The sequence below is a fragment of the Leptonotus elevatus genome, chromosome 11 (genome assembly GCF_054856555.1).
Source record: "Leptonotus elevatus isolate MCC_2025b chromosome 11, RoL_Lele_1.0, whole genome shotgun sequence".
Lineage (NCBI taxonomy): Eukaryota > Metazoa > Chordata > Actinopteri > Syngnathiformes > Syngnathidae > Leptonotus > Leptonotus elevatus.
In genome coordinates, this window is record NC_141249.1 from 946,493 (window position 1) to 1,234,850 (window position 288,358).

A 288,358-nucleotide genomic window follows, 5' to 3' on the forward strand; every position below is an offset into this window, starting at 1 on the left:
TTTTTTCTTCAATCGACCTTCCCTTTGCTAGCTCGATTCAACTCACTCCAGTAAGTTGCCCGCCTTATAGCCAATTTGACATATCGCTGGTGCAACTTCCATTTAAAATATTTCACAGATTTGGCAAGTCAAACCTTTCCTTTCTACCTCGTTAAATTGTTCCTTTCTTATTTTTATTTAATTAATTTTTATTCATTTTCTTTTCACTGTAGGATAGTTAGGTAGGCAGTGTTTTGATTCTGTATGTATAACCGTAGTGAATAAATGCATGTTTTTCTAAATTTAATTCAGTCTCAATCGTGCTTGTGTTAGAGTGGATTAGTAATTATTTTATTAATACAAAGAACCACGAACATTGAATTCTGATTATGAATAAATAAATGAGGATTTGGATTTTATTCATTGTTTCTCCAAAAGTGAAAGTAAACAGATTTGTGGTGCCCCTATAGGCGATTGAGGGAATTACGAACTCCTCAAGCGCCGATCAAATTATTAATTCGTCCAAAAAGACAACATTAATTATCGCTACAGTGGTCAGACAGTAGATTAAATGTTTTACAGAAAAAAGTAGGTCTTTAAAAATTTGGACCATATAAATTAAGAAGCATAACATGAAATGAATAAATGTAACAACCAAATACCAAGACAAATCAAGCATTTGTAAAAGCTCATTGTCGCTCATAGTTGAAACATATATAAAAGGAATTGTTTTGCAGATTAAAATTGCCACTCCGCAAGCTTTGCTAGAAAATGTAGACTGAAAAATCTGATTGACCCAACTAATTTGAGCAACTTTTCTTTAGTGGGCCTAATATGTGTTTCTTGCAAATAGATAATGTCAGCAGTCAGGGATTTTAAAAGAGAAAACACTTAAGCTCTTTTAAGATCATGACCGAATCCACGTACATTCCAACTGGTAAAAGTAATGCCTCCACCTTGCAAAGGTGAGCTAGACTGCATTACTTACATTAGTAGTGCACATGTTTATCGCCCTTATTAAATATTGATACAAACAGAAATAAAACACACAAACAAACATACCTCATCCTCCATCCCACTTTCCCAAACAAAGTGAGAACCTAAACCCCAAATACTCAAATAGAGGTCGCCGGGCAATACAGGAGCTCAACATCAGCTAAATTAACATAAGCTCCTTACTCTTTTTACTGGAAACAAATACCTGAACAACATAAACAGCTATAAACATGTCTCGGTCTAAATAATTATGAAATAAAAAATCAGATACCAGAATATACCATAATGTCAGAAAAATACTTAATGGTTCTGCAATGTTTCTACAAATGCCTTCGCATCCCGAGGGGCTGAAAAAACCTTGTCAGATGTGCCATAGGTGACCTGCAGCCATGAAGATGTAGATGAAGTCGCTCCTCGCTCCAGCTTCTCGAAACAACTTCTGTCGCTGCTTCATCACCTCCGCCGGGTAATCAGGGAAGATGTGAATCGCCTTGCAGTTTTAGCGCAAATGAAATTGCTGCCTGGCAAGCTGTAGTATTTTCTCACTCAGGAATGATGGATTTTCACTACCATCACACGAGGCTGGGTGTTGTCTCCAGGAAGCCGGCTTCCAAGCTGATGTGCCCGATCAATCTCCACCGGTTTAGCGAAGTTGTCTGCGCCAAGCAAATCGTTGATGAACTTCATCATAAACTCCGTTGGGCGACCATTTTCGATCTTCTCAGGTAATCTTGATGACTTTAATATTTTGCCGTCTATAGACCACGCCTCAAGATAAATCCCTTTTAGACGAAGTGCTTCGTTTTCTGACTGCATTGTTGTGCACATCTGCTCAACCAACAAAAGACATTGGCCATGTTCAGGGCTTGCGTTTTCCATCTCCTGTATTTGATTGCAGAGGCTCGCCAAAGATGCCTCTTAAATCATTAAATCTGTCAGTCATCGTCTAATGACAAACTCAAACGACACAACTTTTTTGTCTTTCGCGATAAATTCACTCTGTGTCGTTGATCGTCTGAACCCAACAAGACACCACCCGATCATCGCGACCGCTTCGGCACTGCTAGTCGGGCAGGTGGAACAATAAAAGAGGCAGGCCAGGGAGCGACTTTACGTGCCACTCTGCATAAACATGAGTGCATTGCTCACGCTCCCTGTTCGGTAGTGTTTAAAATATGATTTAGTCGCTAATTAGTACTGTATTTAAATTTATTTACATGCGTCGGGGTAATACCCTATTTTGTTAATTAATTAGGGGGTTCCATTATTATTATTTTATCAAACACTTGCCACTCGCGATCAATTAAGTCCAACTGAAGTCACAAGTCAAGTTGAGTTGCAAGTCTTTTAACATTTTGTCAAAACGAGTCTAAAGTCATCAAATTTATGACTTGAATCTGACTCGGATCCAATTCATATGACTCGAGTCCAAACCTCTGCCATGCAGGGCGCTGCCAGGATCACTGGGATCAAATTGTGGTTCAGTGTCTTTCTCAAGGACAGTTCAACATGGTCAAAAGGGCTAAGGATCGAAGTTGGGAGATGACCCTTCTACCACTGAGCCATGCCGCCAATGATGGTTTCAATGTGTTTAAATTAGCAGTGTGGCAGCCGTGGCTCAGGAGGTAAAGCCGATCGTCCAGTAAAAGGAAGCCTCGCTGTTCGATTCCAGCTTTCTCAAAGTCATGTGTGGTTGTGTCCTTGGGCAAGACACTTCACACACATTGCCTCTAGTGCCACTCATATTGGTGTATGAATGGTGCAAATGTTTGGTGGTAGTCGGAGGGGCCGTAGGCAGCTGTGGCTACTTAGGTAGTTTACCGCCACCAGAATGCAAATGCTTACCAAATGAACTCTGAGCTCTTAAAAAAAGGAAAAAAAGAAAAAAATAATGCAAATGCTTGAGTGCATGAGTAATGTATCCATTGTAAAGTGCTTTTGAGTGTCCAGAAAAGCGCTATATAAATCTGATGTATTATTAGGGCCCAAGCAGCTACCGCTGCGAGGTCCCGATTGTTTTTGTTTGAATTATTATTATTAGGGCCCGAGTAGCTATCGCTGCGAGGTCCCTTTTGTTTTTGTAAGAATTCTTCTTCTTCTTCTCCGTAAACAATCTCATTTTTGGGGACTACGAAAACTCACCAAATTTTGCACATGTGCGCATGTCATTTTTTTTGCCCATTTGCCAACAGTTTTCATCCGATTTACTTTTATCTTGGCATGTATCATCTCAAGACCTGGGACAACAACTGGGGAAAAAATCTTGACTTTTTGAAATACTATATGTTGGGGGCGGGGCGTCAAATTTTGCCTTTAATATTTCCTTCATCAAAAAAGAGAAAATGCTTAATAATTACGCTGTACAAGCTCAAAAAATACCCAAACTTCTCATGCATCTTAATAGCCACGACCTGAAAACATCGATAAGATAATATTCGGTTAGAAATGTAGTTCCACCTAGTGGTGACAAGAAATGTCATACTTTACATTTTTATCCTTTTATCCTCCATTTTCTCCCATTTTTGCACATTCACCGGTGTCATAAATTTGACCCATTTTCCTAGACGATACATTTAATTGAGTTCAAACTTGGCCTGTCTCATCTCAAGACCTGGGACAACAACTGGGAGGAAAATCTCGAGTTTTTTAAAAACTATATGATGGGGGCGGGGCCTCAAACTTTCCGTTACATATTTGTTTTGCCACAAAGGAGAACATGTTTAATAACTCCTCTGTACATGCTCCAAAAAATGGCAAACTTCTCATGTATGTTAATAGTCACGACCTGAAGGCATCTATATGATAATATTTGGTGATATCTATAGCGCCACCTAGTGGTGACAAAAATTGAATTGTTTTACATTTTCATCTACTCCACCAAGCTCGTGAAAGGGATCCAGTTGAAAATGTGTCACAAAAGTCTTAACATGTTGATCATGGCCCACACTAAATATCGTGATTTTTTGGCAAATGGCGTGGCCATGACGGTGCTGCAAATTCTGATAACTCACCGTGACAATAAAAGCTGCTTTAACTTGACCCAGATGATCCTATCTTCTCCAAATTTCCCACATTTGATGACAGTCCAGTGCTGAAGACATCTATGAACTTATATTTCATCATACTGATAGCGCCACCTAATGGCAATTTTTTTTAAACGTCTTTTTCTTCAACATTTTTATCTAACCACTTTAACTGGATCTACCTCATATTTGCTCAGAAGAGTGTTAGGACTTCATGATGTCATAAAACAAAGTTATGAATTATGAGTTTTTGCAAATTACTCTGGGCGTGGCAAGGCATTGTTCGCCAAGAATACAACGCCGATTTTGAGGGCCTAAACATGCACAGAAACTCATTAAACTTGGGAGACACATCTGGCCTGGCAAAATTACCAATATTTTATCATGTATTGTGCGATTCTTTTTCACTAGCACCCTCTATAATTTTTTAATGAAGCAGCTCCGGTTGTACGTTTAAGCAAGATCTACGAAAAAAATTTGGTATTTGAGAGAGCACAAGACCTACAAGAAAAACTCTTGCACCCATATGCTTAAATGAACAGGAAGTGAGCTACAAAATTTTGTATGTCCGATTTAGCCCATTTTTGCACATTCACCGGGGTCATAAATTTTAATTAATACAAAAATGTTTAACTAGCGCCCCCTACAAATCTATAATGAAGTAGCCCTTGGGTCGACAAAAAAAAAAAAAAATGCAACACCTAAGGTCTTTTGTCCCAAATTTGGATACTCTCTGTAAGTGTGATAACTGTCATTTATGAATATTTTTTTACTTTCCACCACTCAAAATGTTCAGTGACATCAGAACAATCCATACATATGTACTTGTATTCATTTATTTATGATGCCCTTTATGGACAATAAAAGCAATATTGTGGTATATATATATATATATATATATATATATATATATATATTGACCTTTTGCACATGATGTCACAGCCAAAGAGCCACTTGCCTGTATTGTAACCATTGAATCTCGTGCAGCGTTAAGTCCTTTATCTAATTGATTATTTTATAAAATGGTCATATCTTGCTGTGCGGTCGGTTGTACAGACAGACAAAGTAGTAAAACAAATGTTGCTTTTTATCACATACCTACTAATGAAGACGCACGACGTTGATATATAGCAGGAAGTGAGCTACGAATTTTTTAATGTACGATTTTTACCGTTTTTTATACATTTACTATTGACTTATTGACTATATTGACTTCAAATTTGGCCTGAACCATGTCAAGACCTGGCCCATGAACAGGGGAAAAAATATTGACTTTTAGAAATACTATTCGCTGGGGGCGAGGCATCAGTCTTTGTGTTTCATATTTCCTCACTCAAAATGTTCAGTGTCATCACACCTATCCATACATATGTACTTTTTATTCATTTATTTATTTTTGATGCCCTTTATAGACAATATTGTGCTATGAGTAAAACTAACGATTAAATATGTATATTTGTACTGTAAAAATTGTACTGTAAAAATTGCCAATCGGGGCAACTCTTTGCCAAAAATAAAAAAGGACGCTGATTTTTGAGGGTTGTATCATTTACCAAAAGTCATTGATTTTTACACACTCATCACACCTGGCAAAAAATTAATAAATTTGTAAAGGTTTATTATACCATTTAATAAAAAAAATTCTGCTTCAAATATGCCAATACCCCAACGTGCAATTATCCCAAAGTGGCCTGGGCTGCGAGGGCCCTTTATAGCTGCCCGCAGCTCTAGTTATTAATTTTATTATTATTAAAGTATCAGAATAATGTAGCACTGGAATTTTATATGAAAGTGATGGTACAATAAATGTATTAATTCTCAACATAGATTGCAAAACTCTTCCTCATAGTTCCATCTGATATTTAGACATTTTTATTTCTTCTTTTACCTAGTCCCAGGCCATAGTTACAGGACTGATTTCACCATAGTCTTGAAGGAATGTTTTTCTGACAATCCTTTCAGGAAACTCAACTAAAATTAATTAATAGGGGTAAAATTCATCTTTTTTTTATTTTATTAAGAAAGTAAAGTGTCATGCGCACATTGTGTTGAAATCTACATATCCCTCTGGTCCCCAAGATTTCTTTGGAACTGTCTACATATCCTTGGGTTCAGTCTTGCTGCGGCAGTTGTACTCCAAGCCACTCATTGAATAGAATGACTATAAAGCATTGATGCTCAAAGTGCAGCATTAAATATTTTAATTGTTCTAATGTTAATTTTTTCACAATTTTCAAACTCGAAAATACAAGAATGCAAAAGTTCTTTAGGTTTTCCTTGTGCGTATTGCATACTTTTCCGATAATGTTTTTGTCTTTTCTGATGTTTTCATCTGAAAAACAATGTATCCATTCATAAAATACATGCCAAAATTGCTTTGACTAGAATCTGCCCTGTCATACTCTACAGTGCATTGAGTATGTATTCCCAGGTCACTCAGCCCCAAGCAGATTCTAATACTTTGTACTTCCAGACTACACAGTTGTCTTGCTGTATTCTAAGTAAGAGTAAAAATGCTGAAAAATATATCGTAATGTTTCTATATTGTTATATTAATCTTAGTGTTTTGTACTTCTTGATTTTTTTGATTTTTATCACCCAAAAAGGTGCCTTACAACCTGTGATGATAACGTCAGTACAACCAGTGTTTCAGGCTGTTAGCCCCTGACAGAGTATTTTAAGCCTCTAAAACAGGACTGGCATTAGAGTCTTGCCTGTTTGAGTGGACACCTGGACTATACTCGGGTGGTGGAATGTGAGTGTGGGTGGGGAAGAGTGTTATTTTGTTGGCTGCTAGGAAAGGTGCTGAAAGAGTGGAGGGAGGTAAGCCGTCCAATAGTACTGGGAATCATGGTAATGGTGTTTGGCGTCATGAGAGGGATATCATCTGGTGAGCGCCTTAAGGCCAAAGTATAGTCTGGTGGGCAAGTAGTCCTCAGCAACATATCATGAGGATTCAGTGAATCACCCAGCCGCCTGCAGTCTTGGTCTAGGTCTGAGTGTTGCTTCATCTGAAGAGACATTATCTCCTCTTCCTGTGTATGAGCAAGGTTGTTGGTTGCACTCTGTTGAGGGCTGCAGCGCTTGTGGATGTCATGCCGGTGCTTGTCTTTTTTGTAATAAAGAGCTGCAAAAGCCAGAATGTTGAGGAAGAGCAGAGATGCTCCCACAGCGATAGTCACGGACAACTCAGTGGAATAGTCACGCTGGTCCACCAGATGTGGTTGGTTGTGGATGTCCTGGTTCTCTGTTGGGAGGGGAGTTGGGTTGGGATTCTTAGTCACTAGAACCTTTGGCTTTGGGGTGCGGTTGCTTGCGCCTGATGGAGAAATCTGAAGAAACCATACACACAAATATATTATTATTACATAATAAACAATTGGTTGATAATAATTCTGTCCCCACCTAGGGGCAGGGTGGCATTGAAATGCGGCACAACTCCCAAGCGGCCAATCTATTTCAGGTTGATCTGATCAAATGTTTTTGCTTTGCATCTGTAAGCAGTGTCAGGTCTGTCATCTCGGCACCCTGAGTTTGTGTGTGGTGGTCAATTGGAATCTTTATTTACTATTTACCCACACGTGTGTACTGACTAACAGAATATATTTTTGAGAGCGGTTTTGGTTCTACTTGGGCTGTCAAAAATAAAGTGTTAACTTTGAAGATTAATTTTAATTCTTTAAAGCGTTAAAAGAAATTAACTCGCGTTGTTTAGGGCGGGACGAAACCACAAGTGGGGGGAGGGGGGTGTTGGGGGGACAAACACAACTAATAGATGAATAGACGCAGCAATTAATTCTGTTCTCGCAGAATTACTCACCATTTCCTTCTTGAATGTTGAACAGCTTCGTGCATTTTTATTTGGTAAAGATGTTCGTGCTTTTTCTCCCCCACCCCTTAAGACAAGACTGAAGACGACATTTTCATCCGTTGCGCCTTGATTGGTCAAAACAAACGTGCAAAGATGCCGCATCGTCCAATCAGCTCAAAATATTGTACAGCAAGTCCCTCCTTTCCCAAACGGATGTGCCGAGTGAAGTTCCAGATTAACATTGTGTATTCCCTTGAGTTAATCACAATTATCGATCTGGCTTGTGAGGTTAGCATTTTCATCCTTCATTTTCAAACTTAAGCATTACATTACCACTTTATCATCTTTTTATTTTATCTTATGTTATTTTCATAAGTCTAGGGACTTAGTGGGCTAAACTGGAACCTTAAGGGATTGACAGCGAGAAATTAAATTCGTAAGAGTGTATTCATACCTGCACTGTTTGATTCACTTTAAACGGAGCAGAGTTTGTTTCCCCCGCTGATCCGGACCTTTTGTGCAGGTCTGAACCCACTGAGCCATAGACGTCTATTAGACGTCTCGTCTAAGTTTAGACCGACATTAGACCGTCTATAACTGGTCTATATTTTAGCCCGAATCTAGACAACACAATTAATCAAGTAAATATTAATAAATAAATAATAATTAATAAAATAAAATAAATAACTGTAGCTTGCATAAATTATGGCAAAATGTTGGATTACTACGTTTAAACAGCCACTGATTAATGTACAGTGTAGTTTAAATATAGATTTGATTTAGACGTCTAAATCAAGTTCTCATTTGAACTCTCTTTAGACCAAATCCAAAGGATTGAATTAAATACAATGAATATCGTGTATTGACAAAAACAAGTAAAGAAATAACTGCACAACTGGATTTTTAATGTCAATCAAAATGCCACATCGCACGACTCACGAATAAAGCAGCCAAATACGCATATGAGCATTGGGCGTACGAAAACGTGCTGGACTGTCATCAGTGGGTCTTTACAACGCTATGATACCTCCCCACCACTAGGGGGCAGAAACGTGCTTAAGCTTCCAGTCGTTTTGAAAGAAGAAAAAAGTGCAAACAAGTCATTGGTTGTAAACTTCTCATCAGTCGACGCTTTGAAAACAAATAAACACTTTCTCAAAGACATAGAGAAGGTGAGTGCTCGAGGCCTCGTTATTGAAATGTTTAGTCCTGCAATGTTTGTTCATTTAATTGTTTTCATCCGTGACCGAAGTTAACTTATCCGCTAGGTTAGCTTGCAGTTAAGCAATCATGGTGTTGTTTTCTTTTTTGAATAATTTAAGATAGAAGTGCTTCTGAGGTTAAGGTTAAAGGACAAAGGGGGTTAGGGAGTTAGCTTTTTATTTATTTTATGCTTGCTACAATTTTTTTTAATGTATGTAATGATTATGGCCATTTAAATCTGCTGTTTAAGATGCTACTTTTTTGAGAAATATTGCACATAATGAATTGATATACTATCCGATCTGATTTCAAACATAACCCTTTAGCAAAATTTGTGATTAGTTAATGCACATGTATCTTTCTAAATATTAATGTACGTATTATTGATCATTTATACCTTCTACAACACTCTGTTATACAGCAAGAGGACAAAGTACATAAGTTATTAGCTAAACCGCCTATACAGCACTATATCAAACGTGACTAGGGATGCACCGAAAATGAGAAATGCTTGACCGAAAACCGTAACGCCGAAAAAAAATTAGGCCAATTTTTACTTTCATTGCATTTATTATAATAAATTTAAATTACAATATTATTATAAAATATTTATTTAGCACTGGCATTTTAACAAAGCACAATATAAATTGAAATGTGCCCACACCACAGACATGTTGGCTAATGGTACATTAAACACCAAATGAGGGTTGAGCATTTTCTGGCGTTGCGATAGCACTTTATAGTCAATGTAGTTCGCACAGGCGGGCACGGATGCGTGCGATAGGACAAGGTGCGGCGCACTTAAAATTCGCACATTAACATTACCAATGTTTAAAAATAAATAAATACATTTGTACGCACCAGCTAATCGGCTTTGGGAACGGACTGCAAAGTCACACACAGCGTCCTGTACAGGTCTGTAGCCGCCCGGCGATAGCAGTAAGTTGTTTTTGTGTTAAAAATTGTTGATACCAAGAGTGCTAGCATTAGCTTAAGTATTTAGCACGGCCATCGTAATGGCAAAAATAGCAATTTTTGGCCCAAAGTTTTCGGTGGCCAAATATTCGGTTCATCACTAAATGTGACTAATGTTGCAAGTATGATTTCCATTTGTTCTCCGAGCAGGTAATCAATGGCACACGCGCACACACACACACACACACACACAAGATGTTGCACGCTCTGCTGCGACAGCCCTGACCTACCACCCTACGTCTTTTTATGTGCGTTTTGATGTGCTTGTTCTATGGTTAACTGTTACACTATTGTAACGAATATTGCCCGTCACCGTATTTTTTTTTCATTTGCCTTTTTAAACACTTCCCCCTGGGGAAGCCTTAACCCTGTGTTTTCTCAAACCACCCAGAGACAGTTCAAAAGGAAAACTCTTTGAATTTCCCTCCAGCAGGGACTGGATGTCGTTTTCACAACCCACAGGAAACACATACCTCAGCGCCTACTGAGATCTAAAAGTCTGTTTAGCAAGCAGACTAGCGATAAGACTGCTTATCAGTCCCCAAACCACTTTTATGGTCTGGTCTATCTACAGGAATCAGCCATATGTTTTGGAAACAACGCCCCATGGAAGTTATATGATAGAACAGTGCCCTCCAGTGGCCACTATCGATATTATCCTCAAGAATCCTGCTGCTCGTAATTAATCTGAAGTCTACATAATTCGGGACATAAACGGACTCTATGTACTTGACTTGGATCAAGTGACTTCTGTTGTTTATCTTTGTACACAACCTGTATGTCTATCTCAAATAAATGATGTGTGTAACTCCTGCAGCCACCTAAGTTCAGCTAATTACTAAGTTTAGCGGATTCAATAACTTTATGATCGCGGTAATGTTTGTGAATGATAAATGAAGCACCTGGCTTGTCAATTCTGATAAAAAAATATTAAATGCTATCCCAAAAGCTTGGTCTCAGTCGACAAAGTCTGCTTCAAGCTCACGGAAAAGGCGGGACTACTGCTTGACCCCCCGGAAACAAGTTTAAAAGTCAGCGCACTAAGGAACTTCCTCCTCGTCTTCGCTCTTCTCCCTCTTCGCCTCTTCTCTTCTTGCCCCATGAACTTCTCCTGACCATCACCACGCTGAGAGCGACCAAGTGGCTTCCTTCTTTGGGCCGCGCACTCCAAAGCACGCATCACGCAAGGACTCGCAACCACACTGCGCGTCCCAAAACGCGCCTGGCTGTTCCTGGCGAGAGCCGACCCACCTACCTTCCGCTCTCTGAATCACACAGCGTCCCGCCGACTCAGTTCTAAGACAGCTGTTAGGCACTGAGCCGCTGCGCGCCAACGACCCATTTCTGCTCCAGCCGTGTGCCCAAGACGCCCCGCAGCAACCAAACCAACTGACTGCGGCCTTTCAACCGCGCAAGCATATCACCACCAACCGGGACTTGTGCTACCCAAACACCTGCCGCGGCCTCCACGCCACACGCGTACCTCGCAACCAACCGGAGACCTGCAGCGGCCTCTCAGTCGTGCGCCCATCACCATCAGCCAAAGACTACTAGACGAGTGCATCGTGGCCCACCAGCCGCAACGGAGTTGTGCTCCGCTTGTTAACCGAAGAGCTAACCGGCCGGCACTGCTAGCATCTGTCTCAAAAACTGTCCGGACTCCACAAGGTACAGATTGAATCACAGTAATCTTGATTATCGAAGTAATCACAACCACCTTGTGCTATCCTTGCATATTGATAATTTATTGGTTGTTTGAATACACTTATGCTAATCCCCAGTCAATTTAAAGCATATTTGAAATGACTATATTGTAATTGCAATCTTCAATACTGATGTTGCATTTATTGCCACCCAGAAACATCCCGGACAGGCCAAAACAAATCTTTTGGACCATACCTTTATTAAAAAAATATATATATATGTTACTTGATATGTACAACCAAATCAAACTACATCATATCCAAAAGCACACACAGAATGCCACATACTTTCTGTAATAAGGCAAAGACTTGTTGTAATTGGAAAATGTTTCAAACTTTCAACTAACATTTATTTCATTTTTCAAGAGCTAGGAAGAGGGTGTACAACTGTGCCATAACGGAAAACAGAAAGGAGGTATTTTATAAGGATTAAACTAATTTAGAAAAAAAAGGTTATATCAGTAGTAATTAAAGTTATTAAGTCTGTTTGTCTAAGAGTTTCAGATGGTCATTGTGGAGACCCTAATGGCCATCCTTGGATGAGTTAAAGAGCCTCGACTCTTTGGGAGAAATCGAAGCTGTGAGTGGACAGTTGCCCATGAAAACTCAGGAGAATTTTGACATGATTTCCTGGGAAATAAAAAATTGGTGTATTTTTTTCTTTTGCATTTTGGTTTATGCATCCCAGGCAGGTAGTGTCAGGTTTTTTTTTGTTTTTTTTACTATTTTTTTTTATTTTGTATTAGACTTTGAGCTACCTTTCCACCCCAATTTCAAAACAAAACAAATGTTTATATTATATTTAATTTCATTGCAATATGTTTAAAAATGTGAGAAGTAATTAAAAATACATTGTTATTGCATGTAGTTTAAATGTTTGTGATGGTTTTGATAATGTTTGACAAACAATGTATTGATTGAGATTTAAGTAGGATAGTTTGGTCAATGTCAACATCAGGAGATGTATTTATATCCAGTAGTAAAATAAGCATATGTTACTGAAATCTAATTAAAAGTTCCAAAACACGTGATGTAAATTGTCTTCCTGGAACTACATCAAGATCAGGTTCACAGGTTAAATTTGGTCCCTTTTTAGACAACCTGATTTAACATTCAATTTGGACAACTTTAATTTCCTTTATTATTGGTTTGTTGTGAATAATGTTTAACAGACATCTATACGACGTATAATGGAGTTAAAATTTGGTGGATACCAGCGGTAAGGGATGCCGTCAAGCTGAAGAAGGAGTCCTATTGGGCCTTTTTAGCCTGTGGGACTCTCGGGAGTCCTCCTCAATTCCTTTGAGGAAGCAGAGTCTGGGGACTCTGAGGTGGGCTCTCCTATCTCTGGGGTTGAAGTCACTGAGGTGGTTGGAAAGCTCCTCGGTGGCAGGGCCCCGGGGGTGGATGAGATCCGCCCGGAGTTCCTAAAGGCTCTGGATGTTGTGGGGCTGTCGTGGTTGACACGCATCTACAACATCGCATGGACATTGGGGACAGTGCTTCTGGATTGGCAAACCGGGGTAGTGGTTCCCCTTTTGAAGAAGGGGGACCCTTCTTAAAAGTTGGGTGTTCCAACTATAGAGGGATTACACTCCTCAGCCTCCCTGGTAAGAGCTGTTCAGGGGTTCTGGAAAGGAGGGTCTGTCAGGAAGTCGAATCTTGGATTCAGGAGCAACAGTGTGGTTTTCGACCCGGCCGTGGAACTGTGGCCCAGCTCTACACCCTCGGCCATGAGGGTGCATGGGAGTTCGCCCAACCAGTCTACATGTGTTTTGTAGATTTGGAGAAGGCATTCGACCGTGTCTCTCGGGAAACCCTGTGGGGGGTGTGTTGTGAGTTCGGGGTACCAAGCCCCTTGATACGGGCTGTTTGGTCCCTGTACGACCGGTGTCAGAGTTTGGTCCGCGTTGCCGGCAGTAAGTCGGATTTGTTTCCAGTGAGGGTTGGACTACGCCAGGGCTGTCCTTTTATCACCGATTCTGTTCATAACTTTTATGGACAGAATTTCTAGGCGCAGCAGTGACGTTGGGGGTGCAGTTTGGTGGCCTGAGCATTGCAACTCTGCTTTTTGCAGATGATGTGGTGCTGTTGTATTCATCAAGCTGTTGACCTCCAACTCTCACTGGAGTGGTTCACAGCCGAGTGTGAAGCGGTTGGGATGAAGATCAGCACCTCAAAATCGGAGACCATGGTCCTCAGTCGGAGAAGGGTGGCGTGCCCTCTCCGGGGAGGAGTCCAAGGATTTTGGGGTCTTGTTCACGAGTGAGGGCAGGATGGAGCGGGAGATCGTCAGACAGATCGGTGCAGCGTCTGCAGTGATGCGGACTCTGTATCCGTCCGTTGTGGTGAAGAAGGAGCTGAGTCGAAAGGCGAAGCTCTCGATCTACCGGTCGATCTACGTTCCTACCCTCACCTATGGTCACGAGCTGTGCGTTGTGACCGAAAAGAACAAGATCCGGGATACAAGCGGACGAAATGAGTTTCCTTCGCAGGGTGTCCGGGCTCTCGGTTAGAGATAGGGTGAGAAGCTCGGTCCGAGTAGAGCCGCTGCTCCTCCGCGTAGAGAAGAGCCAGTTCAGGTGGCTCGAGCATCTGGTTCGGATGCCTCCCTGGAGAGATGTTCCGGGCATGTCCCACCGGCGGGAGGCCCCGGGGATGACCCAGTACACTATGGAGAGACTATGTCTCTCGGCTGGCCTTGGGAACGCCTTGGGATCCCGCTGGAGGAGCTGGTTGAAGTGGCTGGGGAGAGGGAAGTCTGGGCTTCCCTGCTAAAGCTGCTGCCCCCACGACCCGACCTCGGATAAGCAGCATAAGATGGATGAATGGATGGATAAATGGAGATAAAATCTGCTGCTGGAGGGGGTAACTGCTGGGTGGGCTGGCCTTGGTGAGCGCACAGGATTATCAAGATCTGGATGTGAAGAGCTGTACGCACTGTGGAGGCTGTGTCGGGTATGAAGCATTTTAAGCATCATCGGATGCATAAGTGTATGTGATTTATGTGAACATTGGAACTCCCAAGACACTTGATAAACCTTTAATGAAAGTTGGTTATTTTTTATATTATTGGGTAATACTAAACAAGAAAGAAATAGTGTGATACTAAAATATTTGTTTGTGCCTTCCAATAACTCCTGGATATTATTGTAGAGAACATTCAGCCCCAAACTACACAAAACAGTAAAATAAATAAATGAATAAAATAAAAAATAAATAAATTAAAAATGCCCACATTTTTGTGGACCTATGACTTCTTCTTCAAAAACAACAACTTCTGGACCTTTTTACATACATTTCTAATTGAGAATAGATTTTTCTAAATAAAGAAAAGCATTTGTTTATATAGACCAACATATTGATGTCACTAGAGTGTGCTTAAAACCTTACAGTATGAGCTGAACCTGAACGTGATATGACCATTGGAACAATAGCAGCTTTGTTGAATCGCAGGTGCAAGTCATAAAACTCCTGGAAGCAGCTTCAACACGAGGGCATACTCTGGTCAGCCTGTTTTTTTCCGGCCCTTAATGATTGTTAAATCATCTTAATGGGTTACAGTTGTCAAGAAATAATTTTTATGACGGTCAGCTGATGTACATCACGAGTTTGCTTATTTTGCTTGCTTTGTCAATCCAGCCGGTATTTTTTCATGTTTAATATAGAACAGTAGATAAACACAAGATAATTAGTATATAATATATAGTGTCACTTGGGCTGCATTCATACTGCACTATGAACGCTCATCCACACGCATTTGTTTCATACATCAACAAAAGCCGGATATGCGCTCTGCGTGGGCGGGAGAGAATGCTTTGAAGGGAGACAACTGACACATCTGTGACTATATACAAAGCTGTTTTGAGCTGTTTGAACAGTGTAAATTTTGATTTGTCTTTAATTTTATCACACTTGAAACATGAAGCATAAAGTTGACATGTGTGGGCAATAGTAGAAATTTAGCCCCGCAACGTCATCTTTGGTAGACTTCTCAATGAAGTGAGGAGGTCGAGGAGTGTCCCCTTATTTCCCCCAAATATTTCTATTACCTCTTCCAACCTCGCTACTCTGGCGACATAAAATGAAAAAATAAGTTAGACGGATTTATGTTACTGTTTGTAAACAGCACATTCAAAACTGATGCACGAGGAAGCCGAGGACAGCAGCCAAACAGGAGCGAGCGTGAAAACAGTCCACCAACCAGGAGCGCGGGCGTTTGCACAGCTGAACTTGTATAATGTATGCAGACAAGACACATGAATTGAACTCCTAACACGTCCGTGAAACAAGTCCACCAGTCCACCAATCTGTATCATGCGTTGGCACAGCTAAATCTGCATATGACATTGATAAAAGTCGCTTGCCTCGGCGACTTGGCTGGCGGTAAAACATTGGGCTACTTCCGTGAACACTGCAACGTGACGTTGTTTTGGGTGTACGTCACTCGACGTGTGCTCTTTGCGCATCATGGGCGCGTTGCGTTCACATTAGATGTCGCATTTGTTTTTGTAATGTGAACAGTACATAAAAAGATCAGATGTAACAAAAAATCCGAATTGGGCATCATGCCCGGTGTGTGAACGTAGCCTTGGATACCTTTAGAATTGCATATATGGCCAAATTCAAACTTCATCTTGACGTGCGTCATTCTATTCACTTACCTGATGAAATATTATGGTGCATTTTGACTTTTTTTGGTTGCAATGTCCATTTATATAAATCATTTGTGAAGTGACGTTAGAAGTGAGGAACTCCGGGTTATTTTGAGGCAGGATTCCTAGACGCACTGCTAGCTAAACTCGTTGGCTAAAGATGCACTTGTTCTAATAATTGCTTATTTTCAAGCACTTCTATTACAATTTTAACTTTTGTGCTCCTGGGAAATGAAAATAGGGACCTCAAGAAGGTTGTTTTTGGAGAAATCTCAAAGTCAACATTTTTGTTCATGCAATACATTTTTGTGTCTAGCAAATGTTGCCGACATGCAGACCCTGCCAGAGCAGGTCACAAATGGGCTAAAATTAAAACTTATAATATGCCCTTTAAAATTATACCAAACACAGCTCTCTCTCTCTCTAGCTCTCTCACTGAATCTCAATTCTAAGACTGTTCAGTAAATATTTATTCAAGCATATATTTTCTGAGTTTATAAAAAAAAAAGTTCTTACTTTTGTGATGAAAAACACTGATTTGAATCTCAATTCGGCTGTTTTGCCAATAGTTTTCAAATAAACAAAAATTATAGCAACTTTTGATCAATCCATATCAATTTCACACTTTTTTTTAACCATTTATTTTAAGTGTGAAATTGAGAAAAAAATACTACCGATGTAAGCCCCACTTTTTTCCGATCAAACCATGCCTCCGGTTTAGGTCACGCCCACTTCCGGTTTAGGCTACCCCCCCCCCCCCCACACACACACACAAATACAGATAGAGATCATTTAGATGGTTGAACAGATACAGATAGTGTTGTACTCGCTCATCACTAGTTTTTTGTTCTCTCTGTTATTCCTGGCTTTGTTGCCAGTGTTTTGTGTTGTTTGTACAATTCGGACCGGAGACAATAAACCTTGTTGTTACCTCCTACCTGTCTGCATATTTGGGATCCCTTTGCCAACCCTGGGTAACCGGGTAACAGACCAAAATAATTTTGACGCGGATTGGTTTGTTTCAATCAGCTGATATTAAGGCCAATGGTTGAATCTGGTTTGGTTATTGTTGCACACGTGGGTGTTATAAAAATAGTGGAATATAAAACGTCCTGAACGTTAGCCTAGCGTGCTACTCTCTATATTAGCGACATTAGCTAGCTGCGCCAGACACCATAGACATAATAGTAACATAGAGCAAGCCATGTGTTTGGCTCCAATAAGTTCATAATAGTAGCGATTTTGACGTGGATTGGTTTGTTACAAACATCAGACATGCAGTTATGATCAGTGTTGGGCAAGTTACTTCTAAAATGCAACATATTTCATAGTAGTGATTACTTGCATTTGAAAGTAATCAGTTTCTTTACAATATTACCGTCTATGTCGAGCAGAGGTGGGCATTAAGGGCCTGCATGTTTTGCATGTTTCACGGACGTGTTAGGAGTTCAACACAGCTGAAATCTGATCAGCTCATCAGCAAGCTCTGCATAAGCCTGATAATGATCTTGTTGATTACAATCAGCTTGTGCTTGAAGTGAGAAACTTTCAAAACCTGCAGGACTCCGGCCCTCGAGGACCGAGATTGCCCACCTCTGATGTAGAGTAAGAAGTAGGAAAAAATGAATAAAGCAAAACAAAACAATAAAACAAAACAAAAAACTTTTTTTTAAAGTAACTTAAACTTGAGTAACTCACACATAATTGTATTTGCAACATTGACATTCAAAAGAAGGGCTGACGGGTAGAAACCATGGCTTATTAGTAACCCGCCCCATCGATTTTTACTATACGCATCATATACATTGATTATGATAGTCATTGATTCATATCGTTATCAATCCCAGACTTAAGTCTGCACACTCCTTGCTCAGTTCATCTTGAGTAATGTCTGGGTGTAGGTTGCAGCTAGTACCAATCATTTGGAATTGGTAAATCGGTTCCCGGACGCCACCAACAGGCCCATCCAACCAGGCGAGCAGCCAAGGCAAGCGCATGATCGTTCACCTGTAGCGTCTTCACTGACTTTGGATCAGCTTTCACTAATTTTGTGGCTTCCAGAAAAGTAGATCTGCTTGCATTCTTCCCATTGCGTCTACAGCAATGTTCACTCCATTCTGGTCAGTGCAGCCACCACTGTTGCCAGCATCCGATGATGCTTAGATCTTGATACTCCTGAGCGCTCACCAAGGCCAGCCCACCCAGCGGAGTAGCCCCCCTAGCTGCATCCCGGAACCATATTTACCAACCCATTGTAAATATTTAAAACAGATACATTGCAGCCACAATACAACCTTATCACGACAGCCTTGCATGTTACAACAAATGTCCAAACAGAAATATTGCCAGACAATGTTTACATTCTTACAGGAACAGCAATACATGTTATCAATGCAGGTCTATAAACAAGAGTTAACCTTGGCAGTGTCAGTAAGTAATCATCTGCTATATTTATATTATTGAAATCATGACAGCTCCAGTTTTGGGTTAATTAGTAATATGTTACGATAATTTTATTTGTGTAAGACATAATCCACAATTTAATTATGTGAGTTACTGATAGCAGTTATTGTCTCTCAAACACCGCCAATTCTTCCACTCTTTTCACAATCCATATTTTCTTCTGAGAAGATTAGTCTTCTTTTGTTTGGATGAAGATCCGACAGTCTTTTGTCCATTTGTTCTCGATTAATCCATTCTTTCTCAATTGTTGCGCCCTTCTGGCAATGTCAGCATTTCGTTTAGTGAGATTTTCGTTGACGTAGACATGTTTATCTTTAAACTTGTAGCTATCTCTCAAAAGAGCAATCTTTTTCTTCCTGTCAACAAACCTGATCAGAACTGCCGGTGGTCGTGTCCCCCCAGTTGTAAGCAAAAAGCACATCTGAATGTGCGCTGGATCCACAATTAATCTCAAATCTCTGAACGAGTTGTTATTTGCTGTTCCACAGTCTCGTTCGCTGAAGCTTGGTCAGAATCAACTGCACTTGTGCTGGCCGCAGCTCTCGCCCGAGGGCCGCGGCTTAATCTGTATACCAGTAAATATCACATCGTTGATTCAAATATTCTGTTCCAAATCATGAAAGGAAAAGTTTATAAAACTGTGGTGAGACCAGCGATGTTCTTTGGTCTGGAGACAGTGCCAAGGAGGAAAATACAGGAGGCAGAGCTGGAGGTGGCAGAGATGAAGATGCTGAGGTTCTCTTTGGGAGTGACCATGATGGATAGTATCAGGAATGAGTACATCAAAGGGACAGCACATTTTAGAGGCTTTGGAGATAAAGTCAGAGAGGCCAGACTGATCTGACTGACTTGGTTTGGACATGTCCAGAGGAGAGATAGTGAGTATATTGGCAGAAGGATGCTGAGTGTCAAATGCCAGGAGGAAGGTCTAGAGGAAGACCAAAGAGGAGGTTTATGGATGTTGTTAAAGAGGACATGAAGGTAGTTGGTGTGAGAGCAGAGGACAGGGTTAGATAAGAGGCAACTAATTTGCTGTGGCGACCCCTGAAGGGAAAAGCCAAAAGGAAAAGATGAAGAAGAAGACTGTATATATTTATATATATACTGTATGGGCTTTCACATTGGATGCCATATTCTTGAAGTACTGTATTTAACTGCATTTGAAGTAATCCGTTTTAAATATTGGTAATACAGTGGCACTCATGACTCAATATAACGTTACTTGAGTGTGCGTGCATGTCTCTGCTCTTCTCCATTCCGCTCCCAATTAGTCGAATGCGTAATCAAATACTACAAACTGGGAACAAAATAATTTACACTCGACTTATTTTTTAAGGAAAGTGTCAAAAAATGTATCACAACCTGTCACTCTGTCAGTCATCTGGGCTTTTTCTATGCAGACCTGTGATTTCCTACTGTGTGCCTGTTCAATGAACGCACTTTGAGTCCACTGCAGGGCCAGAAGTGATTATTGCTTTTTCTTCTGCTTCTCTGCGAAACACATTTGCTCTTGTTACAAACCATCTTGTCCGTCATGTAAGAATTTTTTTTCCATATGAGCGCTTTTAGGTGTTCAATGCGTGAAGCCTTAATTAGCTCGTTATGCTTCTCAACGAGGAGTGCACAGCCAGTCAGCGCTTCAGTGTTCAGTGCGTGAAGCCATCTTCCTGGGCCCTCTCGCACACAAACTGAAGGAGGCGTGCTGCTTTTATGTGTACCCGCCTTTAAAACAGAGTGTCACATATATATATCACATATCACATCGTTGATTCGAAGATTCTGTTCCAAATCATCCACTTTTTGTTCCAAGGTGAGAATGCGTTGATCTTTTTCTTGTCTCTTTCTTCAACTGCTGAATTTCCTGCAGAAGTGGTTTGATGCTCTTTTTCATTTCAAGTATTTCGGTGACCATTTCTTTGAGTTTTGCAAGAGAAGATTTTATCTCCTCAATTTCGTCAGCTCTTTTTCTGCCAGGCATATTGCAGCAATGTAGTTAAAAATCCCAATGTCAACAAGAAGTTAGAAGTCACGAGCGAGTGCAGGAGCAAGTACAGATGCATCCTTCCTCGACAGACGCATCCTTGATTTTTTTTTACATCGGGGATTTATTTATTTAATTATGAATTTGAGATTTTAAAAAGAAAATGAAAAATTTGCAACCAGAGCTAGTAAAGTTAACTTGTAATGAGGACCTTTAACTATATAGCGTGTGGTATAATGTTAAATATTTTTACTCTATGGTGTGAGATCACTGTATTTGATCCATATTTGTATCAAGATGTATTTTTTCCCAAATATACATATTGGAACTGATATTTGGTCCGGTAAATAAATAATCCCAGACTGTACACCATAAATAAAATTATCAACATACTAAAATGTATTTACATACAAGGGACAGATGAGTTTATATTTCCAATGTGTGTTACTCTTATCAATAACATAATGTATTTTTTTTATGTATGTAAAGAAATTGACTAAAAATAATAGTGATAGAGGAAGTAAAATTGATGGATGGGTGGATGGAAGTGTGTAACAAAAGCAAAAATATATATGTATGTTCACACTGCAGCCCAATTCAGATTTTTTTGGTGCCCATTTATGCGACATGTGTCTGATGTCTCCCCACCCCCACCCCACCCCAATGCAGCAATAGGCTACAATTCCAATTTCTTGTCTTCTTCTTCTTTATAAATTGGATATGTATGTTATGCGTCTGCAAAATGAACGCAAAGTAACATTGTCAAATTTGTATTTGTCTTTAATTTAATTCCATTTGAAACATTCAGCATTAAGTTAACATTTGTGGCAGCCCGGCAGACGGTTTATTTATTCCGCGAATCAATGACGTGACGTCAGCTTTAGTAGACGTCTCGAACTCTCCATACATTGCCTCATTTCCCCAAAACATTTATTGTACCTTCTCCTGTCTCACTACTTTGGCGATATGAGATGAAAAGGCACTGACTTACATGTAAATCCATGTGATAAGGTGATCCCCTTATCATTAACATTAACATTCATCAGTCGTTTGAGCTTTTTCTGTGTATGCTAAGATTTCCAACTGTGTGCGTGGTCATTGGATGCACCTAGAGTCCACTGCGGAATGCGAGCGTGTTTTTGCTTTCTTTTTGTTTATCTGCGATAAATAATATTATTTTTCTTGTTACAAAACCTTGTTTCTAAAACTCAAAAACACATGTGTCTTCCTAATGCATTTATTGAAAAACATTCTTAACCGCGGCAGATAAAGATTTTTTTCGGGGTAACTACTTTGGCACAGCACCACCTCCAAGAGTGCGTGTCAAGATAATTCACTCCTCAATACACTAAGCATGGTTTTAGGAGTCAGTTGTGACAGGAAAGTTAACTTATTACCCACCCAGTGTCTTTGGTAAAGCCCATATCTTACTGAGCAGCACAGGATTGCGAGGGTGTGTGCACATAGCGAGTGTTGCTTTTTTGGCAGGCTTCAAAGCACAAGCAATGAATAAAAACAACACAAGCAATAATGCTACATGGTTATGAGCAGCGCTAATGCCGCGGCTCCCAAATGAGAAAGAGAATTGCGTGTGCTTATGAAGACCCGATGGTGGTCACATGCGAAGCAAAATGTTTAAACTGGTTTTAAAAGCCGCTTTACAGGCTCCGGGTGGCGGAGTGATGTAGGCGGCGTGTTCGCTTACCCGCCCGGGAGACCATGTTCGTGTGTGTGCGTGAGTGAGTGAATAGAAAGGAAAAAAAGCCAGAGTGACAGAGTGAAGCAACGGACCAGCGCGAATGTTGATGACGTATGTAAACAAACACGCACGTACATGGCTGAGAATTACCGCCTCCGGCAAACTGATCAAGCTCATTTTTTATTATTGTGCAATTAATTTATTTATTGCATATCGTGACAGCCCTAACTGAAAGGGGAAAAAAGTTCATACCTTGGTGGTAGTGGGAATAAGTGGAGTGACATCATTGAGGCTGTGCAAATGAGGAACCAGCTCCAACCATAAATTAACCTGAAAATAGAGAACAGAGAAAATTTAAGCAGAAGAAAATGTAAGCAGAAGGATTTGGATCAGTCTGTTTGTAATGTTTGAATGTGAGTTTTTAACTTTGTTTTACAGCCGTGGCAAAAAAAACATTTGTTTTTACATGGAACAGACAATAAAGCTATCTATCTATCTATCTATCTATCTATCTATCTATCTATCTATCTATCTATCTATCTATCTATCTATCTATCTATCTATCTATCTATCTATCTATCTATCTATCTATCTAATAAATAACAGATGCACTTGCTTGTTTGCCTACTGTTTTACATAATTGAATTTAGAGTCCACAATTATTATTTATTTATTTTTTCCTTACGGACATATTATTACAACAACCTTCAACACAAAATTCACAAGTTCACAACATCCAAAAAGAAAAAGGGCTGGCGGGTGAAGCCATGGCTTATTAAACCCTGTCCCCAGTAAACATTTAAAGAGTAACTCAACAGGAAGTCAGAGTCTTGCTCCATCCCTCACTAAGATTTGAAGTCGGCACTCAAAGGGGGTGTTGCCAAATTAGCAGGTGCTAAATTGTTAACGTACCTAAATAACAAGACAATAAAATAACAAGACAAGAAAATGCTAACTTTGATGGCATTTTGACTACACATAAAGGGAAAATAAATACAGATTGTACACACTTGCAAAGCCTTTGTATGATCAGAATTGAAAGCACTCCCCGGTGTAAGAGAGGGGGTAATTCCACGTAGCAGCATTGCTGAGTTGGAAAAAAAAAAGCACTCTTGACACTTCAACGGCAATAGTAATATCATCCAACCTGTCCACCTCACGCATGTATATCATGTCCTGTTCATCAAAGTGAGTGTCAATGCTTTTGCGTGAAAAGTTGATGGATAAACACTAGATTTATCCCTCCTCGTCATTGTAGTCCTACTTTCCTGCCACGGGGCAGAGAAATAGTCACGTGATGTCCGAATATCTATAGCCAACTTAACTGTCTAGCAGTCTCGCCTTTATGTCCTTGTCTCTTCCTCAAAGATTCACACATTTAGCCATGTTTACGTTCTTTCTTGGAATAGGGAGTCTTACTTACATTTCAGAGGCCCGACAAGTTGGCCTTGACAGTACATACAACCTTTGTCTAACTGGTCTCATTGGTGTGCCTATTAAATATATTTTTGTATTGTTTTTTAGAGACAGTTAACATCCCTGCACCAATTACTCCAGGATCCAGTTTATTCCATTGCTTTACCACCAGTACAGGAAATGTGGTTCTTAGGTTTTTTTGTACAAACGCAGCGTTCCCTCTCAAATCATATTTCGATTCGCTTGCCGTTAAGCAAAGTGGTACATTTTTAAGAAGGCAATTGTTAGCCACATTATTCATTATCTGAATAGTTCAGAAGTTAATTAAATCATGGTGTTTGAGTATTGATTAAATATTATTAAGTTAATTATTAAGTATTTAATAATTCATGTGTATGCACCCTGTAGTTGGCATTGTGTATAATTCTGATTCAGCTTTTTTTCTGGAGTAATAGCAAGGGCTAGAAACTGCCTTTCTAAGTGTTGCCCCATGTCTTTGTACAGTAGGTCAGATACGGCAGAATTAATGCACAGTAAATTATATGAAGCACCTTCTGATTTAGCACTTTCTGTGCTCTCCAAAGAATATAATCTAGCTAGTTTACTGCGTAGTTGCCTTATATGAGAGTGCAAATTCAACATGTCATCAATAAATATTCCCAGCACCTTGTGCTCTCTAACATGTTCTATATTTACATTATTTACTTGTATGATTATACCCTGTTTACAGACGTTTTTCCCAAACATGTATTTATTAATTTTTTAGATTCAGTGAATTTTGTTGTTGTTGTTGCAGTAAACTATAGTTGTAGCTAGTGTTGTCACGATACCAACATTTTAACTTTGATACTATACCTGTATAAAATACCTCCATACAGATACTGAAACGGTACCTCGACAAACATCTAAAACATCAGCAAAACCAGAAAAATTTAAACTGACAACAGAACTTATTTTTATTTTTTTTATAATTCAAACTTATTAGGATGCATATATGAAGTGAGAAGGGCATTGAAGATGATGAAGTGTGGAAAGGCACTTGGTCCTTATGATATACCTGTGGAGGTATGGAAGTGTCTAGGAGAGGTAGCAGTAGAATTTCTGACTGGGTTGTTCAACAGGATCTTAGATAGTGAGAAGATGCCTGAGGAGCAGGCTGGAACGGGTGGAGAAAAGTGTCAGGTGTGTGATAGAAGGGTTTCAGCTAAAATGAAAGGAAAAGTTTATAAAACTGTGGTGAGACCAGCGATGTTCTTTGGTCTGGAGACAGTGCCACTGAGGAAAAGACAGGAGGCAGAGATTGAAGTGGCAGAGATGAAGATGCTGAGGTTCTCTTTGGGAGTGACCATGATAGATAGAATCAGGAATGAGTACATCAAAGGGACAGCACATGTAAAGGCTTTGGAGATAAAGTCAGAGAGGCCAGACTGAGATGGTTTGGACATGTCCAGAGGAGAGATAGTGAGTATATTGGCAGAAGGATGCTGAGTTTCAAATGCCAGGCGGAAGGTCTATAGGAAGACCAAAGAGGAGGTTTATGGATGTAGTTAAAGAGGACATGAAGGTAGTTGGTGCGAGAGCAGAGGATGCAGACAGGGTTAGATAAGAGGCAACTGATTTGCTGTGGCGACCCCTGAAGGGAAAAGCGTTAGTGTATGTGCGTGCGTGCGTGTGAGTGTGTGTGTGTATTCATTAGTTCACCAAAAACCTATTAAAAAATCCCATACCGTTCACCTAAACCAAACACCGCCGTCAGGAGACCCGAGGAAGGACCAAAGAAAAGAAAGGAAAGTGAAATCCAGCACCGACCAGACACCATCCACCACCCGAGTCCTTCACCAACCCCAGAAACATCTAAATTCCAACAAATCAGGGAGACCTCAAGAAACCAAAGGAGAGACTGAGGAAAGGAAGGAAGGACAGACAAAGCAGAGTGAGATCCACAGACACCAGCCTCCACCGATTCAATGACCTGGGAAGAAGCAGATTGTGTCTGAGTTTTGATAGATGCTGGTGTGCTGCTTTTATGTGTACCTGCCTTTAAAACAGAGTTGGCGGGCTGTCTCGTATTTATTTACCGGTGCTAAAATAAAATTATACCGAGCCGTTTTTGACACCAAAAACTTCAAGGTACGGTACTGATACCGCTATCCCGTGCAACACTAGTTGCAGCTTTGAAAATTCCTCATTTACAGTTGCTAGCAATTGATTTACCCAGGATTCTTGCCCCATCCCCCCCCCCCCCCTCTCGGATTCTCACCACTCTGCCCACCCAGGCCGGCAACCATCTTGGCTAATTGATTAGGTACAGCCAGGATTCTTGCCCCCTCGTACACCCAGGGCGGCGGCCATCTTGGCCAATTGATTAGGTACGGCGAGGATTCTCGCCCCCCCGCCCACCGAAATTATGGTAGTATAGAAATTGGTCTGTAATTACCAAATTTGTGTACTACTAAGTTTTTTAATTAAAATAATATATATATATATATATATATATCAAAGTTAGTTTTATTAATAGCACAATATTGCTTTTATTGTCCATAGAAGTAATCAAAAATAAATAAATAACTAAAATAAATAAATAGTACATATGTATGGATTGTTCTGATGTCACTAAACATGAGTGCTGGGAAGTAAAAATATATTTAGAAATGACTTAGTTATAATGTTACAATTACTATGCAAGTTTTGGACAAAATACCTTATGTGTCTTTTTTTTTTTTTTTTTGACCCAAGGGCTAGGTGGGGCTGTATTTATAACTGACTATTGTCATAGACATACCTTCAGGTCATGACTATTAACATACAAGTGAAGTTTGGGATTTTTGGGAGCATGTACCGGGGAATTATTATGTATTTTGTCTTTCATAGCGAAGGAAATATGAAACACAAAATATGATGGGCTGCCCCCGTCATATTGTATTTAGAAAAGTCAAGATTTTTTTCCCCTGTTGATGGCCCAGGTCTTGACATGGTCTAGGCCATGGCAAATGTGGCAAATGTGTAGGAGAAATGAGCAAGAGTATGCCCCCTGTAAATGTTAAAAAATTGGCAAAAATCGGACATTCAAAAATTTGTAGGTCACTTCCTGTTCATTTAAGCATATGGGTCCAAGAGACTTTTTTGTAGGTTTTGGGCTCACTCAAATGCCCAAAAATTGTTCGTAGATACCCAAAAAAAATTCGTAGATCTGGGCTGCTTCAGTAAAATATTCTAGGGGGCGCTAGTAAGTCATTTTTGTAAAGGCCTAAAAACTCTTCTGAGCAAATATGAGTTAGATCCAGTTAATGGCTGGAGAAAAAAGTTGAAGTGAAAAAAATTGCCAGTAGGTGGCGCTATCAGTACGAATAAATATAAGTTTGTAGATGTATTCAGACCTGGACTTTCATCAAATGTGTGAAATTTATAGATAAAAAGATAGGATCATCTGGGTTAAGTTATTGCAGCTTTTATTGTCACGGTGAGTTATCAGACTTTGCAGCACCGTAACGGCCACGTCCTTTGGCTTACAGAAACAAAAGGGACCTTGCAGTGGTAGCTGCACGAGCCCTAATAATAAGAACAAAAAACACTAGGGACCTCGCAGCGTTAGCTGCTCGGGCCCTAACTACAGCTGCGGGCAGTTGTGGTGTGGGTACATTGGGCACATTCAAAGCCAAATTTCTTACAAAATGGCATAATAAACCTTTACATATGGATTGCTTTTTTTGTTTTTTGTTTGCCAGGTGTCATGAGTGTGCAAAGCTCAATGTGTTTTGGTCAATGTTAAGAACCTCAAAAATCAGCGTCCTTTTTTTATTTTTTGGCAATGAGTTGCCCCGATTGGCATTACATTATAATACATTCCATATTTACACATAATCGTTAGTTTTACTCAAAGCACAATATTGCTTTTATTGTCCATAGAGGGCATCAAAAATAAACAAATAAATAAAAAGTACATATTTATGGATAGGTCTGATGCCAGTGAACATTTTGAGTGGGGGAAAGCAAAAAAATATTAGTAAATGACTTAGTTATCACATTTACAAAGAGTATCCAAATTTTGGACCAAAATACCCTATGTGTCATAATTTTTTTTGTGGACCCAACGGCTAGGTGGAGCTATATTTATAACTGAATATTGTCATATAGATACCTTCAGGTCATGACTATAAACAAAAATGTGAAGTTGTTGTTTTTTTTAGAGCATTTTGTCTTTCATGACAAAGGAAATATGAAACACAAAATATGATGCCCCGCCCCCGTCAAATAGTATTTGTAAGTAAAGATTTTTTTCCCCTGTTGATGGGCCAGGTGTAGACATGGTTTATAGGCAATCGGATCAAACGTGTAGGAGGAATGGGCAAAAGAATGACCCCTGTAAATGAGCAAAAATCTGCAAAAATCGGACATTAACTCTTTGACCACCATAAACGTTATAAAATGTTTAGTAAAAACCTACGGAGGGGCGCCGAGGACATTAAAAGACGTTCACTATGTTTTTTTTTGTTTTTTTTGGGAAACGGGTGGAGGAAAGCCTTGGGCAGCTGTGTATCAAGTATCAAGCAGATCTAGTTAGTTTAATGACTTGTTTTGGCCCCTAGATGGCAGCGATGACTCTCTTTGCACAAGGTTGGGTGGGTCGCCAACCGTGGGCGTCAGTAGAAGACGTGAGGCGGAAAATTCATGGAACCCTGCAAGCCAGGACCCACACTACTCATTTCCTATAGGTAATTTAAAATACTTAGGCATAAAAATCTCACATAAATTAACTGATTTAATTAATTTAAATTTTACTCCACTTCTGGATAGCATTTATAGTGACTTGGAGCGCTGGAATAATCTTCCTATTTCTCTAATAGGACGAATAGCCACTATTAAAATGAAAGTTTTACCCAAAATAAACTATTTTTTCTCAATGATTCCATTTAAACCTACGGCTAACTGGTTCCAGTTGTTGGACTCAGCCGTTACAAAATTTTACTGGAATAAAAAAAAAAGCAAAGATTAGTCTATCTACTCTTCAGAAAAATAAATCCAAAGGAGGTCTCGAGGCACCAAATTTTATGCACTATTATATAGCCAACCAGCTACAATATATTATTTTATGAGCACAACCCAATAGAGATACTAACTGTTGGCTGGAACTAGAACAGAAGGATTGTAATAACCTCAGACTCCTAGATTTACTCTTTATTACAACATCGATTAAGCGACATAACTGCTTTAAAAATCCAATGATTTCCGCCACCCTGACTGCCTGGTGGAAGGCACTAGAAATGACAAAAGCCCAAGTGGAGCCCTGCGGGCTTTCTCCCCTATGGCATAACCCCGACTTTCAAATTAACAACCAATCATTTTATTTGAATGTGTGGGAGCAGAAAGGAATTACACATCTCCACCATCTCTTCTCAGATAATATGTTTATATCATATACATCCTTGCTCCAAAAATACAAAATAAAAAACGGAAACTTTTTACATTATTTGCAAGTTAAAAGTATGATAAAGAAACAAATTCCAACACTTCAGGGTACGCTCCAACCGCCTGTTTTAGCTAAAGATATTACCAAGCTTTCTCCGACAACAACAAAAAAACTCTCAAAAATATATAAGTTACTTTCATATACTGATAAAACTTCTTTACCCATCTCCAAATGGGAAACAGACTTGTCTATAGCGCCGGAATCTGACTTTTGGATTCAAGTTTGTGAAAACGTTTTTAAAATGACAAAACACACAAATTTACAACTTATCCAATATAAAATTATTCACAGAACATACATTACTGAATATATGATGAAGAAAATGGGACTCTCAGACTCCGACATTTGTCTCCAGTGTTTACAAAACACTACAGACACTTATTTTCATGCTTTATGGTTATGTACTCCGGTTATGTGTTTCTGGACTAAAGTCTTAGAAAAACTTTCCGCTGTCTTGGACTGTAGGATACCGTTCTCTCCAAACTTGTGTTTGCTAGGTGACTTAACAACAACTGACTTACCACATAAACAATTTCAATCTATACTTGTAGCCCTTACTATCGCAAAAAAAACAATTCTTGTTAACTGGAAAAATAAACAAACTCTGAATATCGACCAATGGTCTAACCTCCTCATAAATCACATTTTAATGGAAAAAATATCTGCCTCAAATAAAAACCAAATGTCAAAATTTAAAGAAACATGGTCTACGTATATAGAATTTTTTAACCTAAACCTGGTTACTTAATTCTGCCTGTTAGCGAGAGCCACAGCAGCGTGATAACTTGCATTGATGTTTCTGTATTTGGCAATTTGTAACTAATGGTTGTGTTTTTATAGTCAGGAACCCGGCTGCTGCCAGCGGGATCGAGCGGATTCACCTCCGATGGGCACCAGGGGTTGATATTCGGATTCACGGCATGCCAGTGGGTTAATTCTATGGGTGCTGTTCCCCCTGGCTGGGCGTGGGCGGGTCTGCCCCTCTGTTGGCTGCTGGGTGGCGGCTGCGTCTTGGCCGTTCCTTGGGTCTCTTGGGGGGTGATGCGTTGCGGGGCTTTCCCTGGTGTCTGGGGCGGCGCCGTTCCGGTCGCGGTCCGTCGGTCTGGGCCCGGCGACGCGGTTCGGGGCCTGTGGGCCGCCGGGGTGCCCGGTGGTTCCCTCTCCCCCTCCCCCTTCCTCCCCCTTGCTGCCTCTCCCTCCTCGCCTCTCCCCGCCCGTCCTCCGCCTCCCTGTCCCTTCTCCCTCGTCACCCTTCCTCCTCCTCTCCCCCTCTCTTTGCGGCCCTGCCGCTGCCCCCTGCCCTTCTTGTCGTCTCCTTCCCCCCTCCCTTCCCCCTCCCCGGTACGCATTCCTTCCCCTCCCCTGGGCCGGGGGCTCCATCCATGGCCCGGGTCTCGGTGCTCCGGGGGCCGGCGGGGTTGGCTGGGGTTTGATGTAGTGCCCGCCCCGCTCCGGTGGGCGTCCTGGCACCTCGGGCGGGACCCAGTATCCGGGGGGCGAGCCCTATCGCCCCGCCGGGCTGGTCCCATATGCCCGCCGGGGTCCCGGTGGGATGCGTAGGGGCTTGGTGGGCGGGTGCGCCTCCTGCCCCCACCCCGTTGGGGAGGGCCCCGCTGGTCGCTCCTCTTAACTCACTACACTAGGTTTGCACAATACACTTTTATAGACATATAGGGCACATAACACACTTTGGGGGGGGGGGGGGTAGGGTGGAAACACCGTCTTCACCCTACAACTGCCCTCCAATTTTAATGCACCACACAACTGGGGGGGGGGGGGGGTGCCACCGGTATAGAGCAGTGCTGCGGTCCCCTGTCCGTGTCCCCTATCTATTTTTTTTTTTAATGCACCACATACACTCAGTAACATGCTTGGGAGGCGGGTAGATCAGAGCGTGGGAATATCATTTCCCTCGGCTCCGGTTCACCTGCTCCTAATTTTAACGCACCCCACACACACACACTTGTATATACACTGGGGGGGGGGGGGTGGTGGTTGCGGGGGGAGGGGTGCTGGGCGGGGTGTCTAGGGGATTGGGGACTTGGGGGCGGCTGGGGCTGGGTTGGGGTGGATGGCGGGGGTGGATGGGGGGCGGGGGGTCGTGGGGGGTGCGGGGGTTGGGGGCCGGTGGGGTGCCTGGCGGGCCTGCAGTGCCCCGTCCTGCTGCGTTGGGCCGGGGGCGCGGGCCGTGTTGGGGTGGGGGGCGCTCCTGCTCCTGGGTTTGCTCTCCGGCCGGTGGCCCTGGCGGGGCCCGGGGGTCGTCCTTTGGCGCTGCCGCGGCCTGGGGGGCCCTGAGGTGTTGCACTTGCTCTGTCCTGGCAGGTGTCGACGGCTCCCCTCTTTGGTGGAGATTTTCATGCATGCCAGATCCACCACACCAGCATCTACCGAAACTCAGACACAATCTGCTTCCTCCTCAGGTCGTTGAATCGGTGGAGGCTGGTGTCTGTGGATCTCACTCGGCTTCGTCTGTCCTTCCTTCCTTCCCTCGGTCTCTCCTTCGGTCTCTTGAGGTCTCCCTGATTTTTTTTTTTTTTTTGGGATTTGTTGGAATTTAGATGTTTCTTGGGTTGGGGAAGAATTCTGGTGGGTGGCCCGGTGGGTGGTGTCTGGTCGGTGCTGGATTTCACCTTCCTTGGTTTTCTTTGGTCCCCTCGGGTCCCCTGACGGCGGTGTTCGGTTTAGGTGAACGGTATGGGATTTTTTTCTAATAGGTTTTTGGTGAGCTAACAAATACACGCACGCATGCACATACACATACTCACCCACATACAAAAAAAATTATATATATATATATATATATTAAAAAAATATATATATATATTAAAAAATATATAAATAAATAAAGAGCAATGATGATGACATTTCCGAATGAACAATACTGAGCTCTTTAAGAAAAAAAGGAGAAAAAAAGAAAAGAAGACGTGAGGCGGAGCTAGAGTGTTGAGGAGACCATGAATGATGATGCAACAATGGCGACCGGTTGCAAGCAGCTCACGCTTGAGCATTTTTTTCAAAGACGGAAAGCATCGATCAATACTAAAAAGCGCATTGATGTCGACGATGATGATGACTCCGAGCTTGACGCCAAAGTTGGAAGCCTTGACGCGACCGTTATGATCACGTAGTAAGCCTCACCGGCTAGCGCTGCTAACGCCGGAAAACGCACAGCACAACCGACCGGGTACTTCTACACAAGCGGAGATTCGATCGGGCGATGGAGAGTTGTCGAAAAGCATCGACCAATGCACATTGATGATGATGATGATGGTGAATCCCGAGGTTGACGCCACAGTTGGACGCCACAGTTGGACGCGGCCTTTATTCTCACGTCATAAAGCCTCACCGGCTAGCGCTGCTAACACCGGAGCTGCACAAGCGGACATTCGGTCGGACAATGAAGAGTACCCCGAGTCCAATGCATATTCATCGGAGGAGCGGGTACAGTCTGATCACGGAGAAGACACTGGTTCTGGACTACGATGCCACCATGAATGGAGTGGATAAGATGGATCAGAACATCTCTTACCACCCGGTATAGCAACTGAAGGACATGAGGAAGCCAGACGTAACACCACCGTAACGTAACCGTAACATGATCCTGATATTAGACTTTATGGCAACACACACTGCAGTATATACTTGCTATTCCCCGGAAAAAACGGCCTGCAAGAAAGTGTAGCTTCTGCACGCGAAGAGGCAATCGCAGTGAAACTAATCTGTTGTGCAAATCATGTTGCGTCTCCTTGCACGCAGGGGAGTGTTTCACAAAAAGAAAAACGTCGTTGAAACATCCACATAATTGTAAATAGCACCACAGTTGCACACATTTGTAAATAGTTTGCCAAATTGTTGTCAAATTGTTACACTGTTGAATGTAAATAAACTTATTTTGCTATCAAAAAACCCTTTTTCATTCTTGGTGGTAGTCTTTTATAGAAGTAAAGCACTATTTAGGTGTTTGTGGCGTCATTCATGGACAAAAAGAAGTGTAAAATTCACTAGAGTGCATGAAATAATATCGTTTCACTAAAAGCTTGATTTCTCCGTATTTTGGTCCAAAACAAGCGCATTTAGAGGGAAACTAACCATTTTCTATTGTTGATTACTAAAGAACGGAATAAGGTAGAAACAAACTTTTTTTTTCTAATGAAAGATGAAAGTTCAATCTTTAATTTGGTAGTATGTGTGTCTCCATAGTCCAAACAGAACATTTTCTGTGGACCTTGAAAGATCAGTCAAAATGCTTAAATCGGCTGGCACTGACAGCATCCCTTTTCTGAAAACGTCTAGCAGTCAAAGAGTTAAAAAATTCGTAGCTCAGTTTCGGTTCATTTTAGCATATGGCTCTAAGAGACTTTTTTAAGATGCATAAGAAGTTTGGGATTTTTTGGAGCTTGTACAGCGGAGTTTTTAAGCATTTCCTCTCTTTAGGTGAAGGAAATATTAAAGGCAAAATTTGAGGCCCAGTCCCCGTCATGTAGTATTTCAAAAAGTCAAGATTTATTTCCCAGGTCTTGAGATGATCCATGCCAAGTTAGAAGTAAATCTGATTGAAAACTGTTGGCAAATGGGCAAAAAGAATGACCACAGTGAATGTGCAAAAATTGGATTTCCAATTCATTAAAATTAGTGCAATGAGGCTACCGAAAGCAACTGCTTTACCTTGAGCGCTTGGAACAAGCATGTCCTCTGGCATAACCCCAAAAATGGCATTGATCGGGTTAGGTTTGTGAAATGCACCACATAGAGCCAACAGACAGTCAAATATAGATTGCCAGAATCTTTTAAGGACAGGGTATGACTAAAACATGTATCCTAGTGACACAGAGTTAGCACACCTTGAACAGATGGGGCAAACATATGGATATATTTTTGCCAGTTTGTCATTAGAACAATGAATCCGATGGAATATCTTAAATTGTATTAGCCTGTGTCTTACACAAATAGAGGATGTATTTATGTTGGTGATGCATGTAGCCCAGACAGTATCCGTAAGCGTGATACCTAAATCCTGCTCCCAAGCCTCCCAAGTTCTAGTATGCGTTGGAGGGTCGATGTTTCGAATTACAAGTCTTGGAGAGAAGATTCCAGGGATTCAAGTTTAGCAAATTATGTGAAAAATTTGCTCGATTTCTTTAATTTTTGGCGATCGGTGATCGATCGATACCTCACAATAATTTCAACCTTGTCCACCGATCGTATCTCCCTTGCATAAGCCCAAAAAGGTAAGCCATTGTCCTCTTCTGCTGAGTAATAGCGCCCGCAAGGTCACGTGTGCAAATGCGCACTTGTGTGCTACAAGCAACAGTAGCTGGAGCGTGGCTCCAACCAAGTATGTCGTCAGTTTGGCAGTATTTCACAATAAACGTAAAACAAACCCAGGATCGCTATTTGTAATCCGTGCAACGCCAAAACAAGTCATGGTGGGACTGCACTGCACGCAAGGCATTCAATACAACTGAGTATGCAGCTTCATAAAGAAATGTTTCGGAAGCCAAACAGGAATGGACACAAACAAATACAGAAATCTCTGTAATACCGTCATCTTAACACCATTAATACGGCTTGCCAGAGACATTAGGAGTCCTGATCACCGTTCCAAGTCTTTCTTTGTGTGATCAAGTAGACTGTCAAAGATTGCTTCTTTAAGTGTGCCATATGAGCTAGTTACATTTACACCTAGGTATTTAAAGGCCTGGTGCTCAGTTTTAAAAGGAAAGGAGTCATAGGACTATGTTCTGCCTTCATCATGAATCGGGAATAATTTTAATATAATTGTATCTTTTGAACAAGTTGTAGCCCGAAAGACCCCAAAAAGTCTGCAAAAGATGTAAATGGTGAGGTATGGACTTAAACGGATTGGCAACAAAAAGGAGCAAGTCATCCGCATATAGTGCAATTTTATTAATCGTGTCTCCTCTCATAACCCCACTGATTTTAGTGTCACTCCTAATAGCAAATATCAAGAGGTTCTATGGCTAAATCAAATAGAAATGGTGACACACAGCAGCCCTGGCACATCCCTTTATTCAGCGGGAAAAGAAGATGGTATTAGCCCATTTGTTTTAACAGCTGAAGTAGGGTTGTCATAGAGAATTCTAATCCAGTTGCAAAATAATTTCCCAAGTCCAAATTTCTCCATGATTTCATGTAGATACGCCCATTCAATTCTATCAAATGCCTTTTCAGCGTCAAGTGACAGAATTACCTGAGGAGATTGTGATAAGTGATTAGAAAAAATTATATTAAAAAGTGGTGAATAAGTGTTGAAATCACATCGATCCAACGATTTGCAAGCGACTTAGTTAAGATTTTATAATCACAACAAAAAAGACGTATGGGTCTAAAGGAAGAGCAATCAAGTGTGAGTCCTTGTCTTTTTTCGATATTAAGGATATGGTGGCTTGAGTGAGGGGTTGGCGGTAGGCTGCCATAAGCCAAAGTTTCATCATACATTGATTTCAGGATAGGCACTAGATGCAAACACTTTATAGTATTCGATGCAAAATCCATCATTTCCTGCTGCCCGACCACCCTGCATGAAATTAATAGCATTTTGTATCTCCTCAACGGTGATAGGCCTATTGAGTAAGGACTGGGTATCCGAGTCAAGAGTGGGGATGTCCAAATAATCAAAAAAAGATTGAATTGTACATGCGCTTGAATCTATGTTTGAATAATTAATCTGTTAATCTGAATAATACTTTTGAAATTGACTATTAATACATTTCGGGTCACATGTGGATATATTTGGACCAATGGTGATCTCCGTTATCTGCGAATTACTGGCTATTTGACGAACAGTTTTTGTTTAGACCTAAGCAAGTTCCTCACTGCCTGTTGAGTAGAAAAATCATTGAACTCCAACGAGAGCAAAGTGCGCTCTTTCTGTAAGTCAGACGAAGTTGACTAGACATTTTTTATCAATTTTCAAAATAGACTGTTCAATCTCAGAGAGACGTTTATTATGCTGTTTTTTTTTACTGATGAGCTATGTAGGAAATTATCTGACCTCTAATGTAGGCATGTCTGGTTTATCATTTGTCTCCAGAAAGAAGTCTATTTGCTCTGCAATAACATTTCTAAAGTCAGCGCACAACAATATAGAAGGGTCTAATTGCCACGTATGCCGGGGATGAACATTATCCGGGAAGTGGATATCCAATTGCATCGGAGAGTGATCCGATACAACAATACTATGGTATTGTGAATTGGTGACGCGTGACAGGAGACTATTATTAATTTAAAAATAGTCAATTCTCAAGTAACTTTTGTGGACAGGCGAACCTGGATTGGGTTTTCTCCAAGGATCAACTCGACTGTAAGAATGCATGAAAACCCAGAGGAAAGCACCAGATTTTGATAAGGGGCTACCAGGTTTGGGATTGGATTTATCAAACTGTGGATGCAGCACACAGTTCATATCCCCAGTATCGGCGCCAGGTAAAGAAGCAAGCAATCTGGTGAAACACTGTGGCTCATCCCAGTTGGGGTCATATATATTTATAAGGACAACTGGAGAGTTGCAAAGTTTTCCGATTAATATAATGAACCTGCCATTGGAATCCGTAACCTTATCAGAGAGAACGGATAGGATTCCCTTCTTAAAACGAAAAGCAACACCCCTTGCATTGTGATTAAAGTTGGAACGATAGACTTGGCCTATCCAGTTATTTCTCAATCTCGTCTGATAGGTAACCTTTAAATGTGTTTTTTGTAGAAAAATTATGTCTGGTTTAAATGAGCTCAGATGATTAAAGATTTTGTTACGTTTAACTGCAATACCCATTCCCCTAACATTCCATGAAACAAGGGAGACTGTCTGTGTGACGTCAGCCAAACAAAGTAGATTGCTCCATCTCCAGACGAGCACACCAGGGGTGTATTTCACAAAGCAAGTTTAGTCAGAACTCTGGGTCAAGAAACCCTGAAATGTGGGAAACTCTGCATTTTCTGTTTCAGAAAGGGAAGTAACTGAAATCAGAGAAAAAGAGGTAACTCTAGCCTTTTTCATAAAAATAGGTCATTTAAGCTCTTGGTCAGTTACCGTAGCAACATGTTCCATGAACAAAACCTGGTCAGTTGCAGGTTTTTCCACAATGAACCTTGAGGTTTTCTCTGTCCCCGCCTCCTTTCAGCCACACACAAAATTTTATTTCCTCATTCATGAAGTCCGCTGCGGCGAGTTTTGGCAAAAATATGCCTATAGTCTGTAGCATAAAGTTGTCTCGAACATGGCATGTCCTTTCGACAATGCCGGTATTGCTGAAGGTGCCACATAATTGTGCAGGGAATTAAATTTTCGCCATGAGATTGTTATCAGACCACACATAGATATGCTGGTATTTCCGGACAGTTATCTTTTTGAGCGGTATCGTTTCACATCACAGTCCATCATCTACATCATACACAACTTAATCCATCCTTACATTTGCAACATTACCGGCGCCGTAGTCATGCGCTCACATCACAGCATATATTGTGTGTTGCACTCTGCTTTTTTTCTTATAACCGTTTGAATAATGTCTTTACATTTCATCTTAAGTCAAGTGCGCTTCTCCCCCGCAGGATTGCACCTAAATAAAATGAATTAATGAGTTATCATTCAACAGGTTTCCCCTATAATATTGTGATTGCAAAGGACTACATTTAAATGTACGCATTGACCTGACACCCGAGCAGCAACGTTCTCCCACGCCGCCACTTTTTTCTAAAGACATGTGCAAAGTCGCCATATGATCGCATTAAGATTTTCAGTTGAGAGGGTTAAAAAATAAAAAAGTGCGGAAGCAGAGGGCGGCGCCACGTTCTGCGCTTCCCCGTTGCCATGGTGACTCGACGAATCGGGGCTCCATTTATGTGGACTTTTTAGTGTAGTGGCAACGCCAGGTGAAACTACTCAGCTGTCCTGGAACCGAAAACGCAGAGTTTCCTTTCTCAGGGCGTCAACTCGCTGTTCAGGGTTAGTCTCTGTGTTTGTTGAACATGCTTTATGAAATGGACCCCAGGAATAGTAGTTAGCAAGCCTCATAGGGCTCAGCATGAAAGGAAAAAAAATGTTGAAAGGGAATTGTCCTCAAAACCAAAATGTCCAAAAAAGTCACTTGAAATGACTGCCATAAAATAATAACAACAGTAATGATTTTGAAAAAAAATATATAAAAAAATATATAAAAAATATATACAAAAAATATATAAATAATAATAATAATAACTAGAGCTGCGAGCAGTTATAAAGGGCCCTCGCAGCCCAGGCCACTTGCACATTGGGGTACAGGTACATTCAAAGCCAAAATTCTTTGAAAATGGCATAATATACCTGTACATATGCATTGTTTTTATATTTTTTTGCCAGGTGTGCTAATGTGTGTAAAGCTCAAAGAGTTTTGGTCAATGTTAAGACCCTCAAAAATCAGCGTCCGTTTTTATTTTTGGGAAATAAGTTGCCCTGATTGTCATTTTTTACAGTACATATATACACATCATGTATAAATAAAATCAATCAATCAATCAATAAAAAGTACATATGTATTGATAGGTCTGATGCCACTGAACATTTTGAGTGGTGGTAAGTACAAAAATATTCATAAATGACTTGGTTATCACACTTACAAAGAGTATGCAAATTTTTGACAAAATATCTGATGTGTCGTAAAAAAAAATTATCGACCCAAGGTCTAGGTGGCACTATATTTATAACTGACTATTGTCATAGAGATACCTTCAGGTCGTGACTATAAACGTAAATGTGAATTTGGGATTTTTTGGAGTATGTACCAAGGAGTTACTACGCATTTCGTCTTTCATGGCGAAGGAAATATGAAACTATGCATCGTCCCCGTTCAATATTATTTCTAAGGGTCAAGATTTATTTCCCCTGTTGATGGGCGAGGTCTTGACATGGGCGAGGTCTTGACATGGTCAAGGCAAAGTTTGAAGTAAATCGGCTGAAACATGTAGGAGAAATGGGCAAAAGAATGCCCCCTGTAAATGTGCAAAAATCTGCAAAAAATGGGACATTCAAAAATTCATAGTTCACTTCCTGTTCTTTTTAGCATATGGGTCCAAGATACTTTTTTTGTAGTTGTTGGGCTCCCTCATATACCTAAAAATTGCAGTAGATCTTGCTTAAACGTACAACCGGGGCTGTTTTGTTAAAAAAATTGTAGGGGGCGCTAGTGAGTAATTTTTGTAAAAATCTTACAATACATGATAAAATATTGCTCATTTTGCCAGAACAGATGTGTGCCAAGTTTCACGAGTTTCTGTGCATGTTTAGGCCCTCAAAATTGGCCTTGTTTTCTTGGCGAACAGTATGTAGCCACAGTGATTTACGAAAAGTCGCAAACTTCATGTTGTAACGTCATGAAGGCCTAAACAGTCCTCTGAGCAAATATGAGGTAGATCTGGTTAACCCGGTTAGAGAACAACATCGAAGAAAAAAAACATGTATTTCATTTGGCCAATAGAGGGCACTATGATGAAATATAAAATCGTAGATGTATTCAGGACTGGACTTTTGAAATTTTGAGAAAATAGGATCATCTGGGTCAAGTTAAAGCAGCTTTTATTGTCACGGTGAATCATCATAATTTGCAGTACCGTCATGGCCACGCCCTTTGACAAAAAGTCACAATAATTGGTGGGGCATGATCAACATGTTAAGGCTTCTGTGACAAATTTTCAACTAAATCCTTTTCATGGGCTTGGTGCACTAGATGAAAATGTAAAAAAATTCAATTTTGTCACCAATAGGTGGCAATATAGATATTAGATAGATACTAAATATTATCATATAGATGCCTTCAGGTCGTGACTATTAATATACATGAGAAGTTTGGGGGTGGGGGGGGAGCATGTACAGGGGAGTTGTTAAACATTTTCTCCTTTGTGGCGAAGCAAATATGAAACACAAAGTTTGAGGCCCCGCCCCCGTCATATAGTATTTAGAAAACTCAAAAAAAATTCCCCCTGTTGATGGTCCAGGCCAAGATTGAAATCAATTGGATCAAACATGTAGGAGAAATGAGCAAGAATATGCGTCTTGTAAATGTTCAGAAATTGGCAAAGATTGGACATTCAAAATGTTTTTGCTCACTTCCAGTTCATTTAAGCATATAGATCCAAGATACTTTTTTTTTTTTTTTTTAGGTCTTGGGCTCCCTCAAATACACACAATTTTTCATAGACCTTGCTTAAATGTACAACTGGGGCTGCTTTGTTAAAAATTTATAGGGGGTGCTAGTTAGTCATTTTTGTAAAAATCGCACAATACACGATCAAATATTGCTTGTTTTGCCAGGCCAGATGTGTGTGCCAAGTTTCATGACTTTCTGTGCATGTTTAGGCCCTCAAAATTGCCGTTGTTTTCTTGGCAAACAGTACCTAGCCACGCCCACTCACAAACTTCGAGTTATGACATCATAAAGGCCTAAACACTCTTCTGAGAAAATATGAGGTAGATCCAGTTAACGTGGTTGGAGAAAAAAGTTGAAGAAAAAAATGTTAAAAAATCAAAAAAAAGTAGGTGGCGCTATCAGTACGAATAAATATACGTTTGTAGATGTATTAAGACTTGGACTCTAATCAAATGTTCAGTGAGTTTTCGTAAATGTTTAGGTCCCCAAAAATGAGATCGCTTACAAAGAAGAAGAAGAACGAAAAACAATAGGGACCTCACAGTGGTCGCTGCTCAGGCCCTAATAAAGAAAGTGAATAATAATAATAATAATAATAATAATAATAATAATAATAATAATAATAATAATAATAATTGAAGCAAGAAGGAAGGTAGATTACACACATTAACTATCAGTGAACCAATAAGCGAAGTGCGCATCTCGGACCGCTCAGTGCATTGTGGGTAGGGGGGCGTTACCCAGCTACCAAACAGTAGTCAGGAGTAATGGAAAGCAATGGAGACCTAAACGATTTCAACAGCATGAAAGTTGATGATTTAATTAAGCGTTTTTGTAGTCACCATGGATTGCCTGTTACAACAAGGACAGCGTTCGGCAACAGACAGAAACAGAAAGACAAACTGGCTTCCCTTGCATATGCTGCATCGATCCAAAAACTACCGGTCTTATTGACAAAGGAGGAAGAGAGAGAAAGATGACTACGTAATTGTTAATCGTTGGAGACAAAGTAACTTCTGACCCCTTGAAGACAAGTGACGAATGGCTGGAAGAAGCCCATGGTTTGAAACTTTGGCTACCTTGCATGTCAGCCGATATTGCTGAATGTGTGCACTTTATTGGGAGTTGGATCGAGGACACAAAACTGGAACGCGATCAAGAGACGGGTAGGATCTTTCTTCACTTAAGGGGTCAATTTGGGCTAGAAGCAGGTTCCTAAATGACCGACACTGCATTAGTCTTATTACACGTACGTCCGCTAGCATGTTTCGTGATGCTTCCGTCTGCTCCCTCGGTTTCAGGATATGGACAAAATGAATGTGTTCAAGAAATTTTCTATTTTAGCCTCTTTATTTTCTGGCTTGAAATTGGGAAGAGTGAACGGAGGTTTACAAGCGTACACTTCCGTCTTCTCGAGCTTTGCAATGGTGTTTTTTTGCCTATGAACTCCATTAGGACAATAAAAAATTGCACCAAGCGCACCTGTTGTTTTGTCACTTAAAGCTGAAAGTCGTTTAAACAATGCTTGCAAGCTTTAAGGTGTGCAGTTACGCAAACACTTTCAGCACTCCATTCGCCGCCATTTAAATGACGGCTTTGTTTGGTAACAAGTTTTTTTTTTTACTTGATTTTCACGCATACGCAAACGTAATGCGCACTTCGCTTATTAACAAAGATGAACCCGTATGAGGGAACAATAACGCACTAACCATTAAAGTCTACTTCCTTCCTTGTCAGTAGAGAGAGATGAGAAAGGGAAAAAAAAGACACAGGTAGAACTGCAGCAAGGGTGGCATGTTGGCGTGAGGTAAACAACCTCTCAGTTACCCAAGTCCCCCGGCTGCAAGTGTCTTTGAACGTAATCTTTCGCTTTGGCCAGGTTGACAAAATATCTTTGCTCACCGTTCGTGGCCGTGATTTTCAACGTCGCAGGAAACAGTAGACCAAACCTGGTGTTAGGGCAGCGTCTCAGCAAATCCCGAACTTCTTTGAAAGTAGTGTTGACAGTCTTCTGCTCAGATTTAATTATAACTGTTTTGATTTAGTTATAACTGTTTAGATTTAGTTATAACTGTTTTAATTTCCTCAGTAAAGCTTGGTGAGTGTTTGAATAAGGTTTTAAGGTGAAGGAATGTCTGAAGATCTTCCTTTCTTTCCGCACCAAGGAGCCATTTGTCTGGGGTGAAGCAAATGTGTTAATAGGATTTCTTTGTAAGTCTTATCTTGTGCTAGGTGCCGTCAGGTCTGAGACCTACTATATTTCCACATCAAAAGGCCATCTGTCAATGTGTATTGAATGCTGTAAAAGTCTGTCTTGGCTGGGGGCAGGGTTGGGGAGAGAGGAGGGGTTTGGGGGTACCGCCTTTCTGATAGTATAAGACTATTGCAATTGTCAGGAATCGACACACTTGTGAGGAGAAGCAGCCATTTGTCTGTCATTCATGTGTGTCCAGAATATTCTGTAAAATAAATCCTTCGAAGCACCTGTTCACCGATCTCCAGTCTGTATTCAGAAAATCAACATTCTCACTACCCGGAACAAAACGAACACGCGGAAAACAAAGATTTTTTTTCCAACAGTAGCTTGCCGCTTCCTCAGCCACCGTAGTTGGGGAAGATGAAGTACCGCTTGTTGTCGTGGTGAATGGAGTGTTTGCTCGCCGCTTTCCTCAGGACATCCATCTTCTCCTGAAAGTAGTGGAATTTTACAATAATCAGCCGTAGATCTCCTCGGCTTCGGCTGCAAACTCCTGTGGGCCCGGGCCTCGAAGTATAATCCAAACTCAGCGCGTCCTCCAACAGTTTGGCCACCGATTGTTCCATGCGTACATCACCAAACCTTCCGTCCACTGCGGCAGTTGTCCCTGCGTTGTATTGACTTTAAAGCATCTGTTTTGGTTGTCAGATGTTTGACTTGAGAGGACAATGATGCGAGCTGTGTCTCAAGCTCAACCACTCGGTTGGAGCCGTCTTCCAAGCCGCGGATCGACGTAGCATGTAGCTTTAGCTTCTGATTAGCACTGTCCAAGGCTTCGTGTAGCTCAGTGCTAACTTTAGCTATTTCTCCGCGCTACTATTTCTTTCTATCTTGGTATGCAGGTTTGTTGAGAGCGCAGCCACCGCGTCTCCTATCTTGGCCAGGACAGATTTTTCGGAGGCTTTGATGGCCTCCATTATGGTAGCGACGGCCAGATCCAGAGGGTCCTTGGGAGGCCCCGCCTCAGGAGAGTCAGCAGGCTTCACTGCCGTTGGTTTTGCCAGATAACTTTACAAAAATCTAAAAATATTTGACTAAATTAAACAGTTTCAAAGTAAGTGCCATATCAGAAACATGGCTTGATAAAGAAATAAATAAGTGACATGGGACTCGAAGGATATGATTTTTTTGCACTTAAAGTCACCAGGAAGTATAAAGACATAAATAGCCCATGGATGACAAAGGGGATAGAGAATGCATTTAAAAAGAAAAATATTAATATAAAAAAATTATAAAATTGAGAACTGTTGATGCTAATAAGAAATATTATTATCATACACTATTGGAGCTAGAAGCAACACATGAAATATGGAAAATATTAAATCATGTAATAAAAAAAAAAAAAAAAAAATGTATCATCCAGAATATTTTTTAAAAGATAAAATTATTGTTATTGATAAAATTACAGAAATAGCTAATGAATTTAATGAGTTCTTTGTCAATATTGGTAATGATTCCTCAGTCAAGAAATACATATGAAGTAAATAATATCAATAACTCCTACACTATGTTTCTTAGTGCAGTAAATGAAACTGAAGTTTTAAATGTTGTAAAAACACAAAAAAGTAAAAAGTCCACTGATTGCTTTAATATTGACATGACATTTGTCAAAAGCATCATCGAACATGTTGTAACACCATTCACATATATCTGTAATTTGTCATTTAAAGCTGGTATCTTTCCATCAAAAATGAAAACCGCTAGTCATTCCTATTTATAATAGATATAGACCAATATCACTTTTCCCACAGTTCTCAAAAATTTTAGAGAAACCTTTTTTACATAGACTGGAAGCAACACAGGCTCTTAAGTGAAAATCAATATGGATTTAGAGAAAAACGATCAACCTCGATGTCACTTGTACAAGCTATAGCTACAAGTATAGATAATAAAGAATTTACTACTGGGATTTTCATAGATTAAAAAAAAGTATTTGATACTATAGATCAGGGGTGGGCACACTCGGTCCTCGAGGGCCAGAGTCCTGCAGGTTTTGGATGTTTTCCTTCTCCAACACAGCTGATATATGATCAGCAAGCTCTGCATAAACTTGGTAACGATCCTGTTGATTGAAATCAGCTGCGTTTCAGCAAGGAAACCTCCAAAACCTGCAGGACGCCGGCCCTTGAGGACCGAGTTTGCCCACCACTGCTATAGATCATTATAGTATATTATTGAATAAATTAGAAAGATTTAATAAAAAATACGGTTTAGCATATAAATAGATTAAAAGTTACCTAGATAACATATATCAGTATTGCAGTTCTACAACATACAATCAAATCAATTGATGATCTATCACGGCATTCCCCAATGGTCAGTGCTTGGCCCTAAGTTATTTATATTACATATAAACAATATCTGCTGTGTCTCCAAAATACTTAAAAGTGTTTGTTTTTTTTGCTCTCTATTGCGCTGGAGAAAATTTCAAACTGTCACGCCGCATAAGCGGGCCTGTGTTGCTCTTATTTTGGTCCATCCATTTCTGGTTTTATTTTGAAAGAACTAACCACCACTCTCACTCCAGGTCACTTGGCCTTCCTCCTGCCATGCTCAATCCCGGTTCCTGAATCCTTCCACCTGTCTCCAATTATCCACCTAATAAATAGACTGCATCAGCCACCCCCTAGTGCTGAAGTGTCACACGCCGTGCATGGAAGCGTTCGCACAGCTCTTGAGCCACAGTCCTTGCCTTGCCTTGCTCCTGTGCCTTTTTCCTCCTGAGTGGAGCGCCTTTAGTTGTCTTTTTTTAGTTTTGTAAATAAACTGCTACTCCCTGCGCCTGGGTCCTCCCTTCCTCGTTGTGTCGGAAACAGCTTCTGATTACGGTGGAAAATTAATTAAAAGTATTTTTAAAAATTGTTTTGAGGACTTCCGGGTTGACAGGAAGCAAGATGGCAGCCTAACTTTTTGCTCTTGCCAGAATGAATCCTGTTAAACTCCACTCAGCGAAAAACAACGAACATAATCAATGTAAAGAGACATGAGTGGGGTAGACAAACGCAAAGGACGACAAACAAGAAGCACCCGAAACAAACCGCAAGAAGATGCCAAAATGAATGGAAATGAGCACTATGCCGAAGCATGCAAGCTAATGGATAATGCTAACACTTTGACACTAAAGAGAGCCTACCTGGCCTAACAAGACTATTTGACGAATTGAGACAAGAAATAAGAAATGGATTTGTGTCGTTCAAGAAGGGAGGTTACAGCTGAAATAAGAAACGAGCTGGATACATTCAAGTTGGAAATAAACAAGCGTCTAGCAGACAACGACAATGAACTGAAGGATCAAAGAGAATGCTTGAAGGACGCACATGCACGCATTTGTAAAGTTGAGGACTGGGATATGGAAGTTAAAGATATCCTGCTGAAAACTGAAAAAACAGATGATTATAAAGGACAAACTGTCGAACCTGGAGGGAAGATCACGACGGAATAATCTGCGCATTTTTGGAGTGCCCGGGGGAGCAGAGGGGTACTCCATGCCCAGCTTCGTGGAGGAACTGCTGCAGAAAGAGCTGGAGCTTCCAGCTGAAACACGGCTCATGATCCAGCGGGCACACAGGGCACTAACCAAGCGACCTGGCCAGGGAGCGTCACCAAGATTCGTTATTGTGAACTTTCACCAGTTCGAAACTAAAGAGTCCATACTCTCATACAAAAACGTCCCAAAATAAACGGGAAACCATTGTTCTTCCATCAGGACTATGCCTTTGAGGTGGTTCCAAAAACGTAAAACCTACAGAGGCATAAAGCGAGTCCTGAAGGAAAATGGGATCGAGTTTCAAACACCAATGACCAATATTAAAATACACTGGACGGCTGGGGACAAAACACATGCAAACCCGCAGGATGCGGCTGATGAGATGAGGAGAAGAGGACTCGATGTGACAATCAAGGCCCCGGAGCAGATTGAGAACGCAATGGAGAGGCGTATACAGCAGGCGAGTACATGGATAAGGGCGCATGCATCTGAGTCGGAGAGCGAAGGAGATACTGCAGGAGTTTCGGCGATAAAGTTATGGAGCAACAAAGGGAAGTAGCAAAAATAACTATAAAACATTCAAGGTTTTAACTGAAGAAATTGTTATATGTAGATTACTTCCTGCAAATGTCGTCATTAAGAAATACAATTAATATAGGCAAGAGACTGTGTAGAATGGAAGGAGTTGAGTCGCTACTTACCGATTTTCACAACTATAAAGCGCACTTTAAAGTCTTACATTTTCTTAAAAATCGAAGCTGTGCCTAATAGTGAGGTGCACCTTATTTAGATGTGTTCAAGTTGTTCAGAATTCCCTTTGTCAAAGATGCAACCTAGCAGTCTGAGGTTCACTTCTCTAAATGTGAATGGCTTAAGCAATCCCCTGAAAAGGGGGATAGGGTTAAGAAGATATGATCACACTATTTAATATGTATGCACCACCTGGATCTGACAAATCATTCTATAAAGCTATCTTTGATTACATTACTTTAGAGACGCAAGGAATATTTGTGCGTGGGGGCGATTGGAATATTACTTTGAAACACACTTTAGATTCATCTAGTGCAAAAAAACACAGCACATGCATGTCAAAGTATATCAATACAACATTAATGGAGCTGGGGATAGTAGACGTTTGTCGTGAGTGCCACCCATTATAGAGGAACTATATATTCTATTCAGCATTTGAGTCACACAAGAAGAGACTATTTTTTCATGAACAAAGAAGATCGGTTTAGAATATTGGAATGTCAGATAGGGGTTGCAGAATTGTCAGATCACTGTGCCTTGAATTTAACATTGGATATAAACAGGACAATTAAGACAACAAACTGGAGATTAAATGTTGGCATGCTAAATAATCAGCAAATTGTAGAAAATATGAAAATTCTAATAAACAATTACTAAAAAAAAAATTGTAATGGAGAAACGGATCCTACAATAATATGGGATGCGATGAAAGCAGTAATAATGGGCAAATTAATATCCCATGTCTTATAATACATTAAAAAAAAAGATTTTGGATTTTCCAAAAGCTACAGATTTAATGCTTTAAAACAACTGCATAAAAAATAATTACCCAGAAACACTCAACAAGATTAGAGAAACGAGGAAAAAAATAGACACAATTTTAACACAGGAGGTAGAAAAATATTTATTAAACAAACTTACTATGAAGAGGGAGCAAAATTAACCAAATCTCTAGCCAGACGTTTAAGAAACCAACAACAACTTAACGTTATTCATAAAATTAGAAACCCTAGATCCAAAACATTAGTATACAAACTTAAAGATTATTAATCAAACCTATATTCACAACCAGAATCTACGACAGAAGAGGCAATTCAAGAGTTTTTAAATTCACTAGATCTACCAAAAATAGGAAAAACACAAAATTCAGTAATAAATTCTCCAATCACTGAAAAAGAATTAAACGGGACGATTAAAAAAACGAGTGCTATCGGATCTGTAAAAAAGAGCTGACCCCATTGCTGTTGGCATCATTTAATCATACACTGCAGAATGGTGTACATGGAGAGAAGCCATAATTACTGTTATACACAAAGAGGGCAAAGACAGAGAGCACTGTGAAAGCTATAAACCAATATCAATATTAAATTGTGACTATAAGATATACACATCAAATATATCCAACAGATTTCAGACTTTCATTTGTAATTTGATTGACAAAGATCAATCAGGCTTTATTAGAGGACGTCAAACCCAAGACAACATCAGGAGGACACAACATGTTATACAACAGCTGCAGGAGAAAAATGAAAGTGCTTTACTCTTAAGTTTAGATGCCGAAAAGGCTTTCGATTGTGTTAGCTTGAATTTTTTTTATATTTGTTTGGAAAGGTCTGGCTTCAACTCACAACCAAATAAATGTGTGAAAACATTATATACAAATCCAAAAGTGAGAATTAAGATAAATGGCAGCCTCACAAACTGGTTTGGGCTGAAAAGGTTGGCCAGGCAGGGATTTAGCCTTTCCAACTTTATATATCAAAACTAATCGTCATTGAAATTATTAAAATTAACTAGAATGGGCAATAATCTGAAATACGTTACCAAATGTTGAATGACGTTTACCAAACCTTTCATGGACCGCAAATGAGGTCTTGGGTCCAAAATAGTGAAGTTTGTTCTTTGAGGTGCCTTAGTAAGATGATGGCTTTGTTAGAACGTTAATCTCTGTGAATGTTGACTTTTGTTGTTTAAATAAAAATATTTGTAAAGTTAAAAACAATAATGTCTGAAAAAGTATATTAATAAATGTTATTTTTTAAGATGTATATATTTCTATTATTTCATGTTCAACCTAGTGTGCACAAATGCTAATTTTGTACCTTTTGAGGGTCCAATGGCTAATAACTAGGGCAGTACCATCAAAGGTACACAAGTGTACCCCCTTAAAGAGGGTACATTTTGGGATCTTTACATATTTATCTAAAATTGTACCAGGGGTTCTTAACTCATTCACTCCCAGCCATTTTCACTGAAGCAACTCCCTTCGCTCCCGGCAGTTTTCCTGGATTTTGACTGATTTTGCAAGTCCCACAGAATATTGTGTCCTATACATGGAATTTACCAAAAGAAAGATTAGCGTCTCTTCTTTCACCAGGAAAAAAAAGTATATTTCTATCTGTTTCCATTTTGCAGCAATTAGTATTAGAATATAGCGAAGTTTCATCATTTTTCACAAATCTGTTTAGAACTGTGGGTAAATGAGCTTTCTCCTTTTTTAACATGGCCCTGGTTGATCTCGTTTTGTCTGCTGCTACCTGCTGGCCGTTTTTGTAATAACTACCATTTCTTCAAACGTTCTCTGCAGTTGAGAGGCTGCATCAAAGCCTTCTGTATGCGGGACATTTAAAACGTTTAAAATTTTGGAGCAAATTTACCTTGGAGAACCAACTTTTCCTGTCAAAAGTGGCCTGGGGCCCATTCAGAAATTATGATTTATGCTGATTTATTATTGTTGGTATTTAATAACTAAGTTAAATCTAGTTAAGGTTTATCAAATAATTATCAAATAACATGATATAATGTGGTCATCAATGACATTTATTTATGTGTAAACACTGACACCCAAGATGCCCAACAAGCAAAGAATTCTGGAATTCTGAGCTTCGTCTCAAGTCAAGCTTTTACCACAAGACTAAGTTATTTTCCCTAATCAAAAATATGTTTTGAAATGACAAATACAATTATGAGGTGATAAAAAAAAGGTGATAACATTTTTTGAATGTCAGAACAAGAGAGATATTTAAATGTTTTACATTATTTTTTTTCAATAAAAAAACAGTCCGTGCTTGTGTGACGTATGGTGGAAGTGACGTCAAAGTTAAGCAGGGTTTGGCTAATTACTGCCGCCTAAAAGCTTGACAAGCTTCTAAATTATCTTAAAAACGCACTTCTCCGTTTTTATGTGGATGTGGGTTTTTTTAAACAAATGGGGCAGTGTGGACAGATTTTTTTTTCTACACGGGGAGGGGGGAAACATTTGGTTTTATGTGTACAAAACCTTAAATGAAAGCTGCCTGTGTGCGGCCTTTGCGGCACACAGTTTAAAAAAATATATATACTTTGCAGCCCACTAGATGGCGCTTGCGGCCCATGGCCCACAGAGAGAATTTGGCCAACTCAGGGTAACGAGATGGCGTCCATATGTCATGTGACCAACAGTTGATTGGTCATGCTGTGATTTGTCAACTGCTGGTCACATGACAAAGAACGCCATCGAGATGGCTCTGATGGCCCAATGTTTAGGAATCACTGCCCTAAGGTACATATTTGCCTACAAAGGTACAAATTAGTCCTAAAATGTACCCTCTTAAAGGGGTACAATATTTGTACCCATTAGGGTACTTCCCCAGTGATGAGCCATTGAACCCTAAAAGGTACAAAATTAACACCTTTTTTCTGACAGTGTACAATAAACATAACAATGTTTTACAACAACACTGAACCATATTTTATAATTTAATATGTACTAGTGGATGATTTCTTTTTTTTAAGTGATTGTGGTAAACAAAAAAAAACAAAAAATTGCGAGCACACACCGCTCGCCGGGTTGTTACCATTCAATTGAATGAGAGCTGCAGCCAGCCGCAAACCAGAGCCTCGTCGCTCCACCGGCCCACGGTTATGACTCCCGCCTCAGGGATGGCGGCTTTGGTGGAGGACTTCGGATGTCGGAGAGTAAGGACGACACGCTGTTGCCTTGGAGACGCGGCCAAAGGAATGAAACTCAGCTCTCCATTCAGAATGAATGAGCGCTCGCGACGGGCATCGTGTGCCGGTCTCGAAATTATGATCACAATATTACAATCATAGTGGTCCATATGGAATTGTATTTGTAATTATTGTCGATTCCAAACTTATGTCACAGTCTGAGTCAGTGAAATTTCCCTTTCTATTTAAAAGCATTGGACTTTGGATCATTGTAATTTGATTTGTGAATATTATTTTGATTTCAAAATGTGATGAAATGTGCAGCTATTAAAACAATCTGCCTTGTTTGTAGGATAGTCACAGGCAAAAGCAATACAATATGCCATTTGTTTTCAACATATAAAGGAACCATTTGCATTGCGTGTTGGGGATATATCAGAAATACCCGGATGTTCAGAATTGTCAATATGTAAAAGCTTCTGTGCATTTGATGGGATGTATTTTACGATGTTGCCACATCATGTAACGGCAATTCATAATTTGAATCACAGCAAAAAGAGTAGCATAGACTTGTCACTCGTGAAATGTTATGGCAGAACCGCATACACTGCGAGTGTGAAAGCTTGGACAGTTCAGCACCCCCATCCCGCCGCACGCCTGTTGTATTGGAAATGTAATGGAGGCCGTCCAGTTACGTGCCGGTCGGGTCTAGTGGAAAAGTGGCTTTAATTTACCATAGGTAGACTCCTTTATACATCATGAACAGTGGAAACAAGATTCAAATAAGCACAATTTTGAGCATTTATGATTAACGCTGTAAATACTTTTGTACCTGAATGTGTTATTGTTTTGCGTGTCTGTTTTAAAATCAATGTGCAAATTCTAAAGGAAAACAATTGCTTTACTTCAGTTTGGAATAAGGCTGCAAAATAATAACCTTGCAAAACAAATTATCGCAGTATTTGTGAGTTCACAAACGGCCAAGAATACATCTTGTACCGATACCCGTTGATTTTCACTGATCCGAACCACCGGTGATTCAGACCAATCACAAAGCGACATTGTGTTTGGGGCATGATATGCAGCTGGGACGAAACCAGGAAGAGCCAACGCCTGGGGGAAACAAATAAACCTAACTTAGACGAATGGACGCTGCAATGAATTCTGTTCTTGCAGAATTACTCACTGTTTCGTTATTGAATGAGGAACAGCGAGAGGCTCTTCATGGACTTTTAGCTGGTAAAGATGTTCAAGCCCAGCCCCCTCCCCCCACGACGTGAACAAACATGACATTTTCATCCGTGGTCATGATTGGTCAAAACAAACGTGCACTAAATGCCGCATCGTCCAATCAGCTCGAAGTATTGTACAGAATGTCCCGCCTTTTACGAGCAAACCACCGCGGGCAGTCCCAGATTGATAATGTTGAGAACTCCCTTGAGTGAATCACAATATCAATCTGGCTATTGCCAGGTTAGCAAAATAACAAAATGTGGGAAAAGTGAAGCTCTGTGAAAACTTTGCAGATGTATATGAATATAATTTTAATTTGAGAAATGCAAGGAAAAGTAAATGCACATTGTGGGTTTTAAATGTTTTTGTTGTTGTTATATGCTACATGCATCATTCATGTATAACGTTTACTTTTACTGATAGGTACGATAGGTACTAAGATAGGTAGGTACCTTGTTTGCACGATAGTGCTCTTTAACACGGGGCTTGAGGCCTATGTGCAGGTAAAGCTGGTCTTTTTGGTTGTAGCGCGTCCATACCACTTCTTCAAATCGGTTAGGCTTTGTGTGGATGAATTTGGTGTCCTGGGGTACAGGCTGATTAGGGTCCCTGGAAAAGAGCATAAAAAACAAAATGTAACTTTTTCATGAACAGGGAATCGCTTAAACGAAATGGGGGGAAAAAATAATAAGATATTAAATAAATCATGATTCTGTTCAGTTTTATTGTTTGCCCAACAAATTAATTATAGCAACTAGTTCAAATGTTTCTGCAAAGGTTTTTTTTTTTATTGTTTTTAAGTCTTATCCACACTGTACCATGGTTTTGAGAGGGCAAATAAAATAGTTATTAAAATTTAGTAATGTTTGAACTTCTCTTTTATACCTTTCACAAGTAACATTAGTTATGAATGTCTGTATGTCCCTCTGTCTGATCTCCATAAAGTGTTGCCTAATCTCCATAAAATGTTGGCTACAGGAACAGTCTTAAAACAGCTTCCTTATGCAATTCAAATGCACTTAAATCTATCTACCCATCTATCTAGTGATGCAGCATAGTGCACAAGTGTTTAGAATGTCTCCCTCACAGTTCTTGAACTTTGGTTAATCATACCAGAGTGCTGTGGGAACCCAAGCGCAAACCAAAGGGAATTCTATTTCCTCGGCATGGTGAACTATATGGGGAAGTTCAGCCCAAATCTCAGCAACATCGCACTCAGGCAGCTCATTCACAAAGACTATTCATGGGGCTGGCTCCCACAGCACCAACAAGCTTTTGAAAATCTCAAGTCATGTCTATCCAGCTTACCTGTCCTGTCATATTTTGATGTGAAGAACCCACTGACACTGACGTGACACATTTCGTTATGGATTAGGTGCAGTATGTTTACAAGATGGAAAGCCTGTCACATACGCATCTTGCACTTTGTCAGATACAGAAACCTGCTATGCGCCAATAGAAAAAGAACTCCTTCCAGTTGGAACTATTGAGGACATGTTTTTTTAATGACTGAGAACAGGAATCTTTTTAAGTCTATTACTACATATTTACAGAACAGTCTGAAAATGAATATTCACTGTTTTTGATCACAATAGTAAATAAACTATTGACCGAAGTTGTTTATAAACTTGAGAAAATACTGCTGAATACAGTACGGAGTTGGAAAAAATTCACTATTGAACTACTAACTATGTGAATGAACAATTTTGTTTTTATTATTTTGTTTTCAATGTTTAAGTTTTTGGAGACCTTCGCCTTTTGGCTCAGCTCCTTCTTTACCACCACAGACCGATACAGAGCCCGCAACACTGCAGACGCTGCACCGATCCGCCTATCGATCTCCTGCTCCCTCCTGCCCTCACTCGTGAACAAGACCCCAAGATACTTGAACTGCTCCATTTGGGTCAGGATCTCCTCCCCGACCCGGAGAGAACATGCCACCCTTTTCCGACTGAGGACCATGGTCTCGAATTTGGAGGTGCTGATCCTCATCCCAACCGCTTCACACTCGGCTGCGAACCGCTCCAATGAGAGTTGGAGATCACGACTTGATGAAGCCAACAGTACCACATCATCTGCAAAAAGTAGAGATGCTATACTGAGGCCATCAAACCGGACCCCCTCAACGCTTCGGCTGCGCCTAGAACTTCTGTCCATAAAAGCTATGAACAGAATTGGTGACAAAGGGCAGCCTTGGCGGAGTCCAACCCTCACTGGGAAAAAATCCAACTTACTGCCAGCATGGCGGACCAAACTCTGACATAGGTTGTACAGGGGCCGAACAGCCCATATCAGGGGGCTCGGTACCCCGTACTCCTGAAGCACCCCCACAGGATTCCCCGAGGGACACGGTCAAACGCCTTCTCCAAATCCACAAAACACATGTAGACCGGTTAGGTGAACTCCCATTAACCCTAGAGGACTCTGCCGAGGGTGTAGAGATGGTCCGCTGTTCCATGGCCGTGACGAAAACCACACTGCTCCTCCTGAATCCGAGATTCGACTTCCCGACGGACACTCCTCTCTTCACCTAAACCGAATACTTCAGAATCCCGATCGTCGTGAAGTTGTCAGGAGACCCAAGGAGTGATCAAAGAAAAGAGAGAAAAGCGAAATCCAGCACCGACCAGACACCACCTACTACACACAGGGTTACACACCAGATTATTTCACCAACCCCAGAAGCATATAAATTCCAACAAATTAGAGACCTCGAGAGACCAAAGGAAAGACTTAAGAAAGGAGGGAACGATAGATGAAGCAGAGTGAGATCCACATACATCAGCCTCCACCGATTCAGCGACCAGAGAAAGAAGCAGATTGGGTTTGAATTTTGTTAGATGCTGGTGGGGTGGATCTGGCATGCATAAAAATCCTCCACCAAAGGGGGGAGTCGTCCAGGACACGGCAAGCACAACCCCCCAGGGCCCCCCAGTCCTCGGCAGCGCCAGGGCACAACCCCCGGGCCCCGCGGGGGCCACCGGCCGGAGAGCAAACCCAGGAGCCCGGAGTGCTTCCCACCCCAACAGGGCCTGCGCCCCCAGCCCAACGCAGCAGAACGGGGCACGGCAGGCCCACCAGGCATCCCACTTCCATACCTCCAGAGGTATATCATCAGGACCAAGTGCCTTTCCACTCTTCATCCTCTTCAATACCCTTCTCACTTCATCCCTACTAATTTTTGCTACTTTCTGGTCCACAACAGTCACGTCTTCTACTCTTCGTTCTGTCTCATTTTCCTCATTCATCAACTCTTCAAAATACTCTTTCCATCTTCCTAATCACACTACTGGCATCTGTCAACACACTTCCATCCCTATCCTTTATTACCCTAACCTGCTACATGTCCTTCCCATCTCTGTCTCTGCCTTGCCAACCTGTATAGATCAGTCTCTCCCTCCTTAGTGTCCAACCTAGCATACGAGTCATGGTAAGCCCCTTGCCTTTGCCACTTCTACTTTTACCCTGTACTCCTGTCTACTTTCTTCAGTCCTCTCAGTGTCCCACTTCTTCTGAGCTAACCTCTTTCTCTGGATCCACTTCCGCACCTCCCCATTCCACCACCAAGTCTCCTCATCTCCTTGCCTTCCAGATGACACACCAATGACTGTCCTACCTGTCTCCCTGATCACATTTGCTGTAGTTGTCCAGCCACCTGGAAGCACCTCCTGACCATCCGGAGCCTTTCTCAACTCCTTCCTGAAAGTCATACCACACTCTTCCTTTTTCAGCTTTCACCATTTCTTCCTCTGCTCTGCCTTTGCCGTCTGTGTCTTTCTCACCACCAGTCATCCTACACACTACCATCCTATGCTGTCTGGCTACACTCTCACCTACCACGACTTTGCAGTCGCTGATCTCCTTCAGATTACACCGTCTACACAAGATGTAGTCTACCTGTGTACTCCTACCTCCACTCTTGTAGGTCACCCTGCTTCTTCTGGAAGAAAGTATTCATGACAGCAATTTCCATTCTTTTTGCAAAGTCAACCACCATATGTCCTTCTGTCTTCCTCTCCTGGATACCAGATTTGCCCATCACCTCCTCATCACCTCCATTTTCTGCATCAACATGTCAATTGAAGTCTGCACCAAAGACAACTCTCTCACTTCTAGGGATGCTGTGCATTATTTCATCAAGGTCCAACCAAAAGTTATCCTTCTCCTCCAGCTCACATCCTGCCTGTGGCGCATACCCACTAACAAAATTGATCATCACAGCTTCGATTCTTAGCTTCAGGCTCATCACTCTATGTGACACTCTTTTTACCTCCAGGACGTTCCTAGCAAACTCCTCTTTCACGATAACTCCTACTCTATTTATCTTCCTATCCACCTATGTCCACCTTCCTCCTCTGCATCATGTCAACCAGCTCTCTATCTTTTCCTGTCATAGTTCCAACATTCAAAGTCCCTACTCTCAGTCCTAGACTCTGGTGTTCCTCTTCTCTTTCTTCCTACAAACACACCTTCATCCTCTCCTTCTTCGACCAACAGTAGTCCAGTTTCTACCGGCGCCCTGCAGGTCAACAGCACCGATGGCGGTCGTTGTTAACCCGGGCCTCGACCGATCCAGTATGGAAGTCATATATTTGATTTGTATGTTTAATTTGGCCAAAGTTTTACGTCGGATGCCCTTCCTGACACAACCCACTGTATTTCAGAATCTTTTTTTATTGCCATGTAAGTGAATGAATTTCATATTACTAGGAATTTGTCTTGGTGACTGGTGCAGACATAAGACATAAACGAGTAACATTAAAATGACATAATATAAACATTAAAATAAAGATAAAAAATATATTAAAAAGATCAAACAAATCCTTCTAAGTAATACTTTACATTGACATGAATTTGTAAACTATGTAGTATTTGATTAAACAGACCATAAATGTTAATGTACTTAATGTAGATGAAAAATAAAAAAGTGATAGTGCAGCAGGGTGATTAAATTGCATTTAAAAGTCCAACAACAGAGGAAGAGAAGATGTTTTCATAGCGTGAGGTTCTGGTCCGAATGGACCGTAGCCTTTTGCCTGCGATTTTAGCAGAGTAGCCTGATTAGCCTGGTTGCTGAGGGGAAAAAGAGCGGCTTGTGCCAGGTTTTCACCGCCTTGAGCAGATTGTATAGACACTATAGGCAATATAATGAATAAATATTACCTTTGACATCATGGTCATTTAATTATTTAGGAAATATTAGGTATTGTGCTGGCTATTTTTCTAACGCGGAAGTAAAACGCCTGGTTCAGTAAAATCCAGCATCTCCCCATTTGGTTGCTGCGCCCCTCTCGTCCTAAAAAAACGGCTGCTGCTGCGCACCGCCCACAAAATTCTGGAGTGTTGCGTTCGAGCACACTGATAAATATGGAAATTGGATGGATATTCAATTCTTCAATAAACATTTGAAACAAAACGGCTCCTTTGCCGCAAGAAATCGTAGTGGAGGAGGAGGGGAGTAAAAAAAAAACAATGAGTGGGACGTAAACCCGGGACCTTCTGCTTACAGGGTGGTGCTTGGAGAGCAGAATGATCTAGAATTTCTCATAGAAGGGCGAATGGGGGAAAACACCACTCCGATGTTGTTTTTGGTGAAGAATTAGCATTTTAACATGGCTAAAAGCTCAAAAAAGTTGACTTTTCACATTACTGTTACCCTTTAAATCCAATTCCATATTTCTCAATGTCTAGGCTTCTGTTGACATTCTGCTGTTTCAATTTAATTATAACTGCTTTGATTTTAGTTATAACTGTTTTAACTTACTCAGCAAAGTTTGATGAGTGAAATAATGTTACGGAACGTTTGAAGATTCTTCCTTCCTCTTATCTCACGTAATTAACCATCTGTTCTGGGGGAGAAAATGTGTTAATAGGATTCCTTTATGAGACTGGCCAGCTGCGGGGTGGGGGTGGGGGGCGGGGGGGGGTTACTGTCTTTACATATCAATCGGCCATCTGTTATTGTCTTGAGACTCAGAGGCGCCAATGCGAGAGGGAAGGGGTTTAAGAGCAGAGCAAGGGGAGGGGGCTTGGGGGCAGCAAAGGAAGGAAAACAAGGGGAGGGGCTTTTTGGGATGCTGGAATTATAATAGCGATTGCGGGTGAGAGAGAGAGACACAGACACACGGGGAATCCATGGCGTTTGGTCATAACATGTGTGTTGTCCAGGAATTTCTGTAAAAATAAATCCTTCGAAGGACCTGATTCACCGATCTCCAGTTTGATTTTACGAACACGCGGAAAACTTAAGGATCGTTTTCCATCGCTTCTCAGGACCACGCGCCGGATATGGAGCCTGCTGCACTATCCATGCGCATTCGTCATCCATCCTGATGCCCCATGGATGGGCTAATTTTCTGATGGTGTTGTGTATGTTGCAAAGATGATGTAAAGGGGCAACCAGTGTTTGGCCTTGTTGAATTTAAAGGTACTAGAAAGGATCATGTGGCGAACAAGTTGCCCAACGGCCGTTTGTGGTTTTTCTCAATAGTTCATATGCGTAAGAACCCCCCCCCCCCTTCCTGCTTCTAATATTGTCATGCTAACGTACAAGTTAGCTTTACGAAAACTTTTTTACATTTGTTTTTGCTCTGTAGTAAATATATGTATATTTTTTGTCAGTACATAAACAGCATAACGATTGTCACATTTTCCTATATTTTGTATGTTTTTAGAGCCTCGAAGGTGAGACCCGTGAGGCTTCCGACTCTGAATACGAGCCAACTACGGTTAGATCCCGAGGAAATGTCCGTAGGCAGAGGTGTAAGAGGAGTTTGGCACACCAGAGGTCGAGGGAGACCTAGAACCAGAGGACGAGACGGTTTATTGAACAATTTGTCTCAGGACGACATAGCAAGAATCCAAAATTTCCAGGCCCAGAGGATTGCAAGTGACCGGGTATGTTTAGTATACCTATATGTTATCCTTTCTTACATGTAAGTGTTTGATAATCACATGTACATCTGATTGCAATAAAAGGCAGTTATTGTGATATTACCTGGCCAAGGTGTAATGCTAAAGAGAGCGTACACACATAATGTATTGATGAATGTGATTGCATGAGAGAATTTGACACAATGACATGGCAGTACACATTAGGTTTTTCCACTGGTGAACACAATTAGATACTGATGAACCCATAAATGCTAATTTTGATTTTAGTTTGCCTTACATGATAGGATTCAGAGTCTAAGCCATGAACAATGTCAAGTGCTGCTTGAGCGTGCCTTGACCGTGAGCCCAGTCTGATTTTTGACCTCCTGGACACCTCTAATTCTACTCCAGTAGAACCTCCACACTCACAACCACTGAGCTGGTGTGAATTTAGGAACTGCAGAGAGATGCCCACACTTCTGGAGAGGAAATGCTGTGGACAAGAACCTCAACACTGTGTCGTTGATGCCACATGCCAGACGACTCTGGAATGAGCAGAACAGGACCCCCAAGAGCTTGGAGAAAGCAATAGGCTTCGGTATGCTGCCTATCGCCAATTTGTCGTTTGGAGATTTGGAGTGCTGGGCCCAGGCAATAGAGTTGTCATACCAAGTTGTTGTGTATGGAAAATTCGAGACCATTTCCCTGACCCACATGGTAATTATGTCGGTTTTATTCCATCTAGAGTGTAAACTCAAACATATACTTTTTTTTATTGTGCAATAGATAATACCTCAAAATTTACTGTGAATTATTTTTGTACTATGTGTGTTTTTAATTGTGCAATAGATAATACCTCAATATTTACTGTGGATTATTTTTGGACTATGTGTGCAATAAAAAAGTTTGTTGAAATATCTGTCTAATTACTTTAATATGTGCATTATAGACCTTATTATTTACTCAATTTGATATCAATCTTTCCCAAATTAAAAATACTTGAACATTTTGCCATTTGGGATGAAGCTGAAGCTTTGATGTAGAGTACGTTTTATGACATCTGTACATCACATTTAGGGGTAATATGAAAATATATGCATAAAAAAGAATTAAATGCAAAGTTACTACAGAACTCTATTCAGTGTAAAACCTTTAGAGTGCTATTTACATTTGGTGTTATAATTACTATACATGTAACTGTTCGGAAAGGTCAAGTGGTAGAGGCTGTGGGGGCCTTCTTCATTCAGACGGTTTCCCTGCAGGAAAGAAAATAATGCATTTTAGGAACATATTATGTTTAGTACTTTTTTCAGACCCACATATTCCTAGTTACAACATCATTGATGGATCACTGTGTCTACCCAAAGTAAAATAAATTTAAAAAAATTTATAATAATAATATGGCATAGCATGTCATCTGCATACTGGAAACTTACATAGCCTTCTGCTGACTTGTTGATGCTCTTGCTCCTATGTGTCAAACTCCGGTCCTTGAGGGCGAGAGTCCTGCACGTTTTGGTTATTTCCCTTCTCCAACACAGCTGATATATGATCAGCTCATCAGCAAGCTCTGCATAAGACTGATAACGATCCAGCTCATTGGAATCAGCTTGTGTTGGAAGAGGGAAACTTCCAAAACCTGCATGACTGCAGCCCTCGATGACCGGAGTTTAACACCTATGCCCTAGCTCTTGTATAGTTGAGGTCGGACCACCTGCTAGAGTGCCAAACCATCTTGAATCCTCGGGTCTGAAAGACTTTCTGCAGTGCTTCTCCATAACAACAGAGTTCCTCTGGCAGTGACGCTTATCGCTGGAGACCATGAAGACAATCTTTTTTTGACTCATTCTCCATCATGGTATATGTGCAGTATTGTGCACAAAACCCTGGACTGTCTATCCGAGCATCACCTTTGAACAGATAGGAAAAGAAAAGAGGAACATAGACAAAAAGGCCATGTGCATAAGAGTAATAGTATTTTTTTCTCATAATAGTATAGTGAAAATCACTCACCAAGCAGAACAATTGAGTCCTTGTTTTTCCAGCTCATTGATGAGTCGTCTGGGTCGTCAAGCACTGTGTCATCCATGGAAACCTCCGGTATGTTGTCCAGACATATGCGTTTTTTTAGTGTACCACCAGCCCTGTTGTGCATAAATACAAACAAATGTGTACACCTCAAAACACTTTTAATAGAGCAACCCACACAATCAACATCCAACAGACAACACATCTTCATAAATATCTAGTTTTCCTTCCTGAAGAGTCCCCCCTTCAGCACAAGGCAGTCAGACAGAGTCGTTAAAAAAGTTGTGATAAGGCAGTCGACTATTTGAGCTTAATCCTATTCAGTGTTCTACCCCCCAGGATGTCCTTAGATAATTGTATATTTTAGTGAGTGAGTATTGGGGAATGGAGTGGAACTTTTCACAATTTAATTATGCTAGAGCTTGTCTAAATTTTCAGTGTGGGGAAAAATTTAATGTATACAAACCGCAGACAAATAGGAGGGACATAATCTTGATCTAGACTGTCATCAGAGTCTGAGTCAAACTCCTTAGTCTCATTTTCTTCAGAGGTGGACACGATCTGCGATTCCTCATCTGGAGTCGAGGGCTCATCCTCGCCATCATCCAATTCTATTCTGTGTAACACAAGATTGTCAATTCCAAGTCAATTATTCCTCCAAACAGGCATGTTATAATTATACCTACGTAGTATTCTGAAGACTGTTAAATTCTTCTACATTAACGTCTTCTTGTTCTTCTCTGGAAGTTGGGGGACTACAACATTGACAGCAATAAACATTAAAAAAAAAAGTGACAATACTACCATTATAGTATAAAATGACGAAAATTTACATAATAAAAAAAAAAAGAGTACTGTAGTGTAAGTATTACCCTGCTTTTTCTTGCTGAAGACAACTTTTCTCTTCACTGCTGCTACTGCCCAACTTCTCTATGCCTTTGACAGAGAAATCTGCACCCCTGCAATGGACTCTATGCACAAATAGCCGTAAAGTATTTCCGGGAAAATCTCATAACGCAACGCCTTTTCCGGTAATGCCATCGGCGTTTGTTTTCCTTCAGAGAACCTCGACCAGTTGTCAGCGTTTTGGAGTATTTTTTCATCCTTTTTTTTTTTTATGAGTGTGGTTGTGTGCATTTGTCAGGGCATCGAAGAAGAGGAGAGATGACATTACGCCGAGTGATCACTGCTGTGTGCCCACATAGACAGGTTATAACTCTGCCTTGTTTTTTTTTCTTATGCTGATCACCGGAGACAGTTTGTTGTAACTTGTTAACATTCGCAGGGATAACTGGTTGTCGACCACACATTTGTTAACAACAGAGCTGTATTTTGAAGTTTAAACTTTGATGTGTGGTTACGCTGTTTACGAAATTATTTAGTGTTTCTGCCTTTCTGGCGTTTTGACTTTTCATGTGTCTGTGTGTATTTTATCCATATGCTGCCATTTTATTGTATTCAAAAACATGAAAATATTTATATGAGTCATTCTTGCACCGCTGACAACGCTGTCAAATTTCCAAAGCAACCACTTTTCAGCAAGGCATTAAGAAAAATGTCAACAAGTGCTGACGTAAAAAGAGGTAGAGGCATTACATCTGTTTCAAAATATTGACGAGGCAGAGATCGTCGGATCCCGTCGAGGAAGAGGAGAAGACTTGGATGAAGAGGAGGCTACAGACCACAGAGTTGTTGTTGTTGGCCGGTTGATTTATTGAACATATTAGCACATTACAAAATACAAGTTGAAGTTAAAATAAAAATTTGAAGAAAGAAAATAATTAATCAATGTCATAATTTACATGTTCAAAAGGAGTAGGAAGCACAATAACTTACATGTATACTTATCCAATAACGTATTATTAAAATAAAAAATAAAAACAAAAAATAAAAAAGGAAAATGAACAAGTTATGAACAGTTAGCTGGCAGGTTCCATCTGAAAGATCCAACACCTCAACCTTATCATCTGACTGGTAGGGGGGAGGGGGGTACTGTGTGGACTCCAGTAGTCCCGGGAGATGAGCTACAATACATAATTTACATTCACATTAAAAAAATGTAATAAACAAAATAGCTTTAGTAGCTACTCAAACGGCTTGTATTTACATGTAATAATAATGTTAAGCAATGACATCATTACCAGAGCTGTTAACCGTTAAAATTACGGCTCTGGGTGATCTAATCAGTAGTTTTAAAATTCTGATAGGCATAGTGTTAAAGCAAGGAGCGATTTAAGCTTAGAGTTTTACATCACATCAACAACTGCGCTTCGCTGAAGTCTCCCCGCACTGGAGGGTTGTGTACACTCATATGTCAAATGGGAAAGTGATTTGTGTCCATTGGATAAAATATTGTCAATCAATCAATCTTCATTTATAAAGCACTTTTATTACCAACAATGCAACACAATGTGCTAAGCAGCATTAAAATCATTTCCTCACAACGACCAACCCCCCCCCATTCAGATCTTTTGACATTATACTTACTTACTTATAGTTTTGGTCGACATCTGGACCAGAGTCTGCTTATATGTGAACCCTGGCCTCGCCCTATGTTTTACTGCTGTATTGTAGACATGGGATTTAGCATGATGGGGGAGGATAACTATGTTTCGTAAAGCCTTATACTAGCTATACGTTACCCCCTTTCTCGGACTTGGTATCTGTCCGTTTGTGTGTATATATGCAATAACCCAGTACCATTCATTTTCTTACGCAAACTACTCACCTGTCCGACAGGGACTCCTGTACTATTGTGGATGCAGGAAGTTGTGGTCTCACCCACCGAGTTTGCGGTAATGGGGTGGACGTGACATTGTCATAACTGCAACAACATGGGCAGGAAGATGTATTTACACACAACCTGCATGAGAATATTTTGTTTTCGCTATAAATGATTTATTTTAAAAAGATTAACAATTTACTTTTTACACTACTCCACTGTTCATATATAAGCTACAGGACATAGGCTACATGCAAAACATTCGCTGTGTAAGTAGGAAAAGTTAGCATCATTAAACAAAGCGTTGAGCTGCATTGACACTGGTGTCATTTTACTACTTTACATGTTTAACAAGCTTCATAAAGTATAGTTCTTATTTAAAAAGTAAACTGAAGTTACCTGTCCAACAGAAACTTAGCGACCAAAGCATTCAGACCTCTCTGCTGCTTTAGTGCACACCATCGATGAAAAGACTCGCCCAAAATGACTTTTGTTTGGCTCCGCTCTTTCAGTCCTTGTCTCCTCCGTTCAGCAACCTCAAAAACAGTCTTTCTTTTATGGCTCGGTGGTCCTATATTCTTCTCTGCCATTGTTGGTTAACTTTGAACACACACGCGAGGAGCTAGCTAGAGTGGGAAGAAGCTACACCGCTGCTGCTGCTGCCGCCGCCACCGCACTAGTAAACACTGTTACGTCAGAGGCCAGGGTTTTTTTCTTCTTCTTTTTTTTCTTCCTCGAGAGCTCAGTATTGTTTATTCGGTAATTTAACCGATTCGACATGTCATCATCATTATTCTCTCTCATTTTTATTTTTATTTTTTATTTTGTATGTGCGTGAGTATGTATGTGCGTGTGTGTGAGTGTGTACTCATTAGTTCACCTAAAACCTATTAAAAATCCCATACCGTTCACCTAAACCGAATACTTCAGAATCCAGCTAGAGTCGTGAGGTTGTCAGGAGACCCGAGGAAGGATCAAAGAAAAGAAAGGAAAGTGAAATCCAGCACCGACCAGACATCACCTACTACCCACCGGGTTACCAACCAGAGTCTTTCACCAACCCCAGAAACATCAATCTAACATTCCCCGCCACGTCCACAGTTTATGAATAATATTTTTTTGGGGTGGGGGGGCATAAGTAAAGTCAGGTTGATAAAGCAATTTTAAAGTCGTTGGACAATTTTTTTTTTTGTAAAATCCTTTAGATGATTTTGCTGCGTTTGTGTTGCATTTGTGCTATTACTGTTTTGCACTTATTATAAATTATTTATTAGGTCATCCAGAGTTCCATCTATTGAGAAACTGACCCGAAATGGGTCCATTTGTTTGTGCTACGTTTGCAGTTAAAATTTCAGTTTGTGCCGCAACGATTTTATAGATATTAAACATTTTAGTTTCATGTGATAACGTCATCCAGCCCCCCGTTTAATTCCGATTGGAGCCGAAAAGGTGTCAATCATTTGTGCTGCATTAGTGCTGGTTTGTGCTGTTAAAATTTTCGTTTGTGCTGCGACGGTTTTATAGTAGTTTTATAGTAATAACATGTTTCTGCATACTCTTCAAGATCCTGGAATGCCACCAGTTACAGGACGAACTTCAGGTAAACTTTACTAAACTTGACTAAATTTAACTCTCTTGTAGCTTTTTTAATATGTGTTAATCATTGCTTTGTATAAAACACAGCATGTGGGTAGATCTTTGTGTTATCTGATGCTGCTTTCACTCCACTTCCCAGGTCATCATACATCTCCCAGGTGCATGCAGCCCTCCTGCAATATGCCACATAATGACCAAGGGAATCCTGGGTCAAGCCTCTTTGAAATGCGATTACTGCTCTCAAAGTGAAGGTCTTCTCTTGAAGCACCAGACTGGATGGCAATTCAAGCAAGGCAACTTGTGCACAAGTGCTCCCATGGTCAGTGTTAATCTACACAATCTCTCCCAGACTGTAGCTGTGGGAAACATTCCCTCAACATAGAGCTTTTTCCGTACTGTCTTGCTGTTTAAATGTGTCAGGACAGATGGATTTTGGATTGGCCTGAGTCAGGTAGAGTCAGGAAGGTTGAGTCCTTTTTTAGCTGCGACCTGAAGATGAGCCATGCCATAGGTCTGCAGTGTATCAATTTTGGTACACACAAGTGGAACATTACAAGTGTGCTTAAACTGCAGTACTGTGAGTAACATTGTTTCTTTAAATAAACACTTGGAAGGTTCCTCATGGCTCTCTCAATCACAGTCGAGATGTGGCAATGTGCATTAATTTGGAGAGCAATGTTTACATAGCAATTGACCATTTGTTATTGTCTTGTGACTCAGAGGGCAGAGCAAGTGGAGTGGGCTTGGGGGCAGCAAAGCAGGAAGAGGAAGGGGAGGGGCTTTTTGAGATACTGAAAGTATAATGGCGGCTGCAAGTGGGAGGAGCTGGACAGACGCATGGGCAGATAATGGCGTTTGGCCACACATGTGCTTCTGTCCAGAAATTTCTGAATAAATAAAACCTTCGAAGGAAATGTTCACCGATCTCAACTCTGATTCTGAAAACAACTTTACGAACACGCGGAAAACTTCACTAGACTGTGTGTCTTTCCTGTGTTGATCACAGTGCTCTTAGCCACTTGTGTCTTGCCCAGGTGTGTCTTGTTGTGTCAATCAGTGTGGGTGCATTAAGGCCCCGTCCACACGAAAGCCCGTTTCAATGTATCCGCAGAAGTTTCTTACCATATGGGCAGTTCGTCAAACACAGCAGCGCTGTTTTGGCGCTTGAAACCGATCTCTTTTGGAACCGGGCTCCAGAGTGGAAAGACTTTAAAAGGCCCCGTATTTTAAAATGCGCACGTTCCAATGTGGACATCATATGAGGCACACTCCTCCAGTGATGACGTAGTGGTCGCAAATCGGTGATGATGACATGTTTTAGTTTGATGACGTATGCTCCAATTCTCGCGTGACTGCGTGTGAACCGCCAGTCTGTCTGATAGCCGTGTCGTAGACGTTTTGCGCAACCTCCTTAGCTTTTACAGCAAAATATTTTGCATGATGTTGTTGTCTTGAATCACCTGCCATTGTCACTTCTCCTGTGTTCGTCTCACCAATCTGTATATACTACTGGTACAGATTAGACATGTACAACTCGTAGGCTAGTATATATATATATATATATATATACAGTGCTGCTCAAAAGTTTGTGAACCTCTTGAGCAATATGGACTTTCCAATTGTTCCAACCTGATTTTGTTGTTCAATCTGAACCATTACATTTTATATGAAATAACAGGTGTATTTTAGCATTTCAATGCATTGTTCTTTTTTTTTTTTAATCAATTATGTAGTCAAAACTTAATTAAAGAGTTTTTGGTCAATTCATGTAGGTGCCAAAGTAAGTGAACACTGAGCCGCATTGCTTAAAACAAGCAGTCAAGTAGGATCAGGTAGGACAAATTGCTAAACTAACCACTGAAATGGACCAATGAAATGAGAGAGGTTTAGCAAAGAAATTGTGCATCACTGACTAAAACAGAGACAAAACCACTTTAGTCTTACCCAGGTGAACCCATGAGAGGAAGAGAAATCTGTGGGTAGTGAAAGCACATCTATCTAGGGAAAGCTATAAAGTCATCTAAAAAAAAAAAAAGATCTTCATCATTCCACTGTGAAGCAGATCATCTGCGACTAGAGAACACTGAAAATTATTGCAATTCAGCCTAGAAGTGGATGCCCTTTTAAAATATCAGCAAGACCCACAAGACAAATGATAATGGCGAAAGCCAACCTGTGCATCACCTCGAGGGATTTGCAGACCTCTTTTGCTGCATCGGGGACACATGTGCATGCTTACTTAAGCCTCTACTCACAAAAATGATCAAAGCTGCCCATCTCAACTTTGCCAGAGAATACCTGGACAAACCTGAAGCTTTTTGGAAGTCCCTTCTGTGGTCATATGAGTCTAAAATTTAACTGTTTGGTCACAACTAATCTTTGGTGTAAAGTCAACACTGCATACCAGCAAAATAACCTTATCTCTACAGTGAGGCAGGGTGGTGAGAATGTTAAATTCTGGGCTGACTTTTCATCCTCAGGACCTGGACAACTCCACAGAGTCCAGGGAATCATGGATTCAGAGGAATATTGTGAAATCTTGGATCATAAAGAAGCCGTTCTTGGTGAAGTTACAGTCTGGTAGAAGATGGATCATGTAACATGACAATAATCCAAAGCATTCCAGCAATACAACCAAGGAATGGCTGAAGAACAACAAGATTCATGTTCTGGATGTGCCCAGTTAAATTCCTGACTTAAATTCTTTCAAAATACTGTGGCTGAACTTGAAGCGGGCAGTTTATGCTAGACGCCTATCCAACCTCTCTCAATTGGGTGCATTTTGCAAGGAAGAGTGACAAAAATCCCTCAAAGTAGATGTGAAAGACTGATAAGTCACTACAGAAAGTGTTTGAATGAAGTTATCATTGCAAAAGGAGGTGCAATGTCTGATTAAGCGATAGGTTCACATACTTTTTCACCCATGAAATTTGAATTTTTCTTAAATCAAAAACTTTTGCTCAACAATGAATGACAATATTATCATTATTTTTGTTCAAGTCCATTATTTTAAATGTCAGCTTTGTAGATTGGGGTATGACTAAACATTTAATACGGTTATTTTAATATTTTATACAAAAAATCTGACCATGTCTGCAGGGTTCACAAACTTTTGAGCAGCACTGTATACGCACCCCCCCCCCCCCCACATATATATATACAGTGCTCTTTTTTTCATTCATTCATGATGCCATCAATGAAATGCAGCTCCCCAACACCAGCAGTACTCATGCAACCCCACATGAGGGCACTGCCACCACCATGTTTCACTGTAGGCACCACACATTTTTCCTTGTATTCCTCACCTTTGCGACGCCATACAGTTTTGAAGACATCAGTTCCAAAAACATTTATCTTGGTCTCATCACTCCAGAGTATAGAGCCCCAGTAGTCATCTTTGTCAGCATAGGCCCTGGCAAACTATAGGCGCGTTTTTTGGTGCCTGAGCTTTAGGAGAGGTTCCGTCCGTGGACGGCACCCATGCATGCCATTCCTCTGCAGTGTACGCCCTATTGTGTCACGGGAAATAGTCACCCCAGTTTGGTTTTTTTATTTCTTTAGATAACTGCAGTGATTTTAGATGTCGATTTTCTTCCACCCTTCTCATTGGAAGGCGCTGCTGTCAAGTTGTTAACATCCCTGGACGACCTTGACGTCTCTATGAGATGGTTGCAGTTCCATCTTTTTTAAATATTTGTACCACTTTTGCTACAGTATTCTGACTGATAATAAGTAAAGCTTTGCTGATCTTCTTGTAGCCGTTGCCTTTGTTGTGCAAATACATTTTTTTCCTTCTCAGGTCCCGTGACATTTCTCTTCCGTGTGGTGCCATTGCTAACAGCATGATATGGGAAACTGTAAGTAACACCCATTTATAGTCATCAGTCTGCTTGACACCTGTGTAATGAATAATTAGACTCAGCTGTAGACGTTTGTAGTCTAAAATTTGGGCTTTTGGGGCTTTGCGCCAGAGACTTTCAGTGCAGTGTACTCATTTTTTCATCACCCTAATTTGAATAAAACTGAAAATTCTGTTCTCTAATGTTTATTATTAACCTTACTTTAATGTTATAAGTTAAACAGATGTTATACAAATTTAGTCTTGTCAATATTTTAAAAATTGTTTTTGATTTCATTGACATATTGTTTAAAGTGTTATTTTTCGTAGGGGGTGTACTCATTTATGCTGAGCACTGTATATATATATATATATACTGTAAATGTATAGAAACGTATGCCGAGAAACGTTTCTTGTGAGGAGTAATATGGCGGCCTCACGGCTTCAAAAGTCTTAGCTATTCAGATCAGTGGTTTTGTCTTCTTCTCTACGCTTTCCGTTAACTCCCTGTGGCTGCGCTACAGCGCCCCTCCAGACTTGGGGGGGGGGTGCTGGGTTGTGTGTGTGTGTGTGTGTGTGGGGGGGGGGGGGGGGTTGTGGTGGGTTTGGGTGGGGGACAGAGGGCGTGGGGGGAGCGTGGGCAGTGGGCCGGTGGGGTGCCTGGTGGGACTGCCGTGCCCCGTTCTGCTGCGTTGGGCTTGGGGCGCGGGCCGTGTTGGGGCGGGGGGCGCTCCTGGGTTTCCTCTCCGGCCGGTGGCCCCTGCGGGGCCCGGGGGTTGTGCCTTGGCGCTGCCGCGGCCTGGAGGGTTGTGCTTGCTCTGTCCTGGCCGGATCGATGGCTGCACTCTTTGGTGGAGGTTTTCATAAATGCCAGATCCACCATACCAGCATCTACCGAAATTCAAACACAATCTGCTTCTTCCTCTGGTTGTTGAATCGGTGGAGGCTGATGTCTGTGGATCTCACTCTGCTTCATCTATCCTTCCTTCCTTTCCCCATTCTTTCCTTTGGTCTCTTGAGGTCTCCCTAATTTGTTGGAATGTAGATGTTTCTGGGGTTGGTGAAAGATTCTGGTTGGTAACCCGGTGGGTAGTAGGTGTTGGTCGGTGCTGGATTTCACTTTCCTTTCTTTTCTTTGATCCTTCCTCGGGTCTCCTGACAACTTCACGACTCTAGCTGGATTCTGAAGTATTCGGTTTAGGTGAGCGGTATGGGATTTTTAATAGATTTTAGGTGAATTAATGAGCACACACTCACACGCACACACATATGCGCACACACACACACACACGCACATACTCACGCACATACTCATGTACATAAAAAAAAAGAAAAAGAAAAAAAGAGAGAGAGAGAGCTTACCGAATGAACAATACAATTTTTCTTACTCAGAAGTCATACGCTCGGTTCAGTAAAACCCTGCCTCTCCCCCTGTGGCTGCCGCGCCCCTCTCATGACGTCGTTTGAGCTAGCAGCTTTGCGAAACGCCCACGAAACATACAGATAGGTTTTAAGCCGATTTTTATTTACTCTATATAAATTTACTCTAAATTTCACGGGCTGCTAGATCTCTGCGTTTGGTCACGCAAGCCATCAATTCTTGAATAAACATTTGAAACAAAACGGGTCCTTGCCGCAAGAAATCATGGAAGAGGAGGGAAGCAGAGAGGTTAGAGGAAAGGAGGAGAAAAAAAAAAGAACACAGTGGGTCACAAACCCGCGCCCTATTGCTTATGAGGAGCGCACTATCCACTACACCATCCGTTCACCTAAATGCATCAGCGCAAATGTTTTACTTGTAGTTTACACCAGTGTCAGCTAATGAATTTTAAGACAGCCAATTGTCATTTCATTGCACTTTGGCATTGCAAATGTGAAGAATAATTGATTGCTTTGAATTCATTTGGACAGAATGTTTATTGATAAGAGGAAAAAAAACTTTCGAAAAATCTCAGATTAACTTGTCACTGTGGCCACAATATTTGCTCACTATCCATCAAATTTAGACATTTTGTAGTCACAAGGGTTTTCTTTCAGACAAACCAACTTTAGTCCCTTTTATTTGTTTTAAAGCGAGAAGTCTCTATTCAACCCTATGTTATTTTTTTTTAAGTTCCAGTTTTTAACCTGCTCTAATTGAGTAATTTTTTTAGAACCTTCTCACGTTCCCCTAACCCTCGCTGTTCTAACGAGCCCTTTCTGGAATCTGTATCTTGGAGGTGTGAGCTTTCTCATAGAAATCAGTTGAAAACAAATGTGTGCACGTGTGTGCTGATTCAGGTGTTTCTTGTCAACTGACATTTTCATGCTGGGGCAGCGCTATACCTTCTTTCTTTTTTTTTGACTTGATGGACTGATTTCAACAGGAAGTGACCTGTTATCAATGGGAAGTGACCAGATTTCAACAGGAAAGGACCTGATTTCTACTACTGCTACAAATACTACATGCAGCTACCTTGCAAGTCCCATTCAAAATGTCAGTGGGAATTTTTCTAGTTATTATTATTATTATTATTATTCACCAGAGCTTATCCTTGATTTAGTATTCCCGTAGGCTCAAGAAGAGTGACACAAGTAGTATAACAATAGATAAGTGCCATTTGTGGGACTTTACCCGGTTTTGGCGAAGTTGGTCCAATAAGTCATCATCACAGCACTGAGCATAACATCATTCTTCGAGAAATTGCAAGGAAATAGCTCAGTTGGTCCAGTCATTGGAAGGCCAAAAACATAGGGGATCTCATCTCCATGAGATGCGTCAGCCCACGGTGGCACCTAATGAGTCGGAGAATAGTTGGGTTAAACTCCAGTAAGGTCAATAGGACATAACATACATGAAAATCATGCAAAACTAAAATAGCAAGGCAGACAATTTAACATAAAAAATAAATGAATTAAAAAAAAATCCAAAGTGGTTCGGAGATTGTGTAAAGCGTATACAAAAACAGCAAACAATCATCTGCAAATCCTTTTCAACCTATATTTAGTTCAATAAACTACAAAGACAATTCAAGAATATTTAATGCGAACTGGAAAACGGTTTGGATAATGGATGGATGGATATTTATTGATGGATATTGTATTTTTATTTTTACAAATATTCACTCATTTTGAATTAGATGAGTACAGCACAACACAGTACAGTACAACACTTCTGTGTTACTTACATCACCTTCCCTTTTGATGTCACTCAATATACATTATTGGAACTGAAGACACTAATTGTTTCAGCTTTGTACGTAGAATTCTTTTCAGTTCATACTTGTTGAATATAACTTAATTTGCTCAATTGTTTGGGTCTTCATTGTCATATTTTGCACTGCATAACACGCTGTACATTTTCAATGGGAGACATGTCTGGACTGCTGACAGGCCAGTCAAGTAACACCATGTTATAACAGCATGCTAAATGTGGCTTAGCATTGTCTTGCTGAAATAAGCAGTAATCTCCCTGAAAAAGACGTAACTTGGATTATTGTCAGCATATGTTGCTCCAAACGTGTATGTACTTTTCAGATAGCCTTTCAAGCCACACCTGAAAGAAAGAAGATCAGTCTAGACAGGATTCCAATAACTGATAATTGGCCCGGTTCAAAACGAACCGTGCGATCAAATTTGTTTATTTGCTGTGACATAATCTTCGTGAGCAACGTTACTCCAACATTCAAAATAGCACGCGGGAGAGACAATAGATTGTTTCAAAAGTAAATTTTTTAGGCATGTGGGAATATTGAAAATCATTCCCACGCTGAACTGAATGAGCTGAACATTTTGAATGTAGAATGGGAATGAATTGTTGAATGTGTCATTGGAAATGAATGGGGATTTGCAGAGTCAAAAATGTATACTCACTCATGTGGAATGTGGAAATATTTTGCATGGGTGAACTATATCACATTTAATGGCAAGGTAAATTGAATGAGGTGAATGTTTTGAATTGATACATTCTCTTAGTTCACAATGAGATGTGCTATCAATTAAACAAACCTTTCCCTTAGAATGAGTTTTGTTGGTGAAAAATATACAATATTTTGTGGGAAAATGTAGACATTTTATTATGTGAGAATTGGGAGAGTGCTGAAAATGTATCCCAAGGTGAACTGAATGAGCTAAACCGTCTTAATTTAGAATGGGAGTGAATTTTGTAATGTCTCATTCGAAATAATGGGGATTTTTGGGATAAAAATGTTGAATCGTGGATCAACTAAGAAAGTTAGGAATGAGAAAAATAATAGCCCGTGAAGCATGAAAATTTGAAACATGTTGAGGTTGGAATGGTTTAAATTTAGAAGTAGTAAAGGACAAAATATGGCGGAAAATAAAGATATAGTAATACTAGACTAAGTGCAATTTCTGGAGAAATTGCGTGGGAATGCTGAAAGCTGAATGCTAATAGCTGAATGCTAAGCCTAATTCTTATTAAGGAAATTGGAAGATAAATTACAAATTATTAATATTTTATTTGACAATGATTTGTATTCAATATTGCATATATGTTAAAGATTAGTTAAAACTGGATTCAAACCCAGAAACACTGATAACCAGCTCTTTTTCTTAACCACTCAGTCACTTTAGCCATAGAAGAATCAGTGACATTGTATCTAATTGCAGTGAATATGTCCGTATATACATCATCCAGTGTGGCAGATAAAGACTCAAACTAATACCCTAACTTGCCTTCTTCAAAATCATTTCAGTGAAATTATAATCCATTTCCTGATATGATAGTCAGCATGTATTGCCATGGATACATTTGCTATGTACAGTAGGAGGTGGGATTCCAATCTGCGACCTTTTGGTTACTGGACAAAGGACTTAACCAAGTGCGCCACTGAGCAGTATGAGTGATCTGGTGATGATGAGAATCCATTTCCTGATATGATAGTCAGTTGGTATCGAACCATCGAATGTACTAAAATGTGGTCTAAACAGGATTGGTACTTGCTCTAACCACTAAGCGGAGCTAACTTGACTTGCTCAAATTCAGTTCAACAAGGAGGATTTGACCTGGAGTGTGAACACCTCTGAGCTGCTGAAGAAGGCCCAGCAGAGACTGCATTTTTTGCGGGTGCTCAGGAGAAACAACATCACCAAGAGACTGTTAGTTTCCTTCTATAGGAGCACTATTGTTTTAAAACGAGTGTTTTAATGTATTGTATGTGTGTGTGGTTCACCAGCTAAACAGTGGCTCAGAGGAAAGCACTCCGGAGGGTCATTGACACAGCCCACAAGATAATTGGCTGCCCTCTCCTCTCTCTGTTAGAACTGTACAAATCCTGCTCTTCCATAAAAAATAAAAACATTTTGAAGGACACCTCCCACCCTGGTCATTCCTTGTTCGAGCTGCTGCCATCAGGCAGACGGTATAGGTCAATTAGAACTAGGACAAACAGATTCAGAGACAGCTTTTATCCCACAGCAATAAAGGCATTACATAACTGTAGAATGTAACACTGGTTGCTTAGGGATAGAGGGGATTGTTCAACTGCAAGATGTGTGTATGGTTGCTTGGCACTAAGTGTTTATTTTAGTTCGTTTTATCTTAGATGTTTTTATTTTTAAATGTGTAGTTATTTATTTTACATCTTTTATAGCATGTCTTTTATAGTTTTATATGACTTGAATGTTTTTGCACGGACTGGTTTGGCACTTAAATTTTCGATGTACATGTTACAATGACAATAAAGATTCAATCTATCTAAATTCATGACTAAATGGCTTATTTATTTTTGAAAAGTGTCATCTGACTCTGAAAGTTAACATGAATTTAATAACTTCAGTGAAATTATAATCAATTTCTTGATCTGATAGTTAGTTGGTATCGAACTACCGAATGTACTAAAATGTGGTCCAAGCAGAGTTTGAAGGCAGGGTCTCCATGGTGGTTGGCAATTACTCTAACTGAACTAACATGACATGTTTGAAATCATGCCTAATGGCGTATTTATATTGGTGAAGGCTAGCATGTGTTCAATAATTTCAGTAAAATTATAATGCATTTCTTGATATGGTAGTCAGTTGGTATACATGTATATCACTTAGCATAATAGCCATGAATATATTTGCAATGTACAGTCGAAGGTGGGATTCAAACCCATGACCTCCTAGTTACTGGAGAATGCACTTTACCAACTGCGCCACTGAGCAGTATCAGACCGATGATGTAAAGTTTTATGTATGGAAGTGGGCGTGGAAAGTAAACTGTAAGTAGTGTGAAATCAGACGATATATACCCCAGGAGGCGTGAATTTTTGAAGTAAGTTGAAATTTGAATGGTGTAAATCAGAAGTATTATGTGGGAGTTGTTACACGGCAAAAAAGTGTGGAGAATAAAAGTCACAATAACATATGTGGAAATGCTTCAGCATTATCACAACAAGATCAGTGGTGTCCAAACTCGGTTCTCCAGGGCCAGAGTCCTGCAGGTTTTAGATGATTCCTTGCTCGCACCTGATCCAATGAACAGGATCGTTATCAGGCTTATGCAGAGCTTGCTGATGAGGTGTGTTGGAGAAGACAAACATCCAAAACCTGCAGGATTCCGGCCCTCAAGGACCGAGTTTGGATACTACTGAACTAGATGAAACCATTTCTGGAGAAATTGCATGTGAATGCTGACATACTAAATGAAAAATAATATATAACAATGGAATCATACTGAATGAGGTGGAATGTTGCTGAAAGATATGGAATTATGTAAAATGGTATTGAATGATTTGGAATGATGTTAAATGATACTGCATTATATAGAATGTTCTTGAACAGTAGTGGTGCAAATGCATGCAGTGAATGAAGTTGAATGCTATTGAATGATATTTATTACGGATTTAGGTGAAATATTGGTGCAATATGTGAGTGAAAAATGTGGACTTTTTTGTAAGTGGGAATGTTAAAAATTAGGGATGAGCGAGTACAGCCTTATCTGTATCTTTATCCATTCAACCACCTAAATTATCTGTATCTGCATTCGGAGAGGCGGGGCCTAATCAGAAAGTAGAGATGTAACGATATCCAAACATCAAGATACGATACGGATATAATGATATCCAAACATCACGATACGATATCACGATATGAAGCTCACAATACAATAATTCTCACAATATTGCATGCAGTATTAGGCTTATTCAGAGCTTGCCGATGAGGTGTGTTGGAGAAAAACATCCAAAACCTGCAAAACTCCGGCCCTCAAGGACAGAGTTTGGACACCACTAAATTAGATGAAACAATTTCCGGAGAAATTGAATGTGAATGGTGACATACCGAATGAATTTTTTTTTTATAAAAATGGACTCACTGAATGAGGTGGAATGTTGTTGAAAGATATGGAATTATGTCAAATGGTAATGAATGATTTGGAATAATGTTAAATGATACTGAATAATATAGAATGTTCTTGAACAGTAATGGTGCAAATGCTTGCAGTGAATGAAGTTGAATGCTATTGAATGATATTTATTATGGATTTAGGTGAAATATATTGGTGCAATATGTGAGTGAAAAATGTGGAATTTTGGGTATCTGGGAATGTTGAAAATTAAAGATGAGCGAGTATAGCTTTATCTGTATCTGTATCAATTCAACCATGGAGATTCCTGTCTAACCTCGTCTGTCATCCTGACCATTACCATAGTGAACATGAAGTGGCTCAGAGCTGATCCCTGATGTAGTCCCACCTTCACCCTGAACTCCTCCGTCACACCTACAGCACATCTCACCACTGTCCTCATACATGTCCTTCACCACTTGAACATACTTCTCTGCCACTCCAGACTTCCTCATACAAAACCACATGTCCTCTCTGGGCACCCTGTCATAAGCTTTCTCCAAATCTACAAAGACATAATGCAGCTCCTTCTGGCCTTCTTTGTACGTCTCTCTCAACATCCTCAAAACAAATACTGTACTGCATCTGTTGTACTCCTTTTTGGCATGAAACCAAACTGCTGCTCACAAATGTTCACCTCTGCCCCAGTCTAGCTTCAACTACTCTTTCCCATAGCTTCATTGTGTGGCTCATCAGCTTTATTCCTCTGTAGTTGCCACAGCTCTGCACGTCTCCCTTGTTCTTAAAAATGGACATCAGCACACTTCTCCATTCCTCAGGCATCTTCTCACAATCTAAGATCCTGTTGAACAACCCAGTCAGAAATGATATTGCTACCTCTCCTAGACACTTCCACACCTCTACAGGTATATTATCAGGACCGAGTGTCTTTCCACTCTTCATCCTCTTCAATGTCCTTCTCACTTCATTCTTAGTAATCTTTGCTACTTCCTGGTCCACAACAGTCACCTCTTCTACTCTTCATTCTCTCTCATTTTCCTCATTCATCCACCTTTCAAAGTAGTATTTCCATCTTCCCATCACACTACTGGCATCTGTCAACACACTCCACTACCTATTATCACACTACTGGCATCTGTCAACACACTTCCCTCCCTATTCTTTTTTACTGTAACCTGCTGGACGAGTGCACGTCCTTCCCATCTCTGTCTCTTTGCCTTGCCAACCTGTAGAGATCAGTCTCTTCCTCCTTACTGTCCAACCTAGTATACAAGCCATTGTAAGCCCCTTGTTTGGCCTTTGCCACTTAAACTTTCACCTTACACTGCATTTCCCTGTAATCCTGTCTACTTTTTTTGTCCTCTCAGTGTCCCACTTTTTCTTAGCTAACCTCTTGCTCTGGATCCACGTCTGCACCCCCTTATTCAGCTACCAATTCTCCTTATCTCCTTTCTTTCCAGATGACACACCAAGGACTGTCCTATCTGTTTGCTATAGTTGTCCAGTCTTCTTCAAGCACCTCCTGACCACCCAGAGCCTGTCTCAACTTCTTCCTGAAAGTCATACAATACTCTTCCTTTTTCATCTTCCACCATTTCATCCTCTGCTTTGCCTTTGCCCTCTTTGTCTTCCTCACCTCCAGAGTCATCCTACACACTACCATCCTATGCTGTATGCCTACACTCTCACCTATCACTACTTTGCAGTTGCTGATCTCCTTAAGATTACACCGTCTATACAAGATGTAGTCTACCTGTGTACTCCTATCTCCACTCTTGTAGGTCACCCTATGCATCTTCTGGAAGAAAGTATTCACGACAGCCATTTCCATCCTTTTTTCAAAGTCAACCACCATCTGTCCTTCTGCATTCCTCTCCTGGATAACAAACCATTGAAGTCTGCAGCAATGACAACTCTCACTTTTAGGGATGCTCTGCATCATTTCATCAAGGTCCAATCTTCTCCTCCAGCTCACATCCTACTTGTGGCGCCTACACACTAACAACATTGATCATCACACTTTTGATTCCTAGCTACAGGCTCATCACTCTATCTGACACTCTTTTTACCTTCCTAACAAACTCCTTCACGATAACTCCTACTCCATTTCTCTTCCTATCTACACTATGATAGAACAACTTGAACCCTGCTCCTGCTTGCATATCAATGAATAGATGTGCAATTTCTGGAGAAATTGCGTGTGAATGCTGAAAACTGAATGTTTTAATATTTGAATGCAGTCTAGGCTGGAATTCTAACTTGCATGCTCCACCACTTACTGGTCAAATGCTCCACCACACTATCAATGAGCCACTGGGGACTTGAAATGTTGTGAAACCTTGAAATGTTGTGAAACCTTGAAATGTTGTGAAATGGTATTGAAGGATGTTTTGCTGAATGCATGCTGAATGTGAATGTGTATGAATGGGGAAATGAAAATAAATGGGGTTTAGTGGGTTTAAAATGTTGAATAATGCTAAAACTGGGAAAGGCTTTAATGCCATTGACTTTAATGGATGTTAAATAATTGGACAATGAATATTAGATGAAATTGAAGTTTGATCAAAATTTGCACCAACCAGAATTTGAACTATGCTCTACTCGACATGTAATTTTATTGAATATAGTGGTATAATAAAGCTTGAATTTGCTGAATGCCATGTTGAGCTAGACAAAGTGCAATTTCTGGAGAACTTGAGCACATACTGAAAGCTATATGCTAATACAATCTGAATGCATGTGGAATGCTCATGAAGTAAATTGAAAAATAAATTACCTGAAAATTACAAATTATTAAGTGTAGTTGAATGATAAAGTTGTAATTAAAAAACAAGTTTGAAACAAGATATCCATTATTATTGTTTAACTTCCTAATTGTGTGCTACTTTGTGTTTTACTTTAACATAAAATTTCAATGAATGTTTGTGGTTGTACCAAGCCAAAATGTTGAAAAACTCAAGGGCTACGAATACTTTTACAAGGCGCTGTAAGTGTTGGTAATGCCTAGGGCAGAGTTCCATGCGAGCATGACGTTTAAGTTTGAAAATTCCGTCCATAATTAAATTTCTTTCAACTACATTTCACCTCATTCAATATGATTCCACATATTTCTTTTTTTTTTCATTCAGCATTTCAGCATTCACACGCAATTTCTCAGAAATTGCTATATCTAGTTATTATTGTATGAATGCTTAAAGGCGCTGTAGAGGTAGAAACAGCGCACAATGCATATCGAAAGGGGCTCAACAATAGTCCTGTCTAAGTCCATTCAATTTGAAGTCCTTTGTGACACAAGACTTCAAATTTATTAGCTAACCCTCTGTTTCTGTCATTCCTAGATTATTTGATTTTATATTTCTATTCTATACACAGTCACTAACTCCAACTATCTGTTTCTTATTTTATTTACAGCTACCTTTTTCTCAGACTAAGGTTTAATGCAAAACGTCTACATTTTCTTCATGTGGTCAAATGCATTTGACAAAACAGCTGCCTACCGCAAGGCAAGGCAAGTTTATTTTGATAGCACATTTCATACACAAGGCTTTACACAAGGAAAGACAACACCTATAAATACATCAGTTAACAATAGGGGCTTTTCCACCACTGGAACTTATGGAGAACTTTTCAATTTACCTTGGTAAAATTCAGTTTGCGCGTTTTTCCACCACCAACAATTTCCGGGGTAATTAAATTCCCCAGGGGGCATCCAAGTACTATCTCAGCAGCAGGGTCTTTCTGAGCCAGACTGGAACTTTGAGGGGGCGGGCTGCACTTAAGGAGGACCAAAACTGCCAACATTGAAAATAAATGACTAAATAAATAAATAAATATCTAAAAGTGAAAATAAAAACAGCTATCAAAAATATAATTAAAAAATAATAATTTAAAAAATAAATATAAATGGAAATAAAATAAAATAAAAATACATATATGCATAAATAAATAAAAGTCAAAGTAAAAATAATAAAAAAACAAGATTAAAAAAAATATATATAAAAATTGTCAAAATAAATACAAAAATAAATATATGAATAGAATTAAATATCAATGAATAAATTAAAAAAGCTTTGCTCTCACATTTATTTATTTCATGCTGCCAGGACAAAATTGTATTCAAATGAGGGGGCGGTCCTAAGCATGTCTTGGGTTGAACTACCTTTCATTGGTCAAGTGAGCGGTTCGGTGAACAAGTCTCGCTGGCTTACATGGAGAGCTCCAGCAATGGACGACTACCACCCAAGACACACTTAAGACCGCCCCCTCATTTGAATAACATTTTTTAATTATATTTTTTATATCCGTTTTTATTTTCACTTTTAGTCATTTGTTTAATTATTTAGTAATTTATTTATTTTGAATTGTGACAGTTTTGATCCTCCATATGCACTGACCAAGGCTGATTGGATGGTCAATTTCGGGGTGGTGTTGTTTTTACATCGGCTGGGCTCATCAAACTCATACGTCATCAAACTCATTTGAATTAATTACAGAGAATTCTAAGATGCTGTGGAAACACAAATTCTAAATTCCCTGCAGAACTTTTACAACCAAGAACTCCTGTTACTTACTCAAAGATCCTGGGCTTGTTGCAAAGCAGAGAAAACAAGTAGCAAGTAGCTTACAAAATTTACTAAAATAATATACATTCACAATGTTAAAACGTAAGACGGCAAACTAACATTTAGAGTAAAGAAATTTTCTAAAATAATTAAAAGAGAAAAACATGATCTAAAAATCTTTAAAATACCTAACCAAAGGTATAGGAAAAAAAACACGTTTCTAACCTGGATTTGAAAGCATTTACACTCGGGGCTGACTTCTGTTGGCAGATTATTCCATTTGTGTGCAGCATAACAGCTAAATGCAGCTTCACCATGTTTACTTTGAACTCATGGTTCCACTAGTTGACCGATTGACAGATATCAGAGCCCTACTGGGTTTGTATTCAATCAGCATTTCTTGAATATATTCAGGACCTAAACCATTCAGTGATTTATAGACCAGTAGCAGAATTTTGAAATCTATTCTACAGCTGGCTGGGAGCCAGTGTAAAGCCTTAAGGACTACAGTGATATGTTCTGATCTCTTTGTTTTGGTCAGAACCCGAGATGCAGCATTCTGAATTAACTGCAATTGGCTGATGTTCTTTTGAGAGAGTCCAGTCAGAAGATCGTTACAATAATCGAGTCTGCTGGAGGTAAAAGCATGGATAAGCTTCTCTTGGTCTGCTTGAAGCATGCAGTTCGTCAGTCTGGATATGTTTTTCAGATGTAATATGATTGGTGAAAGTCAGCTCTGAGTCTATTAGAACCCCAAGATTACGAACGTGGTCTTTGGTTTCTAAAGACAGTGACTCAAAGTGTTTTCTAACAGCAATCCTATTTATTGCCGAGAAAAATTACCTCCATTTTGTTTTTGTTTTGCTGAAGCAAATTTTCTAGATTTTTAATCCATTTGTTAATTTGCTCTAGACAGTGACAACATACATTAATTGAACTGTTGTCCTTTGGGGACATTGATAAATACAGCTGTGTGTCATCAGCATAACTATGATAGTCAACATTGGCGTTCTGAAGTACTTGGCCAAAAAGTAACATATACAGACTGAACAACAGGGGTCCAAGAACTGACCCTTAAAATTTCCAATGGTCACAAAGTAACTGCTTTCCTCCAAGTGGGATCTGGGATCTGAACCATTTTTGGACTGTTTCATTTAACCCCACCCAAGTTTCCAGCATGTTCAACAGTCTACTGTGATCAATCGTATCAAATGCTGCACCAATAAGACGAGCGCTGATACCTTCCGTGCGTCAGTGCTCAATCTTATGTCAGTTAGTATTTTAATCAGAGCTGTTTCTGTACTGTGATGTGGTCGGAAACCTGACTGGAATTTACCAAAAAGTCCGTTTGAGTTCAATAATTTGTTGAGTTGATTAAAAAACACTTTTTCAACAATTATGGTTAAGAAGGGAAGTTTTGAGATGGGGCTATAATTTGCTAACAAGAAGACATCTAGCGCTCTCTTTTTTAAAAACGGGCTTGACGGCGGCTACTGTCAGAGATTTAGAAAGCTCACCTGATTGAAGTGAGCAGTTGATTATTTGCTGCAAATCAATGTGAACAGATTTCACAATAGTTTTGAAAAAGTCAGATGGTATTGAGTCAAGACAGCTTGTGGAAGGTTTCAACTGCGAAACCAAGTCTTATAGTATTTTGATCCACTGAATCAAATTCTTTCACAGTAATTGAATTATTCCTGTGTGATTTTAAGTGCTGTGTCAATTTGTCATTTTGCTGGATTGTGGCATCTGTTGAGAGGAGTTCTGGCGCTGTTTGATTTGGGGGATTTGTAGTTTATCGACCACGGCAAAGAGAGTGTGAGTATTGTTGAGGTTCTTACTAATAATTTCAGTGTTGTTGTCTACCTATTACTAGCTCTTTGTTAAAATTATGATGACATTGTTTGTACAGGTCAAAATGAACTTGGGAGTTTAGTTTTCCTCCATTTTAGCTCTGATTTCCTGCACTTTAATTTCATAGTTATTATGTTGGTAGTAGTGCTGTCAAAGTTAAAGCGTTAACTCATTGATTAATCACAAATCATTATCGCATTAATCATCTATTAACGCAGATTAAACATACCATTAATTTTGACGGCAGATGATGCTTTAGCTTGACAGGAGATGGTTAGGTTTAAGGTAGCGCAGGTTGTGTTGTGTGTGAAATAAACATAAGCACATGCATCAAAGTAAAGCATTTAATAAATGTTTGCATATGACCATTTAAGCTTACGCCCATGAATTATTGGCTACTGTTCCAAACAATTCTTACAGAGGTAGTAGTGGAGTGACGATTTGGGGCAACTAAATAAATGATGTACCACTTTGGCCCTTTCCAGTTGTCAATCTCGTCCTTGGAGAGTTTGATGGCAGTTCCTCTTGAGATCATGTCATGAATTTGCTCTCTGTAAGTAGCCTTCCACTCCGGCTCCCTCTGGAGGCGTTTCTCTATGTTCCTGAAGGTCGCTTCTACCGCATGTCGGTTGTCTGGTAGAATTGCGGGGTCTCCTTTCCATGGATAAGATGCGTCCCAATGAGGAGATTCACTACGTTTATCAGATTGCACATAGGTGAGGCATATCTTGATCTTCTCCAGGGCTCTCTCTTCTCCTAGGGCCATTTCTTTGCCCCCAGGTGGACATTTGCCACATTTACAACCACCACATCGGGGATCACAGGCGGCACCAATACTGTCCCACTCAAACCATTCAAGTATTTCTTTGTTGATAGTTGCAGTACTTTGGTGGATTGCCTTTTCTCCTTCCGTGTTGACTTCACTAGGTCCGTCTGGAGCCACGATAATTTCTTTGTAAGCCCTCAAAGTTGTTCTTATTGACCGTGCATAATGAACGTTAGACTTGTGTACTGCCAGATTGACTTCTTCAAAGAGAGCAGGATGCGTTCCACCAAGGGGCCATCCCAGAGGACTAGATCTCCCACTATTTTGATTGGCTGTGGGACCAGGCGTCCTTCCTTGTGGCTGATCAATAAGGTGATCTTTTTGGGGCGGACTAAGTTCCTTAGTGCAATATCTGGGAAAAATCTTTGCAGTTGCCTCGGTTCTACTGCTTGATTGACTTTTGCAATATTTTGTAGACCATAACAGAGGATTTTGTGCTCTGTTACAGTTCCTTTGGGGGGTTTTCCTCTAAGTCGGAGAGTATACCTCTTGGTATAGACAATCTTCTCCATCCCTCCAACTCCTTGGACGATCAGTTTAATTTATTCGCCATTTAATTTGAGACATTTAGTGGCATCATAAGATATATAGTTGGTGTAAGAAGCGAGGTCAATCATTGTGCCGACTAGCTGGCCTGAATTTGTTTTCACTTCAAGTAGCATCATTATGACAGCTATATATGACAGCTAGCGTTGCTACACACTTCTTTTGAAACTTTGTTTGAGAACGCTTCTTTGAACTCAGCATTCAGCTCCGGAGTCAGTTTAAGTTTAGCGAGGAAGTCCTCTTGTTTGTCGGTCAGTCTGATCATTATTTCTCCAATTTTTGAGTCACTTTGTTCTCGGATCTTGCTCTTTCTTGGTCTGTGGCTTTGGACAGAGTAAATAGTTATGGTCTGATAGCCCCTCTTTCTTACATTCATTTGTTGAGCATAGGTATCTTTGGGTGCACATACCATCTTCATCATGGACGCGTAAGCACTTTAAGAACACTCCTGCTTTTCTGAGCTGCGCCTTCTTCCCTGTCGGAGTGAGCTTCTTGAAGACTTTACAGGCAAACAGTCTCCCCACATGTTTTTTGTCTCCACACACAATACATGAGCTTGGCTGAGGACCACCTCTTAGGTTACCTCCTAATACAAAAAAGCACAAACCATTGATGATAAAAAAGGACCTTCACCAAAGCCACATCATGGAATACCCCTGATGTGGCTTTGGTGAAGGTCCTTCTTTCTTTCTCTTTTCCGTTTGACTTTTCATAGTTGTCACTTCGGCTATACTGTAGTTGGTCCAAGGATATCTTCTTGATCTTTTAAATACTGCAGTAGACAATGGAAGTGGTTTCTAGGTGAAAAAAACACTACCAGGGTCATTCTTGTGTATTTCTCACTTTTCCTTCAGAGAGTCAGGTAGTTTGCTTTGAATCGAATGCACCACCACTCGATTTTTTACAGCGTCTTCTTCCCCTAGGACTTGAAGGTCTCGAAGAGCTCGTTCCACAGCTTGAATTAGTTCAATTGTCTTTCACTTCTTTCACAATTAGTAATACTATCTTTGGCTTGTTTCCATACTTATTGTCCAAGAGCCTGAACTCTTCCCTCGCAGATCCACAACTGGATAATACAAGATCTCGTTTGACTGTCATCTAAGCTGCCCAAAAGATAGAACTTCTTCACATTTTCCAATCCATTAGGGTTGCCTAGCTGTTGAAGGCCCTCCCTTTCAGCTTTCCAACGGTAGTAGTCTCTCATGTTGCCAGAAAACAAGGGCAGACGTGCTCGCTCAAGACTGATCTGAGGCCTGTCATAAATCATGGGGTATGCGCCGGAACCTCTTTGCTGTAAGACAGGATTGTCAGTGAATGCACCATAGCGTCTATCAGGGGGCATGCTGGGTAGGCTCGGCTGGATACCGCTTGCAGGCGGATCAGGGTCAGGTTGAAAGTCCTCGGCTCCACCTTGCTTGCTGGTTTCGCCCTGTTTCCTGTTTTGGATTCGGTCCGCTGCACCATCTGGTGGCACCTGCTTCACAATTTTTCCTTTTGTGCAGTCTTCTTCTTCATCAGAATGGTCCCAACTTCGAGGACTGCCTAGCCATGCCCACTCATCCGATAGTTTTGCATGCTGCTTCTTCAGCCTGCAAGTGCGGTCCCTTGACTCTGTCACTTTGGACCGAGGGATTAAGTCTATCCACTCAGACAAGCATTTTTCAAGTTCATCAATCTCCCAATTAAATTCTTTATCCAACAAATCACGCTGCTCCCTTGTCCTCAGCTGTTGGTCGATCGCCTCAGCTCTGTCCAATGCTAATTTAGCCTCATCAGCGAGCGTTGTCATTTCTTCATCAGCAAACCTGGTCCAGAAGCTACTCAAAACAATCAGTTCAGTTTCACAAAACTTTTGGTCACACTCAGCTGTTTTATCATCAATGGTTTGTGCTTTTTTGTAGGAGTCTTCATTGTCTACTTCTCTCAGGGCCAGGGCATTAATCAAATCCTGCCACCCTGACTCTGGAGTGGTCATTTTTAAATTCTCTCCAATCTCCAATCTTTTCATGTCATTTTCCCCCATTACAATACCACCGGAGGCGAGGTAGTTGGCTTTTTTAGTGAATGCAGCCTGAGCTGCTGTCCACTTCTGCTTTAGCCTCTCCAGCTCCTCCTCCGATGATGTTGCCATCTTGCTGATCCTTTTGCGCCAAACACAATTTATTTTCGCCAACTGGGCTCAAGTGGTCCTTTTTCTTTTAGACTCTGTCCTCTTTTGGCTTTTATTTGTGATTCTTCAGCTGGCAAGTCAGTAGATGATCAAGCAGCTTTCCTTGTGGGTGGGCTGTTCGCTAATCAGAAGTCCAACAATCTCCAGATTGTAATTGTTGTTTATTAGTTTCAGGCTATCCTTCTTCCCAGATCCTTAGCTAACTTTGCTTTGCTTTGCAAACGAAAACCAACAGTTTCTAACTGTTCGGATATTTTGTTTCAGCCCTCTGAAAGGGCGCAGCAGGACACATACATCGGTAATTAGTCTTGTGTGTTTATTGAACAAAGGACCACAGGTTATAAGCCTGGAACAAAACAGACAAAAAAAACTATATCGCAATATAATGTTATATTCGAATTATGAAAATAAACGCACTGTACACATTGCAGTTTATTGCGTCTGAATTATTTATTCTCGTTACTTTGGCCATCTTTCTGTCACTTGTAATCACAGGATTGCTACAAGCTTCCTTAGATTGGGTTCTGGGGACATACGCTGTTTATGCATAGGTAGTCTGGACCCAGAGCATATCAAACCGAGCTGTACTTGAGATTCTCCATAGACAAAGATGGGGGTCGGCAAGTAGGTGGCTGTTTGCTGAGGCTTGGTGGAGTCCGACGATTGGTAGATAGCTCTTTATGGAGTCTTGGGGGGAGCTGTTTACCAAGTCTTGGAGGGAAAATGGTCGAAACCCCGAAGTCAGTAGATAGCTGTCCGGAGAGTCTTGTAGATAGCTGTTTGGAGAGATTGACAAGATGGTTCATTTTATCGTTGAAATCCGGAGGGGAGTAATTCAAAGGGTTGTTTGGGAGCAGTGGACAGTGCTATGGTTGGTCTGATAGTGAATGTGGTGGTGTAGTTTGGCAGGCATCGTTCGTGGGCGATGTACAGTGCAGGGTTGCTGATTGGTCGGCAATTGGACTTTCGGAAGATGATAACAAATCAATCTATTCTGAAGGGCGGGATATGGAAGATGGTATTTCAGCCGCACCAGACTCTTCTTATCTGTTGTTTTGGTTCATCTTGCTCTTTGTTATGGGAACATAGCGTCCAGTGATGCACGCTGTGTAAAATGTTGGCAGCCAGTAATTTAACACCCTGCCTATTGAGATAAATCCCATTGTGTTGAAAAAAATGGCAATGTTCATAAAAAAAAAAGAAAAATTGTCAATAAAGTTCACTGAATAAGAGGAACAGATGCTTTTCAGCCAGTTCGAGAGCGACATAATCTGTCTGAAATGCTCATCACCTGAACGAAACGTAGGCAGAGGACCCCTCAGAAATACTTTTGCATTTAGAGATAGCATTTTATGTAGAAGGGTTAATAAAGTCTTGGTTCAGTATCTCTGACTGTTTTTTTCAACACAACAAATGCTCCTTTGTGAATCACAACCGATATGACATTCAGATGCTCAGTAGCAATCTTGTTGACTTTTTCTGAAATGTCCAACACCATGTCATTAGCAAAACACAGAACATTTGTATTTTTTCTGCTACACAGACGTTTAACACGTTTGTGTCTGTAGCTGAACTCATTTGCTGAGAAGCTCCACTTTCATACCTTTGACTGGTGCTTGTGATCCACTGAGGCTTGCTGGCTCCATGGCAGTACGGCAAAACTGTTTCTCAGTTCAATGTCAGAGTTTTGTCTTCATTGACCATGAGATGGTTTCCTTTTTCTTGCCGGTGCCAATGTCCAAGGCTGATTTCTTAGTGTTAAAGTATGCTTTTGTATAGGCCGACGAGTATCCTCAGTCATTGGTCAGCTGTTGGGTGACAACTCCTCAGTTTTGGCTTTGCTCCAAGCACATTCCAAGGAGGGTCAGTGGATGGCGCTAGCTCCATCTTCCATTTCCTATTCACCTCCACAAACATTTCAAAGTTGTGTATTCTTGTCTCCAGCACTGCCAAACTTCTGAAGAAGTTTGTGGTATTCATTGGTGGAGGTGGAAGGCATCATTCTTCCAGCCTTGTTGCTAGTAGCATTTACGAGCTAATTAGCAGGTTATGTTCACGTTATCGTGAGTAGTTTACAAAACATTTTGAAAAAATGACCCCAGCAGGCTGTATCTACAAGATGTAAAGGTAGCACAACCACATCAACGTAAATGTCCAGGAGAAATTAAAAAAGAAAAAAAAGAAAAAAGCAGCTGAAAGAATGCAAGCAAAGCAGGAGCTGAGCAGATTAGATTGTGTCTACACACTAGGCAAGCAGGAAGTAGCTTTTTTAAGGCGAGCCTTAGAAATCTATATGTAAAGTGTGCTGTTTCTACCCTTAGCTGTCAGTAATGCCTAGGGCATGAGTTCAATGGGGCATGACAAAGTTAGGTTTGAGAAGAAAAGAACAAACTCTGAAATTGAGACAAATTGACTACAGGCTTTGTTGTGATATGTTGCATAAAAATAAACTGTCCTTTCCTATATTAGAAAGAGGAAGCACCTTGACCCGATGATTTATAAAACAAAGGTTAAAGAAAAGTTTAAGAGAAAATTAAAAAAAAATCGGACAACCTTGTCATGTGCTCAAAAACGAAGGTGCTGATTGGACAAAGAGGAGATCTGTATCTGAAATTGATTGCTCTTCCTAAGTACCCGGATGTCTGTCAACTGATTTCAATTCAATGATTAAAAATAAACAATACAAATTCAATTTATGTGATTCAAATTCAGCTTTGAAATGTAATTATTCAATATATAAATTCAAATCAAAATGATTTATATTCATTTTCTCTTGGCACATATTTCAGTCCATAGTTATTTTCTGCTGTTTAATATCCAAGTGTTTGTGAATGCATCAAGTGACTAATGGAAATGGGGGTGTTCGTGGAGCAGAGTAGTTGAGGCAAACATTCGAAGTTGTTGCTCATGTCCACACTTTTGTCTGATGCTGTTTGTTCTTTTTTTCGGCGTCAGCTATGGCCAACAGAAGTTTGCTTGTGCTTAAATATGATTAGATAACCAACCGGCGTGTGCTGTCAACTTACTTGAGAGACATTATAGAAGTGGACGGCTGCCAATGTTTTCTTTTCAACATTTGTCAGTCTGTCAGTCAGTGACCCAATTATTCATGATTACATTGACAAACAAAAACCCACTTCCGCCAATGCTGAGTCCGTCAATTTTTCCAAGTTTCTCTTCAACCGGTAATCGTCAGCAAAATGGGCGTCCGTCATTGACGGATTGACATACCATCCGTCAATATTGATGGAATGCCCACCTCTGCTGATTTCTCCAAAACAAATGGATGAAATTGAAAATGCATGCTAATATAATTTTTCTGATAAAAAAAAAAGAAGACATTATGAGAGTTTATGAGTGAAAAATGGGTTATACCAACTGAATGATGGTTGTAAACTGTGAAGGGCTCCCTTATTATTGTTTATGTGACATGAAAAGCTGCAATGGTGGGGTTTTACTGTGAAAGAGGTTTCTCTGCTCTTAAACTGATCAAAACACTAGAACAATCATGATAGCCACTTGAGCCTTTTAAAAATATGATATGGAAATTTTTACACGAGTAGCACTTTGCATGGAAACAACTAGGGGACTTATGCTAATGTAAATCATGCGAACAGATCTGTAAATATTAACAGGTAGATAAGGTACATATTAAGGTAAACAACCATATCCACAAGTGTGTCACTTTTAGACATCCCTGTTCCCTTTATTTAGCATAGATAGCATGATTTTAATTGTATATATTTTTTTAAAATAATAATCTGCCATTGTCTTCTTGTAATTAGGAAATAAAAAGTGTGTGTGTGTGGGGGGGGGGGGGGTCGCGGGATACAGAATAAAGTTTATTCAGTTATATTAAAATGACATATCTACACATATTAACAGTAAACCTACCAGATGTGCCGTCATTCTTAGTTCATCTATGAGGTCAGTGGGAAATGAGCACCAAACAACAACCTCTAGTGCTTATTTGCACCCCTGTTAATAACACTTGGAACACTATAACACACAATGACTAGCAGGAGCCTTTTATACAATGATGTCAATCATGACACTCACCTATTTCTAACTGACCTCACTAACCTGTGTGATGTTCCATAAATTTAACATAATTATTGTATTTTTATTTATTTAATAATTTATTTAGGATTCTTCAACATTCTTAATTTTTTGTTGGCCCTGTCTCAGCTTTTTTGGAATGTGTTGCAGACAGTCAAATGCAAAATGAGAGAATATTTGCAAGAAAAAAACAATGTTGATCATTTTGAACATTCAATATTCAATTATATTCATTACATATACAATCAAATGCATATAGGTTGAAAATGATTTGCAACTTCATTGGAATTGGGGTTTGTAAGTGGTGCTCTGAGACATATCTCAATATGTTGTTATTAAACAATATAACATACATGCCAAAATGAACAGTTCATTGAATAAAATAAAATAACCGAGTATTTCATGATTTTTGAATTATGCACCGAAAATCTTAAGTAATAATTTATTAAGTTATGTAATGTATGTTATGTAATTGTATGTTGGGATTATTTTTGATGTCATCGTTCTCATTCTTCCCTTAGTTTCAACAATGATGACATTTATACGAAAATTGAACTTTACAGTTTTTCTCCATAGGTTTGCCACATTTCTTGAAACTGAAATTACATTTTCAAAATACTATGGACAAATCCCAAAACCACTTTACAATTGGTGTCAACTGAATGGCATTCCTCATTGCTCTCATCAAATTACCAATGTTTTAGCACATGTCTCAATTGCCTCAGTGAATCTGTGCAAATAGTTGTTTACCTTTAGCCTACAGTTAGCACAATGTGCACACATTTAGCACATTTTCCAAATGAATAAATCTTGATGATCAAACTGGATAAGTTGTTTTTCAGTCAAATGGTTGTCCTCTCCAAAACATGTCAGCAGGATTTCAGTGTGTAAAATCATCTGTTCAATTGTCAGAATGTGAATTTCCATCGTGGTCATCTCATCAGGGCCTGGTTTACAACACATCCAAGGATGCTCATTGAGCTACTACCACCATACTCTCCTTTCCTCAATCCAATTTAGGGTTTTTTTCCGCTTGGAGGTGGACAGTGTATGAACATCGGGCTCAAGACCAGTTGACCCTACTTCAAGCAATGGATGCTGCATGCGAGGACATCACATGGGATCAGTGTAGAGGATGGTTGAGACATTCACGCCGTTTTTTTCCTCGCTGCATTGCAAGGGAAAACATCCGCTGTGACGTGGATGAAAACCTTTGGCCAAACACAGAGCAGCGTATGGACGACCAAAATGAGGACGATCGCCAAGAGGGGAAAGGTGACGATAGTGACTAGTGAAAGTGTTACAGTAGTTGGTTCTTCCTTTACACTTTGCGCTAGATATAATTTTAGTTATTAGTTTTTAGTTTTTCATAAATATACAGAATTTGGCTTACATTTCCTTTTGTTGCTCTCTAATGTGTAAGTTACTGTGCGAATAAAAAGTGTTGCCATTTCCTTGACTGTGAGTGGAGTATGTCAAACCGCAAACTTTGAAAACTGCTCTTGTAAAATCCTTTGTTCCCCTCCGTTTTATATATAATTGTATTTTGTTAGCAGCACACCTCTGCTGTTGTGACAAAACATCTAACCATTTGGACTTGCAGTGCTCACACAATGCCAAAGGGATGATGCATTATTGGGGCACTGACTACTTGTATGACATTTGATTTTGACACAGGTAAGCTATTTTGGGAGAGATATGAGCTTTTGCAGATGATCCATGGTGTTGTTCAAAATCATCCAAGTTATTTTGGCAAAAGTGAATGCAGATGAGCCAAAGCAATTGAGAAGGATCTTTGTAGTTGTGACAGTATTGACTATGTGTTTGGGAAAGGAACTTGGAGTGAAGCATGTGTGACCAGTTTTGGGATAGATATGTGCTTTTGCTAATCAACTGATGTAACACAAATGTAAGACTTTGGCTAAATGAGCTTGCAGTTTTGAAAATGTAATTTCAGTTTCAAGTAATGTGCCAAACCTATGGAGAAAAACTCTAATAAAGATTTACATGATGAAGTCTCTCTCGAAAAAAAAAAATGGAAATGGGGTTTGTAAAGATTTAATAGTTCCAACTCAAATATCTTGAAATGCCCCTTGGCAGCCGTTTACAAATTAACTGTCAAGGAAAAATTAGCCGGAAAAGATGACATACTGATGATTCGTTTTACATATCTATCTCAAGGAAACAAGGATACACCTGTGAGACCCACCTGTTCTGTTTGACAGTGATGATAGAATGCATAGAAGTAAGTAGGAGACCCAAAGCTAGAGTGCAGGTCAGCTGTGGCAACAGCAGGTGCTACCCACTGATGATCAGTGAATAGGGCTAGCAAGGTCTTCCTCCGAGTCTCTGGGTTGTGCCTATCAGCCCAATCTGTGTACATGAATTTGATGGTCTCTCTGAGAATGTCTTTACCCTCTGGATAGCCATAGAGATCATCCACAAAGCTGGACACAGCGTAGTCAAAGTCATTGGCCTGAACACCATTTTCATTGTCCACGATAAGCTCCACAAATTTAAGACCTTCACCCTGGTTCACTCCAAGCATAATATCATAGTTAAGGAATTCACCTGAAAATGAAACACAGAAAAGAAGGTTGACAAGCTGTAAAAAGTAGCAATATTTTTATCATCCATCCATCCATCCATCCATCCATCCATCCATCCATCCTGTTCTGCTTATCCAGGGTCGTGTCACAGTGGCAACAGTTTAAACAAGGAAGCACTCCCCCCAGCCACTTTGTCTAATTCTTCGAGTGATATCCCTTGGCATTCTCAGGCCAGCCAGGGGGTATACTCTCTCGACATTTCTTGGGTCAAGTGACCACATCTGGCTTGTCTCAATGTGGATAAGCAACAGCTCTACTCTGAGCCCATGCTGCATGACCAAGCATTGACCTTATCTCTAAGAGAGAGCCACCGACACCCTACAGTGAAAACATATGAAAACCCTGTTCTTTTGGTCACTACCCTTAGATGACCACGGATAATGGGTGGGAATATTTTATATTGGCTAATGATTAGTCAATATAATCTACTCTGTTTTCTCATTGGAAGGCATGTAGTGGAATTGAGAACGTTTTAGAAGTGTTCATCCCAATAAATTGAGAGCTATGTTGTTTAGTTCAGCCCCCTCTTCATCACAACAGTCCATTGCAAAGTTGGCATCACCACAGACTTTGCAGAGATCCCTTTTTGGATCTACCTCTACATTGTTCTTTGTACCACAAGACACTTGATCTCTTCGACTTGTTGAAATCAGCCCATCCGCTTCATACTCAGCTGTGTACCGCTCCACCAAGAGTAGAATATATTGGCTTCAAGAAGCTGACATAACCACATTCTATGCCAAAAGCAGAGATGTAATACTGGGCCAACAAACTGTACCTTGTCAATTAGTCAATTGCATCACAAACATTCTGTCCATGAATCTAATGAACAAACTTCGTGGAAAAGGGGCAGCCTTGGCAGAGGACAACCTGCAAAGTAAAAATTGATAAATAAATAAATCAAAGCTTCCTGCCGGCAATGCAGATCAACTCTGACACCAGTTGTACAGGGATGAAATGGTCAATATCTGGGACACCTCATCCTGGAGTACCGTCCCCAGGACTTATCAAGAGACACAGTCGAACACCTTCTCCAAGTCCACAAATCACATGTAGGGTGGTTGGACAAACTTACATGTACCCTCAAGGACCCTGCTGACAGTGTAGCGCTAGTCCTCTGTCACACGACCAGGACAAAAACTACACGGCTTCCCCTGAATGTAAGGTTAGAATTTTCCACCAAGCCATCCTTCAAGAACCCCTAAACAGACCTTACCAAGGAGACTGACGATTGTGACAACATAGATGGAACGCACCTTCTAGTCCCCCCTCTCAAAAAGAGAGACCACCACCCAGTCTCCCATATTCATTTGATTTATCAGAGGCGTGTAAACAGCCCCTCAATATACAAAGCCCTGAGGAACTCTGGGTGGCTCTCCTTTCTCATTGGAAGGTGTGTGGGTGGAATTGAGAACATCTTAAAAGTGTCATCTCCAGTGACCCACAATGTCCATAGTTGAGTTCAGCCTCGCCCATCCCCCGCTACACACAGTTGAGGTGAGCGCATCAGTAATATTTGCCGGTCCATCATTCGTGATTCACCTGTCATTGTGAGTCCATCATTATTTCAAACCGAACCAAAACTGTTATTGTCAATCCATCAGTCTGTCATCATTATTTTAAATGTGCTTCCGTCATCGCTAAATTAAATTTGTCACAGCTACTCAAGGACCGTTGTGTCAGTGACAGTTGTTTGCACTGATTGCACTTTTCCGTCATGCATGAGCGCTGCTTCAGATGTTGTTGATTTTGTGCCTGTATACATTGTATTTTCTTAAACCTTTTATGCTCTTAGGTTCTTTATGTTTTGTTCATCGTAAATGCTTGCTGTATTATGGGGACACAAATAAATTTGAACATGAACTTGACCTAAAAAAAGGAGCAGGCTAGGAGAATGGGAATTAGTTAGCATCCAACATGAGCACAGGTCACCACAGGTCACAAGATTGATGAGCGATATTTAAACTTTTCTTTTTCTTCTGTTGGATTAGGGAGACCCTCCTCCATACCACCCGAAGTCCAGTGTATTCACCCCCACTACTAAACCCACGAGAGACACGTGGCGCATGTTTCCGGCAGTCATCAGCGAAACAGGAGTCCTTCAATGATGGGCCGTCTGTACTGACCCGGTTTGTGATGATTCCATGAGTCCATCAGTTTTTTTAAGTTTCCCATTCGTCATCATTTGTTAGCAAAACAGGCGTCCGTCAGTGACGGACCGATGCACCTTCCGTCAGTACTGAATTTACTCAAAGCTGTCAGGGTGTCATTTCTTGATGACCACACTGAACTCACCCAAGACCATTTTTTTCCCCTCACCAACTGTTGAAAATGCATTCAAATTGATGATACCAATCAGCTCTTGCCTGGAGTCCTACTAGGCAAAAAGTCCTAATAGGACTCATTCAGCTTGACTCTACATCGCTCGCTCTGCCAGTATCCCCCAATGAATTTGCGGATTTCTGCCATGACAGGCACCAACCACTTTAGGGTCACAGCTGGCCTGCCACGCCAACAGAGGAATAGAACATGGCCCACCCAGACTCAACATGTCAATGTCCTAGTGGGAAATCAACTCCATCTTGCATGGCTCCGTCCCTTCCAGAGCGGTGATATTCCATGTCCCCAATGACAGCTTCTGTAGCCGATTGAACCGACAAGGTTTCCCCACCTTTAGCCCCTTTGCACCTCACAGAGGTAGTGAACCCGTTGCCTCTCTGGGCTGCAGGCCTAACCTCCTGGCCTGGGGGGGTATCCGGTTACCCGCGTGTCACCAATGTGTTGCAAATATATATATATATATATATATATTCATCTGGTCCCTCAACTAGGACCTGTTTGCTCTGGGTCACATAAACTGTTCCACCATGGAAAGCTGATGGCTCAAGGAAGAGTTAAAAAAAACATTCTACTAAAACAAAAATAAGTATAATTTGACAACTTTAACTGATTACAAGTACTGTACTAGGATATTGTGTGAGAGACTCAATTATCAACAACATTGTTAAGTTCAAAATGTTGTACCTTGCTCCATGAGTATCTGAGGGTCATCAGGGATTACATCACCATCAATAACAGGTCCAAAGGCAATGTGGTAGCGCGCTGGCTGGATATCTTGATCCACCAACTCTTTATAATCTTTCCTCTGAAGACATGCCACAAGCTCGACTGTGTCCTCAAAATTACAGCCAACTTTGCGGCCCAGCATTCTGGCATATTTAGCTGGCTGGAAGCTGACAGCCCAGCTTGACAGTGCTGTGCCACTCTGGGTGATAGCCCTTTGAAACAGGCCTGTATATGTTTGAAACACAAAAAGGAAAGAAGGAGGGCGATTATTTTGATAAAAAGTTTTTAAAATTACACTAATATGAGATAAATATAAATAAATAACTTACTGGCCACATTGAAAAGCATAAGTAATACTTACCTGAGTAAAAAGTTTTATTGTGCAATTGTTTGTTTGTTTTATTTATTTCAAGGATAACCCTGTGAGATGCATCATCTCATTTTCAAGTGGGTCCTTTTAACACACACATTCAACTAACAGTATTACAATATCATAGAAAAGCCAAATTGACAACATAATACAAAAACATTTAAACACAGAGACACCTACAACCACACACATGTGCATGCATTTAAGCAAGCAAACACACACACACACACACACACACCCCCACACCCCCCCTCCCCACACACACACACAAAACCCTAGCCCTAAACCAAACCCAAAACCCCAACCATCACAAATGATTGCCTAACCACAACCCCTACCCTAACCCAAACCATAACCCAATTCAAACCTAAACTCTAAAACCAAGTCTTGACCCTCAAAAAGAGGTCTTAAATTGTGGGGCCCTCCAAAATGGGCTCACAAGGACAAGTGGGTCCCACAAATCTGTAAAATCCCAGAATATGGGAGCGACCATGTGGCAAAAAAACAAAAACTAGGGATGGGCGTGTACGGATACCAGGGCTGATACCAGGACACATTTCACGGTATCGGTACTCGCGACGGATGTGTCAATACTGGTATCGACTCCCGCTCTTGTGGCCGTTTTTTGTCAGAAACTGAAATGGTTATTTTGCGTTTATTAACCACCACAGGGAGAGCACATAAGTCTTCAGTTGTAACCAACAATTTAATTAGCTATGAAATGTAGACAGATCTTTGTATATTATATAATATATCGCTATGAGATGAATGACGGAGAATGTGAAATAGGAAACGGAAATACAGAGCACCCTTCCAAATTAAAAGCATGGATTCCAAAACAAGATATAATTAAACATCACACACTAAACAGCTTTGAGGAATTCTTAACATGGTAGATATAACTAAATTACTTGAAACACTATTGTATTGAATTTAATTATTTGCAATTCACTGTATTCCTTAAAAAGAAGTTGTACAACCACATATTTTGATTGGGACTTTTTTTTCCCTGGCCACTGGATTATTTGTTTCATTTTATTAATCTATTTTTTTATATTTATTTTATTGTGTGCTCTATGCAAAATTACATCTATGAGCAAATTGAAAAAATATAATTGCCATTAATTTCAAGCAATTTTATGTTGTTTGTCTCTGTGTGCCCTGCGATTGGCTAGCAACCAGTTCAGGGTGTGCCCCGCCTACTGCCCGAAGCCAGCTGGGATAGGCTCCAGCGCCCCCAGTGACCCTTGTAAGGACAAGCGGTTAAGAAAATGGATGGATGGGATATGATATATAGGTCTTTAAAAAATATATCTGTCATTGTTTTTTTGGAAGGCGGCACGACTGGTTAGCACGTCCGCCTCCCAGTGCAGAGGACGTGAGCTTTGGCCTTCCTGGGTGGAGTTTGCATGTTCTCCCCGTGCTTGCGTGGGTTTTCTCCGGGTACTCCGGTTTCCTCCCACATTCCAAAGACATGCATGGCAGGTTAATTGTGCACTCCAAATTGTCCATAGGTGTGATTGTGAGTGTGGATGGTTGTTCGTCTCTGTGTGCCCTGCGATTGGCTGGCAACCAGTTCCGGGTGTACCCCGCCTACTGCCCAAAGCCAGCTGGGATAGGCTCCAGCGCCCCCCACGACCCTTGTGAGGACAAGCGGTTAAGAAAATGGATGGATGTTTTTGTGGAAAAATTATGTATCATTACTACTAATGGTATCGGCACTTGGTATCGGTATCGTAACAGTGAGTGCTGAAGATTTGAGTATTGGTATTGGTCTCAAGAAAAGTGGTATCGAACTTTCCTGACAAAAACACAAACACACACAATTAATCACACTTGATGCTTCCTTCGCCTAGTCTCCACCAACCAGCCAATATGTCACAATATGCATGGACACATACACACTCTACAGTACATACACACATAGTATTATCAACATCAAGATTGTTGTTGATAATACTTAATTGTTGTTGTGTAAGGAATACAAATGCACACAGGAGAGTAACTCCAGACATAGTCCAGCAGAGAATGTTAATTAAAAGCACATATCAGGATACTAGTATGAACCCAAATGCACGAGTAAGCATTCCCTCATTCAAACCCCCATCTGGGCAAGGAAAAAGTCAAAATCCCTTTTCGGGAAAGGAGAAGAAAAGTTGAGAAGAGACCATTGATGAGGGTCTAAACATGCATGAATAAATCATTGGATACACATCAGGCTTTTTTGATTAAAAGTGTTGAGCAGAAGTGGTTCAACAACGAAAAAGCAACTATGGGGGTTCAGCGGTTCTGTGGTTTACAACAGTCCAGCAGCCAAGAAGGCAATGGAGGACTTTTTGTGAGTGACTCAGACGGACTGTACATATGAAAGTCTGTGGCTACGCTTGTTGTCATAGTTACGGCTGACAGTAATATATTTCTTTTAATTGTTATTATTATTATTATTATTAGCGCAATAACTGATTTTTGTAAATATAGTTCAGCATTGTTGTAAAACCCTATTAATGTTTATTGTATATACTGTGTTTTTATCTTTGTCGATGGCTGGAGCCACCGGTCCTCTGAGCCACAACCAGGAAGTGGGCGTATGCAACGGTTGCGCCGTGATCTATTTCTTCTTCGGTACAATAAAGTAAAAAAAAAAAAGAATTCTTCTTTGGTTTTTACTTCAGGTCTTTTCTGTGCACTCCTGTTAATATAGCACTTACATAATGGCACAAGGCTGCAACTGCAGTTAAAATTTGTTGCTGCTAAGCTCAATCAAAATTAGGTGGTGGTGGCGGCGGCCACCTCCGAATTTTCTACATAGGAAAAACCCTGGTCATGCATTGTTGTTTAGCAACCTCTATCGGCTATGTTGAACAGCGAAAAAATACAAAACAGACTCAAACCCGGATCGTTTAGTCGGGAGACTAAAGTCTAACTTACTGATCGAACAGTCGAGTAATGATCTTAGTGTTAATTTATAGTGTTGACATGTACTGTATGTCAATCAAATGGTCATTGGTCAATTATTTTACATCCCTTGTGGCATAGAGTTAAATGTGCTGATTCTCCAAACCCGTGGGCATTGGATCGAGTCCAGATATCTCCGGGTTTTTGGTAGGGATGCTCCGATCCGATCCGATTATCGGGTATTAATCTGTCATAATGGTCCTGATCCACACCCGGACAAGGTATGACAAGGTAAAAAAGGGAATGGTGAGGTCAATATATCTCTTTTGCTACGTTGGCACAGCCAATGTCTGTCAAAATTGCACTGGGGGAACATCGGAAGCCAGCTAGCAGGAGCTGTTCGACAGCGAGAAGCCACCTCCTTGCCACCGGCTCACTGCCTCGCCGCCGTCGGGGGACCTTCGCTAGAGAGAGCGGGGACTGGTTGGTCTAACCGCCGGCCAAGCTGGGACCTCCGCGAGAGAGAGCAGGGGCTGGTTGGTCTCACCACCGGCCAAGCGGGGACCTCTGCTCTTCGATCGGGGCCTCCGTGAGTGGCGAGCCGGCAGGAAGGACGGAACTCACTTTGTAAACAGAAGTGCTTGGAATCAGGCGACCCATGGCCACATTATGCACAGCTGCTTGAATGTAAGAAAAAAAAAAGTATCCCGTCACTTAAGCAATTACATTCATTCAATATACATTCAATACATGTTATGAATATATTGAATGAAAATCATACTCCAATAAATGTTAAAAAAAATATTTTGAAGACATTAAAGAACATCTAAGAGCATTTGAGTTTTTTTGTGGACATATATTGAATAGTATTGGGGGGGACTAGTGCAAAGACAATTTAGTATGGATCAGATCGGTATCGGCAAGATACTGAACCCAAGGTATTGATATCGAATCGGTAATGAAAAAAGTGGATCGGAGCAGCCCTAGTTTTTGGTTGTTGTTTTCTTAAATAACAATTTATTGACAACAGCACATGCTCTGAGAGCGGCCTACCCAATGTCATTTTTGTATGAAGGTGGCATCCCCAGGTGGCGCATACCCGGAAGTGCCTGGTCGTCTTCGTGTTTGTGAGGTCAGGTATGATCACGTGAGAAGAGAAGATAATCTTTATGTGTGTGGGGCACACTGATCTGTATATATTACTGGATAACTAATAGCCCATACACGTCAAGCCGTTGAAGCGGCCATCTTACCACTCCGATTTCGCAAGCAGACTACTGTGTATATTAGCACTGGGACGATCAACTTGTGTCACGATCCAATCTGGATCCCGATACATGGGTGGCGATTCGATACGGATTACAATACTTAAATGTTATACTTAATCTTAACTCATTCACTCCCAGCCATTTGCTGACTGTTTTTTGTAATAACTACCATTGCTTTAAACGACCTCTTCAGGTCAGAGGCTGAAACAAAGGCGTATGTATGCGCTAGCATAAAAATAAAAACATTTTAAAAAATTTGGTTTTTGGGACCATGGCAATATTTAACTCTTTGACTGCCATAAACGTTATAAAACGTTTAGCATAAACCTAGGGAAGGGCGCCGAGGACGTTAAAAGACGTCCCCTATGTTTTTTTTAATTTATTTTGAAAACGGGTGCAGGAAAGCCTTGGGCAGCTGTGCTGAAAGTATCAGGCAGATCAAGTAAGTTTAATGACTCGTTTTGGCCTCTAGATGGCAGCGATGACTCTCCTTGCACTTTGGGTGTGCCGCCCACCATGGGCGTCGGTATAAAAGGTGAGGCGGAGCTAGAGTGGAGTGGAGAGGAAAATGGAGAAAGCAAAAAACATGGAGGAAAAGCAAGCAAAAATGACGACCGGTGGAAAGCAGCTCACGCTTGATCGGTATTTTCAAAAAGAAACCAGTGCTAAATTGAATGTTGGTGGCGATGATGATGATGATGGCGACAACGAGGTTGACGCCGAAGTTGCGGCTTTGACGCGACGTCTTCGGCCACGTCTTAAAGCGACGCCGGTTAGCGGTGCTAACGCTGAAAAACGTGGTGCACGTCCAAGTACTTCTGCAAACGCGGACGTTGATTCGGACGACGAAGAGTACCCCGAGTCGGATGGCTATTCTTCGGAGGAGTGGGTACAGTCGGATCTTCGAGAAAGTGATTCGGACAGCATTTCATCCGCAGAAGACTGTGAAGGTAAGCGCAAACTTGCTATGAGATACTTTTCCGGCACGCTGCTAGCACCTCGTGTAACGTGAATGTACAATTCATAGATCGTGGATCGTGCTCACAGCCACAACCTACAGTTTCCACGACAAAGAGAGGTATAAAAAACGTGTTTTCAATACACTGCAACAACAAAAGAAAACGGTCTTTCGATATGATTGTAATTGTATATATTTATTTCAGCTGCAGCTCGTCGGGCTCAAGGTGACGCGTCTCACCGTGAGCAGAATAAAGGTAAAAAAAAAATGATTCTCCAACTCAGCACGAGTAAAATATTTGATGGTAAATGTCTTCTATAATTTACAGAATGTGCATCAACCAGTGAATCCAAGAAAAAAGGTAAACATATATATTTATATATATATATTGCTTCACACTGATCTAAAATAAATATTATATGATATTGAAATGTATATTTGCAGATCCCAAAAGTTCTGGCTGGCATGAAACAGGCTGGCAGCCAAACACATTCCTGTTTACTGAAACTCCAGGACCAAGGGGTGCCGCAGCAGAGCTAAATTCAACCCTGCCAGCTGACTTCCTGCAACTATTCCTCTCAAACGAACTTCTCCAGCACATTGCTGATCAAACAAATTTATATGCACGTCAATCCATGCAGAAGCAGACTGAAAGTCTGCCACACTGCAGGAGTCGTGCTTGGAAGCCAGTGTCTGTATTTGAATTGAAAACATTTTTTGCACTCCAATTTCTTACTGGGTATATAAAAAAGCCCAGTATAGAAATGTATTGGACTCAGGATGAAATTGAAACCACACCATTTTTTAGTCGCGCGATGCCTCGAAACCGCTTCCAGCTTATCTGGAGTTACCTACATTTTAACAATAATGAGAGACATAGTTCAGATGACAAATTATTTAAAATCCGCCCTGTGTTCAACCATATTGTAAATGAATTTAAAGAACTGTTCCAACCCGGTAGGAATGTATGTATTGATGAGGGAATGATGAATTTTCAGGGCCGTCTATCGTTTAAAGTTTACAACCCCCAAAAAACAATCAAATATGGAATTAAGTCATACATCCTGTGTGACTCCCAAACAGGATATTGTTTTAATATGCAACCTTATGTTGGTACTAGTTGTTCTCTGCCGGATACCGTGTTTAATTTGCTAGATCGTCTGCCAGGAAATGGGTACACGCTCTTTATGGACAATTTTTATAATTCAATTGGGTTGTGTGAACGTCTCCTGGCAGCACGTACAAATGTTTGTGGAACACTGAGAAAAAATAGGGGTGAACCAAATGAGATCACTTCTCTTACAAACACTGGCCTTGGGGTGGGGGGGAAATTGGTGAGACACAACACAAATGTGTTGGTTGTGGCATGGCAGGACAAGCGTTTGTTGAGGATGGTGACTACTTTTCACAAAGATGAAATGCGGACAGTTGATGTGTGGCGGAAGGCACTAAAAAAAAGAGTGCCTTTCCCGAAACCTCTATGTGTTTTGGACTACAATTCCACAATGAATGGCGTGGATAAGATGGATCAAAACATTTCTTATCACCCATTCACGAGGAAGACATTGAAATGGCACAAAAAATTTGTTGCCTATCTGTTTCAAATATGTTTGTTCAATGCCTTCATCCTGTACAAAGCTAAACATCCTGGCAAATGTCAGCATTTTTTGGAGTTTATCCAGCAGGTGGTGAGAGGGTGGCTCTTACCACAGGACCAGGAGGAGGACATTGCTACAAACATACAAACAGAAGGACATGAGGAAGCCAGACAGAACACCAGGTCACCATATAACGATCCTGAAAGTCGACTTGATGGCAACATGGCAAAACACACACTGCAATACATACCTGCTACCCCCCGGAAAAAAAAGCCAGCAAGAAAGTGTAGGGTCTGCACTCGAAGGGGCATTCGCAGCGAAACAAATCTGTGGTGCAAATCCTGCTGCGTCCCCTTGCACCCAGGGCAATGTTACACTATATACCACACCAAAAAAAAACTTGTGTAGTTGAAACATCCACAGAATTGTAAATAGAAACACATGCACACACCACACATGTACAGTTGCACAGTTGCACACGTTTGTTGTATTACACTGTTGAATGTTGAATGTAAATAAACTGTTATTTTGCTATCAAAAAACACTTTTTCATTCTTGGTGGTAGTGTATTTTTATATTTTCTGATGAAAGATGAAAGTCCAATCTTTCATTTGGTAGTACGTGTGTTTCCATAGTCCAAACAGAACATTTTCTGTGGACCTTGAAAGATCAGTCAAAATGCTTAAATCGGCTGGCACTGGCGGCATCCCTTTTCTGAAAACGTCTGGCAGTCAAAGAGTTAAAATACGTTTTTATACGTTTTTGGGAGCAAATGAGTTAAAATATGTATTTAAAAAAAACAGGCATGCATATCCAAAGTTTTAACTTAAATACAATTTGACATTTATTCAGGTCTCACAATTAAAAAGTGCATAAACTATTCCAGTAATTGTTCCTGACAGATAGGAGTGCAAAAAGAAAACAAATTAAAATGCCACAGAGCTAATGTACATGCTCTGACTTAAGGAAACTTCTCTGTGCTGTGATTATTTCACCGGCTGTAGAGAATACACGTTCAGCAGGCACATTTGTACCTGGTATGCGTAACATTTACTAGCTTTGCCAAAAGTGGATAGTCATTGCAATGTTTCTTCTCCCAAAGTAATGGATTTTCTGACAATGGCAAAGATGGTGCTCCCTGAAATGTTTTCACTTCCTCCTCTGCACAGTGCATGGCAGATTTTACTGGGCTTGAAGTCTGCCTTATTTCAAATGTGTTGCCAAGTAATTCAGCCAAATCACGTGTCCCTTCTTTTGGCAGGTGGCATGCAGCTTTGGGTGTTCTCTTCCTGTACAGTGTCACTATCAGTCAGGTTTTTCAGATCTTGTCCTTCAGCATCAGCCTGTAAAGGAGAAAGCAAAGGAGAAAATAGTGGACAATTATTTAGACAAATAATCATCTGAATAGATTTATTACGGTTTCTGATAGCATTTTTCAAATTAATTTTAGCCAGACATGTTTGTGTTGAAATTTAACATATTTCATCCCTGACTTATCTACAACCATTTGTAATATTATAACAAAATTAGAAAATTAGAAGTAGTGAATAATTAAATAAGAGCTTCTTGTCTATTTTAAGCAATGTCAATGAGAAACTATATATATATATATATATATACAGCGCTGCTCAAAAGTAAGTTTGTGAACCCTGTAGGCATGGTAGGATTTTTTGTATTAAATATTAAAATAACCTTACTAAATGTTTAGTCATACCCAAATCTACAATGCTGACATTGACAACAATGGACTTGAACAAAAAGAATGATGATATTGCCATTCATTCTTGAACAAAAGTTGTTGATTTAAGACAAACTTTTTTTTTTAACCATTGAACATTGTATGGAAAAATAAACTGAGAGTGCATTTACCTGGGAACAGTGGGTCACTGTGGCAGCAGCTTCTGCAGTTAAATGTGAAATAGTTTCCTGTTTCTCATCTGCAGACATAAAGGGCAGGCCTTTAAATCTTGGGTCTAAAGAGGATGCCATTTTAAGAGTTGCCTTCTCCTCTTCAGATATGAATCTTTCTGAAAGATCAAAGATCATTTTGGAAAGCTCCTTTCATTTCACGGACAAAAGGGGAATCCCCCAGCTTTTCTTTTGTTGCTTGTAGCAGCTGTGCGAGCTGTGGTGGGATGACAAAAATTGTTGGTTGGGCTTCATCTGACATAACACAAGTGGCGACTTTTAATGGCTTCATGGTTTTCACAAACTTCTCTGCATTACTCAGGTTTATTTCTGTGAATGTGCTAAGGTCTTTCTCTCTCTCTTTCTCTTGTGGAGTTCTGGAGAAAGCGAGCGGTCATCACTGCTGCTTGTTATTGCTGTGTAACTATGTTGGTCAACAATTTGTGTTGTAGCAGTCCAAGTATTTTTTGCTTGTCCGTAAGCAATTGACAGGCCATGGCACTACGGTGGAAAAAGCCAGTTACGCGACACACACGTCCAAGCAGTTTTGCAATATTTGGCAGCTTTAGAACTTGCTGATAGGCCAGATTTAATGCATGAGTGAAACACTTGACATGTCATAGACCGGCGAGCTGGCTAGCCACCTCTATATTAGGGGCGTTATCTGTTGGCAACACAACATTGTCAGAAATATTCCATTCAGTCAGCGCGTTCTGTAGTATGTCCGCAATATTGGCTCCCGTGTGACCCTCGTGCATTGTTCTTGTCTAAAGTACGTGGGCTGACCGTAACAAATCTTCTTTTATAAAGTGGCCTCAATGCACATGTCTGGGATTACCGTTTCTGAGAAAAACCTTCGCGATGGTATTACATACCGTGGTTCCAAGGCGGAAACCATGTTACGGAATCTAATCTCCTCCATGACACTGTAGGGACACAGGTCCTTGCAAATGTACTGTCCAATCGAGGTAGTTATCCATCTCGCCTTTTCAGAACTACTGGCCAACTTATTACTATAAGCTCGCTCTAAGGTTTGTTGTCTCTGCTTTTCTCTTCATCTGGTCCGGTCCAATTTGCACATGGCTTTGGTCATGTCCAGGTTACTCTTTCCCGACTGTGAGTAGAATCCAAAGTGCATCCAAACTTTAAATTGAGGTGGCACGGGTTAAATTTTTTTTATTTTCCCCATCTGCCATTGTAGCCAGTATCCAGTCTTGCTGCTTCCAAGCTGTGGTAGTGCAGTGCTGCCCTCTAGAGGCTTAAAATAATAATATATGAATGGCTGCTTGTAAAGCAGATGGTGTTACACAGTGGCCATGGCTCGGTCGTTCAGTAACCAGAAGGTCGGCTGTTCGATTCCCGCTCTCCCCATGTCCTGTGTCGTTGTGTCCTTGGGCAAGACACTTCACACACATCGCCTCCAGTGCTACTCATACTGGTGTATGGAAGGTGCGAATGTTTGGTGGTGGTCGGAAGGGCCGTAGGCACACACTGGCAGCCACGCTTCCGTCAGCCTGCCCCTGGGCAAATGTGACTACTTAAGTAGCTTACCGCCACCACAGTGTGAATGTGTGAGTGCATGAATAATGTATCCATTCCTCTGTGAAACGTCTTAGAGTGTCTAGAAAAGCGCTATATAAGCGTGTGGTTGGCAGGGTGGTCAGTATTTTTTAACAAGTAGATGGTTTGTGTTGCTTTGAAGACCCCCTTTTTCTTTCATCGCTCAGTTCCTTAGACCCAAATATTAGATTTGGCAGAGGCATCTTTTGTTGAATTATAGGTATAATTTATTAACACTGTAGTGTTAATCTAAAAATATACAAGTTTCCTCCTGTAAACATCATAAAGCATATAATTTATACATGTATTTAAGGCAAGTTGTAAAATGTCTGAAGTCCTCTTGTTTATGTTTAACAAATTTAAAACATCATAAATAATGCTGAGTCTACTAAGTAGATATGTTCTCCAATGTTCTTCAATTTCGATATTGCAAATGTATAGGATCGTATGCCGAGAAACATTTCTTGGGAGTAGTAATATGTCGGCCTCGCGGCTTCAAAAGTCCAGGCCTATCGTCTATCTAGTAATATATACTGATCGGTGGGTAACTCGCTGTAGCTAGCAGCCGCCACTTAACGCTGGCAACAGGCGCCATACAATACAATGTCAGCGTAATTATGTTTTAGCGCTCTTAACTGGAGCTTGAACGTGATTTCAGGACAAAGTTATGTTATTGACGTCTGTCACAACAGTTTGAGGCATTCATATTGCCGTCACAAACTCCGAAAAGACGAGTCACGTCAGCCCTTACACCACTACAAGTCTTGGCCTATCAACTATCCAGTTATGTCCTATGCAGACAAATCTTACAAGTCACGCCAGACATACGTATGGTATCTGCCTATCATGTAAATATTATAGCTATATGTTTTGTTGTGCATTTATAAGGCTGGGAAGTGCTGGGAGCACACAATTCTTGCTACAGTGATTAGAGCTCTAAATTCCAATTTTCAGTTGAACGCACCATCACAGGTGAACGAGTCTTTTACCACACTATAAAAACGTGTTGTTTGCTCAATGTGGAAGATAGGGAACAATATTCAGTCGGTGTTAACTTGTCTCTCCTTAGCTAGATAAGGCTTGGCATGTACTCAACAATAGCTGAATTGAAATATTACAATATAATTATAATATATGAAACACTTTATTCCCCCCACCCCCTCAACTTCCGAAATACCCATTTGTGCCCCTGGTGTGAGGAGCTGTGATGAAATTATCTGAGCACCCCACACACAATACAACCAAATCTGTTGAAAGCCCGATTTTATTTTTTATCTTTGTGTTTGATCATTGTGGAAGAAGAAGGAACAATAACAATCTGTGTTTGTAACTTTTCTCTCCTAAGCTAGATAAGGCTTGACATGTACTCAAGGATAGCTGAATTGAAATATACTTTAAAATATACATGGTAATTGGTACAACTTTGTTTCGATGTTAACCTATATATAAAATGTTTGTTCCCAGCAAGACATCCTTCAATACCATTTCACAACATTTCAATTATAACAGTAAGTCCACTGTGGCTCAGTGGGTAGTCCTGCAGAGCTTTGACGTGTAAACAGGAGGCAATTAGAGTGGATGCACCTTGTGTTTTTTATTAATTTATCATTCAACTACAATTAATAATTTGTAACTTTCACATAATTTATCTTTCAATTTACTTTCTGAGCATTCCACAAGCATTCAAATATTAGCATTCAGCTATTAGCATTCAGCATTCCCATGCAATTTCTCCAGAAATTGCACTCTTCTAAAGCGGTATAAAAAGAAAAGGCGTTGTTTAAAGGAGTGTAAATGGGCTCTGGGTAGCGAGGCATCGCTTTCCCTCGGTGCTGGCAGCATTGGTTTTCTTCCCACCCGAAGACCACGTTTGTTTGTGTAGTATGTGTGTGTGGATCAAAAAATACATACATTTGTAAACACAGACTTTTGTCATGACTGTTTTGATTTTGGATTCCCACTGTCTTCCTCGCCAGCTCGCTTTCTGATTGGCTACGCGGTGGTTTGTCCTCGGATCACTCTACACACGGAGGAAAGTCGGGTTCGAAACAATCCAACATGTTGAATATCCCTGATTTCAAGTCGGAGGAGGTCCTTCAGAGGGGCCGATATCGGTATGAGCCGTGTGTGGTGTCAACATACGGCAGGATTATCTGTTAAGATTATTGCTCAGATAATCGATTGTCAGGAATGGAAATTTGGGGTTAAAAACGGGCCAATTCTCTTGCCGTGTGAACCAGGTTTTAGCAGTCCAAACCCCGGCTACAGAAGCTAGCTATAGAGATGTGGAATGTCACCTCTGTGGTAAAGTTGGGCACGCCTCGACAAGTCCTGTTGAGAGGGGTTGAACTATCTTCCAGTCTCAGATGTCCCCGGTGAGAGGCTCCAAGCAAGTGCAGGGAAAACATATTGCCCTCTGGCTCAGGGCCTGTACATTTGGGTTCTCCTGGTAGGGTGGGAGGATGTGTACTTACTGCTGCACCAAACAGCAGCTCAGAGTACCCAACCCTTTTGGTTCTGCTGTGGGACTTCAATGCACATGTAGGCAATGAGAGTGAGACCTCGAAGGGCATGTTTGGGTAGCAGCCCCCCTTAACCAGTACCCAAGTGGTGTTATGTTAATAGACTTTTGTCCATCCTTCCATTTACTACTGCTTATCCGGAGTCAGTTCACTGGGGTAGCAGCTTTACCAGAGAAGCCCCAGACTTCCCTCTCCCCAGCCACGTCTAGCGCATCTGGGGATCCCCAGGTGTTCCCAGGCCTGCCGGGAAACAGTCTGTCCAGCGTGTCCTGGGTAATACCTGGGGTCTCGTGCCGGTGGAACATGCCTGGATCACGTCATCAGGGAGGTGTTCAGGAAGCATCCTGACCAGATGCCCAGGCCACTACAAATGGCTCCTCTCAACTTGGAGGGGAAGCTGCTTGACTCTTAGCCGATCTCTAAAGGCCTAGAACACAAATCCAACGTCGGCCAAATGTGACCGATGCCTACCCCCTGAGGTGTCGGCCCAGATGTCGGCACCTCGCGTAAAAAAATGAGGTAAATACACACCGCACCAATCCCGACTATTACGTACCTTCAGGGCATGCGCGAGAAGTAATTCCCCTCCATGCCAATGCCGACGGTAGTCATTATTCCTAAAGGCAACCGGAAACCTCTTAACGGGTTGGGATATAAAAACGTAAATGCATACCGGTTACTTTTACTAATTACAAACAGTTGCTATACTTCTCAAGTATAAAAGTAAATTCTACCTGCTATATCCAGTCGCGTCCTCATGTCATGCCATAGTTTGGCTTTCATACCGTTGTCGGGATACCCTTTAACGTTAATATTGTAACGTCTTGCAAGAACGCCACCAGCAAACGTTGGTTGGGATGTCACCCTATTTATCTTAATAAACGCTACTGTTGGCCGTAACCGACACCGGAAAATAGAATACAACCCACAGGGGCTAGCAGAAAAGCCAACAACACACGCAACCAACCCGCACGTAAAGTCTCTCCCCTCACGCTAGGCAGTGCTAAACAGAAATGGCAACAACGGAACACACAACACACTTAGTTTGTTACAATATCATACAATGCCGGTCTCTCTTGAACCAAAGAGACAAAGTCATCTTCCTGATCTTCTGTCCAGACAGACATTGTACGTTCAACTGCGGATGGTACAGCAGGGTGATGATGCGCAAAATGAGCGGGGAAAAAATGGTCCAGGCTTTTCATCAGTACTGTTTATCCACATTTGTCACTTCCTCTTCTTGCCCAGTGCGCTAATTCGCTAACTAACAGCCAATCACAGTGATTAAATGCCCCAACACCAATTCAACATGTCGAATTTGCTGGAAACGGCCCACCCCGACGTATTCCAACTCAATCCGATTTAACGACAGTAATTTATACACTGATAAAACGGCCCAACGCTGTCCGACTCTCTATGTCGGATTGGTGTATCTAGGCCTTAATGGAGAGCCAGGACACCCCGCTCCAAAAACTAATTTTGGCTGTTTGGGATCTTGTTCTTTCGGTCACGAACCACATGACCATAGGTGAGGGCAGGAACGTACATTGACCGGTAAATGAAGAGCTTGGCCTTTCGAGCTCCTTCTTTACCACAACAGATCGATATAGAGCCTGCATCACAGCAGACGCTGCATTGATCCGCCTGTCGATCTCCCGCTCCATCCTGCCCTCACTCGTGACCCTAAGATACTTAAACTCCTCTACTTGGGGCAGGAACTCATCCCCGACCAGGAGATGGCACTCCGCCCTTTTCCAACTGATTGTTCATAACATACACAAATTTCAAACATAAGGGTGCACTTGGAACCAAGACACCAAAGGTTGAGTCATCAGTATTGTGGATTATGTTTTAGACACTCGGGTGAAGAGAGGGGCAGACCTGTCCACTGTTCTGGGTTGGTTCCGATGGTTAGATGCCAATCTAACCTGGCAGACCTAAACTTATTGTGAGGGTCTGCTAGGAACATCTGACAAAGTCCACTCACCAGGGTGCAGTTGGCACTACTTTTCCACTATGTCACCCTGTCATCTTCAAAGAGACCTAAAAAGTACTTGAATTTAATATTTATTGCGCTTCACAACAATTATTTATCTAAACTACCAATTCACAAGCATATAAAAGTTTCTAATCTCCCATTGTACAGACATATTTTCAAAAATGTTCAGTTGTCATTAATATTTTAGCTGTAAATTCACTTTTCAGCAACAAGCTTTACATTTAACATTTATAATTACTGTATTTCATCACACATTCAAATCAAACTTTAGCACATAACACAAACGTAACATAACATCAACACATTATGTGTTTGATTCCAAAGACATCAAGAATACTATTGGATTGGATTGAATACTCTGGATTCCCATTGGGTTTATAAATGTTACCTTTTGTGGAGTTGCTCCAACGGTTGCCCTCTGAATAGTGAGAAAGTGTGAGAAGGTTGACACAAGAGGCTCCAGCTCCTGACCCAAACACAGTTATGCGCAACGGATCACCACCAAAAGCTGCAATATTTTCACTGGTCCAGCGAAGAGCCTGAATTTGGTCCAACAAACCATAATTCCCCTTTGCTGCCTGGTCGCCAGTACTCAGGAAACCTGCACAGAAATGATCATAATTGTATACAATTGAAGGCAACACTTCGATTTTAAAGAGATGATGTGTTGTGATATGGAGCTCAAGGAAATAAAGCAATAGAAAAACACAAATTTCTGAATGTGTGGGTTTTTGTGCGAGTTCCAATCAGGGATTGCCACAGCGTATCACTCTATAAAATTGGCTAATTTTATACTGTAGAATAATACTTTTCAAAGAACAGACAACAACCATACGGCAAAGGGAGAAAAGCAGCTTACACAATGGTTGTTCCAATATTTACAGGTACCTCAGCATCACTTTTATATTTATATGTTATGTTCGTCACACCAGTTTATTCACTAAACATAGACTATTCTCTTGTCTGAATATTGTTTTCTCTCACCTCACCTCTCCTCCATAACAAACACCGTGCTCAAGTAAAAGGGTCTCCATACGTGCACTTGGCACCAGCACACTCTGAGCCGAAGTTTAATGATCGAATTAGTGGTCATGTCAGGATTAACGGCTACACGTCTTGGACACTCGGGTGAAGAGAGAAATTGAAGAGTGAAAATGCCAAACTTCACATGTATATTAATATTCGCAGCCTGAAGACAGCTTTTGTATAATATTTGGTTGTACAGTGCGGATCGGCAAACATGAGAAAGTGTCAGCACTCTGAGACAGTGACATTGAGCAAGTAAACACTACGCCGTTTTAGTACCCAAGTTTTCAATTACTATGAATAAAATAGTTTTCTCCCACTACTGGTTTTATTGAATTGTTAAAAAGATCCCGGGTTTTGTGTCCGTCTGTATAGTGCCACCTAGTGGTGACAAGAAATTAATTCAATTCATTATTTTTTTTACATTTTTATTTTCTATGCTGTTTAACGGATCCAGTTGAACATTTGTCAAAACTTAGAGATGTTGATCATGCCTGTAAACAAATATTGTGAATTTTCGGCAAAGGGCTTGGCCATTTCATTGTCGAAAAGTCTGATAATATACTGTGACAATAAAAGCTGCCGTAACTTCACCCACATGTTTTTCTCTTTGATATTTTTCTACTACCACATCAACCTTGTATTTGCACGGAAGAGTATTTGGGCCTTCATAATGTTGAAACGCGAACTTTGGGATTTTTCCTGAAACGCTGTTGCTGTGGCAACAAAATGTTCATCAAAAAATAACAACAAAAGAGGTCTGATTTTGAGGGTCTTAACATGAATGAAAACTCGTCAAACTTTGCACACTTATCACACCTGAAACTTTTTTCAATCCATATGTTCATTGTGCCAATAAAAAAAAAAAATCAAATTTCCCTAGAGGTACGTGCAGTTATAAAGGTCCCTCACTTTGGAGTACTTGCACGTTAGGGTACTGGCACATTGGAATTTGAATTTTTTTTGAAAATAGCACAATAATATGACCTTGACATAATTATTTTTTTGTTTTGTGCCAGGTGCCAAATTTCAAACGCTTGCAAATTGACTTACCACTTGCGATCAATTTCGTTATTTTTTTAACGCACTAATTTGCGTGTAATTACTTAATCTATATTAACGCGTAAAACTGACAGCATTATTATCAAGATTTCTCAATACATGTCTATAGACACATCTTATAGACATGTCTTGACTTAAGAAGACATCTCAAGACATCTCAAAAATTTGTCTTAAGCCACAACTTACAATTAAGATTTTTTTCCCACCCGACCTGGGCCTCTTTCGTATATGGATATAAATCAAAGCCTGATATGCACTCTGCGCAGGTATTTGTGGATTTGTGCCTAAAATAATCAAGCAACACTTCTTGAAATGTAAACAAAACTAAAAAGAATCAAGCAAAAATTCTTGAAGCGTAAACATTTTTTTTGCTTCAAGCAATATTTTTTTTAAGTACAAACAAAAACTACGATTTAGAAAAACGTTGGCTCTCGATGACATCATTTCTCCCTTACACTCCTGTTTTCCTGTTTACACTTCCTCGGTTTTCGTTTACGCTCCCTCATTTGCGCTTCCTCATTTTGCGTTGAGGCTTACTTTTGCTTCTGACTTTTGGTACAAACCTCACGGGTGGGTGGGCTTAATATGGAATGCATTTTCATTGGCTGGTTGTTTTTTAGTGACAGTTCAGTGGCCCGGCTGTAGCAGATCTATGCGTGTCTACTGTCTATGTTCTAACTGAGAGAGGACGGTGTCCAAAGTGTGACATTTCTAAAATGGTACAATCGAAAAACACAGTGTGGAACAAATTAAACGTTGGTTTAAAATTGGCCGGAAAAAAAGCAGTTTAAGTAGAAAGGTAAGATTTATTGTACGATCATACGGTGCGGTCCAGTGAGCTAATGTCGTGTTGCTAATCTTCATGAGACTAAACATATTTAAGTCACAATCTTCATTTGAAGCCTACTTTTAGGCTGTTAGTTTCTGTCCAGAAGGGATTTCCTTGTATCGGGGACATTAATTGTCTGGGTAGTGTAAAAATATGAACAATAACTTGTCACTGCACTTTTTTTTATACTGTCTAAAAAAAAAAAGCTACCTGTATACTTGATCTTACTAGATAAACTCTACACCCTTTCATCAGATGTTATATATAGTTGCTGTTTATATTTGATTATTTTTGCATCCCACTTGGGACAAGTTAAAATCCATATGTTGTTAAAACAAGTTTTGCACCTTAATAAAATTGATCATGCTAACTGGTAAGGAAAATGAAAGGATATGGAATCAGTGGAAAAGCACAATCATGGCTTATTGACTATCTTTATATGTTTTACCAAAAACACTTGTTTCTTATTTATCACATTAGCACTCGTGTGCAGTGTTAGCTAGTCAATCATTAACTACAGCATTTCAATGTTGCTCTTGATAGCCAGATCATGTAAATTCTCATAAAAACAATGTTATGGTATTGTAAGACCACCACGTTGTTATATTTTGTCATTATATCTAGCTTGTTCAATTGAGTGTGTGGTATAAGATACCCCATCAATATGCAGTAGTGGTAATATAGATAGAAATCAATAACTTGCAGCCAGCCCACAACTTTTGCATGCAGCTAAACATAAGCCAAGTATTTTCACTGTAGTAGCTATTATCAGATATTTTGATCATTTACACAAATACTAACTCTGCAATATGGTTTTATCCTTACCTAGAACACCCAACCGGTAATTGACTGTTATGACAATCACATTCCCATAGCTGGCTAGAACACTGCCATCAAACAGGTTACCAGTTCCTTCCATGTAGGATCCACCATGGATGAAAACCATCACTGGCTTGGGACTTCCACTCTCCCTTATGTCTAAAGATGGAGAAAAAAAGAGTAAAAATTTGGGAAAAGAGGAAATGAGATTTCAAATTGATGATGTTAGTCAAAGAAACAATGTCACTTGTCGGAAGCCAAGGCCACCATTGTGTTTTGTAGGGCTGGAACGGTTTTTGAAAACCATTAAAACCAATCGGTTAAATGTTTCGATTCGGTCTCCACCTTATGAGCGCTAACCCATTATGGTGCCGTCCATGGTTCCGGCAGCGCCTCATAGCATGTGCGTCATATCCTTCCAGTGATGCTGCAGCCAATCACATTGCAGCGGGACCGTTAGAGCTCGGAGGCTTCTTGAGTTCTCTGGTTTCATAATGATGCTAGTAGGCTACCAGTGTTAGCGTCCTGAGCCATCGCTCATCGCTGCCAAGTCTTTACTAATCCAACGCAAAATTTGCGGTACATGAAACAGACATCAGAATTACAACTGGCTGGAAATTGCTATGTTCATGACTGAGGTGTTTTTTCAAACGGGAGTTTGGTTTAACTCGAGGATAATCGATAATAGCAGCCGACGCCCGTAGGCCTCAAGTCCCATACCAGCGCATTCGCATGGACACTTTCCAACTTGCTATGTCGTATTGGTGTATGGAGGCCTGGCCTGGGAGGCAAATGTTGACCGTTCTGTAATTACCCACAAAATAAAGGTGGAAATCAGCACATCCTGTTTGTTTTGTTTGAAATCCAGTGCCGTGGTGTTTAGAACATGAATTAAGAGATGACTACGATTGCGTACAATGACGTAGGCCATGCACTGAGCTCATTCACACACTATGTAAAAAAGGTAATAACGAGATAAACATTCCTCTATGAATGAATGAATGGATGCCTTTATTGTCATTGAACAATAGGTGCACAAAGAAATTTGGAGCGCTGCTCTATTTGGTGGAAGGTTAAAAAAAAAGTACAAGTATCAAAATGTGAGTAATAAATAAAACAGAATCAAATGCATTTCCGTTGTAGTACAAGAGCATTAATAGTAGTACAGGAGAATAAGTATATATAGTGCACATTGAGAAGAGTATTGCACATTAAGGAAGTGTGGGTGGTATATTGCCCTTGGGGTATGGTTCAACGTGCATATTATTAAAGTGTCATAGTGTATTGCACATCAAGTGAAGTTCAGGATACACAGTACAAGAATTGCATGGTCGCAGGAATACTGCAGCAGTGAATTAGTTTTGGTTCCTTTGTGTTTTGTTATTATTCAGAGCATTGATGGCTCTGGGGGAAAAGCTGTCCCTAAGTCTATTTGTACGGGCTTTGTGGGCTCTGTAGTGCCGACCGGAAGGCAACAGTTTGAAGGTGTGTGTGATGGCCGGGGTGGGTTGAGTCCAGGACAATGTTTTTTGCTATGCTGAGTTAGCGAAAGCTGGCAATGTCGTCCAGGGAGGGGAAGGAGCAGCCGGTAATTTTCTGTGTGGTGTTTATAACCCTCTGCATTGCTCTCCTTTTGGCTGCAGTGCATCCAGCATACCACACTGTGACGCAGTAAGATAAGATGCTCTCTCTCAATTTGTTTTTTCCTGAGCACTCTCAGGAAGTGGAGTCGTTGCTGGGCTTTGTTCACCGCCGCCGTGGTGTTGGCAGTCCAGGAGAGGTCATCCGAGATGTGGATGCCCAGGAGTTTGAATGAGTGGACCCTTTCGACGCTAGTCCCGTTGATGATCAGTGGTTTCCGTGTTGTGTCTGCGGAATTCCAATGTGAGTTTTTTTGTCTTTGTGGTGTTCAGAGTGAGGTTGTTTTCTTGGCTCCACGCTTATAGTCTCTCAACCTCATCCCTGTGGGCAAACTTATCTCCTCCTGAGATGAGTCCGATCACGGTGGTGTCATCAGCAAATTTGATGATGGAGTTGGAGAGATGAGTTGGTGTGCAGTTGTGAGTGTACAGCGAGTACAATAAGGGACTCAGTACACACCCTTATGGCGAGCCAGTGCTAAGTGTTATGGTGGAAGAGAGGTGTTGGCAGAGTTTGACAATTTGTGGCGGTCTGTTAAAAAGTATTTTATCCAACTGCAGATGGATGTGGAGAGACCGAGGAGGGAGAATTTGTTGGTCAGAATATCCGGGATGATGGTATTGAATGCTGAGCTGTAGTCGATGAATAGCATCCTCACATAGTTCCCCTGGTGTTCCAACCTCACATAGTTCCCCTGGTGTTCCAAATGTCTTACTGCTGTGTGGAGAGCTATGGCGTTTGCATCCTCAGTAGATCTGTTTGCTCTATATGCAAACTGGTAGGGGTCAAGCGTGGGAGGCAGATTTGCTTTGATATGCTGAGCAACCAGTCTCTCAAAGCATTTTGTGATGATGGGTGTGAGAGCGACAGGCCTATAGTCTTTTGGGATGTTGGTGGGTTGTTGTTTGGGAACTGGGATTGTTGATGTTTTTAGACAAGAGGAAAGGAGATCAGCGACTGTAAAGGAATGGTAGGTGAGAGTGTAGCCCGACAGCATAGCATGGTAGTGTGTAGAATGACTCTGGCGGTGAGGAAGACAAAGACGGCAAATGCAGAGCAGAGGACGAAATGGTGGAAGCTGAAAAAGGAAGAGTGTTGTATGACTTCAGGAAGGAGTTGAGACAGGCTCTGAATGGACAGGAGGCGCTTCCACATAACTGGACAACTACAGCAAATGTGATCAGGGAGACAGGTAGGACAGTCATTGGTGTGTCATCTGGAAGGAAAGGAGATGAGGAGACTTTGTGGTGGAATGGGGAGGTACAGAAGTGGATCCAGAGAAAGAGGGTAGCTAAGAATATGTGGGACACTGAGAGGACTGAAGAAAGTAGACAGGAGTACAGGGAAATGCAGCGTAAGGTGAAAGTAGAAGTGGCAAAGGCCAAACAAGGGGCTTACGGTGACTTGAAGCTAGGTTGGACAGTAAGGAGGGAGAGACTGATCTACAGGTTGGCAAGGCAAAACGACCGAAATGTGAAGGACGTGCAGCATGTTAGGGTAATAAAGGATAGGGATAAAAGTGTGTTGACAGAGGCCAGTAAGTGTGATGGGAAGATGGAAAGAATACTGATGAATGAGGACAATGAGAGAGAACAAAGTATAGAAGAGGTGACTGTTGTGAAAGTGTCTAGGAGAGGTAGCAGTAGAATTTCTGACTGGGTTGTTCAACAGGATCTTAGATAGTGAGAAGATGCCTGCGGAATGGAGGAGAAGTGTGCTGGTGCCCAGTTTTAAGAACAAGGGAGACATGCAGTTGTGGCAACTACAGAGGAATAAAGTTGATGAGCCACACAATGAAGCTATGGAAAGAGTAGTTGAAGCTACACTGAGGGCAGATGTGAACCACAGATGCAGTATTTGCTTTGAGGATGTTGATAGAGAAGTATAGATAAGTTCAGAAGGAGCTGCATTGTGTCTTTGAAGATCTGGAGAAAGCTTATGACAGGGTGGTCAGAGAGAAACTGTGGTTTTGTATGAGGAAGACTGGAGTGGCAGAGAATTATGTTCAAGTGGTGCAGGACATGTATGAGGACTGTAAGACAGTGGTGAGGTGTGCTGTAGGTGTGACGGAAGAGTTCAAAGTGTAAGTGGGACTACATCAGGAATCAGCTCTGAGCCATTTCTTGTTTGCTATGGTAATGGGCAGGATGGACAGACAAGGTTTGACAGGAATCTCCATGGACTATGATGCTTGCTGATGACATTATAATCTGTAGTGAGAGCAGGGAACAGGTGGAGGAGAAGCTAGAGGTGTGGAGGTTTGCTGGAAAGTAGAGGAATGAAGGTTAGCTGTAGAAAGACGGAGTATCTGTGTGTGAATGAGAGGGACCCACGTGTAAAAGTGAGGTTACAGGAAGGAGACCAAGAAGGTGGAGGAGTTTAAGTATTTAGGGTCAACAGTCCAGAGCAATGGAGAGTGTGCAAAAGAAGTGAAGAAGTGTAGCAGGCTGGAACGGGTGGAGAAAAGTGTCAGGTGTGATGTGTGATAGAAGAGTTTCAGTTAAAATGAAAGTAAAGGTTTATAAAACTGTTATGAGACCAGCGATGTTGTTTGGTCTGGAGACAGTGCCACTGAGGAAAAGACAGGAGGCAGAGCTGGATGTGGCAGAGATGAAGATGCTGAGGTTCTCTTTGCGAGTGACTAGGATGGATATAATCAAGAATGAGTACATCAGAGGGACAGCACATTTTAGAGGCTTTGAAGATAAAGTCAGAGAGGCCAGACTGAGATGGTTTGGACATGTCCAGAGGAGAGACAGTGAGTATATTGGCAGAAGGATGCTGAGTTTCCAAATGCCACGCAGGAGGTCTAGAGGAAAGTGGAGGTTTATTTATTTATTTTTTTATTCCTGAGAAAGTGGAGGCTTATGGATGTAGTTAAAGAGTACATGGCGGCGCACGACCCGCTGCCACCCTCTGGTCCTTTTGCGACAGTGCGAGCCCTCTGGCTGCCTTCTGCTCCTGTCCCGGCAGTGTGAGACCTGCGGCCGCCTTTGGATCACCGTCCGGTAAAGCAAGCCCTGCGGACATCGTCTGCTTGTGTGGCGTCCGGAACGCCCTACGGACTAGCACTGTTGAGTGGGCAGTGTACCCACCTCCATGCCGTTTCCGCCCGCCCATTTTGGCCTGTTTTTTTTTGTTTTTTTGGTGCCGTCCCTTGGAGGGTGTGGGGGTACTGTTATGGTTCGGTTCTGTGGAGTTGGGTTTTTATTTGATTTTGGGTGTTCATGTTCTTTTTTGTCTGTGTGTTCAGTGTTTTGTTTTGTGTTCTTCGTCTTTCCCCTCGTCTTGTTATGTGGAACCACGTCCGCCGTGTGTCTTCCCCCTTACCCTGTGTGTCAACCTATCAGTGCCCTCAGCCACTTGTGTCTTCCCCAGATGTGTCTGTCAAGTAATTAGCGGAGGTGTATTTAGTTTGTGGGGTTTGTTTAGTCAGTGTGGGTGCATTGTCGATGTTATATGTGGAAGTTCGTCTCGTCACAGCAAAGCCTTCGTCACAGCCAAGCCTTCATCACAGCCACAGTCAGGCCTTCGTCACAGCCACAGCCAAGCCATCATCACAGCCACAACCAAGCCATCGTCACAGCCACAGCCAACCCATAGCCCCATTCGCAGCCAAGTTATAGCCACTCTACAGCTAGTCTAGTCAAGGCAAGGCAAAGGTCCTGTCACGTCACGCTCTGTCCAGTTTAGTCAAGTCCTGTCCAGTCACGGTCACCCGTCTCGTCACGTCCTGTCCAGTCACAGTGACCAGTCCAGTAATGTCCTGTCCAGTCATGGCGACTAGTCCAGTCATGTCCTTTCCTATCACATCACATCCTGTCCAGTCACGACAACCTGTCAAGTCTTGGTTGTCTGCTCACCATTTCTCCTATGTTTCATTAAAGTTCCACATATTGCACTTGATTCCTGTCTCACTGCCTTACTTCCTTGTATTTGGGTCCACCATCCCTCAACCACTCACGGCCACCTTGACAGATTATGCCAATTTCGTAAAACCGTGTGTGAAATAATCAAAATCGTAATTACTCTTTGTCTGCCGTGTTCGGGAATTCCCGTACACTACAACCCTAACGTATAGCGCCACCAACGGGAATTCCCGAAAACTACGTTTTTAATTATGTGGGTCTGTTTTTACCGCTAGTAACAGTAGCAGTTAAAACAACAGCTGACCTACTTTCTGGATTTAGGATTTTTCAGAAAATATGCCAAAATAGAACAATTTGCAAAGGCTTATTCCATAGTGAAAAAGTTGGATAATCAAAGTTTGTATTAGCTCCAAATGTTGATGAAAGGTGACTGTTGATGGGTTAAAAAGCTCATTCCGACCATCATCAACAAGTGGCCTGAAGTAGGGGGTCCGAAATAGTCCTTTTGTCCCGTAGCCATATTTGGAGCCCTCCTCTACCCCCACCAAAGGCCTGAGTGACTTGAAACTCTCTAAATACATCGTAGAGTTCCCAAATTGAAACCCCACCAACACAAAACATTTCCAAGATATGGACCCCCAAAATGTGAACAAAGTATATTGCGTTATTAAAAAATGCGTGAATATCTCTACAAATAGTACAGCTATGCTATTTTTCTATGCAGATTCTGTTAGAAGGGGTTAGAATACATAGCTATAGCAAGTCTGTAGCTACATTAATACAAAAGATAGGGGCATCCAAATATGGTCCAAAAAAGTGAGCGTCAACCAAACAAAGGACCATAATTCGAAAACCGTTTGAGCTAGGAGACTGTGGTGTAATCCATTACAGTACATTGGACGGGAGGAAGTGCATTCGTTGTTGTTTAAGCCTGTTAATAAAGAAGGCTTCATGGTTACGCAAGCTGTCTTCTTTTAAAATAACTCAACACAACAGTGTCAGAACTGGGATTGTTTTGAGGTGGAAATAAGTCAGCTTTGCAAACGACTAACGACTATGTCTGAGCAAGCACACGTGGGTGCGCCAGCAGGCCCAGCAATGGCGATGGCTAGCCCAGTAGCGATCTTCACCATCAAACCACTAGGCGCCAGAAGTAGGAAAATGGATAAGACGTTTTGAGCATTTTAGACTGGCAAGTAACCTTAAACTAGTGGTTCTCAACTCCGGTCCTGTAGTACCCCTATCCAGCCTGTTTTCCATGTCTCCTACAGCTAACAGGTGTTTGAAACAATCAGCTGTGTTAGCTGATAGAGACATGGAAAACAGGCTGGATAGAGGTACTTGAGGACTGGTGACCTAAACAACTCCTCAGATGCAAATCAAGTAAACACAGTGGTTTATTGCATGGGAGATAAGGCTGATGACGTGTTACATGGGCTAACACTAACAGATGAGCAGTGGTAGCTGTATGATGCTGTCAAAACAGCTTTTGATAGACATTTTGTCGCAAAGAAAAATGTCATTTATGAATGGGCAGAATTCAAAGAGTGCAACAACCATCAGAACCAGTGGAGTCGTTCATAACAGCACTTTATGCACTAGCAGAAAACTGTGAGTATGGTGCACTTCATGATGAACTTTTGAGGGGCAGGCTTGTAGTGGGTCTAAAGGATCAATCACTGTCAGAAAGAATGCAGCTCGACAAAGATCTTACCCTAACTAGCCCTTGTGTGGTCTTAACATTATGTTTATTCCCCTTGCCCTACCAAAGCCCCAAAAGAATGCCGCATTTTTTCATTTTAAATCCAAAATCAATTTTACATTATGAAACAATCTGTTATTTATCAATTCAAATCCATTGATTAAAAAAATAAAATAAAATGTTATTCATTTTTATCATGTATTTTTTGTTACACAATACAAAAAGCCGATCACCAGTGACCATCAATGCACTTGACCATCATAAAAAAAGGTTTATAATTGTTATTATATAAATATGTTGTAATTATTTCTGAATTAATTATATTGAAATGGAGGGGGGGGGGGGCAGTCAACAATGTTGAACTTCTTTGTCAACAGTTCATTATTACAATTTTTGGGAAGTGAATTATAAAACTACTTTCCTCATATCATAACAAAGCAACAAAATGTTGCTTGACTGCGAACATTTTTCAACATCAACTCTATTTAGCACATGTAGGACAGACAGTATAAGTGTGAATGTAAGAATTTGCTTTGCATTTCTCACATCCCCAGATGGGACCCATTTGCCTCCCTGCTTGACACTCAGCATTAAGGGTTGGAATTGGGAGGTTAGATCACCAAATGATTCCCGAGCGCAATCCCTGCTGCTCACCGCTCCCTCAGGGGATGTCAAATGCAGAGAACGAATTTTGCCCCACTTAATTGGGTGTGACAAATCAGTGGTCCTTTAACTTTAACTGCAGCACACAGCTTTTGTCCTTCATTCCTTCTTCCATCAGCAGAACTGGCACCTTTTTCCGTTTACTGTTGCAGCTGCAGCTGCAGGTTGAGAAGGGCAGGCGCCCCCTGAACAGCTTCCACAATGGCTGCAAAGGTTTCTGTGAGGGCAGGCTCTCCCCTCTCTCAAGGCATGGGTTGACAAGAGCGGTTCCCAATTTGCTCAAGGATCTGCCTTCTCTTGTTTTGTTTTTTTCTCCCCTGACGTCCAGGTCTGGTTGAGCTCCTTCCAAATGACAAACACATTATGAGGACACATCAATGATGGTATGCAGTCATCCTTCTGTAGATGTATGTTCCAATAACTTTGCTGAGGTGGTCTACGCCTCCTGGTGGGATGACCAGGAAAAAGGTGGATGAATTCCTGGACATGGGCAGCTGAACATCTTGCTCGCCCAAGAGTCATTGGTGTTTGATGCTGCTGTTCTTCCCTGGTTCCTGTCTGAAATTGATGAGGACCATGTTGTTTCGCTGTTCTTGTCTCTCTGTCATCTTGAGGGATCTCCTCCTCTTCTTCTGGAGATACATCATTCTCTGGGTTGCATTCCTGCCTATCTTCCTCTTCAGAGATGTAATTTTCTTGTTCCTCTTGAGTTCCTGAAAATATCTTTCAGTATCTGTTGGACAGTGAAATGTCTATTGATGGCCTTAGCAAGAAGCCAACAAGGGGACGTTTTTTCAGGGTACCTTTATAGCCATTATTTTCTATATTGAATTTGTTCTTATCATGTCTGAGAATGTTTTGGGGGAGCTTTGGAGGGGTTAGGTTGGAGGAATTAGTTGGAGGAAAAATGAAACTTCAACTCGTACAACAGTCCATATTCTTTGATGTGTGTGTGTGGGGGGGGGGGGTGTAAGGAAGGGGGGGGGGCATTTGAACTTTAGTTTGGTGTTTAAATGCTTTTATAATTCACGGTTCAGAAATGACCCATAAGACAATCTTTGTACCCTAGTGGTGTACTGCTCACATTGGAAAGATAAACAAAAACAAAGTGTCACTTTTTCTGATGATGGGGTCCATTTAGGAAGAGTCATAAAGTTTCAAGTTGGAAAACTGTAGTTTAAGGTATTTTTTCTACAGCTAAACGTGGTAGTGGGTTACTTTTGATCCGCAAGACAACACAAGGGCTAGAGCTATCACAATGGCAAGGCAATCTGAAGAAATAAAAAGGCAACAGACTGACATGGCCATGAGCGGTACACATTAGGAAAACCAAGCAAAAAAAGTTCAAAGGCAATGAACAGAAACAGTTTAAGTACACTCAACCTCAGCAGACAAAACAAGATGACAAGATGTCTTATAGATGTGGCAAAGCAACAGCACATGCAGCAGTACAGTGCTCACCAAAAAATTGCAGAGTGCGATATCTGTGGAAAACGTGGACACTACGGAAGAGTGTAGGTTTAAATCAGCTGTGAATGAGGTTGCAGATTTTTATCCCCGTTTATCTGCCTCTTGAGTGCTCACTATGCGTGGAGTGGATACTGGGCGCAACACAAAAATCCCTTTACTGACTCAAGAATGGTCGAGGAATGTTTGGAAGCAATGGCAGACATGCTATTTAAAGAGAAAGGAGAGCAACTTAAGAACGAGCAACGACAACGAGCACCGCTGCTCTCGAAGGATGTATGCACCCTGACAGCGCCATCAAAGTGTCTTAGCTGCGGATGAATGAATCATCAATCAACTGATGTAAGTGACAATCCTCAACTTTTGGTGTATGTCCGATTCTATCACGAGGACACTAAAACATTTATTGAGGACATTTTGGGTATCACAGCTTTGAAAACTCATACGAGAGGAGAGGACATATATTTGGCCATAAAGGAAATGCATAAAGAGAAAGGAAATAATGTGAAAATTGCTGTATTCATAACTAGTGATTGGGACCCTTCCTTGAAAGATTTAACAATTGAATATTTGCACAAAAATGAAATTAATGAAATAAATATTTGAACAATGGACTAAAAATAAGTTGAATTATTTAAGAAATTTATATTTTTTTACAATTGAATAAAAAAAGCAGAAAAATAAATTATTGCGGTTGGGTGTTTTACTTGTCCGGACCCCGGTCAATTGGGCTGATCGGGTTATTGCACCTCTTGCCAATTTAGTTGGGGACCCCTGCTCTACAGTATTAAACGAGGTTTAAGCCAGCGGCAGTGAATCTTCCTGGTGATTGCTGTATTGAAAAGCAGATGAAATTCAGACACAGCCAAACTTTGTCATGCTAAACTGAACTCATGCCCTTAACATTACTGACATATAGGGGTTGTAAAGTGCACTGCACATATACATTTTTAAGGTTGTTTTCACAAATGCATTTGACCACATGAATAAAATGTAGACATTTTACATCAAACCTCAAACCTGTCTTAGAAACAGGTAGCTGTAGTTAGTAACTGTGCGGCAGCGTGATTAACTCATTTTGGTATCAAATACTGCCCCTAATAGAACAAACCAGACCTGGCTGCAGAAAGAAATTACAGGAGGGGCATTACATTTTTTTTTGTGGGGGGGGGGGGGGGTCACTCAACACAGCTTCCAACCCAGGGCGGGCACAGCTGACTGTCAGGGTGGGCCCGGCTCCCAAATGCCTGTCCAAGACGCCGGGTCCGAACAACAAACACAGTGATGCGGTTAAACAGCCCCACAAACGCACGCAGGCACACAAACCCAACAACAATTTATGTTGCAGGAAAAAATTATAACACTGCAGAACAATATGAGTTCAATCCTGTTTTTATTGCCAAGCTTGTTAATGTTGATGACTGTCACCAAGTTTTAATAAACAATGCACTTCATACATGATCCTTTTAGATTAATATTTTGCTTAGTTTTCACTAAACCCATATAATATCGTTCTTGTATCATTATCAGTCTTGCAGTAGAGGCAAGTGAAGTGAAATAACACAAAATAAAAATTAATTAACATCATAAGTAGGTAGGTATTGAAGTGAATCAATTTAATTATAAATGTTTGATTTATAATATTACTATTTAGAAGTGGGCATAACTGCTTTAATTTACTCAGTATTGCTCTGTGTGAGAATTTAAGTGGATGTGAGGGGGTGAAGCGAATGTGTTAATTAGATTCCTTTGTATTTTACAACCGGTTGAGCAGGGGAGGGGTTTGTAGAGTCACGGAAGGATATTAGTGACTTGCTCGTGGGAGGGGCGTTACAGATGGGGGAGAATATGGGGGAGAATATGGCGGAGTTTCACTGCTCCCTTGTCTGTCCATAAGCTTATGAAAATAAATCCTGATTCCACCGATTTCAATGTCTGATTTCGATAATCAACATTATGAACACGGGAAAACAAAGAACGGTTTTCCTACAGATGTTGACCCACGACGTTCGCTGTTCGACGACGTCCGCCGTTCGACGACGTTCGCCGTTCGACGTTACCGGTTGCTGAGTTTTGGACGGACAGGAACTTCTAGGCGCCTAACTAATTAATTACGGTAAGTGGAGACGTTTATCCACATAGGGAAGTCCTGTCTGTCGAGAACTCTGCGACGGTTTTCATCTTATAAATGTAACTGAATTGTACATGAGATCTGAGTGAAAAGGTGTATTAGCATTGTTTAAATTACAAGTTTGGTTCGTTCCGTTGTGTTTGGCTTTTACTACGACGTTGAACTGTACACGATGAGTGTGTGTCTTACCTAGGTTTAAGTATAAGGGAGTAACGTTACGATGTTTTGCGCGCCTGAGTAAAGAGAAATAAGAGATTTGGGTACAGGTTGAAGCAAGCGGATTTATTTATTTTTGTGATAAGACGGGAGTCTCGCCGCTGTGAAGTAATCGACAGATCATGATATAAGCGTTTATTTTGTTTTATTTTTCGCGGAAGCGATATTTTATGTTTGTCTACAGTTATTTTATTTTTTGGGGGGAGTATAGAGCGATGTTGCGGTATAAATATAACCTATTGAACTGTGGTACCACAAGTGAGACGTCACTGAATTAATGATAATGGTTTATACGTATTGCATATAATAATAAATGTGCAAATAATATAAGAAAAGGAAGGTGAATTTGACTGTAATACTGTGTGTTTTGACCCCGTGTCAGCAGTATGCATGATATGTATGTGTGTGCGTGCGTGTGTGAGCAGCATTTATGGAAGATGTGTGACTTGAAGGGAATATTCTTTGTTATGAAATGACCAGGGTCAATTGTGTGATTATTATGGGAATTTTTCTAGTTAGTGTGTGTGTATGTGTGCGTTTGTATGTGCCTGCAAAAGTTTGAGAAGTTGAGAAAGAATTGTTGAATAATTGTATGAGAACTACATATAAAACGTGGGGGCTACCCTGGTGGGTTGAGATTATAACTGGGAGTGTAAAAGAATGAGAATGTATGTATGGATATTTTTATTTTATTTTTTCTCCTCAATGTCTTCAATTGTATGTTTGGTGATGTTTTTGAGAGATAAGACTGGTGTGATAATGGCGCTTGCTTTTCAAATGGGAAAGTGGTAAAACAGGTTTTCCATGTTGTGAAGGGCGAGAAGAATTTTTTCGGCGGGGTGAGAGATAGGAATGTTGAAAAACAGGTTTTCATATCGTGCTGTCAGAGTTTCAGGTCATCAGGCCATCGGTCTGAAGGACAGAATTGAACTAAAATATGAGGCTGTAAAAATCTTATCTCTTCCTCTCTTCCCCTTCTTGATTTACCACCGGCCTGGGGGATTAAAGGGGGGGGGTTGTACTACTTTGTGTAAATGAGTGTGCGTGAAGGACTCGTCTGATGCAAATCTGATGGTGCCAATTGGCTTTAGGCAGCAGAAAAGCTGTTAAGGAACAGATGTTAGAATAAGGTGATATCCGTATTATTTTGCATAATTAGGTCCGCTTTTATAGTTGAATGAGAAGAAATAAATGTTTTAAAAAAAAAAGAAATATTTTTTTTACTGTTTATTTTTCTTTTTTCTCCCTGATAATTAGGTTCACAAGCGAGAAAATTATTTAACATTTGTTTTTTCTCTGAGTGTGTCATTCCAGATCTGATGCTAACTTCCAAAGCAGATGGGGATGCTTTATGGCCCTCACTGATTACAACCTGAAAACGGGATACGCCCCTACGGCTTCCACTTTGCATTCGCAAGTATTTCCAGCAGCCATTTTGAAGGGCATTCCCAAAACTTGCTATGGTACAGTTGAACATTTTTGAAAAAGCAGGAAGTAAACTCTCTTGCTATGATCTCATCTCCCTCTGTAGTTTCCCAGTGCATAATGTATCAAGCAGGTACATTCATTAGTCGAGGTGCTCCCCTGGGTGTCCAACATGTGTCATCGGGCCCACGATTGCAGACAGCAACCTCCAGCGTCTGGGTGGAGAGGCAGAGGTCAAATAACTTCACGCCGCAGCAAGGACATTCCCCTGTGCCAAACCGACAGTATCTGCCTCTATCTGGTGCACAGTTTCCACAATGAGGGTGCCCTGAATCCACATGCTCAGTGACTGTTCAATGTTTTTTCACAGACTCGTTTGCATTATTTTGGTTGCGCATAACTGTCCAGTCAATCTTTTGGACAGAGATATCTCCTCTCATCACTGCTGCCCTGATGTATTTGCCCTAGAATTTACTGCTGTTTGCTTCCAGTGACACCTCAGTGCCCGCTTTGAGCATTGCCCTGAAACATGCGCCGCTGCTGACATCTACTGGGCAGGACTGGATATTGACTCCAGTTGTTGGTTCAAAGCTCTCTGGTCACCTGGGATGCGTCACCTCCGGTTTTATATGGTAACTGATTGTATGCATTGCACTCTGTACTGTTTCAGATAGGGAGATGTGATCTATAGCAAGGCATTTCAGGAAATTGAAAACAACATATGTGAATTTGAAATAGGATAATTGGTAAAATTTATTTCAATCTTAATTACTCTATTTTCCGTCACTTGATGCTTATTGGGGTTAGTCTACTAAATTTTTACCCACTTTCTTTTTGGAGCACCAGCTTCTGGATTGACACCATGGGAATAACAAACAACAGCGAGTTTGCTGGTTACATTTAGATTTTTCTCACATCACTGTTGACCATGAATCCCACTGATGTTAATCTTTGTAATGTCTCACCTGTTGTGTTTTACATGCCCCACTACTCTGTAGGAGAGGTGGGGTTGATTAGCATTTCAGGAACAATTGACGGTTTGCTCAAAGCAGGAGTGTTGTGATATTTTCGTCTCTGATTATAATACGCTTATTTTACCCGTTGAGAAGGCAGCTATTTGAAAGTTTCGTGTAATTGTAACCTTTAATAGATTAATGTGGCCATCTTAACTCTATTTTTCCCTGACCTAAAAGTCCTCACACACCAGTGTCTCAAATTGCATCCGCTTGTGCTCATTTTAATTGCATGGACCTGCAGCTCTCTCTCTCTCTTACATCACAATCGCCTGATTCAAAGGCTTTTGTTATTTACGACGTCTGTGTCAGTTAATGGCTCCACAGGAACTCCCCTTACGAAGTTCCTGGCGTTTGCTGATAGCCATAATCTGGTACTCCTTATTTATGAGTCACATGTTTTTTTCCCCCCGAGCCTACATCTGTTTATCTTTACTGTCTGACAAAGGTCAAGCGGATCTTTGTCAAAAGGAGGGCAGTTGACTGGTTTGTCTGTGTATCAACTCCAAAGGAGGGTGTGCACACATGACAGTTCATGTTGAATTAAATGAATGTAGACGAATTAGCAGATCAAACAGCAAAAAGGTTGTGTGGTACCGACCTACACTCCAACTAACTATAATTCCACAGTCTGAATGTGATAATCCACAGGGGGTGATCAAGCTGTGACAGAAAAAGTAAGTTCAAGAGGAGACAATAATGGAGCATATCGCCAAATGAAGGTAATTATATTATATATTCCATCTCAGAAACAATTGAAAAATGTAATTTCTGGAGCCCAGTGTTTGCAAAAGGTATAATAGTATGAATATATAGAAACCTCTCCCCAGGGTGTTCACGGTCCGGCCGGACGTGATAGCTCTGGGATCTGGTATTCTTTGATGATTCCACGGACATGATAAAACCAGTGTCAGAATACAGATGTTTGCTGGTGAAATGATTCCTTTCAGGATGGCCAAAGGCACATTCATGCAAATCTAAAACAGTAAATATCGTGGTAAAACATTTGATTAATCATTACATACCATCATATGGGTTTCCTAGAAAAATTTGATCAGACAATGGAACCCATTTGAAAAATAAATATTTACAAGCTCTCTCTGTTGTATTAATAAATGTGCGAATGTCATTGAACTCAGTCAAAGGCTGGGTTCTGTTTCAATGTCACACAAACAGACCTTTTTCTGATCCAACAGCACAGGACCTACAGAACTTAAACAACTAACATTTACTAACTCCCAACTAACAAAAACTACCAGATGCTCTTTCAAAAATAAAGAATAGTGAATATGTATGTTTATAAGTGACTAAATGAAAATGTTCTGCACCCAGGTGGTCTGGACCCCACGGGGTGATGGAGAGGTTATCTGGTGCAGTTCACTGCACATGGGGAGGGGGAGACGTAGTTCCACATCGTTCCACATCTGGTCTACAAGGCCCGCCGGATCCGTCCCAGGCTCATCAATCTCACCACCTGACGACACGACCGGGAAAACAACGTCTACTGATCCAGTGTCAGCTGCCCCTATCCAGGGCATCATTCCACAACAATTGAGTCACATTTGCGAACTCCATCTCCAGAAGGCTTCTAGTGGGAGCGCATTTCCAACTGCTGACTGCATCGCGACACTCTTTCTTGAATATAACCACAACACATCGTGTTAAGCCTCACATATGATATGCTTATTCCACTGAAATATCTTGTAATGTTTATTTTGAGCTCTTTCGAGTTCAAGATAGGGATTGAAGTGAATCATTTTAATTATAACTGTTTGATTTATAATATTACTATTTAGAAGTGGACATAACTGCTTTAATTTACTCAGTATGGCTCTGTGTGAGAATGTAAGTTGATGTGAGGGGGTGAAACAAATGTGTTAATTAGATTCCTTTGTATTTTACAACCGGTTGAGCAGGGGAGGGGTTTGTAGAGTCACGGAAGGATATTAGTGACTTGCTCGTGGGAGGGGCGTTACAGATGGGGTAGAACATAGCGGAGTTTAGCTGCTACCTTGTCTGTCCATAAGCTTATGAAAATAAATCCTGATTTCACCGATTTCATTGTCTCATTTTGATAATCAACATTACGAACACGGGAAAACAAAGAATGGTTTTCCTACAGTATACAAGTAAATAAAAGTAATATTAATACATTAATAACAAGAAATAGAGAAGTAAATACATGTAAGCAAATAAGTATCAATAAAATAAATTGCAGCACTCATACACCGTAAAACACTGAAACAATGCTATTTCTCATGCTGAGACAAAGCCCAAAGAATAGAGATGTCTGACAAAAACCATGAGATATGAAATTTTGTCCATATCGTACAGCCTTAAATCCAACCAGCAAAGGAAGGCAACTGCTCGCCACTTGCATATAAAAGGGGCTGGGTCACAGTCAGTCCTTCGGGCATACATTGCCTATAGAAATGACGTTTGGCTTTGTTGCTAATGAACTTTTGAGTTCATTAGCAACAAGTCAGGATCATTTTGGAGACTTATACAGGAGATCCCGTGAACGTTGTGGGAGCAGCATACGTTCGAGTCAAGTACAAAAAACATAGAGTCGAACTGCCCTTAGTGATTTTGAAAGGAGATGGTCCCACATTGCTGGGCTGAAGCAGGCTACAGGAAATTAAACTGGACTGGAAACGGATAAAAGCTAGACACAAAGCACGAAAGGTACATTACGTCCATTGTGAAAAAAAACACGCCAGAAGCAGATGTGACATTCCAAGTAGTGCTGTGCCAGCATGAAAGCATGCACACAGAACTACACTATTGTTTTTCGTTTGTCTTTTAGATTTCATGAACTGACGCTTTTGACAGGAAATATTTCGAAGCACTTTTGTAGTTGTCACAACGCCACTGTTCAGCCTGAAGAACATTATTTATAATGCAATGCCCCACCTGTAATTTATTTCTGCAGGTAGGTCTGTTGTTGTTCTACAATTATGTCCATGTGTGTGGCTTGACTGATTAAAATAAAAGTTTTCCACTCACTTGCGAACGTTTTAACATGAGGACTCACAGGAATTCCAGCGATGTCAACTTTGTCAGTGTGGTATACTGAGAGTGAATGTGTTAAATACATGTTAATGTAATATTAGGTTCCCCAGAAGTGGGCGAACTCGCTTTAGGTTACCACAATGTTACCAGGTAGAACGGTAGTGAGCAAGAAAACAATTTGTACCGAAGCAAGTGTTGGCATGCCCAAGTAAAAGTTTTTGGAACTACAACTTGAGATGTTGTGTTAAGTTATTCGGCCACGATGCAACATCTTTTTGGCGACAAGGACAAACGAGATTGGAGAAGATAGGACGAGGCTTGATGGATGAAAAAACATTGAAAAGGGGAGAGAGTATCATGGAAAGATGGCGACCATTGGCACTTGGCGGCATTTGATGCTAAAAGTCAAAGCTGGAAAGAATACTGTGAAATAATAGATCAGGTTTTTTAGGCTAATGAGATTGAGGACGGGGATAAGCAGAGAGCTATCCTCCTCAGTGTGGTCGGTGCATTTACATACAGTTTAATCCGGAACCTCATCAGCCCGAGTAAACCAAAAGAGAAGACTTACACAGAGCTGGTGACGTTGCTGAAGAACCACTTCAACCCGAAGCCCAGTGAAATCGTTCAAGAGTAGAAGTTTGATTCTTGCAGTCGTAAACCAAATGAATCGGTAATGGGGTATGTGGCGTAGCTGCGCAGAATAGCGCAAGATTGTAATTACGGCAACACATTGGAACAGAAGCTGAGAGACAGGATCGCTTGCAGCATAAAAGATGATCGGATCCAAAGAAGACTACTTGCAGAAAAAGATCTAACATGTGAAAAAGCTTTGTTCATTGCCGTTGCAGCAGAAACAGCCAATAAAAATGCACAAGAACTCCAGAATCCGAGCGCAACAGCAAAGTGCTTCCAAGTAAACAAAGGCATGCATCAAAAAGGAATGTTCAAACGCGGCAGTGTTCAAGAGTGCTACCGTTGCAAAGGACAACACAAGGCTGCAGAATGTAAGTTTAAACAAGAAAAATGTCATGCTTGTGGGTAAGTCACATTGCCAGAGCATGCAGAAACAAAAGTAAAGTAAAATAACATGCTAAACCTGTTGGTGGGTGTTGAGGGTCTTCTGCCCAGATTTAGTTATAACTGTTTTAATTTAGTCATAACTGTTTTAATTTCCTTATTTCCTCAGTAAGAGCTTTGTGAGTGTTATCGCAATGTCGTCATGACTGGGGGACCTCATCAATTTCCACAACAATGGGCCATTGTCTGTGGTTGGAGGAGTGTCTGTAATCAATGATGTCTTTACTTTAAAGTCTTATCGTCATGACTGGGATCTCATCAATTTCCACAACAATGGGCCATTGTCTGTGGTTGAAGGGTCTGTAATCAATGATGTGTTTAAAGTCTTATCTCATGTCCGGTGAACTCCAGGTGGGCTGTTTGGAGGGGGCATTGTGGTACCGCCCCTTCAAGATAGTATAAAAATGTTGTGAGTCCGCTGTAACTTCGCACTTGCGAGAGGCTGCCACCATTGCTGGGAGCTCGCTTGTGCCCGGAATATTCTGTAAGAATAAAACCTTTGAAGGAACTGTTCACCGATCTCCAGTCTGTATTCAGAAAATCAACATTCTCTCTACCCGGAACAAAACGAACACGCGGAAGACAAAGATGGTCTTCTAACAGATGGTGACCCTGAACGTAATTTCGGGCTGAAGTGTTGATCCAACAGACAGAATTTCTGGCGCCAAAGTAATTAAAGGTAAGAGGACATTTATCCTCCTAGTTGATTTTCTGTCTGTTGAATCATCAAGTCAAACAGGTTATATTAGACCTGTTTTCACGTCATCTAATTTGTGACTTAATTGTATATGAGATCTGAGTGAACAGGTATTAGTAAAGTATAAAATACAAGGTTGTTTCGTTCCATTACAGACTCCTAGAAACAAGAAGTCCTTGTTTTTGGATTTTACTAAGACTTTAAATATACAAGGTGGTTTCGTTCTATTTTGGTTTCATTCTATTTTAGAATCTTAGAAGCTGTAGAATCCTAGAAACTGAAATCCTTGTATACGCAGTAACGTTACGATGAATTGAGCGCAACTGAGTGAAGAGAAATAAGAGAAACAAGAGAATAAGACGTTTGAGTGGTTTTGATAAATTAAGGTTCGATTGCTTTTGCTTGATCCTAGTCAAGCACTCTTGAAATAAGAGGAATAGTTCGACCACTTCTGAGAAATTAAGGCTCGGACACTTTTGTTTGGAAATAAGATGAATAAGAAAAAAGGCCTACGGGTGTGGTACCACAATAAATTAAATGACATAATAAAAATTATATAAAGAATAATAATAAATAAATAAGGAAATAAGTAAATAAATAAAAACAAAATGAAGGTAGGGACAGTGTTTGGTTTGATTTTCGGCAAATACCAAACTATTCTGAATGAGTGCGCTTGGTGAGTAAATCAGGAATACATGTGTGTGCAGGGCAGAGGAAGGAGGAGGGGAGTGTGTGTAAGGGATGGGAGGGGGAGTGGCTGTGTGCGTGACAGAGACAGACAAGTGTGTGTGTAGTGAGTGTGTGTCTAAGTGAGAGAGAGAGAGAGGGAGCGAGATGGGAGGGGGAGCAGTATGCAAGGAGTGTGTGACAAAGCGCTAGGAGGGTGTGTGTGCGTGTGTGCGTGTGTGAGTGAGTGCAAGAAAGTGAGTGAGAGAAGGTGTGTGTGACTTTAAGGGACTATTATTTGTTATAAAATGAACAGGGACAATTGTATGATTATTAGTGTATAGTGCATACCTGTTACATACGTGTGTGCAGACAAAATTCAGCATCAAGTAATGTCAAAAGTGCTACCTGAAGAGTATACGTTATGTGCAATGTGTGTGATGCACACACAAGATTGTGTCTGTGTGTGTGTGTGCGCTTGTATGTGTCTCAAAGAGAAGATGGAGTGTGTGTGTTGCAGTCAGTACAGTGTGTGTATGTGTTTAAGAGAAAAATAGAGAAAGAGAGAAAGAATTGTTGAATAAATGGATGAGATGTGTTGCGAGAATGGATGTTTTTTTTTTTCAATGTCTTCAACTGTGTGTTTGGTGATATTTATGAGAGAGATGGAAAAAAGGATTGTGTTGGAGGAGCGGCGGCTCTAGAGTTGACTGTTTAAAAAAAAAAAAAGGGGGGGGCTGAACTGGTGGATTGTCTCGAGGGGGAGGGTGAGGGAGAATGATAGGAAAGTTGTGGAAATGGCGCTGCGGAGCACGCAGCTACAGGCCCTTCGAGTGAGGAAGTGGGAAACAGGTTGTACATTGCTCAGTTACAGAATTGAGTGGCAGATTTAAAGTGTCATGTCCAGAATCTTTCGGGTGCCCACCCGAAGCAGAGGAATCATCCAAAGGCCAGCTTTTCCTCCTCAACGGTCTGTGACTCGTTCCCAAATCTTGCAGGCACCCATGTTAGCCAAAGTTGACCCGCCCACTGGTAACTCTGCTATGGTTTTCAAACCTTTCTCTCCCACTGATGTGAGTGTGTATTAATGCAGAAACTTCCGCCTATGCAATCTGGTGGCGGCAATTTGCTTCAAACAGTGCAGAGAGCGGTTACGGGACAAATGTTAATAGCAGGTGATATCCGTGTTCTTTTTTATATAATTATGTCAGCTTTTATAGATTTTATATAGCTTTTATACCAAAAATATTTTTTAGTTTAAATGTTTTATTTATTTTTCTCTCCCTAATAATTAGGCTCTTAGGCGAGAAAATTACTTAACCTTGTCATCTTAGACCTTTGTTTCCCCTCCTTGAGTGTGTTGTTTCAGATCTGGTGTTCGCTCCCAAAGCAGATGAGGAGGCCGCGGCTTTTGTTGATCGGGCCCTCACTGATTACACTCTGAAAATAGGACACGCCCCTACGGCCTCCACCTTGCATTCACAAGTGTTCCGAGCAGCCATTTTGAAGGGCATTCCCGAGTCTGTGGCACAGGCCATGGAGGCCAATCCAGATCTTCCCGGTGCTGAGGTTGACCGGTGGTTGTCACTTCTTAAACATCATTTAAGGAGACATGCTAGAGAAAAAGAGTCTAAGGTAGACAAACACAAAAGAACAGAAACACAACTTGCTATGGTGCAGTTGCAGAATTTGAAAAAGCAGGAAGAAAACCCTCTTGCTGTGATCTCATCTCCCTCTGTCGATTCCGAGTGCATGCTGTATCAAGCAGGTTCATTCATGGGTCAAGGTGCGCCTTCTGGGTGGCATAATATGTGCTTCAATTGTGGACGGCCTGGTCATTGGGCCCGCGATTGCAGACATCGTCCTCAAGCGTCTGGGTGCAGAGGCAGAGGCCAACAAACTGCACGTGGCTACAATTGAGTAGAGAGCAACCGCAGCAGCAACAAGGATACTCCATGAATCCACATGCTCAGTGACTGTTCACAGACTCTTTTGCATTATTTTGTGTTTGCACCTAACTGTCCAGTCAATCTTTTGGGCAGAGATCTCCTCATCGCCACATTCCCTGTCATCAAATGCAGCACTGATGGATTTATCCTGGAATTTCCGGATGATAACACCTACTGGTGCTCTGTCTCCAGTGCCACCTCCCAGTTCCCGCTTGTTGAACAATGCCCTGTGGCATGCGCCACTGCCGACATCTACTGGGCAAGAGGGGATATTGACTCCAGTTGTTGACTCGAAGCTGAGCACTTCTGAGCTCTCTGGTCACCTTGGGTTCGTAACCTCAGATCTTATGATATGGTAACTGATTGTATGCATTGCACTCTGTACTATGGCAGATCAGGGGATGAGATCTATAGCGAGGCATTTCAGGAAATTGAAAACAACATATGGGAATTGAACATGGGTGATTTGTTTGCAGGCAAACCAGGTGTCGCCTTTTCGGTGTCCCTAAACAACTCCCACATGTCTCCTTGATGATCTTGCCTCAGCACACAGCGAAGGATCTCGGTCCGTTTGTCCTGGCATGCACACAGGCCACTGATTGGCAAAATGTATTTCTATTCCCTGTCACTTGATGCTTATTGGATTCAGTCTAATACATTTTTACCCACTTCCGTTTTGGAGCACCAGCTTCTGGATAGGCACCATGGAAGTGAAACAACCGACAGCGATTTTGCTGGTTACCTTCTTGATTTCTTTCCCACATCGCTGTGGTCCATGGATTCCACTGATGTTGGTCTCTGTAACGTCTCACCTGTTGTGTTTCAGATGAAACCAGGACAAATATATGTTCCCCAATACTCTGTAAAAGAGGCTGGGATGATTGGCATTTCGGAAACAATTGACGGTTTGCTCAAAGCAGGAGTGTTGTGTGAAATTTCCGGCTCTGATTATAACATGCCTATTTTACCCGTTGAGAAGATACTGGAAAGTTTTGCATGGTCCATGACCTGCGAGAGATTAATGTGGCCGTCTTAACTCCTAATTTTTCTGTCCCGAGTCCTCACTCGGCATTGTCTCAAATTGCATCAACCCACACTCATTTCACTTGCATTGACCTGGCTAATGCTTTCTTTTACATTCCACTTCACCCTTCAATGAAGCAATTTTTTGCTTTCACTTGGAATGGTGTTTGCTATTCCTACAATCGCCTGCCTCAAGGCTTTGTCCTTTCACCTGGACTCTTCTACGACTGTCTTCGCTAGTTGCTGTCTCCACTTGAACTGCCCCCTGTTGTTCTCCTGGTGCAGTATGTGGATGACCTCCTGCTGGCAGCTCCATCTGAAACTTCTTGTCTTGAGGCCACCAGGTCTTTGCTCTTCATCTCCTTGAAACAGCATCTTTCGACTGCTGCAGCTCTTGCGATTCCTGATTACAGTCGCATGTTCTATCTGGATGTTTCTGAAAAAAAAACCAGCAGTATTTCTGCTGTTCTTTATCAGAACGGGGAGATAGGAAATGATTCGGCAGACAAAGTGGCAAAGGAAGCGGCGTGTTACAGCCCAACATTACAATTGATGGTGAGCAAAAGTGAATTAGGAGAAGGACAAGAAGTAACCACAGAAACAGCTGTTGTGGCAGGAAAAAGCAAGTCCAGAAGAAAAAAGTGTGTGGATGTCCAAAGGGGGACAAAAAGATGAAGCAGGTATATGCGGAAAGAAGGTAAATGTATTCCATCTCAGAAACAATTGAAAAATCTAATTTCTGAAGCCCATGGAACATGCCATGTAAGGTGTGGATGAAACACTGAGACGGCTACACACCTGATGGCATCCTTTCATGAGACAAATTGTTAAAAGTGAACTGCAGGACTGCAGTGTTTGCAGCATGTATAACAGTATGCCTACATCTAAACCTCCCCATGGGCACTCACGATCCGGCCCAGATTTAGTTATAACTGTTTTAATTTTGTCATAACTGTTTTAATTTCCTTATATCCTCAGTAAGAGCTTTGTGAGTGTTATCGCAATGTCGTCATGACTGGGGGACCTCATCAATTTCCACAACAATGGGCCATTGTCTGTGGTTGAAGGGTCTGTAATCAATGATGTGTTTAAAGTCTTATCTCATGTCCGGTGAACTCCAGGTGGGCTGTTTGGAGGGGGCATTGTGGTACCGCCCCTTCAAGATAGTATAAGTTGTGAGTCCACTGTAACTTCGCACTTGCGAGAGGCTGCCACCATTGCTGGGAGCTCGCTTGTGCCCGGAATATTCTGTAAGAATAAAACCTTCGAAGGAACTGTTCACCGATCTCCATTCTGTATTCAGAAAATCAACATTCTCTCTCCCCGGAACAAAACGAACATGCGGAAGACAAAGATGGTCTTCTAACATGGGGAAAAGGAGCAGTCACGTTCAAGTCACTATGCACATAAAGTTCATGAGCAGCAAGAGGACAGTAACACGGACAGCTCAGAGGAAGATTATTTTGCATTACAAAGTATGAAGTTCAAGCTGGGGCATATGAGCGAAATGCACCTGAGAAAAGTTGATCCATAGAAGGAGAGCATTAAACTGAATGGCAAAAGAGTTACATTTGAGATTGATACAAATTGCAGCCTCACTGTAATAAATGAAAAAACATTTAAAGCAACGTGGGGAAAGGCAAACACCCCATATCCAACAAGTCAGGATCATTTTGGAGACTTATACAGGAGATCCCGTGAACATTGTGGGATAGTATATATAGTAGCATAGTAATTTTGAAAGGAGATGGTCCCACATGGCTGGGCTGAGACTGGCTACAGAAAATTTAACGAGACTGGAAATGGATAAAAGCCAGACACAAAGCACAAAAGGTACATTATGTCCATTGTGAAAAAAACACACACCGGAAGCAGATGTGACATTACAAGTAGTGCTGTGCCAGTATGAGGAAGTTTTCAAAGAGGCGCTGGACACCTTGAAGGGCACCAATGCTACCATTTATTTGATGCTTCTTTCGTCCAAGGTCGATTCCTTATGCCATGAGGGCAAAAGTGGATGAGGAAATTGACAGGTTGTTAAAAGAGGACATAATCACTCCAGTGAAATACTCAGAATGGGCGGCTCCAGTCAAACCTATCCTGAAACCCGTGGGTACAGTCAGATTGTGTGGAGACTACAAATTAACTGTAAATGTGGTGTCATTACTAGAACAATATCCAATACCCAAAGTGGAAGATTTGTTTGATGCACTAGCAAAAGGGGCACAGTTTTTCAAGTTAGACATGAGTCATGCCTATCAACAAATACTCATGGATGAGGATTCCAAGAAATACCTCACAGTGAACACGCACCAAGGATTGTTCACCTCCAACAGACTACCGTTTAGCGTGGCCTCCGCTATATTTCAAAGAACGATGGAGAGTCTCTTAAGTGGAATTCCTCTAGTCGCAGTGTATCTGGATGACATTTTGGTCAGTGGTGTGGATAAAGCTGATCATCTCAAGAACTTGGATACTGTGCTGAAAAGACTGAAAGAGGCAGGACTACGCCTCAGGAGAAATAAATGCACCTTCCTTTAGGATGAAGTAGAGTACCTTGGGTATAGAGTCGATGCACAAGGACTACACCCAGTGGATAAAAAGGTCAAAGCAATCCAAGACGCGCTTGCCCCAACAAATGTGACAGAGCTCAAATCTTTCTTGAGATTGTTGAACTACTACAACAAGTTCCTTCCTAGCCTGGCAACCTGGTTGGCACCGTTACATGAGTTGTTGAAGCATGATGTTCTGTGGAAATGGAATAAAGAACAAGAAGAGACCTTTCAAAACGCAAAAGATATGCTGAGCACCTCCGATGTTCTGGTACACTACTCAGCGGACCGAGAGCTTGTTTTGTCATGTGATGCATCACCATATGGAGTAGGTGCTGTATTGTGACACATCATGGAAGATGGAGGTGAGAGACCAATTGGATTTGTTTCCCGTACATTGCAACCTGCTGAGACAAAGTACTCTCAGGTGGACAAAGAAGGACTTGCCGTCATATTTGGAATTGAGAAATTTCACAAATATTTGTATGGACACAACTTTACCATCTGTACAGATCACAAGCCGCTGATCTATCTGTTTAATGAAAAGAAGCCCATTCCCCAAATGGGATCACCACGAGTACAAAGGTGGACTGTGAAACTCGGTGCATACATTGTCTACAAACCAGGCATGCAACATGAAAATGCTGACGCCTTGAGCAGATTGTCAGTCCCTGTTAAATTAAAAAAGGAGGAGAAAACCGAGCAAGTGCTGATGATGGACATGTTGGATGAGACAATGATAAATGCTGATAAGATTAAATGATGGACTTCAAAATATGCTGTTTTGTCACAAGTACAGGCATACATCCTCAAAGGATAGCCGGCAGAAAATAATCTAGACCTCAGAGCGTTTCAACAGAGAAAACTGGAACTCAGTGTAAGAGATGGCTGCGTTCTCTGGGGAGCCCACGTTGTAATCCCTACAAAAGGTAGAAAGACTATGCTCAAATTGTTACATCAGACTCACACAGGAACGACTAAAATGAAAGGATTGGCCAGATCATATATGTGGAGGGCAGGAATGGATCAAGATGTGGAGAAAACTGTTCAGGCAAGTCCGGAATGTCAAGCACATCAAAAAGCCCCTGCCACTTCACCGCTACCCGTGGGAATGGCCTGATCACCTTGGTCAAGGATTCATGTGGACTACGCAGGACCTTTCTTAGGAGAAATGTTTCTTGTAATTGTGGATGCCAAGTCAAAGTAGCTGGATGTTTACCCAACAAAAACATGCACCTCCCAAGTCAATATTGAAAAACTCAGACAAAGTTTCAATATTTTCGGAATACCAAAAATGTTTGTATCTGACAATGGAACTTGCTTCACAAGCGCAGAGTTTGAAACATTCACAAAGCAGAATGGTATCCATCATGTGAGATCCGCACCATTTCACCCGTTCTTAAATGGACTCCCTGAGAGAGCAGTTCAGACCTTCAAGGAGGGAATGAAAAAGGGATCACACTGCATGCAACGACAGGCTTGTCAGCTGCGGAGCTCTTGATGTCACAGACTCAGGTTCAGCATTGGATTTGATTGCTCCAGACGTGAAAACCAAAGTGCGACAAAAGCAACTGAAACAGAAGAAGACTCACGACACACACAGTAAGAAGAAAGGATTTACATCTGGAGATGCTGTTCTCATCAGGAACTATTCGTATGGACCGAAATGGATTCTTGGTGTTATCCAAAACTGCTCAGGACCACTTTCTTACACTGTTTGTGTTGGTACTGGTCAAGTTGTGAAAAGGCATGTAGATCAGGTCAGGGCGAGAGTAACCGATCCCGAGCTAAATGTTGAGAAAGAGCAAAGCAGAGTGATTACCAACACTACCTCGAATGTTACATTACCAGAATTGAACAAACCACAAATGTTAGAACAGGGTTCTAGTGCAGAGAATGTGTCAGAGATACCAACTGTTCCAGACACTCAGGTTGAGATAGCCTTACCTACTGAACCAGAATTGAGGCGATCTACCAGAGAGAGACGCACACCTGTTCACCTGAAAGACTTTGTTTGTTAAAGTAGTAGGATTTTCAGTTTAGAAGTATCGCTTAGTTTAAGTCACTTTAAGTTTATTTTTACAAAATGTTTAATTTGATAAGCGACTTGTCTTATTGTTTGAATTATTGCAGGCATGTTTTTGTTTAAAGGTGGGGGAGATGTGGTATATTGAGAGTGAATGTGTTAAATACATATTAATTTAATATTAGGTTCCCCAGAAGAGGGCGAACCTTGCGTTATGTTACCACAATGTTACCAGATAGAACGGTAGTGAACAAGAGAACAATTTGTACCGCAGCAAGTGTTGGCATGCCCAAGTAAAAGTTTTTGGAACTACAACTTGAGATGTTGTGTTAAGTTATTTGGCCACGATGCAACAGTCAGTCAGCCTGGATCGATGTTTGACATTTGGTGGCTCCCATTACAATACTTCGCTTTGCAACACTTTTTTTTAATCCACGCGCTGGCTAACCCGGAAGTAGATTTGTGTGTCAAAGGACGCGAATCTGACTGCCCCCCACCCCCCATCCTGATTGTCATTGGCTATCTTAAGCTGTCAATCAAAGCCAAACTTGAAAGGAAGTATATGGTTGGTTGGCAAGCCATGCTTTACGTGAAGCAGAAGCAACACAAGTTTACATGACAGGTAGGAAGAAGTTACAAGGTGCGTTTCCATTAAAAAATTTTGCTAAAATAAAAGCGATATTGTACTATTTCAATAAAGTACAATTTCGACTTGCCGGTGTTTTCATTGAAAAGCGTTTTGCTTCTGAGGCGCAATTCTCGTAATGTCCCGTCTCGCGGGATCTCGCAGTTCCCTAGGAGGTGCTCATAATGTTTACGGAAGATAGACGCCTAGAGTTCTTGATATTACTTTAAAAACATCTCCCTCCCCTCATCGGGCGGGTTCGGGCATTTGGTGTTGGTGTTGTGTGTGCGCGCGCTTATAACTTGTGTTATGGTGGATTTCAACAAGGACGTGCGCCGTATGTCACTCGATTGCTCATTGCCCAGAGTAACGGCCATTTCTCATGCAACAATATGGGACGTGCATTGAACAACGGCATATTTGCTCCATAGCTTTGTGCTTAAAAAGACTTGTTATCCCATTCCGAGGCAGCTCCGACACGAAAGCGAGTGGCCCCGTACTTCCTACTTCCTTTCCTCCGTGCTGGGCGGGGATCACATGACTACAGGGACTGCGCAAAAAGTGTTTCCATTACACTTTTGAGAAATACTTCTATTTCGACACGTCTCAAAAACCACCTCATGAGAGCGTAAAAACTTTTTTGCCATATTTGAGAATTTTTGGGGAAAATCACGTGTTTCCATTACTAGCTTGCTGATGCGCAAAACTGAGGGTAATGGAGACACACATACAGATTGGCGAGGCCTCTCAATACAGCTTCCAACCAAGGGTGGGTACAGCTGACTGCCAGGGCGGGCCCGGCCCCCTAATTCACGACCATGCCGCCGGTCCGGAACAAATAGCAAAATGTATATTCAAACTAAAATAACCAAAGATTGACAGAAACAGAGGATTAACTATTCAATTTGAAGTCCTATATGCAGTGTTAGGCAAGTTACTTCCAAAATGTAATATATTTCATTTTACTAATTACTTGCATTTGAAAATAACAAGTTTGTTTACAAAATCACCGCAGGTTTCCCTGCTGCAACGCAGCTGATTACAATCAACAGGATCGTTATGAAGTGCTTGCTGATGAGCTGATCATATATCAGCTATGTTGGAGAAGGGAAACATCCAAAACCTGCAGGACCGAGTGTGCCCACCCTTGGTGTAGAGTAATGAGTTAATTAAGTTTAAGTTACTTTTAATTTAAAATTACTTAAAAAAATCAGGGATTAATTAATTTGTTATTTCTACATTTTAAAATAAATTTTAAGTCCCCAGAGTCGAGAAAAACGACCCATGTCAATGGCAGTTTGTGTCAACACAGCTCAAACAGCACTCTCAAAGGGGCTGTTTCAGCAAATCGGTTTTATACGTCACTAACCCCACATTTTTTGGTTTTATACGTCACTAGCTCAGCCCGAACTCCACCCTCACAATTTTGAACCCCTCCTTCATTATAACACTCACGGAAGCTGGTCGGCTCTGCAGGCAGCAATGGGCCTTCACGAGAGAGCAGGGAATGACTGGTTTCTGCTCGCTGGCTTGCGGAAGTTGCTTGGCAGTAGGGATGGATATCGAAGACGGTACTTTTTGTGGTATGGACCGATTTGGGTCCGTACTTCCAAGCACCAATTCACGTAAAGAGAAGTTTGATTTAGTTTTAATTTAGCCATCTGTGCAAATTTAAAGGTATCCCCTGACATATGTGAATGTTGGACGTAAATGTCGGTTTTAATTCTGTAGAATATGTCCAGTATGTGGGTGAACTCTTATCTGTTTTGGAATGTGAGTAAATGTGATTTGTGAGAGAGTGTTTGTCTGTGGAGTGTGTTGATGTTTGTGTACACATTACTTCTTATTAAAAAAAGAGACAGAGAAAGGGAAGAAAAAGGGAAAAAACTGCAGTCCCCTATGGGAGTAGTAAAAAATTGCATGCATAATATGGCCATGATAATTAAGTAAGGGTGCTTGTGATCACAAAAAGAGAGTAACTTCCTTTTGCCCCTAACTGTATATTTTGTGACTAGCCTAATTGAACACGCGGATGGATGAGTGACAATTTTACTTTAAACTTGGTTAAAGGATTATTTATGATCGTGATAATAAGGGCATCCTTTGGCTTACAAAATGGTCAGATGGAGAAGGCCTAGTTTTAAAGATGTGGCTTGAAATGACTGTGCCACCTCTGAGCTGTTAAGACTTTGCACGACACTAAGAGTGTCTTTGACTTCATGAAGACCTGACGGGGACAGACTGACCATGTGACTTGTTGTATTGTTTTGTTGTTTAACCCCTTTTTATTGCAGAGCAACTGACTCATTGTGATAGATTTGTTAAGTATTTTCCTAATCCCAATTGTCTTACTGTTTTATTGCCTTTTTGTCATTGATAGTTGATTTGTTGATGATCAATGCTACTGGGGCTGCACAATATTGGAAAGACATGAGATATGCGATATAGCTGCTGAATAAATCGATATTATTGTGATTTTTAAGATGTATCTAAAGAAATGAAATTTTTGGGAATTAATGAGAGAATTACATTTTTCATGCGGCAAAATGAACAAGCTCAATGTATACTTAGTTATATAATGGTAATTTTACCTCTCGATGATTAACTATTGGATGGTGATGCACATTTTAGTTAACGTATGATATTTATATAAAATATACAATTCAGATAAAAGCATACAATTCTATATGAAACTTATTGCATGTCTTTGCGATATGCACATCTCATGGGCCATTATCGCAATATCGATATTTTTTTTCTTTCAATATATTGTGCAACCCTATGCTAAACTAATCATACAGGTCAGAATCTTCAAGATCTGATTTCCAGCTTTGTGTGTTTGATCTGTGTGACCACTGAATATTGGATGATTTTCATTTACCATTGTAGATTTGTTTGTGTTGCGATGTGTTTTTGTCATTGTGAATAAGCGTATGATTTCAGGCTAAGTTTCTGGGTTCTCGTGAGTGCCGATCCCGAGACGAGACGGTAAGTCGGTTCTAGTCTGGGTACCAGGAGTCTCCTGGTATTGTTTGTGTTGAAACGGGAATTGTGTCAAAAGGGGGAAGAGAGCCTTTTTTTAATATTTTTTCAAAATATATATTGTTCTTTTATTTTATTTTTATATATATATATTTTTTAAAGAGCTCAGTATTGTTCATTCGGTAATGTCATCATCATTGCTCTTTTTTTTTTTTTTTGTATGTGGGTGAGTATGTGTATGTGCGTGTGTGCGTGCGTGGGTGTGTGCGTGCGTGCGTGGGTGTGTGCGTGCGAGTGTGCGTGCGAGTGTGTGTGTGCGTGCGAGTGTGTGTGCGTGCGTGCGTGGGTGTGTGCGTGCGAGTGTGTGTGTGCGTGCGAGTGTGTGTGTATTCGTTAGTTCACCAAAAACCTATTAAAAAAAATCCCATACCGTTCACCTAAACCGAACACCGCCGTCAAGAGACGGGGAAGGACCAAAGAAAACAAAGGAAAGTGAAATCCAGCACCGACCAGACACCACCCACCGGGCCACCAACCAGAGTTCTTCACCAACCCCAGAAACATCTAAATTCCAACAAATCAGGGAGACCTCAAGAGACCAAAGGAGAGACTGAGGAAAGGAAGGAAGGACAGACGAAGCAGAGTGAGATCCACAGACACCAGCCTCCACCGATTCAATGACCTGAGGAAGAAGCAGATTGTGTCTGAGTTTCGATAGATGCTGGTGTGGTGGGTCTGGCATGCATGAAAATCTCCACCAAAGAGGGGAGCCGTCGACCCCTGCCAGGACAGAGCAAGTGCAACACCTCAGGGCCCCCCAGGCCGCGGCAGCGCCAAAGGACGACCCCTGGGCCCCGCCAGGGCCATCGGCCGGAGAGCAAACCCAGGAGCAGGAGCGCCCCCCACCCCAACACGGCCCGCGCCCCCAACCCAACCCAGCAGGACGGGGCACTGCAGGCCCGCCAGGCACCCCACCGGTCCACAGCCCCCGCTCCCCCCACGACCCCCCCGCCCGCCATCCACCCCAACCCAGCCGCCCCCAAGCCCCCAGACACCCCCCTACCCAGCACCGTGTTTTTCAAACATATCAGTCCCTAGAACACCCTAGGTGTTGACAAACTGGACAAAATTATCTAAAATAGAGGGGTTGAAATACCTACGCGTGAATCGAAAACCAAACGAGATAGAGAAATGAGACTTGAGTTGGCGCTAAGATAAAGACAAGGAGAAAAGTTTGAGCCTTACCAGCCTACTGATATCGAGGCATAAGTGTGTGTAAAAGTGTATGTGAGTACGGCTTCTCACTGTGTTTGTCTGTCTGTGAGCTCCTGTATGTGTCTGTGTCATATTGTCTAAAGATGACGTCTAAAAGGGTTTGAATTGTGTATAAGGGTTGTTAGATACTGTCTAACATAACTGCATAACAAAAAGGTGGAAATGAGAAATTTTGGATGGAGTAAGACCTGAGGTGCGTGGGCCGAAGGTGGTTCTGTCAGGGGAAATTTGTGAGAGAGAAAAAATAAATCGATAAAATAAAAATATTGTGGGATTGAATAAGGTTAAACTGAATAACTAAGGGGCTTAATTGGATGGATTGGTACTCAAGGGGGTTATTTTGAGTACTAATTAAAAGTAAGTCAAAATTTGCATTGCTGTCAATGGTGAATATATGTACTAAGGGGGGCATCTGTTCTGTGACTAATCCTGAGGGGGTGAGTGTGTTTTATGATTACGCCCATCTGGTGAGTGGCGACCAATCTATTGTCGGTCCGTGCTTGTTCTTGTGCCATGCTTGTGTGGAGCAGTCGGATTGGCCATTCTTGTAGCGGAGTTGATAGACACCTGCTGATTGTTGGTCATCCGCTCCTTCAGAGAGGAGGGAGGTGAGAATTGCACAGACCCCGGTTGGGTTGCCTTGTTGAGAGGAATTAGTTATTGTAAATGTGTCCTGGAACGCATGCAGGAAGAGAACTATTCGACGTGTTTAGGTGTGTTTGAAAAGAGAGAGAGTAGTTAAATAAAAAGGAAGTATGTAGGGGATAGAAATAAGTTAACAAATAGTAATTAACAAAGGGCCATAGATGAAAGAGGAGATTTTGTTGAAAAAATATAAACAATTTCTGTGTGCTATTGTTCCTTAAATTGACATTTTTCTTTTTAACTTAATATGACAAGAGTACAGATAGTAGGAAAATGATTGGTGACCAATGTAAATTATTTATTACATAATTACACAATTTATATTCTAGGTTTGATTGGCAATATATATTTTTTTTATTAAACTGCAGACAAATATGTGGAGTTCTAATTGTTAAGGTGAATTATTATTATTTTTTAATAACTTCAGAAAGAAAGTGTTATAACATTTGTCACGATCCTGCTCTCAGTGCTGTTTGTTTTTTCCCCCTCTCCTCCCAGTTGTGTGAGTGGGCGTTCCCTCCAGTGCCACACTTGTGGTGCATTTCCTAATCACCAATTAGTGGACATGAAAAGGACTCCTGGAGCAGCAGTCCACTGTTGGATTATTCCTTGCTCACTACTACTACTACTACTAGCGACAAGAATTCTCTGCACCAATTTTTGATTCATAGCCACGCTCATAGTCATAGTCTTAGTTTTGAGATTGTTCCTGTTTTTGTTTTCACATGTAAGTAGATCCACGGTACTTTTTGGTTATTATTTATTATTGCATATTTGCCTTGTTCCGTTTGGTATTTTTTCCCTCGCATTCTTTTGTAAGCATTTTCTATTACTCTTTGTCCTTTGCCTTTTGCAAGTGTTTGTGCCTTTTTCCTCCAGCCTTTGTGCTCGTGTTTTTTTTGTTACTTATGCTGGTTGTGTTTGCCAGCGCTTTCTGTTAAGGTTTACTTTGAGTTTTTCTGTAAATAAATGTCTAAATTGTATTTTCCTGTCTAGGCCTGCATTTTTGAGATCCTCCTTTTCTGTCGACCTGTCAACATTGAATTTAATAATTAAATTTAGTTCTTAAGGGCTATAAGGAATCTTTGTAAGAACACATATTTATCCATTGTTGTAGTTTTTGGATGTATAAGTCACTTAGTATTAATTTCATTCAATAAGGAGGTAGTAACATTAAACAACTTAAAGTTATGAAAATGTACTTCTAAATTTTTATATATTGATGGCATTAAATGTGACTAAGGAATGTCATTTGAGAATATTTTGGGTTATTATTGTGTTGGTAACTCCAGGTATAGATCATGTACTGCTGGGTCTGAGTGGTAATCAATGATGAGTGATATTTGAAACGCAGTAGGGGAGTGATTTAACGCTAAGTACACTTAAGGACATTTTCATGCGGAATATTATGCTACTTAAATACATTAGGTAGATGTGGGAGCTCCAGTAGTTAGTTGTATGTTTGAATGTGAATCAGTCATTAATGATTATGTTAAAAAGGGATAGATAGGCAGATAAGTTGAAGATGAAGAAGAAGAAAAAAGGCCAGCAGAAGGTGCGTGTGCGTGTGCAAGGTGCCATGAATTCAGTACCATAAAGACTTAAGTTAATGGTCCCTCTGAAATGAGACTAATCAAATAAATGAATAAGAAGAAACAGTATGTTGAAATTTGAATGATATTAGAGTTAAGTAAAATAAAAGTGCAGAATTTGTGGATGAATTCAGAGTGTGATTCGATAAAGTGAAGGCCTTCATTCGGGGCTTTCTTTTGTTTTTATTTTTGTTTTTTGAGCCATCTTGAGGGGGAGGAGAGACAGCTGGCTGAACTAATACTGAATATTACATACAGAAACATTGGACAATATGCATACATTAGAGCAACAACACATTGATTACACTTGAAGGACAACACTTTGGATTATATTTTTGGGATGATTATTTTACTAATATGGTTTTTATGATGGAAAGAAAAAATATTACGTTATGCTCTTTGATGGTAATATTTTGCATATTTACCAAATACATGGTGTCAAATGACCCTACTGTCGAAGATCTAACTGAAGTGACTGATAGGTGATATGAGAATTTTAACAAATATGTGATAAACAGGGGGGAAATGTTAGATAAATGTATCTTAATTATCCCATATTTAGTATTTTATTAATTGCAAAGCATTTATTCAACATTGTGAATTTACTCAACGATGTGACCTCTGAACTGTGCGAGTTGGAGTCAATTGCAGTCACAGGCTTCATCACAAGACAGGAAATGTGCCCTCATTACAAGACAAATGGCCTAGACAAATGGCCGGAACATTTTTATGGTTGAGAAGCTTTTAGTGTTAAGGAATGTTTGAAATGTTTGCATTGTTGCCTGTGTAATGACTTTTTGTAAATGATCGTCACATTGCTGCTACGTGTTTCCCCAAACCCATCAGAGCAGTAATGTCTATGTGGTAGGTCAATCCAAATAAAAGGAGGAGAAACAACAAGAGTGTGTCAGAATGGGCAGGAAGTTGTGATCTGTTCACATCTCTGTTAATTCTCCTCGCAAGTCTATATCTCTTGTCTTCCTTCCGTGTCTGTTTATTTAATGTTCTAGGTTGAATGAACCCAACAGCTTCCGTGTGAACAGTGCCCAAGACACGTATGAGCTCCCCCACCCTCCCCCACAGTCTCTCATAAGGTACGAAGGTAATCGCTAACCCTGTTTGCCTAATTCATAGTAAGGACATAGAGGACCTTATTTAAGTATTATAGTCTGTTTTCAATGATGATGATGGCAACGTGTGATATGTGTTTGTGTTTTTGTACGTGTGTCATAATCCCAGTATGTACAGACCAAGTTTCCGGTGAGGGCTCATTTGCTTGCAGCAGCATTGATCAAAAACACAGATTCCCTCGTAGGAGGCGGCGTAAAGTTAATCCAAGGGAAAAGGCTTGGAACAGCCTCTGGTTTTGGGCATCTGACACTTTAGCCCCAACACGAAATCCTCGGAGGTGAAATGCTACTGTAGACTTGTGTGTTGCCCTTTCCTGATAATAAAATGTGGTCTTAAATCCCACCGAATCGCTCAAATCCATTTCTGATTCTGTTCCGTGTCGCAGGGAAATGAATGAAACGAAATGTAAGGCTGCTTTAAGTTTAAGAGGCAGGAAGGGCATCCCAGTACGATATGTAGTGGGGTGGTTTATTTTCCCCACTACCTGTGAAGTGATCCAGCCCTTCGACCCGCCCCTTAATTAGGAGTCTTATTTAAGTCACCTGTTTTCTATATGGTATAAATCTTTGCTGCACTTTGCTGTGTTGACCTGTCTGTGTGTGTACTAGCTGTTAGCTGATATCAAGGTAAAGAAAAACGTATCTTTTTCTTCCTAACTTGTTTTTAAAAGTAACATGTTAATGGTTTAGCTAACAGGAAATATTTTGTAGTGTGCCAGATCTGGTTTGAAGGGGTTCCTGTTACTGTCAAGGGTAAGTTGGTCACCACACCTCTTGACATAGGTATTTAATAATAATATTTTCTTTTCTTTTTTTAGGCTAACCGGTTGCTGTTTTGTTTTTAGTTGAGTTTGGGTTATTTTTGAATGTTCTTGGTTTTATGTGACTGACTGGGTTCGCTTTTAATTGTTTTTTTATTGTTCCAGTAAAGCCGTGTGCCTCCTGGTGGTTGGGCTAGGCACTGGGGAAGGTCCCTCCTGCACATTTGCATGCAAGTTAGTGCACAGGTCCACAAGTTTTGGTTTACACCATTTTTGTTTGCTGTGCTTGCCGTGTCGACTGTGGTGAGTATGTGGTGGCACCACTGGGCACCCCATAATGTAGGTTGCCCACCACAGGGTGGCCTCGGCTAGCTGTTTGTTATTTTAATTCTTGATCTTAATTCTATTTTTAGTTTACAGCAGCTAATCTTAGTGTTGTTTTTAACTACCAAGTCCAATCTTAATAAACTACATTGTCAAGTTGTTGTGTTTTGTTTTAAACAATTGTTTTTATTTTTCCCTTTTTAGCTTATCTTGAAGTTTTTATTTTAAATGGTGTTTTAAATAAATATTTTAATTGGAACCTCACCTCTGTATTCAGAAGCTTACCTGCATTATGGTTGTAGCGATAAGATTATTCTAGCCCCCGCTCCACCACAGATACAATGGCTTTTATTTTCCGCCCGCGGCATCCAGTCGCTGTGAACGACATCAGAAGTTGATGCGCACAACGATCACTTAACTACCGGGTTTTGTGAAAAGGGTCTATGCCTCTCGCATTACCAGCTAAATTGGCTAGTAAATACTTATGACCATCCGTCAAAATGAATTTTAACCTGCATTTGGCGGGTGTTAATGTATCTATTATATATATGCATATATAGATATATATATATATATATATATAGTTTGTGAACCTTCTTGAGCAATGTGGACTTTCCAATTGTTTCAACCTGATTTTGTTGCTCAATCTGAACCAATACATTTTATATGAAATAACAGGTGTAGGTTTATCATTTCAATTCATTGTTCTTTTTTTAAAATCAATTGTGTAGTCAAAACTTAATTGAAAAGAGTTTTTGGTCAATTCCTGTAGGTGCACCCTGAGCTGCATTGCTTAAAACAAGCAGTCAAGTAGGATCAGGTAAGAAAAATTGGTAGCTGAACTAACCACTGAAATGGACCAATGAAATTAGGGGGGTTTAGCGAAGAAATTGTCCATCACTGACTGTAACAGAGACAAAACCACATCACTTTAGTCTTATATTTATATATATATATATATATATATATATATATATATATACACACACACACACAGTGCTGCTCAAAAGTTTGTGAACGTCTTGAGCAATTTGGATTTTTTGTTTTAACCTGATTTTGTTGTTCAATCTGAACCATTACATTTAATATGAAATAACAGGTGTAGGTTTAGCATTTCAATGCATTGTTCTTTTTTAAAAAATCAATCGTGTAGTCAAAACTAAATTTAAAAGAGTTTTTGGTCAATTCATGTAGGTGCAAAACTAAGTGAACCCTGAGCTGCATTGCTTAAAACAACCAGTCCAGTAGGATCAGGTAGCACAAATTGGTAGCTCAACTAACCACTGAAATGGACCAATGAAATTAGGGGGGTTTAGCGAAGAAATTGTCCATCACTGACTGAAACAGAGACAAAACCACATCACTTTAGTCTTACCCAGGTGAACCCATACAGGTCAGCCATGCTGAGAGGAAGATAAATCTCAGGGGACCTCAGGAAGTGGGTAGTGACAGCACATCTGTCTGCGGAAAGCTATAAAGGCATCTAAGAAAAATTTAGCTTCATCATTCCACTGTAAAACAGATCATCTGCAACTAGAGAACACTGAAAAATACTACAATCCAGCCTAGAAGTGGATGGCCTTCTAAAATATCAGCAAAACCCACAAGACAATTGATAATTCAGGTGAAAGCCAACCTGTGCATCACATCGAGGGATTTGCAGACCTCTTTTAAGAGAACAATTCTGGGAAAAACGGGACGGGTTGCAACTCTAAGTGGACTCTCCTGCCTCTGGGGTCGTAGTCACTGAAAAGTTTGGAAAGCTCCTCGGTGGCAAGGCCCTGAGTGTGGATGAGATACACCCGGAGTTTCTAAAGGCTCTGAATGTTCTGGGGCTGTCGTGGTTGACACGCCTGACACGCCAAGGCGTTGTCAAGACAACATCGCGTGGACTGGATTGGCAGACCTGGGTGGTAGACAGGGGACCGGAGGGTGTGTTATATAGAACACTGGTTCTCAGCCCCAGTCCTCAAGTACCCATATCCATTTTGTTTTCCATGTCTTCCCAGCCAATACAGCTGGGGATTGTTATCACACTTCATGCAGAGCGTGCTGATTAGCTGATCGTTTTAAACACCTGTGTTGCTTATGGGAGACATGGAAAACAGGCTGGATTGGGGTACTCAAGGACCGTGGTTGAGAACCACTGAAATAGAGAGATCACACTCCTCAGACTCCCTGGTAAGGTCCAATCAGGGGTGCTGGAGGGGAGGGTCCGTTGTGAAGTCCAATCTCGAATTCAGGAGGAGCAGTGTGGTTTTCGTTCCAGCAATGGAACAGTGGACAAGCTCTTCACCCTCGGCAGGGTCTTCGAGGGTGCATGGGAGAACGCCAACCAGTCTACATGTGTTTTGTGTGAGAAGACGTTCGACTGTGTCTCTCGGGGAGTCCTGTGTGTGGGGAGTGGAAGGTGCTTCGGGAGTACGGGGCACCAAACCCCCTGATATGGGCTGTTCGGTCCCTTTACGACTGGTGTCAGAATTTGGTCCGCATTGCCGGCAGTGGATTCATTCCCAATGAGGAATGGACTCTGCCAAGGTTACCCCTTTGTCATCAATTCTGTTCATAACCTTTATGGACAGAATTTCTAGTCGCAGCCGAAGCGTTGAGCGGTTCCAGTTTGGTGGCCTCAGCATTGCATCTTTGCCTTTTGCAGATGATGCGGTGCTGTTGGCTTCTTCAAGGTATGATCTCCAACTCTCACTGGAGCAGTTTGGATGAAGATCAGCACCTCCAAATCCGAGACCATGGTCCTGAGTCGAAAAAGGGTGGAGTGCCTTCTCTCAATCAGGGATGAGATCCTGCCTAAAATGGAGGAGTTCAAATATATTGGGTCTTGTTCACGAGTGGCGGCAGGATGGAGCGGGAGATCGACAGGTAGATCGGTGCAGCGCCTGCTGTGATGTGGAGCTGAGTGGAAAGGCAAAGCTCTGGATTTACCGGGCGTTCTACGTTCCTACTCTCACCTATGGTCACGAGCTGTGGGTCATGACCGAAAGAACAAGTGGACAAGATACAAGCGGCCAAAATGAGTTTCCTCCGTAGGGTGTCCAGGCTCTCCCTTAGAGATGGGGTGAGAAGCTCGGGACTCGGGAATTGACATCGGGATTTGAGCCGCTGCTCCTCCGCGATGAGAGGAGCTAGCTGAGGTGGCTCGAGCATCTGGTTCAGATGCCTCCCTGGAGAAGTGTTCCGGGCATGTCCCACCAGCAGGAGGCCCCAGTGATGACCCAGCACATGCTGGAGAGACTATGGGACTCAACCCCGGGTAAGCGTTAGAAAATGGATGGACACCATCTGTATTTGCTGTGATTTGAGTTTTTGAATTGTGCGTTTTCTCTCCGTACCACAAAACATCTACTAGTCTACAACACAATGCAAACTTCATCAGTGTGCAGAGGCTGGTGTAGCATATATACATATATTTGGGGCGCTTCGATTGATCGGCCACCGATCATGACCAGACGATTTTCGGTAAAAAAATGAATGTCATATTTTACTACAAAGAAATCTACACCATACATGTTGCAGTTGGTGAGGCCACACAAATTGTTCCATACATAATTTATCTTTTACCAGCAATGCTCAACACATTACAGAATGAAATAAGGAATGGACCTGTATGCCACTATTTTACACACAACCTAAAGTCATGGATTGTTTAAGCAAAAAACGAACAAAAATAACTTGAAAATGACACAAATTCAACTAATGGTAAAACACATATATGATAAGGATTAATGTCCTTATAAATTCATTAATTAAATGTATTGTGCCACGCAATGTACTCTGGAAACCAAATGGCTAGATATGACACGTCTGTGCAGTGTGCTTACTGCGACGTATTAGGAAAGTATTGCCGTTTTTTTTTGTTCATTGGCACCACAAAAAAATACAAATCTAGAATGTATGTTGTATGTATAGCGCAAGTTTTGATGTTGACAAAAATATCAGCCTCATGAAAATAGTTTGAGAAATGAGCAAGCTATGGCTATGCACTGTGGTGTTTTCCCCCCCAATTCCCCAGCGAACTAATGGTTAAAGGGACAGTATACATTATTTAGATCCATCTAGTTGTGAACTAATAGAATGCAATGAATTGGGAGAATGTGCACCACGGTGCTTCAGAGCGACCACACTTAGCAAGCCTAGTACTAGTTACTGTAATAGGATTTATTTTTACATTAATGTAGAGAAAACTTCACTCATGTGCAGTTAGACTGCGATGTGTGCTAGACTTGCACAAAAATACAGCCCTTAGTGTGAAAACGTAAAAGCCAGAATTTAATATACTAATGATATTTTAATGAAACAGATCAATTATATGACATGCACAATGTGTTTCAAATTGGGTTCTGTGACTAATATTGACTACATTTAAGTTGAATGCATAGAAAAACAAATGTGAAGGAAAGAACAAACTCAGACACACAGTGTCAAAAGACAATATTAAGGACATCAAAACAAAGTTGAAAAATGTGAATTCATTCATCCCAAATATATACAGTATTTTCTTACACACACACACACACACACACACACACACACACATACATACAATGGCAGTTGCATGAAAAAAGACAAGAATTGTTGGAAAATCACAGAAGATACAATGTTTAAAGAGAAAATAAAGTTTGATTTTCTTATTCATGCAAATTTGTCATTTTGTCAGTAAATGGAAAATACCTTCATCTGCTGCGTGGCCACTATCACTTAAATCATCAGAGTGTTTCTTTGTAAGGGGACCTATAAGACCAAGTAGAAGGAAGGAGGAAAACAGGATAATCAAAAACAGAGACAGCCTCAAAAATACGCTTTCAAGGATTACACTGTTACTTAAATGCTTCTGTAGCCTCGAAGTATGTATATATATATATATATGTATTTTTATTTTTTTAATTACATAGAGGCATTGGACTATTTCACTGCACCCTGTAGAAATCCAGGTTTGCCTGATCACAAAAAAAGACACAAAGAGCAATATGTTGTTCCCTGATTTGAACAATAGGTGGCAGTGTTATTCTGCATATTACATTGAGAGATATGCGTGAACGAGAGTTCTAAGATGGCTACTACTGAAGCGTTGTTCATGACACGTTCTGCTGACAAACTACTGTTGTACTCCTGATGGCGTGTTAAGTAAATTGCATTTTTGGTCTTCACTCTGGTCTTGTTATTTGTGTCATGACACCACTCAATATTTTCAGAACCCTTTACACATAAGATTTAAAAAAAAAAAGTTATAATAGCCCCGCAAAAAAAAAAGCCTTAAAGTATATCCATCCATCCATTTTCTTAACCGCTTGTTAAGGGTCGCGGGGGCGCTGGAGCCTACCCAGTTGGCTTCGGGCAGTAGTAGGCAGGGTACACCCTGAACTGGTTGCCAGCCAATCGCAGGGCACACAGAGACAAACAACCATCCACACTCACAACCACACCTATGGACAATTTGGAGTATTCAATTAGCCTGCCATGCATGTCTTTGGAATGTGGGAGGAAACCGGAGCACCCGGAGAAAACCCACGCAAGCGAACATGCAAACTCTACCCAGGAAGGCCAAAGCCCGGACTTCATCTCACGTCCTCTGCACTGGGAGGCGGATGCGCCCCTTTGAAGTACATATATATATATTTATTTTTAACTACATAGAGGCATTGGACTATTTCACTGCATCCTTTAAAATCAAGGTTTGAATAATCAAAAAGAAAAAGGCACAGAACAATGTTTGCAGAACCCAATCCAGTGTTTCCACATTAGATAAAAACTATTATTTTTTTAATTCTAATACCCCCGCAAAACACACACGCACACACACACGCACGCACGCGCTGAGACAAACTAATTATGGTTTTCAGTTGGCTCCACAAGTGATTGTGTTGATAGCATTGTGTGAGTTGGCTGATGTCAAAGAAAGATGAAGCATTAAGTCATATAACCTATATAAAATACAATGTACTGTATATATTACAGTTTTTCACAATTGCTTAAGAACGAAATAGAAAACCCGGGCTCGGACTTTAAAGTAGCACAAATGAGCATTTGGTTGATTCTGGCGGCACATTTGGACAAAAGCGGTATTGTTTTCCCTTGAAAGAACCACATTTCCCATGAGGCCAAGCGCAAATCATCGTGAAATCCGGGCGTCCAAGGTGTCCGCAGTTGGACTGAATTACATTGTTTCCTGTGGCTATTTTCTACTTTTTCTTTATACAGCACTTTAACGTTTGTCAAGTATATTAACAGCAGACGGTGGTTGTGATCTTACCTTCTTTATTGTAGACATAAACAGCTGCTCCTCCCTTTCCGCGATGCATTCACAAGCATTCGTAAACAAAAAGAACACAACTTTTGAGTGTTGCGTGGCTGGTTGCGTCAGTCTGGAAAGGCGAATTATCAAGCTGATGGCTATTTATTGCTACCATGCAATTTTCCAAAAGCTAACATTAGCATAATTATTTTTTATTTGAGCATTGAAAGTAGGGGTGTGCCAAAAAATCGATTCTCATAAGAATCGCAATTCTCATTTAGTATGATTCAGAATCGATTTTAAATGTCCCAAAATCGATTTTATTTAAATTATTTTATACTGTCTTCCCTTTGTTTGTGTGTGCCTTTATTGGGAGCGCTGTTCATGTTGTACCCGATTTAGCCACTTAGGGGCAGTGTGGTTCCATGCGGTCTGATACACTGTTAAGTTGTAGCCACATTAGAGAGTAGAAGGGAAAAGTCACGATCAAGTTATTGCAATAAAAGTTTTTGTTTTTTCAGCGTGGAACCGTTCTTTTGAGTGATAAAAGTGCCGCGAGTAGAGCACTAATTAGCGAGTCAGACTGGAGTAGATCATTACGATTCCTTGAACATCTATAAATTGAAGCAAAAATCATTGTCAATCAAATCATTTCGAATAAAAAAATCGCCCCTAATCGAAAATGTATTCCGATTCGAATCGCACACCCAAAAATCGGAATCTAATCGTGAGACATTTAAAGATTCCCACCCCTAATGGAGAGCTACGTTCTAAAAAGAGCCAAGTTTCCGCAAAGGCAGTGTCATTTGGAAATCCCCCGTTTTCCGCCTCGCCAGCGAGTGAAAATCCTGTACTGTGCTTTTAACCACACCCACGTATACATTTGACACGACTTCCGTCTGGAACGACTGGGGAAGGCACGTATGCCGTAAAGCAGACTGCACGATTGTAGTTATTTTGTGTGTGGCAGAGTTCACACCATCCACCTCAAAGTTGTTTAGTGCCAGTAGAAATTATACAGACCCCCCCTCGCTCTGTCCTTCTCTCTCTCTCTTGCCCTCTTTCGCACTCTCTCTCATCGTAATTGTAATCTCTCGAAGTAATCCCTATTTTTAATAAATGTACCTGTAACCTGATTACATGTTTTTTTTCCTGTAACTGTAATGGAATACCTTTTTTTTTTTGTGCAATCTGATTACGTAACGGCGGTACATGTATTCCGTAACTCCCCAAGCCTGCTAATGCATGCGTTTTATCAACTGGCTCGGGCGATAAAAGCAGCAGAAAAATGTGCTGCTGTGAACAAATATAGTGTTAAATAGAGTGTCTTTGACATGCCAACCAATCCAACCTTACTGTCCCTCTCACTCCCCAACTCCACCATGCTACCCACAACCCCCTCCTGCGTGAGGCTGATGCCCGCATGCGGACCACATTATCTCCCTGATGTCACTCCTGGCAGTGATAATTTTGTAGCCGGAAATTTTTCGCCATATTTTTCGGCACAAATTTTTTGGGGGGGCGAAAATCAAACGGAAACTAAAATAGAAGTCATTCATTGAGATGATAACGATTGACTGACAATTTCATCAATGACTAAAACTAAAATGAAAAAACTCACACAATCCAATCAGAAGGAATGGAACGCGGGTGGGAGAAAACAACCACTCATTCATTGTGCAGCTGTAAAATTTATCTCAAGCAATTATGCCCTTTTTTATTTAGGTGAAAACTAAGTTATATTATTGTCAGTTCAACATGTTTCATTGAAACAATTAATAAAGACACCGTTGTATTAAATGTGTCTTGCGTGTTAAACTACAGTTACAAATAGGTGTGTTATAATTTTTGTATAAAAGTTTAAATGCATGATGAAGGAAAATATCGACTACACTGTCAATTTAGTCGACTAAAATTGGATTAAAACTAAAATACAATCAGATGACTAAATTATGACTAAAACTTTAATTTTTAGTCAAAAAACTGCAACTAAAACTAAATAAAAAAATTATTGTCAAAATTAACACTGACTCCTGGGCCTCCCCTCCCACACTAGTGGTGTTCTTGACCCATATTGGCCTTCGCACCCTCTCTCATCGACAGTTTGACACTCTCCAACAGCCTGTCGAGGTTGAGCCAGACGGCAAAATTCTCACTGCTCCTATGGTCCAGTTTATGCGTCCCACAGATGAGGTAACTTTTGTATTTTGGCCCTGGACCTACCAAGACATGAAGGACATTATTTTTCATCTCCTTGATGTCGTGGATGGTGGGACATTTGCAGCAGCGCTTCTCACCTTCCGAACTGAATCACATTCTCATGATAAAATTGGGCCCGGATGACCACATGAAAACTGCCAATTTCCTAACCAGCAATCCCAGATGAGGCCAATGGAGCAATGCTGCAAATGAGGGTTACCTCAATGTGTTGTGTGGGGGAATCACGACTCATTTATCCCAGCTGAATGGACATAGCAAAGGTCACGAAGTGCCACCAGAATGTAGATGAGACTGTTGCTAACTACTTCAGTCACCTGTACAAGGTTTCAAGGACAACAGTGGCCTCAAAGAACCAACTGTCTTGAAAGCGACACCCAGCTCATGGAGAATCATCTCAGTAAAGCAACAGGGAAGCACAGAGCGCGGCACCACCCTCTGCTTCCGCGTTTTTTGGTTGTTTTTTTTACCCCTCTCAACTGAAAAGAATGCGATCATATGACGAATTTGAACATGTCTTTAGAAAAAAAGTGCAACACCGCAGCGGCTCCCCATAGTGGAAGGCGGCGTGGGAGAACGTTGCTGCTCGGGTCAATGCGTAAATTTAAATGTAATCCTTTGCAATCACAATAATATTACAGAAGAAACCAGTTGAATTGTAGCTCATTAATGCATTTCATTTAAGTGCAATCCTGTGGGGGAGAAACGCACTTGACTTAAGATGAAATATAAAAACATTATTCAAACGGTTATAAGAAAAAAGCAGAGCGCAACACACAATATATGCTGTGATGTGAGGACATGACTACGGCGCCGGTAATGTTGCAAATGTAAGGATGGATCTAAATGATGGACTGTGATGTGAAATGGTACCGTTCAAAAAGATAACTGTCCGGTCTGATAACAATCTCGCGACGAATATTTAATTCCTTGCGCAATAAAGCGGCACCTTCATCAATAGAGTCAATAGGACATGCCATGTTCGTGACAAAAGTGGACTTTACGCTATAGACTATAGACGTATTTACGCAAAAACTTGCCGCAGCGGAATTTATGAATGAGGAAATGAAATGTTGTGTGTGGCAGAAAGGAGGCAGGGACAGAGAAAACCTCGTGGTGAAAAACCTGCCACCGACCAGGTTTGATTTATGGACAATGTTGCTATGGTAACTGATCGAGAGCTTAAATTACCTATTTTTATGAAACAGTCTAGAGTTACCTCTTTTCCTCTGGTTTCAGTTACCTCCCTTTCTGTAAAGGAAGACGCAAAGTTTCCCTACATTTCAGGTTTTTTTTACTCAGGGTTCACACTGAACCTACTTTACGAAATTCCCAGGCGTGATACATTTGACCCCATTTCCTAGACGATACATTCAATTGAGTTTAAATTTGGCCTGTATCATCTCAAGATCTGGGACAACAATTGGGGAAAAAATCTTGAGTTTTGGAAACATTATATGATGGGGGCGGGGCCTCAAACTTTGCGTTTCATATTTGCTTCGCCACAAAGGAGAAAATGTTTTATAACTCCCTTGTACATGCTCCAGAAAATCCCCAACTTCTCATGTATGTTAATAGTCATGACCTAAAGTCATGCATCTACTGCACCGAGCCCGTGAAAGGGATCCAGTTGAAAATTTGTCACAGAAGCCTTAACATGTTGATCATGCGCCACACCAAATATTGTGACTTTTCGGCCATGAACGGTCCGTGCTGCAAAGTCTGATGATTCACCGTGACATTAAAAGCTGCTTTAACTTGACCCAGATGATCCTATCTTTTCCAAATTTCACACATTTGATGAGAGTCCAGTCCCAAGACATCTACGAACTTATATATCATCATAGTCATAGCGCCCTCTACTGGCCAAAAGAAATACATGTTTTTTTTCCGATGTTATTCTCCAACCACGTTAACTGGATCTACCTCATATTTGATCCAAAGAGTGTTTAGGCCTTCATGATGTTACAACACGTAGTTTCGTGAATCCGTGTGGGCGGGGCTACACACTGTTCGCCAAGAAAACAACGGCAATTTTGAGGGCCTAAACATGCACAGAAACTCTGGAAACTTGGCACACACATCTGGCCTGTCAAAATGAGTAATATTTGATCATGTATTGTACGATTTTTACAAAAATGACTCACTAGCGCTCCCTACTCATTTTTAACGAAGCAGCCCCGGTTGTACGTTTAAGCAAGATCTATGACAATTTTTAGGTATATGGGGGAGCCCAACACATGTCCTATTTTTAGCCGATTTTTGCACATTTACAGGGGGCATTCTTTTGCCCATTTCTCCTACATGTTTCAGCCTATTTACTTCAAACTAAGCCTGGACCATGTCAAGACCTCGCCCATCAACAGGGGGCAAAAAATCTTGACCCTTAGAAATACTATTTGACATGGACGGGGCATCATTTTTTTGTGTTTCATATTTCCTTTGCCATGAAATACGAAATGCGTAGTAACTCTTTGGTACATTCTCCCAAAAATCCCAAACTTCACATGTATGTTTATAGTCACGACCTGAAAATATCTCTATGACAATAGTCAGTTATAAATATAGCGCCACCTAGACCTTGGGTTAACCAAAATAAAATTACGACACATAAGGTATTTTATCCAAAGTGTGATAACTCCGTCATTTATCAATATTTTTTTACTTTACACCACTCAAAAAGTTCAATGGCATCAGACCTATCAATACAGATGTACTTTTTTTTTACAAGCAATATTGTGCTATGAGGGAAACTAACGATGATGTGTATAAATGTACTTTAACTCTTTGACTGCCAGACGTTTTCAGAAAAGGGATGCTGTGAGTGCCAGCCGATTTAAGCATTTTGACTGATCTTTCAAGGTCCACAGAAAATTTTCTGTTTGGACTATGGAAACAGACATACTACCAAATGAAAGATTGAACTTTCATCTTGCATCACAAAAAAAAGTTTGTTTATACCTTATTCCGTTCTTTAGTAATCAACAATAGAAAATGGTTAGTTTCACCCAAATGCGCTTGTTTTGGACCAAAATACGGAGAAATCAAGCTTTTAGTGAAACAATATTATTTCATGCACTCTAGTGAATTTTACACTTCTTTTTGTCCATGAATGATGCCACAAACACCTAAATAGTGCTTTACTTCTATAAAACACTACCACCAAGAATGAAAAAGTGTTTTTTGATAGCAAAATACGTTTATTTACATTCAACAGTGTAACAATTTGACAACAATTTCGCAAACTATTTACAAATGTGTGCAACTGTGGTACTATTTACAATTATGTGGATGTTTCAATGACAGTTTTTCTTTTTGTGTAACACTCCCCTTCGTGCAAGGAGACGCAACAGGATTTGCACAACAGATTAGTTTCACTGCGATTGCCTCTTCGCGTGCAGAAGCTACACTTTCTTGCCGGCCGTTTTTTCCGGGGAATAGCAAGTATATACTGCAGTGTGTGTTGCCATCAAGTCTACTATCAAGATCATGCTACGGTTACATTACGGTGGTGTTACGTCTGGCTTCCTCATGTCCTTCGGTTCCTATACCGGGTGGTAAGAGATGTTCTGATCCATCTTATCCACTCCATTCATGGTGGCATCGTAGTCCAGAACCAGTGTCTTCTCCGTGATCAGACTGTACCCGCTCCTCCGATGAATATGCATTGGACTCGGGGTACTCTCCATCGCCCGATCGAATGTCCGCTTGTGCAGCTCCGCGTTTTCCGGCGTTAGAAGCGCTAGCCGGTGAGGCTTTATGACGTGAGAATAACGGCCGCGTCAATGCTTCCAACTGTGGTGTCAACCTCGGGAGTCATCATCATCATCATCAATGTGCATTGGTCGATGCTTTTCGACTACTCTCCATCGTCCGATCGAATGTCCGCTTGTGCAGAAGTACCCGGTCGGTTGTGCTGCGCGTTTTCCGGAGTTAGCGTCGCTAGCCGGTGAGGCTTACTACGTGATCATAACGGTTGCGTCAGGTCCTAGGTGAGGGGCCAGACAAAGCACGGCTCAAAAGACCTCTATGACGAGTAAAATAAATGAACTGTCGTTTCCCTTGCTCGGACGCGGGTCACCGGGGCCTCCCTCTAGAGCCAGGCCTGGAGGCGGGGCTTGTTGTTTAGTGCCTGGTGGCCGGGCCTACACCCATTGGGCCCGGCCGGGCTCAGACCGAAGAGGCAACGTGGGTCCCCCTTCCTATGGGCTCACCACCGGTGGGAGGGGTCAAAGGGTTCGGGTGCGAAGTGGGATGGGCGACAGCCAAGGGTGGGGACCTTGACGGACCGATCCCCTACAGAAGCTTGCTCTTGAGACATGGAATGTCACCTCTCTGGCGGGGAAGGAGCCCGAGCTGGTGTGTGAGGTTGTGAAAGTCCGACTAGATATATACGGACTCGCCTCCACACACAGCTTGGATTCTGGTACCAATCCTCTCGAGAGGGGCTGGACTTTCTTCCACTCTGGAGTTGCCCACGGTGAGAGGTGCAAAACAGGTGTGGGCATACTTATTGCCCCCCGGTTGGCGCCTGTACATTGGGGTTCACCCCGGTAGACGAGAAGGTAGCCTCCCTCCGCCTTTGGGTGGGGGGACAGGTCCTGACTGTTGTTTGTGCATATGCAACAAACAGCAGTTCAGAGTATGCACCCTTTTTGGAGTCCTTGGAGGGTGTGCTGGAGAGCGCTTCCTCTGCGGACTCCCTCGTTCTGCTGGGGGACTTTATCGCTCACGTGGGCAATGACAGTGAGACCTGGAGGGGCGTGATTGGGAGGGACGCCTCTCCCCCGATCAGAACCCGAACGGTGTTTGGTTATTGGGCTTCTGTGCTCGTCACGGATAGTCCATAACGAACACCATGTTCAAACATAGGGGTGTACATATGTGCACTTGGCACCAGGGCACACTAGGCCGTAGTTCGATTATCGACTTTGTAGTCGTGTCATCAGATGTGCGGCCGCATGTTTTGGACACTAGGGTGAAGAGAGGGGCGGAGCTGTCAATTGTGTGTTGGCTCCGATGGCGGGGGAAGATGCCGGTCAGACCTGGCAGACCCAAACGTATTGTGATGGTTTGCTGGGAACGTCTAGCGGAATCCCGTGTCAGAAAGAGTTTCAACGCCCACCTACGGCAGAACTTCTCCCTTGTACCGGGGGAGACAGGGGACATTGAGTTACTGTTTGTGAGAATAGTGACTTGTATTTTGAAGACGTACGTAATAGAACTCGAGTTTTGCAACTTGTAAATTTCAGCTGGCTGAATTTGAAGTTGTGTCTTTGTTTCCTGGGCATTGAATTTGCTGTGCACCGCGACGTGACGACGCTCTGTCTTATGTACCTCGGAGTAGCTACCCGAGGCTAACATAACGGCTTTAGAGTATTGTCCTCGTTTTTCCTCCCGATCGAGATGTATTGGGTGTGATTGTTTATATCGCGAGCCCAATAACAGCTCGGCTGCCGTGTACCCCTGTGCTGGGACGCTAGACGTGTACCACGCCCGCCCACTCACAAGGTGGCGCCATTGTCCTTGTGAATTTGAGCTGTCTGCGGTTCAGGAGACGCCTAGCCGCCAGGCTGCAAAGCCTGCCCGCTACCTGCCCAGTTATTGAACCTGCCTCGAGGCTTGACCGCCTCTTGTAGGCCCAAAGGCTATTAGACGAGTGTATCGTGGCCCACCGGCCACAACAGAGTTGTGCTCCGCTCGTTAGCCGAAGAGCTAACCGACCGGCACCGCAACTGCCGAGGCTAGTCGCCGTAGCCGTCGTTAGCTTGCTAAACTGACCGCTGTTGCAAGCGTCAGCTTGCTCCGCTGGTAAGGATTAAAGACGGTTGCTAGCTACATGTGCTAACTCACTAACTGTATTGAATTACATGACGAACCATATGGTAGGCATACACCATATGGTAGGCATACACCGACTTTAATTTCTATCCCGTGTCAAGCCTCCCTCTCTGGCTTTTAGCTACCGTGGGACTCACTAGATAATAACAATTATCTATGCCGATTAAATACATTCGTGGGCTAGTTGACTGCTTGTGTTTAATTACTATATTAATAACCGATCACGTTCTAGCCTCCTATGACGTATAGCTATTTACATTAATAGGCCTGCGGTTTAGGAAAAGCAACACAAGGTACACCTGTGTTAGCGCATTTGTAAAGATTGCATAAACAATATACAATTTTGGTTAAGCATATTAAAATAATTATTTGCACTGTTGTGAGTTATTTTCCTCTAGCTTTCTCCTACTACTGCTTGTCTAGCACTAGTCTACCCTTTTAATATTTTGTTGCTTTCTGGTTTGTTTATTTTGTCTGGCTTTCTGCCATTCTATTGTTTTCATTTTTTCCCCTTTTGTTTTATAGTTAATTAAGAAGCTTGTGAGTTCCAAGTGATATATTAAGGATTCAGCCCTAATATTTTTGTACAGTTTTAGTCTTAACCGAATCCATAAGAGACATTTGCATACTGTGCTGACACTTTATCTAGTTAATTTGGCTAAGACTAGTGATCCATTTTAATTGTATTTACCCTTCCTGTTTTTGTTTATTTAATTCAATTGTTTTATTTGTTATTATTAACTTTTTATCTAGACTTTTAAGTGAGTGAGTGAATCAAATTGAATTTAGATTAACTTGGGATAGATTTCTCACAACTTGCGTCGGTTTTGGGATTGCGTAGCCTCCCTCCATGTTCCCTCCTCCTTGCTGCAAACATGCTCTTTTGTGTGTCTGTTTCCTTTCTGACAGCTTGAACCCAGTGTGTATTGTTGATGATAATACTTGATAGCGGTAGTTAGGTAGTTGCGTACGCCTAGCTGATTAACTACTAAACGCTAGTAAAAGTTAATCGTCTAATAAAAAAAAAAGTTAATTGTTGACAACATGGCTGCATTACGAGAATCTCCCAGCCCATGTGAGAGCCTTCACTCCCTGGCACTGCTCGTTCAGACGCTGACCAAGGATATCTTACCGGGATACACGGAGTCTGTTAAAAATGCGAATGTTGATACACATAACAGTAACCTCGCGCAGCTCATCGGTGAAGCTGCAACAACAGCCCCAAGAGATAATTCACTCCTTCGAATGCTCGGATGTCTAACAGTAAATTTTGTGGCGCAGCTAAAGTTGAGCGATGCACAGAATTACCAGGTGAAACACCAGCTTGAAGTGGCACGACAGCAGAACCATGAAGCAACGGCACAGCTGGAAGCCACCAACGACCGAGTGAAGGTTGAGATCCAACTGGTTGGTGTCAAAGCACAGTTAGATGACGGAGACGCCGTGCATGCCGAGAACTCAGACAGCGATGCAGACAAATTTGCATCCGACGATGACTTTCCTCAAAAGATTGGTGAGTTAACACGAGCTCTCGCATCCGTCGAAGACACAAATCGAGAGCAAGAAAGACTGCTGAGAACTGCTGACAAAATTCATGAGCTGAAATCAGAGGTGACTGATCTGACTGACTGACCGACAAGAGACCAACTTCGACAAGCCGAAGCAAATTACTTGCGGGTCATCCGACAATGTGAAGCGCCTCCAAGTACAGGTACAAACCCTTAGAGAGGAACGCAATTTTGAAGTAGACCGCTCGTACGATCTGAGAACAAAATTAGCATTGACTGAAGCCGAGGTTACCCGCCTCCAACAATGCCAGCAGGACTATGAGGCAGAGTTAGCTCAGATTAAACATGACTTAAAGTGCACGCAGCAGTTAAATAATGTTGCCAGAGGAGCACCCCTTTTAGAATCTCCACCTGCAGGCAGACTTCCTGATCCCTGAGCCACAGCACCACAGTTGAAACTGCCGCCTGAGCCCGACACTGGATGGAGGACGCCGCCAGTGACCACGGCCACTTTAAGCGCCCCCACGAGGTTTGGGACTATCAGGTGCTGACAGTTTCCAACGTGGACCCATGTCGACTCCCCTGTTGGAGAGACACATGGGCGTGGCCTGGAAGGATTTGGACAAGCTGGCTCAAAACATTGCCAAGCTTGAACCGAAACCAGAGGGGGCCCCACAACACATCAGAGTACCTGAAAGACATTTACTATCTACTACTACTACTATCTCCAGAGGTTGCCAAATAAAACCAGTCTCAGCCCGCTAAGTCTCAGCCCACCACGTCCACACCCCCGATCTTGATTGTCATTGGCTAGCTTTAGCTGTCAATCAAAGCCAAACTTGAAAATAGGTATGTGGTTGGCTGGCACACCATGTTTTACTTGAAACAGAAGGCACATTGGCGCAAGTTTATGTGACTGACAGGAAAAATTGAGAATTGGCGAGGCCTCTTAAAACAGCTAGGGCAGGCACGGCTGACTGCCAGGGCGGGCACGGACCCCTAAGGCCCGCCCATGTAGACGGGTCCGAAAGTAATTAATAGTATTAGGCTAACATTACTGTCTTCACGTCATTATGTAACTGTTGACTGCATTTTTCAGATGAGCTTATTGAAATATTTCTTAAAGAATAAGAAAGATCACGATGATGCTGATCAGGTACAATTTGCCATTTAGTGACTCAAATGATGATAGATTTTTAGAAAAATGTTCACACTTGGTTAACTAACGCCCATGTTTTATGCAATCAAATAAGGGAAATTACATTAGACAGGAGAGCAGTGGGACAAAATGAAGGAGCAGGAGAAGAGTCTAGGAGAGAAACCAGCAGGGAAACATAGGCAATGGTGAGTGTTTTTTAACTTTTTTCCCCCAATGTTTTATTTTTGCATAATGATCCTAATATTGCTGTTAGTTTTCAATAAGTGACAAATACAATAATAACTAGAGCTGCGGGCAGCTACAAAGGGCCCTCGCAGCCCGGGCCACTTTGGGGTCCTGGCACGTTTGGGTAGTGGCATATTCGAAGCAGAATTTATTTGAAAATGGCATAATAAACCTTTACATATTATGGATTGTTTTTTTTTGCCAGGTGTGATGTGTGTGCAAAGCTCAATGAGATTCGGTCAATGTTAAGACCCTCAAAAATCAGCAACCGTTTATTTTTTTGGCAATGAGTTGCCTCGATTTTAAAGTACATATATACACATCATCGTTAATGACTGATCAAAATAAATTGTATTCATTCAAAGCAGCTTTTATTTTCACTGTGAATCATCAGACTTTGCGGCATCACAATGGCCACACCCTTTGGTGAAAAGTTACAATATTTAGTCTGGGGCATGATCAACATCTTAAATCTTCCCTTCACGGGCTTGGCAAAGTAAATAAAAACGTAAAGTATGACATTTCTTGTCACCACTAGATGGTGCTACATGTATAACTGAATTTTATCATATAGATGCCTTCAGGTTAAGACTTAAGATACATAAGAAATTTTGGATTTTTTGGGAGCTTGGAAATAAGAGTTATTAAGCATTTTGTCATTTGTGACGAAGGAATTATTAAAGACAAGATTTGATGTCTCGCCCCCATTGTATTGTATTTTGAAAACTCCACATTTGTTTCCCCAGTCGTTGTCCCAGGTCTTGAGATGTTACATGCCAAGTTTGAAGTTAATAGGATGAAAACTGTTGGCAAAGGGGGAAAAGGGGGGAGGAAATGTGAGGGAACTGTCAACCCTCCCTCACTGAAAAGGGATGATTGGAGCACTTGCATGGAGGCGAGCCCATGTGAGTGCAGGCCAGGTGCACCTCATTCCCCATTGATTGGACACATCGGACTCTCCCATTTGGCAGCCAGGTGAGGGGAAATGGCATACTCTTCTTTCGTTTGTGAGGCAATGCTTATTTGAAAATTGTTAACATGATTTGTAAAAACAAAACTTGACTGCATTTCTACATGTATACATACATACCTGTTCTATGTGGAGGGGATTCACTGCTGGACATGGTGTGGTGATTAAAGAAAAAAACAAGAGCTCACAAACCTGGTTCCATCTCGTTTGTTGATCACCGACTATGAAGCCACGGCCATCCACGGCTAGTAAGAGGCCGGACAACAAAAACAATCTTACGGTTACTATTCCTGAGAGTTTCTGATGTTGGGTTATGTTCAGCTGTTAGGCTTCTTGATTTGTGAGTCTTTATAGGTAATTTTCAAAATTCTTCTTAGGAATTTCTGCTGAAATACGCTGAGTTTCGTGATTATTGTTGCTGTCATCTTCCAAGTGTCACTTGCGTCAGTGGCTGTTGGAATTACTATGGAGCTCAGTGTTTTTGCTTGCCACACACTTCTTAGTCGCTGAAAGACTCCCATAGGTTTCCCAATTCTGTGAGTCACATCTTTCTCTTAGTCTCCATCACTTGAGATTGTTCTTTCTAGATAGGTGAATGAGTTGACTTTTCAATTTTCTCCGTCTCTTATTTGTACTTCTTTTCTTGATTCTCTACTGATTTCCACTACTTTGGTCTTTTGATTGTTTATTCTTAATCCAGTTTTATCTGCTGTTATTTTCAAAATGTCAGTCATTGCTTGCAGCTCTTGCATGCTGTTGCTAATCAGTGCAATGTCATCTGCAAAGTCAAGATCTGTTTGCTTTGCTTTTTCCAAGTAAATTTATTGTTGTCAATTGCGGTCTTCATTACATAATATAATGCCAGTGAGAACAGAAAGGGAGACAGAATTCAGCCTTGTCTGACTCCTGTTTTTACTTTTAAAAAGTATGTATTTCCATCCCTCAAAAAAGGGAAGGTATATTTGTATTGTTTAAATACTGCACAGGGTGTACATACATGTGTCTACACAAATAGAAATCAAATTAAATTAGAAATAAATTTAAATGGAAATGTTCTGTTTTTGGAGCTTGGGAACAGATTTACATTATTTCCTATGGGAAGGTTGAACAAATCGGACTTTGGACACTTCACAGGAACAAATTATGTTCAAACTCCGAGGTACCACTGTGTTACGGTAACCATTTTAGTTTCATGTGAAGACTCACCCAGCCGCCCATCTACTGCGAAATGAACCCAAAATTACACAATTTGTATAGTGCTGCTTGTGTGCTTGTTTCGTGCACATAGTTTTGTTAAAAATAAATAAACAAATAATAATCATCTTTTTTTCTCCTTAACTCTTTGACCGCCATAAACGTTATAAAATGGAGAGGAGAATGGAGAGGAGAGTGGAGACTATGGAAGAGGAAGCAAAAATGACGACCGGTGGAAAGCAGCTCACGCTTGATCGGTATTTTCAAAAAAGAGAAGCATCAACCAGTGCTAAATTGAACGTTGATGATGGCAATGATGATGATGGTGACTACGAGGTTGACGCCGAAGTTGCAGCTTTGACGCAACGTCTTCGGCCACGTCTTAAAGCGACACCGGTTAGCGATGCTAACGCCGGAAAAACGTGGTGCACGACCAAGCACTTCTGCAAACGCGGACGTTGATTCGGACGATGAAGAGTACCCCGAGTCCGATGGATATTCTTCGGAGGAGTGGGTACAGTCGGATCTCAGAGACAGTGATTCGGACAGTATTTCATCCGCAGAAGACTGTGAAGGTAAGCGCAAACTTGCTATGAGATACTTTTCCGGCACGCTGCTAGCACCTCGTGTAACGTGAATGTACAATTCATAGATCGTGGATCGTGCTCACAGCGACAACCTACAGTTTCCACGACAAAGAGAGGAATAAAAAACGTGTTTTCACTACACCGCAACAACAAAAGAAAACGGTCTTTCGATATGATTGTAATTGTATATATTTCTTTCAGCTGTAGTTCGTCGGGCTCAAGGTGACGCGTCTCACAGTAAAAAAAGGTAAAAAAAAAAGATTCTCCAACACAGCACTAGTAAAATATTTGATGGTAAATGTCTTCTATAATTTACAGAATGTACATCAACCAGTGGATCCAAGAAAAAAGGTAAACATATATATTTATATATATATATTGCATCACACTGATCTAAAATAAATATTATATGATATTGAAATGTATATTTGCAGATCCCAAAAATTCTGGCTGGCATGAAACAGGCTGGCAGCCAAACACATTCCCTTTTACCGAAACACCAGGACCAAGCGGTGCCGCAGCAGAGCTGAATTCAACCCTGCCAGCTGACTTCCTGCAGCTGTTCATCACGGACGAACTTCTCCAGCACATTGCTGACCAAACAAACTTATATGCACGTCAGTCTATGCAGAAGCAGACTGAAAGTCTGCCACACTGTAGGAGTCGTGCTTGGAAGCCAGTGTCTGTGTCCGAACTGAAAACTTTTTTTGCACTTCAATTTCTTACTGGGTATATAAAAAAGCCCAGTATAGAAATGTATTGGACTCAGGATGAAATTGAAACACCATTTTTCAGTCGCGCGATGCCTTCCAGCTCATCTGGAGTTTCCTACATTTTAACAATAACGAGAGACACAGTTCAGACGACAAACTATTTAAAATCCGTCCTGTGTTCAACCATATTGTAAAAAAATTCAAAGAACTGTTCCAACCCGGGAGGTATGTGTGTATTGATGAGGGAATGATGAATTTTCAGGGACGTCTATCGTTCAAAGTTTACAACCCCCAAAAACCAATCAAATATGGAATCAAGTCATACATCCTGTGTGACTCCCAAACAGGATATTGTTTTAATATGCAACCTTATGTTGGTACTAGTTGTTCTCTGCCGGATACCGTGTTTAATTTGCTAGATCGTCTGCCAGGAAATGGTCACACGCTCTTTATGGACAATTTTTATAATTCAATTGGCTTGTGTGAACGTCTCCTGGCAGCACGTACAAATGTTTGTGGAAAACTGAGAAAAAACAGGGGTGAACCCAGTGAGATCACTTCTCTTACAAACACTGGCCTTGGGGTGGGGGGGAAACTGGTGAGACACAACACAAATGTTTTGGTTGTGGCATGGCAGGACAAGCGTTTGTTGAGGATGGTGACTACTTTTCACAATGATGAAATGCGGACAGTTGATGTGTGGCGGAAGGCACTAAAAAAAAAGAGTGCCTTTCCCAAAACCTGTGTGTGTTTTGGACTACAATTCCACGATGAATGGCGTGGATAAGATGGATCAAAACATCTCTTACCACCCATTCACGCGGAAGACGTTGAAATGGCACAAAAAAGTTGTTGCGTATCTGTTTCAAATATGTTTGTTCAATGCCTTTATCCTGCACAAAGCAAAACATCCTGGCAAATGTCAACATTTTTTGGAGTTTATCCAGCAGGTGGTGAGAGGGTGGCTCTTACCACAAGACCAGGAGGAGGACGTTGCTACAAGCATACAAACTGAAGGACATGAGGAAGCCAGACAGAACACCAGGTCACCGTATAACGATCCTGAAAGTCGACTTGATGGCAACATGGCCAAACACACACTGCAATACATACCTGCTACCCCCCGGAAAAAAAAGCCAGCAAGAAAGTGTAGGGTCGGCACGCGAAGGGCCATTCGCAGCGAAACAAATCTGTGGTGCAAATCCTGCTGCGTCCCCTTGCACTCAGGGGAATGTTACACGATATCCCACACCAAAAAAAAAATTGTGTAGTTGAAACATCCACACAATTGTAAATAGATACACACACCACACATGCACACGTTTGTTTTATTACACTGTTGAATGTTGAATGTAAATAAACTGTTATTTTGCTATCAAAAAACACTTTTTCATTCTTGGTGGTAGTGTTTTATAGAAGTAAAGCACTATTTAGGTGTTTGTGGCATCATTCATGGACAAAAAGAAGTGTAAAATTCACTAGAGTGCATGAAATATCGTTTCACTAAAAGCTTGATTTCTCCGTATTTTGGTCCAAAACAAGCGCATTTGGGTGAAACTAACCATTTTCTATTGTTGATTACTAAAGAACGGAATAAGGTAGAAACAAACTTTTTTTTCTGATGAAAGATGAAAGTTCAATCTTTCATTTGGTAGTATGTCTGTTTCCATAGTCCAAACAGAACATTTTCTGTGGACCTTGAAAGATCAGTCAAAATGCTTAAATCGGCTGGCACTCACAGCATCGCTTTTCTGAAAACGTCTAGCAGTCAAAGAGTTAAAGTACATCTATACACATCATCGTTAGTTTTCCTCATAGCACAATATTGCTTGTAAAAAAAAAAGTACATCTGTATTGATAGGTCTGATGCCATTGAACTTTTTGAGTGGTGTAAAGTAAAAAAAATATTGATAAATGACGGAGTTATCACACTTTGGATAAAATACCTTATGTGTCGTAATTTTATTTTGGTTAACCCAAGGTCTAGGTGGCGTTATATTTATAACTGACTATTGTCATAGAGATATTTTCAGGTCGTGACTATAAACATACATGTGAAGTTTGGGATTTTTGGGAGAATGTACCAAAGAGTTACTACGCATTTCGTCTTTCATGGCAAAGGAAATATGAAACACAAAAAAATGATGCCCCGTCCCTGTCAAATAGTATTTCTAAGGGTCAAGATTTTTTGCCCCCTGTTGATGGGCGAGGTCTTGACATGGTCCAGGCTTAGTTTGAAGTAAATAGGCTGAAACATGTAGGAGAAATGGGCAAAAGAATGCCCCCTGTAAATGTGCAAAAATCGGCTAAACATAGGACATGTGTTGGGCTCCCCCATATACCTAAAAATTGTCATAGATCTTGCTTAAACATACAACCGGGGCTGCTTCGTTAAAAATGAGTAGTGAGCGCTAGTGAGTCATTTTTGTAAAAATCGTACAATACATGATCAAATATTACTCATTTTGACAGGCCAGATGTGTGTGCCAAGTTTCCAGAGTTTCTGTGCATGTTTAGGCCCTCAAAATTGCCGTTGTTTTCTTGGCGAACAGTGTGTAGCCCCGCCCACACGGATTCACGAAACTACGTGTTGTAACATCATGAAGGCCTAAACACTCTTTGGATCAAATATGAGGTAGATCCAGTTAACGTGGTTGGAGAATAACATCGGAAAAAAAAAACATGTATTTATTTTGGCCAGTAGAGGGCGCTATGACTATGATGATATATAAGTTCGTAGATGTCTTTGGGACTGGACTCTCATCAAATGTGTGAAATTTGGAAAAGATAGGATCATCTGGGTCAAGTTAAAGCAGCTTTTAATGTCACGGTGAATCATCAGACTTTGCAGCACGGTCATGGCCGAAAAGTCACAATATTTGGTGTGGCGCATGATCAACATGTTAAGGCTTCTGTGACAAATTTTCAACTGGATCCCTTTCACGGGCTCGGTGCAGTAGATGCAAATGTAAACAATTTCAATTTTTGTCACCACTAGGTGGCGATATAGATATAACCGAATATTCTCATATATATGACTTTAGGTCATGACTATTAACATACATGAGAAGTTGGGGATTTTCTGGAGCATGTACAAGGGAGTTATAAAACATTTTCTCCTTTGTGGCGAAGCAAATATGAAACGCAAAGTTTGAGGCCCCGCCCCCATCATATAATGTTTCCAAAACTCAAGATTTTTTTCCCCCAATTGTTGTCCCAGGTCTTGCGATGATACAGGCCAAATTTAAACTCAATTGAATGTATCGTCTAGGAAATGGGGTCAAATGTATGACGCCTGGGAATTTCGTAAAGTAGGTTCAGTGTGAACCCTGGGTAAAAAAAAACTGAAATGTAGGGAAACTTTGCGTATTCCTTTTCAGAAAGGGAGGTAACTGAAACCAGAGGAAAATAGGTAACTAGACTGTTTCATAAAAAGAGGTAATTTAAGCTCTTGATCAGTTACCATAGCAACATTGTCCATAAATCAAACCTGGTCGGTGGCAGGTTTTTCACCTCAAGGTTTTCTCTGTCCCTGCCTCCTTTCTGCCACACACAACATTTCATTTCCTCATTCATAAATTCCGCTGCGGCAAGTTTTTGCGTAAATACGTCTATAGTCCACTTTTGTCACGAACATGGCATGTCCTTTTGACAATGACCCTATTGATGAAGGTGCCGCATTATTGCGCAGGGAATTAAATATTCGTCGCGAGATTGTTATCAGACCGTGCGTAGATATGCTCGCATTTCCGGACAGTTATCTTTTTGAGCGGTACCGTTTCACATCACAGTCCATCATCTACATGTATAACTTAATCCGTCCTTACATTTGCAACATTACTGGCGCCGTAGTCATGCGCTCACATCACAGCATATATTGTGTGTTGGGCTCTGCTTTTTTCTTATAACCGTTTGAATAATGTTTTTATATTTCATCTCAAGTCAAGTGTGCTTCTCCCCCACAGGATTGCACTTAAATGAAATGCATTAATGAGCTACAATTCAACTGGTTTCTTCTGTAATATTATTGTGTCATTTGGTTGTATGTGTGTTTCCATAGTCCAAACTATTTGGACACTTTTTCATTCTTGGTGGTAGTGTTTTATAGAAGTAAAGCACTATTTAGGTGTTTGTGGCATCATTCATGGTGTTAGATTATTAACATTGTTTTTCTGTTTCAATTTATATTTTTCAAAGTGTTTTGATAGATTAGTTAGATATGTTACAACTGTTCCCCATATGTTAGTTAATCTATAGACTTTGTTCTCTTCCCTGGGGAAGTAAGGTTTCTGATTCAATCTAAATGAGGGGATGTCTGTAAAATGCAATCAGAGGTCGGTCCATAAAAATCCCTTTTGCGAGAAGGCGCCAGGGGGCCAATTGTTTACCCACATCTTGAGTGGATTAAGACAGGAACTGAAGTAAAGATAAGAATGGGGGGCTCTGTCTGTAGGGGCAAAAGATACTTCTTTGCAGACAAAGGAGGTGGGAACTGTTTTTGTATAAATGTATGCGTGTACTTTGAGAAGGTTACATTTTTCTGGACCAGAGCTGTTTGAGCCAGGTTCTAAAGATGTCTTTCAGACTCTGAAATAAAGCTGGCAAACTTCTCCACAAGACTTCAACTTTTAATTTTATTTGAACACGCAGAAATCAAAGAAATGATTTCCAACAATTGGTGACTCCCGACGCTGAAAGGTGGTAGATGATTGCGAGCTGCAGTGTTCACGGACGGATGGAACTTCTAGGCCTAGATAAATAAGTACGGTAAGTGGAGACTTTTATCCACGTAGGGAAGTTCTGTCTGTTTGGGTTCGCTGCAACTTGTTTTCGTCTTCTAAATTGTATACATTTTTTACATGAGGTCTGTGTGGACAAGTTGTGATTTGATGTCGTTCTATTGAAAGGGGGACGCGGAGTCCTTGAGTTGGGATTTTTCCTACGACATTGAACTGTACACGTACGTGGGGTGGAGCATGAGGTGACGAACGTGCTGACCCGGAACGGTTATGCGCGCGGCTGAAGAGAGAGCCATGTTTTGAAATACAGGTTGAAGTAGTAATGTTATTTCGTCTTACTGCGAAGGAGCGGATAGACTATGACGGGGTGACGTGGAGATTTTTTCTTTCATTAAGGATCCAGGAGGTCATAGTAGCGCGCCTGTTTTAAAATAAATAAAACAGTTTTAAAGCCAGAGGATGCTAGTCTTAATAGGCATGATACTTTTGCATTAGCATCTATTTACACGTAATAAGTTATTAAAAAAGCGCGCCCTGTTTTAAATTGAACAGTATTGAGGGAGTCAGGTCGATTACAACGGTGATTGGATTGTGTACCGCTGTATTTGCGATCAGGGAACAAATCAAGAGCACAGAAAAGTAAGTTTGAAGCAAGCGAGGACAATAATGCATATTCGCCGAATGAAGGTAATTATATTGAATTCTATATTTTATCTCAGAAAAATTTTATGTTTGGAGCCCAGTGTTTGCAAAAGAGTATATATGATATGTATATATGTGATCTTTTCCCAGGATGTCACAGTTCGGCCGGTCGTGAGATTATGGGAGATTATATGATATGCTAGTAAAATGATTCCTTTCAGGATGGTGAAAGGCACAGTCATGCAAATTAAGAACAGTAAATGTCGAGGTAAAAAATTACCTACAATTATAGGAAAAAATTTTTTGAAAAATAAATATTTACAAGCTCTGTCTGTTGTATTAATGAATGAGCGAATGTCATTCAACTCAATCAAAGGCTGGGCTCTATTTCAATGTCACAAGAATAGATATTTTTCTGTTCCAACAGCACAGTACCTACGGATCTTAATCAAATAACATTTACTAATCCCAACTAACAAAAACTATCAGGGTTTTTCCTCCAAATAAAATTTATGTGAGTTTATGAGAAGACTAAATGAACATGTTTCGCTCTCAGGTTGATGACGGAAAGGAGAAGGAGACAACATTCCACAACTGATCTACAAGGCTGCCGGAAACGTCCCAGGCTCAGCTATTTTATCAACTGATGATCATCAATCTCATCACCTCCAACTGGGAAAACAACGTCAGCTGATGTCCCAATGTCCGGTTCCGGAGCTGCCGTTTGAGGACATCATTCGACCTTATTGAACGGAGGTCAAAATCAAGTGCCTTTTCTTGGGCAATCATTCCACGAAGAGTCACATTTTCGGGCAGAATAATCCCGGTGACAGATCGAAGAATTTGGGTAGTCTACCCCAGATTCTTAAAAAAGAGAAAAACTATTGTGACACTCTTTCCACTCAACAAAGAACTTCATCACAAGATGGCTGAGAGAAGAGAAAACATCTTCAAACGCTGTCACATCACGACACTTCTTTCAATGTTAATCTGATTTGGTATTTTCCTTTAAGTTGGCAAACTTCTCCACAAGAAATCAAAGAAATGATTTCCAACAATGGACAAAAAGAAGTGTAAAATTCACTAGAGTGCATGAAATAATATCGTTTCACTAAAAGCTTGATTTCTCCGTATTTTGGTCCAAAACAAGCACATTCGGATGAAACTAACCATTTTCTATTGTTGATTACGAAAGAACGGAATAAGGTAGAAACAAACTTTTTTTTCTGATGAAAGATGAAAGTTCAATCTTTCATTTGGTAGTATGTGTGTTTCCATAGTCCAAACAGAACATTTTTTGTGGACCTTGAAAGATCAGTCAAAATGCTTAAATCGGCTGGCACTGACAGCATCCCTTTTCTGAAAACGTCTGGCAGTCAAAGAGTTAAAACACTATTTAATCAATGTTCACACATACACACAAAAAACATGTCCCAAGTGTCGAAAATGAGAACTAAAATGGCAAATAACGTAATCATTATTATTATTATTTTGACCCTTCAAATGCAGGGGAGTGGACAGGGAGGGTCTGCCTACCCGGCCTGCCCATTCTGCACATAGGGATGCTAACAAAAAGCTTCACCTGTATGATGATCTGCTGTACAACCCATTTCAGTTCTCTAATTTCTATCTATCTATCTATCTATCTATCTGTTGTTTGCTCTCTATTTCTTTATTTCTACATTGTGCATGTAATAATACATACCTCCTTTCCTACATATTTTCTTGCCCGGTTTTCTTGCACATTCCTTGGATATTCTTTTGACTGAAAGATGAATAGAAAACTAAAAAATAACATGTGGCCACCTGGACACACATTGCAGAGATGTTGGCATGCACACACAAACACACATGCGTGCGCACACACACACACACACACATACAAAGTACATAAAGGGATTCAATGAAATTGTAATATGACAAATAAATGTGAGGAAAATTAATAACACCATCTTATGAGAGCATCAGTTACCTACCCTTGTTTATGGCTAAGGGTTTGGGTAGCTCTAAACAGTAACAAGGCAGTACAGAAGGCCTAATATATCAGGAAATGCTAGAAGAGTTATTTTGTAGAGGTTATTGTGGTTCTTTGGAAGTCAGAATTTTAGGAGTCATACTATTTTTCTGTCAAATTTTCATGATTGATAAGACACTTAAAGTTTGTTGGGTTTCTCAGGTTTATTGACTTAAAAATTACATAAAAGGGGCAGTCTGCAGCAGTTTGTCGTACCGTATATGTTAAAACTGTATGACAAGACAGCCAAATATTTTTAAATTATCTTGGGAAAAATCATCCCTCTCTGGCCCATCCTATGCCTCTAAATTATATTGTAATCATTATTTTAAACAGGGTCTTACATTAACAAAATGTGGCCCTGTTAGAATAAATTTCCATAAGTTATCCCAAATTTACTCTTATTTACTTCTTATTTACTCGTAAGAGTAATAGTATTGCAAAGCATGGCTCATGCTGCTGCAGCTGAAAGACAGCAACTGTACCCTTATCGCAAGATAAGGACTGAAACATTTTGTTGTTGGAGAGCCAAAGAAAAAGACACGTCTGTATTATTTAGAGCAACAATGGCTGTGTAGGAAATGCTCTTTAAAAAATACAAAAGAGAAGGCGACACATGAAGTCCATAAAAATTAGGGCTGCACCGAAATGAAATTTTTGGGCCGAAACTGAAAATGAAAAATACTTGGCCGAAACGGCGAAAAAAAATTATGCCAATTTTTACTATCAATGTATTTATTATAAATAATTAAAATTATATTATTATAAAATATTTTATTAGCACTGACATTATAACAAAGCACAATATAAATTGAAATGTGCCCACACCGCAGACATGTTGGCTGGTACATTAAACACCAAACGAGGGTTGAGCGGTGCGATTGCTCTTTATAGTCAATGTTGTTCGCACAGGTAGGCACGGAAGCATGTGGCGGGACAAGGTGCGGCGCACTTAAAATCTGCAAATTCACATATTCACCAACGTTTAAAAATAAATAAATCGATTTGTTCGCACCAGCTAATCGGCTTCGGGATTGCAAAGTCACACACAGCGTCCTGTACAGGTCTATTGCCACCCAGAGATAGCGGTAAGTGTTTCCGTGTTTAAAACTGTTGATAGCAATAGTCCTAGCATTTGCTAAAGTATTTAGCACGGTGAAAAAGTGGAAGGGTTCGAGGAGCTCTTATAGAAAAAAAGGGACGGCGCTGCAGGAGAAAGAGTGGCTCACCCGTACCGCAGTACACGGCAGTTCTGTCTTTTTTCGACCAATTTAAATGTTGTACACCAAGCGACGCCCTTCTCCTCCGGTGTGCGCAATGACCCCGGGAGCTGCTGCGACCGACCGGTGCAAACTCACACGGTGAAAAGTCAGCGAGAGGCGAGGCGGACACTCACCGCTGCATTTGCTGTTTAATTCAAACAGACGCTTGTCACAACATCCTATTTCGGCCATATTCTTTCTGCTTTAATTTTATTTTGTCCGAATGTTGAAAAATTTCGATGGCCGAATATTCGGTGCATCACTAATAAAAATATAAATATTGCAAATTAAGCTTAACTCACAGCTTAACACCTATTAGGTAGTAAAAAAAACACAAAAAAAACATTGAAAACAAAAAACGATAGAAAAAGACATCTGTGTTGCTATGACAACTCTTGTTCATTCACATAATAGTTCTGTATTCAGTATTTTCCCGAGTTTATAAACAACTTGTTCCGTACATAGTTTCTTTACTATTGTGATCAAAAACAGTGAATATTCATTCTCAGGCTGTTCTGTAAATATTTATTCATAGACTTAAAAAGATTCCTTTAAAAAAAAAAAAAACATGTTCTAAATAGTTCCGTTACTATTGTGATAAAAAACGTATTTGAAAAATAGTTATTTTGTGATCAAAAGCGTTAATTTGAATCTTTATTACTTTTGCCAAGAGTTTTCAAATAAACCAAAACATTAAAAAAAATTGATCAATCCATATAAATTTCAAACACATTTTTTTTTCAATTTCGTACTAAAAAAATACATTAATGTATTGATGTAAGCCCTACCCATTTTTGTTAAGCCACGTCTACTTCCAGTTAAACCACACCCACTTATGTTTTATGCCACGCCCACTCCAAAAACAGATATCGATCATTTAGATGGTCGAACAGATACAGATAAAGATAATGCTGTACTCGCTCATCCCAAGTGTATATCTTATTTCAAATTAGCTTTACAACTAAAATCCTGAAAAGTAGGGTGCACAAAAGTATTCAGCTCCCCTATCGGAATTAATACTTTGTTAAACCCTCCTTTGCTGCAATGACAGCTTCAAGTCTTTTTGTTATGTTTTGCCCATCGGAAGGCTGAAATGTTTGCCCATTCCTCCTTGCAAAACAACTCCAGCTCAGCTAGGTTAGATGAAGAACATTTGTGAATCGAAATCTTAAAATCAGATTTCACATAATGTGTGTGTGTTTTTTAACTATTCGATTGTTGCTTTAGCTGTTCTTACGCCAAACATAGGGTTTGTCATGTAAGCCAAAACGTTCAATGTTGGTCTCATCTGACCAGAGCACCCTTTTCCACTTGTCAGCGGTATCTTCTACATGACTATTGGCAAACTGTAGAAGTGACTTCTTGTGGCTCGCTTTTAGAAATTGCTTTCTTCTTCTTACCACCCTTCCATACAGGCCAGATTTGTGTAGTACTCATCTGATGTTCTATGGACAGATTCCCCTACCTCTGCTATGGATCTTTGCAGTTCATTTAAAGTGATGAAAGTCCTACGATGAGTGCCCTCCTCCTTCGGTTGGAAACTTTGGAGGGGCGGCCTTGTCTTGGTAGATTTTGGAGTTGTTTGGTACTCCTTTCACTTATGGATGACTGATTGAACAGTACTCTGTGATGTTCAAAGCTTTTGAAATCTTTTTGTATCCTTCTCCTGCTTTAAATCTGTCCACAAATTTGTCCTGGACCCGCCTGGTGTGTTCTTTGGTCTTCATAATGCTGTTTTCTGTGCTGCGGGCTCTTAATAGACCACTGACACCATTACAGAACAGCTGTATTTATACTGAGACTTGATTACTCATCGTCATCAGGGCAACAGGTGACAATTAAGACATCACCAGACAACTTCTGGGGGCTGCGTGGCTCAGTGGTAGTGGTCGTTTTGCAACTCAGAGGTTTGGCCACGTCGAATAGCAAGATACTGAACCCCCAGTTGCTCCTGATGCTGCGTTATCAATAAGTGAATGACTAGTCGAATGTAAAGCGTTTTTTATTTTTTAATTAATTAATCAATTGGACCTTTCTTATGTTATTATAACAGCTTCCAACACAACATATTAGGGGTGGGAATCTTTGACTATCTCACGATTTGATTCAATTACGATTTTTGGGTCTGCGATTCGATTCAAAATAAATTTTCGATTCAAAATGATTGGATTGACAATGATTTCTGCTTCAATGTATAGCTGTGCCAAGAATCGTCATGATCTACTCTAGTCTGACTCGCTAAAAGTAACCATAACGACGCTACTCGCGGCACTTTTATCGCTCAAAAGAACGGCTATTCATACAAAACGCTTCAGGAATGTATATAGAGAAGCACCTTAACATTACTCACCAGCATATGCTCTTCCTACGCTGCAATAAAACAACTTTAATTGGAGTAACTTGATAGTGACTTTTTCCTCTTACTCTCTAATGTGGCTACAACTTAACAGTATCAGAATGCGGAGAACCACACTGCCCCTAAGTACTTCCAATAAAGGCACACACAAACAAGGGCAAGACAGTATAAAATACTTTTAATAAAATTGATCTTGGGACATTTAAATAGATTCTGAATTGTATGAGAATAAGAATGAGAATAGATTTTTTTTTTTGCACACCCCTACAACATTCATTACAACGTCCGAAAAGAAAAAGGGCTTACGGGATGAAGCCAAGGTTTATTAATCCCCGTCCCCAGAATACATTTTAAGATGCATTAATTCAAGATCTTGAGCTTTAAGGGACTTGTAAGGTGGAAAAGTGCTATATAAATGAAGTACCATTTACCATTTCTGAAGTCAGTGAAAAAAAAGGGGGCTGAGTACTTACAATTTTTTGGTGAAATAAGCTATACAGTTTGTTTCACTTCATGATTGTGTGCTACTTTGTGCTTAACTATCAAAATGTCAATGAAATATATTTGTTTGTGGTCGTACTGTGCAAAAATGTTGAAAAACTCAAGGGGTATGAGTACTTTTTCAAGCCACTGTACATAGCTGCTTAGTGTCTGTTCTTACACTCCACGGTCATGTTATGAAGGGGTGTGGCTTTGGTCAGAGACAAGACCTCAATTCAGCCAGCATCAAAGGATTTACTGTGCACATTTGGAAGGACAAAACATTTGAGAGAAGAAAAACAATACCCATTGGAAGCTACTGTGAAGTAAGCAGGTACATTTAGAGCAGAGAAGCTCGGGTAGCGTACACTCAGAAGTGTCAAGTAGTTTCCCTGCCATGCCCATTCATTTGAACCATGTGCAGCCATGGGGAAGACTGAGCAGAAGAGTTCGTTACGGCGGTTACTGGTTTAGTATTAGTCAGTCTTGAATTCCCGTTTTTGTAAACATTTGGAGCATTTGTTCTCCTCAATTCAACTCTTCAATTTCTTTAACCTCTTGAGTCAATGCTGTTTGACAAGGAGTGCTAAAATATGGACTACTACATTAGCTTCTCACGCAGGCTGCTATCTAGCTTAGGGTGACCAGATTTTCAAATTTAAAAAACGGAATATCATATACAATAAATGTCATTAAATTTCCTCGCTAGTCAATCTTCGTCAACAGGGGCCGGGACGTGCTAAAGAAAATCTCATGACTGTTCAAGAGCGCTAAACACATCAATACACCCACCATTATCCAACCTTTTTTGCTAGGTCCTGACAGCTATGGACTATATGCCACAGAGGAGGCGGAACTTCCGACTTCCGGGTTTTCACCCATCAACTTTGTTTCCGTTTCCGGTTTGTGCCGTGTGGGCCGCGTTCCAGTACTTGTGCTTCCGCCTTTGTGTCCCTCGGTTGCACGTTCCCGCCGACGGGTGCGAGGCTGCGAGTGTGTAGTGTCTGTCTCGGTGTCCGAAGCATTTCAAATAGCCGAGACGCCCTCCCGCCGGTGAGCGGGAGCGCGCGGTTGGGAGGCGCAGTGGTAGAGGTGCGAGTGTTGGAACGTGGCCGGAAACGGCGCTGATGTGTAAAACCCGGAAGTCGGAAGTCCATTGGAAGATGGCTGTGCTGTCACGCATTGCAACAATGGTGACACATAAATTGGTCTCGTCTGGACAAGACAAGCAAAACAAAAAATATATTGAGAAAAAAAACAACTCAAGAGGTATGCAATTCTTTCGGTCACCTGTGGGAGCGCCACATCTGTATTTGTTAAACTACCAAGGTAACAAATGATCAATCAAATCAATCTTGAAATGATGGGGATACATTCAGAATTTGTTTATTCAATGAAGGTTTAATATTTTTATCCAAACACACACAATTCACATTGGACTCGGTTAAGGACAAAAAAAAGTTTCCTTCCTATTCCTAACACAAGCTGCGTTTCCATTACAGTTTTTCGCTAAATAAAAGTGATATTTCTACTATTTAGATAAAAGTGCAATTTCGACCTTGTAGGTGTTTCCATTGAAGAGTGTTTCACTTCTGAGGGGTTCTTGTTATGTCTCGTGAGATCTCATAATTCTGTAGGAGGTGCTCATGTATGTTTATGGAAGACGGACGCCCAGAGTTGTTACGATTACTTTAAAAACCTCTCTCTCCCCTCATCGAGTGGGATCAGGCATTTTATGTTGGTGTTGCTATGTGTGCTGCGGACAGATTTCAACGACGACGTGCACCGTATGTTCCTCGATCACTCGTTGCCCGGGGGGGAACGGCCATTTCTCATGCAACAATTAGGGGTGTAACGTTTCACAGAAGTCACGGGTTCAGTACGTACCTTTTGGGTCACGGTTTGGTACAGTTCGGTATAGCAGGAATAATAAAAAAGTCAAAAAACTTGCATTTTGCGGTGGGACATGCCCGGAACACCTCTCCAGTGAAGCGTCCAGGAGGCATCCGAACCAGATGCCCGAGCCACTTCAATTGGTTCCTCTCAACGCGGAGGAGTAGCGGCTCGACACTGAGTCCCTCCCGGATGACCGAGCTTCTCACCCTATCTCTAAGGGAGAGCCCAGATACCCTGCGGAGGAAACTCATTTCGGCCGCTTGTATCCGGGATCTTGTTCGGATGACCCACAGCTCGTGACCATAGGTGAGGGTAGGAACGTAGATCGACCGGTAAATTGAGAGCTTTGCCTTTCGGCTCAGCTCCTTCTTTACCACAACGGACCGATACAGAGTCCGCATCACTGCAGACGCTGCACCGATCCGCCTGTCGATCTCCCGCTCCAACCTACCCTCCCATACCGTTCACCTAAACCGAACACCGCCATCAGGAGACTCGAGGGGACCAAAGAAAACAAAGGAAAGTGAAATCCAGCACCGACCAGACACCGCCCACCGGGCCACCCACCAGAATTCTTCCCCAACCCCAGAAACATCTAAATTCCAACAAATCCAAAAAAAATACAAATCAGGGAGACCTCAAGAGACCGAAGGAGAGACTGAGGAAAGGAAGGAAGGACAGACGAAGCCGAGTGAGATCCACAGACACCAGCCTCCACCGATTCAATGACCTGAGGAGGAAGCAGATTGTGTCTGAGTTTCGATAGATGCTGGTGTGGTGGATCTGGCATGCATGAAAATCTCCACCAAAGAGGGGAGCCGTCGACCCCTGCCAGGACAGAGCAAGCGCAACACCTCAGGGCCCCCCAGGCCGCGGCAGAGCCAAAGGACGACCCCCGGGCCCCGCCAGGGCCACCGGCCAGAGAGCAAACCCAGGAGCAGGAGCGCCCCCCACCCCAACGGCCCGCGCCCCCGACCCAACGCAGCAGGACGGGGCACTGCAGGCCCGCCAAGCACCCCACCGGCCCACAACCTCCCGCACCCCCCGCCGCGTGGAGGGACGGAACACCGGGGGCAGAAGGGGAGATGGGGGCACCGGAGGACGGCCGACACCCCCGAACCCCAGGCCCAGCGGGGAAAGGCCCCGGTCGTCACCCCAGCGTTCTTTGTGAAAGTTAACCCGTTACTGAGTCCGCCAGCTCGCCGACTGGCGAACTCTACCCCTAAACCGTGAATGTGACCCCACCCAGTGTATATACAAGTGTGTGTGTGTGTGTGTGTGGTGCATTAAAATTAGGAGCAGGTGAACCGGAGCCGAGGGAAATGATATTCCCACGCTCCGATCCACCCGCCTCCTAAGCATGGGAGGCACCCTTTTCCGACTGAGAACCATGGTCTCGGATTTGGAGGTGCTGATCTTCATCCCAATGAAAAAAACCAACAGCACCGCATCATCTGCAAAAAGCAGAGATGCAATGTTGAGGCCACCAAACCGGACCTCCTCAATGCCTCGGCTGCGCCTAGAAATTCTGTCCATAAAAGTTATGAAAATAATCTGTGACAAAGGGCAACCTTGGCAGAGTCCAACCCTCACTGGAAACGAATTCGACTTACTGCCGGCAATGCGGACCAAACTGTGACATCGGTCGTACAGGGACCAAACAGCCCGTATCAGGGCGCTCGGTACCCCGTACTCCCGAAGCACCCCCCACAGGACTCCCAGAGGGACACGGTCAAACGTCTTTTCCAAGTCCACAAAGCACATGTGGACTGGTTGGGCAAGCACCCTGCCGAGGGTCGAGAGCTGGTCCACTGTTCCACAGCCGGGACGAAACCCACACTGCTCCTCCTGAATACGAGATTCGACTTCCCGACGGACCTTCCTCTCCAGCACCCCTGGATAGACCTTACCAGGGAGGCTGAGTAGTGTGATCCCTCTATAGTTGGAACACACCCTCCGGTCCCCCTTCTTAAAAAGAGGGACCACCACCCCTGTCTCCCAATCCAGAGGCACTGTCCCCGATGTCCAAGCGATGTTGTAGAGGCGTGTCAACCACGAAAGCCCCACATCATCCAGAGCCCTTAGGAACTCCGGGCGGATCTCATTCACCCCCGGGGCCCTGCCACCGAGGAGCTTTCCAACCACCTCAGTGACTTCGACCCCAGAGATAGGGGATCCCACCTCAGAGTCCCCAGACCCTGCTTCCTCAAAGGAAGACGTGTCCGTGGAATTAAGGAGGTCTTCGAAGTATTCTCCCCATCGATTCACAACGTTCCGAGTCGAGGTCAGCAGCACCCCAACTCCACTATACACAGTTGAATGGAAAATAACCATGGTTTGTCCTCATGTAACCTCTTAGATAAGGATATGTTGTTGTTCTGAACTGTTGTACAGTCAAGGTGTCCAACAATCTGGGAACTCTTGTTTATACTACAGTCCTACCTGTTTCAAAAACATGTGGAATCGAGCCTGGGAATTCTCAGGTTGTATGCCTTGTTTATACTATATAGTCCTAAACATGTTTTCGAGGGTGCCTGGTTATTCTCAGGTTGTATGCCTTGTTTCTCACGCTCACCCCTTTTTGTTAACGAATAAAAGACGGAGCGGCACACGGTTTGGGTAGTCAGCCGAGGGATACGTACGATCGCCCAGCCATTAAGAAGCTCGTTCTACCCGGACCGTCGGCTCTCCGGTCTAGTGTCAAGGTAAACGCTGATTGGATTATATTATACTGCTTAGCGTTGAAGTGTGTTGATTGCTGTTTGCGGGGAATAAAAGGCACAATTATTCTAGCACAGTATATATTATACTGCTTAGCCCAATCATGCCCCTCCAGGTCTCACTGTCATTACCCACGTGAGCGTTGAAGTCCCCCAGCAGAACAAGGGAGTCCCCAGGGGGAGCGCGCTCCAGCGCACCCGACCCCTTTGGCCCCTCCCACCGGTGGTGAGCCCATGGGACGGGGGACCCTTGTTGCCTTTCCGGGCTGTGCCCAGCCGGGCCCCATGGGTATAGGCCCGGCCACCAGACGCTCGCCTTCAAGCCCCACCTCCAGGCCTGGCTCCAGAGGAGGGCCCAGGTGACCCGGGTCTGGGCAAGGGAAACCAAGATCCAAAATTTCAATTTATCATTGGGGTCTTTTGAGCCATGCTTTGTCTGGTCCCTCACATAGGACCTGCTTGCCATGGGTGATCCTACCAGGGGCATGAAGCCCCAGACAACATAGCTCCTAGGCTTATTGGGACACGCAAACCCCTCCACCACGATAAAGTGATGACTCACGGAGGGGTGAGCTAATGATCATCATTATTATTGTTGTTACTGTGTATTTTTTTTTTTAAATATGCCAGCACTTTATAATAAGCAGAATGGCTCCCTGCAAATACAACAGGGGTCCATTTCACAAAGCATGTTCGACAAACACAGCGAGTTGACATACACTGAGAGAGGAAACTCTGTGTTTTTGGTTCCAGGACTTGAGGTAGTTTTATCAACGCAGAGTAGTTTCACCAGGAGTTACCGCTACACTAAAAAGACCACATCAATGTAGCCCCGATTCGTTGAGTCACCATTGCAACGGGAAGCAGAGCGTGGCGCCACCCTTTGCTTCCGCGTTTTTTACCCCTCTCAACTGGAAATCTAAATGTGATCATATGGCGAATTTGAACATGTCTTTAGAAATAAAAGTGCAACACCGCAGCGGCTCCCCATAGAGGAAGGCGGTGTGGGAGAACGTTGTTGCTCGGGTGTCGGGTCAATGCGTACATTTAAAGGTAATCCTTTGCAATCACAATAATATTACAGGGGAAACCTGTTGAATGGTAGCTCATGAATTCATTTAATTTAGGTGCAATCCTGCAGGGAAGAAGCGCACTTGACTTGAGATGAAATATAAAAACACTATTCATACGGTTATAAGAAAAAAGCGGAGCGCAACACACAATATATGCTGTGATGTGAGCGCATGACTACGGCGCCAGTAATGTTGCAAATGTAAGGACGGATTAAGTTATACATGTAGATGATGGACTGTGATGTGAAACGGTACCGCTCAAAAAGATAACTGTCCGGAAATGCGAGCATATCTACGCACGGTCTGATAACAATCTCGCGACGAATATTTAATTCCCTGCGCAATAATGCGGCACCTTCATCAATACGGTCATTGTCAAAAGGACATGCCATGTTCGTGACAAAAGTGGACTTTACGCTCCAGACTATAGGCGTATTTACGCAAAAACTCGCCGCAGCTGACTTTATGAATGCGAAAATGAAATGTCGTGTGTGGCTGAAAGAAGGCGGGGACAGAGAGGTTCATTGTGAACAACCTGCTACCGACCAGGTTAGGTTAATGGACACTGTTACTACGGTAACTGACCTAGAACGTAAATGACTTCTTTTTATGAAACAGGCTAGAGTGATCTTTTTTCCTCTGGTTTCAGTTACCTCTCCTTCTGAAACGGAAGACGCAGAGTTTCCCACATTTCAGGGTTTCTTGACCCAGGGTTCTCACTAAACCTGCTTTGTGTAATAGACCCCAGGTCTGTGATCCATTAAACAAACTCAGATTTCAGACTAAGTACATGTTGAGGGTCTGCATTTGACAAAATAATTGTTTTAGTGTTGGTACTTTTGTATTTTTTCAAACTTTTATTTAGTTATTTATTTTTTGTTTGTGGTTTTCAAAAATAAATAAGGGAAAATAGGTACCTGGGCAAAAAAAAAAAGGGAAAAAAAGTTGAGTAAGTCTTATATGATGCACAAGCCTTAAGCTTCGTCACTGGAAGCTGCACGGGAAATCTTGAGAGACTCCATACGCTGGTCTCGGTCTAAACGGGTATCTCATGCCGGTCACCAGTCTCTTTAAGCTCCTGGCAATACCGATAGCACAAAAACATTAATCCATTCATACAAAAGCAATGAAATAGTATGAAAAGAGCGGCGTAGAGACAGTTGTTAGCCCACTAGAGTCCAATAGTCTGTGCGTGCGTGCGTGTGTGTGTGTACACTGCGCTTGTGAGTACCGACTCAAAACTATTTAACACCAGCCACCTGGTTTAGTGTGGATACTGCAATGAACTTGTGTTGTGTTGTGGAAGAGGACCCAAGTGCAGGGATGCAGGGTGAAAAGGCAGGGGTAAAGTTAAAAAAAAGTTTAATTAAACCAAATGGGGTGGCAAACACAAACCAAGCGAGAGACGTGACGAGGAGACAGCAGGACGTGGGGTAACAACAACAATAGATCGACACAGACAGAGGGGAAACACAAGAATAAAGCCCCATCCACACGAAAGTTTGGGCAGTTTCGGAGCTTGAAACCGATCACTTTTGTAACCGTGATCCACCAGAGTGGAAAGATTTCAAAATACGCCCTGTACGTTCCAATAAAGACAGCATATGCAGGGATATCCTCCAGTGATGATGTAGTGGTCGCAGTTTGATGACGTATGCTCCAATTTTAGCCGTGACTGCGTGCGAACCGCCAGTCTGTCAACAACAATGCTGGATAGCCGTGTCGTAGTCATTTTGCGTGATGTTGCTGTACTTGAATCACCCGCCATTGTCACTTCTCTTGTGTTTGTCTCACTGATCTGTATATATTGCTGGATAGCCGATAGCCCATACACGTCCCTGCAAGCCATTGAAGCGACAGGGCGACCATCCAACTCCTCCTATCTTGCGAGCAGACTTCTGTATAATCTGTATGTATACATACAGATTAGACATATACATCTTGTAGGCTCATAGTATAAGGCCGGGGTGGTCACTATTTTTTAACAATAAAAAAAAAAAGAAAGAATAAGAAAAAGAAAATTAACAAGTAGGATGGTATGTGCTGCTTTGAAGACCCCCTTTGGTTGACACAGCAAAAAGGGCAGGATTACACTTAATAAGACCAAGGGAGATACAAGGAAATCAGAACACAACAGATCATTACAGAAACTAAAGTAAACAAGAACACACAAAAATACCAAAACCCAAATTATGAAAAAAAACAGACCATGACAGTACCCCCCCCCCCCTTAACTTATTCACTCCCAGCCATTTTCACTGAAGAAACCCCCTTCGCTGGATTTTGACAGATTTTGACAGATTTTGCTAGGCCCACAGAATATTGTGTTCTATTGCTATAAAAACATGGAACCTACCAAAAGAAAGATTAGAGTCTCTTCTCATCAGGAAAAAAAAGTATATTTGTATCTGTTGTTTTGCAGCAATTAGCATTAGAATACAGCTACATTTCATCATTATTCACAAACATGTTCAAAACACTGAGGAAAAGGGCTCGTTGCAACATGATGATCTCTTCTGATGCCACCTCATGACCATTTTTTGTAATAACTACCATTGCTTTAAGCGACCTTTTCAGGTCAGAAGCTGCATTAAAGCCTTCTGTATGCTCTAGCATAAGACAAACAAACAAACGTATAAATATGTTTTTGGGACCATGGCAATATTTAAACTAGAATGTGTTTATATGTTTGTGGGAGCAAATTAGTTAAGGGATGGATCACAGACATCCCGAAAAACAAAGCAATCCAAAGCGAGGCAAGCGGGAGGGGGCCCAAAGACGGCCTGCCCATCCGGTTCAGTTCAAAAGGGGCGTCTGAATGCCAAATGAGAGGTGCCCGACAGGTCATGGCCCCGACGCCAGAAGAGAGGTCCCCGGCCAGAAGCGCGTCCCGGACACCAGACGAGTAGTCCCCGACCGGGCCGGTAAAGAGGGCGTCCCGGACACTAGACAAGAGGTGCCCGGCCTAGCCAGTCAGGAGGGCGTCCCAGACGCCAGACAAGAGGTGCCCGGCTGGGCAGTTCAGGAGGGTGTCCCCGACGCCAGACAAGAGGTGCCCGACGGGTCCGTTCGGAAGGCGGTTGCAGCAGGATCCGTGCCGCCAGAATGCAAAGTGCTTCAGGTTACTGCGGCAGGGTCCACGCCGCCCAGGCATGAAGAGTAGGAAGTGGCCACACCAGAGCCTGTTCCACTGGAACAGGAAGATCGGAAAGCAGGTCGTGTGCCGCCGGAGGAGGATCCGATGGTGGCCACAGAGCTTGCGTCGGTGGAGGAGGAACCCAAAGGACGTGTGCCGCTGGACCATGATCAGAAGTAGACATGGGCCGATAACCGGTTTGACGATTTACGATGGTTTTAAAAAGTCAAATTTCAATAACCGCTAATACTGAACGTCACCGTAATAAGCTCTTCTTGTGGAGTTGTGTAAACGAGCCAATTTAAAGTTAATTGCCTCCAATTGACTTTCTTCTTTCTCCTCCTACAGCCAGTGCACGTGCAGTCGTGCAGTGGAGGAGGAGGGAAGAAGGGAGTGGGGTGGGGGATGGGGATAAGAGGATAAGGGGAGACACCTATTTTCTTTAAAATACATAAATAAGTATGTGTAGGTGCAAGCATGTCCCCAAGGACAACATGAGTAACTGGGGTCTGTTCTAAAAATAGCTCAACAGTTACGGGATACTGTGACTTGCTAAAAAGAATTAAAAAGGAAGAATGTCAACGTTTATTTATTTGAATTTAGCATGGTACACATTTCTTAATGTACCAAATATTCTAGATTTTGTTTAAAAATTAAATAGAATGTATTGAATGGAAAAAAAATCTGTTTTTATTTAATAATTTTCAAAAGGACATTTTACAGCTGTAATTTATTACCGTAATACCGCGATATTTTTGCTCACGCTTATCATAACGTCAAAATCTAATATCGGCCCATGCCATCAGAAGACGACGGAGGGTCATGCACCGCCGGAGGAGGATCCGATGGCAGCCGCAGGGCTTGCACCACCGGAACAGGATCAGAACGCGGATGCAGGGTTTGCACCGCTAGAACAGGAAAAGAAGGCGGCCGCAGAACCTGCACCGCATGGGGTGGGTCCGATGGCGGCCATGGAACCTGCGCCACCTGGAGTGGAGTCGATGGCGGCCGCAGAACCTGTGCTGTCTGGGGTGGATCCGATGGTGGCCGCAAGACTTGCACCGCCCGAAGAAGAGCGTGTGCTTGAGCCTGCTGCCGCTGTGGAGCAGGGATGGGGGACTACTCCTACCCACCATGGAGCAAGGACGTGGACCTGCAGCCGCCGTGGAGCATTGACAAGAAGGAACAAGACAAGCTGAGGAGGGAGAACCAGGTGAGGGAGAACCAGGTGAGGGAAACGGCGGGGGAACTAAGTGGCGTAAGGCTATGGGGTGCATATGAGGACGAGGAGCGGGGTGACAAAAAAAACGGAAAAAACTCTCACGTGCACTCAGACCATAATCAAGAAACTCAAATTCTTCATACTCATAATCCAAATCAGAATCTAAGGTCTGGAGAAAGTGCAGGCCATTCCATTTGAGGTACACCAGTCTCCAACACCCGTTCCCTGATGCCACCTTGATGAGCTGGAGCATGGTCGTCCATGAAGATGAAAAAAGTCCAGTGTTGGTCATGTAGGGGCACAATCACTGGACTAATGATGTTATTCAGGTACTATGGGCTTGTCACTGTACCATTCACAAAGTGTAGGGCAGTTTTGTATCGACTGGACACACCTGCCCACACTGTAACACCGCCACCACCAAAAGCTCGCCTGGTGACAACAGTGGCTGATGCATGAATACATGAATCGACTTTCATCAGAGAACAGCACTGAGGCCCAGTGGTCCCTCGTCCAGCGTAAATGCTCCCTGGCCCATGCAAGATGATGACGCATGTGCCTGGTGGTGTGGTCAGGTACCCATGCAGCCCACACTGATGTATTTGGTTTCAAAAGGTCTGTGGTGACACTTGGGTGCCTCTGACCTCCCTTAAACGTGCCTGGAGTTGAGTGGCATTCAACATCCGGTTTCTCAGGGCATTGTTCACAATGTAGCGGTCATCAGCATGGGAAGTGGCCAAAGGACGCCCACTTCTACTTTTTTCTGTGACTCTTCCAGTCTTCTGGTATCTCTGTTGCAACCTGCTGATCCTGCCTCTGTTACACTGTAAGCTCAGTGGCCACTTCCTTCTGAGAGCGTCCTGTGTGAAGCATCACAATGGCAAGGTACTGTTGATCCATTGTTAGGTGTCATCTTGGTCTCATGATGTCAAAATGTGAACAGTATGATGAGGACGACTGTTTAAACACCAGCTCTAATCGAACTAGGACATTGATTCAAGGATCATACACCTGTCGTGAATTTTGCCGTTCACCTCCTTGTTTTTTTTTGGGGGGGGCAGTGAATATTGATCAATAACCAGAATGGTGCACTCACGTTTAGGTAGGAATCTTTTGTTTGCGCCACGGCTGGATGAGAGGGAGGCGATTAAAATAACTTTACAAAAAAAAAGTTTGATGCAAAAAAATATATATATTGGTAACGAAAAAACAATCAAGAACACCTGAAGTCCAAGGGGGTGCTGAAGGTTTGGCTGGCTCAAACTACACAGATAACACACAATATTAGTATAGCACAACTTTCAAAACATAGGAACAGGTGTTAATGTTGATAGACTCAGTAATGGGCACACAATAAGATTATTTTTTATTGTACACGGGTTCTTCTTCAAAATGACTAGTGGAAGGCACTCTTGCTTCATTCCCAGGCACTTTTGAGTTCACAATGCATTCACAAAAATTTTACTTGTAAATATACTGTTAAAAAGCTTTGTTTGCATTGTCTGACTGATTTCCCAATCTTCCTAGATGCGAAAACAGGAAGTATTTCTAGTTTCGTCAACACGTAAGTCCGTCCTGCTACCGATTATATGTGGATGTGAATGAGAACGCAAAGGTGAATTTGGAAGTTAATAGGAAGGAATTTAACAGTTAAATTCCCTTTTAATTGGTTTAATGATTGACAAACACATGGCAAAAAAACGGGACGACAGGACGGGACTTGCGTAATATCGGGCTAAAACAATGAGGGTGGCGAAAATTCGCAGGACGCGCGACCCAAGGCTAAAAAAGAACGGACTGTCTGGTCACCCTAATCTAGCTGTCATATTCTTGTCACTTGTGAGAAAAAGGTGGCGTGTTAAATATGTAATTACTTCATATTTAATTAACAGTGACTTGACATTTATGGATGATTTCATTTAATTATTGACTGTGACAGGTAATATATAAAAATAAAAAAAACCTTGTGAGGCATATCGGTAATCAGCAGCTTAAAGCCTAAAGCATTTTTGTTTGATATTCTAAAATATATTTATATATTCTTTTTTTCAGCCCTCCTATGTATCGGTCCAGTTTACTTGCCATCACAAACTGTTGTCAACAACAACACAGCATCATCCTGAAATCATACTTATTCCCTAATGAAGGACACTTAACGAACTCTAATTAATTACGCAGACATTGTAGCCTACAATAGGGCACCTGTTTCCACCGTTAGCGACCAATGCCTAGCAGCTAACCCGCTGAGTTAGTGCCCGGTCTAGGCTGGCAAGAGCTATCAGACTAACTTTCAAAGAAAGTTTCATGAGCGAAAATGACTCTTTTCATTTCAACCGACAGTTATATTTACTACAAATCCATTTTTAGAAGACCTTACTCAAATGTTAGTCCTTCATTATTAAGTGTAATGTGTTATTTTATATTCACTGTCTCTTAACCAAATAAATATATCTATTTTTTATTTTATCCAAGATTATTCAATAGAATTTTCAATAGAATGTCTGAATACCAAAATATTCTATAGCCGCAGCCCTCTTTTAAACTGCCATATGCGGGCATAACCTCTGCGGAGTGTAACTGGAAAATAAACCAACAGAATAAAACAAATTGACGGAAAAGTGAGGCAGAATGAAATGAATGAAGTGAGGCAAATACATTTAAATTGTTTTCTCCAAACACACAGTTAAATACTAAATGCATGCTTATTGAACATGCTTAAGGTCATGCAATCTACTGAGAGATAGTCACAAACACAAACTTGCTGTCACACAGATACAATAACACAATGACTCTAAACTATTAAGAAGGTTGCAGATTCATTTTACCCTCCACTATCCCTCTATTTTTTGCTCAGCCAATCGCCTAACTCACCATCTTCCGTGGGCACATAGATGTTAAGGTAGAGGCAGTCCTCACTCTGGTCCTGGATGTATGATGATACAACATCAATACTGTTTGTGAACCACACTGGCAGCATCACATCAGGAAGGCGGCCCTCCACAATGTTTTGGGGGCACACTGGGGCAAAGTGTGTTGCATTGCGGATATCCGGCCATGGCACTAATGGCTCAGGTGGCTGAAAGCGGTGCTCGCCTGTGGGGGGGGCTGCAAATGGGACACCAAGAAACTGTACAACAGGGCCCAAGATCTCATTGTTCAACTCCTTCTTGATTCCACGGAGCTTGCCATTGGTGGTAGTGACCACTGGGTCATTTTCATGCAGTTTCTCAGCCTCCACAGCACACATGTACATAAGCAGTAGACCCAGCCATAGAAAGGACCACCATTGGCCAGTGCTTGTGTGATGTCCCAAACCTTTGTATTGCATTTTCTTGCTGCATGTATAAGAAGGCCAAAGAAGTAGATGTCCAGTCCTTAGATGTTGCCTCGAAGTAGCCTTTCTTTTTTGCTGTGAATTTAAATATAGTCCAAATAGTAAAAAAATGTCCTTTCCTATGTTTGGGTTAGATGATAGAAGATGACAATTCAGAATGCCAAAAGAGATTGTTTAATCCAGCCCCTGCAAAAAAAAGAAGAAGAAAGAATGTGCAACAATTAGTACCCACATGAAAAATAAATGGCTAGTTTCACACATAATTCTTAAAAATATATATTTTTTTAATCAGAACCAGATTTATCATTTTTAATGAAAATATTACATGATAATAATAATAATAATAATAACGATAATAATAATAATAGTAAAAATAATAATAGAATATAAGAATAATAAGAATGTTGTTGCCATTGCTCTTCATTAAATAACACTGGTCAACAACCAAATTAATTGTTTAAATTTTCCAGGTGAATTAGGATAATTTTGATGTACTGAATCAAAAAATCACATTAGTTTTGCTCAAGCAGGTCAACTTTCTAAACTAAGCTACATATTGGTTTGTTTGTTTCTTTATATTTTTGTTTACTTGAAGGGAAATTTACATCATGTGATGCAGTTTGTTTGTATTTCTTGGATAAGCAAATTCTTAAGATTTTGTATTTGCCAACTTATTAAAAACAAACAAAAAAATTGTCATAGAATAAAATGGCTTTGACTAGAATATCTTCCAAAAATAACCCTGATGTATTCCGATACATATACAGTCAATAAACCATTGTTCCTATCAGGAATCTATTCACAAGTTTTATAAAATGTGCTTACCCTGCTTATTTTGGTATTAAATTTGTTGACCTGAATAAAGTTTGGGCATCACACATGGTATGTGTGGCACTATGGTAAAAGTGAATACACAGAAATAGTCCACCCCCCCCCCCCTCCTCATAGAATTTTATTTTTATTTATGTTTAAAAGTCATTTTCTACAGAGAGAACTACTGTTTAGTAAGGATGAGCAACTAGCCTGGCAATAGCCAGATTGATTTGTGCTTTACTTGACGGAGTTCTGCACAATATCAGTATGAGACTTCCGCATTGATTTGCTCGGGAAAGGCGGGGCATGCTGTACAACACTTTGAACTGATTAGACGAAGCAGAATCGTGTGCACGGCTACCTAACTTTTGTTTTGACCAATCACGGCAAAGGATGAAAATGTTGTCACCGACATGCAACTGTTGTGACTAGCTGATATCATGGCGTTGAGTTTGTGTTGATATGCGGATACAAGAGACTAATTCAGTGAGAACAGAATTAATTTAAAAAAGTGTTGCCATGTTTGGTTTGTTTCTTCCCACAGCTTCGGTGCTTCTTGTTTTCGTCACAGCTGCATATCCCGCCCTCAAATACAATGTCGCTCTGTGATTGGTCCGAACCACCAGTGGTTCGTATCAGTGGAAATCAATGGGAGCGGTACAAGATGGATTCTCGGAGTTTGTGAACTAACAAATACCGCGAGAATACATCTTGCGAGAGCAAGGTTAGTGATGAGCCGGATATCCACACAACACGAGCATTCGGTATGAATAATTCATTGTTTCCAGATACGAACATAACCCGGACATAATTCCTTATTATCCGTATCCTACGCTCCAGCGCTCCTCTCTGCAGGCTGCTTCTTTTTCCCTCTGTCTCTCTTTTCAATGTGACATGCCTGGCTGTCATTTTGCGTGTTTGTGATGTAAAAGCGACATTTGAGACGTGAATTAACCTAAACATTTTTGTGAAATTGGCACACACAACAGATTAATATTATTATTTTTCATTTCCTTCTTGTTAGAAGTTGTAATTATTGGACATTTTTGTTCAGTCGCTCTTTGCTGTGACGCGTTTGTGTGCAAGCAACACAGCCCTATTCATTTTGGACTTATTTTATTAAAATGAGTATGGTGTAGTCAAGCATTGCCATAATTTAGATATCAATCCATCTCAGGTTTCATATTCTTTCTTTGAAAAAAAAAACCATTTAATTGAAGAAGTGACTGCAGCGTGACACAGCCAACCACCGATCATGCATTACGGTGGCACGAATGGAAACCGTAACTGATTGTCCCCAAACTTTATGAGTACATGTGTGGACATATGTTAATCATAGGCTAAAATATTAGAACGAAACTTGCAATAGTTTTGATAATATTTAAGACGGAAGCGCTGCCGCACATTCATATAATAATAATAATGCATAACACTTTCGAAAATCATCCAAAATATTGCGAGTTTCGGTCTAATATTTCCAGACTATGATTACCACATGTCTGCACATGTACTCATAAATTTTGGGGACAATCTGTCGTGTTTTTTTTTGTTTTGTTTTGTTTTGTTTTTACATAAAGTGACGTAATGTATACAGGAAATCGGGATCGAGCCATCACGACGTGAACAATTAATACTAATAATAATACATATAAAACCCTACGAGATTCGTTCTAATATTTTAAGACTATCATTATCACCTGTCACGCTTTTCATTCACAATACCACCATAACGGACCGGTTGCGCACATAAACACGAGTTGGCTCCGTGTCCTGCAAATTTTAAGAAAAGCTATGTTGCGTATGACAACTCTTTTTCATGCATACTTGGTAGTTTATTATTTCCTACTGCATGTGCAGTATTACATATTATTTTCAAATGTTTTTCCTGAGTTTGTAAAAAAAATTGTTCTTACACTTTTTCACAGTTCGTAACACACGTTTCTCAAAACACTAACGCATTAGGGATAAGTCGGATATCAAATTGTACACACAAACCTGAAAACCTCACACACAAAATGCTAGACCTGACACTCCCTTTTCAAGATGACTCTTTGCCATAAAATCCCTTACCTGTTCACAAAATGGAACTCGTGTTCTCATTTGGTACACACAGCATCATTCTTGAAAGGCACACACATACCAGTCAATTGATACACAAAGCTCGGCATTTGCTGCACACTACCAAGCATTCACAGTACACTTGAAGTGCAAAATTGAAAACCCAATTATAAAAATGCTACACACAATGTGAATGGCAATGCTTCATGAAAACGACCCATTTTTCCTTTTGGAAAATAGGTGTGTTGGCCCACTTCGTCAAGCATAAAATATCACACAAGTATGCAACAATTCATTGTTTTATTTAGTGTTTCAGTGCATAGGCATTTCTAATAAAAATGCTTATAAAAAAGAAAAGGGGAAAAAAGTCAAAAGGTTATAAGTTTGCCTCAAACACCCTCACAAGAGGAATTGCACCACATCAAGTCTCCTGTTTCTATCTGGCCAGAGGGCCTCATCCACATCACAGAGGATTGTCTCTCTGGCAAGACACCTCTGCATGGTCTATGGAATATTGCATGGTCTGCTTGGATCCTCCTTTGGATTTGCATAGTTGTGTGTTGTGGTTTGATGTTTTGAAATTTCATTTGAGGTGTGTGTGCAACAACTGACCATTGTGTGTACAGTTTTGACAACAAGGTGATGTGTAATTGACATCAGATTGTAAAGAAGGAAAGTCAGAGTCTAATGCAGATGAAGGAGTGTTTAGTGTTTAGCAAATGGTACTTTAAGTGAAGGTTTTGCAAACTGTGCCATATTATCGAGTGTTGTGTGTTACGAACTGTGAAAAACTGTGAATAGTTCCTTTATTATTGTGAAAAAATACAGAATCTCAATTCTCAAACTGTTCAGTAAATATTTATCCATACACATACATTTTCTGAGTATATATATATATATATAAATAATAAAACAACTTTCAAAAAAATAGTTCTTACTTTAGTGAGCAAAAGCACTGATTTGAATCTCAATTAGGCAATGTTGGCAATAGTTTTCAAATAAACAAAATTATAGCAACTTTTGATCAATCCATATAAATTTCACACTTTATTTTACCATTATTTTAAATGTGAAATTGAAAAAAAAATACTACCGAATCCATTCAAACCATGCCTACTTCCAGTTAAGGTCACACCCACTTCTGGTTTAGACCACGCCCTGTCAGAATACAGATACAGCAATTTAGATGGTTGAACAGCTACAGATACAGATAGTGGTGTACTCGCTCATCCTTACTGTTTAGTGTCTATTTGATATCAAAGTGCAATATAAGTTTTCACCAGCAGATGTGCTTAGAAGCTTGCTTATCAGCAGTGTATGACTGACGGCCGTCAAGGAAGACAGTCAGTAGATGATGACGCAAGACATGGTCGCACACCGCGAATACTGTTTAATTTGTTTGTTATTGTGCTTTGACAGGCTAGAAAGAAAGAAAGAAAGAAAGTCAATATGTTGCACTCTCGTCTGTGTAACATATGCAAGTCATGCAGCGCGTTAGTGGACCAAAGGCAAAAAGAGCTGTCTGAAGTTTGGAATTCCCAAGGCTTAGCGGGAGCCGGCAAACTATGCCACTGACTTCTACTTCTGCAATATTACTCAGGGGGCAAAACCCCTCTTTTTTGGAAAACAGACACGGAATGTTTTAAAAGGTTTTTCAGGTTTTTTGTCACACTAAACAGTGCTATCCTTTCCTGCTCGGTATTCTGACTGTGGTCCAGGGATGCAGGGGAGATTTTTCCCTCGGTCAGAGTCACCTGTGGACAACTCCCGTTGCATGTCGTCAAACTTTCGGCTTTTGTTAAAAAGTAATTTTCACCTCGTCACGAAAATGCGATAGGGTCTATTTATGATTAGGAATGCACAATAAAACTACCATGGTCGAACAAAAGGAGCCACAGGAAGACGGAGGTTCGCACTGCAGTATTGGTTTATTTCCAAATTACAACAGTTGTTAGTATTAATGTGTATCTTTTTTTTCTTTTTTCTTTTCTAGTTTTCTGATTCACTGCTGCTATCACTATCATTCTAATGTGGCAGGTTTGATCCTGCTTGCATCTGATAACAGAAGGATATCTTAGTTCAATGTTCCTAACGAGGTAGCCACATGCAGTTCATGCAATCCACACGAAGAAAGGCCATCTTGGACTCGGGGGTGGTTGTTATATACAAATTAGGGAAAAAAAGTTTCTCAAAATCAAATTAGCACAAAAACCTGACCTGATTTTTTCAGGTTTTTGTGAAAACAAAAAAACCTGACCTGATTCCCCTCCGTGAGTCATAATGTTATTGTGGTGGAGGGGTTTGTGTGTCCCAATGATCCTAGGACAGAGGTGGGCATCAAGGGCCGGAGTCCTGCAGGTTTTGCATGTTGCCCTTCTCCAACACAGCTGATATATGATCAGCAAGCTCTGCATAAGCCTGATAATGATCCTGTTGATTGGAATCAGCTTGTGTTGGAAGTGAGAAACCTCCAAAACCTGCAGGACTCCGGCCCTCTAAGACCTAGATTGCCAATCTCTATGGCTTTATGCCCCTGGCAGGGTCACCCATGGCAAACAGGTCCTTGAGGGATCAGACAAAGCATGGCTCAAAAAGAGACCCTTATGATGAGTAAACAATAATGGATTGCAGTTTCCCTTGCCCAGACGCAGGTCACTGATTTACCCAGGACCTCTTTGGCGGGGAAGGAGCGCGAGCTGGTGTGTGAGGCAGAGAAATTCCGACTAGATATAGTCGGACTCTCCTCCACACATGACTTGGACTCTGGTACCAATCCTCTCGAAAGGGGTTGCACTCTCTCCCACTATGGAGTTACCCGCGGTGAGTGGCGCAGAGCAGGTTTGGGCATACTTATTGCCCCCCCGCATGGCACCTGTACGTTGGGGTAGCCTTCCTCCACCTTTGGGTGGGGAGACGGGTCCTGACTGTAGTTTATGCATATGCACCAAACAGCAGCTCAGGGTACCCACCCTTTTTGGAATACTTGGAGGGTGTGCTGGACAGCGCTCCCCATGGGGACTCCCTTGTTCTGCTCGGGACTTAAACGCTCACATGGGCAATGAGAGTGAGATTGAGAGGAACGGCCCCTGATCATGTCCACCTTTGTTTGCCTGCCCTTCCTCGTGTGTCAAACAATCAGTGCCCTCAGCCACTTGTCTTGCCCAGGTGTGTCTCATTTTCTCAATTAGTGTTTTTGTGTATTTATTCTCTGGTTTCCTGTCTGTTTTGTCAATCCATTGTTGTCCCTTCCCCTCGTCCTGCAGTAACCTCGTCATGTCTTTTGCTTCGTTTGCATTATGGACTCTGTTATTTTCATGTTTACCTACCGGTGATTTTGTTCACCTCTCCGCTTTGTTTAACTAAATCATTCCTGGACTACATTCCCCTGCCTCCTCGCTCTGCTTCTCTGCACTTAGGTGCTAACCACACCACACGTAACAGAATGGTTCGACCAAACCCGGACCCAGCGGGGAGATCCCGGCGTCTACCGGCACTCCGCCAGTCGGCTGTTAAATGTCTGCCTGCCGACTACCCTCATTCCTTCATGTAAGTTCCGCTTTCACGTCTGTCTCGTGTCTTTCTGTGCCCCACTGACCCGTGTCGTATAGTTCCCCTAGTGTACTGTATCCCGTTCCTCGTTAGTGAGAAAGGGACCTAACAGTCCACTTCAGCATTTAAGAAGGATACAGCACTTGAGACTGAACGTTGTGTCTACAGGTTTAATCGGGTTCTCTCTTGCGAAACTACAAGCAACAGAAAATATGTTTTACAAATATGATCACTCTCAAGGTCAAACGAGGCACATGTCAACAGTTGTTCAAATAAAAGTCAAATAATTATTTATTTATTTTTTACTCGACAGCACAACGTGTAATTTCTGGACACTTCATCATGCATTTACATATCTTTCTAATCTAACATAAATACAAACTAAAATATCCAAGATTAATAACTAATTAAAATATAACTAAAGGATACTTACAGACAATGCCACATAAAGTGAGGATGTTAAACGATTGAAATAACTTGTAGGAAGAACGATGTCTACAAACAAATTGACTTTCCTTTTTTGTAAATATACCTAAGCCACCTAGATGGAACAAATCTACCAAACATGACAGCAGTCAATGACTACACACTCCCCGCCTGGCATAACACAATGCCACTAACAACACTTAACACAGGAGCTTTAAGGCCAACAACTCGGCTAGTAGTAAAATAAGTACAAGTTCAGTTATAGGCCGCAGTGGCACTTTTGTCCCATCTTTTCTTGACACTTTTATCTCTGCTTTGCGAACATTGCCATCTTTGCTCGGGAAGACTTGAGTCATGATTCCAAGGGGCCATTCATTCCTCTTTAGCTGGCTGTCCTTGAGAAGCACAATGTTTCCTGGCTCAAGGTTTGAGGAGGTGCTGTGGCGTCTCCGCCTAGTTTGCAGTTGTGCGATGTAATGCTTCCTCCATCTGTTCCAGAAAGTTTGTGCCAGATGCTGAACCTGACGCTACTCAACTCTGAGGATATCTTTGCCATCCGAGTCATTTCAGGTGTTATTGGCACACCCACTTTATGTGTCAGAAGAGTTGCCGGGGTGAGAATGACAGGGTTGCTTGGATTGATGGAAACAGGTAAGAGGGGCCTCGCATTGATAATGGTAGCGACCTCTGTCATCAGAGTAGTAAGCACTTCATGAGTCAGCTTTGATGGACCAAGTTGGAGGAACATTGTGTTGAGAATTCTCTTTGGAATTCCTATCACCCTCTCCCATGCACCACCCATGTGTGGAGCATGAGGAAGGTTGAAGATCCAAGAGCAGCCTCTTTGTGAGAGATACTGCTCGACTGAAGAAAAATCAATGTTCGTGGGAATTTTGAGTTCCACTGCTGCTCCAATAAAGTTGGTCCATCTGTCGGAGCGGACCAATTTCAGAGGGCCCTTATAGCAAGGAACCGTCTGAAAGCGTTAATAAAGCTTGAAGCGTTCTTAGCTTCTATTACTTCAATATGGACAGCCCGTACTGAAAGACAAGTGAACATACCACCTTTTACTGAGAGCCAACCCACCTCGTTCCAGGGGCCAAAGACGTCAAGTCCTATATTTGTGAACGGGGGCTCCATAGACAGACAGTCAGCAGGGAGGTCGGCCATCTTCTGTACCTCAGGGCTGCTGTGGAGTTTCCGGCATGTGACACACTGACGTAAAACACTACTTACACCTTTTGTCATGCTTGTGAGCCAGTAGCCTGCCATACGAATGGCACCCGTGAAAAGTCGACCTTGGTGAGAGGTTTGCTGATGATGATGTCTCACCAGGAGGATTGTGACATGGTGTTTAGAGGGTTATTTTCTTCAATTTTGAAGTCTCCTCCCTGAATGTGACCTCCAACTAAAAGACCTTGCACATCAATGAAAGGGTCCAGGTCTTTGATGTAACATTTTGGATGTACCCTTACACCCCTTTTCAGGCAAACAAGTTCATCAGCATAAGCATCGTGCTACACAGCCCTGATGACATAGATGCCATCTACTGCAGACGCCGTGAGATATGTGGCTAAGGTTGGCTACTGCACGGATTAAAGACCGCCATGATGAGAATATACTGAAAAGTGAGGATCCTAACTGCTGGGGTATGGCCTGTGTGTTGAGGACAGAGACATAGCCGAATCTCAGTGTCTTCATTCGGGTTGAAGAGCTCAAAGGAACCTGGGTCTTGTGACTCCTTTGTGTCTTGATAGAGAAAAGATGGACCACTGAACCAGATTGTGTGAGAGAGCTGGGCAGCGATGACAGAACGGGTTGCATGGTCAGCAGGATTTTGGTCAGTTGCCACATATTTCCATTGTTGTGGGATGGAAGATGATCTTATTCGTATAACACGGTTACTTACATACACATAGAACCTCCATGTTTCATTGTGTATGTACCCAAGTACGACCTTGCTGTCGGTGTAATAGCTTGTGGCGTAGAGCTGAAGGTCAAGTTCAGAGGCGATAAGGTTAGCCAATTCCACAGCTAGAACTGCTGCACGTAGCTCTAGCCGAGGGACTGTATTCTCTGGCCGGGGAGCAAGCTTTGCCTTGCCCATAATGAAACCTACATGGTGCTTTCCATCTTGATCGGTCACCTTAAGGTAAGCGACTGCGGCAATTGCCTTCGTCGAGGGCATCGGAAAATATACATAGCTCTCTTCTTTTTGCTGTTGAGGGAGAGACTTTGGTGTATGTCCTTGAAATGTGCAACTCACTGAGGGCTTCATGGGTGCGTCGCCAGGACATCCACTGCTGTATCATCTGTGCTGGTAATGGAACATCCCAGTCGTTGTTCCCTTGGGTGAGTTCTCTGAGGATGAGCTTCCCTTGGACAGTGACGGGAGTCACAAACCCAACCGGGTCATAAATGCTGTTCACAACGGACAAGACTCCCCGTCGTGTGAAGGGGTTTTCTTCAATTGCAACCTTGAAGGTGAACGTATCTGACACCAGAGCCCAGCGAAGTCCTAAACTGCGCTGCACTGGAGGGATGTCAGATTTGATATCCAAGTCTTTGAGATCACTGGCACAGTCCTCAGGTGGAAAGCCTTCCATGACCTCTTGGCTGTTTGACGCAATCTTGTGCAGCCTTAGATTGGACCAGGTTAAGACACTCTGAGTACTCTTCAGTAAGCGTTATGCACTCTCAGCCGTTGGGAAGGAGTCCAGTATCTAAATAAAAGTCACAAGTGACAAACTGTTTCACCTCTTTTTCAATGATCAGCCCATCTGCAAAAGAAAGTCTGAGGCAGTAGATGGCAACTGCTGGACTTGGACTGTTCCCAAAAACATGCTCATGCGATGCTCAATAGCATCTTGAGATGGCTCATTTTAAGGAAATTCCTGTCTTGTTCCCGCACTAGGAAACAGTGAAACATTTGTTTGAAGTCTGCTGTCACTGCGATATCTGATGAGTACTCCGACAAGGGTGTTGTTGAAATCAGGCCCTGTCAAAAGCACATTGTTCAAAGAAACTCCATCGTACAGGGCACTCGCATCAAAAACAACTCGGATGTTGTCGGGTTTTCACGGGTGGTACACACCCAAAAGAGGCAGATACCATCTTTCTTTATTCTCTTAAAAGGGGGGTGTAATCTCAACATGCCCATTTTCAAAGATCTTCTTTATGAAGGTGAAAAAGTGCTGGCTCATGGCAGGTTTATTTTGAAGACTTCGCTTGAGGGCAAAGAAGCGATTCAGGGCTTGAGGCTTGTTGTCCAGGAGACGAGGCCGTGGTGACCTGAAGGGCAAGGGAGCGACCCAGCTGTTTTTGTCATCCTTTTCTACGCCCTGCTTCATTATTGCCATGAAGTTGAGGTCGTCGATAGAGGGGGCTAGCTTATTCGCTCGTCGCTCGTCACTCGTAACAAAGACTGCTCGGCCAAGGTGAGTTTTGTCTGAGATGTTGGGAAGAATTCTGCCTGTGCCCAGTATGTGATGCCCAAGGATGTAACTCTCTTTCACACTGATAATGTTGGGATGGGGTTTGAATGCAGTTGGATGCCCTTGCTAGTTATTTTATTTTTTGGGGGAGTATAGAGCGACGTTGCGGTATAAATATAACCTATTGAACTGTGGTACCACAAGTGAGACGTCACTGAATTAATGATAATGGTTTATACGTATTGCATATAATAATAAATATGCAAATAATATAAGAAATGGAAGGTGAATTTGACTGTAATACTGTGTGTTTGACCCCGTGTCAGCAGTATGCATGATATGTATGTGTGTGCGTGCGTGTATGAGCAGCATTTATGGAAGATGTGTGACTTGAAGGGAATATTCTTTGTTATAAAATGACCAGGGTCAATTGTGTGATTATTATGGGAATTGTTCTGGTTAGTGTGTGTATGTGTGCGTTTGTATGTGCCTGCAAAAGTTTGAGAAGTTGAGAAAGTATTGTTGAATAATTGTATGAGAACTAAATATAAAAAGGTGGGGGCTACCCTGGTGGATTGAGATTATAACTGGGAGTGTGAGTGAATGAGAATGTATGTATGGATATTTTTATTTTATTTTTTCTCCTCAATGTCTTCAACTGTATGTTTGGTGATGTTTTTGAGAGATAAGACTGGTGTGATAATGGCGCTTGCTTTTCGAATGGGTAAGTGGTAAAACAGGTGTTCCATGTTGTGAAAGGTGATAAGAATTTATTTATTCCCCCCATTGGAGACAATGGGGGGGGGGGGGTGAGAGATAGGAATGTTGAAAAACAGGTTTTCATATCATGCTGTCAGAGTTTCAGGTCATCAGGTCATCAGGTCTAAAGGACAGAATTGAACTAAAATATGAGGCTGTAAAAATCGTATCTCTTCCTCTCTTCCCCTTCTTAATTTACCACAGGCCTGGGGGATTAAGGGGGGGGGGGGTTGTACTACTTTGTGTAAATGAGTGTGCGTGCAGGTCTCATCTGATGCAAATCTGATGGTGCCAATTGGTTTTAGGCAGCAGAAAAGCTGTTAAGGAACAAATGTTAGAAGCAGGTGATATCAGTTATCTTTTGCATAATTAGGTCCGCTTTTATAGTTGTATGAGAAGAAATAAATGTTTTTAGAATTATTATTTTTTTTTTTCCTTTTTCTTCCCTGGTAATTAGGCTTTTAGGCGAGAAAATTATTTAACCTTTGTTTTCCCTCTCTGAGTTTCATTCCAGAATCTGGTGTCCGCTCAGCCATTTTTAGGGGCGTTCCCGAGACTTAGGCACAGCCGTGGAAGGAACTTTCCCATGCTGATGTTGACCGGTGGTTGTCACGTCTTAAACATAATTTGAGGTGACATGCTAATGAAAAAGAGTCTAAGGTAAACAAATACGAAAATACAGAAACACTTGCTATGGAGTAGTTGAAAAAAAAAAATACAGGAAGTAAACTCTCTTGCTTGATCTCATCTCCCTCTGTCTTTTCCGAGTGCATAATGTATCAAGCAGGTACATTCATTAATCGAGGTGCTCCCCTGGGTGTTCAACATGTGTCATCGAGCCCACGATTGCAGACAGCAACCTCCAGCGTCTGGGTGGAGAGGCAGAGGTCAAAGAACTTCACGCTGCAGCAAGGACATTCCCCTGTGCCATACCGACAGTATCTGCCTCTATCTGGTGCACAGTTTCCACAATGATGGTGCCCTAAATCCACATGCTCAGTGACTGTTCAATGTTTTTTCACAGACTCGTTTGCATTATTTTGGTTGCGCATAACTGTCCAGTCAATCTTTTGGACAGAGATATCTCCTCTCATCACTGCTGCCCTGATGTAGTTGTCCTGGAATTTACTGCTGTTTGCCTCCAGTGACACCTCAGTGCCTGGCGTTTGCTGATAGCCATAATCTGGTACTCCTTATTTATGAGTCACATGTTTTTTTTCCCCTCGAGCCTACATCTGTTTATCTTTACTGTCTGACAAAGGTCAAGCGGATCTTTGTCAAAACGAGGGCAGTTGACTGGTTTGTCTGTGTGTATCAACTCCAAAGGAGGGTGTGCACACATGACAGTTCATGTTGAATTAAATGAATGTAGACGAATTAGCAGATCAAACAGCAAAAAGGTTGTGTGGTACCGACCTACACTCCAACTAACTATAATTCCACAGTCTGAATGTGATAATCCACAGGGGGTGATCAAGTTGTGACAAAAAAAGTAAGTTCAAGAGGAGACAATAATGGAGCATATCGCCAAATGAAGGTAATTATATTATATATTCCATCTCAGAAACAATTGAAAAATGTAATTTCTGGAGCCCAGTGTTTGCAAAAGATATAATAGTATGAATATATATAAATCTCTCCCCAGGGTGTTCACAGTCCGGCCGGACGTGACAGCTCTGGGGTAAGATTATATATGGATTTCACTGACATGATAAAACCAGTGTCAGAATACAGATGTTTGCTGGTAAAATGATTCCTTTCAGGATAGCCAAAGGCACATTCATGCAAATCTAAAACAGTAAATATTGTGGTAAAACATTTGATTAATCATTACATACCATCATATGGGTTTCCTAGAAAAATTTGATCAGACAATGGAACCCATTTGAAAAATAAATATTTACAAGCTCTCTCTGTTGTATTAATGAATGTGCGAATGTCATTAAACTCAGTCAAAGGCTGGGTTCTGTTTCAATGTCACACAAACAGACCTTTTCCTGATCCAACAGCACAGGACCTACAGAACTTAAACAACTAACATTTACTAACTCCCAACTAACAAAAACTACCAGATGCTCTTTCAAAAATAAAGAATAGTGAATATGTATGTTTATAAGTGACTAAATGAAAATGTTCTGCACCCAGGTGGTCTGGACCCCACAGGGTGATGGAGAGGTTATCTGGTGCAGTTCATTGCACAGAGGGAGGGGGAGACGTAGTTCCACATCATTTCACATCTGGTCTACAAGGCCCGCCGGATCCGTCCCAGGCTCATCAATCTCACCACCTGACGACACGACCGGGAAAACAACGTCTACTGATCCAGTGTCAGCTGCCCCTATCCAGGGCATCATTCCACAACAATTGAGTCACATTTGCGAACTCCATCTCCAGATGGCTTCTAAGTGGGAGCGCATTTCCATTGTTGACTGCATCGCGACACTCTTTCTTGAACATAACCACAACACATCGTGTTAAGCCTCACATATGATATGCTGACTAACAATTTTTACTCCGAACCTTTTAATTTGGCCCGCGAGACGAGACAAGGTTGTCCCCTCAGTTCACTGCTATTTATCTTAGCCATCGAGCCGCTTGCAATAGCCATACGATACAATATATTCTCAGGGGCAATACAGAACATAAGTTGTCTTTGTATGCAGAAGACATTCTCCTCTATGTGTCAAAGGCTGAGTCTGCTATTCCTCATATAATTACAACTTTACGTCAATTAGAGGAGGTTTCAGGTTACAAGCTAAACTTACAAAAAAGTGAATTAATGAATTTGAATCTGTCCACTTCAGTGTTAACACAGATTCAAGTCCCTTTTAAAGTTACTAGAAACAAATTTACTTTTGTTGGTATTGTCATGACAAAAAAATTCTCAGACCTGTTTGGAAAAAATTATTGGAAACCTTTTAAGTCAGACTAAAATGATCTCACATCTTTGTCATCCCTACCAATTTATCTTATAGGCAGAATCAATTCAATCAATATGACTGTTCTTCCAAGATATTTCTATCTATTTCAATGTTTGCCCATTTTTATTCCGGGTAGTTTCTTTAAAAAAAACAAAAAACATTGCATAGTACATTATCCTAGTTTATCTGGAGTGGTAAACCCCCTTTTTGGTCCGATAGCAGATAACCATCTATTCCAACCGTCTATGCAAGACAGTGCATTTACCAATTGGCTAGGAGGGGAATTAAAGCTGACCTTTATATTGCAGAAGAGTTTGCATCTTTTGAGCTACTTCCACGGAAATTCATTTTGCCTGCTTCTAACTTTTTTCAGGTACTTATAGGTTAGGCATTACATAAAGGAGACTGTTTCGGATTTTACACAAACCGGCAAAAGGGATATTGGACTACATTTTTTATTTTGATATTAAGAAAAAGGGGACCAACTCTTTTGTGATTAAGCAATTGTATTGTCTGCTATAAATTCTAACTTGCAACATGTATGGGGCATAGATCTTCAGATGCAGATAGATGATGACTTGTGGGTTAGATGTAAAGCTTGTGATGCTACTCTGCTTCATATGTTTTCGTCGTGCTCTGGCCTTGTGAGCTACTAACTACTATCCATAGTGTTAGGACTTAAATTCCTCTCAATCCTGTTATTGCTTTATTTGGTGTCATACCAAATGGGGCCTTATCTGAAGGAGCACAGCTCCCCGTGGGTGGACGAAAAGTCATAGCCTTTTCCACGCCGTCTCATCCTCTTAAAATGGAAAGACCCTGCCCCCCCTCTGTGGCTCATTGGATCAGAGATGTCCTATCTAACCTCCATTTGGAAAATATTAGCTATTCAGTGCGCGGATTGGATAGACATTTTTGAAGGTTTGGAAATCCTTTTTTGTTTTTTGTTTTGACAAACCAACGACACTGGTATAGCTCTTGACGGCTGATTTTTATTGTTTTATTGAGTTTATACAACTTGTATCTGACCTATGTGCAATTGTCATAATTGTATCTGCAGTGCAAAACCTCTGAATGTTTTATTGTATATGTCAGTGGTGACAGCAGGGGTGGGTGTGGGAATTGGTTCTCCTTGTTTTAATGTTTTGGAATAATATAAATCTCAATAAATATATCTAAACACAAAAAAGTTAGTGGAAGACATCCTAAAATGTACAGGAAGTGAGCTATGAATTTTTGGATGTCCCATTTTGGCAGTTTATTTCTTTCATCTTTTTCTCCAACAGGGTTAACCGGCTCTACCTCATATTTGCTCAGAAGAGTGTTTATGCCTTCATGATGTTACAACACGAAGTTTGTGAGTTTTCGCGAATGGCTGTGGGCATGGCAACACACTGTTTACCAAGAAAACAACGCTGATTTTGAGGGCCTAAACATGCACGGAAACTCATGAAACTTGGCAAACGCATCTGGCCAGACAAAATAAGTTATATTTTATAGTGTATTGTGCAATTTTAAAAATAATTGACTCACTAGTGCCCCCTAGAAATCTTTAATGAAGCAGCCCTGGTTGTACGTTTCAGCAAGATTTACAGAAATTTGGAGGTATATGAAGGAGCCCAACACCTAAAAAAAATCTCTTTGAGCCATATGCTAAAATAAACAGGACATATTGCACATTTGCAGGGGGCATACTTTTGCCGACTTTGCCTAAACCTAACCCTAACCCGACCATGTCAACACCTGGGCAAACAAAAGGGGAAAAAATATTGAGTCTTCGAAATACTTTATGGTGCATCAAATTCTGTTTCACATTTCCTTCACCATGAAAGAGGAAATGTTTAATAACTCCTATTGTCATGACCTAAAGGTATCTCTATGACAATATTCGGTTATAAATATTACTCCACCAAGTGGAGACAAGAAATGTATATATTTGTGTCTATTTTTACATGCTACTCCGAGCCCGTTCAACAGATCCACTTAAGAATTTGTCAGCGAAGGCTTAAGATGTTGACCATGCTTCAGACCGTATATTGTGCCTTTTCAGCACTGGGCGTGGCCGCAAAGTCTGATGTGACGATGTGACAATAAAAGGTGCTGTAACTTGGCCCAGATGGCCCTATGTTCTCAAAATTTCACATCTTTGATGATAGTACAAGACTGAAGAGATCTACAAACTTATTTTTCACCGTAGTGTTCATGTTGTGCAATTCTGTTGCTATTTAAATGCATTGTTCGCCACCCAAAAAAAATAATCCGATTTTTTGAGTTTCCTAACATGAACAAAAACTCATGAAATAAAAATAATAACGCGTTAATCTAGATTATTTAATTATGCGCAAATTACTGCGTTAAAAAAATAACAGCTACATTCTGAGATTAAGCTGACAGGGAGACTGATGAATCCCGATGAGTGATCGCTGGATCGCTCAGGAGTCTCAGACAGCAAGTCCGAACGAGACCAGCCCACCCCCGGTTAAAAGGAGCCGTGGAGCGCTCCACTGGAAGTTTCGACGCAGTTCAAAGTATAGTAAAAGCTTATAGTAAAAAAATAGGCTGCTAGATGTGATGGTGTTTTGGGCAGTACAAGCCTGATAATCGAAATCAATAAAGGTTCACCACCCATCTTTATTTATTAGTGGCTGTATTAGCTACTCAAAACGGCGAGTAATAACCATATTGGGCTCAAAATGACGGCTCTGGGAGTTCTAGTTGTTTTAAAATTCTGGTACTGCTAGTGGTTATATGGCAAGTTTATTTATAAAAATAACAAAGTTGTCTGTTGTCAGATCATGTAACCTAGCTTGGGGTGGGTTTTTGATTTGAGGAGTTGATACTGTAGAGTTGTTATGACCCAGATATTGTAGCTTTAGATTTTTGTTAATCTCTTCTTCTAACCTCTAACTTTTCCTGATTACCAGTTAGTTAGATTAGCTCAAAAACCACCACAGCTATTATCAGTCCATCTCATGCCATCCACACACCGAACCTCAGCTTGTGGAAGTTTAGATTCAATTTTGCCAAAAAACAAAAATTTAATAAAATTGAAGTTTAGATTATCTTTTAAATTGGTTTGTTGATGTGCTTAAACTTATTCTTTTGAATTTCCTTTATGAAGCACACTTTAACAATAAAAATGTGGATTTCAAATCTTCTCTTTTTGGTGTATTCAATAGATTAGTCATGCACTAAAATGTTGTAATGTCCTAGAAATTCAAATTCTTTAGCAACTTTAGCAGATATGAGATTAGAATATATTAATTAATTTAAAAATACGGTAATTAATTAGATTACATTTGTAATTGCCTGACAGCATTCATTTAAATAGTTTTTTAATTTAAATACATTTTAAAAAAAGACTCACTCACTACAAATGTTCAAATAAGCAACCCTGGTTGGACAATTCACTTAGATCTACGAAAAGTGAAGTTAAAAAAAAAACTGACCAAGACTTACAAAAAAGCCTCTTGGAATGTTTAACCCAACAGGAAGTTGGGATTTTTGAATTACATACAAATTTTGCCCCATTTTTGGCCTAAAATCGGGGGCACATTTTAAAGAACTCCTTCCACAGATTTTATCCGACTGACTTGACTCTGTGGTTGGGTCATCTAATGATGTTGCTGATGAAAAACAACATTTTTATTTCACCAAATGCTATTGCTGTGGCTACGCATTTTGCAAAGAAATATTAGCTGATTTGGGTGGTCTAAATATGAGTAGAAGCTCATGACGTTTTGAATAAACATCAGGTCAGGCACAAAACAAAAAATACATATGTAGTTTGTTGTTTCATTGTCAATCAAATTTTAAATCCAATGCGCCAGTACCCCGACGTGCAAGTAGGCCTACCCCAAAGTGGCTTGGGCTGGGAGGGCCCTTTATAGCTGCTTTCAGCTCTAGTTTATTTATTTTTTGTCAATAAACTATCGACTTAAGCAGTTTGGGGTGAATGGTCTACATACATATAACAAAATAAATAAAAACAAACAATCAGGAAGAAGAAAACACTGTTGTTTACGACAGTGTTTGCTCGTCCGCCATGTTTTTCCAAGTGGACCGTCCACGTAGTCCCAGGCCAGCCCCCGGATCCTGGTAGCCCACCTGGAGCTTCAGTGGAGGCGAACGGGCGTGGGGAAAAGGTGGCTAAGCACAAACCACCTTCCTTGAGCCACTTGGAGCGGGGCCACGGGCAGCACTTGGAATATTTTTAGCTCCAGACCTAGAGGGAGGCATGCACCAGGAACAGAGCATCTATTCGGGTTTGCCGCAGCGAAGCCCCGGGCAAGTCCCTGATAGGTCCGCTGTCTAGGTGTGCGGTGCGGAAAATGTGGGCAATTGGGCCGCCGCCTGGAGGGAGGTGCTTTAATTTGCTTGAGAGGACGGGTATGGTGGGGCTGCCCTAAACAGCGTAAGTTGTAGTACAACTACTGATGCGTTATGCGTTAAATATTGGAACTTGTACCACTTAGTCAGTATTTTAATCAACCTTCTTCCTCAAGTTGGATCTCCAACTCGGCAAGGCAGACAAATCGTACAAGCCAAGCCAGACATACGTATGCTATCTGCCTATCAAATAAACATTATAGTTACATGTTTTGTTGTGCATTTATAAGGCTGGGAAGCACTGGGAGCACACAACTCTGGCTACAGTGATTAGAGGTCTAAATTCCGGTTTTCAATTGAACACACCATCACAGGTGAACGAGTCTTTTACCACACTATAAAAATGTGTTGTTTGCTCAATGTGGAAGTTAGGGAACATATTCAGTCGGTGTTTGTAAATGTTCTCTCCTTAGCTAGATAAGGCTGAACTGAAATATTATAATATAATCATAATATAATTAAATGTTTTAGTCCCCCCACCCCTTCAAGTTCCAAAATACCCATCTGCGCCCCTGGTGTGGGGAGCTGTGATGAAATTATCTGAACATCCCACACACAATGCGACCAAATCTGTTGAATGCCCAATTAAAAAAAAAAAATCTTTGTATGGTTGTAACGAATGTTGCCAGTCACCCAAAATTATTTATTTTTTTTTTTTCAGTTCCTCAAACATTTCACTCTTGGAAATATGCGCAAGGTCAACCTGGGGTTGAGGTTGAGAGATAGCAACTCTCCCCCTCTTTTTCACCCTCGCCAGAGACGGCCAAAAGGCCTTCCACACTTTTGAAGTCAACCATCACCCATGTCACCAGGATGTGAATGTTTGCTTTTCACCCGCCAGAACCAGGAGTTTATGGCACCAAAGTATTTTATCGGTGGCTCCATCCTCTCCCCTGTTGAGTTTGTGGATTAAATCACAGATAAACCCCAAGCCAGATGGCCTGGTTGAACCCAGGTCAGTCACATTCCTGTGACCACAGTGCTTTCAAGTGGGGACGATCGGAACTGCCCTCACATGGAACACCTATAACCCACAAAGCAATCTTACAACATTTCATCTAAAAAAATTTAACACATGCAAGTGAACTTACGCACAACTGAATGTTTCACACCATGTATGTTTTGTTTGTGTTTGGAGAAGAATGTCATATGTATTTCAACCTCAAAAGAGTTCTTAGTTATTCCGCAAATAACAAAATTACCTCATGACGCAGTATTAGTCGATATGTGTAACGATAACATGTTTTGCTTGGAAGAACTTGGCTTGCCAGCCTGACCAAGTTTTTATTATTAGTTATTAATTCTTTAAATAATTTGGAGTTTAAAAGGTCTTGGAGTTGAGTCGAGTCAAGGAGGGAGGGGTCGGTCCTCCCTTCTTGCAAACGGCCCACAACTTTAAAACCGCCGGCGCGGGATTTGTTCGCTCTCTCGTCTTCTGCCGCTGTTCCTGTTTATTTTCCACCTTTTTCCCTCTGTCTGGCCCCGAACTGACAAAAAGGACTTTCCGGTGCCGTGCCACGTTCTCAACCACGTGGCACTTGTTCCCTGAACGACCAAATGTCTCGGACTTGGCGATTGTACCGCAGCCGCCGTGCAACAAATCCCGGTGCACGGCCGCACTGTCAGACGGACACATCCTGTGTTTTTTTTTCCATTTTTCACATTTTCTTTTTTTTGTATTCGTCCCACCTTGGCAACACAGTCGCCGACGAACTTTTCCGTGACCCAGTTGGGACCCAGCAACCACAGTTGAACGGACACGCGCAAGTCCTGTGCGTCACTCAGCACCTGTTTCCAGTGTCCCATTGCAGCGAGAGCTGGTTCAACGGCTGATCTCCCTCGGGACGCAGACACGCGGCGGATCTTGGCCTCAGGAGCGCGTTTTGGCCAGCTGATACGCGGATCTTCCCGCGCGCCGAGAGGACAACTCCGGCTGAAGTCCCGACCGTGCACCTGAGTCGAGCTGTGTCACCCTCGTCCAACTGTGGAACAATTTTTTATAATTTTTATTTTTGCCTTGTTTTTTTGGAGTATTTTTTTGTCTTTCTTCAACCAATCTTCTCTCTGTCCGCTCGATCCAACTCACTCCAGTAAGTTGCACGTCTCATAACCAATTTGATATATCGCTGGTGCAACTTCCATTTCAAACATCTCAAAGACTTGGCAAGTCAAACCTTTCCTTTCTACCTTGTTAAATTGTTCCTCTCTTATTTATATTAGTTTTACTTTTATCTTTTTTTCCCCACCTTATGATAGTTAGGTAGACAGTATTTTGATTCTGTATGTGTAACTGCAGTGAATAAATGCATGTTGTTGTTTTTTAATCTAGTTCAGTCTCAATTGTGCTTGTGTCCGAGTGGATTAGTAATTATTTTAGTAATACAAATAACCACAAACTTTGAATGTGGCGACTTCAGATTATGAATAAATAAACGAGAATTTGGATTTTAGTCGTTGTGTTTCTCCAAACTGAAAGTAAACAGAATGTGGTGCCCCTATAGATGATTGAGGAAATTACGACTTCCTCAAGCGCTGATCAAATTACTAATTCGTCCAAAAGACAACATCAATTATCGCTACATGGTGTCTGACAAAGATACAAAAAATCTTTTAAGATTTGAAAAATCCTTGTGTGAACTAGGCTTAAGGAGGCGTTTAAGGAGGCGTTTAAGGAGGGATGAATCCAGAGAATTAAAATTTGAATTGCTACTGCCACCTGTGGCCCAAAAAATATCGAATTACACTCAAAAATATAAATGCAACACTTCTGTTTTTGCTACCATTTTTTATGAGACGAACTCAAAGATCTCAAACTTTTTGCACATACACAATATCACCATTTCTCTCAAATATTGTTCACAAACTAGTATAAATCTGTGATTGTGAGCAATTCTCCTTTGCTGAAATAATCGATCCCACCTCAATGGTGTGCTATATCACGATGCTGATTAGGCACCATGATTAGACTGCCCACCATAAAAGGCTGAACGGTGCATTTTTGTTATATTGGGAAGGGTCTGGTATGTCAGTATCTGGTGTGACTACCATTTGCCTCATGCAGTGCAACACATCTCCTTCGCATAGAGTTGATCAGGTTGTCAATTGTGGCCTGTGGAATGTTGGTCCACTTGTCTTCAATGTTTGTGCGAAGTTGCTGGATATTAGCAGGAACTGGTACACATTGTCGTATACCCCGATCAAGACCATCCCAAACATGCTCAATGGGTGACATGTCCGGTGAGTATGCTGGCCATGCAAGAACTGGGACGTTTTCACCTTCAAAGAATTGTCTGCAGATCCTTGCAACATGGCCGTGCATTATCCTGCTGCAACATGAGGTGATATTCTTGGATGTATGGCACAACAATGGGCCTCAGGATCTAATCACTGTATCTCTGTGGATTCAAAACGCCATCAATAAAATGCACGTGTTCTTCATCCATAACAGACGCCTGCCTCTGCCATAACCCCACCATGGGTTACTCACTTGACATTAGAAAACCACTCACCAACACGACGCCACACACGTTGTCTGACATTCCCAGCAGACCCACACAATGCGTTTGGGTCTACCAGGTCGGACTGGCATCTTCCCCCGCCATCGGAGACAACACACCACCATGTGGTGATCAGTTGACAGTTCCACCCCTCTCTTCACCCGTGTGTCCAACACACGTGGCCGCAAATCCGATGACACAACTACAAAGTCATTTCATTGAACTGCAGTCTAGGGTGTCCTGGTGCCAACTGCACATATGGACACCCTTGTGTTTGAACATGGTGTTCGTTATGGACAGTCCGTGACAAGCACAGAAGTCCAATAACAGATCAATGACAAGCACAGAAGTCCAATAACAGATCAATGGTCAGGTTCTGATCGGGGGGGGGTTCCTCCCAATCACGCCCCACCAGGTCTCACTGCTATTGCAAGTGATTTCTGTTTGGATTTTTGTGTGTGTCTTTTGTTTAAATAAATATTATAAACTGCTCTGCTGTCTGCGTTTTCTGGGATCAACACCCGAATGATAACAGAAATATAAATATCTAACCTTTAAAAAGACACCAAAATTAAACAAAATATGTTTAAATAAGTTCTGAGACTACGATGACCACGAAATTATGTTCGTCAACAGATTTGAGTTTGATGACGCAATTGCGGGCAGATCTCAGTACTCTTATCTGCTTCTTGTTCTAGTTGTGTAAATAAATTTTTAAAAACGCTTTGGGACATACCTATGTAAAGTTTTTTTTTGTATTCGTTTTTATTCAGCATTTACATCATACAAGCATGAAAATTTACAAAGTATTCTTGACACACAAACACAACTATGCCGGAATACATTCAACATAATGCCCTTTTTTTAAAATATAATTCTGCAATAAAAACAAATTCCCCCAACCCCCACCCCGTGAACTTAAGGAGGCACACAGCTTTAAACTAAAGAACCTACTATAAAATTAAACTGAAAACATAATAAAATGATTTTAATGTGCTCTTAGAAGTAAGGAAAATCTGAAATACAGTAATATAAATGTGTACAATACGTAGTTTACAATCTATACCGATACATGGAGTCTAAGATGACGTGGCAAAATTGGCTGCCCTGTTTATCAAGTAGGAATGGTTTTAAGGCCATTCAAATATGTCACCAGTACTGACATAACAGAAAATAATCTATCCTTGGACCCCCTCAGTGAGTATTTTATCTTTTCCAGTTGTATAAACTGCATCAGATCGCTCATCCACAAGGCTGATTTTGGTGGGTATTTAGATTTCCAATGAAGCAATATCTGTCTACGTGCAAGTAATGTCGCAAAAGCATTTATGTTCTTATGGTTATTGAGAGTGATGCACCGAATATTCGGCCACCGAAAATGGCTATTTTTGCTATTATCGAAATAAAATTAAAGCCGAAAGAGTATGGCTGAAATAGATGTGGTGACGCAAGCAAAAATAACGCTGCAAGCAAGTGTCTGTTTGAATTAAACAGCGAACGCGGGGGTGAGTGTCCGGCTTTCTACTCGCTATCTTTTCACCGTGTCGCAGCAGCTCCCAGGGCCATTGCGCACACCAGGAGGAGAGGGGCGTCACTTGGTGTACAACATTTAGGTGGGTCGAAAAAAGACAGAACTGCCGTGTACTGCAGTACTGGTGAGCCACTCTTTCTCCCGCAGGGACTTCCCTCTTTTTTTTTTAATAAGAGCCCCTCGAACGCTTCTACTTTTTCATCCTGGTGGCCGTGCTAAATACTTAAGCTAATGCTAACACTATTGCTATCAACAGTTTTAAACACGGAAACACTTACCGCTATCTCCGGTAGCAACAGACCTGTACAGGACGCTGTGTGTGACTTTGCAGTCCGTTCCCGAAGCCGATTAGCTGGTGCGAACAAATGTATTTATTTATTTTTAAACGTTGGTGAATATGTGAATGTGCAGATTTTAAGTGCGCCGCACCTTGTTCCGCCGCATGCTTCCGTGGCTGCCTGTGCGAACGACATTGACTATAAGGTGCAATCGCACCGCCAGAAAACGCGCAATCCTCGTTTGGGTGTTTTTTTACCATTAGCCAACATGTGGTGTGGGCACATTTCAATTTATATTGTGCTTGGTTAAAATGCCAGTGTTAGATAAATATTTGATAATAATATTATAATTTTAATTTATTATAATGAATACAATGATAGTAAAAATTGGCATAATTTTTTTTCGCCGTTTCGGTTTCCGGCGAACCATTTTCATTTCGGTGCATCCCAAGTTATTACTAATCGTTGAGCAATTTCCATCCGACACGCCAAATATGGCCATTACTGCGGATCAAGGTGAAGTGCCTTAGATAAAGTGTCAAAAATCATGGGCCAATAAGAAGACAGAGTAGAACAAGACCAGAACATGTGTGTTAAATTGGCAGAGCTGGTTTGGCAGCTATTAAAATTTGCATCTGTATTTGGGTATATTTTTGACAGCTTTACCTTCGAATGGTGGCAGCGGTGCAAAACCTTAAGTTGTATCACACTCAGTTTTGCACATGAAGTACTGTTATTCACTCTGCAGTGCAATGTTTCATATTTCCTCCAAACTCATTCCCAATTAATTTACCCAGTCTGCTCTAATCTTTTGAACAGATACTTAATTAAGTGAGGATATACAGTCTTTAATTCTGGAAATTAGTTTCCTTGAGTCCGGTGAGCTTTCCAATAATTCGTCCAAAGCGGATACTGGAGGTATATATGGAAAATTGGGGTCATTATGCTAAAAATGCCTTGTCTTTGCCAACGAAAGAATCCAGAATCTGATGTAGCAGGGAGAAGAGGTGATTTTTGATTATAGGCCCAATGTGGAGAAAATTATGGAGCCCGTTGTGCTGTCTAAGCTGATTCCATATTTTAAGGGTATGTACTACTACTGGATTGCTAGTAAAGTCAGTAATAGAGAGGGGGAGACTGGAAGTCACCAGGGTGCGAAGTAATGTAAAGGCACATAATGTGGATTCAAGGTGACACCAGTCAGTGTCGGAATTGTGTAGCCAGTATAGGATTGTTTGAACATTTGCAGCTCAGTAATAATGGCAAAAATTTGGAAGCGCCAGGCCACCTTTTGCACTAGGCGTTTGTAACAAGTCTAGACGTATTCTATTATTTTCCCATCCCATATAAATGAGGCGAGAGCCTTGTCTAGGATTCTAAAGAATGATTTAGGGAGATAAATTGGAATACAAATTTTGGGAGCACATTCATCTTAATACAGTTCACTCTTCCTGCTAAAGATAGGCGGTGGTCTCCAATTTAAGTCTGATTCAACTTTACCAAGTAGCCTTAGAAAGTTATCCTGATAAAGTCTTTGCATGGTCCTTGAGATATTAATGCCCAGATATTTAAAACCATCCTTGGATACTTTAAAGTGTAGGGCGTTATCCTGCATCGAGAGGGGCCAAATCATTCACGGGGCAACACTCACTTTTACTAAGGTTTAATTTGTACCCAGAAAATGCACCAAACCTCCCCAAAACACGGACAATGTGAGGTATACTTGAAATGGGGTCTGAAACGTACATTAATAAGTCATCTGCGTAGAAAGAAACCTTGTGCTCCCGCCCGCTTCTTTGAATTCAGTTCATTGATTGCATTGATCTAAGTGTGATAGATAAGGGTTCAATGGACAGCGCAAATAATAATGCACTGAGGGGGCAGCCTTGGCCTGTGCCCCTTAATAATTGGACAGGTTTCGATCACTTGCTATTTATAACTACAGAGGCAGTAGGTTATGTATATAGAAGTTTAAACCAGGTAATAAAGTTGGGGCCAAAACCAAATTTCTCAAGACACACAAACAAATAGTCCCACTCCACCCTGTCAAAGGCCTTCTCCGCATCCAGCGTGATAACCACTTCTGACACCTCATTGGAATCAGGAGTGTGAATAATGTTTAAGAGTCTTTGTATATTCGTGAATGAATGGCGTCCGAGGATAAAATAAGTTTGGTCAATAGAAATCACATCTTGCATTTTATCTTCCCAGGTGCAAAGCACGAGCCTTGGCCAAAATTTTCACATCACAAGCCAGCTGGACAAGTTAGCAAGCTCGCCATCATCAAGCTAACTAGCAAGCTAGCCATCATCAAGCTAACCAGCTAGCTAGCTAGCATTTTAAGCTAGCTGAGGAAGCTGCCAAACTAATTACTCGGGGCCTTCAGTGGATTCGGACTGAAACAAAATGGCTGGTGAAGCAGAAGTCATGGAAATGTTGGGAAAACTCAAACGAGAGTGTTCAGGAGCTCAATCAGCATTTTTCAGGAGGGTAAACATCCTTTCTCGTACTTCAAACTCAGCCACACAAAAAAAACACTGAAGTCAGAATGGTAAAAGCTAAATGCAGAATCTTGCAACCTCATTGCATTCAGCACCGATTACATGGAAGCTCTAGCTGAGGCAAATATGGACGACAGCAGGTCACAAGCAGAGAATGTTTCGAAGATGGCAGAGATCTGTGACAACTGGTTTGCAGAAGTTGAGTATGAGGTCAAGTCGGCGCTCTGGTCCAGATTTGCTGAAATCAAACTAGTCACCCTTGCCAGGCGAGCTGAGAAAACCATTGACCGAGCAGACCTGGTTGAGGTGGAACAAGAATCTCCAGAACACATTGAAGTGCAGGGTAACTACCTGAGGAAGTCAATTAAAATAACCAAAAAGGCACTGGCCTTGTGGAAACCCTGGATCCCCACAGTCCAAGCAGGCAGGCTGCAAGAAGAAATAGCATCCCTGACCGATCGGAACGAGTTGCTGTGGCTCAAGTGGGAACAAGAGTTTTGTGATACAAAAAGAAGAGTGAAAGAATCACAAATGGAAGATGAAGCCATTTGGGCAAAACAAGAACAAGTGGAAAGAGTGTGATGCTAAAGCAAACATGAAAGGGATTCCTGCTGGAAGTGACAGGCAACTTGGAGAGGCCAGCACATAACGCAACTTAGTGGGCCAACCGAACTCTGCTACCCAACAATCCCAGGACATCACCGGGAGTTGAGCCGAAAGTTCAAATTGCGCGCATCCGCCTACCACCCAAAAAAGGGGGAGCCTTCTGGGTCACCTGAAATAAAGAAGATTCATCTCCTGGAAAGCCTGGATGAGAAGATAAAGCAAAGCCTTGGGTTATCCAACAGTAGGTCTGCCGATGAGATATTCAGACTACTGGAGAATCGCTACGGGAACAAAGGAACAATAGCATGCCGTATAGTTGAGGAAGTAGACAAGATTCCTGCAGTTAAAGGAAACCAGCCAAGGAAGACAATTGGCCTCATTCAAGCCGTGGAAAGAGCATTGTTTGATCTCCAAGACTTGGGCGAGGAAGATGCTCTAAAGAACGGACTAGTGGTTAAATCAATAGAGAGCAAGCTTCTAGACACCATGAAGAGAGAATGGCTCCTTCAAGTGAGCGATCCTGCAAATGGGATAACACCAGGCAACCACTTTGATCGTCTTCTCCAGTTTCTGAAGAAACAAGAGGAGTTTCTTGAGAGAATGGAGCAGTTGACAATTGTGGATGATCCTGGACAATACAAAAGGGGAAAAGAGAAGAGGAAGTCTTTCACGAAGGCCACAAAAGGAGAAGTCTCGAAAAGATGCATGCATCATGTGTGGTGATGAAGAGCACAGAGGAAGACTGTTTGCCTGTAAGAAAAGGACTTGACTAGCCAGAGAAAGAGGCTCTCACAGTGACGTTGGCAAGTGCGCCCTAAGGTTTCTCTGCACAAAAGAAGGATGTCAGAAAGGTGTTTCCTCAGATCACCATTACCTCCTCTGCCCAAAGAAAAGGAAAGGTAATGATTGCAGTGGAAAAGTCGACAAAAGCAGGAGGAGATTAAAGCTCACACAAGAACAAGAGAAGTTATTGGCTGACTTGCTGCCGGACTTACTGGAAAAATATGAGAAGGTCTTCACTTCCTGCTGTCACAGGAGTAAAGCATGCCAGCGCATATGAAAAGAAGCAGATGGTGAGTGAACTGAAAAAACTTATAGTCCTCATGATGCTTACTTGTCACTGCAAATGCAGGACAAAAGGTCGGCACAAAAGAAGGATGTCAGAAAGGTGTTTCCTCAGATCACCATTACCTCCTCTGCCCAAAGAAAAGGAAAGGTAATGATTGCAGTGGAAAAGTCGACAAAAGCAGGAGGAGATTAAAGCTCACACAAGAACAAGAGAAGTTATTGGCTGACTTGCTGCCGGACTTACTGGAAAAGTATGAGAAGGTCTTCACTTCCTGCTGTCACAGGAGTAAAGCACCTGCAGGAAGCTGAAGGCACCCAGCATGTATAGAAAAGGCGTCCATGGAAAACGTGGCTGCCAGGAATTGTATAGAGTGGAAGGGGGTCGTCCATCCCGCAGATTTACCCCACCGAAATGGAGCAGCTGAGGCAGCTGTCCAAATCCTCAAGAGAGCACTTTCCAATCTTGGCTGAACCACCGGCAACTTCACTTGGGGAGAATTCCAGACCCTCTTGTTCTCTTCAGCTAACTTGGCAAATGAGAGACCGATCGATACCCGGCCCAGGTGCAGGAGGACATTATGGAATACGTCTCTACAAATTCCCTCATCCTCGGACGAACGGGAAGGCTGGAGACCTGGAAGGGATTCGTTTGGAAGGCCGCTCATGCCACAGATTAAAGGCTATCCAGGCTGCAGTAAACACGTTTTGGACAAGCTGGAACGACTTTGCAGGTCCAAACCTGTTTGTCCGACCCAAATGGCACAAAGCTTCTAGGAATGTTCAGGTAGGAGACCTGGTCTGGATAGCGGATCAAAATACGTTGAGAGGCCAGTTCCGATTAGGCCGAGTTCTGGAGACCTACCCTAACAAAAGAGGAGTTGTCCGGGATGTTGACATTCAGACCTGCGTGAGCCTTCTTGCTCCCCTCACTGCTGGATCGCGGAAGAAGCATTCAGTCCCAACTCCAACCACTGTCCTTCGCAGGGACATCCGGCGACTGGTGGTTCTGCTTGTAGTTGAGAAGCAGCAAAAACCTGAGAATTCTCAAGGTTCATAAACGTGGTCTTATGTGGACACTAAAGGAACTGTATCACTGGGCTGGGATGTTCAAGATGTTTTGGGGATCTTGAAAATCCCAGCCCAGTGATGACTTTCATTGAAGAAGCACAGCTGATTTCATGTGGTCTCCCTGAATCAAGGATCGGGAGACCAGGGATATATAAAAGGGTGGAACCCATGTGGAAATGTTTTGTCTAAGATACAGGCCACATGGGCAGCCGGTAAGAAATGTTTGGCTCTTTTTTTCTAGCAGTTTATGTATTATGCTTCAGTAATTTGTGCATATAGTCTTAAGACTTCTAGTTAAGCTAACGTACATGACGATGACCATGAAGGCTCCCAACAACTTATGCTTGGGGACTCAAACACTTTTGGAACAAATGCACAAATCAGTAATTGAACACGGCACCAAACCAAATTAAATTGTGAATAACAAAAAAGAAAGGGAATAAAACAAATAAAATAAAAACTATAAAACAAAATACACAGCTACGGAGCTGGTGATGCGCTTCAAAAGCATAACGGGAGTGTTGATACCTAATAAAACAATGAGATAGTCATACTGTAAATCCAGCGCTATTTTTTTGAATAAGGAACAGAGGAAACGTGTCCATAAATGCACAAATCGGTAATTCAACACAGCACCAAACCAATCAAATTATGAATTGTGAATAAGAAAAAAAGAAAGGAAAAAAAAAAAAATGTAAATAAATAAAATACTGTAAACCAAATTACACAGCTAAGGAGCTGGCGATGCGCTTCAAAAGCATAAAACCTAGTGTGTTGATGCCTAATGATAAAAATATAGCTTGAACCAGCCAGTAACTGAACACAACACTAAACCAATCAAATTATATTGTGAATTTAAAAAAAAAGGGGATTTTTTTTTTTTTAAATAAAATAAAATAATGTTAACCAAAATACACAACTGATGAGCTGGCGATGCGCTTCAAAAGCATAATGACACCTAATATAATGACTTAGTCATACCTGAAGTCCATTATTATACTTGGCCTCAGACACAAATTATATCGCCCACAAAGCTGCCAGACGCCTCCAGCTAAGGGACGAGGACATGACATTGGTCATCCAAGGGGTTGGCGGAATGCCAATGAAGGTTACCACCAAGAGGTACACCATGAGGACCAGGATAAAAACTCCAGAGGGTAAAGAAAGGGCTCATCAGATTCTGTGCTATGGATTGAACAAAGTAACCAAAGTGCACCAGGCAGTCACCCCACAACAGCTGAAGAAGTTTTTCCCCAGAAGTTTCAACTGAGGAGCTGATCCATCCAAAACAGATTGAGCATCTGAAAAGCCACAGAGAAGGACGTCTAGCCCCACAGAAGATAAAGGTGACTGGGGATCTTGTTTTGTTGGAAGGTCCTTTAGGGAAAACTGCAGAAGGAGCACATCCCAATCTGTTTGAAAAAATAGATATGGCATTGTACATGTCCAGAACCCACTTTGTGAGGTCACTGAGTACAGCTGTAGTGTCATACAAAGAGACACTTTTAGACCCACAGACCAGCCAAAACCAGCAAGAGATGCATGACGAGGTGGAAGTGATTCGAGGTGCAGCTCTGACCACTAAGGAGATACTCAACTGGTGGAAGTGGGACAGCATTGGAGCGGCATGTGAACCAAGATGTGGGGGATGTCGGTGTGGTGAAAGAAATGACCCTAGCAGAAGAAAAAGAACTGGAGAAGATCAAGGAAGGCCTCACTTATGTTATGAGAGATGAGCACAGTCCATTCCCTTACTGGGATGCAGCATACCCATGGAGAGGTGATCCTATGTTCCTCCCAAACTCCAGGCAAGGGGTAGAGGCTACCTTCTTGACAACTGAGAGACGCCTTGAGAAGGGCCCAGAGTGGAAGTCTGCATATGTTGCACAGCTCCACGAGATGGTCACAAGGGTTGCAGCTTTGAAGCCCACCAAAGAAGAAATTGAGGGCTGGGACGTTCCGGTTTGGTACATCAGCCACCTGATTGCTCTGAATCTTCTTTTCAAAGGTCCTGATGTCCTCAATCCCATCAGAGGAGTTCTCCTAAGGTTCAGAACAGGTGTGCACGCAGCTCTAGGAGTCATCAAGAAAATGTATAACTGTCTGGCTGAAGAAAAAGGAGGTTCATCTTCACCGGTTTCTCTGGAGAGATGACACAAATGGGAAGATGGAAGAGTACGCCATCACCAGGTTAAACATCAGCGACCGGCCAGCTGACTGTATTGCACAGCTTGCCATGAGAGAAACGGCAAGATTACCTCAGTTTGCTATCATGGAGGAGTGTTCTGGAGGAGAACTGTTACGTGGATGACATCCTTACGTCCCTCAATGATCCAGAAAGATTGAAAACCTGCATCACTGGAGTGGAGAAGATTCTCAATGCTTAGTCATACCTGAAGTCCATATTTGTTGACAGGCTTGGGAAGTAACGGAATACATGTACCGCCGTTACGTAATCAGATTACAATTTTTTTTAAACTGTATTCCGTTACAGTTACAGGAAAAAAAACATGAAATCAGATTACAGGTACATTTATTAAAAATGGGGATTACTTCAGGGATTACAATTTCTACGATGAGGGTGAGAGAGAGAGAGCTAGGGCGAGAGAGGGGGAGAGAGACGGAGGGAGGGAAGGAGAGAGAGAGAGAAAGAGAAAGAGAGAGAGGGGGAGAGAGAGAGAAGGAGAGAGAGAGAATGCATGCACATGCATGCATGCCCACCCACCGGCCCGCGCGAGTGGGACTCTTGCTACATGTCGAGGGGGTGGGGACGAACTAACTAACTAGTAGTAGGGCAGTTTGAAAAAGCTTTTTTAATTACACAAGGATTTTTGCTATTTGTAGGCTACCCGGGTCCCTATCACCCGCAAATAGCAGGGGCACATTGTATATAATATTTATTGTGGTGATATTTATTTAAATGTTGTCTTCATGAGCATACTCAATATTGGAGTAATCCAAAAGTAATCCAGTTACATTACTTTAATATTATGGTACTTGGATTAATTTACTAACTAAATTTTTTAGCAGGTAACTTGTAACTGTAATGGATTACATTTTAAAAGTAACCCTCCCAACCCTGTTTGTTGACATACAAAAATGAGGAAACGTGTCCACATCACCGGCGGTATGCGGCATCAGATGTGGGTCCCAGCTGTGACATTCTCAGTTTGGTTCCATGCCAAACCTGCGGTGGAAAAGCTTCTGTGCTTCATCAGGTGTATCAAAGGTGAACGCGTCTTCGCCGTGTGTGATGCGAAGGGTACAGCACGCAGAACCTGATGTTCTTCCAATACAGTGCTTGCTTGACGTCGTTGAACGCGGATCTCTTTTTGGCGAGCGCTGCGCTGACATCTTGGAAGACCTGTAAAGTGGTTTCTCTGTACTTGACTTTGTGGTTACAAGCCCAGCGCAAGGACACTTATTTCTGCTAGAACCTGGAGAAGCAGTCTTCCTCTGGGCGGGTTCAAATGTCGGAGTACGGTGGGCTCTCTCCAGTTCGGGTGGTGTGGGAATCTCCGCGCCCATCGCCTCCATGAGAACCTACGCAATGAACTTGACAGGATAATTTCTGTCCTCGCTGCCTTCAGGAATGTTAAATATACGGAGGTTAGCTCTTCGTGAGCGGTTCTCTAGGTCGTCGAGCCAATCCAAAAGAAGCTGGTCCAGTTTCTGGAGCGTCTCCACCTTGAACTACGCAGAAGTTAGCCGTTCAAAGTTTTCACCAGCGATAGATTCCACAGAGGTAAGATGGTTCTGAAATGAGTTCACCGTTAGCTGTAGTGAATCCAGTGAAGCTTTCAGTGGTTTTTTGGCTTCTTGGATTAGCAAGGATACGTCCTCCTTAATCAAAGTCCTTTGTTAGGCAAATTCTGCCGACAACTGGCACGTAGCAGACAACGTGGTCGAGTCTTCCTTTGGGCTAGTCGCTGTTGGATTGCTAGCCGCAAACAAAGCTAGTTTGTTAGCAGCACGCGTCGCCGGCGTCTGGGCATTATTCAATGATTGTGTACTCCTCGAGCTGCTCATTTTGCAAGAGATAATCTCCAGTTCAACTAAACAACGTTAGTGGTGCTTGAGATTCAAGAGAAAGCGTCGTTAAATAAAAAATAAAAAAGGTTCGTCGGGAGCCTTCAGATAAACGTCTTCTCCCTACGTACCACCGGAAGTCTCTCCTGTGTGAAGTTTGAATCCATGCATTGGATAGTCACAGCAGTTATTCTTTGGGGTCACGCGCAGTCCAACACCGGAATGTACAAGTGGACCGAGAGGACTCAATAGCCATGGAAAATGCCGAGATGTACGGACTTCTGCCACTGTACTCTCCAGTTGCATGTTCTCACTCGCTGTGACACAAGCACACTGTGCGTGCCATGTGCGAGCCCGGCGTTGACGGTGGGCCCTCCAAAAAAAGATGCATAATTGTGTCATTGTATTATGTTTCAACATCTGGGGAATTAAACGTCTATGAGCGCTACTTTGCTAGTAGTAGAGTACGACGGCGCATAGCTCTTGTTCTTGTAATAAAAGATGAAAACCATAAAGCCTCACACACCCAACCGATTCATAGCCACACGATAGCCCGTCCACAGCTTTAAAAACAATGTATCTAAGGATTCCCTGCGGATTTTGTATCGATTGAGCAGTCTTCTACCTACGGTCATTATAGCTCTACTAGAAGAACGATATCCGGTCAAATCGTTTTTTTGTCCCACCCCTAGTTTGGACATACCGACAGTGAGTCACTGAGACAGGCTGGATCTGGATAGCAGTGTCTTGGCATCTGAAATCGAGTGGGCTATTAAAGGTGACCTTGCGCGAGCTTTGCAGCGACAACAACAACCATCCTCTGGATGCCCTGATACTGTATCAAAGGAATTTTGGGTGAAATTCTGTCTTATTGAAGAAATACAGGCTCCACAAGATGATCTACTGTGATTCAATAGATAATCACCAAATGCCATCTTTATGTACAACATGCCATTACAACAAGCATAATTAATTACTTTATTCTCTGCCTTGCCCGCCTCTGCAAACTTGGTTGCTGCTTCCCACACAGCTGTACTTCCACGATGGGAAGCCGTCCTTCCACAGAGACTGCCGGTTCGCAAGAAGCTGCTCGGCAGCAAGGCAGGCAGTCGGGCAGCGGTGGACCTTCGCGTGAGAAAGAGCGCCGGACGCCGCACTCTCCGAAGGGAGTGGAGACCTGCCTGGCTGCCGAACGGCTTATGCAAGCCGGTGGTGCAGGGGCAACTTGCGCGAGCCGGCGCCACTGCCAGAATGGCTTCTGCGAGCTGGCGGCGTGGGGGGCGGTTTCCGCGAGCCGGTGGTGCGGGGCCCGCCTTGCTGCCAAATGGCTTCCGCGAGCCAGCAGGCACAAACTACCAAGCGTCTTTCACGAGCCAGCGAGTAGAAAGCAGCTAGTCCCCGCAGTGCCGACCAGCTCCCTCGAGTATTATAATGAGGGTTGGGGGAGGGGTTCAAAATTCTGAGGGTAGAGTTAATGATTATAAAAGTGAAAAAGGTGGAGTATGAAACAGCCTATTTGAGCTGTGTTGACACGAACTGCCAGAGACAAGGGAAACATGGGTCATTTTCCTCACAACTCTGGGGATTACACCGGCTGCGTGTGCGCTGCGGATCGACTGCGGAGTAGCTGTGTCGTGCCGGAGACCGCCGCACGGATAGAATTATTTTCTAATTTTGTCGGACGACGCATCCGTCGGCATCCATCAAATGGCAAACAAGCACAGAACACATCAAGCGGGACAGGACGACCGACGCAGTTTCAAAATAAAATTTCCGGTTACTTTTCAGAATAAAACACTCGCCAGATCCTATTTCGCAATCATGTCAGTCATAATGGGCGTAGCCAGGCCTGGAGTCAACATGCCAGGTGCTTATTCACGGTTTAAACACCAGTGAACATGGACGAGGAGAGGTTTATATTGGAGGTGGAAAGCCACAAAATAATATATGACACAGCACATCCTTTTTATAAGGAAAGCCAAAAAAAAAGGTTCAATCAAAGGAGGTTCAATCAAAGGTTCCAGTCCTTTCTTTCTGCTTCTCTATTTCTGCTTCTCTGTTGAGCACAGACAAAATTGTGTTTATCGTTTTTTAATGCCACATTATCGCACGCGATCACGCGAGACACGGCGGGAAGTTGTCCGTGACGGACTTGCCGGACAGCAGGTGTGCGCAGACGGTGAGTTTTGTCCATAAAATTGACGTGTCCGCAGCACACAGTCAAGACGCAGCGGAGAGGAGACGCAACGCACACGCATGCAGTGTAATCCCGGCGTTAGTCAGGGTGGGGGAATGCATATTATGATCAAACTTTAAAAAACTGCAATTTTCTTTTCAGGTCCCGTTTAAGTAAATGAAGAGCGGCAAAGATTCGGGACACGATGGATTGAATTCTTTAAATAGTTTACCATACACCATATAGCATGACCAAGCAGGTAAACAAATTTGACAATATCTGCCCACCAGTTCACAGTTACGGTTGCAATGAAAGTAGGTTATCTGTTGTGAATTCCATCCATCCATCCATCCATCCATCCATCCATCCATTTACTGCCGCTTATTCGGGGTTGGGTCGCGGGGGCAGCTGCTTTAGGAGGGAAGCCCAGACTTCCCTGACTCCAGCCACTTCAACCAGCTCCTCCGGCGGGATCCTAAGGCGTTCTCAGGCCAACCAAGAGACATAGTCTCTTCAGCGTGTCCTGGGTCGTCCCTGGGGCCTCCTGCCTGTGGGACATGCCCGGAACACCTCTCCAGGGAGGCGTCAAGGCCATGTCCCAAGACATTTTTATGGTAGCCTACTGATATTTTTCAAAATGTCTTTTTTACTGTCATGGGTCCGAGCAACTACTGAGAAGACTCCTACTACGTCCACGGAATTAGAGCATGAAATCACGTATTAAAAAAAAGAGCAAGCTTGTCAATAAAGTCCAAAAAATAGTGAAGAAAATTAAGTTCAGCGATAGTGAAGTGAGAAAAAATGTTGCTTCATACTAGTGTTGCACGGGATACTAGTACCGTACCGCGATGTTTCTGCGTCAAATATGGCTCTGTATCGGGTTTTTTAGCATCGGTATTTAAAAAAATATATACACGAGACAGCTTGCCAACTATGTGTTTTAAAGGCAGGTACACATACACACATGGTCATCTGTCTATCGATATGTGGGAAAGGCTTGAAGTAAGTGGCACGCCTCTTTCTGCGTGCGTGCGCAAAGACACAGGAAGATGGCTTCAAGTGCTGCTTGTCCACTCCTTGTTGAGAAGCATGACGCGCGAAGTGTCATATGGAACTTACATGGCCCACAGGCATGGCAAGCCAACCAACATGACAAAGCCTGTCTGTAAGGCTTTTTTTAAAGTTACTGTGGCTCGAGGCGGGAACGCATCCAATATGAGCATAAGCACCTTGCTAACGTGTTGTGCTTAAAGTACTTACGCCCGTGAAAAATTGTATCTGCTGCCGTGGGAGCGCGCACGCATTGAGTGGAAGCCACGCGACAGCACTTCCTACGCATGTTTTCAAATAACACATGAAGAACACACGCGTGGTTTTCAATTTTCAATTCTAGAAACGTTTTGTAAGGAAAAAATGTTTATCGCGGTGAAATAGAAGAAAAAGCAACAATCACTCACGTTCTGCACTGGATCCGGGGTGCGTTCAATGCTCAGGTAGGCATAGAAAAAGCTGACTGACTGAGCGACAAGTTGTGGCGCATTTTTGACACTTCCCTTAAAAAATAAGTGAAGTGTGAATTATTTTGTCCCCAGTTTGTAGTATTTGGTTACGCATTTGACTAGTTGGGAGTGGAATGGATAAGAGCACACACGCGTCCACAAGCAACATTACATTGAGTCATTGGAGTGCCACTGTATTGCCAATATCTACAACTGAGTCAAATACGGTACTTCAAAAATATGGCCTGCAATGTGAAAGCTCATATTTTATGCATAAATATATACAGTATGTACATACATTAACATGTATACAGCCTAATATTTTGAATTAATAACAAAAATAATTAGAAATTATTTTGTCAGTTTTAATTTGGCTGCGTTTGCTGATGTTTTAGATTTTTGTCGAGGTACCGTTTCAGTACCGCTATCGAGGAATTTTACACAGGTATAGTATCAAAGTTGAAATTTTGGTATCATGGCAACACTAATTCATACATTCTATGTTACCCCTCTAGTACTGATTTTTTTCTGCTGGGCAACATTTATTTATTTGTGCTGATTTTGATTCATTTCCCACATAAGAACATACACCTTTTTTTTTGCGGGGGGGGGGGGGTTATCTCATGTTTTTAGTTGTTACAGTGGACACCAGGATAATACTGTAATGTGTTGTAAACCTATAAGCTTATATGCAACATTTTTAACATGAACATCATGCAAATAAACTTGCGATTGTGATTGGTTATGGAAAATCCAATCATGAACTAGAGGTGTTGACATCCAAATTATGTGTTTTATTGGTTTTGACATGCGAATACGTCATGTCCACTGGGACCATCTATGGGTCTGAAGGGGTTAAGTGAAGTGGAATTGTATTCTATTTAAATGAAATGTGATATAATGTTGCAATAACATTTGTATAAGTCCATAACTTAAAAATGGCCCATAATGTTATAAATGTGCCCTTTTTTAAATGTAATAGGCCTATAAAGTAATAACTGGCAAATAATGTAGTAAAAGTAATGAAACTGTAATGTAATCACTTTTGGCTAATAACTTATGCTATTTGCTATTACGTTATTGACCAGGTAAAATAAAATCCTGGCCAGACACATAATAACTAGCCAAAAACTAAATATTACTAAATTATTGGTCAAAATGTATTATGTTATAGCTTCAGGACTTTTATTACAATATTGGCCAGTTATTACATTGTCGGCCTACCACATTGTGAAAAGGGCAAATTTTAGAACATTGTCGGTGGTTATTAGGTTATAGGCTTGTACAAGTTTTTTTTTAATCAACATTATATTCTATTATATAATGTAGCAACATTATCAATAGTGAGTATTCGTATGTAGTATAATACTGCTATGTTGCTTATTTAAAAACATTCAAACATTTTTGGTGGGTGACTTAAATGCATTAATTTCCATTCATTTCAATGGAGAAAGTTGATTTGAGGTGTGAGTGATTTGAATTACAAGTCATGGCACAAATTAAACTCGTAAGTTAAGGAAGCACTTGGTAAAATATCACCTAAGTCATTGCTTGTACAGTGAATAAATGTTTTATTTTGACATCTTGCATACTGCACTCATTATTTACGGGATGGAGTGTATTTAGAAGAATTTCATATCCATCAATTTTCTGTGCCGCTTATCCTAACTAGGGTCAGTCCAGGAGCCTATCTCAGATGACTTTGGGTAAAATGCAGGGAGAATTTAAAATGGCTTCTTCAAAATTTTGAAAGCAATAACTGCATACCATTATCCAGTTTAGATTCAATTTAAACACTTTAGTCTTTTATTACTAGAAATGGCAAAAGGAGAGGAAAGAAGGGTATATTAACGGAGAGAACAATAGCGAGAGGTAGTCGGGGGTGAAAAAAGCATTAAGTAGATGTTTTCCTTGAGGGCTCAGCTATGTAGATCAGAGCTCCAGGGACTGCATGAACTGCTATAGCCTGGCCCCCTCTCTCCAGAAACAGTGAAGGCAATGGGATATAACAAAGAAACAAATCCAATCACAAAGCCAGATAGGGACATAAAACATTAGGCTTCATTATTACGCAAGGTTATATTTTGAGCTACAGTGTCTGCTGATTATTTTATTTGGTAACTCAGTCAGTGCTTGCTTGGACTTTGAGACTTGATGTGGGTCAAAAATATGAAAATGAGGTATGTTGTTGGAGAGCTGGCTGTCTCTTTGCTAGGCAAATTTTTTAAGGACATTTCCATAGAGGTTTAATTTGGGATATTTGTAACCAATTCAATATTGCCTTAGACACAAGTGTAATTTATTTAATCCGTTAAAATGCAATATTTACATATTCAATAAATGCACCCACATATAATCATCTGGCCAAGTCAATAATGTTATAGTAAAAGATAATGCATTAATCCATGTTCATCATACAACTGTGCCCTCAATTGTTGCAAATATCAATTGAACCTTGCACACACAAACACATACATTAAATATCAGACCCCCCCCCCCCCCCCCTCCACACACACACACACACACACCCCTCTCCCATGTACAGATCCAATAATCAATTTTGGGAAAGATCTGGAATTATTGAATCATAAATACATAAATAACATTGAGTGTGGCATCATGAACAGTTTCTTTAGTAGGCTATTATGTTTGAGAAATTGCATCCACGCAGTCTGGAAGGAACATACGCCAAAGCAGTGTTGAATGTATGAGATTCCAAACAGTTTAAGTTGAGAAACGTCATGGGGACATGATAGGATTTGGATCCCAATTTATTAAATCAGTCTATTAACGCTGCTGTTTGCGCAGAGTGGATGTGCCAGGTCTGTTAGCCGTCTCGAAGGGGGGGGGGGGGGGGGGGGGGAAAGCATGTTTCCACATATTATCCCTTTCCACTGCGCAGAAATTACGACATAAAGTATATAGTTGAATTTAGCCCCCCGACCAATTTGCCCACCATCGCTTTCTCCTATGTCGTGCGATTAAGACATTCAAACCACTGAACAGGCTGCTTCAGTTCATCAGTCGTGTCATGCCATATATTACCGAATTCCTTCCTCCTGACGAGATAATTTGACAAGATGTGTATTTACCATGTAAGTGTCTCCAGTCTGCTTGATCCACAGTAGTCCTCTGTGCACTGCGTTATCAACTGGAAAAGGGAGCCTTTTTTGTCGACATAGCCCACAAAATAATGGGTTCGAATGAACGCACTGCCAGACAAAAAAAAAGAAAAAGGGGGTGGGGGGGGTTCTGCTTCACGGAAAAAAACTGTGGTTAATTGCATGCGTTTCATTGATCCACGTCGATATTACGGATTATATTCGACGACAAGCATGCAGCCACAACGCACTGAGCGTTTGACGCACTAACCGTCTCCCTCAGAAATGGCGGTGATGCTGGAAAGATGAAGGATTCCACCCCCACCACCGTCCGCTTCTCACGATACAGGCTGCACTTGGCTGATAAAAATAAATAAATAATAATAATAAATCATCTTCATACAGTTTTAATGCAAGCAGCGTGTGTGGAGTAGACCACGCCACAATAGCTTGCCCTAAGGATGGAAATTAATTATGTAAATTCTAGTCTTCATGTTTGAATGTATGTAGATAAATCGTATTATTATGTAGATACATCATATTATTATTATTAGTAGTAGTAGTAGTATAGATGTATGTAATGGATGCTTTCATGCTTTTTTTTTTTGTTAACTCAAAAGATGATTTCATGTCGTTGCAGTACGATTTATCTACATACATTATTATACCCACTGAGCCATAGATCGTCTATTAGACGTCTCTTCTAAGTTCAGACCGAAATTAGCCCGTCTATATTTTAGCCCGAATCTAGACGATACAAATAATCAAGTAAATATTAACTATTAAATTAAAAAAAAAAAACCTGTAGGTTGTATAAATGATGGTAAAACGTTGCATTACTACGTTTTAAACAGTAATTGATCAATGTACAGTGTAGTTCATATTTAGACTTGTTTTAAACGTCTAAATCAAGTTCTCATTTCAACTCTCTTTAGACCAAATCTAGACGATTGAATCAAATACACTGAATAATGTGTATTGACACAAAAAGTAAATAAATAACTGACCAACTGGATCATCAGTGTGAAACAAAATGCCAGATCGCACGATTCATGAATAAAGCAGCCAAATACTATAAGCATATGTGCATACGAGATTGTCATGTACTGTCAGCGGGTCTTTATAACTGTATGATACCTCCCCACCACTAGGAGGCAGCAACGCGTTCAAGCTTCCGGTCAGTCTGAAGGGAGAAAAAGAAGAAGTGAAGTGGCAATAAGAAGCAACCTTTGATTTGTAGTCCTCTTGGACAACTATTGCTTCAAAAACAAAAAACAATTTCTAAAAAACAGAGAAGGGCTGCCCATAGGTGAGTGCTCAAAGCCACGTTATTGAAATGTTTAGTCCTGCAATGTTTGTTCATTTAATTGTTCAGCTTGCGGTTAAGTTTCCATCAATCATGGTGTTTAAAAAAATAAAAATAAAAAAATAATAAAAATAAATAATAAAAAAATAAGAGATGTGCTTCTGACACAGAAATGTTAAGGTTAAAGGAGGAAGGCGTTTAGAGAGTTAGTTAGCTTTTTATTTCTTGCTTGCTCCATTTTTTTAAATTGTATGTAAGGATTATGACTTGTACATCAGCTGTGTAAGACGCTACAAAAAAAATTGGGGGGAAATATTGTACATAATGAATTGATATACTTACTATCTTCTCTGATTTCAAACCATTCCGTTTATCCAAATTGGTGATTAGTTAATGCACATGTAAATTCTCAATATTAATGCATACAAAGTTATTGTTGATCATTTCTACCTTAGGTCATCCACAACATAATGATGTGCGGCAGGAGGACAAAGTACACAAGTTATTAGGTAAACCGCCTACTGTATATGAAACAAATGTGACTAATGTTCCAGCAGCTAATCAATGGCGCACACACATCAGCACCTGGCAACGTGACAGGCAGGACACAAGGCACCGTATTTGTTAAGTATCAAAATGTTCACAATGGTAACACTGTGAGTAAAAATATTAATTTCAATACCCCCCAACAGTGAATATTGGCGGCAAGACGCACCACGTGTCCACAATGCAGCCAGGACTCCTGAAGGTACACAGTAATTCTGTGTAGTGTTGGACTGCTTTGGTATGGGTTGCAAGTTAGACATGTAACTTATGCAATTTATTTATCTCCCAGCGATAGATGCAGTCTCATCCATACTACTGTCGGGACCCCACAAGGTAACACGTGGATTACACGTGCTTGTCAAAAAATTAAAATATCCTCAAAAAGTTGAATACATTCCATAATTCCATTCAAAAAGTCAAACTTTCATAGATTATAGATTCAGGGCCCACAATTTATTGATTTCAAGTATGTATTTCTTTATTTTTACATTATTTGGTCTTCCAGCTAAAAAAAACAAAAACAAAAAACAATGAAAACAGTATGTCAAAAAAATTTAATAATGTGAAGAAATCACCATGCATACTTCCCAGTGTTTTGCATGGGAAAATAAAAGATAGATGGATGGATGGTATTTTCAAAACGACATGTCAATCTTCAATACTTGGTTGGATTCCCTTTGCCTTAATCACTGCCTCGATGCGCCGTGGCATTGCTTGGGTTTCCTGGAAGCCCAGGCTTTATGGATGCTTGCTGTCAGCTCTTTGTTTTTTGGTTTGGTTTGGTTTATAGTTTTATTGAACATATAAACATAAAGAAAACACATTACAAGTTAAGTTGAAGTAAAAAGAAAAACAAGAATAGGAAGAAAGAAAATAGTTTATATGTTTAAAAAGGGTAAGAGGAAGTTAAAAACTTATCTAGTCCTACCCCTTATTTGTTTTATGTTGATAAAATGATGTATTTCAACAAAAGGAAAATGTATAAACCCAGTCATAGATACAAGTGCACTTGAACATACGCGCATTTGCCAGTGACATATGTACATGAAATTCATAGGCATATACCATAATACATTTATAAATCATATCCTCATACTCACATATACAATTTTCATTACAGTCATACCGATACATCCAAATAAATTACAGCATATATACAATTTTAACAGCTCATGTCTGATGTAAGTCTGGGTTTTTTTGTTTTGTTTTTACTTTGCTTTTAAAAAAATGTTTAATTCAGCAAGTGACTGACATCTTTTCAGGTCAGTTCCAAAATCATTCCACAAATTTAACACCTTTTACAAAAACACACCTTTGCTTAATATTTGTTCTTGTTTTAATTTTTTTGTAGACACTTGTATAAGGGGTTTATGTTAGAAGGACTCTCTCTAATTTCAAACACCTTCTGAGTACTGTGGCAGAGGAGATTATTGTGTACTTTATACATTTGTGCGATTTCCACACAATTGGTCAGATATGGTAATAATAATGAACAATATAATGTGTATAATGATTTCTTATTCAGGACATCCTTAGTTTTAGAGAGTATCCCTATAATTTTTGACATTTTCCTTTTGACATTATATGTGTGTGACTTCCAACATAATTTTTCATCAATAACTACTCCAAGAAATCTATTTTCATACACTATTTCTATTTCTATTTAATTTACCATAATTTTGACCTGTTGTGTGGTTTGTCTAGTACCAAAAACTAAAAACTTTTTCATTTTCATTTTTGATGGAAATATACCGGCTTTAAACAACAAATTACATATATATGGCAAAGGTTGCACAACATATTTTACAATACTTTTTACTAATGTCATATCAATGTTGAGCAGTCAGTGGACTTTTTATTTTTGTAATGTTTTAACATTTAATACTTCTGTATCATTAACAGCATTAAGCCACACAGTGGATGGATTATTTTTGATGTGCTTATCTATTTCACGTTTGTTTCTTGGCTCAGGGATTTATTTTGCCAAATTACTGCCAACATTAACAAAATACTCATTAAAATCATTAGATATGTCAGAATTTTTTCAATAACAATATTTTGATCTTTTATAAAATATTCTGGATAATCTATTTTTTAAGCTATTTTTAATTACATGATTTAGTATTTTCCATATTTCTTGTGTGTTGCTTTTATTCTGCTCTAGTAATGCATGGTGTATTAATTGTTATTCTGCTAAGTTTCATAATTACAGGGAATAGTTTATTACTATACATTGTATTTTTAAAACCAGTTGTTTTCTGATGCTCATTCTGATTTAACAAATCAATGTTAAAATCACCACACATTATTTGCGTTTTATTTTATTTTTTTATCATTTGTGTAACTGAGAATGTCCGTTAGTTTTTCATTAAATATGTCAAGACATGATCCTGGTGTCCTATACATACAACTTTTAATGACATTTGGTGCATTTTTAATATGTACTTCAATGGTTAAACATTCCATTATGTAGTCAATGTTGGTAGTCAAATGTTCAATTTGACTGCTTCTTAGAGCTTTGTCTAAATATATTGCGAATATACCCCCCCCCCCCCCCTTCTGTTTTCCCTATTTGTTGCAAACATTTCATATCCTTCCAGTCCCATGTCACTCATTTTTTTTTCATTATCAAGCCATGTTTCTGATATGGCAATTCTTTTGAATTTATTTAATTTATTCAGGTATTCTTTGTTTTTTGTAAAAAAAAAAATCTGTAGAGACTTCTACCATTGAAATAATTGAAAGTGCATTTTTCATTTTTATATTTTTGTTGAATTGATCGCCCATATAATAGTTGCAAGTGAAACTGCAGTAATCATTTTTGTAGAAGTGATTGTCTGGGTCCAACTTATTCTCAGTGTTGAATGTTTTGTAGTCAGCGTATTCAAATGTCCATATTATTTGTGCTCATCATGTTCATCTTTCCTTGTGTTACTATGCTGATGTTGATATGTACTTGTGGTGCATTTTTGTCATAATCTACAGTGAGTTTATTGTTTTGAATGCCCTGGAGATTGTATATTCCTCATACTTTTGTGGTTTATTTGCCTTTACTGAGTGTTGGTGTACTGGTGCGAGCATGAGTAATCAACTTGTCATGTCGTAAGTATGCAATTTCTCCTCTCTCTCTTGCAGCTCTCAGTTTAGGCATCAGTTATTTTCTTTTCCTTTTAACATAATCTGTGATAGCAAGCATCAAGAAAGCCTGGGCTTCCAGGACCCCCAGGCAATGTCACGGCGCATCGAGGCAGTTGTTAAGGCAAAGGGAATCCAACCAACTATAGTAGATTGACATATCGTTTTGAAAATACCATCCATCTTTTTTTTCCCATGCAAAAGACTGGGAAGTATGCATGGTGATTTCTTTATATTATTCAAATTTTTTGACATCCTCTTTTAGTGGGTTTTATGAGCTGGAAGCCCAAATAATGTTAAAATAAACAAATAAATACTTGAAATCACTTAAATTGTGGGCCCTAAATCTATAATCTAGGAAAGTTTGACTTTTTGAATGGAATTACAGAAATTATTCAACTTTTTGAGGATATTCAAATTTTTTGACGAGCACCTGTATATGTTCACAATGGTGAGTGTTTAAAAGAAAAGAAAAAGTAATTTAATTGCCTTTTCTACTCTGTCCGAAGCCAGTACCCCACAAGGTAATATTTGCGGTGATCGCAAGAGTGATTCAGAAGTGTGTAATTTTTCATCAACAAATATTTGCACTCCAATGCAGAGAATATTTTTTACAATGTATCTCGGAGATCTGAAACCAAAGGCTGTGATATAAATAATGGCAGTATTTTTGCAGATGTCAGCGGTCGGCTGGCTGGAAGGAAAAATTGAGTCTCCACCCAGAAACGTGCTAGACAGGCCAAAACAAAACCTTTGGACCATACCTTTACTTTAAAAAAAAAAGAGAGATGTTACTTGATATGTACAACCAAATCAAACTACAACATATCCAAACGCACAGACAGAATGCTACATACTTTTTGTAATAAGGCAAAGACTTGTAATTGGAAAATGTTTCAGCTAACTAGGAAGACGGTGTACAACTGATGGAAAAAAGAAAGGAGGTATTTAAAAGGATTCAACCAATTTAATAAAAAATAAAAAAGGTCATTAAAGTGAGTAATTAAAGTTATTCTGTTATTTTATGTCTGTTTGTCTTAGAGTTTCAGATGGTAGTTGTGGAGACCATAATGGCCATCCTTGGATGCGTTAAAGAGCCTCAACTCTTGGGGAGAAATCAAAGCTGAGAGTGGACAGTTGCCCATAAAGACTCGGCAGACTTATGACATTATATCCTGGGAAATTAGAAATTGGTGTGTTTTTCTTCTTCTGCGTTTTGGTTTATGCATCCCAGGCAGGTAGTGTCTGGATTTGTTTTTTTAAACTATTTTTGTAATTTTGTAGACTTTAAGCCACCCCAATTTCAAAACAAAACAAGTGTTTATATTATATTGGTAATATTGATGTTGTTATTTTTATTTCATTGCAATATGTTTATAAATGTGTAAAGAAATTAAAATTATATCTTCACATTCAAATGTTTGTGATGTTTGGATAATGTTTGAAAAAACAATGTATTGATTTAGATCTGACACGACGTGGCAGATTTAGGACTCAGACGCAGAGATAGGAGTTTGAGGCCAAACAAAAAACCTCCTCTTTTAGAGGGAAAAAACAAAGGCTATTAAATGTTAAACTAAAGGCGCTCCAAAAGGGAGGAAGTCTAAACTACAAACAAAACAATATCACTCCTTAACTAAAACTATACTGTGGCTATACAAAGTTACAAACCAAAGTTCACACAAGAGACAGGACAACAAGGCTGAGGATTGTGACTGGCTTGAGTGGCTCTGACAAAAACACTTAGGCACAAGACAGGGGAGACGCAGACCATTTAACACATGAGGGTAATGGGAAACAGGTGGACACAATCAGGAATCAGGGTTGACACTGACACCACATGTGACCTAAAACGAAAGGAGTCAGAATTTTCAAAATAAAACAGGAAATGACAAGACAACCTCACTGCGGTGTGACAGTACCCCTCCCTCTAGGGCCGACTCCCGACGGCCCAGGCTGGACAGGATGATCCCTATAGAAGTCCTCAATTAGAGAGTCATCTATAATGAAGCGGGAAGGAACCCACTGTCTCTCCTCGGGCCCATACCCCTCCCAGTCCACCAAGAACTGATTGCGGACGGCCAGCAGTCGCTTCACTTTGTAGACGGGGCCCCCATCCACAATCACAGGAGGCGGCGGGGGCGAGGGAGCCGGAACCAGGGGACTCTCCTTGACTGGCTTGACTTGGCTAACGTGGAACGTTGGATGAACACGAAGGGACCGAGGCAGGCGAAGACGGACAGCGGCCGTTGATCACCTTGGAGATGGGGAGTCCTGTGACAAAGTCCAGGGATATTTCTGCCCATGGTCTGGAAGGAATGGGAAGGGGCTGCAGCAGGCCCATGCGTGATCTGGTGGATGACTTATTTCGGGCACATACCGAGCAGGCCTCGATGTACTCTCGGACCTCCGGCTCCATGGAAGGCCGCCAGAATCGCCGGGAGATGGCGTACATTGTCCGTCGGACTCCCGGATGACAGGAAAGAAGTGAGGTGTGGGCCCAATGGATCACCTGTGGGCGCAGCTGCACTGGGACAAATAGTCTATTAGGCGGGCATCCATTTGGTGGAGTTGCCTCACCGTTGGCTTGTTTAACGTCCTTCTCGATTTGCCATGTCACGGCTCCAACCACACAGTTCGGAGAAAGGATGGTCTCTGGTTCCTTAGCTACAGGCTCGGGGTCATAGAGACGAGACAGGGCGTCGGGCTTGACGTTATGAGACCCCGGCCTGTAAGTGAGAGAGAAGGAAAAACGATTAAAGAACAGCGCCCACTTGGCCTGGCGTGGGTTAAGTCTCTTGGCTTTGCGTATGTATTCCAGGACCACAAACGGATGCTTCGCCCCCTCAAGCCAGTGCCTCCATTCTTCCAAAGCAATTTTGACAGCCAGAAGCTCTCTGTCCCCAACATCATAGTTACGCTCTGCCTTGGATAGTCGTCGTGACAAGAAGGCACAGGGATGCATCTTTCCATCCTTCTCTGCACGCTGAGACAGGACAGCTCCGATCCCCTCATTGGACGCGTCCACTTCCACAACAAATTGCCGCTGTGGATCTGGCATTGTGCTATTGCGCTGAACCCTCTGATGAAGCGTCTGTAAAAGTTAGCAAACCCAAGGAATTGCTGAACCTTCTTGCGGCTAACAGGTGTGGGCCACTCCCTCACAGCGCTACTTTTAGCCTGATCCATCTGTACCTTCCCAGGGGCTATGACAAAGCCCAGGAAGGAGATGGTTTTGGCATGAAAAACACTTTTCTCTGCCTTGACATAAAGTTTGTTCTCAAGCAGTCTTTGAAGAACCTTGGAAACATGGAAAAGCACTACATTCCCAAACTTTTTTTCATTACCCCCCAACAACACGGACGTCGGGAGTGGGCGGTGGGTGTGTGTGTGTGTGTTAACTATTCGGTGAACGAATCTTTTGAGCGGTTCTTTTTATTTAACTGATTCTAATGATTCAGTTCACTTAAAAGAACTGTCATGCCCATCACTAATCCCATCCTTGGCTGCTGGATCTGCTTGAAGATGGCATGTCTTCTCTTCACTTGGGGCTTTCCTTTTGCTGGCCATTTTTTCCACCTATGAACAACATATTGAAAGTTAGAGAGAATGAAAGGCTTTTTTTTTTTTTTTACAAGTGTCTTGTTTGGCTGTAGTTTCGGCCAGCGCGCACTAAGAGAGAGAGAGAGAGAGAGAGAGAGAGAGAGAGAGAGAGAGAGAGAGAGAGAGAGAGAGAGAGAGAGAGAGAGAGAGAGAGAGACTTGCTTAAAAAATGTGTATGATCCACAAAATAGCGGGCAAAAGGTCCATAATTCAGGCCGACCAAGGGGGAAAATGCAGACCACTCCAAGTTAGTCCCTCTGGGTCTGGCTAGGTCTCTACCAAAACCACTTTAATTGCTGCTTTTGAAACAAACTCGTGGGCCGAAATGAACAGCACCCCCTGGCAGCCAACTGGGAAAAATCCCGCTGGTGCCGCCTTCTCAGTCCAGGCCTGGATACAATATTACAATACATTATTTCCTTTCTCTTTCAGCATTTCCTTTATGGCCAAATATATGTCCTCTCCTCTCGTATGTGTTTTTTAAGCTGTGATACCCAAAATGTCCTCTATAAATGTTTTAGTCTCCTCGTGATAGAATTGGACATACACCAAAAGCTGAGGATTGTCACTTACATCGGTTGATTAATTCAACAGCAGCTAACGCAACACACCGGGCTCTACGAATGGCGCTGTGGCTGTTCATCAGGGAGTGCACATCCTCCGAGAGCAGCTCTGCTCTTGTTGTGGATGACAGGGTAATTTGACGGACCTTATGTTGCTCTCTTTCTTTCTCTTCAAATAGCATGTCGTGTCTGCCATTGCTTCCAAACACACAGGATTTTTGTGTTGATGCCCAAAATCCACTGCACGCGTAGTGAGCACTCGTAAGCAGATAAACCGGGCTCAATGCCGGTAAAATTAAAGCATACGTCTCAGTTCATTAACTTTTTAGTGTCTACTTTTCTGACTTTTGACCATACCATACTTCATCACGTTTGTCGTAAGAAAGTGTGTACACCGAGAAACAAATAAAAGTTTGCGATCTTACCAGACCCCGGCTCTATCAAAAGACCCTGGTTCTGGCATAGCTGCCCTTGCGCGCTCCTAATCAAAAATCATCTATTGGTAAAACGGAATATGTTTCCCACCGGTACATATTCTTGGAGGTCCGGATGAAAGGGTCTCGGGGTTCGGAGCTGGACCACGGTCCGCCAGTTGGGGACCACTGATCTATATTAAACATAGAGCTAGACTCCAAGATTTTTTATTCAACCCTCCAAGTAGCGTGCAGACTAAGCCATCCAGCATTTGCTGTAAAGACTATTACTATGGTTTTACACCAACAAAGTGTGCAATAATCGAGCCAAATTGACCCAGAAAAACGAACTTCACAACTAACTTCGCAATAGCATTAGCTAGATTAGAATTAGCTAGGAGCATTATCCAGTACAAAACTGCAATAAGCGAGTACTCATGATGTTTAAAATGGAATGGAACAGAAGGAAAACATCAGGGTGAGGGCGCAGGAAGTTAAAAAGTTGAAAAACCTTTATGTGCGGTTGGTATGTTGCAACAACGGGCAGTAGAGGCTTTAACAATTCAATATGTTTAAATGAGACAAGCAAATACGTCAGGCTTAGTAAATCTATGATGAAGATAAAGCGCTATTTATGTCAGATCGACCTCGGTAGATAGAAAAAGAGGATCCCAAAAATGCAGACCCAGACAGGAAAATACAATCTAGAAATGTATTTACAGAAAAAAATCAAAGTAAACTTTAACAGAAAGCACTGGCAAACACAACCAGGATAAGTAACAAAAACCACAAGCACAACGGCTGGAGGAAAAAGGCACAAACCCAAAAAATACTTGCAAAAGGCAAGGGGCAAAGGAGTAACAGAAAACACTTGCAAAAATATGCAAGGGAATAAATATCAAAATATGCAACAATCAATGATAACAAAAAGCGCTGTGGATATACTTACATGTGAAAACAAAAACAGGAACAATATCAAACTAAGACTATGACTACGAGGCGTGGCTATGAATCAAGAGGGTGCAGAGAATTCTTGACGCTAGTAGCAGTGAGCAAAGAATAATCCGACAGTGGACTGCTGCTCCAGGAATCCTTTTCAAGTCCACTAACTAAATGCTGATTAGGAAATGGACCACAGGTGCGGCGCTGGAGGGAACGCCCACTCACGTGACTGGGAGGAGAAGAGAAAAAACAAATAGCACTAAGAGCAGGATCATGACAGTACCCCTCCCTCAACTGACGCCCCCTGGCGGATTACCTGGTTTCGATGGATGTGCCTCATGACGCAGGAGTGACGGATCTAGGAGCTGGGAACCCACTGACGCTCCTCTGGCCCATAGCACTCTCAATCGACCAGATACTGGACTCCCCTTCCGCGGCGACAAGAAGACATTATCTCCTTCACTGTGTATACTGGGTCTCCATCAACCAGCCAAGGAGGCGGTGGTGGTGCCGCAGGGGGGTTCAGGCTGGGAGTTTCTGGCTTGAGCAGGGACACATGGAAATTGGAAAACAGGATGGATCTTCAGTGTGGGAAGTAGACAAAGTCTCACCGAAACTGGATTGATGACTGATTCCACTTTGAATTGGCCGATGAAGCGGGGGCCCAACTTTCGGGAGCTTCCAGCCAGATGCAGGTCCTGGCTGCTTAGCCAAACGCGGTCCCTGGGCTGGTAGTTGGGTGCCGGGCAAGCTGTTGATTGCGTGCTGCGGTACGGGACAACACTGCACGAGTTTCACGCCATACCTGATGGGCCCGCTTGAGGTGAAGCTGCACCGAGAGTAGTTCCACAATCCCCTCCTAGAACGAGAATAACGGTGGCTGGTATCCATATGCTGACATGAACGGTGACCGACCTGTGGAATTATGTGCATACTCCACCAATGGCAAGTGTAAGGTCCAGGTTGGATTTTGCAGGCATATGCAGTAGAATGCTGCCTCCAGGTCCTGGTTAGCCCTCTCAGTTTGACCATTTGTCTGGGGGTGGTACCCTGATGACAAGCTTGCGGTGGCTCCCAACACCTTACAAAATTTGTGCCAAACCTGGGAGACAATTTGTGGCCCACGATTGGACACCATGTCAAGCTGGAGTCCATGGTGTCAAAAGACATGGTTGACCAGAAGCTGTGCAGTCTTCCAGGCTGATGGGAGCTTACCAAGGCCACAAAATGGGCTAGCTTGGTGAATTGATACACAATAGTCAATATGACAGACTTTCCTCGGGTTGTTGCATTTCAGGCCATCAGAATTGTTGTCCGAGGAAAGCTAGAGTCCGGTTTATCCCGTGATGGCAGGCGATCTTGGACTTGTGTCCCCACCGCAGTACCTCACGACGCAGACTGCCTGGAACAAACAGCTTCCTGGTACGGCACTCACCTGGAACCTGCGCGCCTTCCAGGGCTTCTATTAACTTCCTCTCCACGTCCCACCAAAGAAGCAACGTTCTGGCAGGATGGTCTCTGACTGCAGCTCATTGGCTGCCGGTTCATGAATGCAGAATTGAATATCGGGTTTCTGGTTCTTGGACCCCTGGCGGAATGAGAGCGTAAAATTGAATCGAGAGAAGAACATGGCCCACCTTGCTTGACGAGGGTAGAGTCTTTTGGCGGAATGAAGGTATGCAAGGTTCTTGTGATCAGTGCAGATTGTGAATGATTCCTTGGTTCCTTCTAGCCAGTGTCTCCACTCCTGTAATGCTAGCACTATAGCCAGCAATTCCCGGTTGCCCACGAAGCTTGGAGAAGAAGATGCAGGGGTGGAGCCTCTGGTTGACCGGAGAGCGCTGGGACAGGACGGCCCGCACTCCTGAATGAGTCAACTTCGACCACAAACGAAAAATCTGTATTAGCATAAGGGGTTGGGGTCCTTCCAACTGCACTGGGCCGCTCCTATGCGTGTTCCCTGTGCCGCTCCCTCAGTTGGTTATCGGGGTGGATGGCATGTTCCTCTAAGTCAGAGGTATCATGGCTTACGGCTAGTTCGTCTTTAACGGCTGAGTTTAGCCCACGGCGACACAGAAAACATAATGCTCGGTCATCTAAGCCACTTTCGGGAGCCAGATTGCGGAATAAAATGGAATAGTCCGCCACCGACTGCCTCCTTGCAGCTGACTTCTAGCCTCCCTTCCCTTTACAGGGTGATCAAAAACAGTAAAACCCCGCCTCTCACCGTGTGGTTGCCATGTCCCTCTCGTCCTAAAAAAAACTCCTCTGCCAGCCCTTGCATTACAAGAAATAGTACCACGCTAACCACCATTCATTCAGTTAGGTTCAACAGTGCAGACATTTTACTTGTAGTTACACAAGTGTCAGCCACCACAGAACTTTTTGGGGAATTTCGGCCAATTGTCATTGCACTTTGGCATTGCAAATGTGAAAGATAATTGATAGCTTTGAATTTATTTGGACAGAATGTTTACTGATAAAGGCTACACACCAAACAGCAGCTCAGAGTACCCACCCTTTCTGAAGTCCTTGGAGGGTGTGCTGGAGACCGCTCCCCTTGTTCTGCTTGGGGACTCCCTTGTTCTGCTTGGGGACTTCAACGCTCACGTGGGCAATGACAGTGAGACCAGGATCTGCGTGATTGGGAGGAACGGCTTCTTCCTATCAGAACCCGAGTTGTGTTTTGTTATTGGAACTCTGTGCTCATAACAAACAAGCATGCTCAAGCATAAGGGTGACCATATGTGCACTTGGCACCAGGACACCCTGGGCTGCAGTTCGATGAATCAATTTTGTCTGAGTTCATCTTGGCTAAACTAAACGTTGTCGACTCAAAATGTTTAATGTATTTAGTGTATTTTAGCATCCTGAAGATGATTCCAGCATTAATTTCATTGTGCTTATGCTCATTTTGAAGATTTTGACAGTTTCACCTGAAGTGTACAACGCATTTAAAGCAATAAAAAGTTGATCTTGGCTCTCACACCTAAACTAAACGATGTAGACTCAAAATGTTTGCTGTATATAGTGTATTTTAGCATCCTGCAGATGATTCCAGCATGCATTTCATTGTGCGCATTCCCATTTAAAAGATTTTGACAGCTTAACCTGAAGTGTACAATCAGGGGCTGAAAACGCATTTAAAGCAATAAAAAGTTTATCTTGGCTCTCACACCTAAACTAAACATTGTAGACTAAAAAAAATTTCTGTCTTTAATGTATTTTAGCATCCTGAAGATGATTCCAGCATTAATTTCATTGTGCTTATGCTCATTTTGAAGATTTTGACAGTTTCCCCTGAAGTGTACAATCAGGGGCTACAACGCATTTAAAGCAATAAAAAGTTAATCTTGGCTCTCACACCTAAACTAAATGTTGTACACTCAAAATGTTTTCTAAATATAGTGTATTTTAGCATCCTAAAGATGATTCCAGCATGCATTTCATTGTGCGCATGCCCATTTAAAAGATTTTGACAGCTTAACCTGAAGTGTACAATCAGGGGCTGAAAACGAATTTAAAGCAATAAAAAGTTTATCTTGCCTCTCACACCGAAACTAAACATTGTAGACTAAAAAACATTTCTGTCTTTAATGTATTTTAGCATCCTGAAGATGATTCCAGCATTAATTTCATTGTGCTTATGCTCATTTTGAAGATTTTGACAGTTTCCCCTGAAGTGTACAATCAGGGGCTACAACGCATTTAAAGCAATAAAAAGTTAATCTTGGCTCTCACACCTTAACTAAACATTGTAGATTTAAAATGTTTGCTGTATATAGTGTATTTTAGCATCCTGCAGATGATTCAAACATGCATTTCATTGTGCGCATTCCCATTTAAAAGATTTTGACAGCTTAACCTGAAGTGTACAATCAGGGGCTGAAAACGAATTTAAAGCAATAAAAAGTTTATCTTGGCTCTCACACAAAAACTAAACATTGTAGACTAAAAATGTTTGCTGTATTTAGTGTATTTTAGCATCCTGAAAATGATTCCAGCATTAATTTCATAGTGCTTATGTTTATTTTGAAGATTTTGAAAGTTTCACCTGAAGTGTACAATCAGGGACTGAAAACGCATTTAAAGCATTACAAAGTTAATATTGGCTCTCACACCTAAACTAAACGTTGTAGACTCAAAATTTGTACTGTTATTAGTGTATTTTAGCATCCTGACGATGATTTCAGCATGCATTTCATTGTGCTTATGCTCATTTTGAAGATTTTGAGAGTTTCACCTGAAGAGTACAATCCGGTTGCTGAAAACGCATTTAAAGCAATAAAAAGTTAATTTTGGCTCTCACACCTAAACTAAACATTGTAGACTCAAAATGTTTGCTGTCTTTAGCGTATTTTAGCATCCTGAAGATGATTCCAGCTTGCATTTCATTGTGTTCATGTTCATTTTAAAGATGTTGACAGTTTCACCTGAAGTGTACAATCGGGCTGAAAATGCATTTAAAGCAATACAAAGTTCATCTTGGCTCTCACACCTAAACTAAACGTTGTAGACTCAAAATGTTTGCTGTATTTAGTGTATTTTAGCATCTTGAAGATGATTCCAGCATTAATTTCATTGTGCTTATGCTCATTTTGAAGATTTTGAGAGTTTCACCTGAAGAGTACAATCAGGAGCTGAAAACGCACTTAAAGCAATAAAAAGTTAATCTTGGCTCTCACACCTAAACTAAATGTTGTAGACTCAAAATGTTTTCTGTATATAGTGTATTTTAGCATCCTGAAGATGATTCCAGCATTAGATTCATTGTGCGCATGCCCATTTTGAAGATTTTGACAGTTTCACCTGAAGAGTACAATCAGGGGCTGAAAACGCATTTAAAGCAATACAAAGTTCATCTTGGCTCTCACACCTTAACTAAACGTTGTAGACTCAAAATGTTTGCTGTATTTAGTGTATTTTAGCATCTTGAAGATGATTCCAGCATTAATTTCATTGTGCTTATGCTCATTTTGAAGATTTTGACAGTTTCACCTGAAGTGTACAATCAGGGGCTGAAAATGCATTTAATGCAATAAAAAGTTCATCTTGGCTCTCACACCGAAACTAAACATTGTAGACTCGAAATGTTTGCTGTCTTTAGTGTATTTTAGCATCCTGAAGATGATTCCAGCATGCATTTCATTGTGTTCATGTTCATTTTAGAGATGTTGACAGTTTCACCTGAAGTGTACAATCGGGCTGAAAATGCATGTAAAGCAATAAAAAGTTAATCTTGGCTCTCACACCTTAACTAAACATTGTAGATTTAAAATGTTTGCTGTATTTAGTGTATTTTAGCATCCTGAAAATGATTCCAACAATAATTTTATAGTGCTTATGTTTATTTTGAAGATTTTGAAAGTTTCATCTGAAGTGTACAATCAGGGACTAAAAAAACGCATTTAAAGCATTAAAAAGTTAATCTTGGCTCTCACACCTAAACTAAACGTTGTAGACTCAAAATTTGTACTCTTATTAGTGTATTTTAGCATCCTGACGATGATTTCAGCATGCATTTCATTGTGCGTATGCTCATTTTGAAGATTTTGAGAGTTTCACCTGAAGTGTACAATCACGGGCTGAAAACGCATTTAAAGCAATAAAAAGTTAATTTTAAATCTCACACCTTAACTAAACATTGTAGACTCAAAATGTTTGCTGTATTTAGTGTATTTTATCATCCTGAAAATGATTCCAACAATAATTTTATAGTGCTTATGTTTATTTTGAAGATTTTGAAAGTTTCACCTGAAGTGTACAATCAGGTACTGAAAACGCATTTAAAGCATTAAAAAGTTAATCTTGGCTCTCACACCTAAACTAAACGTTGTAGACTCAAAATGTGTACTGTTATTAGTGTATTTTAGCATCCTGACGATGATTTCAGCATGCATTTCATTGTGTGTGCTTACGCTCATTTTGAAGATTTTGAGAGTTTCACCTGAAGAGTACAATCAGGGTCTGAAAACGCATTTAAAGCAATAAAAAGTTAATTTTAAATCTCACACCTAAACTAAACATTGTAGACTCAAAATGTTTGCTGTATTTAGTGTATTTTAGCATCCTGAAGATGATTCCAGCATTAATTTCATTGTGCTTATGCTCATTTTGAAGATTTTGACAGTTTCACCCGAAGTGTACAATCAGAGGCTGAAAACGCATTTAAAGCAATAAAAAGTTAATTTTGGCTCTCACACCTAAACTAAATATTGTAGACTCAAAATGTTTGCTGTCTTTAGCGTATTTTAGCATCCTGAAGATGATTCCAGCATTAATTTCATTGTGCTTATGCTCATTTTGAAGATTTTGACAGTTTCACCTGAAGAGTACAATCGGGCTGAAAATGCATTTAAAGCAATAAAAAGTTCATCTTGGCTCTCACACCTTAACTAAACATTGTAGACTCAACATTTTTGCTGTATGTAGTGTATTTTAGCATCCTGAAGATGATTCCAGCATTAATTTCATTGTGCGCATGCCCATTTTGAAGATTTTGACAGTTTCACCTGAAGTGTACAATCAGGGGCTGAAAACGCATTTAAAGCAATACAAAGTTTATGTTGGCTCTCACACCGAAACTAAACATTGTAGACTAAAAAACATTTCTGTCTTTAATGTATTTTAGCATCCGGAAGATGATTCCAGCATTAATTTCATTGTGCTTATGCTCATTTTGAAGATTTTGACAGTTTTACCTGAAGTATACAATCAGGGGCTGAAAACGCATTTAAAGCAATAAAAAGTTAGATTTGGCTCTCACACCTAAACTAAACATTGTAGACTCAAAATGTTTGCTGTCTTTAGCGTATTTTAGCATCCTGAAGATGATTCCAGCATTAATTTCATTGTGCTTATGCTCATTTTGAAGATTTTGACAGTTTCACCTGAAGTGTACAATCAGGGGCTGAAAATGCATTTAAAGCAATAAAAAGTTCATCTTGGATCTCACACCTAAACTAAACATTGTAGACTCAAAATGTTTGCTGTCTTTAGTGTATTTTAGCATCCTGAAGATGATTCCAGCATGCATTTCATTGTGCGCATGCCCATTTAAAAGATTTTGACAGCTTAACCTGAAGTGTACAATCAGGGGCTGAAAACGCATTTAAAGCAATAAAAAGTTCATCTTGGCTCTCACACCTAAACTAAACATTGTAGACTAAAAAACATTACTGTCTATAATGTATTTTAGCATCCTGAAGATGATTCCAGCATTAATTTCATTGTGCGCATGCCCATTTAAAAGATTTTGACAGCTTAACCTGAAGTGTACAATCAGGGGCTGAAAACGCATTTAAAGCAATAAAAAGTTCATCTTGGATCTCACACCGAAACTAAACATTGTAGACTAAAAAACATTACTGTCTTTAATGTATTTTAGCATCCTGAAGATGATTCCAGCATTAATTTCATTGTGCTTATGCTCATTTTGAAGATTTTGACAGTTTCCCCTGAAGTGAACAATCAGGGGCTGCAAAGCATTTAAAGCAATAAAAAGTTAATCTTAGCTCTCACACCTTAACTAAACATTGTAGATTTAAAATGTTTGCTGTATTTAGTGTATTTTAGCATCCTGAAAATGATTCCAACATTAATTTTATAGTGCTTATGTTTATTTTGAAGATTTTGAAAGTTTAACCTGAAGTGTACAATCAGGGACTGAAAACGCATTTAAAGCATTAAAAAGTTAATCTTGGCTCTCACACCTAAACTACATGTTGTAGACTCAAAATCTGTACTGTTATTAGTGTATTTTAGCATCCTGAAAATTATTCCAGCATTAATTTTATAGTGCTTATTTTTATTTTGAAGACTTTGAAAGTTTCACCTGAAGTGTACAATCAGGGGCTGAAAACGCATTTAAAGCAATACAAAGTTCATCTTGGCTCTCACACCTAAACTAAACATTGTAGACTCAAAATGTTGGCTGTATTTAGTGTATTTTAGCATCCTGAAGATGATTCCAGCATGCATTTCAATGTGTTCATGTTCATTTTAAAGATGTTGACAGTTTCACCTGAAGTGTACAATCGGGCTGAAAATGCATTTAAAACAATTAAAAGTTAATCTTGGCTCTCACACCTAAACTAAACGTTGTAGACTCAAAATTTGTACTGTTATTAGTGTATTTTAGCATCCTGACGATGATTTCAGCATGCATTTCATTGTGCTTATGCTCATTTTGAAGATTTTGAGAGTTTCACCTGAAGAGTTCAATCAGGGGCTGAAAACGCATTTAAAGCAATAAAAAGTACATTTTGGCTCTCACACCTAAACTAAACATTGTAGACTCAAAATGTTTGCTGTCTTTAGCGTATTTTAGCATCCTGAAGATGATTCCAGCATTAATTTAATTGTGCTTATGCTCATTTTGAAAATGTTGACAGTTTCCCCTGAAGTGTACAATCAGGGGCTGAAAACGCGTTTAAAGCAATAAAAAGTTAATTTTGGCTCTCACACCTAAACTAAATATTGTAGACTCAAAATGTTTGCTGTCTTTAGCGTATTTTAGCATCCTGAAGATGATTCCAGCATGCATTTCATTGTGTTCATGTTCATTTTAAAGATGTTGACAGTTTCACCTGAAGTGTACAATCGGGCTGAAAATGCATTTAAAGCAATAAAAAGTTAATCTTGGCTCTCACACCTTAACTAAACATTGTAGATTTAAAATGTTTGCTGTATTTAGTGTATTTTAGCATCCTGAAAATGATTCCAACATTAATTTCATAGTGCTTATGTTTATTTTGAAGATTTTGAAAGTTTCACCTGAAGTGTACAATCAGGGACTGAAAACGCATTTAAAGCAATAAAAAGTTAATCTTGTTTCTCACACCTAAACTAAATGTCGTAGACTCAAAAATGTTACTGTAATTAGTGTATTTTAGCATCCTGAAGATGATTTCAAAATGCATTTCATTGTGCTTATGCTCATTTTGAAGATTTTGGCAGTTTCCCCTGAATTGAACAATCAGGGGCGACAACGCATTTAAAGCAATAAAAAGTTAATCTTGGCTCTCACACCTAAACTAAATGTTTTAGACTCAAAATGTGTTCTGTATATAGTGTAATTTAGCATCCTAAAGATGATTCCAGCATGCATTTCATTGTGTTCATGTTCATTTTAAAGATGTTGACAGTTTCACCTGAAGTGTACAATCGGTCTTAAAATGCATTTAAAGCAATAAAAAGTTAATCTTGTTTCTCACACCTAAACTAAATGTCGTAGACTCAAAAATGTTACTGTAATTAGTGTATTTTAGCATCCTGAAGATGATTTCAGCATGCATTTCATTGTGCTTATGCTCATTTTGAAGATTTTGACAGTTTCACCTGAAGAGTACAATCAGGGGCTCAAATCGCATTTAAAGCAATAAGAAGTTCATGTTGGCTCTCACACCTTAACTAAACATTGTAGACTCAACATTTTTGCTGTATGTAGTGTATTTTAGCATTCTGAAGATGATTTCAGCATGCATTTCATTGTGCGCATGCCCATTTTGAAGATTTTGACAGTTTCACCTGGAGTGTACAATCAGGAGCTGAAAACGCATTTAAAGCAATAAAAAGTTCATCTTGGCTCTCACACCTAAACTAAAAGTTGTAGACTCAAAATGTTTGCAATATTTAGTGTATTTTAACAACTTGAAGATGATTCCAGCATTAATTTCATTGTGCTTATGCTCATTTTGAAGATTTTGGCAGTTTCCCCTGAAGTGAACAATCAGGGGCTACAAAGCATTTAAAGCAATAAAAAGTTAATCTTGGCTCTCACACCTAAACTAAATGTTGTAGACTCAAAATGTTTGCTGTCTTTAGCGTATTTTAGCATCCTGAAGATGATTCCAGCATGCATTTCATTGTGTTCATGTTCATTTTAAAGATGTTGACAGTTTCACCTGAAGTGTACAATCAGGGACTGAAAACGCATTTAAAGCATTAAAAAGATAATCTTGGCTCTCACACCTAAACTAAACGTTTTAGACTCAAAATTTGTACTGTTATTAGTGTATTTTAGCATCCTGACGATGATTTCAGCATGCATTTCATTGTGCTTATGCTCATTTTGAAGATTTTGAGAGTTTCACCTGAAGAGTACAATCAAGGGCTGAAAACGCATTTAAAGCAATAAAAAGTTAATTTTGGCTCTCACACCTAAACTAAACATTGTAGACTCAAAATGTTTGCTGTCTTTAGCGTATTTTAGCATCCTGAAGATGATTCCAGCATTAATTTCATTGTGCTTATGCTAATTTTGAAGATTTTGACAGTTTCACCTGAAGTGTACAATCAAGGGCTGAAAACGCATTTAAAGCAATAAAAAGTTAATTTTGGCTCTCACACCTAAACTAAACATTGTAGACTCAAAATGTTTGCTGTCTTTAGCGTATTTTAGCATCCTGAAGATGATTCCAGCATTAATTTCATTGTGCTTATGCTAATTTTGAAGATTTTGACAGTTTCACCTGAAGTGTACAATCAGGGGCTGAAAACGCATTTAAAGCAATAAAAAGTTCATCTTGGCTCTCACACCTAAACTAAACATTGAAGACTCAAAATGTTGGCTGTCTTTAGTGTATTTTAGCATCCTGAAGATGATTCCAGCATGCATTTCATTGTGTTCATGTTCATTTTAAAGATGTTGACAGTTTCACCTGAAGTGTACAATCGGGCTAAAAATGCATTTAAAGCAATAAAAAGTTAATCTTGTTTCTCACACCTAAACTAAACGTTGTAGACTCAAAAATTTTACTGTAATTAGTGTATTTTAGCATCCTGAAGTTGATTTCAGCATGCATTTCATTGTGCTTATGCTCATTTTGAAGATTTTGACAGTTTCACCTGAAGAGTACAATCAGGGGCTGAAATCGCATTTAAAGCAATAAGAAGTTCATCTTGGCTTTCGCACCTTAACTAAACATTGTAGACTCAACATTTTTGCTGTATGTAGTGTATTTTAGCATCCTGAAGATGATTTCAGCATGCATTTCATTGTGTGCATGCCCATTTTTAAGATTTTGACAGTTTCACCTGAAGTGTACAATCGGGATCTGAAAACGCATTTAAAGCAATACAAAGTTCATCTTGGCTCTCACACCTAAACTAAACGTTGTAGACTCAAAATGTTTGCTGTATTTAGTGTATTTTAGCATCTTGAAGATGATTCCAGCATTAATTTCATTGTGCTTATGCTCATTTTGAAGATTTTGGCAGTTTCCCCTGAAGTGAACAATCAGGGTTTACAACGCATTTAAAGCAATAAAAAGTTAATCTTGGCTCTTACACCTAAACTAAATGTTGTAGACTCAAAATGTTTTCTGTATATAGTGTATTTTAGCATCCTGAAGATGATTCCAGCATTAGATTCATTGTGCGCATGCCCATTTTGAAGATTTTGACAGTTTCACCTGAAGTGTACAACCAGGGGCTGAAAAAGCATTTAAAGCAATAAAAAGTTAATCTTGGCTCTCACACCTTAACTAAATGTTGTAGACTCAAAATGTTTTCTGTATATAGTGTATTTTAGCATCCTGAAGATGATTCCAGCATTAATTTCATTGTGCTTCTGCTCATTTTGAAGATGTTGACAGTTTCACCTGAAGTGTACAATCGGGCTGAAAATGCATTTAAAGCAATAAAAAGTTAATCTTGTTTCTCACACCTAAACTAAATGTCGTAGACTAAATTTTTTTACTGTAATTAGTGTATTTTAGCATCCTGAAGATGATTTCAGCATGTATTTCATTGTGCTTATGCTCATTTTTAAGATTTTGACAGTTTCACTTGAAGAGTACAATTAGGGGCTGGAAATGCATTTAAAGCAATAAAAAGTTAATCTTGTTTCTCACACCTAAACTAAATGTCGTAGACTCAAAAATGTTCTTGTAATTAGTGTATTTTAGCATCCTGAAGATGTTTTCAGCATGCATTTCATTGTGCTCATGCTCATTTTTAAGATTTTGACAGTTTCACCTGAAGAGTACAATTAGGGGCTGAAAACGCATTTAAAGCAATAAGAAGTTCATCTTGGCTCTCACACCTTAACTAAACATTGTAGATTTAAAATGTTTGCTGTATTTAGTGTATTTTAGCATCCTGAAAATGATTCCAGCATTAATTTCATAGTGCTTATGTTTATTTTGAAGATTTTGACAGTTTCACCTGAAGTGTACAATCAGGGACTGAAAACACATTTAAAGCATTAAAAAGTTAATCTTGGCTCTCACACTTAACTAAACATTGTATATTTAAAATGTTTGCTGTATTTAGTGTATTTTAGCATCCTGAAAATGATTCCAGCATTAATTTCATAGTGCTTATGTTTATTTTGAAGATTTTGAAAGTTTCACCTGAAGTGTACAATCAGGGACTGAAAACGCATTTAAAGCATTAAAAAGTTAATCTTGGCTCTCACACCTAAACTAAACGTTGTAGACTCAAAATTTGTACTGTTATTAGTGTATTTTAGCATCCTGACGATGATTTCAGCATGCATTTCATTGTGCTTATGCTCATTTTGAAGATTTTGACAGTTTCCCCTGAAGTGAACAATCAGGGGCTGCAAAGCATTTAAAGCAATAAAAAGTTAATCTTAGCTCTCACACCTTAACTAAACATTGTAGATTTAAAATGTTTGCTGTATTTAGTGTATTTTAGCATCCTGAAAATGATTCCAACATTAATTTTATAGTGCTTATGTTTATTTTGAAGATTTTGAAAGTTTAACCTGAAGTGTACAATCAGGGACTGAAAACGCATTTAAAGCATTAAAAAGTTAATCTTGGCTCTCACACCTAAACTACATGTTGTAGACTCAAAATCTGTACTGTTATTAGTGTATTTTAGCATCCTGAAAATTATTCCAGCATTAATTTTATAGTGCTTATTTTTATTTTGAAGACTTTGAAAGTTTCACCTGAAGTGTACAATCAGGGGCTGAAAACGCATTTAAAGCAATACAAAGTTCATCTTGGCTCTCACACCTAAACTAAACATTGTAGACTCAAAATGTTGGCTGTATTTAGTGTATTTTAGCATCCTGAAGATGATTCCAGCATGCATTTCAATGTGTTCATGTTCATTTTAAAGATGTTGACAGTTTCACCTGAAGTGTACAATCGGGCTGAAAATGCATTTAAAACAATTAAAAGTTAATCTTGGCTCTCACACCTAAACTAAACGTTGTAGACTCAAAATTTGTACTGTTATTAGTGTATTTTAGCATCCTGACGATGATTTCAGCATGCATTTCATTGTGCTTATGCTCATTTTGAAGATTTTGAGAGTTTCACCTGAAGAGTTCAATCAGGGGCTGAAAACGCATTTAAAGCAATAAAAAGTACATTTTGGCTCTCACACCTAAACTAAACATTGTAGACTCAAAATGTTTGCTGTCTTTAGCGTATTTTAGCATCCTGAAGATGATTCCAGCATTAATTTAATTGTGCTTATGCTCATTTTGAAAATGTTGACAGTTTCCCCTGAAGTGTACAATCAGGGGCTGAAAACGCGTTTAAAGCAATAAAAAGTTAATTTTGGCTCTCACACCTAAACTAAATATTGTAGACTCAAAATGTTTGCTGTCTTTAGCGTATTTTAGCATCCTGAAGATGATTCCAGCATGCATTTCATTGTGTTCATGTTCATTTTAAAGATGTTGACAGTTTCACCTGAAGTGTACAATCGGGCTGAAAATGCATTTAAAGCAATAAAAAGTTAATCTTGGCTCTCACACCTTAACTAAACATTGTAGATTTAAAATGTTTGCTGTTCCGTTCCGTTCCGTTCCGTCTTCAATTCCGCTTATCAGGGGTCGGGTCGCGGGGGCAGCAGCTTTAGCAGGGAAGCCCAGACTTCCCTCTCCCTAGCCACTTCAGCCAGCTCCTCCGATGGGATCCCAAGGCGTTCCCAGGCCAGCCGTGAGACGTAGTCTCTCCAGCGTGTCCTGGGTCGTCCCCGGGGCCTCCTGCCGGTAGGACATGCCCGGAACACCTCCCCAGGGAGGCGCCCAGGAGGCATCCGAACCAGATGCCCCAGCCACCTCAACTGGTTCCTCTCAACGTGGAGGAGTAGCGGCTCGACGCTGAGTCCCTCCCGAATGACCGAGCTTCTCACCCTATCTCTAAGGGAGAGCCCGGCTACCCTGCGGAGGAAACTCATTTCGGCCGCTTGTATCCGGGATCTTGTTCTTTCGGTCACGACCCACAGCTCGTGACCATAGGTGAGGACAGGAACGTAGATCGACCGGTAAATCGAGAGCTTTGCCTTTCGGCTCAGCTCCTTCTTCACCACAACGGACCGATACAGCGTCCGCATCACTGCAGACGCTGCACCGATCCGTCTGTCGATCTCCCGCTCTAACCTACCCTCACTCGTGAACAAGACCCCAAGATACTTGAACTCCTCCACTTGGGGCAGGACCTCATCCCCGACCCGCAGAGAGCACTCCACCCTTTTCCGACTGAGGACCATAGTCTCGGATTTGGAGGTGCTGATCCTCATCCCAACCGCTTCACACTCGGCTGCAAACCGCTCCAGTGAGAGCTGGAGATCACGGCTTGAAGAAGCCAGCAGCACCACATCATCTGCAAAAAGCAGAGATGCAATGTTGAGGCCACCAAACCGGACCCCCTCGACACTCCGGCTGCGCCTAGAAATTCTGTCCATAAAAATTACGAACAGAATCGGTGACAAAGGGCAACCTTGACGGAGTCCGACCCTCACAGGAAACAAATTCGACTTACTGCCGGCAATGCGGACCAAACTCTGACATCGGTCGTACAGGGACCGAATAGCCCGTATCAGGGGGCCCGGTACCCCATACTCCCGAAGCACCCCCCACAGGACTCCCCGAGGGACACGGTCAAACGCCTTCTCCAAGTCCACAAAACACATGTGGACTGGTTGGGCGAACTCCCACGCACCCTCAAGGATCCTGCTGAGGGTGTAGAGCTGGTCCACTGTTCCACGGCCGGGACGAAAACCACACTGCTCCTCCTGAATCCGAGATTCAACTTCCCGACGGATCCTCCTCTGCAGCACCCCCGAATAGACCTTACCTGGGAGGCTGAGGAGTGTGATCCCTCTAAAGTTGGAACACACCCTCCGGTCCCCCTTCTTAAAAAGAGGAACCACCACCCCGGTCTGCCAATCCAGAGGCACTGTCCCTGATGTCCACGCGATGTTGTAGAGACGTGTCAACCACGACAGCCCCACTACATCCAGAGCCTTTAGGAACTCCGGGCGAACCTCATCCACCCCCGAGGCCCCGCCACCGAGAAGCTTTCCAACCACTTCAGTGACTTCGACCCCAGAGATAGGGGGGCCCACCTCAGAGTCCCCAGACCCTGCTTCCTCAAAGGAAGGCGTGTTGGTGGAATTGAGGAGGTCTTCGAAGTATTCTCCCCACCGATTCACGACGTCCCAAGTCGAGGTCAACAGCACCCCATCTCCACTATACACAGTGTTAATGGCGCACTGCTTTCCCCTCCTGAGACGCCGGATGGTGGACCAGAATTTCCTCGAAGCCGTCCGGAAGTCGTTCTCCATGGCCTCACCGAACTCCTCCCATGTCCGAGTTTTTGCCTCAGCGACCACCGAAGCCGCATTCCGCTTGGCCAGCCGGTACCTGTCAGCAGCCTCCGGAGTCCCACAGGCCAAAAAGGCCCAATAGGACTCCTTCTTCAGCTTGACGGCATCCCTTACCGCTGGTGTCCACCAGCGGGTTCGAGGATTGCCGCCCCGACAGGCACCAACCACCTTACGGCCACAGCTCCGATCGGCCGCTTCAACAATGGAAGCACGGAACATGGTCCATTCGGACTCAACGTCCCCCGCCTCCCCCGGGACAACGGAGAAGCTCTGCCGGAGGTGGGCGTTGAAACTCTTTCTGACAGGGGATTCTGCCAGACGTTCCCAGCAGACCCTCACAATCCGTTTGGGCCTGCCTGGTCGGACCAGCATCTTACCCCGCCATCGGAGCCAACACACCACCAGGTGGTGATCAGTTGACAGCTCCGCCCCTCTCTTAACCCGAGTGTCCAACACATACGGCCGCAAATCCGATGACACGACTACAAAGTCGATCATCGAACTGCGGCCTAGGGTGTCCTGGTGCCAAGTGCACATGTGGACACCCTTGTGCTTGAACATGGTGTTCGTTATGGTCAGTCCGTGACGAGCACAGAAGTCCAACAACAAAACACCGCTCTGGTTTCGATCGGGGGGGCCGTTCCTCCCAATCACGCCCCTCCAGGTCTCACTGTCATTACCCACGTGAGCGTTGAAGTCCCCCAGCAGAACGAGGGAGTCCCCGGGGGGAGCGCTCTCCAGCACACCCTCCAAGGACTCCAGAAAGGGTGGGTACTCTGAGCTGTTGTTCGGTGCATAAGCACAAACAACAGTCAGGACCCGTCCCCCCACCCGTAGGCGGAGGGAGGCTACCCTCTCGTTCACCGGGGTAAACCCCAACGCACAGGCGCCCAGCCGGGGGGCAATGAGTATGCCCACACCTGCTCTGCGCCTCTCACCGTGGGCAACTCCAGAGTGGAAGAGGGTCCAGCCCCTCTCGAGAGGATTGGTACCAGAACCCAAGCCGTGTGTGGAGGTGAGTCCGACTATATCTAGTCGGAACTTCTCAGCCTCGCACATCAGCTCGGGCTCCTTCCCTGTCAGAGAGGTGACATTCCATGTCCCCAGAACTAGCTTCAGTAGCCGAGGGTCGGACCGCCAAGGCCCCCGCCTTTGGCTGCCACCCAGCTCACTGCGCACCCGACCCCTTTGGCCCCTTCCACCGGTGGTGAGCCCATGGGAGGGGGGACCCACGTTGCCTTTTCGGGCTGTGCCCGGCCGGGCCCCATGGGTGTAGGCCCGGCCACCAGACGCTCGTCTTCGAGCCCCACCTCCAGGTTTGCTGTATTTAGTGTATTTTAGCATCCTGAAAATGATTCCAACATTAATTTCATAGTGCTTATGTTTATTTTGAAGATTTTGAAAGTTTCACCTGAAGTGTACAATCAGGGACTGAAAACGCATTTAAAGCAATAAAAAGTTAATCTTGTTTCTCACACCTAAACTAAATGTCGTAGACTCAAAAATGTTACTGTAATTAGTGTATTTTAGCATCCTGAAGATGATTTCAAAATGCATTTCATTGTGCTTATGCTCATTTTGAAGATTTTGGCAGTTTCCCCTGAATTGAACAATCAGGGGCGACAACGCATTTAAAGCAATAAAAAGTTAATCTTGGCTCTCACACCTAAACTAAATGTTTTAGACTCAAAATGTGTTCTGTATATAGTGTAATTTAGCATCCTAAAGATGATTCCAGCATGCATTTCATTGTGTTCATGTTCATTTTAAAGATGTTGACAGTTTCACCTGAAGTGTACAATCGGTCTTAAAATGCATTTAAAGCAATAAAAAGTTAATCTTGTTTCTCACACCTAAACTAAATGTCGTAGACTCAAAAATGTTACTGTAATTAGTGTATTTTAGCATCCTGAAGATGATTTCAGCATGCATTTCATTGTGCTTATGCTCATTTTGAAGATTTTGACAGTTTCACCTGAAGAGTACAATCAGGGGCTCAAATCGCATTTAAAGCAATAAGAAGTTCATGTTGGCTCTCACACCTTAACTAAACATTGTAGACTCAACATTTTTGCTGTATGTAGTGTATTTTAGCATTCTGAAGATGATTTCAGCATGCATTTCATTGTGCGCATGCCCATTTTGAAGATTTTGACAGTTTCACCTGGAGTGTACAATCAGGAGCTGAAAACGCATTTAAAGCAATAAAAAGTTCATCTTGGCTCTCACACCTAAACTAAAAGTTGTAGACTCAAAATGTTTGCAATATTTAGTGTATTTTAACAACTTGAAGATGATTCCAGCATTAATTTCATTGTGCTTATGCTCATTTTGAAGATTTTGGCAGTTTCCCCTGAAGTGAACAATCAGGGGCTACAAAGCATTTAAAGCAATAAAAAGTTAATCTTGGCTCTCACACCTAAACTAAATGTTGTAGACTCAAAATGTTTGCTGTCTTTAGCGTATTTTAGCATCCTGAAGATGATTCCAGCATGCATTTCATTGTGTTCATGTTCATTTTAAAGATGTTGACAATTTCACCTGAAGTGTACAATCAGGGACTGAAAACGCATTTAAAGCATTAAAAAGATAATCTTGGCTCTCACACCTAAACTAAACGTTTTAGACTCAAAATTTGTACTGTTATTAGTGTATTTTAGCATCCTGACGATGATTTCAGCATGCATTTCATTGTGCTTATGCTCATTTTGAATATTTTGAGAGTTTCACCTGAAGAGTACAATCAAGGGCTGTAAACGCATTTAAAGCAATAAAAAGTTAATTTTGGCTCTCACACCTAAACTAAACATTGTAGACTCAAAATGTTTGCTGTCTTTAGCGTATTTTAGCATCCTGAAGATGATTCCAGCATTAATTTCATTGTGCTTATGCTAATTTTGAAGATTTTGACAGTTTCACCTGAAGTGTACAATCAGGGGCTGAAAACGCATTTAAAGCAATAAAAAGTTCATCTTGGCTCTCACACCTAAACTAAACATTGAAGACTCAAAATGTTGGCTGTCTTTAGTGTATTTTAGCATCCTGAAGATGATTCCAGCATGCATTTCATTGTGTTCATGTTCATTTTAAAGATGTTGACAGTTTCACCTGAAGTGTACAATCGGGCTAAAAATGCATTTAAAGCAATAAAAAGTTAATCTTGTTTCCCACACCTAAACTAAACGTTGTAGACTCAAAAATTTTACTGTAATTAGTGTATTTTAGCATCCTGAAGTTGATTTCAGCATGCATTTCATTGTGCTTATGCTCATTTTGAAGATTTTGACAGTTTCACCTGAAGAGTACAATCAGGGGCTGAAATCGCATTTAAAGCAATAAGAAGTTCATCTTGGCTCTCGCACCTTAACTAAACATTGTAGACTCAACATTTTTGCTGTATGTAGTGTATTTTAGCATCCTGAAGATGATTTCAGCATGCATTTCATTGTGTGCATGCCCATTTTTAAGATTTTGACAGTTTCACCTGAAGTGTACAATCGGGATCTGAAAACGCATTTAAAGCAATACAAAGTTCATCTTGGCTCTCACACCTAAACTAAACGTTGTAGACTCAAAATGTTTGCTGTATTTAGTGTATTTTAGCATCTTGAAGATGATTCCAGCATTAATTTCATTGTGCTTATGCTCATTTTGAAGATTTTGGCAGTTTCCCCTGAAGTGAACAATCAGGGTTTACAACGCATTTAAAGCAATAAAAAGTTAATCTTGGCTCTTACACCTAAACTAAATGTTGTAGACTCAAAATGTTTTCTGTATATAGTGTATTTTAGCATCCTGAAGATGATTCCAGCATTAGATTCATTGTGCGCATGCCCATTTTGAAGATTTTGACAGTTTCACCTGAAGTGTACAACCAGGGGCTGAAAAAGCATTTAAAGCAATAAAAAGTTAATCTTGGCTCTCACACCTTAACTAAATGTTGTAGACTCAAAATGTTTTCTGTATATAGTGTATTTTAGCATCCTAAAGATGATTCTAGCATGCATTTCATTGTGCGCATGCCCATTTAAAAGATTTTGACAGCTTAACCTGAAGTGTACAATCAGGGGCTGAAAACGCATTTAAAGCAATAAAAAGTTTATCTTGGCTCTCACACCTTAACTAAACATTGTAGATTTAAAATGTTTGCTGTATTTAGTGTATTTTAGCATCCTGAAAATGATTCCATTATTAATTTCATAGTGCTTATGTTTAATTTGGAGATTTTGAAAGTTTCACCTGAAGTGTACAATCAGGGACTGAAAACGCATTTAAAGCATTAAAAAGTTAATCTTGGCTCTCACACCTAAACTAAACGTTGTAGACTCAAAGTTTGTACTGTTAATAGTGTATTTTAGCATCCTGACGATGATTTCAGCATGCATTTCATTGTGCTTATGCTCATTTTGAAGATTTTGAGAGTTTCACCTGAAGAGTACAATCAGGGGCTGAAAACCCATTTAAAGCAATAAAAAGTTAATTTTGGCTCTCACACCTAAACTAAACATTGTAGACTCAAAATGTTTGCTGTATTTAGTGTATTTTAGCATCCTGAAGATGATTCCAGCATTAATTTAATTGTGCTTTTGCTCATTTTGAAGATTTTGACAGTTTCACCTGAAGTGTACAATCAGGGGCTACAACGCATTTAAAGCAATTAAAAGTTAATCTTGGCTCTCACACCTTAACTAAACATTGTAGATTTAAAATGTTTGCTGTATTTAGTGTATTTTAGCATCCCGAAAATGATTCCAGCATTAATTTCATAGTGCTTATGTTAATTTAGAAGATTTTGAAAGTTTCACCTGAAGTGTACAATCAGGGGCTGAAAACGCATTTAAAGCAATAAAAAGTAAATTTTGGCTCTCACACCTTAACTAAACATTGTAGACTCAAACTTTTTGCTGTATTAAGTGTATTTTAGCATTCTGAAGATGATTCCAGCATGCATTTCATTGTGCGCATGCCCATTTAAAAGATTTTGACAGTTTCACCTGAAAAGTACAATCAGGGACTGAAAACGCATTTAAAGCAATACAAAGTTCATCTTGGCTCTCACACCTAAACTAAACATTGTAGACTCAAAATGTTTGCTGTCTTTAGCGTATTTTAGCATCCTGAAGATGATTCCAGCATTAATTTCATTGTGCTTCTGCTCATTTTGAAGATGTTGACAGTTTCACCTGAAGTGTACAATCGGGCTGAAAATGCATTTAAAGCAATAAAAAGTTAATCTTGTTTCTCACACCTAAACTAAATGTCGTAGACTAAATTTTTTTACTGTAATTAGTGTATTTTAGCATCCTGAAGATGATTTCAGCATGTATTTCATTGTGCTTATGCTCATTTTTAAGATTTTGACAGTTTCACTTGAAGAGTACAATTAGGGGCTGGAAATGCATTTAAAGCAATAAAAAGTTAATCTTGTTTCTCACACCTAAACTAAATGTCGTAGACTCAAAAATGTTCTTGTAATTAGTGTATTTTAGCATCCTGAAGATGTTTTCAGCATGCATTTCATTGTGCTCATGCTCATTTTTAAGATTTTGACAGTTTCACCTGAAGAGTACAATTAGGGGCTGAAAACGCATTTAAAGCAATAAGAAGTTCATCTTGGCTCTCACACCTTAACTAAACATTGTAGATTTAAAATGTTTGCTGTATTTAGTGTATTTTAGCATCCTGAAAATGATTCCAGCATTAATTTCATAGTGCTTATGTTTATTTTGAAGATTTTGACAGTTTCACCTGAAGTGTACAATCAGGGACTGAAAACACATTTAAAGCATTAAAAAGTTAATCTTGGCTCTCACACTTAACTAAACATTGTATATTTAAAATGTTTGCTGTATTTAGTGTATTTTAGCATCCTGAAAATGATTCCAGCATTAATTTCATAGTGCTTATGTTTATTTTGAAGATTTTGAAAGTTTCACCTGAAGTGTACAATCAGGGACTGAAAACGCATTTAAAGCATTAAAAAGTTAATCTTGGCTCTCACACCTAAACTAAACGTTGTAGACTCAAAATTTGTACTGTTATTAGTGTATTTTAGCATCCTGACGATGATTTCAGCATGCATTTCATTGTGCTTATGCTCATTTTGAAGATTTTGACAGTTTCCCCTGAAGTGTACAATCAGGGGCTGAAAACGCATTTAAAGCAATAAAAAGTTAATCTTGACTCTCACACCTAAACTAAACATTGTAGACTCAAAATGTTTGCTGTTTTTAGTGTATTTTAGCATCCTGAAGATGATTCCAGCATGCATTTCATTGTGTTCATGTTCATTTTAAAGATGTTGACAGTTTCACCTGAAGTGTACAATCGGGCTAAAAAAGCATTAAAAGCAATAAAAAGTTAATCTTGTTTCTCACACCTAAACTAAATGTCGTAGACTCAAAATTTTTACTGTAATTAGTGTATTTTATCATCCTGAAGATGATTTCAGCATGCATATCATTGTTCTTATGCTCATTTTTAAGATTTTGACAATTTCACCTGAAGAGTACAATCAGGGGCTGAAAACGCATTTAAAGCAATAAGAAGTTCATCTTGGCTCTCACACCTTAACTAAACATTGTAGACTCAACATTTTTGCTGTATGTAGTGTATTTTAGCATTCTGAAAATGATTTCAGCATGCATTTAATTGTGCGCATGCCCATTTTGAAAATTTTGACAGTTTCACCTGAAGTGTACAATCAGGAGCTGAAAACACATTTAAAGCAATACAATGTTCATCTTGGCTCTCACACCTAAACTAAACATTGTAGACTCAAAATGTTTGCTGTCTTTAGTGTATTTTAGCATCCTGAAGATGATTCCAGCATGCATTTCATTGTGTTCATGTTTATTTTAAAGATGTTGACAGTTTCACCTGAAGTGTACAATCGGGCTGAAAATGCATTTAAAGCAATAAAAAAGTAATCTTGTTTCTCACACCTAAACTAAGTGTCGTAGACTCAAAAAATTTACTGTAATTAGTGTATTTTATCATCCTGAAGATGATTTCAGCATGCATTTCATTGTTCTTATGCTCATTTTTAAGATTTTGACAATTTCACCTGAAGAGCACAATCAGGGGCTGAAAACGCATTTAAAGCAATAAGAAGTTCATCTTGGCTCTCACACCTTAACTAAACATTGTAGACTCAACATTTTTGCTTTATGTAGTGTATTTTAGCATTCTGAAAATGATTTCAGCCTGCAATTAATTGTGCGCATGCCCATTTTGAAGATTTTGACAGTTTCACCTGAAGTGTACAATCAGGAGCTGAAAACGCATTTAAAGCAATAAAAAGTTCATCTTGGCTCTCACACCTTAACTAAACATTGTAGACTCAAACTTTTTGCTGTATTAAGTGTATTTTAGCATTCTGAAGATGATTCCAGCATGCATTTCATTGTGCGCATGCCCATTTAAAAGATTTTGACAGTTTCACCTGAAAAGTACAATCAGGGACTGAAAACGCATTTAAAGCAATACAAAGTTCATCTTGGCTCTCACACCTAAACTAAACATTGTAGACTCAAAATGTTTGCTGTCTTTAGCGTATTTTAGCATCCTGAAGATGATTCCAGCATTAATTTCATTGTGCTTCTGCTCATTTTGAAGATGTTGACAGTTTCACCTGAAGTGTACAATCGGGCTGAAAATGCATTTAAAGCAATAAAAAGTTAATCTTGTTTCTCACACCTAAACTAAATGTCGTAGACTAAATTTTTTTTACTGTAATTAGTGTATTTTAGCATCCTGAAGATGATTTCAGCATGTATTTCATTGTGCTTATGCTCATTTTTAAGATTTTGACAGTTTCACTTGAAGAGTACAATTAGGGGCTGGAAATGCATTTAAAGCAATAAAAAGTTAATCTTGTTTCTCACACCTAAACTAAATGTCGTAGACTCAAAAATGTTCTTGTAATTAGTGTATTTTAGCATCCTGAAGATGTTTTCAGCATGCATTTCATTGTGCTTATGCTCATTTTTAAGATTTTGACAGTTTCACCTGAAGAGTACAATTAGGGGCTGAAAACGCATTTAAAGCAATAAGAAGTTCATCTTGGCTCTCACACCTAAACTAAACGTTGTAAACTCAAAATGTTTGCTGTATTTAGTGTATTTTAGCATCCTGAAGATGATTCCAGCATTAATTTCATTGTGCTTATGCTCATTTTGAAGATTTTAACAGTTTCCCCTGAAGTGTACAATCAGGGGCTACAACGCATTTAAAGCAATAAAAAGTTAATCTTGGTTCTCACACCTTAACTAAACATTGTAGATTTAAAATGTTTGCTGTATTTAGTGTATTTTAGCATCCTGAAAATGATTCCAGCATTAATTTCATAGTGCTTATGTTTATTTTGAAGATTTTGACAGTTTCACCTGAAGTGTACAATCAGGGACTGAAAACACATTTAAAGCATTAAAAAGTTAATCTTGGCTCTCACACTTAACTAAACATTGTAGATTTAAAATGTTTGCTGTATTTAGTGTATTTTAGCATCCTGAAGATGATTCCAGCATTAATTTCATTGTGCTTATGCCCATTTTGAAGATTTTGACAGTTTCACCTGAAGTGTACAATCAGGGGCTGAAAACGCATTTAAAGCAATAAAAAGTTAATCTTGACTCTCACACCTAAACTAAACATTGTAGACTCAAAATGTTTGCTGTCTTTAGTGTATTTTAGCATCCTGAAGATGATTCCAGCATTAATTTCATTGTGCTTATGCTCATTTTGAAGATTTTAACAGTTTCCCCTGAAGTGTACAATCAGGGACTGAAAACGCATTTAAAGCATTAAAAAGTTAATCTTGGCTCTCACACCTAAACTAAACGTTGTAGACTCAAAATTTGTACTGTTATTAGTGTATTTTAGCATCCTGACGATGATTTCAGCATGCATTTCATTGTGCTTATGCTCATTTTGAAGATTTTGACAGTTTCCCCTGAAGTGTACAATCAGGGGCTGAAAACGCATTTAAAGCAATAAGAAGTTCATCTTGGCTCTCACACCTTAACTAAACATTGTAGACTCAACATTTTTGCTTTATGTAGTGTATTTTAGCATTCTGAAAATGATTTCAGCCTGCAATTAATTGTGCGCATGCCCATTTTGAAGATTTTGACAGTTTCACCTGAAGTGTACAATCAGGAGCTGAAAACGCATTTAAAGCAATAAAAAGTTCATCTTGGCTCTCACACCTTAACTAAACATTGTAGACTCAAACTTTTTGCTGTATTAAGTGTATTTTAGCATTCTGAAGATGATTCCAGCATGCATTTCATTGTGCGCATGCCCATTTAAAAGATTTTGACAGTTTCACCTGAAAAGTACAATCAGGGACTGAAAACGCATTTAAAGCAATACAAAGTTCATCTTGGCTCTCACACCTAAACTAAACATTGTAGACTCAAAATGTTTGCTGTCTTTAGCGTATTTTAGCATCCTGAAGATGATTCCAGCATTAATTTCATTGTGCTTCTGCTCATTTTGAAGATGTTGACAGTTTCACCTGAAGTGTACAATCGGGCTGGAAATGCATTTAAAGCAATAAAAAGTTAATCTTGTTTCTCACACCTAAACTAAATGTCGTAGACTCAAAAATGTTCTTGTAATTAGTGTATTTTAGCATCCTGAAGATGTTTTCAGCATGCATTTCATTGTGCTTATGCTCATTTTTAAGATTTTGACAGTTTCACCTGAAGAGTACAATTAGGGGCTGAAAACGCATTTAAAGCAATAAGAAGTTCATCTTGGCTCTCACACCTAAACTAAACGTTGTAAACTCAAAATGTTTGCTGTATTTAGTGTATTTTAGCATCCTGAAGATGATTCCAGCATTAATTTCATTGTGCTTATGCTCATTTTGAAGATTTTAACAGTTTCCCCTGAAGTGTACAATCAGGGGCTACAACGCATTTAAAGCAATAAAAAGTTAATCTTGGTTCTCACACCTTAACTAAACATTGTAGATTTAAAATGTTTGCTGTATTTAGTGTATTTTAGCATCCTGAAAATGATTCCAGCATTAATTTCATAGTGCTTATGTTTATTTTGAAGATTTTGACAGTTTCACCTGAAGTGTACAATCAGGGACTGAAAACACATTTAAAGCATTAAAAAGTTAATCTTGGCTCTCACACTTAACTAAACATTGTAGATTTAAAATGTTTGCTGTATTTAGTGTATTTTAGCATCCTGAAGATGATTCCAGCATTAATTTCATTGTGCTTATGCCCATTTTGAAGATTTTGACAGTTTCACCTGAAGTGTACAATCAGGGGCTGAAAACGCATTTAAAGCAATAAAAAGTTAATCTTGACTCTCACACCTAAACTAAACATTGTAGACTCAAAATGTTTGCTGTCTTTAGTGTATTTTAGCATCCTGAAGATGATTCCAGCATTAATTTCATTGTGCTTATGCTCATTTTGAAGATTTTAACAGTTTCCCCTGAAGTGTACAATCAGGGACTGAAAACGCATTTAAAGCATTAAAAAGTTAATCTTGGCTCTCACACCTAAACTAAACGTTGTAGACTCAAAATTTGTACTGTTATTAGTGTATTTTAGCATCCTGACGATGATTTCAGCATGCATTTCATTGTGCTTATGCTCATTTTGAAGATTTTGACAGTTTCCCCTGAAGTGTACAATCAGGGGCTGAAAACGCATTTAAAGCAATAAGAAGTTCATCTTGGCTCTCACACCTTAACTAAACATTGTAGACTCAACATTTTTGCTTTATGTAGTGTATTTTAGCATTCTGAAAATGATTTCAGCCTGCAATTAATTGTGCGCATGCCCATTTTGAAGATTTTGACAGTTTCACCTGAAGTGTACAATCAGGAGCTGAAAACGCATTTAAAGCAATAAAAAGTTCATCTTGGCTCTCACACCTTAACTAAACATTGTAGACTCAAACTTTTTGCTGTATTAAGTGTATTTTAGCATTCTGAAGATGATTCCAGCATGCATTTCATTGTGCGCATGCCCATTTAAAAGATTTTGACAGTTTCACCTGAAAAGTACAATCAGGGACTGAAAACGCATTTAAAGCAATACAAAGTTCATCTTGGCTCTCACACCTAAACTAAACATTGTAGACTCAAAATGTTTGCTGTCTTTAGCGTATTTTAGCATCCTGAAGATGATTCCAGCATTAATTTCATTGTGCTTCTGCTCATTTTGAAGATGTTGACAGTTTCACCTGAAGTGTACAATCGGGCTGAAAATGCATTTAAAGCAATAAAAAGTTAATCTTGTTTCTCACACCTAAACTAAATGTCGTAGACTAAATTTTTTTACTGTAATTAGTGTATTTTAGCATCCTGAAGATGATTTCAGCATGTATTTCATTGTGCTTATGCTCATTTTTAAGATTTTGACAGTTTCACTTGAAGAGTACAATTAGGGGCTGGAAATGCATTTAAAGCAATAAAAAGTTAATCTTGTTTCCCACACCTAAACTAAATGTCGTAGACTCAAAAATGTTCTTGTAATTAGTGTATTTTAGCATCCTGAAGATGATTTCAGCATGTATTTCATTGTGCTTATGCTCATTTTTAAGATTTTGACAGTTTCACCTGAAGAGTACAATTAGGGGCTGAAAACGCATTTAAAGCAATAAGAAGTTCATCTTGGCTCTCACACCTAAACTAAACGTTGTAGACTCAAAATGTTTGCTGTATTTAGTGTATTTTAGCATCCTGAAGATGATTCCAGCATTAATTTCATTGTGCTTATGCTCATTTTGAAGATTTTAACAGTTTCCCCTGAAGTGTACAATCAGGGGCTACAACGCATTTAAAGCAATAAAAAGTTAATCTTGGTTCTCACACCTTAACTAAACATTGTAGATTTAAAATGTTTGCTGTATTTAGTGTATTTTAGCATCCTGAAAATGATTCCAGCATTAATTTCATAGTGCTTATGTTTATTTTGAAGATTTTGACAGTTTCACCTGAAGTGTACAATCAGGGACTGAAAACACATTTAAAGCATTAAAAAGTTAATCTTGGCTCTCACACTTAACTAAACATTGTAGATTTAAAATGTTTGCTGTATTTAGTGTATTTTAGCATCCTGAAGATGATTCCAGCATTAATTTCATTGTGCTTATGCCCATTTTGAAGATTTTGACAGTTTCACCTGAAGTGTACAATCAGGGGCTGAAAACGCATTTAAAGCAATACAAAGTTCATCTTGGCTCTCACACCTAAACTAAACATTGTAGACTCAAAATGTTTGCTGTCTTTAGCGTATTTTAGCATCCTGAAGATGATTCCAGCATTAATTTCATTGTGCTTCTGCTCATTTTGAAGATGTTGACAGTTTCACCTGAAGTGTACAATCGGGCTGAAAATGCATTTAAAGCAATAAAAAGTTAATCTTGACTCTCACACCTAAACTAAACATTGTAGACTCAAAATGTTTGCTGTCTTTAGTGTATTTTAGCATCCTGAAGATGATTCCAGCATTAATTTCATTGTGCTTATGCTCATTTTGAAGATTTTAACAGTTTCCCCTGAAGTGTACAATCAGGGACTGAAAACGCATTTAAAGCATTAAAAAGTTAATCTTGGCTCTCACACCTAAACTAAACGTTGTAGACTCAAAATTTGTACTGTTATTAGTGTATTTTAGCATCCTGACGATGATTTCAGCATGCATTTCATTGTGCTTATGCTCATTTTGAAGATTTTGACAGTTTCCCCTGAAGTGTACAATCAGGGGCTGAAAACGCATTTAAAGCAATAAGAAGTTCATCTTGGCTCTCACACCTTAACTAAACATTGTAGACTCAACATTTTTGCTTTATGTAGTGTATTTTAGCATTCTGAAAATGATTTCAGCCTGCAATTAATTGTGCGCATGCCCATTTTGAAGATTTTGACAGTTTCACCTGAAGTGTACAATCAGGAGCTGAAAACGCATTTAAAGCAATAAAAAGTTCATCTTGGCTCTCACACCTTAACTAAACATTGTAGACTCAAACTTTTTGCTGTATTAAGTGTATTTTAGCATTCTGAAGATGATTCCAGCATGCATTTCATTGTGCGCATGCCCATTTAAAAGATTTTGACAGTTTCACCTGAAAAGTACAATCAGGGACTGAAAACGCATTTAAAGCAATACAAAGTTCATCTTGGCTCTCACACCTAAACTAAACATTGTAGACTCAAAATGTTTGCTGTCTTTAGCGTATTTTAGCATCCTGAAGATGATTCCAGCATTAATTTCATTGTGCTTCTGCTCATTTTGAAGATGTTGACAGTTTCACCTGAAGTGTACAATCGGGCTGAAAATGCATTTAAAGCAATAAAAAGTTAATCTTGTTTCTCACACCTAAACTAAATGTCGTAGACTAAATTTTTTTACTGTAATTAGTGTATTTTAGCATCCTGAAGATGATTTCAGCATGTATTTCATTGTGCTTATGCTCATTTTTAAGATTTTGACAGTTTCACTTGAAGAGTACAATTAGGGGCTGGAAATGCATTTAAAGCAATAAAAAGTTAATCTTGTTTCCCACACCTAAACTAAATGTCGTAGACTCAAAAATGTTCTTGTAATTAGTGTATTTTAGCATCTTGAAGATGATTTCAGCATGTATTTCATTGTGCTTATGCTCATTTTTAAGATTTTGACAGTTTCACCTGAAGAGTACAATTAGGGGCTGAAAACGCATTTAAAGCAATAAGAAGTTCATCTTGGCTCTCACACCTAAACTAAACGTTGTAGACTCAAAATGTTTGCTGTATTTAGTGTATTTTAGCATCCTGAAGATGATTCCAGCATTAATTTCATTGTGCTTATGCTCATTTTGAAGATTTTAACAGTTTCCCCTGAAGTGTACAATCAGGGGCTACAACGCATTTAAAGCAATAAAAAGTTAATCTTGGTTCTCACACCTTAACTAAACATTGTAGATTTAAAATGTTTGCTGTATTTAGTGTATTTTAGCATCCTGAAAATGATTCCAGCATTAATTTCATAGTGCTTATGTTTATTTTGAAGATTTTGACAGTTTCACCTGAAGTGTACAATCAGGGACTGAAAACACATTTAAAGCATTAAAAAGTTAATCTTGGCTCTCACACTTAACTAAACATTGTAGATTTAAAATGTTTGCTGTATTTAGTGTATTTTAGCATCCTGAAGATGATTCCAGCATTAATTTCATTGTGCTTATGCCCATTTTGAAGATTTTGACAGTTTCACCTGAAGTGTACAATCAGGGGCTGAAAACGCATTTAAAGCAATAAAAAGTTAATCTTGACTCTCACACCTAAACTAAACATTGTAGACTCAAAATGTTTGCTGTCTTTAGTGTATTTTAGCATCCTGACGATGATTTCAGCATGCATTTCATTGTGCTTATGCTCATTTTGAAGATTTTGACAGTTTCCCCTGAAGTGTACAATCAGGGGCTGAAAACGCATTTAAAGCAATAAAAAGTTAATCTTGACTCTCACACCTAAACTAAACATTGTAGACTCAAAATGTTTGCTGTTTTTAGTGTATTTTAGCATCCTGAAGATGATTCCAGCATGCATTTCATTGTGTTCATGTTCATTTTAAAGATGTTGACAGTTTCACCTGAAGTGTACAATCGGGCTAAAAAAGCATTAAAAGCAATAAAAAGTTAATCTTGTTTCTCACACCTAAACTAAATGTCGTAGACTCAAAATTTTTACTGTAATTAGTGTATTTTATCATCCTGAAGATGATTTCAGCATGCATTTCATTGTTCTTATGCTCATTTTTAAGATTTTGACAATTTCACCTGAAGAGTACAATCAGGGGCTGAAAACGCATTTAAAGCAATAAGAAGTTCATCTAGGCTCTCACACCTTAACTAAACATTGTAGACTCAACATTTTTGCTGTATGTAGTGTATTTTAGCATTCTGAAAATGATTTCAGCATGCATTTAATTGTGCGCATGCCCATTTTGAAAATTTTGACAGTTTCACCTGAAGTGTACAATCAGGAGCTGAAAACGCATTTAAAGCAATACAATGTTCATCTTGGCTCTCACACCTAAACTAAACATTGTAGACTCAAAATGTTTGCTGTATTTAGTGTATTTTAGCATCCTGAAGATGATTCCAGCATGCATTTCATTGTGCTTATGCTCATTTTGAAGATTTTGACAGTTTCCCCTGAAGTGTACAATCAGGGGCTACAACGCATTTAAAGCAATAAAAAGTTAACTTTGGCTCTCACACCTAAACTAAACGTTGTAGACTCAAAATGTTTGCTGTATTTAGTGTATTTTAGCATCCTTAAGATGATTCCAGCATTAATTTCATTGTGCTTATGCTCATTTTTGAAGATTTTGACAGTTTCACCTGAAGTGTACAATCAGGAGCTGAAAACGCATTTAAAGCAATACAATGTTCATCTTGGCTCTCACACCTAAACTAAACATTGTAGACTCAAAATGTTTGCTGTATTTAGTGTATTTTAGCATCCTGAAGATGATTCCAGCATGCATTTCATTGTGCTTATGCTCATTTTGAAGATTTTGACAGTTTCCCCTGAAGTGTACAATCAGGGGCTACAACGCATTTAAAGCAATAAAAAGTTAACTTTGGCTCTCACACCTAAACTAAACGTTGTAGACTCAAAATGTTTGCTGTATTTAGTGTATTTTAGCATCCTTAAGATGATTCCAGCATTAATTTCATTGTGCTTATGCTCATTTTTGAAGATTTTGACAGTTTCACCTGAAGTGTACAATCAGGAGCTGAAAACGCATTTAAAGCAATACAATGTTCATCTTGGCTCTCACACCTAAACTAAACATTGTAGACTCAAAATGTTTGCTGTATTTAGTGTATTTTAGCATCCTGAAGATGATTCCAGCATTAATTTCATTGTGTTTATGCCCATTTTGAAGATTTTGACAGTTTCACCTGAAGTGTACAATCAGGGGGTGAAAACACATTTAAAGCAATAAAAAGTTAATCTTGACTCTCACACCTAAACTAAACATTGTAGACTCAAAATGTTTGCTGTCTTTAGTGTATTTTAGCATCCTGAAGATGATTCCAGCATGCATTTCATTGTGTTCATGTTCATTTTAAAGATGTTGACAGTTTCACCTGAAGTGTACAATCGGGCTGAAAATGCATTTAAAGCAATAAAAAGTTAATCTTGTTTCTCACACCTAAACTAAATGTCGTAGACTCAAAAATTTTACTGTAATTAGTGTATTTTATCATCCTGAAGATGATTTCAGCATGCATTTCATTGTTCTTATGCTAATTTTTAAGATTTTGACAATTTCACCTGAAGAGTACAATCAGGGGCTGAAAACGCATTTAAAGCAATAAGAAGTTCATCTTGGCTTTCACACCTTAACTAAACATTGTAGACTCAACATTTTTGCTTTATGTAGTGTATTTTAGCATTCTGAAAATGATTTCAGCAGGCATTTAATTGTGCGCATGCCCATTTTGAAGATTTTGACAGTTTCACTTGAAGTGTACAATCAGGAGCTGAAAACGCATTTAAAGCAATACAAAGTTCATCTTGGCTCTCACACCTAAACTAAACATTGTAGACTCAAAATGTTTGCTGTATTTAGTGTATTTTAGCATCCTGAAGATGATTCCAGCATTAATTTCATTGTGCTTATGCCCATTTTGAAGATTTTGACAGTTTCACCTGAAGTGTACAATCAGGGGCTGAAAACGCATTTAAAGCAATAAAAAGTTAATCTTGACTCTCACACCTAAACTAAACATTGTAGACTCAAAATGTTTGCTGTCTCTAGTGTATTTTAGCATCCTGAAGATGATTCCAGCATGCATTTCATTTTGTTCATGTTCATTTTAAAGATGTTGACAGTTTCACCTGAAGTGTACAATCGGGCTGAAAATGCATTTAAAGCAATAAAAAGTTAATCTTGTTTCTCACACCTAAACTAAATGTCGTAGACTCAAAAATTTTACTGTAATTAGTGTATTTTATCATCCTGAAGATGATTTCAGCATGCATTTCATTGTTCTTATGCTCATTTTTAAGATTTTGACAATTTCACCTGAAGAGTACAATCAGGGGCTGAAAACGCATTTAAAGCATTAAAAAGTTAATCTTGGCTCTCACACCTAAACTAAACGTTGTAGACTCAAAATTTGTACTGTTATTAGTGTATTTTAGCATCCTGACGATGATTTCAGCATGCATTTCATTGTGCTTATGCTCATTTTGAAGATTTTGACAGTTTCCCCTGAAGTGTACAATCAGGGGCTACAACGCATTTAAAGCAATAAAAAGTTAACTTTGGCTCTCACACCTAAACTAAACGTTGTAGACTCAAAATGTTTGCTGTATTTAGTGTATTTTAGCATCCTTAAGATGATTCCAGCATTAATTTCATTGTGCTTATGCTCATTTTTGAAGATTTTGGCAGTTTCCCCTGAAGTGAACAATCAGGGGCTACAACGCATTCAAAGCAATAAAAAGTTAATTTTGGCTCTCACACCTAAACTAAACGTTGTAGACTCAAAATGTTTTCTGTATATAGTGTATTTTAGCATCCTAAAGATGATTCCAGCATGCATTTCATTGTGCGCATGCCCATTTAAAAGATTTTGACAGCTTAACCAGAAGGGTACAATCAGGGGCTGAAAACGCATTTAAAGCAATAAAAAGTTTATCTTGGCTCTCACACCTTAACTAAACATTGTAGATTTAAAATGTTTGCTGTATTTAGTGTATTTTAGCATCCTGAAAATTATTCCAGCATTAATTTCATAGTGCTTATGTTTATTTTGAAGATTTTGAAAGTTTCACCTGAAGTGTACAATCAGGGACTGAAAACGCATTTAAAGCATTAAAAAGTTAATCTTGGCTCTCACACCTAAACTAAACGTTGTAGACTCAAAGTTTGTACTGTTAATAGTGTATTTTAGCATCCTGACGATGATTTCAGCATGCATTTCATTGTGCTTATGTTAATTTAGAAGATTTTGAAAGTTTCACCTGAAGTGTACAATCAGGGGCTGTAAACGCATTTAAAGCAATAAAAAGTTAATTTTGGCTCTCACACCTAAACTAAACATTGTAGACTCAAAATGTTTGCTGTATTTAGTGTATTTTAGCATCCTGAAGATGATTCCAGCATTAATTTCATTGTGTTTATGCCCATTTTGAAGATTTTGACAGTTTCACCTGAAGTGTACAATCAGGGGGTGAAAACTCATTTAAAGCAATAAAAAGTTAATCTTGACTCTCACACCTAAACTAAACATTGTAGACTCAAAATGTTTGCTGTCTTTAGTGTATTTTAGCATCCTGAAGATGATTCCAGCATGCATTTCATTGTGTTCATGTTCATTTTAAAGATGTTGACAGTTTCACCTGAAGTGTACAATCGGGCTGAAAATGCATTTAAAGCAATAAAAAGTTAATCTTGTTTCTCACACCTAAACTAAATGTCGTAGACTCAAAAATTTTACTGTAATTAGTGTATTTTATCATCCTGAAGATGATTTCAGCATGCATTTCATTGTTCTTATGCTCATTTTTAAGATTTTGACAATTTCACCTGAAGAGTACAATCAGGGGCTGAAAACGCATTTAAAGCAATAAGAAGTTCATCTTGGCTCTCACACCTTAACTAAACATTGTAGACTCAACATTTTTGCTTTATGTAGTGTATTTTAGCATTCTGAAAATGATTTCAGCAGGCATTTAATTGTGCGCATGCCCATTTAAAAGATTTTGACAGTTTCACCTGAAAAGTACAATCAGGGACTGAAAACGCATTTAAAGCAATACAAAGTTCATCTTGGCTCTCACACCTAAACTAAACATTGTAGACTCAAAATGTTTGCTGTCTTTAGCGTATTTTAGCATCCTGAAGATGATTCCAGCATTAATTTCATTGTGCTTCTGCTCATTTTGAAGATGTTGACAGTTTCACCTGAAGTGTACAATCGGGCTGAAAATGCATTTAAAGCAATAAAAAGTTAATCTTGTTTCTCACACCTAAACTAAATGTCGTAGACTAAAAAATTTTACTGTAATTAGTGTATTTTAGCATCCTGAAGATGATTTCAGCATGTATTTCATTGTGCTTATGCTCATTTTTAAGATTTTGACAGTTTCACTTGAAGAGTACAATTAGGGGCTGGAAATGCATTTAAAGCAATAAAAAGTTAATCTTGTTTCTCACACCTAAACTAAATGTCGTAGACTCAAAAATGTTCTTGTAATTAGTGTATTTTAGCATCCTGAAGATGTTTTCAGCATGCATTTCATTGTGCTTATGCTCATTTTTAAGATTTTGACAGTTTCACCTGAAGAGTACAATTAGGGGCTGGAAATGCATTTAAAGCAATAAAAAGTTAATCTTGTTTCTCACACCTAAACTAAATGTCGTAGACTCAAAAATGTTCTTGTAATTAGTGTATTTTAGCATCCTGAAGATGTTTTCAGCATGCATTTCATTGTGCTTATGCTCATTTTTAAGATTTTGACAGTTTCACCTGAAGAGTACAATTAGGGGCTGAAAACGCATTTAAAGCAATAAGAAGTTCATCTTGGCTCTCACACCTAAACTAAACATTGTAGACTCAAAATGTTTGCTGTATTTAGTGTATTTTAGCATCCTGAAGATGATTCCAATATTAATTTCATTGTGCTTATGCTCATTTTGAAGATTTTAACAGTTTCCCCTGAAGTGTACAATCAGGGGCTACAACGCATTTAAAGCAATAACAAGTTAATCTTGGTTCTCACACCTTAACTAAACATTGTAGATTTAAAATGTTTGCTGTATTTAGTGTATTTTAGCATCCTGAAAATGATTCCAGCATTAATTTCATAGTGCTTATGTTTATTTTGAAGATTTTGACAGTTTCACCTGAAGTGTACAATCAGGGACTGAAAACACATTTAAAGCATTAAAAAGTTAATCTTGGCTCTCACACTTAACTAAACATTGTAGATTTAAAATGTTTGCTGTATTTAGTGTATTTTAGCATCCTGAAGATGATTCCAGCATTAATTTCATTGTGCTTATGCCCATTTTGAAGATTTTGACAGCTTCACCTGAAGTGTACAATCAGGGGCTGAAAACGCATTTAAAGCAATAAAAAGTTAATCTTGACTCTCACACCTAAACTAAACATTGTAGACTCAAAATGTTTGCTGTCTTTAGTGTATTTTAGCATCCTGAAGATGATTCCAGCATTAATTTCATTGTGCTTATGCTCATTTTGAAGATTTTAACAGTTTCCCCTGAAGTGTACAATCAGGGACTGAAAACGCATTTAAAGCATTAAAAAGCTAATCTTGGCTCTCACACCTAAACTAAACGTTGTAGACTCAACATTTGTACTGTTATTAGTGTATTTTAGCATCCTGACGATGATTTCAGCATGCATTTCATTGTGCTTATGCTCATTTTGAAGATTTTGACAGTTTCCCCTGAAGTGTACAATCAGGGGCTGAAAACGCATTTAAAGCAATAAAAAGTTAATCTTGACTCTCACACCTAAACTAAACATTGTAGACTCAAAATGTTTGCTGTTTTTAGTGTATTTTAGCATCCTGAAGATGATTCCAGCATTAATTTCATTGTGTTTATGCCCATTTTGAAGATTTTGACAGTTTCACCTGAAGTGTACAATCAGGGGGTGAAAACACATTTAAAGCAATAAAAAGTTAATCTTGACTCTCACACCTAAACTAAACATTGTAGACTCAAAATGTTTGCTGTCTTTAGTGTATTTTAGCATCCTGAAGATGATTCCAGCATGCATTTCATTGTGTTCATGTTCATTTTAAAGATGTTGACAGTTTCACCTGAAGTGTACAATCGGGCTGAAAATGCATTTAAAGCAATAAAAAGTTAATCTTGTTTCTCACACCTAAACTAAATGTCGTAGACTCAAAAATTTTACTGTAATTAGTGTATTTTATCATCCTGAAGATGATTTCAGCATGCATTTCATTGTTCTTATGCTAATTTTTAAGATTTTGACAATTTCACCTGAAGAGTACAATCAGGGGCTGAAAACGCATTTAAAGCAATAAGAAGTTCATCTTGGCTCTCACACCTTAACTAAACATTGTAGACTCAACATTTTTGCTTTATGTAGTGTATTTTAGCATTCTGAAAATGATTTCAGCAGGCATTTAATTGTGCGCATGCCCATTTTGAAGATTTTGACAGTTTCACTTGAAGTGTACAATCAGGAGCTGAAAACGCATTTAAAGCAATACAAAGTTCATCTTGGCTCTCACACCTAAACTAAACATTGTAGACTCAAAATGTTTGCTGTATTTAGTGTATTTTAGCATCCTGAAGATGATTCCAGCATTAATTTCATTGTGCTTATGCCCATTTTGAAGATTTTGACAGTTTCACCTGAAGTGTACAATCAGGGGCTGAAAACGCATTTAAAGCAATAAAAAGTTAATCTTGACTCTCACACCTAAACTAAACATTGTAGACTCAAAATGTTTGCTGTCTCTAGTGTATTTTAGCATCCTGAAGATGATTCCAGCATGCATTTCATTGTGTTCATGTTCATTTTAAAGATGTTGACAGTTTCACCTGAAGTGTACAATCGGGCTGAAAATGCATTTAAAGCAATAAAAAGTTAATCTTGTTTCTCACACCTAAACTAAATGTCGTAGACTCAAAAATTTTACTGTAATTAGTGTATTTTATCATCCTGAAGATGATTTCAGCATGCATTTCATTGTTCTTATGCTAATTTTTAAGATTTTGACAATTTCACCTGAAGAGTACAATCAGGGGCTGAAAACGCATTTAAAGGAATAAGAAGTTCATCTTGGCTCTCACACCTTAACTAAACATTGTAGACTCAACATTTTTGCTTTATGTAGTGTATTTTAGCATTCTGAAAATGATTTCAGCAGGCATTTAATTGTGCGCATGCCCATTTTGAAGATTTTGACAGTTTCACTTGAAGTGTACAATCAGGAGCTGAAAACGCATTTAAAGCAATACAAAGTTCATCTTGGCTCTCACACCTAAACTAAACATTGTAGACTCAAAATGTTTGCTGTATTTAGTGTATTTTAGCATCCTGAAGATGATTCCAGCATTAATTTCATTGTGCTTATGCCCATTTTGAAGATTTTGACAGTTTCACCTGAAGTGTACAATCAGGGGCTGAAAACGCATTTAAAGCAATAAAAAGTTAATCTTGACTCTCACACCTAAACTAAACATTGTAGACTCAAAATGTTTGCTGTCTCTAGTGTATTTTAGCATCCTGAAGATGATTCCAGCATTAATTTCATTGTGCTTCTGCTCATTTTGAAGATGTTGACAGTTTCACCTGAAGTGTACAATCGGGCTGAAAATGCATTTAAAGCAATAAAAAGTTAATCTTGTTTCTCACACCTAAACTAAATGTCGTAGACTCAAAAATTTTACTGTAATTAGTGTATTTTATCATCCTGAAGATGATTTCAGCATGCATTTCATTGTTCTTATGCTCATTTTTAAGATTTTGACAATTTCACCTGAAGAGTACAATCAGGGGCTGAAAACGCATTTAAAGCATTAAAAAGTTAATCTTGGCTCTCACACCTAAACTAAACGTTGTAGACTCAAAATTTGTACTGTTATTAGTGTATTTTAGCATCCTGACGATGATTTCAGCATGCATTTCATTGTGCTTATGCTCATTTTGAAGATTTTGACAGTTTCCCCTGAAGTGTACAATCAGGGGCTACAACGCATTTAAAGCAATAAAAAGTTAACTTTGGCTCTCACACCTAAACTAAACGTTGTAGACTCAAAATGTTTGCTGTATTTAGTGTATTTTAGCATCCTTAAGATGATTCCAGCATTAATTTCATTGTGCTTATGCTCATTTTTGAAGATTTTGGCAGTTTCCCCTGAAGTGAACAATCAGGGGCTACAACGCATTCAAAGCAATAAAAAGTTAATTTTGGCTCTCACACCTAAACTAAACGTTGTAGACTCAAAATGTTTTCTGTATATAGTGTATTTTAGCATCCTAAAGATGATTCCAGCATGCATTTCATTGTGCGCATGCCCATTTAAAAGATTTTGACAGCTTAACCTGAAGGGTACAATCAGGGGCTGAAAACGCATTTAAAGCAATAAAAAGTTTATCTTGGCTCTCACACCTTAACTAAACATTGTAGATTTAAAATGTTTGCTGTATTTAGTGTATTTTAGCATCCTGAAAATGATTCCAGCATTAATTTCATAGTGCTTATGTTTATTTTGAAGATTTTGAAAGTTTCACCTGAAGTGTACAATCAGGGACTGAAAATGCATTTAAAGCATTAAAAAGTTAATCTTGGCTCTCACACCTAAACTAAACGTTGTAGACTCAAAGTTTGTACTGTTAATAGTGTATTTTAGCATCCTGACGATGATTTCAGCATGCATTTCATTGTGCTTATGTTAATTTAGAAGATTTTTAAAGTTTCACCTGAAGTGTACAATCAGGGGCTGTAAACGCATTTAAAGCAATAAAAAGTTAATTTTGGCTCTCACACCTAAACTAAACATTGTAGACTCAAAATGTTTGCTGTATTTAGTGTATTTTAGCATCCTGAAGATGATTCCAGCATTAATTTCATTGTGCTTATGCCCATTTTGAAGATTTTGACAGTTTCACCTGAAGTGTACAATCAGGGGCTGAAAACGCATTTAAAGCAATAAAAAGTTCATCTTGGCTCTCACACCTAAACTAAACATTGTAGACTCAAAATGTTTGCTGTCTTTAGTGTATTTTAGCATCCTGAAGATGATTCCAGCATGCATTTCATTGTGCTTATGCTCATTTTGAAGATTTTGACAGTTTCCCCTGAAGTGTACAATCAGGGGCTACAACTCATTTAAAGCAATAAAAAGTTAATTTTGGCTCTCACACCTAAACTAAACATTGTAAACTCAAAATGTTTGCTGTCTTTAGCGTATTTTAGCATCCTGAAGATGATTCCAGCATTAATTTCATTGTGCTTATGCCCATTTAAAAGATTTTGACAGCTTAACCTGAAGGGTACAATCAGGGGCTGAAAACGCATTTAAAGCAATAAAAAGTTTATCTTGGCTCTCACACCTTAACTAAACATTGTAGATTTAAAATGTTTGCTGTATTTAGTGTATTTTAGCATCCTGAAAATTATTCCAGCATTAATTTCATAGTGCTTATGTTTATTTTGAAGATTTTGAAAGTTTCACCTGAAGTGTACAATCAGGGACTGAAAACGCATTTAAAGCATTAAAAAGTTAATCTTGGCTCTCACACCTAAACTAAACGTTGTAGACTCAAAGTTTGTACTGTTAATAGTGTATTTTAGCATCCTGACGATGATTTCAGCATGCATTTCATTGTGCTTATGTTAATTTAGAAGATTTTGAAAGTTTCACCTGAAGTGTACAATCAGGGGCTGTAAACGCATTTAAAGCAATAAAAAGTTAATTTTGGCTCTCACACCTAAACTAAACATTGTAGACTCAAAATGTTTGCTGTCTTTAGCATATTTTAGCATCCTGAAGATGATTCCAGCATTAATTTCATTGTGCTTATGCTCATTTTGAAGATTTTGACAGTTTCACCTGAAGTGTACAATCAGGGGCTGAAAACGCATTTAAAGCAATAAAAAGTTAATCTTGTTTCTCACACCTAAACTAAATGTCGTAGACTCAAAAATTTTCTTGTATATAGTGTATTTTAGCATCCTAAAGATGATTCCAGCATGCATTTCATTGTGCGCATGCCCATTTAAAAGATTTTGACAGCTTAACCTGAAGTGTACAATAAGGGGCTGAAAACGCATTTAAAGCAATAAAAAGTTAATCTTGGCTCTCACACCTTAACTAAACATTGTAGATTTAAAATGTTTGCTGTTATTAGTGTATTTTAGCATCCTGAAGATGATTCCAGCATTAATTTCATTGTGCTTATGCTCATTTTGAAGATTTTGACAGTTTCACCTGAAGTGTACAATCAGGGGCTGAAAACGCATTTAAAGCAATAAAAAGTTAATTTTGGCTCTCACACCTAAACTAAACATTGTATACTCAAATTGTTTGCTGTCTTTAGGGTATTTTAGCATCCTGAAGATGATTCCAGCATGCATTTCATTGTGTTCATGTTCATTTTAAAGATTTTGACAGTTTCACCTGAAGTGTACAATCAGGGAATGAAAACGCATTTAAAGGTAATAAAAAGTTAATCTTGTTTCTCACACCTAAACTGAACGTCGTAGACTCAAACTTTTTACTGTAATTAGTGTATTTTAGCATCCTGAAGATGATTCCAGCATGCATTTCATTGTGTGCATGCCCATTTAAAAGATTTTGACAGTTTCACCTGAAGTGTACAATAAGGGGCTGAAAACGCATTTAAGCAGCGTCTGCAGTGATGCGGACGCTGTATCGGTCCGTTGTGGTGAAGAAGGAGCTGAGCCGAAAGGCAAAGCTCTCGATTTACCGGTCGATCTACGTTCCTGCCCTCACCTATGGTCACGAGCTGTGGGT

The 288,358-nt window shown here is 40.7% G+C and overlaps 2 protein-coding genes and 2 long non-coding RNA genes across 7 annotated transcripts; 3 read left to right on the forward strand and 1 right to left on the reverse strand.

The window, feature by feature from the left end:
- Nucleotides 1-6,184: 6,184 nt before the first annotated feature.
- On the reverse strand, nucleotides 6,185-237,162 carry nlgn1 (neuroligin 1). Of its 4 annotated transcripts, XM_086088428.1 has the most exons (12): nucleotides 236,716-237,162; nucleotides 196,559-197,207; nucleotides 179,234-179,293; nucleotides 156,173-156,232; nucleotides 115,027-115,179; nucleotides 111,673-111,885; nucleotides 96,165-96,431; nucleotides 92,741-93,102; nucleotides 71,841-72,001; nucleotides 52,622-52,778; nucleotides 22,741-22,818; nucleotides 6,185-7,330 (listed from the first exon to the last, which is right to left on the reverse strand). In XM_086088428.1, the coding sequence occupies exons 2-12, from the start codon at nucleotides 197,013-197,015 to the stop codon at nucleotides 6,734-6,736; spliced, it is 2,565 nt and encodes an 854-aa protein (XP_085944554.1). In that variant the 5' UTR covers nucleotides 197,016-197,207; nucleotides 236,716-237,162; the 3' UTR covers nucleotides 6,185-6,733. The 4 variants fall into 4 exon arrangements, with proteins under 4 accessions (XP_085944554.1, XP_085944555.1, XP_085944557.1 ...); XM_086088429.1 differs by lacking the exon at nucleotides 179,234-179,293 and having other exon boundaries at nucleotides 236,716-237,160; XM_086088431.1 differs by lacking the exons at nucleotides 179,234-179,293; nucleotides 236,716-237,162 and adding an exon at nucleotides 157,752-157,785 and having other exon boundaries at nucleotides 196,559-196,615.
- LOC147165141 (uncharacterized) lies at nucleotides 58,293-59,951 on the forward strand. The gene is made up of 3 exons (XR_015096433.1): nucleotides 58,293-58,596; nucleotides 58,844-59,066; nucleotides 59,454-59,951. It is a non-coding gene; the product is annotated as an uncharacterized LOC147165141 (long non-coding RNA).
- LOC147165142 (uncharacterized) lies at nucleotides 101,543-103,831 on the forward strand. The gene is made up of 5 exons (XM_086088433.1): nucleotides 101,543-101,689; nucleotides 101,767-101,817; nucleotides 101,903-101,953; nucleotides 102,026-102,058; nucleotides 102,142-103,831. The coding sequence occupies exons 1-5, from the start codon at nucleotides 101,606-101,608 to the stop codon at nucleotides 102,235-102,237; spliced, it is 315 nt and encodes a 104-aa protein (XP_085944559.1). The 5' UTR covers nucleotides 101,543-101,605; the 3' UTR covers nucleotides 102,238-103,831.
- Nucleotides 237,163-237,928: 766 nt separating the features above from the next.
- LOC147165143 (uncharacterized) lies at nucleotides 237,929-243,019 on the forward strand. Its single transcript, XR_015096551.1, has 4 exons — nucleotides 237,929-238,033; nucleotides 238,486-238,778; nucleotides 238,866-238,909; nucleotides 242,753-243,019. It is a non-coding gene; the product is annotated as an uncharacterized LOC147165143 (long non-coding RNA).
- The last annotated feature ends 45,339 nt before the right edge of the window (nucleotides 243,020-288,358 follow it).

What these genes read in the sequence shown, in the direction of transcription:
- LOC147165142 (XM_086088433.1), top strand. Translation starts at nt 101,606, where the DNA reads ATGGCTATTCTTCGGAGGAGTGGGTACAGTCGGATCTTCGAGAAAGTG. An exon ending in AGTTTCCACGACAAAGAGAG is followed by an intron (nt 101,818 to 101,902) that starts GTATAAAAAACG and finishes TATTTATTTCAG; the next exon opens with CTGCAGCTCGTCGGGCTCAA. An exon ending in TCACCGTGAGCAGAATAAAG is followed by an intron (nt 101,954 to 102,025) that starts GTAAAAAAAAAA and finishes TATAATTTACAG; the next exon opens with AATGTGCATCAACCAGTGAA.
- nlgn1 (XM_086088428.1), bottom strand. Translation starts at nt 197,015, where the DNA reads ATGCAATACAAAGGTTTGGGACATCACACAAGCACTGGCCAATGGTGG. An exon ending in CTATGTGCCCACGGAAGATG is followed by an intron (nt 179,294 to 196,558) that starts GTGAGTTAGGCG and finishes TTCATCTTTCAG; the next exon opens with TCAAAAGAATATCCAAGGAA. An exon ending in AGCACTATCGTGCAAACAAG is followed by an intron (nt 22,819 to 52,621) that starts GTACCTACCTAT and finishes CTCTATTTTCAG; the next exon opens with GTTAATTTATGGTTGGAGCT.